The sequence below is a fragment of the Apus apus genome, chromosome 4, assembly GCF_020740795.1.
Source record: "Apus apus isolate bApuApu2 chromosome 4, bApuApu2.pri.cur, whole genome shotgun sequence".
NCBI lineage: Eukaryota > Metazoa > Chordata > Aves > Apodiformes > Apodidae > Apus > Apus apus.
The window spans coordinates 60058684-60341791 of NC_067285.1; the positions used below are offsets into that span (position 1 = coordinate 60058684).

The 283108-nt window shown below is 42.6% G+C and overlaps 13 protein-coding genes across 37 annotated transcripts; 6 read left to right on the top strand and 7 right to left on the bottom strand.

The window, feature by feature from the left end:
• Nucleotides 1–13305: 13305 nt before the first annotated feature.
• Nucleotides 13306–34294, top strand: YTHDC1 (YTH N6-methyladenosine RNA binding protein C1). 4 transcript variants are annotated; one of them, XM_051616618.1, is made up of 17 exons: nt 13306–13423; nt 17417–17518; nt 18121–18449; nt 18565–18919; nt 20162–20251; nt 20753–20806; nt 21404–21498; nt 23348–23456; nt 23557–23674; nt 24722–24806; nt 26595–26761; nt 29246–29328; nt 30739–30775; nt 30868–30907; nt 31013–31075; nt 32582–32716; nt 33307–34294. In XM_051616618.1, exons 1-17 carry the CDS (start codon nt 13396–13398, stop codon nt 33523–33525), a joined length of 2109 nt encoding a protein of 702 aa, XP_051472578.1. In that variant the 5' UTR covers nt 13306–13395; the 3' UTR covers nt 33526–34294. The 4 variants fall into 4 exon arrangements, with proteins under 4 accessions (XP_051472578.1, XP_051472580.1, XP_051472577.1 ...); XM_051616617.1 differs by lacking the exon at nt 13306–13423 and adding an exon at nt 15004–15098; XM_051616620.1 differs by lacking the exon at nt 20753–20806 and having other exon boundaries at nt 13326–13423.
• Nucleotides 34295–35794: 1500 nt separating this feature from the next.
• Nucleotides 35795–48350, bottom strand: LOC127383530 (UDP-glucuronosyltransferase 2A2-like). 7 transcript variants are annotated; one of them, XM_051616614.1, is made up of 7 exons: nt 48022–48350; nt 45215–45633; nt 41279–41427; nt 39839–39970; nt 39342–39429; nt 38369–38588; nt 35795–37141 (listed from the first exon to the last, which is right to left on the bottom strand). In XM_051616614.1, the coding sequence occupies exons 1-7, from the start codon at nt 48348–48350 to the stop codon at nt 36868–36870; spliced, it is 1611 nt and encodes a 536-aa protein (XP_051472574.1). In that variant the 3' UTR covers nt 35795–36867. The 7 variants fall into 7 exon arrangements, with proteins under 7 accessions (XP_051472574.1, XP_051472572.1, XP_051472569.1 ...); XM_051616612.1 differs by lacking the exon at nt 45215–45633 and adding an exon at nt 43135–43443 and having other exon boundaries at nt 47921–48350; XM_051616609.1 differs by having other exon boundaries at nt 45215–45845; nt 47616–48350.
• Nucleotides 48351–53426: 5076 nt separating this feature from the next.
• LOC127384963 (sulfotransferase 1B1-like) lies at nt 53427–55840 on the bottom strand. The gene is made up of 8 exons (XM_051620086.1): nt 55693–55840; nt 55069–55217; nt 54715–54843; nt 54516–54613; nt 54218–54344; nt 54036–54130; nt 53777–53957; nt 53427–53700 (listed from the first exon to the last, which is right to left on the bottom strand). The coding sequence occupies exons 2-8, from the start codon at nt 55214–55216 to the stop codon at nt 53588–53590; spliced, it is 891 nt and encodes a 296-aa protein (XP_051476046.1). The 5' UTR covers nt 55217; nt 55693–55840; the 3' UTR covers nt 53427–53587.
• Nucleotides 55841–56189: 349 nt separating this feature from the next.
• Nucleotides 56190–58713, bottom strand: LOC127384964 (sulfotransferase 1B1-like). Its single transcript, XM_051620087.1, has 8 exons — nt 58452–58713; nt 57685–57850; nt 57375–57503; nt 57171–57268; nt 56938–57064; nt 56756–56850; nt 56497–56677; nt 56190–56418 (listed from the first exon to the last, which is right to left on the bottom strand). Exons 2-8 carry the CDS (start codon nt 57830–57832, stop codon nt 56306–56308), a joined length of 891 nt encoding a protein of 296 aa, XP_051476047.1. The 5' UTR covers nt 57833–57850; nt 58452–58713; the 3' UTR covers nt 56190–56305.
• Nucleotides 58714–60126: 1413 nt separating this feature from the next.
• On the bottom strand, nt 60127–62274 carry LOC127384965 (sulfotransferase 1 family member D1-like). 2 transcript variants are annotated; one of them, XM_051620090.1, is made up of 8 exons: nt 62095–62274; nt 61579–61873; nt 61380–61505; nt 61175–61272; nt 60952–61078; nt 60757–60851; nt 60487–60667; nt 60127–60363 (listed from the first exon to the last, which is right to left on the bottom strand). In XM_051620090.1, the coding sequence occupies exons 2-8, from the start codon at nt 61721–61723 to the stop codon at nt 60251–60253; spliced, it is 885 nt and encodes a 294-aa protein (XP_051476050.1). In that variant the 5' UTR covers nt 61724–61873; nt 62095–62274; the 3' UTR covers nt 60127–60250. The 2 variants fall into 2 exon arrangements, with proteins under 2 accessions (XP_051476050.1, XP_051476048.1); XM_051620088.1 differs by having other exon boundaries at nt 61579–61880; nt 62095–62150.
• A 320-nt stretch (nt 62275–62594) lies between these two features.
• SH2D4A (SH2 domain containing 4A) lies at nt 62595–80233 on the top strand. Of its 3 annotated transcripts, none has more exons than XM_051620084.1 (10): nt 62595–62802; nt 69839–70186; nt 70901–71060; nt 71576–71735; nt 73660–73725; nt 74139–74274; nt 75591–75807; nt 76209–76339; nt 77158–77378; nt 78888–80233. In XM_051620084.1, exons 2-10 carry the CDS (start codon nt 70012–70014, stop codon nt 78978–78980), a joined length of 1359 nt encoding a protein of 452 aa, XP_051476044.1. In that variant the 5' UTR covers nt 62595–62802; nt 69839–70011; the 3' UTR covers nt 78981–80233. The 3 variants fall into 3 exon arrangements, with proteins under 3 accessions (XP_051476044.1, XP_051476045.1, XP_051476043.1); XM_051620085.1 differs by having other exon boundaries at nt 69946–70186; XM_051620083.1 differs by lacking the exon at nt 62595–62802 and having other exon boundaries at nt 67975–70186.
• On the bottom strand, nt 79797–123272 carry CSGALNACT1 (chondroitin sulfate N-acetylgalactosaminyltransferase 1). Of its 4 annotated transcripts, none has more exons than XM_051620079.1 (10): nt 123124–123272; nt 122568–122636; nt 99633–99886; nt 97773–98694; nt 90823–91039; nt 89511–89612; nt 88524–88702; nt 88020–88114; nt 84840–84921; nt 79797–84471 (listed from the first exon to the last, which is right to left on the bottom strand). In XM_051620079.1, exons 4-10 carry the CDS (start codon nt 98404–98406, stop codon nt 84188–84190), a joined length of 1593 nt encoding a protein of 530 aa, XP_051476039.1. In that variant the 5' UTR covers nt 98407–98694; nt 99633–99886; nt 122568–122636; nt 123124–123272; the 3' UTR covers nt 79797–84187. The 4 variants fall into 4 exon arrangements, with proteins under 4 accessions (XP_051476039.1, XP_051476038.1, XP_051476042.1 ...); XM_051620078.1 differs by having other exon boundaries at nt 122568–122720; XM_051620082.1 differs by lacking the exon at nt 123124–123272 and adding an exon at nt 123023–123052.
• Nucleotides 123273–129922: 6650 nt separating this feature from the next.
• INTS10 (integrator complex subunit 10) lies at nt 129923–152500 on the top strand. Of its 4 annotated transcripts, none has more exons than XM_051618461.1 (18): nt 129923–130069; nt 131687–131754; nt 132018–132121; nt 133703–133842; nt 134652–134733; nt 135032–135172; nt 135555–135726; nt 136137–136306; nt 139648–139781; nt 140340–140496; nt 141121–141203; nt 142008–142160; nt 143275–143383; nt 143775–143854; nt 144322–144484; nt 146104–146197; nt 150139–150216; nt 152117–152500. In XM_051618461.1, the coding sequence occupies exons 1-18, from the start codon at nt 129941–129943 to the stop codon at nt 152271–152273; spliced, it is 2214 nt and encodes a 737-aa protein (XP_051474421.1). In that variant the 5' UTR covers nt 129923–129940; the 3' UTR covers nt 152274–152500. The 4 variants fall into 4 exon arrangements, with proteins under 4 accessions (XP_051474421.1, XP_051474423.1, XP_051474424.1 ...); XM_051618463.1 differs by having other exon boundaries at nt 140343–140496; XM_051618464.1 differs by lacking the exon at nt 150139–150216.
• A 126-nt stretch (nt 152501–152626) lies between these two features.
• Nucleotides 152627–165371, bottom strand: HGSNAT (heparan-alpha-glucosaminide N-acetyltransferase). 3 transcript variants are annotated; one of them, XM_051618471.1, is made up of 17 exons: nt 165048–165371; nt 164625–164764; nt 164008–164129; nt 162974–163043; nt 162270–162339; nt 161072–161178; nt 160522–160598; nt 159897–159927; nt 158825–158985; nt 158331–158446; nt 157498–157619; nt 156783–156909; nt 156547–156633; nt 155314–155391; nt 155129–155199; nt 154879–154991; nt 152627–153890 (listed from the first exon to the last, which is right to left on the bottom strand). In XM_051618471.1, exons 1-17 carry the CDS (start codon nt 165285–165287, stop codon nt 153709–153711), a joined length of 1914 nt encoding a protein of 637 aa, XP_051474431.1. In that variant the 5' UTR covers nt 165288–165371; the 3' UTR covers nt 152627–153708. The 3 variants fall into 3 exon arrangements, with proteins under 3 accessions (XP_051474431.1, XP_051474432.1, XP_051474433.1); XM_051618472.1 differs by lacking the exon at nt 155314–155391; XM_051618473.1 differs by lacking the exons at nt 164008–164129; nt 165048–165371 and having other exon boundaries at nt 164625–164704.
• A 7-nt stretch (nt 165372–165378) lies between these two features.
• POMK (protein O-mannose kinase) lies at nt 165379–171575 on the top strand. The gene is made up of 2 exons (XM_051618474.1): nt 165379–165915; nt 166448–171575. The coding sequence occupies exons 1-2, from the start codon at nt 165622–165624 to the stop codon at nt 167219–167221; spliced, it is 1068 nt and encodes a 355-aa protein (XP_051474434.1). The 5' UTR covers nt 165379–165621; the 3' UTR covers nt 167222–171575.
• Nucleotides 171576–175299: 3724 nt separating this feature from the next.
• SMIM19 (small integral membrane protein 19) lies at nt 175300–177899 on the top strand. Its single transcript, XM_051618475.1, has 3 exons — nt 175300–175474; nt 175633–175757; nt 177074–177899. Exons 1-3 carry the CDS (start codon nt 175323–175325, stop codon nt 177136–177138), a joined length of 342 nt encoding a protein of 113 aa, XP_051474435.1. The 5' UTR covers nt 175300–175322; the 3' UTR covers nt 177139–177899.
• A 607-nt stretch (nt 177900–178506) lies between these two features.
• SLC20A2 (solute carrier family 20 member 2) lies at nt 178507–237159 on the top strand. Of its 5 annotated transcripts, none has more exons than XM_051618467.1 (11): nt 178507–178595; nt 203050–203601; nt 209863–210003; nt 211237–211322; nt 213353–213449; nt 215406–215522; nt 216215–216418; nt 217837–218425; nt 229440–229625; nt 230334–230418; nt 235460–237159. In XM_051618467.1, the coding sequence occupies exons 2-11, from the start codon at nt 203313–203315 to the stop codon at nt 235622–235624; spliced, it is 1959 nt and encodes a 652-aa protein (XP_051474427.1). In that variant the 5' UTR covers nt 178507–178595; nt 203050–203312; the 3' UTR covers nt 235625–237159. The 5 variants fall into 5 exon arrangements, with proteins under 5 accessions (XP_051474427.1, XP_051474426.1, XP_051474429.1 ...); XM_051618466.1 differs by lacking the exon at nt 178507–178595 and adding an exon at nt 197085–197196; XM_051618469.1 differs by lacking the exons at nt 178507–178595; nt 230334–230418 and adding exons at nt 197085–197196; nt 230917–231001.
• Nucleotides 237160–253627: 16468 nt separating this feature from the next.
• FAM241A (family with sequence similarity 241 member A) lies at nt 253628–270742 on the bottom strand. Its single transcript, XM_051618278.1, has 3 exons — nt 270563–270742; nt 257224–257367; nt 253628–253870 (listed from the first exon to the last, which is right to left on the bottom strand). Exons 1-3 carry the CDS (start codon nt 270740–270742, stop codon nt 253847–253849), a joined length of 348 nt encoding a protein of 115 aa, XP_051474238.1. The 3' UTR covers nt 253628–253846.
• Between the last annotated feature and the right edge of the window lie 12366 nt (nt 270743–283108).

Sequence of the window (283108 nt, forward strand, 5' to 3'; positions counted from 1 at the left end):
GCATGGTATTTAAACCCTGAACCTACACAACTGCCCTGCAAAGGATTAAGAGAGCCCACATTTGCAACTCACACAGCTCACACTTATTGTTGCCCAACCACAACTTATAGCAGGCAGAACTGTTCCTGTTCTTGCTCCTTGGTCTAAGCATCTTATGCATAAGGCAGAGCAGCTTTAAATGAGCAAAAAAGGCAGTTTAGACACATTTTCAGTCTCAGCTGCACCTAATATAGTAACTTTTTCCTTCCCAACACAATAGATGTAAGACATTCCTTGCTCAAATTCTCTAGTGCCACACCAGCCCATTCTTCCTGTTTCCTCCAAGAGTCACCCCTGCCTCTTGCACATGGGCTACCACCAGTCATTCCCTCCACACCCTTATGAAGCAACTAAGGTTGTCCATGGGCATCTTTTGCAGTATTTTTCCACAGCAAGGGTGCTGGAAAGCTGGCTAAAAGGCTAAATCAAATCAGGCTTTGATTCTTCCTGTCAAAGGAGGAAACAAGAAAGCAACAACAAAAGAACAGTGCTGGAAACAAACCCCTCAACCCCTATGAAGACTTTTCCAGACGTGAAACAGTGGCTGTACAGACAGAGCATGTACCTATGTGCATGCAGAACTTTCTCTAGGTAGCTACTGGTACCTAAACCAAACAATCTTAAAACAACCCAAAGAAGAGAAGCAGGTATGTAGCACCACTGCAGGTTAATTGCTCAATTTATTCCCTCAGCATCTCAGGCAGCTCTGGCAGCCTTTACTGAGCTTAGCTGGTCAGACATCTTCCAGAATGCAGTTTAACCAATTTAGTGCTATCTGCAGGATGTCTGCCACACATCCGGTCCCATGACTGACAGCAGCATGGGCGTGTTGGACCTATTCTTAGTCTCTCCCATCAGGTCTCGACAACTAAATGGATTAAATATTTGTAAGAAATATGAAGGTTGTTTTAAGGACACCATGCTGGCAGCCTGGATCAAGTTTATGCTCTTGTGACGAAAAAGGCTCTAGAAGCAAGGGAAGAAAGAGACAACACAAAGCAGAGGAAGGCATTCTATTATGAAGACACCCTTCAAGAAACTGGACATATGTCCAAATGCAGATGACAAAAATAAGAAACTCTGGTTTGTAAAATGCCAACACAACATAATGAAGGCTCAGGTAAAGATGCAAAGAACAGGGTGATCAAGACATAATCTGATTAATAAATCCTCTTCCAGCATCTCAGAGTAGAAAGCCCATAGAATCAACAGAGTATCATAATACCAAAGGAGTACTGACAAAAGATGCATTCAAAACAAAAAAATTAAGCAAGTTCTTCATGCCAGTCTGGGGAAGTTTTTACTCTGGAACCTCTCTTTAGAAATAGATTATTCTCCTCAAAGTATCAGCAGAACAGAATTTAATTTTATTCATCCCCCCATTACTGTTTGCTAAGGTCAGGTAATAGTCACCAAGACACTCAGAGAGAGCTCCTTCAAAGGGGAGCAGGAAGAAGGGGAGAACAGAATATTCCCCTCCTGAAAATTGAGACTTGTAAGGGCAGCTAGGAGGGAGAGTTTCTATATTAAAACTTCAGCTGATTCCCAAGAATCAGCTTCCATGCATGTAAGATAGCTGGCAAACCAAAAAGAGACCATCAGCATGTCAACGAGAAAGAACAAGCAACAAGCATATCCTTAGATCATCTCCCATGGCATCAGTCCCAAAATGACCTGATCATGAGGCTATATCCACTTCTAGTATTTCCATTTCCATTGTATTGTGAAATACAAGTGAAGTAGCAGATCTAGTTTTGGATCTGTAAAGACTAGTATCATACCCATCCTATTTGCTATGGAAAGAAAAAAAATACCACAGCCTGGTCTCTCATGGGAAACACTCTTCTGCAATCACAATTCCTCTGTATTTAACCCCAGCAGTTCCACACCACCACTTTAATGAAAGAGAGATTGTATTTACACCCCTGCCGAGAGAAAGGCTGGAGTTTGAACTCGGGTCTTCTAGACACCAAGGAACCCTCACGAGTGAGGTGATCAATGACACAACCACTGACCAAAAGCCAGTCGGTTCAAAATCCATACAAACCCAACTTCCTCAGTCTCACTGCACACAGCTGGTGTGTTGAGAAGGCAGCAAAAATGCTGAACGTGGCTCTGTGAGCAATGTTAGCCATCTGGAGAGACAGAGAGCGAGAGCTAGGACAGGCATGGAGGTCTTCCTTACTAGCTAAAGCCTCTGATCCAAGAATTAAGCAAAAGCCCCTAGTCTGTGAATCCGCTAATAGTGCCTTGCTTCTAATTCGGAAGAAAGCCAAGTCCTACTCTCCTGTACAATAGCAGAAGGGAAAGCCATCACAATGCACCATTCCTTGCCAGCCAGTTCTCAAGAAGCCAGGCTAGCTGGGGCTGCCAACCAGCCTGCCTGCATGCTGTCTGCTGCCATCTGAAACAGGTCTCACGTGGTGAGATGGCCTCCCTAACCACATCTGTCTAGACAACTCTGCAGAAATTTAAGAGACTTTTCAACTCAAAAACCCCAAGTTTTACTAGAACCTAAATTAACTTTTTAAGCAGGAAAAGCAAAGTGTCTATGCAAAACACAAAAGAAATAAAACAGATTTATAGACAGATCTCTCCTAAGAGACCTCTCCTTTTTTGCAGGTTTGATTCTGGACACTCTAGTGCGTTTCTGGATTACAGCAAACCCTGTACAATTCCTCCCCCAAGGAAACTGCTTTTTTCACCACAAGAGGTCTGTCCAACTGTTCCCAACTCTGTAGCATCTTCCCACCAGTGGCAGGCTCCCAGGCCTCTGGCAGCCTTTTTGCAACTTATCAGTCAAGAAGAGATTATGTTCTAAGCATTAGACTTCATTAGCTTGTACTGTTTTCCTCCTTCTTTTAAGAAAATCCAACTTCACGTTGTCCAGGTTGCCTTGATACTGCCCATACTTATGTAGGCAAATTAATTCCATCCATTTAAGAGTTTTTCATTCACTGCCCAAATTAAACTACTGGATGTGATTTGCTCAGTAACATGGGAAATGAAACCAGTCCAACTCACAGACAATTCCATAAGCACTGTAAGATGGCTGAGCTACAAAATAAAACCCACATACTCTCCCACAGAAAAAGGGCAGCCAAGAACCAAGGGATCCCCAAAAAGTAGGCATGTCTATTCCAAAATAGGAAAGCTGCCATCCAGCTTTCCAAGATGAGGTGACAACATTGATCAGAAACCAAGTCTAAAGGTTCCTGGCTTCCTCAGTGTCACAGCCTCCTTGTCAGACTTGAGACTAGGAGATAGTTACTTAAGTTGAGAAAAATATCCTGTGGCCACATCTCATAATTATAGTCATTAAAAGCAGAATAAGTGGAATTAATCAATTAAGTTGAAGTAAGTAGCTCAGATATTCAATTTTTTTATATGATTTTGCCATATGGAACACCTTGAAAAGATAACATTTGGTTTGGTTTGTTTTTAACAAAAATTATAGAAGCCTTAAAATTTAAGTAATCTAGCATTGTCAGAATAACCTTGAGCAAAAAACCAAACTCTTCTTGTTCCCAAAGCAAAGTTATTTTTGCTGTTCTTTGGATTGTCAAGTTTTCATCTAACATATCCATGTCTGAAGCAACTATAATACCCAAGGAAGCCATAATTAAGATAATTAACCTATCATATACACATAATTAATATTTCTACTCTGAGGAAGAATATGTTGTTACACGATACAACTTCAAAGAGAACTTCAGAAGTAGCAGTTAGTAGGCTATAAAATAGGAGGCAATTAAAACAGTTTAACTCATTGCATAGACTGCTATCACTTTGTCTGGTTGGGATGCAGTTAATTTATCACAGCAACCCATATGGTGCTGTGTTTTGGATTTGTGACCAAAACAGTGTTAGTGACACACCAATATTTTAGCTATTGCTGAATAGTGCTTGCACAGTAACAAAGCCTTCTCTGCTTCTCACTCTACTGTCCCTCTCCTTGCCAGCAAGTAGCCTAAAGGCAGGCAAAAGATTGGAATGGGCCACAGAGAGGACAGCTGAACCAGCTGATCAAAGGGATATTCCACACCACACTAAAAAAAAAAAAAATTAAAAAAGGGGAGGGGGGTAGTATTTTCTGAAGCAGCTGTCGCTCAGAGACTGGCTAGGCATCCTATTGCTTGTGGAAGGTGATGAGTTATTCCTTTGCATTGCTTGTTGTCCTACCCTGTCCTTTTTTAAACTGTCTTGATCTTGACCTAGAAGTTTTTCTTTCTTTTGCTCTTCTGTTTCTCTCCCTCATTCTGCTGGGTGGACTTAAGCCATCAGCTGGTGGGTGATCAGTTGCTGGCCAGGGTCAGCTCCCCTCCAGAGTCATACAAGACAGAGTTACCCCTGAAAATCCAAGGAAACAGGAGTCACATTTGCCAGATTTAAAGAAAGTTAAGCATTATTTATGGCACCAGAAAGAAAACTACAAGTGAATTTATTTTTTTTTTAACAGCTAGGAATTTCAGGAGCAGAGAACAATAAGCACATATAGTTTTCCACTGCAGGAGAGGCCAGCTAGCAGAATGATTTCTAAACTACCAGGACAAGGATAAAGCAGGTAAGTCAGAGCAATGACACTATTTATTTCTGAATCAGCTTCCACTTCAGCAGACACGGAACAGAAGATCATCAGGCTCATGTTAACTGTTTTCAGGAAAACACAAGGCACTTCTGGAGTGGGGGGGCGGAAAGAGCCAAAACTCAGAGCACATAAACCCACAATATGCTCATTTGGGTCCCACAGTCCATGTCCTAAAAGTTAAATATCAAATCCTATGTCAGGAACAAGAAGACAAGCAGAGCTTGTGAAACAATGGTGCTGACAAACTCAAAAAAACCCTGCAGATTAAATTAGACCTATGTATTATGACTCCTCTGAATCACTGCCCAGCAAGCTCTGCCTGAAGAAAACATGTCAGCAGCAAGAATTTCTGTACCTGGGTCAGAGCAGGTGAGCTGTACTTGGTTGCCTTGCTTTGCAGCAGAACTTGTCAGTGCCTTGCAGAAGAAGCAGGTGGCAGAGGAAGAGAAAAGAGGAGATAGAACAAGTGACAGTTCACGGTGCAGCTGCAATGAGCTGCAGATGCAAATTAGTCCAACAAGCAACAGACAGAGAACCAAGGTTGAGAAGAAAAGCATAAGCAATACTTCACATGCATCAATACAGAGCTGTATAAAGAAGTCTGATGAGCAGATGCACCTAAAGAACATCTGAGAGGCCAAATCAAATTCTTCAGCTTTTCTGGAGTGAACCACCATTGCCTTTATCTCAAATCTATTCCATTTTGTTATGTGCTCTTGCAATAACTCCTCTCTGGGACAAACCCTGTGAGGGCACAGGAGTTGTCCTGCTGCCTCTGACACATATGCTGTCTCCCTGAAAATCACTGCTTCACAGAAAGCCTTATCAAGTTTCCCAGGAAGCCTTGCCACACAACTGGGAACACGGCTTCCAGCAACAAGACTCAAGTCATTGTTAGCTCATACACATTACCCAGCCAAAGCACTGTAACACAAATACACACAGTACAAGGAAAAGGGGTCATCCACATTGTATTCTGCTTTACAATAGTGCATTTTTTTCAGGGCAAGGTGGGGGAGCCATATGTATAATTGAGGAAACCTTAAAGGCTCCAAATGTGTAGAAGCCCTTCAGAACATAATTTAAAATATTATTAGTTTTAATTATTCTGGAGGTACATACAGACAGGTTGAGAAGTGCCACCTCAAGTAAGATACATTTCTCAAATCCAGTTCATGGACAGTTTCCTGGGAAGGATGAACAATTTCTTTGAGCTTCAACTTTTTCACTGCTATATTGAAACCTACTATATGAGATCCAGGTTTCATACACATGCAATCCTGTCAATACTGATTCTGATCACTGATTCATAGTCTAATACTTTCCTTCCACCATTCCACCTCTTCACATTTGTCTGCTGTAGACAATACACTTCCTTGTAATTTAGTTTCAGTCCTTTGACATTTATGGTGAGGCAAAGCATTAAAGTATGAATCCTACTTCTAAAACTCAAAGGCAATAGAATACCCACCCTTATGGTATGTGAGCACTTAATAATTGTCTAACCTGTTCTTCCAAGCTTCAGTTACAGGTATTCTAAAGCTTCTTTAAATAAACAACCAGGAGCACATAAACTGTGATCATGCCTGTGGTGGAGGAGGAATCAGAAGACCCACCAATATCCTTTCAACCCCAACTTTTATTATAGCTCTACTGTTTATCTATGAAACCTCATGGTTTTGCTATCTGAGTCATAATTCTAAGCACCCAATGAGGGCCACACAGATAACCATTTGATAAACAAGCAAACTTATGCAGAAAAAGACCCAAACAGAACTTAAAATAATTGAAATGAGACAGAGAATGAGCTGGTTTAAACTCCGGTCCTATGAAGCAGAAGTATTCCAGCAGCACTAAAAACAGAAAAGCATTGTGGTTTAAAAATAGGGTGTGATACCAGATAACAGGGGTGATTCACTTGGAAGACAAGGAGAGTACAAAAGCAAGAGACAAGCCAGAACCTGCACTGTAATGACAACACACGGAGTCACAGTCTTAACAATTCCATTGGTGCTGGAATGAAAGGTTAAGAACAGGGCAACTTGGCTTTCATTGGAACAAATCATAGGAAAAACCTTAATCTCTCAGAGAAGCAGAAGTCACCACAAACAGAAATGGGTATTATAAGTTTAACTTCCAATAGTGATGCATACTGCAGCATCTGCAATCAAAGTTATTAAAACAGCACAGCTTTTGTAATTTGCACCAAGACACTTATTGACCACCAACAGTCTGACCATAGAGATTGCAGATGCATAGATGGAACAATATTGGGAGTAAAGGTATTTCCTGTCACAGTCGATCATGTATATATCCCTCAACATGACCATTATCCTCCTGCTTATATGTGCAAAATGAGACAGTAACTTCTTATGCAATTGCTAATGTCTATTTGCATGCTGCCCCTTTTTTGTGAATGATGTGACACTTGGTCCCATACTGCTGCGGGGTTCATGTTTTTGGGGTCAAGAGATGGATACATACATAGCCTCCATGCAAAAACACATATATATGCTAAACAATAATTTTTACAATTATGAGATGGATTGCTTTTTATTTAGCTGCTTCCTGCCTTTCAGTTCCCTTCAGATATTGCTTCTAGTAGTCTAAAACTCTGAATAGATGCTACTTTGAACCTGGTTTCTTAAAGAATTACCATTGATGCAGACACTGTCTGCCAACAAACCCAACAGCCTCAGAAATTTTAAGAACTTGAATGGAATTGGAGGGAGTAGAGTAAGAAAACAGGCTACTGCCCCTATTAAGCGCCATTTATGCTCACACCTTGTTCGATACCAGAAATTCTACTAAAGACGGATAGGTAAGTGGGTCTTGTTTTGGTTAGGCTTCCCAAAGAACTACTTATTAACAGAAAACTCCTTACAAACTCACTAAACACAAACCTCCTTCTTTCTCTAGAGATTGCTTCCCAGAAACATCATCCCAGTTACTATATTCAGTCTTGAAGCAGACTTCCAACCCTGAACAGCTCTTCACAGTCAGAAACTAAGCAGATGTTCAGAACTGCTAGCATGCAGAAAGTCTTGTTGTACTTGGCTCAACCAGCAAGAGCTTTTACAGTCTGGTACCCAAGCAGCACGTGGCGATTCCTCTCTCACAATTCTTGTTTGGAAGTCTGCTCTATCAGAAAGAAAAACCACATGCATTTCTTCCTCAGACAGGACAGAACGGAGGAAGGACAGAATGGAGGAAAAACACTGGCATGAGACAGGGAAACCTGACGTGTTCTCTCCATTATGTTATTGATAGCTATCTGTCCATCACGTACAGCCTTAAACTATGCTGCTGCCATTGGGTGTGAATACTTACTGCATGCAGCACACTGGACACTATTTTTGTGATTAAAATATTCCTTGGTTCACATGAGGCTGCTATTCATCTATTTCAGGATAAGTTAAGGTAGGGCTATCTAGCTAATGATAGGGTCTATCACAGCACCATGTAGACACCTAGTCTTGTCAAGCCTGTTCTTTAAACCGCTGTCTAATTGGGCTAGACAGTTTGTACCACAGAGTAATTACTCATACACTTCCAGTGAGATGGCAACTAAGAAGAGAGCTGTACTTTTCAGCAACTATATATAAATCACAACAGACAGAAGGGAATGAGTAAAGAATACCAAATACATTCCTCACCCCTTCAGCAGAGCGCAGCATATAAACTGAGTCCCCCGTATAGGACTCAATGGCAATAAAGAGCTAGCTAACACGATTCAGCAAGGACCATAACTCCATGCTTAACTTCATGTCTAACTCAACTATCTGGTTAGGACCTCTTGGCTTCACTAGGGCTCAGGCAGGAGCCCTCATAGTTTTGCAAATTCCCAGCTGAACTCAGGCCAAGCAAATGCAAATGTCAAAAACAGATGTGAAAATCTCAGCTATTACCTTAATTGCAACCTGACACCCTCTTTTGTTTCCCCGGGAAACAAACAGAGCACCAGGTGCAAAAAATTACCACATAAAATATCACCTGCCATCTCCAGACAAGGTCTAGCTAGGCCAAGCAGCACTTTAATGCCAGTGATCTAGAGTGGACCCTGTATTTCCCTTCCTCTAGCCATATCCACTGTTGACCACTTCCCTGCAGCAAAAAAAAAAAAAATAAAAAAAATTACATTGGGCTGGGATGAAAATATGCACCAAATACAAGACACAGCCACCTCCTGATTCAGTAGGGGACTCACCTAGAAATCCCACAGAGCTCCACAGGCCTGCAGCTGGACTGAGTGAATCTCAACAGTACTCACTGCTGCCAAAAGGGGACAGTCACATTTTCTCTGTGTTCATCCAGCCTTTTGTAAAGTCATTTCAACTCACTTTCTTGAAAGTTACCCAGGAAAGAAAAATGAAATTCTTTTCTTTCAGATTAGCAAGTTAAATCAGGTCAGTGATGATTATGAGAACTGGGGGCAGCACACACTACTGGAAACAAGGGACATGAGAACTAGAAGAGAGGGTCACTGCATCCTGCAGCAGAAATACACTGATCACCTCAGCTGTAACATCTATCCCTACTTTAGTGGATTTGAAAAGGCAAGTAATGGAAAAATAGTCTACTCTTTAAAGTGGAAGTGCTCACACAAGGGAAAATTGCAGTGATGATTATGAAATGCCAATTATTCAAATCTCTGCAAAACCAGCATCAATGGGACCACACAATAAACTTGGCTTTGTCCTAACTTGCTTGTCACTGAAGTGACAATTCACCTCCTTAAGGTCAGTCTGTCTCACAACATGCACTTCTAAAAGCATTTCTCAGGCTTCATTGATTCATTCAGAAAAATCTCACCTTCCTTAAAAGAGATTTCACCCTTATCAGCACAAGAATCACATTACCAAAGGGGAGAAAGGGAGGAGGAAGAAGCCTGAGGGAAAGAAATCATACAAGCACAAACAGGAAGAATTATGGGGAAAAGCAGCTAAACCCTTATCTTTTTGGAGAAAGGAGAAAAACTTACTGGCTTCCAAGAACTTAAGTTTCCCTTCTCCCTCCCCCCCATCTTATTAAGTTACTAATTAAAAATATTTTTTTGTGTAATACCTATAGGGAGTTTCCTGTTTACACAGCAGAAACTCTGAGCCAATAAACTCAGCGGCCTGAAGTACCTGGCCCTGACACACACACAGTCCAGAGTACAGTAATTACCTTGTAAACAGGAAGCAAACTACAGCCCATGCACCCCAGCGCAGGAACAAAAAGGCACACAGAAGTTACACTTCTGCACTACCACCTCCTGCAGCTTAGTTAAGGTGTAAATAGAAATAAAATCAAATACAAATAATACTTCATGACTAACTATGCCGACAAGTGTTTGCCAACACTCTCTGCAGCTCTCTTTAAACACTACTTTTTGTTTGTTTGCTTGTTTGTTTTAATTGTAAACCTCTTCCATGGGCTAACATAGCCAAAATACTTTCAGGCATCACATGGTAGCTTTAGAAGGGTTTTTCGGCATAAGCAGATTAGAGCAAGGTAGAAAAAATTGTTATAACCTACACCTTACTGTTGCAGGGTTGTAAACAGATAACTAGGATTTGTGTGTGTACATTCTGAAAAGTATCACACCTTATGGGAATCATACACATGGTAACACCAGCTGAATGTATGGGTTTATCAGTAGAGACTTTGTTACCAGGACACAGCTACACAAATGGCACCCTGCTGACGTTCATCATAAAAGTCTGCCTTTTGAGAAGAGCAGGAGCAGTAAGAAGCCTGAAGTTCCCACTGGCTAGAGAAGGGGAAACATAACCCCCATTTTAAAAAAGAGACAAAACAGGAGGACCCAATGAACTACAGGCTAGTCAGTCTCACCTTTGTGCCCAACAAGACCGTAGAGATCCTCCTGAAGGCTCTGCTAAGGCACAAGGAGAGTGCGGAGGTGGTTGGTGGCAACCAACGTGCCTTCACCAAGGGCAAATCATGCCTGACAAATTTGGTGGCCTTTTACGATGGGGTCACAGCATCAGTGGACAAGGGAAGAGCAACTGATGTCATCTACCTGGACTTGTGCAAAGCCTGAAACACTGTCCTGCATGACATCCTGGTCTTAAAACTGGAAGGATATGGATTTAATGGATGGACCACTCGTTGGATAAGGAATTGGCTGAATGGTCACACTCAGTTGCAATCAACAGCTCAATGTCTTGATGGAGAACAGTGATGAGTGGGGTTCCTGAGTGGTTGGTATTGGGGACCAGTGCTGTTTAACATCTTTGTTGGTGACAGGGACAGTAGGGTGAAGTGCACCCTCAGCAAGTTTGCCAAGGACATCAAGCTGTGTGATGGGATTGACATGCTGGAGGGAAGGGATGCCATCCAGAGGGACCTTAAGATGCTTGATAGCTCTCCAAACCTCATGAAGTTCAACAAGGCCAAGATTACGGTCCTACACCTGGGTCACGGCAATCCCAAGCATAAATACAGGTTGGGTGGAGAATAGATTGAGAACTTCCAAGCAGCTGTTGTAAACTGGTTCCACAGATACCAAGGGAATTATTAATTCCTTTTAAAAACAGGCTTGGACAAACCAATTATCTATCCCTTAAGACAGAAGTGCTACTATCAAGTGTCCGGCATAGCAAGAGCTACAAGAAAACTCACTACCAAGCTTAGCACCCTTTCCCTCTGCTTTCCTTTGGGATTTGCTGTATTATAATCTATGTGGGAAGCCACAGCTACCAGCTGCTTTGCTGAACTAAGGAGTCTCCCTTTCCCTATAACTCTTAAAAAAGAATCCATCAACAAGAGGACTGGTTAAGGTTGGAAGGGACCTCTTCAGACGGCTTAGTCTATCAGAACCACCCACAAACCATCAGCAGCTATCCTCACTTGCAGGCTTCCTTCGTGCCCCCAAGACATGCTGCAGTAATGGTGCTAGACACGTGCTTACAGTATTTTAACTTTGTGCCACACTGAGAAGCGTGAAACCCACCCAAAGGGCCACGCTTGGCTTTAAAGCACAGCCTTCTACAAAGCTGTCCTGATGCACCTGCAGATTCAAACTGCAGAAACTGACAAAATGCAGCTCCGTTTAAGTGCCCTTGCATTTAAGTCATGTTAACGACACCATCTAGTGGATTATACGCAGATAGACAATTTTTTAAATTGTAAAAAAACACCCAGCAAAATAATATAATAATTTCCAGTAAAATTAGAGAATGCAAGTATTGCTTACTGCTAAGTAAATTTCTGTGCATGCCAGCCGCTCCACAAGCAGCTTACCCAACTGATGTGAGAGGAACACAGACACTTTGGTCCTTGACTACAGAATCAAGAGGTCAAATGACAGTAAAACTACCAGAGTAAAGCCATATTTAACAAAACAGAACTCCAAGAAACAGACAAAGACTCATGGGATGGGCAAATGTTGAATCAGTTTAGCAACAGAGCATTAATAACAACCTTTAATCAGATCAAGAAGTATCTCTGTATACAAAGTATCTTCGTCTCTTTCTGTAAGCTTCATAATCACCTTATTATTTTTGCCTCTTCACATAATTCAAACTTCCACCACCTCTCTGCAGAAGTATCTCAGTTTTTCAGGGAATGCTTTATCCTCATTTCAGGCTTTGCTTTCAGAGTTTTGAAGCGAGATGGCAATAGCAACCAGTGCTAGAGTGCCTTTTGCCCTGGAAATGAAAGGTGCTTCCTCATGTTAACCAGGAGCTATTTGTACCAATCTGTCCACTCTGTGAGCGCAGGCAAACACACCAAGTATCAATAGTGAAGCATCCTGCAGCTGCATTGTTTGGAGGGAGGAATTTAAGGCACTGAGCTGACTGGCTGCAGCTATCAGGCTACTACTCTATCACCTGCAGCCTTAGAACAAGAATTGTAGCTTAGTCTACAGCATTCATCACCTTACTACGCATCTACTCAAAGTACAACAAAATAAAAAAGCAGGTAGAACTTTTATAAAAAGCAGCATGCCAGCTAACAGGATTTAAAAGATGCTCTTGCCTGATAGTTCTAAGTTACACAGTCCTAATAAGCTACTGAAGGCCACTCAAGTGGCCAGGCCTCTTTCAAAGCTGCCTGAAAGGGTAACTAAGATAAGGTCGTAAGCTTTCATCTAGGTTATGGTAGGAAAGAAAGCATAGCCTAATCTCAGATTTCTTTAAAAAAATAACATGGATTAATAAAGCACACATATTTAACGTTTGATCAGATACATTAAAAATAAGCCAAACATCATCAGGAGCAAGAAAAAAAAATGTTTTCGCTTGGGAAGAAGAAAAATGAACAGCAAAAGGAAACCCAAGGCACAGCAATACTCAACGCTGGGCAGACCATGGTAACTTTGTCCAACTCCCGGCCCAGAAGAGCTCCAACACCTCACAGTGCTGTCGCAGCAGCACTGGGGATGGGGGGGGGGGGCTTCCCTCACGTGGAGGGCAGAGACCTCTTTCCTTCCCTACAGCTTCCCTCTCAGCGGAGGGCTGGGACGGGCCCACACCCGGCACCGCCGGGCACCCATCACCATCACCACCACCATCACCACCACCATCACCGCCATCACCACCATCACCGCCACCGCCCGCGCCTCCCAACAGACAAACATGGCGACCGCCCCCCTCGCCCCGCCGCGCGCGCAGAGCGGCTCTGCCCCGCCCCTTCCGGCCGCGGCGCCCTGTGACGCGCGGCGCGTAAACAAAGCGGTGCGCGCCGGGAAGGGGGAGGCCCGACGCGCAGGAAGAGGGAGCCTCCATCTTAGGCGCTCGACGCGTCGCGGCCGCGGCGGGATGGCGGCTGATAGCCGGGAGGAGAAAGGTCGCTGGGGGTAGGGGCGAGGGTGGGAGTTACGCCCGGGGAAGGGGAGATGGCTGCGACTGGGGCTCGTCTTTCCCGACCCAGCCGGCTCCCCTCCCCCAGGTCTGCTTGGGTGCGGGTGCTAGGCCTTCGCTCCGGGAGGCCTCCGTTAGGAAAGCCTCCTTGGGCGGCAGGGCCGGGACGCCCTGTTCCCGGGCGGCGTTCAGCCTGCAGGCGGGGTGTGGGGGGACTCGCTCCCTGTGTGCTGCGGAGCCGGTGGGGCACGGCGCCGTAGTGCGGGTCCCTGGGCTCCGGGCAAGGTGACTTGAGCAGCGGGAGCGGGGGGAAGTTCGTGGGCCAAAGGCTTAACGGTATTGGCAGCGTGTGGTGGCTGGTTGTGTTTTCTTAGAGAGTGTTTAAGTGTTTGGGTTGTTTTGTTTTTATTTTTCCTAGGATCTCTAAGCCGTAATTCTCTAAAGATTTTCTGCTGAGGGACACAGTTACTTTACCAAGCAAAAGCTGACGTTGAAATACTGTTTTGGTGATTTTGGTCGGCTGTTTCAGTCACTTATGCTCCTGGGCATTGTGGATAAATAAGTTTGAATTAAAGGAATTGAACATTGCCAGGGTAGTGTATTTTAGCAACTCTTAGAATCGTGGAATATGCTGAGTTGGAAGGGACCCATCAGGATCATCGAGTCCAACTCCTGTCCCTGTGTAGGGCACCCCTGTAATCACACCATGGCCCTTATAACTGTCACGGTATATGGAAGCTGCAGTGATCCACATGTTGTCTATGAGGTTACATGAGTCAGTCCTTAAAAAAATAGTCCATTTAAGAAGTAAAAAAACAAGTTTGGATGTAGAAGATTGCTCTTAGGTAGTTAATGCAGATAACAGCAGTGTTAATAAAAAAGGGGAAGGATCACTCTCGTGGTGTGGTCTGGTTTATGTTGTTCTGGTTTTCCATCGAATACACTTAGTGTAAAGTTTTTTGCATGACAAATATCCATTAAATATCTTTGAGTGGTGAAAGTTTGTCACTAGTATGTATTGTGAAAGTAGATCACATGGAAAAATTCCATGTGATTTTTTTAGGACTGATGAGTAAATTAGATCTGTTTCTTGATTCTTAACAGTATTATTGTAAGTCTAGTGGGATAGGGTACAAAGAGGTTGTGTGGAAATAGATGTGAGCTACCACCCTGGATGAATAGTGAAATTGAAATGTTTGTTATCTATAAATTTCTACTAATTCAATAATTTATCCAGATGAGCCTGAATTTTTTTCTCTCTCTCTCTTTTTTTTTTAATCACTGGCAGTGGTCAAGTAACAAGTGGCAGATAATAAATGTTTTTGTGTTTCATATTTTAATTTTTATTTTCTGTCCTATGAAAGGGATGATTCTGTCTGATTGGCAGATGTTCATTCACATTTTTTTGCGCCTGAACTTATTTCTGTGGTAAATACGAAGTTATTTTTATGGTCCTTTTGGAGTAGAAGTACTATTTCATTGATTTTAAAAAAAAAAAAAAAAGGAAAGAAATCTTGCATACCATTTTAGTTTGAAATCACCTGGTTTTATTTCCTTTTTGCCAAATCAGATTTTTGCTTGGTTGCTTCCTTGAATACATCTAATGCTTATGGCCAGCAGACAAATAATGGCCTCCCCAAGTTACTTGGCTGCTGTTGCAGGTGAGTTAAATTTGTTCATGGAAGAATACAACTCACTAGAGTGTCAACAAAAGATGAGTTGCAGGAGACCCCAGTTGGGAGTATTTGTAATGAAAAGGATTAATTTGGACCTTCTCCTTTCACTAGTGATGAACTGTAAGAAATCTGTCCTTCACTGTTTTGTGGTTTGGTTTGGGTTTTTTTGTGCTTTCCTAATGCTTATCTTGAGCTGTCTGAGGTAATTCAACTTATCGGGTTGAATGCTAACAGTGACAGTTCAGTTGAGCAGTATTCCTGATGCAAGTGAGAGATGGAAACTATGTGTTTGTGTTGCCCTTTTTGCATCTCCATGCTGCTAAATAAATCTGGGCGTGTGCTGTTAAATAAATGTGATAGATATATCCGCAGAAGGTGATTGGGGGGAGCTCATCTTGCTCCTATTTTTGTGGACTCATTTAAGATTCCAAATAAATAAGGCCCACTTAACCCAGAAGGGATTTATCAGAGAGCATGTGTCGGGATTCCTTATTCCTTTGAATTTTCCTTATCTTCTCATTTATTTCTGAACCAACTGGCCAGTGACTCTTATAGTGCCTCTGAATGTTACTGCAGTAGCTAGGTTAATTTTAATTTACTCAAGTATACACTTGCCTCACCAAAAGGGAAGCAAAGCTAAGGTTCAAAATTCATGGTCTAACATGGGTGATATCTTTAATATTCTAATCCTAGTATGCCTCTTTTTTCATTAGTCTCCAGTAACAAAAATCTTGTCTCCTGACCTGGTCTAGTCTTCTGTGGGGAAGCAAAACAGAAGCCAGGAAGGCACAGGTTTAGCAGTTGCACAGCCATGAATCTGACTCTTGTATGTCTCATCAGTAACAGCAAGAATATTTGATGGGTGTATATAGGTATTTACAAACACAAAGGGCTGTTCCCAAGAGAATTATGATGTAGCTTTGTGTTGGATTTAAATGCCCTCTACCTGTAAACTGCAAGGGAAAGGCTCGATCCACCTCTCTCTGCGGCCCTGCCTTTCCATCAGCTACAGCAATTGTGCAGTTCAGGAGCCACTTCTGCATTCCCCTACCACAGAAAATGTGGAGAAATACTAGCAGGAAAGCTAGCACACATGCTGACTTGAGATTCAGTAGTATATAGTAGAGTTAATATAATACTAGCTTTTCTTCTGCTGTGGATTGTGTCTGTTTTTAATATCAAGCTGTAAAACTTCTCTTGTGGCGTAGCTCAAGATTTTGAGATAGACAGGTTGCCAAACTCTGGAGGACTTTGCTGCCTTACTGTGATTTCCTTCAGTACAGCAGTCCTTACTTGCTGCTTTATACAGTGTCTTCTACAGATACTGTCAACTAGCTGAATCCTTGGGGTTTGCACTGCTTTCTTTTTTTCTGAACACAGAAAATTGAATCACAGTAATGCAGAATGGAAATAACTAAGAATTCCAAGGCTTTTCAGGAGAAGAAATATGCTCCAAAATTAATAACTTTTCTATTAATTTTCCCATTGCATGCTTAGGCTTAGTTCACTATTATTTTCATAGGCGCTTGGAATATAGATCTGGTGTCCTGTAACTGGTGAATCATTCTTCTGCTGGAATCACCATATATCGTTTTTGGTTTCAGGCAAAGTGAAACAGTCAGAAACAGTGACAAGTTCTAAGTTGCATGACTAAGTGTGGTCATTTAATGCTTCTAGCACAATTTTTTTAAAACTTTTGCCCTTTTGATCGAAGTGAATTAGTTGTGGACATTTTTTCAGAGCAGCTCAGAATTAATTATGCCGCTAATAACTACTACTTTCCCCTTCTTCAGTGGGGTGATGTAGCTTATGTTCTTGTTATCTTGCCCTGTTGTGTTTTTTCTACTTGTAGGTGAACCACTAAACTTGCCCTCCTAACACAGTAACAACAGCAAAAATAGTTTAAAGTGCAAAGTCTTCAGGATTTTGAGGAGAGAGGACACTTGTCTTCACTTGTGACACTCAGACAATCTCTCAATCTCCTTTTTCTCAAATTATGTATAGGCTTTTTTATTAAGCTTTCTTTTGTAGGTCATCTTTCCTGCAAAGCTTGTGTGATGAGGAGACAACTTGGGCCTTGTTCCGTGGACTAAATGCATCCTGTGACATATTTTAATTATTTTATTGCCTTTCTTGATCCTTCCAAATGGAATTATGGAAATAAATCAATAAGGCATTAATTCTTGCTCTGAGGCAGCTCTGTGACCCTAAAGGAAATGTTTGGGTTTGTAAATACTAATTCTACTGTAGTTTACATATCCAGACTTTTAATGGTTGTTTTAAACTTTTTTTTTTTTTTCCAGATGGTGAACTGAATGTTCTGGATGACATTTTGACTGATGCTCCAGACCAAGATGATGAATTGTATAACCCTGACAGTGAGCAAGATAAAAGTGAGAAAAAGGGTAGGTGACTTCAGTAGTGCATGTCCTGCCGGCACATAAATGGTAAAAACCGTCATTAGGGTTAAAGTCTTTGAAGTAGGAATTCTTACAACCTGATTCAGAGAGTAGAGGAGTTCCAAAAGTTTTTATTCTATGGACATCTGCTTTTTCATACAACCTTCCAAATAAATAGTTAACTAGGATACTGTTTTTTTCCTCAAAAGCAATTGCTGAGTCTGGCTTGTTATGGATTTATTTGCTGTTAGAAAATAACTGCTTTTTAGTTTTATGAAGTGAAATGGAGCAAGGGGGCTCCAAAGTCTGGTTCCAGCTCATTTCTCAATTTGTTTTTAGGCCATGAGCATTCAATTGATCATTGCCTTATATAACATTTAGAAAACACTTAGCAAAGTTAAAAGGTTTGCTCTTTTTAAGTAAAATACAAGTTTTAGAACATGAGGTATTCCTAACAAGCAGTTTTGGCTGTTGTTGCAAAGCCTACAACTGGAAGATCCTACCTATGACTGCAGCACAGGGATTACCAAGTACAAAAATAGGAGCTTCTGCAGAATGGTTGGTTTGATATACCGAATAACATTCAACATGATTTCTTTCTTTTTAAGGATCAAAAAGAAGAACTGACAGGATGGAAAACGCTGAAAGCAAGAGACAGAAACCTTCTGTGCATTCATCGAGGCAGATGATGCCAAAGCCTCCTAGTTCCTCAGTTAGCAATAGCAAGAGAATAGTGAGTACGAAAGGAAAACCAGTATCAGAATACAAGAATGAGGAGTATCAGAGGTCTGATAGAAATAAGCGCCTAGATGGTGATCGAAAGACACGCATGTCGAGCAGTTCCAGGGACCCTTATAAAGGACAACTAGAAAAAACTTGCATGAGGAAGAGGGATATTGACAGAAGGGCAAAGTCTTCTACACCAGATGGTTCAGAGGTATTAAATATTCTCGCTGCCTTATAAATAAAGCAATTTTATGAGACTTTTATAAGGCACATTCTCTTAAGACTGTGTTTTATTTCTGCTGATTGACTTTTTCTTTAAACATCAGAGAATCAGGCATGATGTGGATAGAAGACCAAGCAGATCCAGCCACTCTTCTAAAGAAGAGGTGAATTCTGAAGAATATTGTTCAGATCACGAGACAGGCAGTAGTGGTTCCTCTGAGCAAGGCAATACAGAGAATGAAGAGGAAGGAATGGAAGAGGAGGAAGATGATGAAGGGGAGGAGGATGAAGAAGTGGAAGAAGATGGGGAGGAGGATGAAGAAGAGTATGAACAGGATGAGAGAGATCAGAAGGAAGGAAATGACTACGACACACGAAGTGAAGCCAGTGATTCTGATTCTGAATCCGCCTCTTTCACAGATGGGTCAGTCAGATCTGGGTCTGGTTCAGATGCATCAGGTAGGTAATACCTGGCACACTAATCTGAAGTACCTTGTGATTGAAAATTTGGCTCCTTGTAAAAATAACCGCTTCTTGACTTTGTCAAAAGCAAACACAAATCAGTAAGATACTAATTAAGAAATGTTACAGGCAAGGAAAAAATATAGCAGAAGGTGGTATTTCCTTACACAAAAATTTGTGAATGTCAGGTTTACCATACAGACTATGAATGTGTTCTTGATTGCTTTGGCCTTGCTGTTCAATACTTTGGAAAATCAGAATTACTATTTTCTGAGGTATCTAATGGTTTAGTTTTCCATATGATCATTGTAAGTTGGCTTTGAGCTGTTCTGTATTCTAGTTGAGCAACCATGTAGACTGTTGTAGTAAAAGCACCATCTCCCAAGGGAAAGGCAGTTAAATCTTAAGTAGTGATTGGCTTCAGCATAGGAAATCTAAACCTAAGTTGAAATTATTAGCAATTAGGGCAAACTTAGATGTTTTAAGTAGAAACTAGAAACAAATGTGTTGCAGTTGTATGTTACAGCTATTCCTAACTTGCAGGTGTGAAGTGTTAGTGACACAAATACTTTTAGTTTTGGCTTTTTGTTGTTTCTTTTTTTTTTTAAGAAAGCAGCTTGCAATCTTAAGATTCCTCATGTATCTTCCTTGTCTGAAGTCTCCATAGGTGGTCATCCTGCTTAGCATTATGCCTCTTTTGGCTCAGCTCTGTTGTTTGGAATTAAAGAACGAAAAGGTGTAACCTAAAGACAAGTGAAGCTGTAACAACTGTTCTAAAAAGCTCTGTAGTATAACTTAATGTTAAGAGTGGAAATAATTGCCTGTGTGCCAGTGTTTTGTTTTCATACCTCTTGCTCTTCTGTTCAGCTCTGAGCAAATGAGCCTGTATCACTATTGCAACACAGTTCCGTGCTCTGTGTTGCAAATTTGGCTGAAGGCTGGGGAAAACAGCTAAACCACCCTTACTAAATTGTCTAGGAGATAAATTGTGTCTCTAAACTTCGCACAGAATTACTAGATTTGTGGTGTTTATCTGCTTTTAGTGAATGAAAAGCTTGAGTAATTAGCATTTGCTTCTTTTGTGGGTGATAGTTCTGGGTCAGCGACAGCAATTTTCACATGCAAGCCAAATGCTTGCTTCACTACTACAAGTGTTGATGTCCTGCCGCAGTACTTTTTATCTCAAATTCACTTGCTACTTGTTTAAAATGCTGCTTTTATTTGTTATGGTTTTTTTAGATGAGAAGAAGAAGGAGAGGAAGAGAGCTAGAGGTATCTCACCAATTGTTTTTGACAGAAGTGGAAGTTCTGCATCAGAATCGTATGCAGGTATTCTTTTCTTTTATTGCTTGTCATTCTGACTTGTGTAAAATCTTAATGTATAATTCAAAATAAGTGTTAACTGGCTGTAGAGATTTATGGGGTATGTAGCTTTGTATGATTTGGTATTGACTTCTGGCATGTTGTGTGTTTATACCTTTGGGGGAAGTAGGCTTTAATGCTATTCTGTTGCTTAAGTGGAATTTTCACTTTTTTTTTTAACTTGGAAGATGATGATTCAGTGACTAGTTTTCTGAGTAGGAAATTGTTCGAATACCATTTTAAAAAACAAACTCAAACCAACCCAAAACCAAAACAAAACTAAAAAAAAACAACCAAAAACCCAAAACAAAACACTCGTACACATTGAGTAGTATTTTTTGTGTGTGTGGGTGCGCGCCAGAAAGCATAATTTGTCATGAATGAAACTTGTATGTGACAAGGCTGTAGAAATTGTATATTATCTCTATTAAAGCTCAATCTGAACAAATGTACTTTGGCTAAACACAGGTTCAGAAAAGAAGCATGAGAAATTATCATCTTCCGTTCGTGCTGTCCAAAAAGGTATCATTTAAATTTGAATTTTTAATGCATGCCCCATAGCAAGCCATTGTCTCTGTTCACTAAATTACCTGCAAGTAGTAATGTTCCGATATAAGTAAGTTTGAGCACGTTGTTTTTCGGAGCATAACAAGTGAACCTTGAGCTACTTTTGCATGCATTCAAAGCAATATGCAAAAATTTCAGTCCCTTTGCTCCTTGCAGAAGGAGCAAAGCAAAAACCAAAGTGCTTACATCTGAAAAGAGGAACATTTCAGCATTTCCTGTTGGACAACTCATGCTGACAAAAATGTTATCTGGTATTTATCTGAAGATTCTTAAGCAAGGAAATAAATCCTGTATATCGGAACATCACTGAATCACGCTGATTTTATTTTATTTTATCTTTACCTGGATAAGTTTTAGTTTTGATTTGGTTTCCCTTGGCATTTTGTGCTCTACAGCTTAGATTTCAAGTTGGGTGGTTGACTGTGGTGATACATGGGTAGGAGCTGGGTGGAATACAGTTTATTTTGAATGGAATAAGGATCTATACACAAAGCAAAATTTTTGACAATTGTAGATATTTACAGTTGCTGATTTGATGCTTTGTTTTTTCAGACCAAACAAGTAAACTTAAATACATTCTTCAAGATGCAAGATTCTTTCTCATCAAGAGTAATAACCATGAAAATGTATCACTTGCTAAAGCAAAGGTATGTTGAGTTTTCTTCAAACTGGTCGCTGTGTCTTCATTCAAACCAATCACTGTGTCTGTTCTCAAACATACCCACCTTACTACAGAAAAGCGTATAGATAGGGGCATTCTTTTCTACATGACTCAGATCTTCGTAGAGGCAAGGCTGAAAGCTGTCCTTGATTTTTCAAGGCTAGCTATTCTGCTTCCACTGTAACCTAAGAAAGTTTCTAGACCATCAGTCATTCATTTTGATAAGAGTAGGCTAAAAAATGGGCTTCAAGTTCCACTTAGTAACATCCTAAGCCAACCTTCACTGGGAATGCTGTGGTGGTATTTCCTCCCTTGCATCAGCCCCTGTGTTCATACTGCTGTGCTGTAAGGAGGTCCAGAAGGTTGTTTTGGCTTTCATCTAGTGCTGTAAAAGTAATTATTTTTCTTTTCAGTTGATTCAGGGATCTGAAGCCTTATTGCAGAAATTTATACCTGGCAGTGCTGGTGTAAGGGAGATCCTTTGGAGGGATTCCAGTGCACTGGACTTCAGCTGCTGAGGAATGGCACTAAGCCACTCTAGTGGTTTTGTGTTTGCGTGATGTTATATGGAACAGCTTGTAGAGAAAATAGCTACTTTGCTGTTACACAATATACACAGAGTAGATGATTCTATTAATGGAGATTTTCTAAAAGAGAATACCATTAAAAAGATTAAATTAATCTTAAAATTCTCTGACAGGTTTGGCTCCCTCCCCTCAGCTTTGAGTCTGGTCTGTGCAGTGAACGCCATTCTGACTGGTGTTAGCTTTACCCCTTTAGAGGAGTATATCCTTTCTCTGCCTCTTCCACACTTGGGGTGGCAACAGTATTCTAGTTCCTGAAGTTCTTGGAGTGGATACTTTGTCTTTCAAAATATAGGCATCAGTACTTTGCCACTGCACTTTCATGAAACTGGCTTCTGTGGTGCTAATGTAAGAAGCTGTTCTAATTGTTTACAGCAGGGCTTCATAAGCAGCCTAAAGACATACACATCTGACTAAAAGTTAGTGAAAAAAATTAATAGTTCTCTGGTGACTCTCATGAATTGTCAGTCACACAAGCACTAATCTGAGTACAGAGTAGGACATGATAATATACCTTCAATAAAAAAGGGAAGAACATTTTATTTGGTAGATCCTAGATCATATTCTGAGGCTGAAGTTTGAAGATACTAAACCAGCATAAGCTTCTCTGAATTTGCCCAGAGAAATGACTGAGGTGCTGATCTTGCTGAAAAGTAATACAGTAAGCTGGTATTCTATAGCTCAGCTCAGTTGGTGCCTTAGAACTGATTGGGGTTTTTTTGTGAGTTGTCTTGGCAATTTAAAATTTTGGTCTGGTGTCTTTCATGTTCTTGGTATTTCACTAAGATAGTTCTGAAGTCTGCAAACTATCCTCAACTAAATCTTGTCATAGCGAAAAAGTTACAGATGTCCACGTGCCCACCTTTCAGTGCATATGTTGCTGTTTTTTCATAATTTGTGTGTGTTGTATAAAAATACTTGAATTTCCAAAGTAACTTAAAAGATACATTAAAAATACTAAAGGCAAAGGTTTTTGTACATCTGTTCATCATTATAATTACAAGTGAAACTTTATAGATGGTCTAAATGCCTCTGGAGTGTTCAAAAAAAGATGAAAAAGTCAATGTTTTAAGTTTTATTGTGGGGCAGGCTGAAGATATTTTCTGAAGGAACTGAATGTGGCAATATCTGTATCTCAGAACACTAGTTTGGTCGTGTTTTCTTTATTTGCACTATATACTTCTGTTAGCTAAATCATTTGAGATGAACTCTTACATTTGTGGTGGTGGGGTGGGGGTTATTTTGTTTTAGGGAGTATGGTCCACACTTCCAGTGAATGAAAAGAAGCTTAATGCTGCATTTAGATCAGCGAGGAGTGTTATTTTGATATTTTCTGTAAGAGAGAGTGGCAAATTCCAAGGTAAGGGAAAGTGAGCTATTGTCAAGGTAAGTGGCAGTGAGTTTTATATGCAATAGTTTTTCTTTTGTGTCTTTGTTACAATTTATGTAAAATCCTGTAGGATTTGCAAGACTGTCTTCAGAGTCCCATCATGGAGGATCACCTATACACTGGGTGCTGCCTGCAGGAATGAATGCAAAAATGCTGGGAGGTGTCTTTAAAATTGACTGGATTTGCAGGTAAATAGTTGCTCGTTTATGTTGCTGTTTAGTTATGAGGCATAATATCATTTGTGTGTTATTCGAGCACTGACAACATTCTTTTGAAACCTGGATGCAACCTGAGATCTGTCCTCCAGTCTCCCCCAAATCCATGCCTCCATGTTACTGAACTTGGAACTCAGGTCTGTAACTGACAAACTATAGAAAATATTTCTTTTTAATGTAGGCAATTAAATTAGAGATTTTTGACACTTGACTGTGTTGCTTCACTGATCTCTTGCACTGAAATCAGAAAACCATATTCTGAAGTTTTTGAGTAAAAACAACTGCTCATTTGAATAGGCAGCTATGGATAAAAGGGAAAAAATCTTGTAAGGCCATATCTGTCTTCATCTGACATCTTGGCATCTGATTGAACAAAGAAAATGCTACTGCACTAAAATATAATAGTAAATAGCGTAGATATTCTGCATAATATAGAGGTTGTGAGCAGTATGTTCATTGATTTAACTGAATATGTCTTACGGAAAAGATTTTAAACCTGCATCAGTCCTTTGAGTTGCATTGCATGGTTGTGCAAGCACTTTGGGCTGCCAGAAAGACTACAGGGAAGGTGAGACATCAGATTAGAGAGAAGTCTAGATCAGAAAGGTCCTCTGGAAGTTGCTGACTCCCACCTCAGCTCGGAGCAGTTCTAGCTTCGTAGTTAAGTTAGATGCTCAGGGATTTATTTCAGTAGGTACCATGAGGTACCACCTCACCTAGAGACTGGCTGCTGTATTCCAGTAGTAAGATAATAAGCAAGCACCATTTCAGTATTGCATGAAGACCCAACAAAAGTTCTTGTAATAAGGTAGGCTGTCATAGTATGAATGGATATACTGGTGAATACTAAAGTAAGTCAAAGTGAAATCTTCAGTTGCTAATATGTTCATTCAGGCACCTAACAGTACAAAGAATAACAGGATTGTTTTGTATATAGTGTCCTATTGTATGCATTTTAGAATTATTTTTTTAATGAAAACTTGAGGCAAAAACTATAAATTATACCACTTGCATATTTAGGCGTGAATTGCCATTCACTAAGTCTGCTCATCTGACCAATCCTTGGAATGAACATAAACCAGTAAAGATTGGACGCGATGGACAGGTTTGTTAATTTTATGTTTTTTCTATAACCCACATCTTCTAGTGCTTGCTTTCAGCTTTGTAGGTACAGAAGTTTTGGAATCTTTAGATCAGTTGTTATTTGCCGTAGAGTACTGTGACAAGGCACTCAGCTTATTTCTAATGTTGCAGAAGAAGAAAAAGGAAAACAGTACGGTCCCAATTCTGTTTTCATCTTTGTGATAAACAGTATTTGATGCTTCAGAGCTATAGTGATATTTTGTATTTGAAGTGTAATGTGCCTTGCATTGTATGGTATGCAAACCTATATAGCATCAGTTTTTAAGAACAAGTTTTGCTGTTTCCAGCTGTGTTGTGCGTTGCATTTTTTTAATCTACTGCACTACTTAGGGCATTGACCCTACTGTTACGAAGTATATGCTAAGTAAGTTTTAAGCAGGGTGGCTTTTCATCTGGTCAGGCATACCAGAGTGCAGCTGTGTTGCTGCTGTCATCCATTAACCCAGCCTTGACTGAAATAACAGGTTCTGCTTTCTTAAGGCAACATGGGAGTTGCATAATCACCATACTGTATAGAAAATTTAGGCTTTGTGTGTTATTTTGCTCATAGACACATTCACTTTGTTGGGTAGCAGAAGTAAAATAATATTTTCAGTCTTAATTTTGTGTTAAAAAAATAACTTAAGGATTTCAGTTAACTTTATTTTTAGTTAAATGGTCAAGGAAATGTTTTTTTTTTTAAAATGTCTATCCACTTCACTGTAGAGTTGCAATCCAGACATGACTTTCATCTTTTTTTTTCCTTCCCCCTCCCCCCATAAAATTGCTGTACTGGGTTACTGTTATCCATTTACATTTTGTGTAACTCTGAAAGGGTCTCTCTTCTGAGGATGTGTATGTACATTTAGCTTCTTACATTAACAACATCCTTTGGGAAGACGTTCCACAGGCCTGATAGTCACCAAGTTGAAGCAGCACTTTTTGGATTGTTACGCACCTGACTCCTGCTAGCTTCATTTGATGGCCCCAAGTTCTTGTACCAAAAGAAGGAGTCAGCAAGTGGATCTCTGTCCCTCTCTCATCCAAGCAGCTCATGGTGTCATGTATCTTGTTTTGTCCCCCATACCCTACCTATTCCTTTTTTATTCTAGGCTGAAGAGACCTGACCTGCTCATGTAGGAATTGTTGCACTCATTCAGTTATCCTTGGTGCCCTGCTTTGAAGCTTCTCCTGTTTCTACTGTCCCCCTATTTTTTGAGATGCAGGGGTCAGAACTGCACCCCAAATTTAAGGTGTGGGTGGAACATGAACTTTCAGTGTGATGTAATGACTTTCTTATTTTAAGTTCCTTTCCTAAAGATTCTGAGCACACAATTAGCTTGTTTTGACTACTGTCAAGCATTGACCTGGTAGTTTCGTGGACCTGTCTATCATACACTGAAGAACTCACTTTTGAGGCCATGGCTTTATATGTAAAGCTGGAATGGATTTTTTCCTACGTCTGTCACTTTTCTCTCTGTAATAGGTGGTCATTTTCTTTGTGATGAAAAACAGTCCTCTGATTTTGTAGCAAAACAGTGATGTGGCCTGTATGTCTCATGGGAAGATATGATTGCCCCAAGTGTTGGACTATTTTATGAAAATTCTAAGTAGTGCCTAAAGAGTTAAAGGTAATGTAAGTGAATTTTGCTGTCTCTAGTGATACTGAAATCTCTTCAAAGTGTCTTTATTTTTAATGTATGTTGTCAACGTATTTGGGTAGAGTTTTCATCAGTTTATAAACTACTACTGAACTTCTAACTAATTCTAGGAAATTGAGCCGGAATGTGGAACCCAACTTTGTCTTCTCTTCCCTCCTGATGAAAGTATTGACTTGTATCAAGTCATTCATAAAATGAGGCACAAGAGAAGAATGCACTCACAGCCCCGATCAAGAGGACGCCCATCCCGTCGAGACCCCGTTCGGGACGTGGGAAGGTTAGAAACGTTCTTTGGACTGATAATAGGCACATGTATCAGAATAACCTGATGGAGGAATATGATTCGTCAAAGCTTTTCCTGCGATAAAGAAGAGAGAAAATCCTCAAATCAAGCTGCATGGACAAGTTTGTGGCTTCATTGAGGATTTCGCATGGTTCCCTGGTCTGTCATTTTTCAAGAGGAAAATGGGGATCTTTGCTTTTGCAGAAAAAAAGCTCTTAAAGTGCTGTCTAGTTTAGACTAGACATTTATTGAGATAATGCAACGTGTGATGCTAGCTGTAGGTGTGCTTGGCTTGATTATGAGCAGGCTAGATGGAGAGAAGGAAATATTTATATGCCAAAAATGTGTTAATATCTTGTAAAAGCCTTTTCTTTCAGGTGTGTCTCTGGATAAGCCTTATCAAATATGGGACTTTTATAAGGATCACTTAGAATTTTGCAGAAGATGCCGCCTCATTTTGAGGATAAAATATTTAAGTTATTTTGATATTCAAGAGGAGCATTATTGGGACTGTTTCAAATTGTGTCACCGTGATGTGTTAACCCCATTGCCAAATATTCTCTAACATGTAACCACTGAATTCACACATCTTGCTGAGCTACTGAAAACAGTAGGTTCTTCCCAAAAGGGATCAAGTGGCCCTTGAAGACCCGGCAACAAACCAAAAAGAATGGCTGTTGCTGTGTCTGTATATACAACCTTTCCAGATGCTGGCAGTACCTGTGGACTTAAAGTATTTTTAGAGGATCGACACGGTTATTGATCACTGCTATATGAACTTAACATCACTTTCCAGAAAAAAAGGGGGTATAACTTGTTACAGAATTGGAGAAGTCTTTGCAAAGAACTGATATAGCCCTTCTGCCAAACACCTTTTCCCCGTGTAGCCACTTTGCATACAGACTGATGTATGGTTTGGGCTGAAACCTTGGTTAAGTTTCCTCTTTGTGGAAACATCCTGTGGTAGGTACAGATATTCAACAGGAGTCCCCATTTCCTTGAGCTTAAAAAAAGGACACCGTTACGAGTAGGTAGGAGGAAACCTGGCAGCGCCCCCCTATTTTTGGCTTTAAAGGACTGAACACCAAGATGGCTTTTGAAGTTAAGCTAAGAGGTTTCCAGTGCAATAAAGTATATGCAAGTGAAGGTTTTGCAATGGACTGCAAACTATACATATAACACCACCACACCTTCTCAAGCCTGCCAGGGCCTCCATTTATGTGTGTGGCTTACAGCTTAAAGTCAGTAGTTGGACTACTATATGAACTGTTTCTATCATATTTTATACCGGTCGTAAATGCACTCTCAAAACTACAAGAAAGCGGTATGTTTATTCTTTACACCAGCTTTTATTTTCCTTGATCTGATTTTGCTGTAGATGCAACTGCTTTGATTTTTGGGCTTTTTACTCATAGTAAAGAATCGGTTTTCATTTTAAAAAACTTCGTAACTTGTGGGCTTTAAAGAGTGAAGTTGGGAAGGGGGAGGAGAAATTACTCTTTATAAAACAAAGCTACATGAGTTTGTTAGTGAGCAAGTTGCACAGTAATTAAGTGATTTAAGAAAGCATTAATTTATTGTCACAAGGAATTAATATCTTGTTGGGGGGAAAGGAATGGATTTGTAGCTGCTTTCTGTTTAGAAACATTGTTGTGGTAGCATAATATTCGTGTATCTTGGTGGAGCAAAATTAGCAGCCAGTACTCAGTTCTTTATTAAATGTAACAGCAACTGGAATGTAACCTTTATTATAAAACTTCCTCCCTGAGAGTGAAGTTCTTAAAGATAAAATTTTTTCAGTAAAAGAGCTCTTTGCATAGAAAGGAGCCCAAATTATTTTAATTATTAGCAAGCTTTAAACTTTCTGTGAAAGGCACCAATGCATTGCTGATAAATTGTTTAGAAGTGGAATTGTTAGAAATAGTACCATTGGCCCAACCAGCTAGAAAAGGTACAGTGAAAGAAGCAATTTCACAAAGCATGCACAGGTTTTTTTATAATATTACGGAAATAGACATTTTAAAGAATTCTTTACCCCATAGCTGTGAAATACAGCAATGTCCTTGCCTTTTGATTGTAATGATACATTTTGCCATCTATTTGCATTGTATTTAGTTCTGTAAATTCTTTTGTTATCCATTAGGTTGTTTCAAAATGTAATGTGGAAAGTGCAATGTTAAATCCTAAGTCTGAATTGTTTTAGACAAATTTGTTACCCTTTGTGTGGTACAAAGGTACAGTTGGGTAGAATTCTTTCCTTAACTAACAAAACTTTTGTAGCCAAAAGGCAGCAGTGCAGCCTGTTTAATCAGACTGTTGTTCCTGACTATTTGAGTTAAAATTTAAAGCTGTAGGACATTTTGAATTCAGAATTAGTAAATTGAGACTCTGGGCAGCTCAAGCTATTCTTGTGAGGTGTTCTGCTGTGACGAATGCTCCAAGCAACCTTGTTTAATCTTTGATATCTAATTTGTGTAGGCGTCGACCAGAAGATTATGATATTCATAACAGCAGAAAGAAACCAAGGATTGACTATCCCCCTGAGTTTCACCAAAGACCAGGTTAATATCTTACTATGAAGATTTGTGTGCACCAATTCACAAGTGTTTTCTCTCTTTTAGTGTATCCTCATTAATTAAAAAGTAAAACAGTGGTATGATTGAGATATAAAAACAATAATTGTCCTGAGTGCTGCCTGCTGGTTTAACCCATCTCTCTCAGAAGTCAGTGACAGTGTTTCACTGGCTTGAGAGGGCTGAATTAATCTAGGCTGAGCCCTTTTTAACAGCTTCAGCATTGCATACGTTGTTGAGAATGAGCCTCTCCGGTTCTTTCTTAATACAGGCACAAGAATTGGCTTGACCTACTTGTGAATGCACTGGTTGTCCAATTAAAATGTTTATCAGAAATTTCCAGCTGGAAAAGTCAGCTGAGATTGCCTGACTAGCAGCCTGTATGTAGATGTGAGGGTAGACATTTGGTCATGTTATCAGAGATAATTGTTTTACAAGCTTGACCTGAGGAAGGGGGGGGATGTTTCACTGCATTTTATAAGAGAGTCTAATGATAAGTTTGAGAAAGGAATTTTGTTGTTCTCCGGAAATGTTTGCAGTGGTAATGCAGCAACAATACAGTTATTATTGCATATTTTTCTTCTTCAGTAAGCAGTTAGTAAGAAATTGTCACTTTTAATCTACTGAATCTTACTTCACTGCTATTAGAAATATGTAATCTATTATTAACCCGTCTTTATCTGTCCAGCTTAACTGCAAAGTCTGTGTTCTTTGATGCAAAAAGAGAGTTGTTGCTGCTCCCTGGTTTTCCAAGACCATTGTTTAGAGTACAGAACAAAATGTTTTTAAACAATGAAGCTTGGAAGCATTATTTTATCAGCATAAGCATGCCTGGTGTTTTGCACCATTTTACTGAGCTCTTTAAAGTTTACTTCTTGGGATTTACTGAAGCTGTAAAAATTATTTGCCCTGTGGGACTTTTCTAGAGGTTTTTTAGGTGGTTTTAATTTTCTGTGTAACATTATACCCCGAACCTATTAAGGAAATAAGCCTTAGGAGTTGCCTAGATGAACAGATTCTGCTGGAAACATACTGTTATAAGTAAAAACAGCCATGTTTTGACTGCCAAGAGACAGAACCCTTCAAATTTGTGAGCATTCCCAGTTTGACTAAAATTGAAGTCTTCATTTTCACAGATACCCCCCTGCATATTTGTTTGCACTGTGTGCAGCTTCCTAAGGGATATCTGTATCACTTTTTTTGTTAATACATTATACTATTTTTCTGTGTACAATAAGTTGTAAGTTTTTGAGAGTTATTTTGATAGTGAGGGTGGTAACAGGTAGAGACAACTTCACAGTTGGCACAATAGAAAGGGACAGTTTCTAATGCGTATATTTTTTTAAGACTGTTAACTTGAGATGGTAAATTGAATTAATATGCTTGATGTTTGAACAGGGTATATAAAGGATCCCAGATATCCTGAAGTAGACAGGTAAGGTGTGTTCATGTTATTAATTTTATGTCCTGGTAAAGTGTCTGTATGGATAAATTGGATTTAGTTCTACAAATTTTTATTCCCAACAGACGATTTTCAGGAGTTCGACGAGATGTATTTTTAAATGGGGTAAGTTGGTGCATGCAGACTTTTTGGGGAGCTTTTTCTATTCAGCTTTCTGCACTTCCAAAGATCACTCATCACAAATGTTAATATTACTGTCTTTCATTTTAGTCCTACAATGATTACGTGAGGGAATTCCACAACATGGGACCACCACCACCGTGGCAAGGAATGGTTTGTGTCTAGTTGAATTTGATTTTTCTCTGTAGAATGTGGCTTTTTATGTTCCCTCTAGAGAAACCTAGCATATTCAATGTGCACTCAGCTCTTCCCTTGCCCTAAAATGTATCTCTGCTGTAACTATGTAATACTTAAGGAGAAAAATTTATAGCGAGTATTTTGCAATTTACAGCAAGTAGTCCAGTATTCTAGTAAGCAGTATGGCAGCAGGAATCTGGCTTGTTTTGAACCTACAAGAAACGGAAAGCTCTGAGGAAATAAACAGCAGAACCCTCCTTTAGCCTAAGCAAGAGGGTGTAATGAAGTTTGTATTCCACTAAATATTTGTAGTAATTGACTTTCTCTCAAAAAGCGAATACATCAAAGAGGTGGACTTGCTGCAGAGGCTCATGGAATGGGTTGGCATGCTCTAGTGTTGCACAGTGGCTTGCTTTTGGCAAGTGAGGCATGCAGGAAAGTAGCAGAATGTACTTTGCACTAATAAAAATAAGTCTTGCTGTATTGCAGCCTCCACTGAAATGCACTTTTTTCCCAGTCAGATGAGCATATACATGAGTGTCAGGAGGAATAGTCATTATAACTAGTTAATCTGGTTATATTTAGTATTTCTAGCCCTAAGGGTCCTGATTTTGAATAACTGTAATGAGTCTTTTGGCTCTTGTGTGTACTGTGGATGAGCAACAGGCAGCACCAGATGTAGAGATGCTACTATAGCCTCTCATTTTTCTCAGCTGGAACACCAACTCTGGTTTGTTGTAACTGAAGGAAGTGAATGAAGTTATCAGACTGGGAGGAAAATGGTTTTTCAAACACAGCTAAGCCTCCAGAAATGCCTGGTTTTTTTATTCCCTGCTTCCCTGTTCTGCGTGCTGTCCAAGAAGTTATCCTAAAATCCAGCAATTCCACCTACTACCTTTGAGATGACAATGCAAGCAAAGATGCTTTGGTAATATGAGAAAGAAAGACCTTGCTGATTGAAGAAATGGAAGAGAACAGCTGAGAGATGTAATGTTAAACAGTAATCTGCTATCTGTTTGTCAAATAACTTGTCTTGCAGAGTAAGTTTGTTAATTGAAATTAGGAATATATTCTTAAGGAATGATACTGAAAAGATTTGGTTCTGTAAGAGCTCACTGGTTTGAGCAAAACTCACATTCCATAGGCACAGATTAAAATAATGAAGAAAAAAAACACCACATTGAAGTAGCAGAAGTGTTAGGAACCGAATCATTTTGAGGCAGGTATGGAAAGAAGGCATGTTGGAGGTGTGGAGAGGGCGTTGGCCAAACTACTAAAAAAGCAGTGGCAGAGAGGTAGTAAAGTGTGCAGACTTAATTCAAGAATAGTCTGCCATTCAGTTCAGAGGCTGTGATTGGATATATTTAGATGTCATGTATTCCATGAGTGAAAGTAACCTCTGCTCTTAATTCCCAGTACTCAGCGTTGTGTGCATTCCTTTGTTTTGAAGCATTCAACAAACTTCCTGTAACTTTCTTGTAGCCACCCTATCCAGGTATGGAGCAGCCACCACACCACCCTTACTATCAGCACCATGCACCTCCACCTCAAGCTCACCCTCCATACTCAGGACATCATCCTGTGCCACATGAAGCAAGATACAGGGACAAACGAGTAGTAAGTGTCCACAGAGACAGAGGGGGGGACATGACTGGAGTAATTTGATTTGACTGGAGACTTCCAGCACCTTTGAAAAGCCTCTCTCTCCCAGGTGATGTAGAAGTGCAAAATTCTTAGAACACACTCTTTAACTGAGGTGTGTCCTTAAAATAGTTTCCAGCTGTCTAGTGCTAAGACTTGTGGTGCTGAAGCCCAGTTATAATAAGGACATGCTTGTGACATTGCTGATGCTCATACACAACAAATTACTTTATTAGCAGAAAAGTGTGTGGTTTATAAATTACGGGCACATCAAAAAACAGGGCAGGTTGTTAACCAGTGTGTTAGCTGGCTTTGAAGGCTGCTTAACTCTCAGGTCACTTGCTGGTATCCTGGCATATGAGCCCCAGCTTCTGCACAGTGGAAGCACTGGTATGGTGCTGCGCTGAAGGTGAAAGAAGAAACCTGAGCTTATAAATATTGGACATCATTTTATTTTTTTTTTAAATACTGGGCTTTCCCAAGAGTTACGGGCCAATCCTATGGGTAAGGGAAGGGAGGGGATTTTAATCTGGGAAAGAAAATAAACAGCTGTAATTTCGTCCCAGCACGACTACGACATGAGAGTAGATGACTTTCTTCGCCGCACACAAGCGGTTGTCAGCGGTCGGAGAAGCAGGCCTCGGGAGAGGGACCGAGAGCGGGAACGGGACCGACTGAGAGACAACAGAAGAGACAGAGAACGTGACAGAGGCCGTGATCGGGAAAGGGAGAGGATTTGTGACCGGGACAGAGACAGAGGTGAAAGAGGTAGATACCGAAGATAATCTTATCTGGAACCATTGCTCACTTGAATCAAAAAAAAGCTTGTATTTTTTTGTGTGTTTACAAGTAGTACATTTTATTTTCAGCTGTCTACTTAAAAGTTCATTGTGTAGAAGGATTTATAATGACCCTCTATTCCAAGCATGCAGTGAACTGTGAACTGGAAAAACTCAAATTGGCCAAAAATAAAATGTGCAAAGCTGACACTCAACTTTGTGTTTCTAGTGGAGCAGAATGGGAAACAGCTCAGAATGTAGATACTGATTAATTTTCAGTAAGTGTTCATCTACTTAGTGACTTCATTCTAGGTTTTTGAATACTGATGGATAACTGCCATATTTTTTTTTTGCTTTGATGTTTTCTTCCTGTAATTTCACATGGTTCAGTGGGAGAATGCTGCTATCAAGTATGCAAATATTGAAGTATGACTTTTTTTGACTGTATGGCAGTGTTGTAGCAGCCTTTTTAATTTTTTCCTCCCCGTCTTGTTTTTTAACCCTATCTGTAAAGTCAAGTGTATTTTTCAGTCTTCAGTAATGGAAGCAATATTAAGAAGACACTGTTGATATCTAATTTTTAACCTTTTTTAAAAATCTTCCCATGTTCAGTAACATTTTGGTCAATTCTCATGTTGAGTCTCCTTCCAAAATGTACGCATTGCTTGGAATGTTCACAACCTGCGTGTGTGGAACTAAAAAATATTGCTGTATTCTACATTGCTACTTTTTTTTTTATATAAAAATAAATTGTTAACTATTGAAATGATTAAAAGTCCGGATTGAGTTTCTTGGTCTTTTAAGCTTGCCAGCTTTGATTGGTTCTGGTGGTTCTAGGAAAGCGTTTCTTTAATAGTTTAAAAGTTATCAGGCTGGGTGAAATCTAGGAACTTAGGAGAGGACTGCTGAAATAAAAGTTACTGGCTTTTCAGTTTCCACTCCAGAGTAGTGAACTTCTAGCTCCTGCAGCTAATCAGAGTTATTAAAGCCCTTTCCATTTAACTTAATAAAATTATCTTTGACCTGTTGAGAAGCTGTCCTTGGTTATAATCATACCTGTCTCCCAGGAGTGTTTTAGTCCTGCGAGATTTGGGCTCTCTCCATGTTGTCTTTGTAGTGGTTGCTGCATCACTTGTTATTTCTCTTGAAGAGGAAATACTCAAATCTAAATACCAATGGTAAAACTGAAAAAAGAAAAGTAAAACCTGTAGTGTAATTGTTCAGTTTCTCCAGCAGTTTCCTAGTTCTCAACCCATGTATGAGTAGCACTGCCTCGGTGGATTTTGTCATAGCCTTATTTCAGTGTCTTCTCGTGTAACAAAGCCAGATGGTAGCATGTCCTTCAAGACCTCCAAGTGCACGCTGCCGAGTGGTGTAGCTGTTCTTATCAGCTGCAATATAAGATTGACCACAGTGTGGCAGTTGAACCACGTGGGTTTTTAGTTCTATGATTTTTTGTGATCTGCATCATTTGGGCTCTGTATATTTTATCTACACAGCTGTAGTGGCATCTGCATGTGCCAAGTAGAAAGTTTGACTTCCAGCATGTAAGTATGTTGCGATCTTTTAAACACTACATGGAGCTGAGCAATACCTTTGGTTTCCCCAGAACAGTTTGCTGTGAGCTGAGAGGTATGCCTGGGAGCAGTGAAGTGAGATCAGGTATCAGATTCAGTACACATATTGTGTCTAATTAAAGGAAGGCATCATAGAATACCCTGATTATTTGGTGTCTTTCTCTGCTTTGTGTACAGATTCTAGAATGAAGAGAAAGTGTTGGTTTTCTTCTTTTTTACTTCTTAATTTCAATACTAAATAAGCCAAATTTCTCTGAGTAAGTTACAGAGAAGAAGCACCTCCTTAAAGTGATCACAGAGTGCTTTCTTTGGCTAACTTTCCCAAGCTTTCCCGTTGCCCTGTGTGCTTTGTTAGTCCTATCTGACCAGTGCCTGCACAGTATGCTAGGAGGCTTGCTAGCCTTCTGGCAACCAAACTGCTAATCTCACTAAATCTGTTTGCAAAAGCTGGATGATGGGGCCTGTTAGCTTGGTGGAGCTTGCCTAGGGTACACAGCTTTCTGAACAGTTACAGCAAAACCTGTCAGATCTGGGATCTGAATGTCCTGCTGTTCCACTTTTTGTTCAAAAAGCATATTTCAAAATGCTTTTTCCTGCATATGATCCCATCGAAACCAGGAGCAGTGTGCCAGAAGTTACCATGAGAAGTAGTAGTCTTGTTCTAACCCCTCTTCAGTTACAAAAAAATTCACTTGAGCTTTTGTAAATGTAGGATCAAGAGATTTATGCCGAAGTTGAAACAATTGACAATGCTAATAAAGTAGGAAGTTTTATTATGTAAACAAATGTATTCTCAGCCTGTTCTGTTTGAAAGCAATTCTGCAGCATCTTTCTTGAATAAGCTTGCACAGCAGTTGAATAACCTTACCTAGGACAGGAATCCTGACTAGCATCATTTTAGTGGATTTTCATCAGTAGGTGCACCTTGAGCAATTTCAGGAGTGCTTCATTTACTACCACTCTTAATTAAGCCAAGGGCAGCATTATTTTCCATCCCAATTTTTCAGGCAAAGCAGGTGGCTATTGTAATGTTACTGCTTTGGAAGTTCCAACTCTAGAGGTTTTCCTGCGTTTGTCAACATGGCTCAAAGGCATGTGGGTGGTAAGATGGGTAAGTTACTGACAAGAGGTTTTTACATCCCTATAATGTTGCAGTTAAAATTATAGCCTGTGCAGCAGAACTCCAGGCTGAATGGAAAAGAGAAATGGTTCTCAGAAAAGTAATTTCTCTGTTGGACTCTGGTCTCCTCTCAGCCCCCAAGTAGTTAGTGCATTTGAAAAATGTAATGGTGCAGGCTTCACCAGCCACTTGCAGCTCTCAGTTTTTCTGGATTTTGGGCATTCAGATGGGAGCCCATGACCTTAGCTTCACTGTCCAATCAGGAGAGAGCTGTTTTGACAGGAGAGGCATTTTGGTTGTGAATCATCAAGCCTGTGTGACTTGAAGGCTGGATTTATGAAATACACCAAAATGAATTTGAAAAGTTAAAGCAACAATTAACCATTCTAGGAACCATGTGTCATCAGCTAACAGGGTCCCAGGGAATAAAGCAACTATAATTCAATCTTACTTAGGCAAAGAGGATTTTGCTGGTCATAAGCAAGCAGCTCTGCCCCACAACAGCTTTTTAGCATGACTCAGTTCAACAGGATTCTTCATGACACATGCAGCTTAAAGCATATCCTAATAATTTTATTCACCAAGGAATGTGCATAAATGCCTTGCAGAATCAGCCTAGGATAAGAAAAAGTGCTGAGGGGAACAGAATGTCTATTCTTTCTTCTTCTTTGCAACCCTGCCACATCTACAGCAAAATAAGCAACACTTGACAAGAATGAAGATAGCAATGGCTGTACAGGTGAACAAGAATGCCAGAACATCCAGGCAGTGGTACTGGTACCAGGTGAGATTGTGAGCAGCTGGTCTCAAGTGCTTTGCTCCTTTGTGACGCATGACAAATTCAATCCAGAAGACAGCTCTGTCCAGAGGCTTAACTGGCTGGTCGTGGTGTATCCTGGATAACCTTAGAACATTTTCCTTATACCTGGGGAAAAAAGAAGAAACCAAGGAGATATTTCAGTCATTGTTGAAACACACCATTCAGTACCTGGCAGTCCTCTTGAGAAGGGTAGACAGCTCTGCATTTTAAATATATTGGAAACTGGCCCAATTTACTGCTATCTGCATAAAACTGGACTATGAAAAGAAAGCCAGTCTTTAGCAAAGAAATGTTACTCAAAATTATTCCAGAGTCTCCTTTCAGAAAAACAACATGGAAACATTTGCCGCATTTTCTGTTTCAATATAATGAAGTGCTGATTTTGGCTGGGATAGAGTTTGTTTTCTTCACAGTAGCTAGTTGGGGTTGTGTTTTGGATTTGTGCTAGAAATAGTGTTAATAATAGAGGGATGTTTTCCTTATAGCTGAGCAGTGCTTACACTGTCAAGGGCTTTTCTGCTTCTCACACTGGTACTCCCAGTGAGTAGGCTGGGTGTGCACAAGTAGTTGGGAAGGGGCACAGCTGAGGCAGCTGATCCCAACTGACCAAAGAGATAATCCATACTGGATGACATCATGCTCAGCAATAAAACTAAGAGGAAAGTTGGCAGGGAGTTGTGGAGAACGGCCCGTCTTCTCCCCACACATCTGAGTCTTCAGATGTCTGATTGTCGTCCAAGTTGTTGTAGATCAACTCCAACACAGCTAACTCCCTCATACAGAATATCTCCATCAATGTTGTCCATTTGCTTCAAGAATTCACAGTTTCTTTTCTGAAGGGATACCTGTCCTTCACACTTGACAAGAGTTGCTGCCAAAAACTGAGGACTCCTGGCTTTTTTCCAATCCCTTTGCCTTATCCTTAGCAAGGGATCCCAGCTTCCAGGTTTCCTTACCCTCTAATTTCTGACTGATAGGTACAGTAACCTAAGGATCTTGGGAACTCAGGAGTATGAGGAAGAATTGTGGCTACAGAGTAGGCAGGACACAACTAAAATTGTCAGCCAGAGACTCCAGAGGATTTTTACTAGCAGAGAACTGTCTCAGGAACTGCTCTGGGCATTCCAAGAGCTATTTTTCTCAAAAGGATCATAAAATGTAGTGTAAGGAAAATAAAAATACTGATTTATCCTTTCTGAGAAATGCTGATTCTCAGAAATGAAAGATGGTTTTCATCTGAAACTCAAACTCTTCAGAAGAGCCAGCAGAATTTCTCAGATCAGCAGCCCAAAATGTTAATTTATTCTATTGTAAGGCAAGGACAAAACTCACGTGGAATTGTTAATGACTGTATTCAGTGCATCAACTAGGTCCTGTGTCTTCAGTGTGCTGAAATCCAACTCAACTGCAGCTCCCTTTGCCCTCATGTGAGCAATGTTGTCATGCTGGTCTGCAAATAGAGGAATCCCAACCATTGGGACACCGTGGTAGATAGCTTCATAGATCCCATTGGTCCCACCATGAGTAATAAAGGCCTTCGTCAAGGGATGGCCTGGAACAAAGAAGAGCCATGTGTAACAGCAGCTGTGGCATTCACTGGGACAGGAGCACTGCAGGCTACCTGGGCAAATGTACTGCTAGAGAAAGGAACAGCCCTGATCAGCATCAGAGCTTGGATACTTAGCTTTCACACACTGATATTTATTTTAATGCAATGTGTGAATCAGCATGTTCTTCCAGACTACTCCAAAGTTACTTCAGCCCTTCTGCTGTTGTGCAGTTCTAGTTTTAATATGGTGTCAGGTTCACAACAGCCCCCTGCTGCAACCTTGCTTAGGTCAAGCGTTTTGAAGAGTGAGCCTTGGAGGTTAACTGCAGAGACCAGATCCAGCTCCAGAGTAGATGTCTATTTAATATTTACTCCTGCCTACAGGTGGTTTTTAGTCCTTCTGGACAATTGCCACTGAGCTCTGTAAGACACAGGCTTTGCTGTAGAGATCCATCTTTATAGCTAAGCACAAGTTGCTGCCTTCTTGAACACTGCTCCCTACTCCCTTCACAGCCTGGCTGTATCTTCTATGATTCTTGTACAGCCACTCAACTTGAAGTCAAAAGCAGGCTAGGTAACTAAAGCTCCAAGAGCATATCTCTGCTGCTTTAAGCTGCAATACTAATTGTAGTCAGAAGTGTTACATTGGTTGTTGGGGTTGGTTTTTTTTTGCCTGAGCAAGCCATTTTAGTGGAAAAACAAAGAAGGAAACAGTTTTTCCAGTGGTGCAATATATCCCAGATAGAATCATCTCACCAAGCAGGTCATTTTGGGGTATCCAGTCATAAATCCTGGTGTTGGAGCCCAGAGTTTCTGGTTTTTTTCCTTTGTACCGCCAGAGGACCTTGAACAAAGGAACAATGAGATAAACATACTGTATGTGACATGCCCTTCTATAATACTACATGGAATGTAGGGCTTTATCTCAAACCCATGTACCTTTTCCCAGCCATTCAAATAGCTTTGGCTCCAGTTTAACTCTTTGATTAGTTAGTATGTGCTTACTATAAAAATTACATAGAATGGTTTTTATATTTTGGCCTATGGTCACACCTCCGTGTCATTTGATTCAGAGAACGGGAAATGCTCCCCGTGAGGTGACTGAACAGTCTGCCTCTGCAGAGCCCAGCTTCCCAGCACATCTGGCAGGGATGCAGATAAAAAACAGGCCAGTCCAAATGTAAAAGGCTCACTGAAGTCAAAGAGGAGTGACAAAAAAATGCAAGTTGGTTTAGACCTGAAAGGAAATTCACCTTTTGTGGAAGCTGGCTGAGGGCTTTGGCAATCACATTACTTTTTTCGTCAGTTAAGTTGTAGATCATCGACCCAAGAGAGAATACCACGATGCCATGTTTCCCTGAGCTCTGAACAAATTCTTCCATTTCCTAGGATAGGCAGAAAACATATTGAGAGTAAGTACCTACTGCAGATTACACAGATTTCTGTGAACCAAGAGCATAACCTTTTTAGCTTATCAAAGAGATGATTGTGGTGTATGAGCACCTCTGCTGACAGAAGGGCATTACAGAGATAGACCTGTCCCTGTGCAAAATAGACAGTTTCTCCCCAAGAAGGAGCAGGACAAGTTGAGACAGGTGGCAGAATCTTTGTCTTTCTGAAGGCAAGTCAAGCAGTTTCAGGACTCATCTCTATGAGAGCACAAGCAGCAGGAACGGATCCTGGCAGTGAGTGTGAGAGGGCCATGCCCTGTGACACCCTCCCTAGCATAGTCATGGTTCTGGATTTTCCTGGAACAAGTACTTTGCATTTCATAGCTTTGCAGGAAGGGACAGTGCTGAAAACTAGCAAGGTTTTCTAGCATCCTAATCAGAGACTGATTGAGTCATTGCTGTCTCTTTTTAGTCAGCCGGTTCTCTATAATACAGCAGCTGTTGCTAAATAGATTTTTTACAAACCAGACCAATAGGTCTTCCTGTTCCTTTTTTTCAGTTAGTGTCATGTGAAATGGAGAAATAGCCCAAAAGAGAATGGTTATCTATTTCCCCCAACTCAACCCTCACTACAGGGAAGTGAGAAGAGAGTTAGAAGGCTTCTTTTAGTGGACAACTTGTGCTGAAAATACCCTACCTCCTCTGAGACTTTCTACAGGAATGACAATCTAGACCAGAGCTTGTCATGTTGCCAACAGCAGTATCTAGGAGCTTGAAATTCCACCTGAATATTGCCAGTCACAGCAGAGCGTAGGCTGGAGATGCTGAGTATTTTACTACCTTTATGATGTCTTAAACGAAGCAATAATAGAAAAAAGTGTTTATCACTCATCTTTTTCTGCAAGACTTGGCTCCATTTTGTCTAGAGAATTTGTCCTTTCTCAATGCCTTTTTGCATGAAGTATTTCAGTATTGCCATGGGCTGCAAGTCTGTATCATGGAATTGTATCTTACATGTAACTGCTCTGAGGAAGCACCTATTTTTCCTTAAAAAAACACTGTATTCCCTCGTGCTGACCTCAGTTGTCCTCTTTTAAGACATCAGGCTGTAAACCCAGCCCTCAGTCTGCACAAGTTGGACAGATTGCTAAATAGCTCCATGCTCTCGACCTGCAGCAGAGCATCTTCTGTAAGAGTGAGCTTTCTCAGGACATGGCTGGCATGGTCGATCCAGAAGGGAAACAGTTTTTGTTCTGCTGGGCAACCAACCAACCAAGCAATGGCAGAATAAAGTTGGGATACCTTTGGTAATGGCTTTGCAGGCTTGCAGTGAAGTCCTCCAACGAATTCAAAGTTGGGCAGAAAAGGGCGTGGAAATTCAAAATCCCAGTATGTTCTGATTAACCATATTTCTGCTTTCCCCATCGTCTCACACAGGGTTGTGGGTCTTCCTAGGGGCAAGGTACAAGGGGTTTACAACATGCACAGGAATGTGGCCTTGTTTGCTGTAGGTTCCAAAAGAGCCTTACCTTTGTCATTTGGTACTCCTGGGCAGTGTTATCTATCAAATAATGCATTACATGAAAACGCGGACAAATCTGGACCTATTCCTTGCCCTGTCCTGTGTTTGACCTTGGCAGGTTGCCATGAACAAGGCAATATAATCTTTAAAAGGATTTTGACCCTTCAGTATTAATTTACAGCAGTACAAGAATAAGTGGGAAGCATTTAGTTTCTTTGATACAGAAGTGCAATTTTTGTACTGCTGAAAGACCTGTGCTTGTGTCCTGGTTTGAGCCAAGAGAGAACTAATTTTCTTTTTAGTCTCTTCTAAGTAACTGCAGTTTCTGAAATTAACAGCATGTTTTTCAGCCAGTGTCTGCTTCTAGGACTGATCATTCTCCGTGTTTATAGTTATTGCTGGAGAATGGTCTGCAGAACCAAGCAGTGACCTTGGCTCAAACCTGGACAGCTTGTAATAAGAACCCCACTTTAGGGAAGAGAATAATCACAGAAAAATTAGGTAAAAAAAAATATAAAAAATTGCAAAGTGGTTATTGCCTGTCAAGGAGGAGGAAATTTTAAAAATTAAGTTCTGTGGCATTTTTCAAATGGTAACTCAGCCAGTGGCTGCTCAGACTGCAGTAAAAGACAGGTACAGACTTCCCTAGTTCTGTTAGGGACTTGGTCAGCTCCTTCTGACACATATTGGGGAAATTTTACCAAATCCATAGATGCTCAGAATGGAATTTTATGTAAAATCCAGTGTCTCTAGAAATCTATCTATAGAAAAAAAATCCAATGGGTAAAACTGTTTTATAGCTTCCTGTTTGGAAAAACATATATTCTCAGGTACAAGTTGCAAGTTGTCTTTGCAGTATTTTCCCTACAAAGTGGAACTGGGAGGGGAAAGGTTAGAAGTGTGGGTAAATGATTATCCAAAGCCAGCCTAATGCAAGTAGGAACCAAGCAAAAGAAGCAGCAAGAGTAAAATTATCTGTAGGGCATCTTCTCATACTACTTGATCAGCATTACAATTTACACCTGTAATTTTTTTTTTAATTTATGTAAAGAGCAATGAGTCAGTTACAAAGTAACTAGAGTGAAAATGAAGCCTGTGTTACACATAGAGTAATATAAAGGTGTAATTAAGACTTGTGTAGTATTAAAAAAAAATAAATCAGGGAAAAGGGATTAGTTTGCAGAGCACAGAGGCATTCTTAGGCAATGCAGGAAGAGATTGGAGGGCAACAGAATAGATGCCCTTTTGCTTGCTGTTCACTCATTATCTGACTAATCGTATTCTGTGCAAGATTCAAAGTCCATGGAACTAAAAGGTCCCAATTCAGACTTTGAATCAAGCCTGAATTGTACTAGGTTGGAACAAAAATGTCAAGAGCTCACCAGCAGTATCATCATTGACAAAAACTAGAACTATGTGCTTTAAAGATCCTCAAGAGGAACTAGAGCAATAACTGCACTGGTGTCTTAGACTAGATGAGACCTGTAAGGGAAAGCAGCCTCCATGGGACCAGACCAGGATTACTATCTCTGCTGGCCATTGAGAAAGAGTATTTTAAGACAACAGCATTGAGGTTCCAAAACATTGAAAGGGCACAACCTATACAAGAGGAGAAACCACTCAACAGCTACCTTACCTAAGGCATAACTGTAATACCCATCCCATTCATCTCGCCAAAACTTTAAGAAAAATAAATCCATGTAGAAGTAAAATAGGAAGTTCTGTAGTCTTTCCACAAAGGGCATTCGGTCTGTCAGGCCCCTGGTGCTAGCAGGCACATAAGATGGTGGGGATGGGAGCCCACCACACAGCCGTTCAACCACATTCCCATCAGAGAAACGGAAGCTGTAGACAAAAGGGATTGCTAGGATTTCTGCTATGAGCTCGCCACCTACAGACAGGGGGTCAGCGATCAGAATATCAAACTTGGCCTGCTGCAGCTTTTCTATTAGCTGAGGGTTCATTGCAGTGTCACAAGCCTGCTTTGACATATTGGAAAAGATCTCCAAGTCCTTTTTCATCCTCCACATGATCTGCCAAGCAGAGGCATTAGAGATCTCATTTAGATAGAAATTGATGAAGTCGTCCATGAAAGCATCTAGGGTCTTCTGGGTAAAGGGGACTTGCAGGACCTCAAAGGTGAAGGGGGAAGAGGTGTCTTGGTAGTTGATCAGCAGATTGCTTGAGGGCACCAGCACAGTCACTTCATGACCCCGGAGAACAAGCTCTTCCAGCAACACTTTCACATTGATCCAGTGGCTTGCATCGGTGGGCCAGACCACCACCTTCCCGCAAAAACCAGCATTCCAGCAGCATGCATAGGCCCAGAGCAGCCAGAGGAACCTTGGCCCCATCATCGCAGCAGTCCATATACAATTCTGTTCCGACTGAGCTGGAAGTAATTTACTGCTCCAGTGTGCAAACAATATAGAGCCAGCCAATAAAAGTGAAATCCACTTGTTGCCAAGTTTGGCAAGAGGCATGTCAGAACACGACTCATAAGAGGACTGGGCAAGCAGCAAATCCTGTTCTGGAATCTCCTGCAGTACTCCAGTGATGGCAGCTCCTGTTTCTTCATGCCACAAAGGGCTTGAGACATTGCCTCATTTCTGTGAGATGCTTTCCCCTTCCTTTCACACCTCCTTCAGGACTGAACACACTCCAAAGCATACCACAGTCAGGGTAGAGAACAGCTCAGCTAACACAGCTAACAAAAAAGGTATTGCACAAGGAGCCTTAAATGCTAAACCCCACATTTAACAATAAAAAAGCACAAGATCCAAGCAGATCTGTGGCTTACACAACAGCAGATCAGCAAACCATGCTTCTGCCAGCACATTTTCTGATCTTTGTCAAACATGAAAAGAACACAAGGCAACACACAGTTAGGTACTCTAATAGTAGAATATCTTAGTCACTCATCTATCTTAGCATAATTACACCCTGGTAGTGAAAAACAAATAAAAACACTTAAGAGTCTCATGTTGAAATATTATCCATTTCACCTGCCCACCAACAATGCACATGCATTTGCTCTGTTTCCTTGTAAGAATTACAATAATCTCTTAGAGCAAAAATGTGAAAATAATTATGCAACTATTATTTTAAGAAGAAAAAAAACCTATAAGAAAATACAACTGTCTTCTAAAATTTCTTCTAGACACTTTCAGAAATGCAAGGAGCCCTGTCTCTGCTGAGAGCCTTTTATCTCTGCAAACGGAGGCTCAGCTGCTCTCCCAAGCCTTTAAAAGACCACAGGAGGCCATTTTCTCTCATTTTGAGATAAGCTGGCAGCAAGAAGGGTACTAGGGGAAAAAAGGTAGTACCATTGTATAGCTTTCCAAAAACAATTTTTATTTCTACTTCAAATGGTTTAGTGCAGTACTAGTGTTTAGTGGGTATATAATATTATTTTGATGTTCTTAGTGTTTATCATGATTAATCTATGAATATGACTGATTCTGCCTGTTTCAAGTCACTTTAGCACTGTTCTACCTACCCTAGAAGTACCTGTAGAGACTTAGCTGTACTAGTGTAGCAGGTCAGGATTAACAGGTAATGTTTGTTTGCCTGGGTTGACTTGACACATGAGTTTTGGAGGAAAGATAGTGAGTTCAAGGGTGTCTTGCTTCTACTTTGTGCCCTAACCTTTAAGCTCTGGCTATTTACTCTTTTGTTAGAGCAGATATAATTTGTGGAAGTAAGAGCATCCTTACCTAAAACATCACTGTAGTATTGATCCCAGCTTCCCCAGATAATGATATGATAGATGATATCCTGTATGGTGTAGGCAAAGATGTTTTTTAGCCTTTCCAGGAAGGACATCCTATCTGTTAGGCCAGTTAGGGTGGCTGGTACGTAGGAAGGAGGTGCTGGGAGTGCCCCACAGAGCCGTTCCAATGTGTTGCCTAGGGAGAAGCGGATGGTGTACACAAAGGGGATACCCAGCTTCTCAGCAAACAGCTCCCCACTGGGTGACAGTGGGTCTGCCAAGAGGACATCAAAGGTAGATGCCCTGAGTCTCTCCAGCAGCACCTCATTCTTCAGGACTTCATCACAAATTATTCTGGTTACATTCTTCATGTTGTACACCAGCTGAGCTATCTTGTGAACAGTTTCCCAGGCAGATAGGTCTCTCTCCTTGTAAAAGAAACAATCGAAAGATTCTTGCAACAAGGTATCCATCTCCTTTTTGGTGATTGGCACCTCAACCACCTCAAACTGGAAGGGTGAGGGCTGTGTGTGGTTGAAGATGAGGAAGCATGAAGGCATCAGCACGGTCACTTTGTGGCCCCGGACCACAAGCTCCTGGAGTATGTACTCCATGTTCAGCCAGTGGCTGTTGTCAGCCGGCCAGACCAACACCTTTCCCCCAGACACCTGGCCCACCACAGCCAGCAGCCACAGCACTGTCACCTCCTTCCCTGCCATAGCCTGCCCTGTGTAGCAATGTCTCGGTGGCCTCACCAGTACACCCAAGCTGGGCTGAGCATGAGTAACACTGCCTTCTTCCGGAGGGCAGGGTGTCAAGGTAGCTGGAGTGAAATCCTGTCCTGGATAATGGCATGTTTTCCTGGGGAAAAAGGTGCCTGGGACCAGCTGTCACCATCTGGTGGTAAATAGCTTGCTGAAGCTGGAAGACGTGCTTCCTCTGGAGCAGCAGGGAGAGCTGTTAGCCCTGGGGGCTCCATCCAGGGAGGCTTGTGTCCTGTTGCTCATCCTCCTGCCTGTCTAACTGCAGTCTCCATGTTACTTGTTTGGCAGAAGAGGTGACTTTGTCATTCTTCTGGCTCTTTGCAGCATAGCTGGGTATGCAGATGTTCACCCACTGTGTGGGCACCCTTGTGCTTCATAAAGCCCTTGAGCATCCATTTACAGTGCACTTGAGAGGGTGATCTAGGCTGCAGTCAAAAAGCTGCGTCTTGAAGTAGCTGAAACTACATGGCAAGTGACTCCAGTATCAGAGGAAGACTGTCCTCATGTGAACATGCCTCTTCCAGAGCATGCATCATGAGAGCCCAGAGCTGGTAGATGATGGTGTGGGCTGTCCTGCCTGCCACTAGCTGCCAATTATGCACTATAAATTGAACTAGAAAATCTGTTAAACAGTTTTATTTATGGTTACCGTTCTGATATGCAATTAAGAAATACTGTAAGTCCTCTTCACTGTGCTAAAAATCATCATTACTGGGCTTCCACCCAGCTCTGTTACACAATACATATTCCTAACGTTGTTGTGCAAGGCTTTTGGTACAGCTTCTGTGTTGCCTACAGCATCATTTCCTGGATGAAAATGGGGGTGATAGAAACAGTTGGACTGTGAGAAGCCAAGCTGATATACCTCAACTGCTGTGTACATGACAACAGTGTGGTGTGCTTGTGGAGCTCTGCAGCACGCAGGTATTTGCAGGCAATTGAGCCCTGAGAGATTTGTAGGTACTCTTATGAACTCAGTGTGAGGTTAGTAAAAATGGCATGTTGGTCATGTGGTTAATAGTTACATAAACATTTGTCTACATATTCACTCAAAGTGGTCCAGAAGCAAAGCCTGCAGAGGAAGACTTGTCGCTTTTACTGCTTGCTTGTGGGTGGAGGGGATGTTTTAAATAAAACTTGTTTTGTCCAAAGAGGATTTGTTTTCTATGAGCAGTGACGTAAGTGAAGTCTCTATTACAAAGCCACAATGCATTTCAGTATTTCTACTGAGGGGGGCAGGGTTGGCTCATAATTCACCAACTCATCACTCCTTGTTATGATACTGTGGATTAGGAAAACAGCTCTGTTCCCATTGGAAGGAGAAATGTGTATGCTGAGCTTCCTTTCTGAGGGCCTTATGTGGTGGGAAGTTGTTTCAACATCCACATTACAAGTAATTATGGCAAAAGTCAATTCCACCAACTGGGGGGATGACCAGTGATCCCTGTCTGAATGCAATGGCATAACAGCACAGCACCCTGAGAGAGGGGTGGGTGCAACTGATGGACCCTGGTGGCTCATTCCCTTTTCCACATAGGAGCATAATGAGACCTTGAGTTTGCAACCCTGAGACTTTCCTAGCTCTGAAGGTTGTGAGGCAGGAGGCTGTGTAATGAGAAGTGAAGCAGCAGAAGGCTTACCTAAGATTTTGCTATAGTAGGTATCCCATTCTCCCCAGTAGCTCTGGAAAACGTAGTCTTGCAGGTGGTAGGACACAATGTTTTTTATTCTCTCACCAAAGGACATGCAGTCGGTGAGCTCGGACAGGGCTGCGGGCGCATAGGATGGTGGGGCTGGGATCTTGCCGCAGTGCCTCTCCACAGTGGAGGCTGGGGAGAAGCGCAGCGAGTAGATGAATGGGATGGTCAACTTGAGAGCCAGGAGGTCCCCACAGAGAGTCACTGGGTCTGACAGCAGAAGGTCATAGCTAGACCTCTGCAAGTGGCCCATCAGTTCTTGGTTGGTTAGCACTGCATCGCACATTAGCCTGTTCATCTGGTGCCAGTTTTTGGACAGTTTTCCCAGCTCCTTGTAAAACTGCCAGAACGTCAAGGTGGTTGGCCTGTTATTCAGCCACAGTGCCACTATATCCTTGATCAAGTTCTCAGTGGTGTCTTTCTTGAAGGGCACATTATAGACCTCAAACTTCCCCACAGCCTCAGCCCTGGGCTTAATGAAGAGGGAAGCATTGGATACCAGGATGGAAACATTGTGCCCGCGGTGGATGAGCTCCTGTATAACTATCTTCACGTTCAGCCAGTGGCTGCCTTCTGTTGGCCAGATCAACACGTTCCCACAGAAGGCAGGCCCTAGCAGGGCAACCTGAAGAAGGAGCAGCTGGAGGTATTTCTTAGAGCTGGTGTTTTTTATGGCCATTGCAGGGTTAAGGGCTAGATAGCCTGGGAGTTTTCCCTTCCAGTTGGGAGTGCTGCACCCCTGTGTTGTGTTTGATGGCTCTTTACTAACAGTCTTAGCAAAAGCAGGAGTTTGCTGTTGCACAGGTGGGGCCTCTAAAACCCATGTTTGATTTCAGGTCTGAAAAGACAGAAAAGGGTGTTTGGTGATTCACTTTTCCCTTTGTGCATTCTACCCTGTGAGCTTCCCGCCGAGGGAGTTCCTTTCCCTGGTTAGCAGGATGGAAGCAATCCCTGTGCTGCTGTCAAAGGTTTGCCTTCAAGCTACTCCCTTTCCACAAGAAGAATTTAATCCTTTATTGATTTTTCCCACAGCCATGGTATCTGTATACTGTAATGTTTCCAACTGCTGCCAGACAACTCAACGCAGAGAGCTCATTGCTACTGTCTGGGGCACATCGCCACCAACCTGGTCATGTTGTGGGACTCACTTCAGCTGTCTAAACATGGGTCTGGGACCCTCCTGGCCCCTAAAGGTTCTTCTCAGAGCAAAACCCACATCTTCTGGGGTGACTCTCACTCAGAAAGTCAGCACTTGAATGTAAGGTGCTATGTCCTGGAAGGAGCTCTCAACCACCGGTAGCCAAAATGACAACTAAACCCGTGCATGTAATCATATGTTCTATCCAACACAATTTGGGGAACAAATGCTGTGCAGCAAAAAGCTCTTACCTAGTGGAGTCTTGCAAGGTATGTAAGCGTGGTGGTCTGAGTTGCAAGGTGCAATTAGCTATACGGGTTCGCTTCTGTTTCTGGCTGCTCACCTCCCCTGTGCCTGGGCTGCTCTAGTGAGGTTGGATATCAGGGAGAAGGAGCTTAAATAAGTTACCCTCTGAACTGGGCATTTCAAAAGGAGGAAGTAATACAATATGGGATGATCACAACAAGGCATCTATTCTGGGGTTATTCATGGCTTTGTTATGCTCCAGTAATTTAATAGTTGAGGTGGTCCTCCCCACACTAGGGTATGTTATAATGTTACTGCAGAGCCAGATTGTCAGAAGGGCTTTCCATCTTGTAGCTCAGACATATGGTGTCTGACTGCTAAAGATTTTTCTCTTCCTTTAGGGTCCCAGCTGGCAAACCCAAATTGTTTGTTAAGTAATAGGCTTGTTTATAAACTATCCACAGGAACAAAGAGAAAATCTTGTGGTTTGTTTGCAGTTTTTCAAAAGTTGGTGTGTTACCTGTGTTGGGTGTGTGACCCTTGATTCTGGAGATCTAGGCAAGTTTTTAATGACTTTATCATACAGGAATCTGAAGTTGCACCTCCATGGTTTTTAAATATTGTCCGTAATATTCAACGTGACTTTTTCTAAACCCTCAGGATACAGGGCAATTATAGCAGCGTGTTTCAACAGCAATTTGGCCTTACAGCCAGGAGCTTCACTATGATCTCTCCCTAGACCTTTGTATTCAGAATAATATCTATTTTTCAGGCTAATTTTGCTGATTTGGGAAAGAAATTTCAACCCCCTCAGTAACTGATTCCACAGTAGCAAATGAGAGTTATCACTAGGGGAACCAGTGGGTTAAATTTGTCTTGTTTCCATGGCCAGCTTTTAAAGACCATACTCAGATTACTCTTAGTGCAGAGAAAATAAGCATTTTGAGAGGATTAAAGGACAAAATCCAGGAAATGGGAGAAAAGCAGGGCTGAAGAAAGTAGATGGTGTTAAGTGTCAGTATTTCAGATATCTAGCATTACTAAGCAGGAGTGCTGCAGATGTCATGTCAATACATGACCTCCAGCCCTGTTAAATAATTTTCAAAAGGCAAGTTATGCAAAAGTTAGGCAATTCAAATTAGTGTTTTCCACATAGTGGTCTCTTCACTGTTTTGCTGAATGGGGGTTCCAGTGTGCATGGCACCTTTATCTCTAGAAAACCTTGATGCTAGCCAGCACCTCAAAAATCCAGTCCTAGGATAGGAAAGGGAAGTTTTGCTCTGAGAAGCACCCAATGACCCTGTGGTTTTCTTCTCACTTATTGCAGTAAAGCAGCTTCTGGACTGAAAACAGACTTGTAAGTATTGACTGTGTTTTGCTTGAGGGAGGAGGGGTGAAGGTTGCATGCAGAAAATGTCAAGGTTGGCTCATCCCTGAGTACAGAGGGAAGCGAGTGGATTGAGCAATTTTGCAAAGGCACTTATGCAAAGGCTCAGTAAAACATCTGCCCCCATGTAATACCCAGGGGTAAGGGGGAAACTCCAGCAGAAGTTAATGAACTGAAATAGCTTTACCATAACCACTTTTCTCAGCTAAATTGTATCTTTTTACCTCTACCTTGCAGCTCTAGCATTTCACTTGTTTTTATTAGTTTTAACTCTCTCTCTCTTCACTGTTGTTGCAATGCTGCAGTGACACCTTGGCGCAAAAATTTGTAGGGACTGGGGTGGCTTGCACTGAGGCCATTTCCACTCCACAAAAGTGAAAAAAAGGCCCAGGTCAAGCTTTTTGTCCCTGCTAGAAATTGTGCATTGTAGGTGGAGAAGAGGTGGTACACCCTGTCCTTGCCAGCTCTACAGTGAGGTGCAGCAGCAGAGACTTGCTGAAGCTGCCTGAAGATACAGCACATCTCTGTCTCACCAGCATCTGTCCATCCTCCAAGGGAAAGCTGACTGCCATGGAGATGGGCATATCTGCAGATACTGTGGGTATAGATGTGATAGGACTCATCTAATGGCCACCAGCCTGGAAAGGAGCAGTTGCTCTCTCCCACCTTCTCAGGCATGTCTGCTGCTCAGGCTCCCTTGCCAAGACTTTCCCTGTGCAAGGTCAGCTTGCCAATGATTTATTTTACTGGTTGAGTTTGCTGCTGGGCGAGGGAGGAGCTGGGCAAAGACCAAGCTAGCAGAGGGCAGGGGTCCCCCTGAATGGCTGGCCAGCAGCCACTGCATTGAGCCACATGCTAAAATGCATTTGTGTGCTCCAAGCTCTGCAAGGGAATGAAAACAAAATTGAAATCCCTACTAAATGTTTACTGAATCCACAAATTGTACATAACCTTGCTGCTGTCCTGTAGCTTCCTGCTGGCTTTCTGGTCTAAGAAAGAAATTTGGAAGCAGAACAAAACTCATTTCTGAGTGGGGGAAATTTATCAGAAATAACATTTTCTTACTTGGACGCAGCCTGCTCAAGGTCCTAAGCCACATCTGTGTCTTCCAGGAAGGAAGTTTTGCTGTTTGACACTGGAAGCTGCTGGCACAAGGTTTGTACCTGGGCCTGGATACACAAACAGTACCCCTGCCACTTATTCCCCAGAGGTGTATGTGGCACATGCCCTTGGAGACAGCCCCCTTGCCAACACTGCCTATGGCCATGACACCTTTTGTGCTTCAGAGTGCAGGGAAGGCAGAGACTGCTTTTCCTCTGATATTGCAGGTTTGGAGCTGATGCCCTGCTGCTCAGGCTGGGATTCAGAGGAGAGCAGCTCATCTGCTTCTAACTGGGGAGCGCAGGAGCGTTTCTGCATGTCTGTCTGGGAGGCAAATAGAGGCACGCCCTTTGTTCCCAGGAAATCAGGTCTGGTGGTTTGGACTTGGGCTTCACATCATAGCTGTGAGGGATGCCATTTCATCCCTTGGGGTATTTCATCAGGATGGGTTTGTGCTTCCTCCTCCATTTGTGCTGGAGGCATGGGTGGGATTTTGGCTGGGGTTGCTGTATCCTGAGCCTGAGGTGTTTCCAGGCTGGAGGACTGAGAAGGAGGAACATTATCTGCTTTGGATGTCATCAGTGTGGATGTCTGGACCTCTGCATGTGATGTGGGAGCACCCTTGGGTACCCTTACTGTGATAATCAAGGATTTCCCCTGACCTCCAGCCCCTAAGCCAGCAGCAATCCCCTTCTCTGGCCCACAGCTCCGCTCCTGGGCATCTATGCATGGACATGAGGAGAAAGGGTCCTTCAGTCCTGCTGTGGCCTTCACCTCCCACATGAACACCTCAGTATTGACAGGTAGTGGGAAGACAGGCACTGCGTTCATATCAAGGGATTCAAAGTCCTAGTTTTACAAGGGTGTTTATGAGGGAGCTGCATTCATCCTGCCCTGATTTGCTAGATGGTGCTTTAAGGGCAAAGTCACTTTTGCAACCCCTCCTCTGGACTCACAACTGAATACTTGTTTCTTTCCGAGGGTCTTACCAGGGTCTTACCAGTTTGTGCCTACACAAAACTTCTAGGACAAGACATTTTAGCCTCCCGTACCTGGTTATGTTAAATCTCTCCAGCTGCTAACAAGCACCATATCTACAGCACCAAGGGTGGGTGCTGTTAGGACTGTACTTTGAGCCCAGGGACAAAAGATAAAAATACAAAAAAAAATCTGGTTTGCATTGAGAGTAGTGAAAGAAAGCACTTCTTGAAGCATGTTTGATCACCCTGTATGTCTCATGGGAGCTGCTACCTGAGTTATGAAGAGGAAAGAGGTGCCATTATAGAGTTGTCAAAACAAATCTGTGTGCTTCCACACAAATGGAAATATCTAAGGAGCAAAGCAGAGGTGGTTGGAAGGCTTGGCCAACAACAAGTTGTTGACCGCGAAGCAGTAGTTTTTGGCAAGAACAGCAGGACCAAAACAACTCCTGATGGTGCTGAGCTGCAACAGCAGGAGTAAGGATAAAGGGAAGCTCCTGGAGCGAGATACTATGATGTTGAGGGGCTGAGAGATAAACCAGCAGAGGAAATCCTGTGCCTGAATACACTAAGATGCCTTCAGCCTAAAAACCCCCAGCTAGGGGAGGCTGTGTTATGAGGAAATCCTACAGAGTCCCAGGGTTAGGGCTAAGGTGGGTGCTGGGGCCTGTTTGAGCCTTGGCCATGATAGAGGTATGCATGTGGAAGCTGCTAATCACTTCTATTCATCACATGCTGAAATGCCCCTATGCTGCATACCGGCTTTTATATTCCTCCGAAAAAGGCCACACAGGTGTGACCTACACATGTCCTGGTTGGGCAACGCGAGGCTGGGGCAATGCGAGGTGGGATATGGCTCCGCAGCACTTCGTAGCAGCACAGCAGCTTTCACATGAGTGCACGTTTGGAAGGAAAATGCAGAAATGAAACTCTTTATTTTTGCAGAAGTCCCTGTGGTGTGGGGAGACCAGTGAGAAATGGGCAGGCGCCAGTGCTGGAGCTGTCACCAGGGAGTGAGACTGGTGGGGGTGGGTTGGTTTTGGGGGGCACTTGATGGCACCATCTCAAATCTGGGTGCGGAAGCGCAGGTCGGTGCCCGACATCTTCTGTGCGTAGTCCTGGTCAAAGCGCTCGCTCTGGGCCACAGTGAAGTGGTTCTTCCAGTCTCCAGTGGTGCCTGGGGCCAAGCGAGATGGGGCTCAGAGGGGTCTAGGGGGGACACAATGTGCCAGGAGCCCCCTGGGGCCGCTCACCTTTGCGCATGAAGGGAGAGATGCCATGGTCCATGAGGTGGGAGGGTACCATGGTGTAGTTAGTGGTGGGGTTGTCCCGCATGGCCTCAAAGGAGGTGTGTCGGGCGATAGCATCCAGGGCTGCCTCCGGCAGCTCCCTCCCCAGGAACTGGGCCACCTTGGCAATCTCCCGGTGGAGGTCCTGTGGGACACAGGCCCATGCTCACCCCTCTTGCCATCCCCCCCAGACCCCAGATCACCATCTATCCCTGCCCTTCACCTCCTTCAAGTCCTCATAGAAGAGGTAGAGGATGGGGTGATCCTTCCTCCGCTCCCAGTAGTCCTTGACATGGTCATACCAGGAGCCATATGCCACTGCATGGGGAGAGCAGCCAGCTGGGTGTCAGTGCAGGACTGGAGGAGGGATATAGGGTTACCTGTCCCTTGTCTATCTTGTCCCACCTCTGCCAGCCATGAACTCCTCCAGGTACTGGGACCAAGTCCCAGGGTGTGGCTGGAACTTGTTCATCAGGTCAAAATGGTAGTAGGAGACAGCCACATCCTTGGCATTGCGCCCCACGTAGATCATCTGCAGAGGGGCCATGGGATGCAAGGGGCAGGACTCCCAACAGGTGGGATGTTCCAGCCCCTAGTGCTCCCAACTCTGTTTAGGATGCTGGAAGGAACAGTGGGAATCCTGCCCCAGGGGAGCAGAGGGACTGTAATGCTCCCCAGAGCACAGAGCAGGGTTGGGAATTACCTTGCAGTGTTTTTTCCAGAAGGATTTGGGCAGGACATGTGTGGGCAGGTGGGTCTTCACCACACGGGGCGAGGGCATGGTGGCCAGCAGGTCTGTCCCTGGGAGACCCTAAAGCATGTCTCCAGCGGTCTCTTGGCAGAGTCCCCCTGGGCTCAGCCCCTGATGGGGTGCCCACGGCCAATCCCCCATGCCCTGCTACCTGCTGGCATTTCCCCAAGTGCAGAGAACTCCAGCATGGGCACCCTCCTGCTAATAATGTCCCGTCTGCACTTCTCAGGGTCGCCGCCTTGCAGGATCATGTCCACAATCTCCGTGACCCAGGTGGTGCCTGGGGAAAGCAGCCCACCAGGGGGCTAGTCAGGGCAGTGTTGGAGGGCTCAGCACCAACAACCCCCCAGACCTTGAACAGGCACCAAGGGGGCAAAGGGAAATGCTGCAGAACTCTGTCCTGAGACCCCTGAATGTGCTGTGTCTCCCCAGGCAGTGGGTCCCAGCTGTGCAACACCACCACCCACCTGGCGTCACCATGGCTGGTGGGCTTGGGAACACTCACCAGATTTGGGGAAGGTGACCACAACAATGTCCTCCGGGCGGCTCTGGAACGTGTCGATGCGCTCCCAGTTGTGGGCAAAGGCATTGACCATTGGGATGCCGTGCACTGTGAGCCAGGGCTGACGCAGGTAGGTGTCTGGATTGGCCATCCTGACAGGGACAGGGACAGATCTGGGACTGGCTGGTGCAGAGGGGCCCTCACCCTCCCATGGCAGGCACCAGCCAGGGCAAGGCAGGCACCTGTCACCATGCCTGCCTGGGGAGCAGCAGCAACTCCACCGATGCCAGGACTGGAGGTCACCACAGCCCTACTGCTGCAGCCAGCTGGGGACAGGAGTCCCGTCTGCAGGAGCAGGAGCCCCCCTGTGCCCCAGCAAGGGCTGAAAGTGCCCGTGAGGTGCCCGTGTCACCCAGACCAGGCACCTCCCCCTGCCCCAGCACCCCAGAGGAGCAGGGATCTGGGTCTCTGGGGTTACCGTAGCAGCCCCCAACCCAGGAGTTGGTTTAGGGGTGCTGGTTGCAGCCCAAAGTACTCCAAACCCACCACCCCAAGTCCCACAGCAGGCAGCCCCGAGCAGCCAAGTGTGGGCAGAGCACCCACAGCGCGCCGGGGCATCTGGCTCACCTGGCACGGAGCTGCTCTGCGCCGGGAAAGTGAAGCCAGGAGGGTGACAGCAGAGAACAGGGAGCTGTGGGGCCCCGCGGCAGTTTTTAGGGGAGGAGAAGGAAAAAGGCAGGGCAGGCGAGGGCAGCGATGTTTGCAAACGCTGCGGCTGCCGAGAGGGAGGAGCCAGTGAGGAGGGAAGTCAGTGGCCACTGACCTCCTGGCAGGACACCTCCGGCCCCATTAGTCCTGCTCCCGTCCCACAGGTCCCAGGCCATATCGCCCCACGTGGAGCAGGGTGGCCCCCTCTTGCAGCCAAGCTGGCACATCCAGCCAGCCCCTTCCCTGCACGCTTGTTTTGCTGATTCTGCGAGCCCCAGCAGCAATCCTCCCGCCACAGGGGCTGAGGGGATGGGGGGTGGCACCAGCTTTTCCTCAACCTGAGGAGAGCCAGGGGCACAGGGGGATGGTTGGGTTGGGGTCAGCACAGGTGCAGGGGAGTGAGCATCCCATGAGGAGTCAGGGAGGATATTTTATTTCTCTCCAGCAGTCCCAGGAGAGGGGAAGAAGCCCCTGGCACAGTGATGGTGCCAACAGCACAGGTCAGTTTTGGGGGGCATCTGGCAGTGCCTCCTCAAATCTGGGTGCGGAAGCGCAGGTCGGTGCCCGACATCTTCTGTGCGTAGTCCTGGTCAAAGCGCTCGCTCTGGGCCACAGTGAAGTGGTTCTTCCAGTCTCCAGTGGTGCCTGGGGCCAAGCAAGATGGGGCTCAGAGGGGTCTCTAGGGGGGACACAATGTGCCAGGAGCCCCCTGGGGCCGCTCACCTTTGCGCATGAAGGGAGAGATGCCATGGTCCATGAGGTGGGAGGGTACCATGGTGTAGTTAGTGGTGGGGTTGTCCCGCATGGCCTCAAAGGAGGTGTGTCGGGCGATAGCATCCAGGGCTGCCTCCGGCAGCTCCCTCCCCAGGAACTGGGCCACCTTGGCAATCTCCCGGTGGAGGTCCTGTGGGACACAGGCCCATGCTCACCCCTCTTGCCATCCCCCCCAGACCCCAGATCACCATCTATCCCTGCCCTTCACCTCCTTCAAGTCCTCATAGAAGAGGTAGAGGATGGGGTGATCCTTCCTCCGCTCCCAGTAGTCCTTGACATGGTCGTACCAGGAGCCATATGCCACTGCATGGGGAGAGCAGCCAGTGAGGTGTCAGTGGCTGCTGGCACCCCACAAGGTCCCCTTGTGCACCCACACATGCCCTGTCCCACCTCTGCCAGCCATGAACTCCTCCAGGTACTGGGACCATGTCCCAGGGTGTGGGTGCAGCTTGTTCATCAGGTCAAAGTGGTAGTAGGAGACAGCCACATCCTTGGCATTGCGCCCCACATAGATCATCTGCAGAGAACTTGGTGACACATGGGGACTTGAAAGGTCCCAGTAGGGCAAGTCTCCCCCTTATCTCTCATAGGTCCTTCCAGGTGTGTCCCCTCTGGTCTGTTACCTTGCAGCCGTTTTCCCAGAAGGATTTTGGCAAGATGTGAGCTGGGATGTGGGTCTTGATGATGCGAGGGGATGCCATGGCCTTCAGCTGCTCTGTGCCTGCAAAAGATTTCCCCCAGGAGCACTCCCACAGCTGGTGGAGTGTCCAAGCCCCAAAACCAACCCTGCCTTCATTCAGCCCCAGCTGCCCCTGCCACCCTGATACCTGCTGGCATCTTCCCGGGGGCAGCAAACTCCAGCATGGGCACCCGATTGACGATGATATCCTGCTTGCATTTTTCTTCATCGGCACCTTTCAGGATCATGTCCACAATCTCGCTGACCCAGGTGGTGCCTGGTCAGAAGAGGTCAGACATCTAGCTCGTGCCATTCCCACCGGAGCCCCATTTTGGGCATCAGTGGGGCACCATCTGCTGGTGTTGCCATTTGGCATCCCCAGGTCCCAGCCCAGGAGGCTGCAGGCTGGTGCCTCCTTTCCAAAAGCACACCTCTCCTCAGTCCCTGGGAATGCTCACCAGATTTGGGGAAGGTGACCACCACAATGTCCTCAGGACGGCTCTGGAAGGTATCAATGCGCTCCCAGTTGTGGGCGAAGGCATCAACCATGGGAATGCCATGCACCATGTGCCAGGGCTGACGCAGGTAGGTGTCTGGATTGGCCATCCTGACACGGACAGGGACCTGGGAGGGTTGGGGGGGTGGCAGGGAGCATCAGGTGGTCACCTCATTCCCTGGGGTGCCCTAAATCCTTGCTGAGCCCAGCTATCCTGGCCATAGGAAGGAAACTGTCCTCTGCTTGATTTTGGGCATCAGCTGGCAGTGCAGGGAGCGTGGAGGGGCACAGATGGCCCTGGGGGGCTCAGGTCAGTGCCTGTACCAAGCTGGCAGTGCTATTCCTGGGGTGCAAAAGCTTGCAGGGGCTTTGCTGGCTACTTCCTGCCTCTCCCCCTCCCCCCCCCCAGCTGTTTTTCCCCCGAACGTCTGTAGCATGGGAAGTCTGGAGGGGCTACGTGAGGGCTTGAAGGGGACGGGAAGTGGGGGCAGGACTCGCTGGCCTCTCCCCAGGAAATCCTTCCACCTGCCGGCCGGGACGGAAACGCTGGAGGTGCCACTGCGAAACCTCCATGCTGGGATTTTTGGGGAGTAGCTTTGTGGCTCGCCTCCTCTTCTCAGGGGCCTGGGGGACACCGAGTCCCTCCGAGAGCCCCCCAAGGCCCTCTGGACCCCAGGGCACCCCGAAACCGCGCCAAGCCCCCGGAGCGCGGGGATGTCGCCCCGTTACCTGTGTCCTGGTCAGGTGCTCCGGCAGGGAGGAGGCAAAGGGCTGCCCGCAACTTGGGGTGAGGAGGAGGGGAGGGCGAGAGGCGGGATTTGTTATTTTCCTTTTCCGCGTGGAAAATGGAGGCGCGGGGAAGAGGCTGGAGCGGGAGGGTTGGGGGGCAGGAGGCGGGGGGACATACTTGGGGAAGGGACCCCGGGCCACCTGCTCCCAGCGCTGGGAGGGGGGAGCGGGGGACGGGAGCGCAGCCCTTCTGGGGACTGTCCCGAGACGCCTGTGATGAGCTGTGCCGTGCTCAGCACCTCGGTAAACACACTGATGGCGGGAAGGGGGGAGGGGAGGAGGAAATCACAGCTTCCTTCTCCGCCCGCTGAGGCAAAGGGAGGAAATCGCAACCCACGTCCCGGGGGGTTCGAACATCACCCTGTCCCGATCCGGGGGTCAACCCCATGGGTGTCGCCAGCTCCTGGCACTGGTGCAGGGCTCGCTAGCAGGATGTGGGGTCAGGCACTCCAGTATCTCCACCCTCCCCCAACGGCACTCCAATACAGGTCCAAAGTTTGCAGAGTTATGAAGTACGGGTGCAGCCGATATCGTGGTTCTGGGATAAGGGTTTAATGACGGCGGTGCTGGTGAAATGCTTCCCGCAGGCAGACGCGGGCCAGGAGGGAGCAGGGGCAGGGGTGCGGGCAGGAGAGATGGCAACCGTGCAGGAGGAGCAGCTTCCTTGGGAAAAAAAAACCCAGAAAAAGTCCCTGATTTGTGCCCAGAGCTGAGTTCCCGGTGAGGCCGTGTCAGGCGTTCGGGTGTTTTGCTAACAGGGACATGCCCTCCCTGCCTGTCCCTCTGTCCTTGTGCCAGCAATGTTGGCTGCCTGCGCAAACCCTCAACCAGCAGTGTTGGCTGCCTGTGCAAACCCTCCAGTGCAGCCCAGAGGGGGAGAAGCGCAGACATCTCCATTGGCATTTAACTAAATGCATGGAAAGGATTTACTCATGAGGGAGAACTCCTCTCACAGCACCACTGCTCTTTAGGAGTCAGGTCCAGATTGCATTGCTCTAGGGACAAAATAACCACAGGAGACTACTTTGCCAAAACTTGGAAACTCAAGAATGGTCTGGGAATGGTCCATCACTGGGGAACTTGGAGATCCAAAGCAAACTCCAACCGTCTCTCAGCAAGGGCTCAGTGCAACCCGGTCAGAGGTTGCAGGGTGGGTTCACCACCCTGATAGGACTGCAACAAGTATCAGCAGGAAGGTGTTTCACTTCACCTTTGCTCGGAAACCACAGGCTGACAGACTTGGGATGGGCCAGGGAGCCTGGAGCGAGACATGCCACAACCCCTTTCTGAAGATGCTTGCCACAGCCTGGAGGCATGAAAGCTCCTGTGCTAGTGAGAGCCGTGGTGCTAGGGGGTTCAGTGGTGCTTTGGGGTTTTTCCACTCTTTGCTGATCTTTGCTCCCTCCAGATGCCTTGGTAGAATGGGGCTGGAGCGGCCCAAGGTGTCGGGACCAGCGGTTGCTTTTCAGAGGATGCCCACCCAGCACCAGCTAAACAGCCACCATGCATTCACACTCACTCTCCCACTGCTGAGCATTGAGGTGCCCCCAGCTGCTTCCCTGGGATTTGGGGGGGTTTAGCTTCCCCACCTTTCTCTGCAGACAACAGGTCACCCTCCAGTTATCCCAGTTTATTGCAGGGGAAAAAGCTAACTGTCGTGAAGGTGCTTCTTCTGGACCCACCCTCTGTGCCAGGGGAGCAACGAGAAGCAGAGATTCCCCAGGAAGGGGTTGAGCCCCTCACAGCTCCATCTGGAAGTGGAGGTCAGAGCCTGCCATCTGCTTCTGGTAGTGCTGGTCGAAGCGCTCGTTCTGGGCCACAGTGAAGTGGTTCTTCCAGTCCCCAGCAATCCCTGGGGATGAGAAAATGAGTGGGGAAAATCCTGACACCCCCAAAATATTTGCAACAACAGATGGGGTCTGCAATACAGCCCAGGGACCCTCTCCAACAGCCGCCACTTCTGGGCAATACCCACCTTTCCGGATGAATGGGGAGAGGCTGTGGTCCATCAGGGCGGTGGGCATAGTCTCATAGTTGGCAGCAGGGTTCTTCTTCATCTCTTGGAAGGAGGTGTGGTGGAGGATCCTTGCCACTGTCTCCTCTGCCACCTCCTTGCCCAGGAACTGCAGAATCTTCTGCACCTCCCGCCGTGGGTCCTGTGGGGCAGCCAACATGAGGAGGCTGCTGAAAAGGCTGGAGAGGGAATGGGGAATCGGGGGGCCTCTCCCCTCCATCCCACCCTCACCTTCTTCATGTCCTCATAGAAGAGGTAGAGGAGCTGCTTCTCCTGCTTCTTCTCCCACCAGCCTTGCACATGCTCATACCAGGACCCATAGGCCACTGTTGGATGCGGTCAAAGGGTTAGCCAAAGAGTGGAGTGGTGGGCCATGCCCTTCCCACTGACAATTCAAGGGTGGGCACCCTGGAGCTCACCCCCCACCTTTGCCAGCCATGAAATTTTCCAGGAATGTGGCCAGTGTGCCAGGGTCAGGGTGCATCTTGGCCATCTGGTAGAAGTAGTAGTAGGAGATGACAACATCCTTGGGGTTGCGGGCCATGTAGATGACCTGGCAATAGCCAAGGATATGGTTGAGGGATGCAGAATGGTGCCCCCTTCCTAGCACCCAGAGGGGAAGAGAGCTGGGGGACACCTGTGGCGTTACCTTGCAGCCCTTGTCCTGGAAGGACTTTGGGAGGAGGTGGACTGGGAGATGGGTCTTCACCAGCCGTGGGGATGGGGTTTTCTCCAGTTGCTCGATGCCTGTGGGACAGAAGGCTTAGCAGTGTGAACCCCTGAACCCTCACCCCCATCCTGGCTCAGCCCTTTCCCTATCCAACCCAGGGGGGCAGCTGGGCTTGGGAGCTCACCACTTGGTACCATGGGGGCCTTCATTTCCAGGAAGGGGACCCGGTTGAAGATTGCATCCCGTCGGCACTTCTCCACATTGCCGTCCTGGTAGATCATGTCCAGGATCTCGCTTAGCCATGTCGTGCCTGCAGCACAGGGACAGCATTATAAGGAATGGTATTACCCCATACCCCAGCTCCCTAACCTAGGGCCACTTACCTGATTTGGGGTAGGTGGCGATCAGCAAGTCATCTGGCCGGGCTTGGAAAGCCTCCACTTGTGGCCAGCCCTCGATGAAGCATTTGTAGAGGGGCATGCCGTGGAGGCTGCCCAGCTCCTCCCTGACCACGTCTTCTGTCCCCATGGCTGGTGGTGAGTCTCTGCGGTGCTGGCTGCTTTCCCTGCTGGCAGCTGGATCCTGTGGTGGGACTGTGCCCAGAGCAGCGTCTGTCAGGTGAAGTCCACCCCGGATCACGTGTGCTGGAGGTGTTGCAGGTGACGGCAGGGCGATGCCCTGTTCCCTGACAGGACACAGGCATGAAACATTGGGTGCTGGCTGTGTGTCAAGCCCAAACCATGAGGTGCGGGGAACAGAGCCCAACCTCACCTCTCCTCCTGCCTGGCCACACTTCTTTCCCTGCTTCAGCCCCCTTCATGGGTGCCATGGGGTTTTGGAGCCTCAGGGACAGCTCTGCCACTCGGGCCCCCCCTCCCCATCCCGGTTGCTGGCAGTACCTGCTGGGTGTTGGTCGGTGTTGCTGCTGGCTCCAAAAGCCTCTGCACCTTTGCCCTCCTGCCCCTCCCCAAGCAGGAACGGTTCACAAAAGGCGGCTTGGCCAAGAGGCACGGAGGGTGGGAAGCAGGTCTGCAGCGCCAACAGCTGAGGTGTGGGGTGGTTTTGGGGCGGGCATCCCCCGGGCAGGCACTGGGGGAGCGTCCCAGCCCACCTCCGGCAAGGGGCCGGCAGATGGAGCCTTATTACACCAGGCAGACGGGCAAGCAGCCCGGCAGGGAGCGCGGTGTCGCTGCGGTGTCGCTGCGGTGTCGCTGCGGTGTCGCTGCGGTGTCGCTGCGGTGTCGCTGCGGGCTGCGGCGGGAGGGAGGCGGCAGGAGCCCCTGCGGGTCGCGCGGCCACCCACGGGGCTGCGGTGCCGCCTCGCAACCGCCAGGGGGCGCCGCCGCCAGGGGGCGCGGCGGGAGCGGCGCCGGGGCCTCCTGCCGAGCCCGGGGCGGCGGGGCCTGCCGGGCCCGGGGCCTTCCCCCGAGCCCCGGGCGGCGGGGCCTGCCGGGCCCGGGCCCTCGGGGCCCCTCTCCGGGCGGCAGGGAGGCCGTGCTGGCGCTGCGCACCCGCCACGGATGCTGCTGGTGCCGCCGCCGCGGCTCCCGGCTGGGCCGCGGGTGTCCCGTCTCTCAGGGCCTCCTCCGGGAGTGAAGATCCAGCAGGTGTGTAACGTCCCTTCTTTGCAAGGGAAAAGCGGTTTCCATCTCTGCCTGCAGAGCAGCTTCTGCCTCACCCCCGTCATCGAACACAGCCCCCTCCACCCCGTTACCTGCCTCTCCCGACATTTTCCTCTCCCAGTGTTTTTTTCTCCCAAGAACTCCGTGGGGGTTGGCAGAGACTCCTGTCTCTGCCTTCGGGGTGCCTCATCTTCATCCGTGTAATTTCTTCCCCTTAGTAGCACATGCCATTTAATAACTGCGCCGAGTTTTGAAAGTGATTTATAGTTACAGGCAAGACCTGTAAGACATCTCCCTTATGAGGAAAGGCTGAGGGAGCTGGGTCTCTTTAGTTTGGAGAAAAGGAGACTGAGGGGGGACCTCATCAATGTTTACAAATATGTAAAGGGTGAGTGTCAAGACGATGGAGTTAAGCTTTTTTCAGTGATGACCAGTGATAGGACAAGGAGTAATGGATACAAGTTGGAGCATAGGAGGTTTAAGATGAATATCAGGAAAAAATTTTTTACTGTAAGAGTGACAGAGCACTGGAACAGGCTGCCCAGAGAGGTTGTGGAGTCTCCTTCGCTGGAGACATTCAAAACCCGCCTGGACGCCTTCCTGTGTGATGTACTCTAGGTGACCCTGCTCTGGCAGGGGGGTTGGACTAGATGATCTTTCGAGGTCCCTTCCAACCCCTAGGATTCTATGATTCTATGATTCTATGATTCTAAATGTCCTTCCTTCTCCTCACAGAATCTATATCAACACACGACTTGTGTTTTATCCTGTGTTTCCTCAGTGCCCAAGCAGTGCATTAACAGCAAATCATGTTGAAATCAAAGAGGTTTGGGACAGGATCAGACTCATCAGGGTACACCGCTCCCCTCCCCAGGGCAGTCCACACAGCTCTGAAGCTTCACCAGAACTTAGGGGCCTAGGGCTGCTCCTGGCTCAACGCTTCTCATTTGCCCTCTGGCTTCCAGTGGCAAAACTGCATCAGTGCAGGACAACTGTGGGCTTAGAAGGGTGAATGACTTCACAGGAAACGTAAATGACAGTTTGGTGTGCCTAGAGCTGCTCATAATAGCCTCCTGCTTGCAAGAACAGTCTTTCTCCTGGCAAGGCCACCCGGTGCAATTAGCAAACGTAAATGTTGCAGTTTGAAAAAAATCCAAAGCTTGTTGCCAGAAGTTGTTCAAAAGCTGCAAACAGACTGAATTAGCTGTCATGGTTAAAAGAAATACTTTTTTTAATGGCTGGTTTTGAGTAGCTGATCCTGTATGTTAGTCTATAGAAGCTCACTCTTCACTACAGTGACTTTTTTGTTGGTTAATTTCCTAAGTGATTTTTGTATATGAAGATGAGTCTCACTGTGCATAGATCAAGAAGTATTTGTCCTTAACTGTAGCAGGGAAGAAACCTTTTTCTTGAAAGTAGAGCCATCTGGTCTCAAATTGTATTAAGTAACTGCTGCTGTATCAAATTATTTTTCCTTATTACCAGTCCCATTCCCATTACATATCACAGAATGCCATATTGGAAGGAACCTCAACCTTTCTAGGCAGGAACATGGTTTAGGTGACATGGCCCAGCACCTTGTCAGGTCCTAAAAGTGTCTGGTGTTGGGGAATCCAGCACTTCCCAGGGGATATTATTCCAACATCCATTGGTTCTCATAGTGATTTTTTTTTGGTCTGGTGTCCAGCTGGGATGTCCCCAGGAGTAACTTGCACCCATTACCCATTTCCCATCTATTTGTGTCTCCTTTAAGATAAATGCTTCCCCCTCCAGCAAAACCAAGGACCTAGAGGGCTTGTCAATTCACCTATAGGTAATTTCAAGATAGTTCCTGTTGTGGTGACTTCATTTGTTTTGTGCTTTCAAGCCTTACACACAATCTATCTATTTATGCTAAATAGGATACAAACAGGTCTAGTTCTGTCTTCTGAGGGCCAAGCTTATACACTCATATTTTCCTTTTGTTACGACTGAAGCAGGAGTTTTCCTTCTGTCTGAAAAAGGTAAGCTGAAGCAAAATTAAACAGAAAGACAAATGAATCACTTCCCTTTTTTGAACAGGATGAGGATTTAAAAAACAACAACAAAACAAATAAACCGCCAACCAACAAAGACTGTAAAAAACCCAAATCCCAGAAGGATATTTTGGTAGTAACCTTGCTGGTGCAGCTGCTAACAGAAAAGTTTTCTAACAAAAGTGATTTTATTAACCAATATGTGACAGTTAACTCACGAAGACTTGGGCACTGTGAGCAAGGTTTGGGGAGCAATTACTTTTGGCTGCGCTGGTTTGATAATTCTGCTTTGCTTCAACTTCAGAAAAAATCAGAAAGCACTTCCTAAAGTCTGGCAGGGAGGTGATAACATTGGAGTGGCTGGAGCTGGAAGTGTTCAAGGCCAGGTTGGATGGGGCCTTGTGCAACGTGGTCTAGTAGGAGGTCTCCCTGCCAATGGCAGGGGGTTGGAACTAGATAATCTTTAAGGTCCCTTGCAACACAAACCAGTCTGTGATTTGATGATTCTATGAAAATACCTCCTTGGTGTTACAGGGCTTAGTTTGTCAAGGGAAAGGAAACTCGGTTGCAGTCTCATGACCCGTCCTCTTGTCCAGGGAAAATAACTCCCAATGGTGCTTCTGTAGCCACTTATTGTTAAGCAGAAGACCAGTTCCAAGGAAAAGCTCCAACTCAAATCAATGCAGTCCAACCATTTTCTGCACAACGTTGTCTGCTTTTTATGGGAATAGCTACTTCATGACAAGAGAAATGCTCTTAGCTTATCAAGTTATGCTTTGAAGGAGCTTTTCTCATGTTCTCTTTTATTCTAATCTTTCCGTTTCTTGGGTTATTTTTAGTTTAATGTTACCATCACTTTTACAGTAGAGATGTGTGCAGCAGGTTGAAGAAGCCACCTCCCAGAAAACCAGCACATGAACCACTGTTCAACTTGTCCACTATTTCATTTTACACCCTCCTGTTTGATTTATCGATGTAAATCATATCTATGTGTGTTTGCCTGTTCTTTCCTTGGAGAACTTTTTCCTCCACTGGCAGCATCCATAGTGAGGACCAGGACTAGGGTGCCAAATAGGGGTGCCCTATGAGTCTGTCGGTGGCTGAAGTGTTGCCCAGTGCACAGGTGAGCAGAAACTCATGCCAGCACTTCTCAAAGTGATTGCACTTTTATGTGTATTCATGGGCTTATGTTTCCTCTGTTAGTGGTAGATGATTTACAGGAGCACAGAGAAGAGGCTGCTCTCTGGCAGGCAGTTTAAATGCTGCATGACCTTGCTTTTTGAAGGGACATTTACCCTTTGAATTTTATTTACCTGTATGGCTTTCAAGTCAGCTATCTTCTATATGAATGGTAGAGCCCCAAAAGCCCTGTTTTGGCTTCCCACCTGACCCTACTTAAATTTTGCTATTTTGGCTACTCTCATCTCCTGTTCCTCCACAAAACTGGCTCCTATCTATCACACCTGTGAAAAGAATACAAGCAGTAGAAAGTTTAACAAGACTTCTACCAGAGTTTTCTTACAAGTTACGTGCTTAGAGGTCCCACTGCCATTACTGCAGCCCTTGGCTTCCCGCAGTTTGAGCTGTAAATCTACTCCTTACAGCTGGAACAGCATTGGCAAAAGCACTTCCAGCCAAGTGTTGACAATATGGCTTTCATTCAAATTTGGGAACAACATATGACTGATACTGCAAGGACTTCCATCTCCTAAGATCGTTAATGAAGTGCCTTCTGAAAAAGAAATACTGCAAACCTGTTAAAATGCTTACGTGATTGCTTTGTGTTAAAATAGCTGGTGCCTTAAAGTGTATCTTTGGGGCATGCATTATACGTTTCCTCCTAAAACCAATGTTACAAGGAGAGGCAGCTCTGCAAAACTGCATCAATACCTTGAAACTTGTTTGCTGAGCACCCTTCCACCCTACCGACACACTGTGCCCCCAGCGGTAGAAAAGGGAACAGTTTGTCACCAATGTGTGTGGCAGAGCTCATCATGTCCTCCTAAGCAGATGTCATAGCAAAGCCATTCCCACTCCTGAGAAGCCAGAGCCGTGTGGACATGCTGCATGAGTTCTGGTGGTGGCTTTTTGTATGTCATGTCCTGTGAAGCCTAATTGAACTAAGGAAAAAAAGCACCAAGAGGCATTATGGGGAGAGATGGGGAAAGAAACACCACAACCACTGCAGCTTTGCTCATTGCAGATTTTATCACATAAACTTTGCCACATAAATCACTCTAGGCCGTGTCAATACCTCCTGTGCAGCCAAGGGGTGAAAAGGGCTGACGTAAGATGGTGAGATGGATTCAAGCTACTCACCACTGTGTGAAGAGGCAGGGTGCAGGACTTGAGCTCATGAACTACACTTGCAGCTGGTTCCAGAGCTGCTCCTGCCAGCTAGAGCTGCACATGGCCTCTGCTCACCTGTAGCAAGGACATCCTTACAGGATGACTTTTTTGGTCATCCTCTTTTCCAAGCATCCCTCCAGCTAGTGAACTGCAACTGTCCTGAAGAGTTTCTAGGGAAAAAGGAATTCTGCAATTCAGAGCCAGAAGACAGAACCTGACTAACTGGCTGGCCTTTTTTCCCCTGGGTAGAATATTGAGTGTCCTTGACATTTCGCCCATACAAACCACAAATGACACCGTCTCACCTGAGGGGAATAAAAGTATTTCACCTCTCTGCAGGCAACAAGTCTTTTGTTAAAAGCCCCTTCAATTTTAGACATGGTGATTAATTTCTGTCAGCTCATGGAAAGCATCTCTGTCAGACCATCTGCTTCAGTTACTGTTTCAGATCCATAAAGGATGCAACCATGGTGGTTTCTCCAAACAAAACCTGCCTTGGGCTCAAAGAGATAGCCATATCCCCTACAATCAGGGCAATATCAAGTACCTGCTGAAGACATCAGTTTACCTAAAATAAGCCCCATAATTTGTCCTTCATACTGTCCTGTGTGGAACTGATCTTCAAAAACACAACTAAGAGCTTAAGGGACCCATTTATGATTAAAAGCACTTTTCTGACACCCTGATCTGCTGACCTGAAACAATTCTGCTATCAGAGGGATACTCAGAAAGCACTGTCCAGATGGGACCACCTTCCCAAAAAGTTCCCACCTTCTTTTTTTTTCCCATACAGATTTGGAACAGCAGCATCATGATTCTGGAATTAAGTTAAAATTTTTAATAGAGAAAATATAAACTAACAAGAGAAACAACAGAAATGAGATGACTCATCCCCAACTCCTGGTCATTGCACCTTCCAGGGAATTCTGCTCCTGCTGATGCTATGCTGGGACTGTGGCCTGCTCTGTCCATGTGTTGAGGTCCTTGAGGAGCTCCTTATCTCCTGCCTACAGCTTTTCCAGCTGCTCCAAGCTCTTTCAAGCTATTCCTGCTGAAAGTGCATGATGACTTCACTGCACTAGGGCTCCAGCCAGCTCTGTCTCCAGCACTTGTAGGGCAAGCCATATTCAGAAATTGGGGGTGCTTGAGACAGCCTACTGACTCTAGCGTGTGGGTGAGACTGGGGAAGATGAACCAACACAGCAGTTGTTGTCCTGCCAGTCTGACTTTATGAAGGTTGCTGCTGTGCTGCCCATTTCAAATAATTAAATGTGCTATGAATGTGGTGCTTGGAAAGCTTCAGAATTGCACTCACTGACTCCTCTACTAACTCCTTCTCTGCTATATTATTTTGTTTGGCAGAAGCCAAGCAGTAATATTCTGAACCTGAAGGTGCTCCCAACACTTTTCTTTAACAGTTTGATCCCTAGGGATCCAGTCCCCCTCCTGCAAGATGGTTAATTGATTTGACTCCAGGATTTAATATGTACTCCCACTTCAGTCTGGCACAAGTCCTTCTGCCATATCTGTGCCTTTTGTACCTCCATACTACTGCCCCACCAAACCCCTTTCTCCCTTCTGTTCTATGTCTGAGTGTGCTGGTTCCTTAGACTCCCAGGATTTGTGCAGAAGCACACAAATAATCCCACTATCTTAATTTGCTTGTAGCCTGATGGCAACATTTCTCAAAAGTTTGTCCAGAGAGCCCCTGCTGCTGCTGGCCAGCTGGCCACCCTGCACTTCATATGTGGCTGTCAGCCTCCCTTGTGTCACCAAAAGGGCTGCCAACCAACCTCTGATCTCACCGAGTGTATCAAGATAAGATAAGGAAAAGACCTGGTTTCAAGGTATTTAGACCACATTACTATTTATTTTTCTCATGTGGCACCTTCCCAAGCGGCAGGAGAGCTTCCCAGTTTTTCAGTGAAACCACTGTTGTAAATGTAAATCCATGGGCACGAAGCATGGCTGTGTGGGTATTAGTTGCTTGCCTGCATGCATCAGACACAACTCAGCATCCTGTGCAGGAACAGGGGTGTTCCTTCTCACTATCCACTTGATCCTGTCAGACAGGGATGCCCCATGACAGGTTCACCACGTGGGCAAGGTGCATCAGCAAATGTGTCAGTGGGAGCTGCCTCAGCTCCTCAGCTTGCTGACCATCCAAGCTGTCTTACTTCAAACCAGCTGAACTACTTGTGCTACCTTGATTTGCCATAAGGCTGCCTTTGATGGACAGGAGCACCTGAAAATTCCCAATCTCGCCTCAAAACAGCCAAAAGCCCTCCCCATCTTTCTTTGGTAAAACAAGGCAGGCTTGGCTTTTGATCATCAAAGTTTTCCTCTTTGGAAAGAGGAGGAGCCGTCTAGCCACATAGCCACAGGTTCATTGATTCCCTACCCAGCAGGAATGTTTGCTTGGGCACAGCCGCGCCGCACCTCTGATGACTGTAACAGGCAGCACTCACTCTTTTGATATACTATCAGCTGGGTTTATCAGAGTATCAACACAACGTCCCCACTTCAGGACTCATCTCTGCTGGCCAGGTCTCCCTGCAGAGTGGGCAGGAGCTGCATGGGAGTTGAGCTCACATCTTATTTCGAGGAATCTTAAAAGCAGGTTTTAAGCTACTTATTTACTTTTTTGGTCTGTGCAGGAAGTCTGAGCTAAAAAAATAAATAAATAAAAGACAGAAGTATAATTACTCTGGCACGCCTGCATTCCTGCTCCAGGCTCAGGCAGGGAGGGACTCTTTCTTGTCAGAGCCAGGAAGAGGATCTGATCCCTGGAGATCATTGCCGCAAACGTGTGTAACTGAAACCTGCAGCCATGCTGAAACAGATATTATCGGACATGTACATCGATCCTGACCTGCTGGCAGAACTCAGCGAGGAGCAGAAGCAGATCCTCTTTTTCAAGATGAGGCAGGAACAGATAAGACGGTGGGAGGAAAGAGAAGCTGCTGAGGACAAGGCTACAGCAAAGAGGCCACTGCCGAGAAAAGGTAAGTCTCTGCCTGCTGGCTGCTCCCCTCTCTGGCACAGATCTGGCCAAGTCAACCGTTCCCTAGAAATAGGAGGTAATGCGTCCTTAGAGTAATTTCTTCTCCCCAGGACATATCATAGCCATATTTCCAAATTGTTACTAAATTCACTTGTGATGAGGTAGTTTTAGCTAGGCATGCAATGGGTTTACTCCCTGGCCCAGACACTCTGTCCTTGACCAAATTGCTCAACTCCCCTAACTGGGAAAACAGGGCTTATTTGCCCCCAGGAGATGTGTCTCATTAAGTTTCCCACTAAATGGGGCCTGTGAATCTATCTATAAAATAACTATGATCTTGAACATCTGTCCTGGGGCACCAGGTCTGCAGGAGGGTTCCCATTGTACCTTTAGACCTGATGCCCCCTTGCCAGGATTACACAGCAGGCCAGCTGCTAGAAAGATAGCACTCTTCTGCCAGCTCTGCAGGTGGTTCCCCCTCACACAGTTTGTGGAGGGCAGTGGCAAAGAATTAAAACAAGAAATGACTCCTTCACTAACCTGGCTTCAGTGCTGTGAAATGAAATGGGAGGTGTGTGCTGTGTCCCAGCCAGTCTTACCCCCCACATACAGCTGCTTTGGGAGAGCTGTGCAGGAGGGCACAGTAAGCGGGACATGGACCCTGCACGGAGCAACTGAGCAAACAGTGTTTGCCAGAAAATTACTTCTTTTCCAGCCAGCAGGAAGATGGTGACTTGGAAGCTTGGTGCTGACAATGATGTCTGGGTCTGGGTGATGGGCGAACATCCTTCAGACAAACCATATGAAGCCATCTGTGAAGAGATCCAGGCACAAAGGGCAAAGCAGTTAGTGAGAGAGCAAGGCAAGGAGGACAGGTAAGCACCCTTCAGCTGGAGGACTCAGTGGGCAGACATGGAAGAGAAGGCATTTCTAGGGACCCAGAGGCTGGAGTCTTCTCTGTAGGGCCTGTGGTTACCACTGTCACACTTGACATGCAGGCCAAAGCTGCAGAAAAAGGTTGGATTTCTGTGAGTACACACAATGGCAGAGACCAGCCTGAGGCCTGCCCTTGCGCATGAACCTCCCATGATATGGCTCCTGCATGGTACCCTCTGCAGACCACAGGAAATGCTTAGTCTGTTGCTGTAGCAGGTGATGAGTTTGGATTGCACTGATTCACTGACGGATGCCCGTGTACAGCAGGATGACAGTTACACACCATGAGTCATTTAATGATTCCACCTCCGTGATCTGGAGATACGAGAGCTGCCTGCACGAACGTCGCTTCTTCACAGCACTGCTCTGCTCACGTGCAGCTTCCTTGCAAGATGCTCAGAGAGCAGAAAGTGATTCCCTTGAGATCATAAGTCCTCTCTCTCTTGCATTTCAGAGAGAATGAATCTTCCGTAACATGGCCTCTGCATCCACAACCAGGAGTCCTGAGTGAGAAGAATCTTCAAAGAAATAAAAAAAGCACTGTGGAGGAAAAGAAGGAGTATGGGAGAAACACTGCTGCTGCTACAACAGGGAAAAACCAGGAGCTCACAAAGGTGGTTTCCCCCTTTTTCTTCATAAGAATGAGAAACACATACTTTGAGATCTAGGAAATGCAGCAAATCCTGGTTACTGTAAATAGAAATTTGAAGAAGAAAAAAATCCCAGGTAACTGCTAAGGCTTTTCTTCTGTAGTCAGAGAAGAAGCCATGCTGTTACATCCTTCCTTAGGACTTGGGAGGTCTGAGTGCTATTCTCAGCTGGGATAGATCTGCTCTGCACTGACAGATAAGTTACTCTGGATTCCTTTGCTTCCACTCTCCGTGGGTAAAACAAACGTCACAGTACTTTCTCTCCTGCTCTGCGGCTGATTGGGATGGCTTTTAGCAGAAGACCAGGGAGGCTATCCCAGGATCTGTACATGCAAGGCCATAGCCTTCAGACAAATAATCTATTTGCCTAAAAGAACAGATGAAGATAATTTAACCAGGATTCTCTGACAGGCATATTTTAGGTTCTTCATTCTTCCTTTTTCTTTTTTTGGTCCTCTAAGCCAGTTAGAAAATAGCTTATGACCTTGACAGCATAGGAAACCTACAAATAACTCCAAATGCAGTAGCTACAGTGTCCACTTTGCTGTTGTGTTTCATTACAGAAATGTTTTTCTCCCATAATAAATATACTTCTACCTTTTAACTTGCTACAAAAAAGCATTTGAAGAAAACTGAGAAAAAGATGAGTTAAATGAGCTGCCCATGCAACCGAAGTTGCACAGAAGGAACAGAACACTGTGCCAGTGTAATGGGAGAAGTCCAATTTCCTTCAGCAAAGTTTTCATTCAGCCTTTTGCTTCTAACTTGTATGAGTGTATGTTCTTTTATTATACAGCCACTCTGTATTTTGGGATAAAAAGCACAGTAAGTGAAGGCTGGGTTTTGGCAAAGTGCCTGTTCTGCTACCAGAGTACTGAAGGGAGTTTGGACTGGCTGTCTCCTTTATCAAAAGCCTCTGAGTCACATGGGGTTTTTCTTAGCACTCACTGTTTGCTGAAGTTGAACAACTATGTGGGAGATTTTTTTTTTTTTTGCTTTTCAAGGGAAGTCATTAGTCACAGCTAACAAAAAAAAAAGAAAGGGGGGGGGGAGGGTGGCAAAAAACTCAAATTAAAAAAACCACCAACAACAACAAAATTCTAACCCCGTTTCAAAGTCCTGCACATGGAATTAGAGGGGGGTTGTATATTTTACTTTTGTTTTCTGTCATTATATTATTAGCAATTTTCCCAGGTTTCTGGGGAAATCACACACATTTGAAGTTCTCCGTTTCCTGTCAAGGAGAGGGAAATTAGAAAGCTTTGTTCATATTAAATATTAGCTAAGCAGGTGATGGAGATAAAACAAAGCGTGTCCTTGGTGAGCAGAGTAGTACAGTTAACTCCTTACTGTGCTGTGGGAGGCAGTCTGGGTCCAATGGGGAGGTGGGTGGGTGTTTGCTCAAAGACAAGTCTAACTGTTTGTCTTCAAAGGCAGGTCTCAGCCAGTGACTTGCTGCCAGGGTAGCTAGACTGGTTTTCAGGGAAGAACAAAAACAATAAATGCAGCTGGTTGGGTCAGTTTGACAAGCAGGGGTTTGCAGCACTCCAGCCATAGCTGCAAACAAGCACAGGCAGGTAAAGCTGTGGATGGCAGGTTCTGCTAGGGCTTGCTTTAGAGGGAGGGAAGGACTGCTCCTGGGAGCACTTGGGAGCATCACTTGGCAAATCTAGGTTTGCTTATGACAATCCTGACACCTCTGAGTTGTCCTCATGTGGCATATTAGGCCTCATATGGTGAAAAAACCCAATGTTAGTCATAGAAGGCTGGCAAAAATTGTTAAGATAAATGTCACATCGCTGCTTCTGCTTTAAACAGCTTTTGGTCAAAAAAAGAGCCATGGTCCTAACACTGCATTTATTTCTCACTGCTCTTTTCCTCCACCCAGAGGGAAACCAGAGATGTTCATCAGATGCTGGCAGACTGCCACATGAGGAAGCATGGCTTCCAACAGGTAAGTGGCAACCTAGGATGCACCTAACACATTGAGTGGAACCCAGACCTTATCCTAGAGTCACAATTAGCCTCAGAGCCTTATCTGACCCTGGAAACGTCCTCACCTCTTGGACCAGTTTTATTCAGTGTTGCCGTGGTCCTTATGCATGGTGTGGCGATTCAGAGATCATACAAAGCAGGCTAGGTTGACAGACTGGGAAGCAGCACAGGAAGATGCTACTGATGATTTCTGGCAGAGTGTTTTCCCCTCCTCTGTTGTTATCTACCGTAAAGACAGAACAGAGGGTCAGTATGTTGTTGAAATTGGCGGGATTCACAATTAAGAATGGAGTTCCCAGTATTTCAAGGCTAGCTAAAAAGCAGCTTTAAAACTAGCCTGCAACAAAGCTGAAGATACTGTTTCTTTCATAGATGAAGGAAGCACAGAGGAGAAATTCAGAAGAGACCACAGCCACCCAGGATGCAATACCACAGAACCATCCCAGCTTGGAGAGCCAGAGGACTCTGCAGAAATCAGATGAGAATGAGCCTGAATGGCAGGAATCCTGTAAGATCTTAGGACGACCTTTTCCTATGGGGCTTGAGAAATTCTAGGGCTCTGTGGGGTCATCTGAATCCCTCTGCCACACTATAACTGAATAATCAGTCAGTGGATGGAGAGTACTGCCAGGAACTACAGAGCTGCATTATCAGAAATATTTCTGAGTCCACAGAGCATTGAGAATTGAGCTGGGCAGGGAAATGAAAAATTTTCTGATAAGTACTGTATTAAAACAAGAAACAAATAGGATCCACATGAGTATAGCCAGGATAAATACATTTAAACTAGGAGCTAGCCTTTTGTAGGACTTTGCAGTAACCATTGCTCTTGAGGACAGGGATAAATGGTGACAGAGACTAACCAGATGTCTAACTAACCCCCCCTGCAGGGGGGTTGGAACTAGATGATCTTTAAGGTCCCTTCCAACACAAACCATTCTATGATTTATGAAGTAAAAAGGGTTTCCCTGTCATCCAAGCATGGTCCCACCTAAGCAGAGCCCTGGTACATCGTCTCATGTGATGAATCCCAACGATAGGAAGGAAAACTGCAAGCATTATGAGACTTGCAGTAGCATCCACCACTGCTGCCAGATACTTCCTGGAGGAGAACCTGATGCCTTTTTTTTCCCCAGTTTCTTGCCTGCTGCTCAGTAGATGGCAATACTGTACTGCCAGTTGTTTCCACTTCAGGCCAAGGGTTTTATTTTTCTTACTGATAAAAAGAAAAATATCTGAAGTTGATTACAAAAGCAAGGAGCCTAACTCTGAAGAGCTGGTTATTCCTACAGACTCCAAGATGAACTGGACCTAGACAATCAAAGCATTTTTACAGCAAAAAAAAAATAATCTCCTGCTAAGTTCTCCACTTTCCCTAACAGTTTCCGCAAACCTCCCTCAATAAATGATCAGCATTTTCAAATCCTTCAAATGATTGATCTGGGGTCATTTCAGCAGCTTTTATCCCATACACTTCCCCCCCGCCCCGGCTGGCACACATGAAAGGCACTACAGAAATCTGTGTCTGAACTAGGAGTCAGCATCCAAAACAAAACCAAGAACCAAGTAGTTCCTAAGTACAAAGGGACTGGGTGCCCAGAAAGATTTTTAATCTCCTGAAGGAATAAAAACTGGCACCCTGTTAAGTAGCAGATACCCAAAAGCGATGGGAGACATGTGGCAAATGGTCTCACAATTGAGTGCAACTTTGACCTTGTGAAGCACGTTGTTCTTCCACTTCACCAAGCAGGATGATGGCCAAAGGGCAGCAAGTTTCAAACTTGCCTGCTTGTTCGCTCCTGTAGGACTCCTTTTTTGTTCCAGTGCGGAAATCCAGGGCAGCAGATGAGAAAAGACGCTCCCTTGCACAGCAAGCTAGGGATGACTACAGGAGGCTTTCACTGCAGGGCATCCACAGAGGGAAGCAGGCAGATATTTCCAAGGGTGCCACAGCAAGAGATCGGCGACCACTCCAATATCCACCTCTTCCCCCCAAGCCTAAACTTCTACCTCCTGCAATGGCAAATGGGAGAGTGATTAGGTAAGGAAACCCTTGTGCACTGTAGAGGGGTGAAGGGATGAGATTATTCTGCCTTGCATGAGATGGTTGAGATGGGAATGGTTAGCTCTCCTCCTTCTGTGGAGGAGATGCCCCACAGGGAAACATCCAGAGCCTAGGCTATATTTTGGCCTAGGGTGTGATGAGGCTGATTTGTTCACCCCTGGAGAGCAACAGGTTTGTTTAGCAGAGTGTCCTAAGCCTAGAGTGCATACATGCTCTGTGCTAGGTGTCCACTGAACACCATATGCTGCTGACAGCTGCACTACTGTAAGCCTTCTGCTTAGGGCTGTGCTAAACATCCTGAACAAAAGGTAAGCCCTGACAATGACTCAAAATCTGTTGCTTGAACTTGATGCAAAACCCATGGTCTTTTCTAACAGAAAAGAGGGGATCCGGAGGACAATCTCCAATTCCACTGAAGAAAGCATCATCAAGTGGTTCAAGGATGAGCAATTCCCTCTCCGAGCTGGCTATCAGAAAACCACAGACAGGATAGCTCCTTGGTTCCATGGTGAGTCCTGAGCATTTCTGCTCCAACCCAACTCATTAAAGAGTTGTTTCTGCTAAACAGGCTGCTGCCACAGGCGAGGCCAGGAGCTTTTAGAAGGTAGCTATATTTTCTATTTTAAGTATCTATTAATGTAGTTTAAATTCCTTTAGCATCATAACAAAAGGCAAGCTAAAGTGTTAGAACAGACGCCAGATCTTCAAAATACCCTGTGTCTGTGCCACCCCTGCCTCCCTGGGGTACTGGATGCATGGTCACCCTGGTAAGTGTTTCTACTAGGGTGAGAGAGATTTGAGCACACCTCCTCCTTGGCCTCAGGTGATTTTCCCTCCATATGTGCTCATTATCTGTCACCTTTCTGTCCCATTTCTAATGGATCATCATGATTCCACCAATCTCCCTTGCTTTGGAAACCCCTTTGATCCAAGACTGCAGCAACAAAAGCATTACCCTCCTGTTACTGGGCATTCAGTGCTTGCATGGCTTTCTGACAGGGGTCACTGGCTGCACAGCGCTGCTGCATTGGAATCAACATACAGCACACTGCAGTGCCACTCACTCTCTTAACACAGAAACTATCCTGTTGAGCCCTGCATGTTTCTCATTCATAATTAGTTGAGTCTGGTACAGTGAACATCATGTGGCCGTGGTCGGTTCCTCGCTGTGGCAGTGCTGCTCTTCCTGGGTTACTGGGCATGAAAGCAACGCAAGGGATGAAGTGTCATGGATGCATTTAGAGCAGTAAAGCAGATTTATTGTGAGAACTGTTCCAGCCAGTGCTGCTTTTCCTCCCTTCAGTTTTGTGTTTTGGTTTTGAACAGGTATCCTGACCTCTAAGAAAGCAGAGGAGCTTCTGAATAAAACAGTACCGGGGAGTTTTCTGGTCCGGGTCAGTGAGAAAATCAAAGGCTACGTGCTCTCCTATCGATCTGAAGAAAAGTGTAAACACTTCCTCATTGATGCCTCCAGTGATTCTTACAGCTTCCTTGGAGTGGACCAGCTACAACATGCAACGTTGGCTGACCTTGTAGACTACCATAAGGTAGTGCAATGCATTCACTAACTATTTGTTTAACTGCCTCAGGGCACTTCAAAATAAGAAACAATGGATTCAGTTGTTTTAAAGCAGGTGACTAGACCCATTTGAGCTGCCATTGGGTATCCTGGGTGCTGCTCCAGAAGGGTGTGCCAGCCTGATGGATACATCTCAGGAGGCCTAGCACAGCTCAAACACTTAAGACCTGACTCACTCCCCCTCAAGTATACAGAACACCTTGCACACAGGGCTCAAGTTACTTACACACTATTTGGTAGAAATGCTGATAAGGTGAGAGCTGACAGCATAATCACATAGACTCCTTTTCTTATTATTTATTTATTTATTTATTTATTTATTTTTATTCCCTCTGTGGTTGTGGGTAAGCAGACAATCCTGCTTGCTACCAGCTTCAGCATGAACAAATATATATCAAAGAAGGCAAAGTGTGATACTGTGCAAAGATAAAAAACAGCAGGGAAGGAAGAAGTTTGGCAGATTCTTGCAGAAGTAACAGAAGTGTTTACTAGCATTGATTGCAGTTACATGGGCTCCAAGGAGGGCCAGATGGATTCTTCATTCTTTTACTGTAAGATCTGCCCAGGGACAGGACAATTATTTTGCCTAAATGTTCAGTTAAAATCCAAATTCAGTTTAAATGTTTCTTTTAAATAGGTGCCTAGCCTAATACAGACATGGCTAAAAAAAACAGGACATGAGGAAAATATTTATGTTCATTTGCTATATGGAGCTCTGCCTGGGCTACCTGAACTTGCTTCTTGCATGGGTTTCACAGTTCAGGCTAAAATTGTTGAAAGCAGGAGCAGAGCTAACTTGGCTGTGCATGCCTATATTAAAGATAGAGCCATGCCCACAGTTTGCAAAGAATCCTACAGACCCCCTGCCTTCCAGCAGATGTAGGCAGGGTGACCCCACTCTGCTGAAGTGTTCTAGTGGTTCTGCTTATCACCCACTGGGTGACCATGAAAGAAGGCAAGTTCCCACCATGCATTTGCTGCTAGGGTGGACAATGAGATGGAAAGCAGAGACTGTATGTACTATCACAGAGTTCCCTTGTTAGAACAGGGCTGGCCTGAGCAGAGGGCACGTGCTCACTCCAGGATGCACCCTTGTCCCTCCCACAAATGCAGCCAGGAGCATGGTGCACAGCCATCCCATCCTGCTTACCTGCATGCTGAGCAGTCCTTGCTTCAGCACATTCTATGCAGGGCAGCATTTCACACCATAGAAGCTGCAGTTGCCTACAAGACCAGCACAGTTCTTCCTGAGAACTTCCAGAGTCCTGTCACTTGGTTACTGCACTGAGCACAGACATTGTTTTACGAAGACAGAGGTCAGCCATGGTCCTTCCTTGAGTTTCCCAGGTCACTGAGCACAGCAGGATGAACAAGTACACAATGTAAGAGAGGCAGGGAGAGTGCTGTTCACTCTGTGATGTTGTGATAGGTATGGTCTGTTTGAAAGGTGGCATTTAATCATATCCTATATCAACAGGAAGAACCCATTACTTCCTTGGGGAAGGAGCTGTTGCTTTACCCATGTGGCCAAGAAGACCAAGAACCAGATTACATCTGTCTCTTTGAGTGAACCTCCTGGCCTCACCATGCAGCCCCACAGGTTTTTTCACAGACTGAGCTTTGAACAAGAGCTGCTGATGCTTACCTGCAGTGCTTGCCATAAGTGCCTTTATTTTATATCCTTCACAACAAGGCAGTGGGTGGACAAGTGCTGTTGTGGGCTTATCATATCAATGGAGTTAAAGGATGCATCACCCAGCAAGCTGCAAAGGACCTGGATGTGTCCTGCCAATGAATGAGGCAATGAAGTAATCAGTTGAACAGATACTGCCACATATTTTCAGTGCGTTTTTGCAGATTTTCTCGAGGCCTTCGGTATTCGAGCTGCCTTCTGTTCTTGAATGCAAGGTTGTGTGCCATGTGGGAAATAGATCAGTATCTACAGTTGAATGAGATCATACCTTCCTGAAGGCACAGAACAACTTGGGAGGTGAATTGGTCTTGATACAGTAATTTGCATAATGTGAAGCTTAATCCTGTAAAAAGCTGTGCCCTTGGAACCAAGGATGTTCAAGCCAAACATCCAAGCAAAACCTCGGTGCTTTTCAGTGAAAGGTGTTATCCATGAAGAGGGATTTCCATGAAACGTGCATTTTAAAAACTCCTTTAGCCTCTGAATGTAGATCCTCACTCATTTAAAATGTATTTAAATCCCACATGGACTTTCGGCATAGAGAAGGATTAACCTTTTGAAATGGAAAGAACAGGGATACAGGAATTTGTGTGAAAGACTACCACATGCACAGAGACTAAAAAATGTAAGAAGCAGAGCCTCTATCAGTATTAACACAGTCTACAGAAGAGTGTTTGCCAGTAAAGAACACTGTTTTCCAAAATTGAGCTATTTATTGCAAGTTATTTCCAGATTACTGAGATGCATCTGCTGTAAACTTTAACAAACAACTTGTTATTTCATTGTAATTTTCTCTCTTCATATCCGTTACATTGCTTTTTAAATACATAATTGAGAATGTTGGGGGAGAGGCTTGACGGAATCATGGAACAAATTAATCCTCATCCATATTCCCTCATCTTGTTGCCTGTGACAAACTGTGCAGCTGAGGGTTGTGATGTGAATCTGCTGACATCATTTTTTAGAGATGCGATCCTCAAATAGTGAACAAGATACAAACTTGTTTCAGTTGTTTACCTGTTTCTTTTTTTCTGTTGGGCTACAGTGCCTAACTTCAGGAAGCAGTCAAAAATTTCACTCTTATATTGATCTGCATTTTGGAGAATACAGACTAAAAGAAATAGTTGTAACCATCTGGTCTTAAAATTTACTTTAAAACTGTTTATAAGAGATTTCCATACAAGGAAAGAGGGGATAACTGCACTCCAGTTACATCAGGTTTAACTTGATAAAGGTAAAGCCTTAATGTAAGTCAGATTCTGGAGGTAACAACACTCTGGCAGGGCAAATGTCTTAAGGGGCTTCTTGAGCACTATATCACATGTATCAAAGAGATATTTTCAACATTATCTGCAACAGTAGTGAGAGAGGGTGCCAGACTATTTGTAGGGGAAAAAAAACCCTCCTTCTTTCTTCATGAACTACTTATTTTGAAAAATATGGCTAAATTAAAGGTCATTCAGAGATCCTAGAGAAAAGTTAGCATCAGTTTTCACGTGAAGAACATGCTATAGCTGTTGTCCTGCTGGAGACAAACCACAAAGTGTTTTGGATACCTATGGGCTGCTAAGAAGAAAGAAGACAAACTGCCTTTAAAAAATGCCTTTTAAAAGGCAGTCTGAGAGGCAGGGTGTTAACCTGCAGAAATGAGGTGCAGGGTGATTTGGCATGGACAGAGGATCCTTGGCAGGACATGACCAATTTTATCTGTAAGGTCTAAGGTGGAACTTCTCAGGGTTTGACCTGCTGACCAGTGGACTGGAACTTCACATACCTTTATAACTACTTATTTGCAAATGTTGGCCCAGTAGAGCCCAGTGGAAGGCACTATCAGGGTTCACATCTATCTCACATGTTTGAGAATCATGCCTCAGTTTTTTAAAGACTCCCAGCTTCACTTGTCTGCTGTGAGGGAAGAAATCTGAAGTTTTATACCTACACGTTTGAATTACTGCCCTGACTGCAAAGGCAGCACCCTTGCCAGAATAGATGCTCTCAAGACTGGCATGTATATTGCTCCAAAATCTAGTTACCCTCAAAGTTTGTGGACCAAGAATGATTTGCAGTGGTCAGGAATCAAAGGTGCTGGCTTCTTTTGGGGAGCTTCTCCATAGAATCTTTCTTCAAGGGATGCTGTGCAAGGATTACGAGAGTAGTCACATTTGAAAATTGCTTGCTGGAGGCATGAGGACACCTGGAAAGATACAGCAATTTGTTTTGCCATATCTATGCCTCTATGCCTTTAGCCAGAGCATGCAACAGTCATCAAAAATTAAAGCAACTAGTCCCCATGTGGCCCCCCTGTCTACACAGGGTGATCTCTATCCCCTCCCCATCTAAAATCCAGTCAGTTGCCATTGAAAGATCACAAGCTGTTTCTGGGACAAGGAAGGTAGAGAGCTGGCTGGCAAAAGGTATAGTCCCATTGACTGCTCTATTTGGATTTCATCGTATTCTAACTGGTCTGGAAGACCTGTTACAGCTCCACTTGGCTCACAGACATGTAGCCAACAACAGTTTCCCTTTCTCATGTTGTTCTTCACCTCTAATATCAGTGCAGTCTCCACCTTTAAGAGAGCACTGCCAGACTTCTGCTGTGATTAGTGGTGGCCAATGGCTGCAGGCTGGCTCTCTCCATCATTGATTCGATCTCACCTCTTGCCAAACTGGCTTCTGCAACCAAGAAAAAGGAAGTGCATAGACAATGCTATTCCTGGCATGAGGAACAGCATCTCTGTGGAAAAGAATGTACAAGAGAATCACAAAGATGCTATTAAAAAACATAACTTGTGAAGCTCTGGTAGGGGCTGGATGACTTGCTTGCTAAGGTACCCGAAGTACCAAAGTGTTGAATTTACAGGTGCCCAGTGCTTACAGCTAGAGACTAATTTAGGTCTCAAGGGGCCTCTGGACATCATTTGGTATAGCCCTGCACTACAGGTGTGGCCAGCCTCAAAGCTACATGAAGTTGCTGAGGGCTTAGGAAAACCTAAGGGAAGATAATAAAAAAACATCATGGAAATAGTTAAGGCTAGGCCTGAGGTTATGATTGTGAAACTTTCATAATACACATCATCCTGTTTCAAATTCAGGTTAAGTGGGACTGGAGGAACAACTATCACTTTGGAGCAGCTCAGTTACTATAGCTCTCATATGCATTGAGTAAGCCATGCCTGTCTCCTCCTACTGCATCATATTTGTAAAATTAATCCATGAAAACAAAGCCCCTTATAAAGGATTTATTATGTATTCTGGGAACAAAAAAGTTCTTTGGAGGGCCTATTTGAGTTATTGCTGAAGTTTTAATGTTAAATTATGTATTTGGGGATTGTTTTTTTAAGCGCACAATTTCCATTATTTTTTACTTTTGCAGTGTTTTTGTACATTTAGTGATTTGCAAGGGAAGTGCAATGCAGATCATTTGCACCCAACAGAAGACAAACACGTAAACATGTGTCAAGGGAAGAAGGACGTATCGTAGCTTGGTCTCTGTCTGCAGATTCTGCATGCAGTGATTTCAAAAGAGGTTTCTAAGTGCTATTCCTATTGCACAGTGCCACAACAAATAGCATTTTATTAATTATTCAGTGCACTCTTGCATATTTCTTCCCCCAGCTTTTACAAGCCAAAAAACAAATTAGATTCTGGTTTCAGACTGCCTTGATTTAATCTGAAGCTATAAAACAAAGAGACCACTTGGAGAAACAGCATTTAGATAAGTAAATGGGATTTCTCAGCCCATTCAGTTTTTGTTGGCTAGTATATATTAAAATGATAAACAGCAGTTATGTGCTTTAGAAGAGCAATAATTCATGCTTTCAACAGCTATAGGCAATTGAAAAAAATCTGTGTAAGATGGAGACTAATTTTTAGGATGCACCTGGAATTATCATAAATGAATTTGCAGGGTGCAGTAATCCATTACAAAAATGTATTTTGTTAATTACAAAAGCTTGTTATGCCCTGGGCAAGATTCTAGATTTGGTTTAGAAGGAGTACTTTGGTATAAAGTCAGAAAACATTCATCAGTTTTGGTATCCGACATAGGGAGTTTAAAGCCTCCTGCTAAATCCATACTGCAAGGTGATATGTACTTCCTTTTCATCAGCATGTAAAGCTTTTGCCTTCCAGCACCCAGGTTGTGTAGAAAAATCACTTATGTGAACTCAGTTCTCATCCATGAGAAACAGAGATCTGCAGAGCATTTTCCAAGTGCTTGAAGGCTGTACTATTTCCCATTAAGGCTAAAAGTAGAAAACCTGAAGTATGACAAAACAATTCCCAAGCAAATCCAACTCCATTTAAAAATAAATCTTGAGATACTTATAGCATTCTAAAGCAGATATACACCATTTGATTCATGTGATACAGACATGGCTCATTGCTTTTTGCTCGGTGTCCACAAAAGATAACAAACACCAGTGTTTTTGAAACATCTCACTTGACCAGTAGGTCTTTCTCTTTCTGAATTTTAGAAAGCACTTTCTGAAATGCCTCTTATGTCTGAATGAACCAGGAATATCCTGGTGCATTGCTGCTGTACCCCTGCCCCAGCCCCTTAAGGGCAAAAGATTTTTGGTCACTTCAGCATAACCATCATTAGCACTCAGATGTCCTTCTCAGAGCAGGAGCTCTGTACTTATTAAAAAATAGCCCTTTTAAAATATGTCAGGTTAGATGTAGAAAATAACTCATTTTCATTGGCCCACCAAAGGGTCAATCCTTTATCTAACTGTACACATCTTACAAACATTTCATTGGAAGAGCATATCCATTTGTTATTGTGAATACCACATTGGCATTTATGTTATGTCCATGGTCTCAGTGACCTTGAATCTCATCGAGTGTTCAAATCTCCTCCAGAAGCAGGTGCTGAACAGTCAGGCTAATGGAGTACTTAAAAGCCCTATTAAGAAAAAAAACACAACCACAAACAGAAGGGAGAACAAGCACTTTCCCTCATGTTTTGCTGTCATCCTGCTGTAATCTCCATCTTTTTTTCAGTCTCATCCTGTCTTGTTAACAAGTCTTTTCCAAAACACCATATAGCCCAATTCAGAGGCTTTTTGCCTCCCTTTCTAGCTTCACGTCTTCTTACTGCTCAGTTTCTGTTTGTGCAGGTGTGCCTCAATCTCTTGCTTGAAAACAAGCATCCCGAGCTGTCCATGAGAAGCCTCATTCATGGCCTTGGACTGCATGCACATTTTGTACTGCTCTGGCGTCAGCTCGTCCAGACATTGCTTTTCATGCCACAGATGGAAGAGACCCCTGACAGGCGTTCGGATCACAATGAGGTTGCTGTGAAGGTATTTGCGGTACAGATGTACATCTTCACCACCCCAGCCTTTAATGTCCAGATCAAAGCCACCTGACAGAAACAAAACCCAAAATAAAACTAGAAATACATACTAGCAAGCTTGATGCTATTAAAGGCCCCATAGCTGTTCTCTGCCTCCAGTCAGCCCTTCCTTTAAAACAGCCATACTTCATGCCAACATCAAAGTGTCCAAATTTCTTAGCTTCAAATCTTTCACTATCAGACAAAATTGCTTTATTTGGGCTGAGCGGTGCTTAGATTCTGGTAACCTCTATGGCACCTTGGAATAGTCTGAACATCTAATCAGAGCATTGCTGCATATTAGGGGCATAGACACACTGGCCAAGGCAAGGGAAGCTGATCACAATTTTCTGTGTTTCAATCACAATGCAAATGTGTTGGAGTGTAATTTTTCTTACCTATGTTGATAAAATCAGATCTGTACTGGCAAGTCATCCCAAAACCAAAGTCTCTCCAAAATCCAGTTTCTTTTTTAATAATCTACATGGAGAAAAAGGAATGTTTACGTGGGAGCAGGAATGCTTTCAGTGTAAGAAGCAGACAAGTCTCTGAATGTGGTCAGAAACAGGGGCAACAGCCCCCATGTGAATCCATGTCTGATCCCAAACCAGTTTTTGTAGATGCTCATTGCACATTTCTGCCCCTCAAAACCAGCTGTGTCATTAGTTATCATGGATAAACACCCTCATCTGAAACAATCAGGTTTTTCTCCACTCCTGCTGTTGTAGACCAAGTAGAGCAATATCACATCACTCTCTGGAGTTTGCTTCTTCACAGGCAAAACATCCTCCAAAATTGTTAGCTTCTGTGGGATTCAAATCTGACGTAAAAACCATAGTGGTGAACAAGGGAAGCCAGACTCTGCTGAAGAGCAGATGTGACGTCTGGATCCACGAGGGCTTTGGAAGAAAACAGTGCTTTTAATCTGGTCCCACCATTGACAGCTTTTTTATTACCTGGATTTTGACAAAAATTAGTGAAGTGGTAAGAATAGTTTTCCATTACAGAAATGCTAAATCCACTTAAAATTGAAGTCCAGAAATGTTAGGTGATAGATATATATCCCATAAAAGCCTTTATAATAATGAATGTTCAGTCTGTATTACTGAGATGGACCCTGAATACAATAGGTATTACAGGTAGAAAATCAGAGGAGTGAGAAACAATGGCTATCATTTTCAAAAGCAGATATCCAGGTATAGATCCCTGAGGTCATAATTTATGTGTGTGAGTGACTTAACCCAATCTGGTGAGACATCCAAGAGTTTCAAGGAACTGTGACAGGTATTTGAATCCTCTAAGAAGTCAGCAGTATCTCACACTCTCAAAGGTCTGATTACAAACCTACCCCTTAGCAGCTGCTTTTTAAAATTTTGGCTTTACTTGCAACAAAGTTACAGAAAATGAGGAGTCAGAATTTCCATTTCTGGATTTACAAATCCTAGTGTTTCCTTTACCAAAAAAAAAATCCTCTTCCCAAATAGTCTCTCCTGATTTCTTGTTTATGCCTCCCCTTTTTTTCCATAACCCTTGTCACTTCAAAGGCTTTTTTAAAATGTATTTTACCACTCACTTTGCTCTCTCTTTCTTATCTCATTTTTCCTTTCCTTGAAAAAGCCAAGTCACTGCAGAAACCAATTAAGATTGTATCTGTCAGGTCTGCACTACAGCAAGAAATCTTCATAATGATGTCCTTACAGCAAGCTACTCATATGCATTAGCATCATTATTCCCCATTAGCACAAGTGGTTGCTGCACAAATCAAATTCTTTCAAAGATTTCTGAAGGCGCTTTTTTTTTCTCATCATCTCAAGTACAGGGACAGAGAGCTAACACTGTCTTGTTTTAATGGCACATGTCTGGCCTCATGCCTGGGAATTAATGTGGCCTGAAAATACAAAAATCTACATAAAAATGAGATTGGCAGTACTTCTTAAAATCAAGCAGCTTTTGACATAAGCACCACATTTTATGATTCAAATATTAGCTATAAATATTTGCACAATCCTGACAACAGACTTTGTGGAATTTATGCTAGCTTGAGAGCTAAACTCTTTCATTTCCTAAGCACAGAGCTTACAAGCCTAAGGATCCCTGGTGGGCTCTCACCAGTGAGACGAGCTAATGTGACTCCCATGGTATCATTAGAACAAGTTTCCTCTGAGAACAAAAAAACAACAAACAGTGGAAAGGATTTTCCAGACTCTTCAATAACAGACTTTCTGGCTATTTGTTGGATAACATGGGGAGTAGCAGAAAAAAACCCCATGTGTTAATTTATTTTGGGTGGACCTTTCAAACTCTCCTTCTTTTTTCTAGTGGGATTGCATGAAGTGGGGGTAATGATGACAGAAGACTGGACTTAGACCCCTACTGATCTTCAGCTGTGACTGTTCCTGGGTTCACAACACCCCTAATTCTTACCTACTGAGAACAACAACAGAAGCTGGGATGCTCTAGAGGCAGTTTCCAGCCTAGGATAGGATGAGCCCTGGTAGGTGCAGTGCCTGGCAGTAAAAGGGGCAGCTGTGGCAGGTTGGGACCTGACCCAGAGGAACTGAATGAGGCTGCTTAGATGGCTTATGCTTCAATTTGAAAATTCAGTCACTTAGCAGCATTAGTGGGCAGATGGCTGTGACCTGCTGGCTCTGGAGAAGGGCAAGAGAAAGGGAGACCCACTGCTTCTATCACCCCTTTAGCTTCAAGACAATGCAACGCTCAAGAGAGTGGAGAATAGCACCTGCAACAGTGCCAAGTGATGGCTCAGTCACTAGCATTCGTGTGAGCTGCTTGTCTGTGTGCCCTGCTTCTTCCTCACAACTTCCCCTTCACCAAGGAGATTTGCTTGGGTTTAATGATGTGTTTTAATTGTATGCCTTTAATTGGCAATGTTTTTAAAAATACCACTTTGTTCTCACACCAAAGATAAGCAGGTGAGATGGAAATCAGGGGAGTTATGCTGTGTTATGTCAATGCCAGATTAAAGGCAGAAGGGATAGACCCAAGCATGCCATTTGACTCTGATACAATGTGCTACACTTCAGAAACATACTGTCTGCTCACAGGCAGTTTAATTATGAACTGTGGGTTGGGAAAAGCCACTGTAAGTGTTCAAGTAAGTGGGGGAATAACTCTCACAGCCCCTGGAATTCCATTTTTACTGACTCATCTAAGGGTATCTATTCTTTTTACAAATGTCAGCTCTTGAAGATGCAAGCAAATAAACTGTTCAGTGCAAGGAAGAAAAGAGAGCAAGGTCAGTGACTGTTGCCCCAAGACAGCACACTATGGAGGAATTGTTAACGAATTAGGAAATCCTTTCTGGCATAGAAGCAGACATGGTTCAAATTCTTTGGTTCCATGTATAAAACATCAAACAAGGGTTAAAATAAATGGTACCAAAATACTTCCTTGTGAACCTTAACTGCAGAAGTCACAGTAAGGTGACTGCTGTAGTTAATTTTGTCTGTGTGGTAGTCACTGTGCACAAGGAATAGGAATAGAAGCACAATAGCATGTGCTTCTTGAAAAATGCTTTGTTCAAATAAAAGCAGACAGTCAGAGAAGCATGTACTTACCAGCTGCTGTTCTAAAGATGGGATGGAATCATGGTGGCCATAAATTATACTGGGGTTATACTGGCTGAAGAGAACAGGATAAAACACCTTTTTCCCTGGAAATGACAATAGGTTATTAAAAAAAAAAAAAAAAGTGTATAAAACACACTTCTCTCTCTTAGGAGGTGTTGCCCAGGCCAGATGAAATCCAACATCACACAAGTTTTGGATTGAGCCTGTGTTCTTTGTATGAGAATGTGAGGGTATAATTAACAAAGATCCTGTACCAGAAAGCACAGGTGCTGAGGGCAAGAAATTCAACCAGAGTGGGAGCAGGAGTGTTACAACCTTTCAAAAACCAACTAGCAATGGAATTTTTCTATATATCTTAATTAGTTCTCTAAGTTTCAAGAATGATTTACAGCAACTTCATTACCAACTCAAAGGCAAGAGTACTCTGGTGAAGCCTGTTACACAATAGGTAAAAATCTGTTCAACGACAATACATTTCATGAGTGGCAGTACCTGGCTGTGTGTTCAGTCTACAGGAATTCAGGAATTCAGCTGTGAAGTATATGTCCACATCACAAAAGAAGAGAACAACATTGTTTCCTTTCCAAAATCGGGCACCGATGTCTAATCCTTTACCCCTGGAAAATTCTTCATTCAGCTGGATGAAGGTGAAGTTCTTGAAGTTGGCTGACCTAGGAGAAGGAAAATATTCAGCAAATTACCCTGTTTTCCAGCTCTTAATAAAATGGGGGCAGGAACCCAATATGAAACAATTAACCTAGAAATCTGTAGTATCACAGTTCTGAGAGCAGTCTGAGGGAAGAGATGTGCTATTTGAGACTTGAGGAGATTTCCAGTATGTTTACATTCAGAGCTTGGCCTGTGTACTCCTACACTGGCATTCCTGCCTCGACGTTCTTTGGGCAGACCTCACAAAAATCCTAACAAGGCTTAGATGGACAAAAAATATCTTTAGTAGGTAAATATAAAATACCCGTGGTTGTATTACTGGATCTATACAAGGGTGTTCTTCCCAGATGGAGGTGATAACAAAAGGCTACACTCCCACATGATATTAACAAACACAGCTATGCAAGTAAACACAATAGACCAGACCTGGGCAAAAGCACCTTACTTCCTATGTGCTCTACTGAAATTGTCTGCAGCTGCCTTCAGAAGTCAGCTTTCAGTTCTAGCAGTTAAAGCCACTTTCAAAAGCATGAAAGAAGTTACCAGTGTGGGGGAAAAAAAAAGCTGCACTGAGGTAAATTCAGTAAAATCTGCTTTATTGTTCTAAAACCCAACATCACAAAACCACAGATTTGGGACTGTCAGGGCAATACCATTTTTGGCTGACACAAAGGAAAGAAAGCTGTTTTCTCCAATGCAATTTAGAACAGAATTCTTGGCACAACTATGACTTTGGACAGCTCTCTCGTCTTCAATTCATGGTATGGTCACTACGTATAAGCCGAACACATCAGATATTCAAGTACTTACTTGGAGGTATTTTCAAGTATTGATTTGACTTCATTCATTTGTTCTTTTCCAAAGTAAACTACAGTGAGGTGAATTCTCCCATCCTGCTGAATGCCCATTTCCCTAGAGAACAGAGAGAGATTTGTGGCTCGTCCCAGAAATCAGCTTGCTTCAATAACCTACAGCCCCTGGGGGAAGGCAGAGTAGGGTGAACCTTGTAAGGTATTTCTGAGGGCTCAGTTCACTGACAGAGATCCTTGTCCGGACAAAGGGGCTCACTGCCTCTGTCAGATGGGACAGAAGACTGTTGTTCAGGCAGGTTAGGGAAAAGCTCTCTGAGCAGTGTTTGTTATATTAATAGGAGGACACTATTAAAATAGGCCACCCAGCCCCAGGAAGAATGACCAGGCAGGCAGTAACTCTAGAACTTAGGAGAATATGAGAAGGGAGATATATAAAAAATCTATACATAACCAACTCCTTAACCTAGATTTTTTGTAACAGATATATTCCAAAGTTCAGATCTTTGACATTTTGTTAAGAAACATTTACTCAAAACTAAGTATCAACCAGAGATCCGAGCCATTAGCCTAAGGGCAGGACCAATCTGAACTAATGTTAGACATCATGTTTCACTTGCATAAAGTTTAGTCAGCAAGAGCTCATCTGTAATCAGCAGAGAGATCAGCATGACCAGAGGGTGATTTCTCCCATCCCAAAACAAGCATCTATCAGATGGCTAATTTAGACAAGGAGCTTATTTTTAGATGGCTGTGATTAGCCATCATAACCCATTGTAGAAGTATCTGTTGCTAACACAGTCATTTCTAGACAGCTATTTAAAGCTACAGCTCAGTTAAATTCTCCCTCCAAACATCATACTTGTGCTTAAAAATAAATTAAGCTTAGAAGTAAGTATCCTGAAAGTTCAAATAAGTTTCCTTAATCTTTTCTCTAATAGGGCCTGGCAAAGAGTTGGAGAGCACTAATTCCCTTTGCCCTTACACATGTTCCTTTCCAACTAATGGCATGAAATTCTCATGTTGCCACAATTGCATGTGCTCTAACAAAAGATTTAGAAACATAAACCAGGTACATACTAACCAGAAACCCTGATGGCTGTAATATAATTGCTTTTACTGCTAATCACAATTCATTAAGCAGCCAAATGCCTTTCAGTCTCTTTAATCTCAAAAGTGACTTCTCAGTTTCACAATGAAACATTATATAAAAGTAGCATGATTTTTACTGAGTGAGGCCCTGACAGCTCTTGAAATTGCATCTTACTTTCCAAGTAAGAAAAAGCAAAGGCAGCACTGGAATAGAAACCCACCTGAAATTCTGCATGAATTGCCGGAATTTGCTGGCTCTCTTAGCCAGTGGCACAATGACATTAATAAGGGTGTCAGCTGTATTGATATTTTCATTTTTCACTTTCATTACAGGACCAAATGGCCGAAATAAAACAATCTTCTTGAACTGATGCTTTGTGTCTCCTTTGAAAGTCAGCTCATACAATGTGCCTTTGTCTTTTTCTGTGCGGTAGATCCCTGTGTGAAAAGAAGAGAGAGGAGATTTTGAATAAAAGCTGGGCTCCTGAGGGGAAAAAAAAAGAGGATGAAATCTTCATGTGTTGCACCTAAGCTGAAAAGGCAGCAGAAGCATGAGGTATTTACTTTTAAACCAATATGCAATCCACCATTGTCTGGAGGAGACTGTTGCTCTGGGAGGGACGCAGCCCTGGGTCACAGGAGTTATTTGGTATTCTCACAGGCACATCCCTAGGCTTGGCTGAGTTACAAACCCCTGAAGGTTACCAGTTGCTCACTCTCAGTATAACCCAGCAGACACACTGTCCTTATTTTTCAGACTGCTCCTATTGCACACTGCAGGTGTGCATGGTAATGGTGATGCAGAGAGAATGCAAAAGGCAGCCTGCCTCTCTGCAATGAGCGATTAGGCCATCTCCCAGAAAAGCAATTTCCTGATGAGCACATTCATTTCCTCATCTCTGGGAGGTTCTCTGGAAAGTCCCCTACTAAAACTATGCAACCAAGCCCCAGCAGCCATCGACTTCAGTCACTGCCAATCAGGACAAAACTCCCCTGTTACTCAACTCTCAGGAGATAATTTTATTTTCTTTGTGGCAATGATGCCCACTCCTGGATGAGTAATGGACCACAAGCATGACAGTATGGAGTTTGCCAGAGGCTAGACCCAGCACACAATCCTGGAAACTGTATCAGACAGTCTCCAAGGATATTTAATTCACATAAGAATTGAACAAACTTTTAACAAACTCGATGGGTGAAATTTGTCCTATGCCAAGGGCTGGCATGAACTATTAAAGACTTGGTCATGCCTGACTGAAGCACTGTTCTGATACAAGTAGGCAAAAAAGGCTCTAGATCTTACCCACTCTAAATGACACTTCAGTCCTCACAGTGCATGCTGGAATAAAGCTTTTTAGTTGGATTCCTGGAAGAAAACTCCTCCACTTGACTTCTTTCTTTTTTTTTTTTTTTTCCCTCCCTCTTCATCTGATTATGAAGAACATCTTGATCAAAATAATGTTGTTTTTTTTAATCTTAGATATTCCCTGATGTGTAACATTGCTCTGCATCCAACCCACAGACTGTCAGCTCTGTCTGTATTTCTTGTGAAGGTCTTTGGCAAAGGTTTCTTTGAACAGCAAAGTGACATAGGCTCTTCATCTTGTATTGTAGTTTTTACATTGGTATGTCCAGAACATCCAAAATATTAATGAGGTGTGATTTTATCTGGCCAGAATTCTGTGGACTGTCTTATCTTCACTATCATTGTGTAAGTCTTTTATTCTTAATGAACACTTCAGTTGGTTAATACTGTAGGCAGCTTTAGTGATCTGTTATTCACTTCATGTTTTATGTTTAATATAATCTGATTCAACAAATGCTCTAATCCTCTCTCCAGCATACCAGATGAATCTAGCAAGAGAGAAACTCCATCATTCTTCTCCTGCTAATCTTTTACAGCCACACCCTTCACTCTCCTAGCTTTTTTTATATAAAGGACCTTTCCACCCAAGGTCCAGACCACGAACTGCATCTGTTAGTTAAGCTGAGCCTGCACTTGAGATCATCTGAATGGTGACCTAGTAGTCCCTGCATTTCCTCCTCCTGATGGCCAAGAGAATGGAAATCTGTGCCTTTGAGTTCTGCTCACCTTCTTATTCTTACAAAAAGCCTGCTAATGATCTAATGTGTTGCTGAATACATTTGTTTACTCAGGCAGTGTTTGAACACAAGTCTTGCCAAGGAAGTTGGTGTTATGGAAGGTTAAGCTAGCTTTTTGGCATTAAGTTAAGCAACAATCTAAATTAAATCTGATTTGCATTTTCTCTAGAGAGAAATGGATAGGAGTGTTTCACGTTTGACATAATATACTAACATGTTTCATAACAACAAAGATCTAAATTAAATAAATTAATGAATTCAATACTATGTATCACACAACATGTCAAAGCCTTTGCTTCTACATCCTCTTCCAGCCCAGCCGAGAAATAATGACCCCACAAATAACAGAGGTATCTTCCCCAGAGATATGTACTACATTTGTGGAATAAAGAAAGCTTTGCCAAATAAGTAAGAAGCACCTTAAAGCAGAATGCATATTGTGACCCAAGGGGTCCCTCCTGGTGCTACACACACAGAAACAAGGGCTTCTTCTAACTTTGCAGTTTTGTTCTTGTTCAGGACTTCTACTGCAAATGTGCAAAATGCTAATGGAAGAATTTAGTATCCTAACATTTTATCTTGAAGAGAATTTTATTCAGGTTTAAGGCATCTATTTAAATATGGTTATTCTTGATGCACATTTAAACAATTTCTTTTCCTTTTTTAAGCATCTTCTTCTTTTAAGTATTTTCTTTTTTAGAAGCAGAGAATCAAGTGATTTGCCCAACATCAGGCAGTGGACCTTGGAAATGGGCCTGAATGTCTTGGGTGACTCTGGGGACTCACTCAGCAGAACATCCTGCCTTTCACAAGATTTTTCCATTTTCAAAAGGCATGACTTCATTTGTGCCATCAGGACTTTTTTTATATGATTCAGAAACATGTGTCAAGCAGCCTCAATTCTAAGAGATGAGGTACAATGAAGAGAAAACGTAGTCTCCAAAAAGTAAAACAGAAAACCTTTTTCTGAAACAAAAGCCTTGGAAAGGCTACATATTCACTGTGGATAAAAGAGGTCCATTGATGGTCTATTGCTTCCATTATAGACTTAAGTTTAATTATATGCACCATTCCTTCCAGAGGCAGGGAGAAAAGTCAAAGCCTTTGGAAGATCAATTTTAGAAGTGAATAGGAGATTTGGGTCAGCAGAGAGACTGGCCCTAAAATGAATGAAAAGGACAAATGAGATGCAAAAAAAGACCTAGGTTGAAAGGTTGACTAAGGAGCAGCAAGAGTCCAGTCTTGGAGTAGCAATTCCCAGGGCTCTCTAAAGAAATGGAAAATACTTGATTGTTATTCAACAGGGCAGGCAAACATGTTTCAGAGATCTACATGGAACTGATAACAAGCAAACAGACATGCAACCTTAACAAAATGATGTTGACTGGATGACAATCTTAGCCTTAGTACCTTAGTACCACAACCATAGGTTTCAGGTCTTCCACTATCAATAGAGACACACCCTGGACAGGTCCTCATTCGTTGTATTCTGTTAGACATTGTAGGAACTGGTATTAGGATTTATCAGCATTCATTGTCCCCATTTTAACTCAATATTATGGTGGTCTTCCCACTTCACACACAGTAAAATATAGCATCTTATTATTTGAGGAAGAGCATCATCTTTTTTTTTCCCAATAAGCTTCCAGGGCAGAACTGCATCAGGTAGGTCACCAACATTAGCTGTCAATTTGAGAAAGCAAAGCTACTTCTTTTCATTTGTCTCTGAGAACTTTTTTAAAATTCCACATACTTCAGGTACAAAACTTATAATACAGGCCATTTGACAGTGCTGTGGCAGTACATTTCTGAAGCAATCCAGGAATTTTCTGGAACTGTTCCTGTTGGGAAAGAGCATCACCAGACAGTGACTACATTCATTTATGGAACACACCACTCAGGCTTGTCAGTCTCAAAAGTATTATCTGAATCTTTGAAAAAAAATAATTACTTCCAAATCTATTTAGCTCTGCTTCCATTTACATAAATTAATGACCAGATGTGTTATTTTGCTCACTGAGCAGCTGGCTTTCTATTGGAAACAGAGCAGTCCTTTTCTGGCTTAAAATACACAGACATTTCTGACCTTTTCCATGTTGTTTCTTACTAACTCCTTATGGCAGAAAACCAGTGAACTTGGTATAGAAGTGGTAGGAATAAGGGGGAGAGGGGAGAATTACAGCAGCTGAACAGCCCAAGTGAGACTTCTGTACTTCTGTAAAGTGAGAAGCAGAGCAGAGCAGCAGCCAGACAGATACATTTTGGACCCCAGGGAGAAGGTGTGGTTCTCTTGGTTTTGAAAAACAAAAAAGGAAAATTCCACCACGTGTCAGCTATTACTCCTGGATGGAGAACTGTCTAAGAATCCTATCCAAATTTCATGTAACACCAAATCTGCTGAGAAGGAGTTTAGTTCAGATGTAAGGTACTAGGGTCACAGTCTAATTCCCACACACAAGTGGTGCCGCCTAGAAACTGCAGAGGATGCAACACTTATTTTAAAAGATCACAGCCACATAGATAAAACATTTCTCCTTAAATGTAAGAAGGGTTTGAAGAAACATTTTCCCTCTGCAAAGACAAGAATAAAGGCACAAAATGGAAAACAGGAAGTGATACAGACCCTGATGAAATTTATTGCACCACACCACCACCCTGTCTATTGGCACGTTAGCAGTGAACTAGTGCTAAAAAAGTGATAGCAGGTAGCAGGCATGACCCACAAGAACAGAAAAATCCACAGAAGCACAAGGGAACAAGGTTAAGTTGCACCACTCTTTATGCTAGTAAGACTAGGGAGCAGCAGCACACTAGGGTAAAGCCAGTGTCAAATGCTTCACTGAATAGTGCAGGAACAAAGGCACAAGTCTCACACAATGAGAGCAGCAGTTCAGGTTTTGAATCCCATCTCTGACTCTGATCACCTAATTTTCATTTCAGCACATCCCTCCACCTGCTCAACCTTAAGATGAGGGCAGTAATCCCACCTTTAACACAAGAGGTGCACGCAGCTTTTGTGTGCTAAAGCACCTCAAAGACAGAAAGCTCACAGGGTGAAGTGGTATTACTTTCAGTGCAGACCTGGGCCACATCTCCCAGAAAGCTCCAGCTACCATGGGGAGTTTCAGAAAATGAAAACAGCTGGCTTTGCTGTCTGGGTAACAACACTCACGGGTTGCTGTGTTTCTGGATTGGTACAAAGCTGCCAGAAGCTGCCATGGAATCCAGCCCGTTACTAACTTCTTGTGTAGGCAGTGGCACCTGCAGAGCACTGTCTCCAAAACAAGGTCGGAGTCCAAACCTTACTTGAAATGGAGAATTGGAACAGAAAAAATCAGTCCTGCCTTCTTCTGCTCAAGTTATACAGAGCACTGCATTTGTTTGTGCTTTGATTGGCAGCTTTTGCCATTCGTGGAGAATGGAGGATGGGGGGAAAAAGAGGCTGCCAAGAGATGACAGCGACTTCCTAAAGAATGCTGCAGGGAAATCTTCTGCCAAGTCAGGTCTTTGATTCTAGCCCTGATGTATGGTTACTTCCTTTGCAAGCAAACTGGTTTACACTGCTCAGTAAGAATGAGAATTTGTTACCTTTCAAGGGCCTGCCCTGCAGGAAGGGACACAAGGAAGGTTTCTTGAACTCAGACTGAGCTGCACGCAAGACTCCGGTTTCTTGAGCTCCAAGTCACATGCGGAGCTTCCTTTCTCTGGATTATTTCACCATGGTATGTGAAAGCCAACAAGGCTGTTAATGCATGAAGAATGTCCACAGGGCCTGCACTGCCATGTGCACCCCTTCCCCATGCCTTTCTGCACACCAGATTCTGCCTTGCTCCCCATAGACAGCACTGATATGCAGGCAAAGACCCTTGACTGTGCATAAAGACAGGCTCCGAGCAGAAGGGTAACTTTAATGGAATATGAAGCAATGGGAGAGGCACCTGCCCAACTGGCAGGTATATCCTGGCACAGCTTCAAGAACTTACTGCCTCTCAATGTCATGATTGCTGGAGAAACATACACAGAGAAGGAAAATTAACAACTTGCCACTGCACAACAGCAGTATTTTTTCCTCATTACATGGAGGATTAATTTTGCTCAGCTCTATTCATAAATATTTGATGAAGAAAATCCACAGCAAAATCACTAGTGTTTTGGGATAAGCATGTGGGCTTGTGTTGAGCACATTAGGGCAGTCATTCCATAAAAGGCAGGCATCTTACTCACATGCCCTCTAAGCCTGCAGCACAAACATCTGAAGATAAGGAAGCTAAGTTTTCCCTCCTATACTAAATTCAGCTAGGTCAGCTATGGATTAAATCCCACTTACAGACAACACTATTGAACAACAAGCAGAGAACATGCCAGTTCATATGAAGCGAAACTTCTTTCTTCATTGCAGTCATATTACAAGTTAAAATTATTGAACAAGAAACAGTCATGGGCCATTGGAAACAAGGTCTGTGAAATCATGTCTTGTATCATGTTTCTGCCCTTTTAACTCAGAGCTGTTGTGTAGCAGGGGCTAACCTGAATAGGCATCAACCACAGAGACATCACAACTCCTGAACTATATTTGGTGCCTCTGGCTGGGATTAAAAAAAAGCAGCCTGACTGGAAACGAGTTGCTGGGCTCCTCAGCTGCTATACTCAAAACCTATCTTACCTCTTTGACTTTGGCAGAGCTGTGTAGGTGGAAGTAAGGGTAAGGTTGGAGTCTGGATTTGAACAGCAGCTGTCAGTTTTAACACTGGTAACAGATCTGGAATTCCAGCCTGGTCATTCACTCCTTGCTTTGTCAGTTCTGCAGCAATAAGATGACTAGAGAGCTGTGACCACACTTTGGTGGTCACTACGAGAGACTGGCAGGCTCTGTTGTCACAAAATCCTGTTCCCCAGGAAAGCTGCCTTTCTGTAGTTACGCCTGAGACAGCACTGCTGGGGCACAGCACTAGCACCATCCCAGACAGCTGTGCTTTGAGGTAACACCCATTTCCCTCAGCAACACAGTCGAACCAGAACCCCTCACCAGCACTATGTGGACCTTCTAACCTGTCGTCAGCATACAAACCTTCAATGAAGTCAGAGGCTGTATATATCCGGTGTTTTGCATTGCTGTCCTTCTCTGGATTGTTCAAACTCCCCACAGCTAACTCGATCACCTCTATCAACTCATCTCGCTTATCCTTCCTTACAGGTTTCTCTTCTGGGTGGCGTGTCAGCCCTGTCTCCAGCTGGTACACCTTCTGCAGGGTAAAGCTCTCAAAGGGCACTGCTGCATACTCTGTGGCCAGCTTAATGCCGCTGTGCACCTCTGCTTTGTCTACTTGGGAATGGAGGAATGCCAGTAGGTTAGCCTGGGCCTTCTCTGGGTTACTGTGGTCAAGCCGAGCGTCTGAGGGGTCTGAGTACTGGTCCTGCACATTCTTAAGCTGTTCGCTCCTGCCCTGGAGCTCAGCCTTCAGCTGGGCAATTTGTTTCTTCAAGCTGATGATGTAGTTGCGGTGTTGCTCTTCTCGTTCTTGCAGAATGGCTTCATATCCCTCCTTTGCAGTCGGACTGTGCACCCTGGGCAAGGCAAGCTGCTGGTTGTCACCCTTGGGTGTGCAAGCCAACATATAAAAAATAGACACCAAGCAACAGGCCACCACTAGCAGGCCTACAAGTCGGGGTAGAAATAGAATAAATCCTCTTCGGAGCATCATATCTCAAAAAGCAGGGTCTAACCCCACACATGCAACAGTTCTTACATCCATGCAGTGCCACAGAGGCCTCTGGACTTGGAGTACTCTTACACAGATGCATGTATGTGCAGGAACTGGCTTGTCAGCTCTCTTAAAACAGGTGGGCTGCCTCTATATTGGGCTCTCTCTGGTGTTCACCCAGCAGGACCAAAAGACAAGCTGTAAAGCATGCAAGGCACCTCCTGACCCTCGTGGCAACATCTACACTGCTGCAATGTGATCAGCTGGTGGCTGATGGAACCTGAGGACCTGAAAGACAAATGACAAGGACAGTCATTCAGGCACGTTAGAATTTGATCATTCAGTCCAGACCATTGAGAGTCATTCAAAAGTGCCAAAAGGATTAAGGAAAGCTGGCTGCCATAAAAAAAAAAAAAAAAAAAAAAAAATTAAAACCGTGAACATTATTTTTAGTAAGACTTCCTCAAATATACTTAGAAACAGAAAAGAAAGATGAGATGACTGGACAGCAATATTGATCTAGCTGTAAGCAACATTAAAACAACTGTGCTGAGAATACTACAAGTGAGACTTTCAAAATCCCTCAGTTTTGGCCCAAATCCATGCCAGTGGAAGGACCTTCATCATTTACTCAGCTGACAGTAGTCTTAGGCCAAGGCTGAGTAGCATCCTAGATCACACTGTGACACTTCATTTTTAGACTCAAACACTATCAAATTAACCCCTTGATGCTCTCCCCTTGGATGCATGCATGACATTATGACACTGCTTTTGACAATAAATATTCATAGTCCTTTTAGTCATACATCTTTGCTGGCAGACTCCTAAGTAAAAGCAGTTTATCTAAGAATAAGAGTTTCAGAGTTATTTTCAGTTATTCCTAGTCTTCAGTCAAAGTCTTCTGTAGGACTTTTTATCAACTGCTACATGACTTCCCTCCCAGGCTTGATGGACTGTTACTCTATATACAGCAGTTATGCAGAGATATTTCTGAGCTTTGAACTGTTATCAATATTTTATCAGTCTCCAAAGCTTTAGAAAAAAACCCTAGGAGTTGAGGGGGCTAGAGTAAGCTAGAAAAATACTAGTCTTTTTTATTCAAAGTAATGCTGAATGGCAATTACAGTATTTATAGGATTCTCCAAAAAATGTCTGCATTTTCAAAGGAAGAATTGCTGATGTTGAGTAAAATATTCAAAAGGACAGGGTGAAACTGACGCCCTTACCTTTTTGCAGTGATCTCTTTGGAACATCTTGGTCTGCTACAGTTACTTCTCAGCTTGCCACAATCATCTCCTGTTTATCTCCCTTCTTATGCCCTTCCCAGAAAACGCGGATACTATAAAAAGCACTGTCAGCCTCAAAACACCTCTTCATTGCTTTCACATTTGCCAGCTGCCTACATCTTCAGTCTGTCTCCTGTGTGGTGAAAGGCTGTAGTGGAGACGTTTCCTATGGATGTACTATAAAAGCTGGCCTCCTGCAATGTAAAGGAACTTGTCAAAGCAGGGAAAATTAATCTGGGCATTTCTAACTCTACAACAGATCTGGCTAAAAGACTGCAAGAAGGTAGTGTGCAGTGAGACAGGGTCAGGAAGTGGTAAGATGTAGTACATAAAACACTGCTGTGCTTGTATGCTTCACTTCACACAATTAGTCCATTGACTGAATTGGCAGAAGTTGAACATCACTGAAAGGATTAGTTGTTCTAACATGGTGTAAACTGAAATTACATCTCAATGGCGTAGATAAACACACAATTTCATTTCTATAAGCAGCAACAGATTTGAGTTTTGAGTAGAGAGCTCTTCAATTGTTGACCCGAAAGTATATGTGTGTATCTTCACTATATGTAGCTATCTTTGCTAAAACGTACTAGGTCTCTCTTCAGGGTACTCTTTATTTCCTATGTAGTTTTCTGGTTTGTAATCTCACCCATCAAAGATGCATCTTTAAAAACACTTCAGAACAGTAAATTAACTGAGCTTCTTGGTCCTTTGAACCACCATTCTCATAACAAGAAATTTAGGCCATGGGGATTTCCTCCTCCTTCACAGGGACTTTACCATCCAGACTAGAGGCATCCTGACAACAAGCACCCATTACTTGCCCTCTGTCACTAGATTATTAAATTGTACTGGGGGCTTTGGTGGCATTGCCTTCCAGTGATTGACATTTAAATATACAGCTCTTACTGTACTATCTCATGGGCATGCTTGTGAAAGCAGTCTTAATCCATGCCAGTGCCAAAAGAAGCAGATTACTTTAAGTCAACCCTGAAGGTGGTCACAGCTAAGGCATCTCAGCTACACAGACAGTACCAGAAAGCTAAGGATGGGAACTGCTGCTAACAACCGTTCTGTTGATTTCACCAGACCTACACAGTTTCACACCAACTGAGAGAGACTGAGATGAAGGGGTGACAAACTGAAATGTCAATTTTTTCCAGGAACTGACAAAAACACCTCTGTATTTCACTGCAGTCAGCTGTGTCAAGTAGTATTAGTCTATTTGCAAAGAGAAGCCTTAATAAATATGCAGCGGTTAGTCTGATAGTCTAGGAAAAGGACATTAATTCTAAAGAAGCCTCTGTTTGCAAAAGCATCTTCAACCTCAGCTCGACCTGTTCGCCCAGCCAGAGGTCAGACTGGCTCACAGAGGTGCTTTTCAGTTATTTTCAAGGAGGCTTGGCCCAAAAATGATCTAAGCATAGGAACAGGTTCTGTCATCACTGTAAGCACTATGTAAATGGCTCTGCACAGTGGAGAGTGCTGCACGCAGACACAGGGACTGGCAAAATCTAAGACCATTGGCTGGTTTGAAATTTTGGGTGGTATGCATCCACCTCTGCTACTCACCGGTAGCTGGATTTTTAATGGACTGTAGAGATACAGAAAATTTATCTCTGCACAGAAAAGACAACATATTTCAAGCCTGAAATTTTTTACTCTTAAAAACCAAACTGAGAATTTGTGCAGAAGAAAGGCACTCAAAAGAATATTTATCTACCTATGTATCTCTCCTCGGAGCTCTTCATGAACGCTTCATGTTGAGGACAGAAATGGATGGCAAAAGAACAGGCACGTTTGCAGAGGCATCAGTCTCTCAGCCCATATGGCATGGGCAGTGCCAAATAATGCCATGTTTTCAAGTACTTTCTGCCACAGCTTCCTATTATAGGTGTAGCTCAGACTGGCAGCTATAATTTTAGCTCACAAAACTTCTTGAAATTCCCCTTTTATTTTTTTTTAATTATTTTTTAAATAGAGGCAGTGAATGGCAGAAGCTGCAATCAGTTTTCATGTAGGTGTTTGAAACATCTTCACTGAAGAGCAGCACACGTTGCCATGAGAATTCACTAGAATCATATTAATCTCCAAAATGAGATGTGGGGAGAAGGAAACAGATGTTTCATCCAGAGTCTGAGTGTCTTGCAAGAAAAACAAAACAAAACAAAACACAAAAAACCCTCACAAACAAATAAACAAAATATATATATTCTGTAGCCACTTGTCATTTGCCTTGAACATTTTAATTACAAGGTCTGCAGGTAGTACTGCAGACAAATTAGTCTGCTTTAAATGCTAGGGGCAAGATTTTACACCCTTTGTCTCCCAACAGAAATTCAAGCCACTCAGCAGAATGGGACATGTCAGAGGGATTAAAATCTACTCTCACACAAGTGTTGAAGGTGCACCTGGAAGGAATACAAAGAGAAATTATTTCTCCTAAATGACAAATCATGATTTCTCAACTAATTCTCAGCTCAGATCATTTGCCCAGGGCTGAATTAAAGAAAAGGCTGAATAAAGAAAAGAACGTCTGAAAAACTGACTTCATAGCCTTCCTGTACCTTCCTGTATTGTCCCCTGTTAAAAACTGCACCACTGCTCCCTCTTGGGCTGACAATCACACATCCCAAAGAAACCACTTAAAATCCTAACATCTGGTTTGCACCTGATAGAGCACTTGAAGCAGAAATATAGGATTGTTAAGAAATAGTGCCCAGAATCAAAATGCAAAATGTCAACACTTGCAGACAGTAGAAAACTTACTATAAAAATCTTAATTTCCTAATCTTTGATTTCACAGTCATCTTCAACAGAAATTTTTCTTGCATTGCCACAAGTTCTCTCAAAAAGAAAAGTCTCAATATATTTAACTCTGCCCAGAGAAAGACAATTACTCCGTTCCCCTCTATAATTAACACTTACCATCTGATAATCTTGCAAATTGGTTTCAACAACTATTAGAAGCAGTCTTAAACAAAACAAGAAACCCTCAAAGGCATTAATATTCCTGGAAATACTGTTTTCTTCTTGTGAGGGAACCAAGAAGTGGCTGGGTTTACACTCAAGATACTGCTATAGGCTTCTCACTCCGAAAATTGCAAAACCAATGAAGTTTAAACTTTTCCTTTCATTATTACTCTGGACTCCAGTGCTGCTAATTTAATTAGCTCCCACTTATCAAGGTAAATCAGTAACTTTACTTAACAGCACTGTCTGCCACACCACTTCAGCTGAGTTCTGAGGGTGTTAGACCATCCAATTACACAGGGTCTCAATGCTCATGAAGGTGACCTTCTCAAAGACAGTCCAGAACTGAAATCCAGATGCACTCTGAAAGCCTTCTGCTGTTATATGCAGTAAACATGCCAGAGTTGTTTAAACTTTTGCAGTAGTCTTTATTTCTATTACAATAGAAATCCAGTATTAACAATTTATTTTACAGTATCATTATTTCTAGTTTAGAAAACCCACTCAAAAGGGGTCCCTTTTTCTTCCTAGCGCATACACATTCTGTGTGTGAGTGTATTAATGTGGATACACACACTAGTGAAAGCACCGTTATTTTCCACTCACCACTGTAAATCAAACTAGATTTAAAGTAAAAAAAAAAAAAACTACACAAAAATTAAACACCTATTACGTTCTAAGCACATCTAGCAAAAAATCAGTGTAACATCTAAAATTATCTCTGCACACCAGTAACACCATTGTTCATTATAAAAAGGAACTATTACTTTAAATAACTGCAACAACACTCCAGAACTGCTTTCTCTCTCCCAGAACAATGTTATCTGTGAAAGGCTTGGCAGTTTTCCACAGATCAATGACCAGCGATTGCAGGAGTCTTTATTAGGAATGGGTTTTATTGTGTGAGACGCTCACATTTCCTTTACAACCACAACACACTATCCCTCTCTCCTAAACACACTGACTTGTAGAAATATAAACCCACACAACTTCCGTACAATTGTAGTACAGGACACTTCCAAAAGCCTTTCCTGGAAGTTTCCAGCACTCTATTTATCCTCCAGCAGGCAACGTGATAGATGCATGCCCTGCCAAGCTCCAAAGAGAAAATGCAGAGAAGAGATGATAAGTATGCACTGCTGCTTCAGAGATGCTGTGACTCACAAAGACTGACTCCATGTTGCTGCAGGAAAGAAATAATGATGCTTCTCTCTAATGGACCATGTCTCATTAGCTAGCTCTGAAGTTCTAGTAATTCAGTTGCTCCAAAAGTCTTTTGAACTTTGCTAAAATAGAGAGGAAAATATGCATTTGAGTTGACCTGGAGTTCAGCCTGGTCTTTTAAGAGCAAATTAACAAACCATCACAGCTGCCAGTCCTAAATATTAACGGTTGGGCTGGATAGCTGAGATGTTCAGCTTAGCTGGATGACTTGCACCTTCTGAACTTGACCTTCAGTTTAGTTTCATTAAATTTAGGTAAATGCCATCTCAGTTTTGTAGATGTGTCAAAGAGGAGCATTTTACTGCAATCACATGGATGCTGCAACAGCCCTATGCAACATCAAGGATAACAGCATGCCATCTGAGAATGGTTTCTTTTTGCAGGGAACTACCTAACTAAACAAGGACAAGCTACAGCCAGGGAACAGCTAAAAGATACTACCCCAATTTACTTCATTTTAAGACCTAATTCAACAATTGCTCTGCATATAAAGGGTTTCCAGAAAGACTAAACTCAGTTTTAACCTAAGGTCAAGCTATACCAGCTTTCTGAAATGGCCTAAACTTTGTGTTCCGTGTACTTCAAATGAAGTTTGTTGGGTAGTGTGGTATCAAGACAGTGCTACAAATAAAATAATTAAGACTAAAGGGGACAAAAGAAAAAATATCTTGGTAGACAAGGTCTAAAGTGTTTGGCATGCTATCTGGGCTGTGCAAGAATTATCAGGATAGGGACTGATGCTGGTGACCAAGACTACTGTTCAGCTATGGTTTACATTACAAAAGAAAATCACGTTTCTGATACAAACTAATAGCAGGACAGAAAATAACTGCAGCCTGGTTCAGTATTGAGACAGGTTAGCCAAGCTCCACACACAGCTCTGAAGCATGCAGCATCAACAGCTCTCATAGCTCATATACCAGCCCCCCAAGTGCTGTTGATCTGCATTTCTCTATCAGCCTGGTCAGTACTGATTGACAGGAAGAGGCCAGTTCCCTGACTCAGCCTCCATTTCCTTCCACCTCCAGCTTAGAGCTTACTGTGGAACAGCGTGTGCCACAGAATCCTCTTTAGTTTATCACCACTGTTTTGGTATGTGGTTTTGGTCAAAGACCTAGCATTTCCTTGATATATTGGAGAACAGTCTTGTAGCAATTCTTTGAAAAGCCCAAGATTTTTCACTTGTTTCAGTAAAATCACTTTTCTCTTTATAGAGGAAGTTTCCAGATACATTTTTCAATTTTTTAATCTGAGGCTTGCATAGTATTTGAATCTTACTGACTTCACCTTCACCATTAAACTAGCTATTTCTTTATAATGGGAACTTGAAAAAATAAATCACAGCAAAGTCTCTGCAGAAAAGGTACAGACAGAGGAGAGAAAGAAAGAAAGGATTTCTGTGATTAATATTGTACAGGCTATCTACTTGAACATTAAATTCTTCTTCCAAAAATGAATTGAGAAAAAACCAAAACACTTGAAGATAGCCAAAAAGTTAAGAACTATCTTGCAAAACACAGCTATCTATAAAGTTTTACTTAGGCCAATTGATTTCAACGGAATTAAGATGTTTCTCTTGGCATGAGAGTCTGTCACTTCTATAGGTTAAATTTTAAATAAAATATTTCAATAGGTTGAGAATGTCTTCTACTTTGTTTTAACTTAGGAAATCACAGTGCTTCAACTTTACGCTTCGTGTCAGATTGTCTCTACCAGTAGTTAAGTAATTCAAGCCACATTTTCAAGTGCTAATGAGACAACTGCTTGTAGTTACTTTGGTTTCTAAGATTTAATCTCTGATCCTAAAATCACATTGAAAATGGGATACATGCTTTCAATTTCTTTGTAAAATGCCTCAATTCAAACAAGTAGTCTGATATAATAATTTATAGCCATAAAGATAATTCAGGTTCTCATTGGTCATCAAGAAGTTTCTGTTCCCTCGTTGAACTCTATTGTTATCTGGGATTAAAACTTTAGTTTAATTAATTTTAATTGCAGTTACTGCACAGTTGTCTGTAGTCTTTAATAAACAGCCATTCAGCTAGAAACGTGTTAACAGTTCACACAAGAGGCATCCTGGTTCTCTAACACAGAGCTGATTGATGACTTATGTAAAGCCAGTTTCCCTTGCCAGTAAAAGCTATCTTTTTTTACCCCTTTTGTTACACAGCAGAAGTACAACCCTGCAGTCAGGTCAGCATTTCCTGAAAGGTTCCAAAGAGCCTATGACCTAAAACAACAACTTCAGGCTTCAATCAGAAGCAAGCATATTTCATACAAAGTTATCAAATAGCACACACAATATGAACTTTTTTTTTTTTAAGGACAGTTCATCTTTTTAGATAAAACAATTTGCTGAAATTAGGTGCATTTAGAAAGCTTTTTAGAAAATATGAATTTAAAAAAAAAAAAAAGTTTAATTCTCATAACCTACCAGAATATTGGAAGAAAGATTTCCTTATGAGATGAAGCTTTATGCTACTGAGTCTTTGCTTCTGTTCATATGGAAACCTGCCTGCAAATGATAGCATTATTTTTTATTTTAAGAAAGATCGGCTAGAATATGTGCTGGCACAGCTATGCAAGTTAATGCAATAAAAATAAATTGCTGCTGTGCCTTTACAGATTTCTCCCTTCCCCTCCTTTTAATACAGTTTTCTGTAAATATTCAAATAATACAATTTTCAATGAGAACCCATAGCAGTTTAACTCAGAGGAAGTTGTTCCCACCCCTAAACCAATGTCCTCTAGCTGCCCTGTTTTCTAACCCATGGAAAAGGAAATGTGACTGTTTTCTGTAGTCTCTTAAAAGTGCACATTGTCCCATTAACTTCTCTGGATCACAAGTCTAATGATTTAAAATCCTTATACTGGTAACAGATTACTACTATTGGTTTCATTGCTAATAAGCTGTAACCCTCAGCTAAGCAACAGATACAAATACAATTTCTGCAATCTCACACATTAGATATGTAAATCCTGTAACACTGATGAAATATTTGAAAGATTCCATATAAACTGGGTGAGATCTAGACTTTTATCATTACAGCTCCACCAGCTTCTTTCTGTGCATTGTTCTATTATCACAGAATTAGTTCGACAAGAGCTATTAGAAACAGCAATGACATGTCTCAGAACTGCAATGGTATTCCAGTATTTCAATGGCCCATAAAGAATAATGGTTCTCCTGTTGTGGGAAAGCATATCCTTTTCCTAGCTGCAGTCAATTTAACAGGCTGAGTTTTCCAGGGCTGGCACCTTAAGAACAAATGACAAGAGAATTTAACACTTTCTTGCCTAAAAGAGGAAGGGAAGCAACTGTTGGTGGAAGATGTTAGTTGGAAAACACCAGCTGAAAGATCCTACAGGAAAGAATGCAACATGAGCCAATGGTGTCAGCATGAAGTGAAAAAAGGCAACTCATACCTGGCTTAAACAAAACTCCCATAGAAAGATGATTTTTAAGTGCTATGTAAGAGCATGTACAGGTGATTGTGGTGGTTTAATTCTCTCCTCTGGCATATACTCCTGACAACAACCTTGGCTTGGCTTCACTGAAAGTGTGACAAAAAACTTGTCAATAAAATTGAGGAAGATCTCTGACTTTCTGAAAGAAAATATAAGTAAGAGCAGCTACTTGACTGATGGGGATAATCCAGCCATTTAATGGTCTACGTTGCCTCTCACAGAGGATACCAAGAGCTTTGGAAGGTGTGAAGAAATCTTGTATAGCAGATAAATACTTCTAGCCTTTGTAATATTGAAGATCAACCTATCCCCTAAGCATAAGATTGTAGTTTACAACAGATTTGCACAAGAAACAATTCTCCTATTTGGGAAATATTATATTTCTTCATTAGTCATCTGCAGTTTTAAACATGGTTTTGATCTATATATTCTTCCATCTTCTCCCCTGTCAGAGAAGTCACACACTTCTAGCTGTTTAGGTACTGATTTTAGCTGCTTCTGAAAGAGGACAGCCATTTCAAAGAGGTGCTCTTCTTGATTAGTACTTCAGCTGCTCTATTAAGTTGCAGTCAAAAAGGTCAAAAAAAAGCATATTCCCTCAAAAACAACTGGAAAACTCAAGAAACATTATTATCTTGTAGACAACCTCACTGGAACAAGGATACAATCATGGGCAGAACTCTCCCTTGTTTACTGTAAGATACATGCATGCTGAGAGATGTACCCACATAGCCTAAGGTCAGGCTCCTACACTTAGCTACTGAATCATCTCCCTGACTCCATCTACCCATAGCAAGGACCACATTCCTGCCGGGAGCTCAGGGAATTTACTTGGCTAATTCAATCATCTAGTCTGTCAGACGCCTATGGATGGCTGGAGCAAATGCTCCCCGAAACCACCTATTCCACACAACTATTTGACTGAAGACCTATACATAAGCATCATCACACTAAACCAACTAACTTGTTTTACATAATTACAGTGTATTCATTACTGGAGAAGACCACAGCTCAACAGAGGGAACATGCCAGGAAGTGGGAAACCTCCTGATAACTTTGACACACTGTCTTGCCTCCTGTAAGCCTAATCCACTGTCCTAATGTTTATTAATTTTATTTCTGACTTCAGCCACTTTTACAGGATTTCTAGACATCCTGCAGCCTGTGCAGTGTAACAGTACAGTATATCTGCAGTGAGTCCAACACACCCATGGGGCACTCAGCTGAGAAAGAATATAATGAAAGCCAGATGTTCTTGACCTCCCTTTGGTTTTATATACCTGCTTCTGCTTCATCCCAGATATTCTACCTCAAAATGTATAGTTGACTCAAAATATAAGAATCACAAGAACCAGGCACCAATCTGAGTTAACAAGCTGCTTGCTAGTTGGGGAGTCATGCATACAACCATTATTAAAGGTCTAAAAATAGTAATCCTTTGAGAAGCTGTTAGAACAGCAAGATGGGGCATATGGATCTAAAAGTAATCTGTGGATAAAAGAAAAAGATGGTGAGAATCTATTACAAACAGATGGTTAAATAAAGCCATTTCATCTCAGCTTCGAGTAGCAAATATTGCTGTCATTATCAGTGATGTCAGAGCCAACTGTTCCACTTGGCATCTTGCTGCATTCCCTTCAGAATGGCCAGGCTCCCAGGCAGTGAGGCCTGCTCCAGACAAAAGCTATATGGATTCCTAGCGCTCTTGTAGTGCTCTTCAGCTCCTCCTTCTACCCATTTTTATATCTCTACCTTTCCAGAATAACAATGGTCCTCGATGTTCAGCACTTTGCACAGTATAAGTCAGGCACAGTTGGGCCCCCAGTGACCCTATTGTGGCAGCAGGGCATCAAATACCAGACCGTGGCCCACAGCTTCTTCATTTTCCCTAACAGATGCACAGACCATTTCAGAGACCCTAGCAGAATCAGTCTGGCTAGTCTACTGAACTGACTATTAGTACTGGCAGTTTGCCCAGAAACTTTAAATGTGGTACAAACTATGGCTCCAGCCCAGAGGAAAAAGAGTAAGAAAATGGTGAATAGCTTGAAATTAGGACTTCTCTGGAATCTTGTCTTCACCTTCAAAATTAGGACTCTAAAACTAAATACTGTGCACATATTGCCACTACACAGTGAGGTTCCTCAGCCGTCGGCAGATCTGGAATTTCGCATCCATCTGTCACACAGAGGCAGAGAGAGGAATTTGAGCAGCAGATGTGAGGCAAATGTCTTGGTCAGGATCTCACAGCATCATTTTTCATTTCCTTGTTTTAAGGAGTGCATGCTCTCAGGTTCATTATTTTGATGTGTGCACCTTTTTTTGGGTGGAGTCTCTACCCACTGCTTGTCTTCCAGAAGAGATACCCTATGAAATTCACTCCCTCCAAGCAGGCTCACCTTTGTAAGTGGGAATCTGTGGTTTAAGGAGTACAGCTACAGACAAAAAAATCCAAACACATTGCAGTTACAGGATAGATCCTTCTATATCCATTAGCACAGGAAAAAAAAAGGATTCTCAGTCTAAGGGAGACAACAGGAGCAGCTGTGAAGTGACTTCCTCAGATACTGAACTTCACGTGGAGGTTCCTCTGGATATGAGCCCCTAATACCCATCCAAAGGGAGGCAAAAGTAAAAACAACTCACTGTAATGGGTAGGAAGACTTGCTTTCAGGCAGCCTCCTTTTCTGGAATAATTCAAGCTAAGAGCCGTTCCCTGAGAGCACACTCCACTAGAGGCTCATGCAATAGAGCATTTCTTAGCAGCCCACTTTATGGCCTGCAAAGATATAAACAAGAGTTCAGCTGCACATGCTTTGAAGCACTAGCAACACACAGCCCTCCCTCAGCCCAAATTCACACTTTGGCACAACGACCGTATTCATTAGACAGGTCAGTTCTCTGGCTTCATCCATTTCAGCTGTAAAAAAATAAATAAAATCACCAAATGACCAGAAAATGCTTCCACCACACCTGCGTAAGACAACCCAGCTTGTTCAGCTTAAAAACTTTCTACACCAACAGCACATGATCTTCAAGACCCCAGAGCCCATTTCTGGGTGTTATAAACACCTGATCCACCTCAGCTGGGAAATGCTGTATCCATCACTGGGAACACTGAGAAAGCTTTCTAAAGGACACACCACTTTTTCATCAGTGTAGCAATGATGTAACCAGGTTGAGGTTTCTCACACAACTAGAACACTGCTCAGTCAAGCTACTCAAAACAAAGGACTTGATGAAAGGAGACAGTGTGCTGTGAAAGCAGGGATAGAATTTGCAGTTTATTAAAGAGAAGCATGGAAATGTGCAACAAACAAACCAACCAACCAAAAGTAATCCCACAAAAAAAGGTTATTACTGGGATGGTCACTGAATTTTTTTTCCTTTGGAAAAGCGAAGTTACCCAAGGAGTTAAGGTAATGATGACACAATACCAGAAGAGGAACATTTCTAATGGGTAGCACTTGTTCTACTGTAACAGAAACCCATAGATAAAATATCTATGTGCCATAAATAAAATATGCTGGACAAAGCACCCCTGTCCCACTGTTCAAAGAGACATGACATCAAGAACACAGACACTAGAGCTTATTAACACTTCTCAGATCATGTGAGGAAGTAATGCAGATTACTTCAGTAACTCCTGACAAATGAAATGAGAAAAATGTACAAATTATAGTTTCTGCCTGAAAACAGCAGCCAGCTGTAGTGATGGAAAGCAAACCTTGTCATACCTTTGATTTTATGCCTCCTAGGTGGATTTCAAAGGCACAGCAGACACACAAAAACTATTTTCAGAGCCTTACAGCTGGACACATTTAGTTACACTTTGCCACTTTTTTCCTGTAAACACTCACTTTCTTAATAATTTTTCCATTTATTCTGGATTGCCATTGATCTAACTAGGCCTCAGGACAGTTTGGATTTCGCTTATTTGCCAGATCACTTGGAATTAAAAATAGAGAGTCTATGTATGAGTTAAACAGAACAATTAAATTATTAGTAATGTCATAATGACTTAATTGTGGAAGTTTTTGTTTCATTTTAAAGGAAAAAAAATTAGGTTCTTTCCAAGGATTAGAACAGTATTATCTGCTGGATCTCAATCTGGTTTTCTGGCACTGATTCTTTGTGTTGTGTCAGTCTAAAACATCAGCACAGTAGTAGCAACTCCTATTAATGAACATTGCAAGCAGGTCATCTGACAAGATCCCACAGCCAGGAGCCAGTATTTAGACCTAACTTCTTTGAAAATTAAATTAAATTAAATTACCTTTTTTTCTCCTTCATTTATCTATTCAATCTAAAAAAGCCAAATCACTCTGATTAGCTCAACAGATGCACTATAAGAGAACATCTGAAAGCTGTTCAACTTATTTTGTACCTTCACATCATGTGCACATGGTCACTAAAGAACATAAACTCACTCCTCAAAATTCATTACCAAGCCTATGCCATTTAAGCTCAGCACTCAAATTACAAATTTTGTGTATGCAAGAGTAGAGAAGTGTTCCCTGACAAGATGACATTTATACTCAAAGTAAAAGAAGCAGCACAGCCTAGCTTTCCTAAGATGGCAGGCTGTTTCCAGGCTCTGATTTCAGGTGCTGATCGCTCAGACCGCATGCATGCAAACAAGCCATCTGCTTGTGAAAACACAAACCACATGCCCCAACCTGAAACCTTCATTCTAGGAAACAGAAGGGATTAGGTTAAATTGTAGATTGTGCTGTCCTCAACCATTCCTCCATTCTGGCCACGTGCAGTGATATACCCAAGTTAGAGACACACAAGTCCCTCTGCTTTGCTGAAGGGATGAAAAAATCTGTTTAGAAGGAAGAAGTGAGGAGTGAACAAGGGGAGACGAAAGATGAGGGCATTTGTGGGAACCACTTAGAATCACGTTGTTGCTAAAATTACCTTGCAATGTGAAGAAACTGGCTGCAAATAGGTTTGCAGCTACAAAGAGCCACAAAACCTCAGTGCGGTTTGAAGTGATTTTGCTGAAGGGAAGAAGCTGAAGCAGCTGGCTTGGATTCTGACATGTGCTTAGGGGAAAAAAAGAAAAACCAAAACAAAACAAGACTTCATGTGATCAGGACCTACGTATCTGCTGAGAACATCATGAGAACCTTAGAGAGGACAGCAGGGCCAGACCAGAACCACGCCTCACTTCATAAAGGAGTGAGAAGTGGACTGGGAGCCTTAGGCAAGTGACTCTTCTATTTTCTCTTTCATGGCCTCTACCAGCAAAGGACTCTCAGCTTTTGCTCTTCCTAGAGGCAGGCTGGGTTAGGAAGCTCTTAACACTCATCTTTCCACCAAGTATATTTATCTACAAGTCCCAACAGGCCTGAGTCCAGCTACAACAAACTTTCTGGGCATTTGTGACTGTTATGAAACAGAGTGACTCAGCCAAGCTACATCAGAAACGGAGATTCTTTTATTTGTTCACAGAAACTTAACAAGCCAAGGGAGGAAAGAAAAACAAGTGGCAGAAAAGACACATTCCTACAGATCTTCATCTTACAAAGCTTAGCCTTTATCTCTGACCTTAGGAAGATGTTGCTGTCTGGCTTTCTGTCTCCTTGTACCCTTTTGACTGTTCTGCCTCACTCCCCAGACCCATAGCTCTGACACTCTTAGCCATCTGTCCAGTAATGCAGTAGAATCAAAGGTATCAGTGATTATTTACCACTAGCATTTCACCCCTTGGGTCCCCATTGCCATGGTGAGCAGTAACAGAGCTTGAAAGATAAGGTCAAAACATAGCCTAGCTATCTCCCACAAGCCACCTGGAAGAATTGTTTTCTGAGGAGTTCTCTGGCATGGATTTGCCCTTACTCTGTGACCAAAAGCCCACCTCAGCTCAGCACTCTGGACTCCTAACTGAGTTCCTGGGACATCTGGGATCAAGAATCATCCCTAAAAACCATGAGCCCAGGTTCCTCTCCAGGAACATCCCAGCTTCTTACAGGTTATCAATCAACCTCTCTGGTTTATGCCCATCTCATTCTGTTCCATTCCACAGTGTGAGAGTCCAGGTCCCTGCCATCACGTCATAGGAATTTATTATTATTTTCCATCTTTCAGAAAATTTTCAGCCTATTCTTGTACAATTTACAATGATAACATATGACAATATACTTGCATTTGAATATAAAATTTGTGGGGAAAAAAAAAAGCAGATCTCTTCCACAGTTACTATATCACTGAAAACCAAATGTCAGTCTGCATGTCTTGGATTACTCACAGATAATGCAAGTAGCATCACACTACAGTTATGTAAACTGTTAATCAAACATTGAGACAGAGGAAAAAATAGATGTCAAATGAACCCTAGAAAGATACACGAAGCACAGACTGCCAAGACCGCACATGCTGAAGTGCTGCAGGGAGGATGAAAAATGTGGTAAGTATATAATGATTTAGACCAACCCAAGAGGGAGACTATCCATTTGGTGAAAACCTGGACCAACGCAGATGTTAAGCATGAGAGATTGTGCCCTGGAAACAGTTAGGAGGGCACAAAGTATAGAGTATCTAAAAGGCTGAAACAATACTGACATATAACAGCTCTCTGTCCTGTCTCAGCAGGAGTCAAAGTCCAGTCACTGGAACCTACCAGAATGTTGGATTTCAGAATAATTTGACATTCCTGAGCAGTAAATAACACTATTCAAGAAATTAGAACACAAACTGCACTATTGACAATGGTGTCAATAGACACAATGGTGCCTATATCCAAAATAGTGACATCACGAACCAGTTTGGCATTCCAGACTTAGATGAATTCTGCACTGGCCAAGACTGAAGCTTTTCACTTCTGTATCTCCTGTATCACCTGAGCCATGTCTGAATTATTTTTCAGACAGCTATTTTTGGAACTCTGTGCTACAGGAAAGCAAAAAGCAGCTTCCTATCAGTTTTAGCTTAGAAGACTGGTTAAAATCCAATTCTAACCACAGTCTATGGGGAATCAAATGCAGAGTCAGGACTTAATTTTAACTTCAGTATCACAATTCAGACACATCTGCTGGTTTTCCCCTGTGGATTGCAACAAACCTTCTCTATTGGCAAGTTCTGATGCCCTAGCTGCTTTTTGATCTGAAGAACAAAACTACAATTTGGAAATTCTTGCCATCTATTTTGAAGAACCTAAGCAAAAGGTTAATTTTAATCTGGATCACCAGCAAGATGCAATACAATAAAAAAACCTGGATCAAAATTAAGAAAAAGATACAGTATGCTGAGGAAAACAGAGGTTTAGCCAGAAAATAAGCATAACTCAAAGGAAACTGTCCCATGTAACAGAAAAAGTGTCAGTAAAGTGTTGTGAATAATTCTTGCCTGCTTTTCTCACTTCAGATCAAAAATACATGTCAATATTTTGTTGCTTCAGTCCTAAGAGATCTGAAATGCTTGCCTTGAACTACTGTTAACCATCTAAATCAGTTCAACAGAAAAGATCAAAAGCTTACTAGAAAGTACATACCATAAGTGTAGGAGCAATGACTCAAGAGTTGTGTCATTCAGCAGGCAAAGATTACACTACCATTGGAAATAAGGCCTCCCTTGAGGAAAGCCCCATGAAGGTAAACACAAATGGACATCATAAAAGCTCTCTCACTGAACTGAGGTGACTAGCGTGTAGCACATCAGAGCCTTTCCAAAATACTACTGTCCTTTCTAGGTCACCATCTATAGGTCTCAGCATGTTTCCCAGGGCAAAAGGGACTTAAAACTGGTCTGGAAGACAGCCCTGATCAATTTGTAGATGACATATATATATATCATTATGTTAAAGGACTGAACATAAGTCTATGCAAGCAAAGTCTCTTTCATGGAGGCAATATAATCTTGTGCAAGTAATTTTCACTGTCTGCTTCTTGTTATTTCAAACCGTAGAGAAGACAATAATAATGATGCACACTGTAATGAAGCATTTAGATAAAATGATGAAATAAATCAGAACTGGACATGTACTTAAGATTAAATCACTCTCTGTGGCTTCTTTTCTTCACTGACTGCCATGGAAACCCAGAACTTAAAGACATCTGGAAACTGGCAATCCAAATCCAACCCCAGCAGTTTAAGAGTCAGCATCATAATTAATATGCTGAATGCTATTTCTCAAAAAATCTCAATATGAAATACGAGAATCCTCCAGAGCCTGGGGGTTCTTCCCTCCCTACTGGGTATGATATCATAGATATTAACTGGAAAATGTCTATTTACTTCAAATACGCAGGGAGGGAGAAGTAGTGCCAAGACTGGAGTTGCCTATGACACTGCCTTGCAGTGGGAAAACAACAAGCTAAAGAGGCTTTCAACCTGCTACTGTAAAGGTTAAAATGTCAGTTAGATTTCTTCAAGAATCAGCTAATTTTTTCACAAATCACTTTAATAGTGGGCACAATCTGGTTCTTATTCTTTGAATTCACAGATATTTTTAAAGATTTTTTTAAAGACAAAATAAAAGTGAAAACAAACTCTTAAAAGAAGCAGCAGCAAAGTCTTCTGAGGAGGCAACGCTCAGCTGACCAAGCGTGACTCCACCAGCATGAAACCATACCCAGCAGCTTACAGTCTGGCCCAGGGACTCCAAAGAAAAATGCAGTTATCACCTCAGGCTGATGTTCACCTAAACAATAATGCTCAGCAGCGAGGAAGTAGCACAGCACAGTCATCACACCAGGACTCTGATCTGTCTCACCCCCCCACCTTCTCTCTTTCCTTGGTAGCTGTAGAAAAGAGCTTACCCTTCTCTTGTACTCCCCTTGATAGCAAGGGACATGCAGTTAGCCCTTTCCATCAGAAGGAAATTCTCATGGACCTAACACTCCCCGTAACAGCAAAGGCTCACCTATTCTCTTTGGTTGTCTGGAGAAGAGCACAGTAGTCAACCAAGATGAAGACTTCCCCTCACAGCCAGTCCTCTCCCTTGCTGTTTTAAACAAGTTAAAATATTTCTGTGGGAATGTACCAATATCAGACTTCCACTAAAGGTTTATTAACGCTGGGTTGGGACTCCGGAAGGAAACTTTAAAAAATAGATTTAATCTGCTCTGTCAGTACCAGCACTTCCATAAACCAAATACAGCAGTAATTAAGGATCTCACAGGATCCAACAGCTTTGAAACTCAATCTCATACAATACAAATACAGCCCCATGACTCACCCATCCTCTTTTGTACACCTCCTCTGATTACATTTAAATCATGCATATTAGGAAAAACATCGAGACAGTACCGTTTGCTGCACTAAAAGTTGTAGAAGCACAAAATAGCTTGAAATGTCTAAGCCTTTTTAATAATGATGCTGTTCTTTGCTGCAGATCACCTGGCATGCACAGCTCAGCTCTGAAAAAATAATGCAGTCACTCCCTGATTAAATTACTCCTGGAGTGGAAAAGACATCAAGCAGCCTGCCTGTTTCCATTGGCTGTGTAGTGACTGAGCTCAATGAATATGGAAATAATTGGAAATCCTAGACCAATATAGAGGAGGAGGAATATGTGACCTGCACAAAGGGTATGTTAGAGTTGTCTGAAAGTAGAATCATAGTGTTATACCAAACAAGTGAAAAATCCTTGGTATCAGGAATAGGGGTTAAAAAACAAATAAAGATGACTTTGGTAAAATGGCAGAGGGTTCCAACAGAGATACAAAGCCTTTCAAAAGCTCTTTACAGGCTGTCATCCTAGGAAAGAGGTGAAACTGAGAATTTGATAGATCCTAATTCCTAAATCTAATCCAGACCTTTGTGTCTCTTTCGCTGCTGAAGTTTAATAGGTTTGCAAGATTACTAGGCAGTTGCCAGATAGGTTTCTTTGACTTGGATGCTGAAGCTATGACCTTTTCAGTAGTTTGTAGACAAAAAGACTGTAATCAGAATGTAAGAAGTGGGCAACTATCTCAGAAAAAAACAAAAGCTTTACCACCAGATGAGCCTGTTTTCACCAACTCAAGCAGATAAACTGAAGAAAGTAAGAAAATTACAGCCCTGCACTAACTGGAAAAAAATCAGTAATATGCCTCCCCTAAATCTAAAAAATCCTACATTTTATTTGGACAAGGCTCACTTGCCCACCTGTGCTAACCAAGAATAACTAACACCTCAGTGTAAGAGGTTGTTCTGGTAAAACAGAAGTGGTCTGCATCCCACATACTCCCTGCAGCTCCCAGAATACAGGGCACATTCAGGCGTCCTCCTGGCACATACACCACTCCCTGGAATTGCTGGCAAGAAATAGATGTTAGAGCGACCTTCTTCAGTTTCTTCTACCTGGCTGTCATAGTAAAAGGCAGATCCAGAATCAAGGGAGAAAACGGAAGTTTAAACCACATTTGGACAAATGCAAACATACAGGCATGCACAATCCTAAACTCTTTTTTGGCCACATCCAAAAAATTAGGGCTACTAACTGATTAAAATACTTTTAAGAGGTTCTGAGATGTGCTCTCAAAACACACTTTTGCATGTACTTTACATTTGCAATTATCTAATTTCTCAGTATAGTTAGTTCCTACGGATTTTAGAGCAAAGCTTGATTTTCCCTTCTCTAATGCTAAGACATTTTCATTTCATTCCTTTAACATTACATAAGTGCTTTTCATTTCCTGAACAATTCTCAGAGAAAGCAAGGATATTTGTGGAACAGCTTATTAGTTCTCACACACACACACACACACATATATATATACTTGGTTCAATGAAGCATGAGAAAACTCACCACAGACTTTTATCTCATAGGATCACCTTACACTACCCTCCAAAATGCACATGGTGACATGTTCTTTAGGTTGTTTCTATCCTTGTGGCTCAAACAAATCTCTACATCAGTTTCTAAGCTAGTAACCACCACTTTCATATTAAGTGCACCAATCTAAAATATTTCTGTTTCAATTTCCTAGGATTTGAGGATATTCTGATGTGATATATATTCCCCTCAGATAACTTTTTCACTGAATAGCAGTCTAATGAGAAAAAACAACTGGGTGCAGGTACCCTGATTCATAACACACCCTACTGTATATGTTGCTAATAGCTTTTTACAAGCTTTCCAAATATTAATTTAAAAATCTCTTCCCTGAAATCAAGAGGTTTCACCTTCTCACAAATCAAATAATAAGAGTTTTCTTATAAAAAGGGTGTTTCAAAACTGTTACCTCTATTTTCAGACTATTCTAACTGAAGAGGAATGATTTTCTTAAATACTGGTTCCACCTTAAAAGTGTATATAGGAAAGACTGCTTGTTGTGCCAGAGTAAAACTCCTTCTTTCCAAATCAATACAGTTCAAAGTTTCCCTCTGTGAAGGATGTCAGTACCTATGTGATCATCCTAAATGTTAATGAAAGCATCAGTTGTAGGATATGTGGAGGCAAAGAACCCCAATATAGACACATTCCAGACTGGAAGAGTTGAAATCTAGCAGTGCCATCTGGGGCTGGGTGGCTGGTTACCAAAGGTAAAAAAAAAAAAAAAGGCACACAATGCATCCTTCATATTTGGAAGCCGCTTTGTTCCAACATTGAATGATGCCTGTTGATCCCTGGTACATGCAGCTCCACCTAATTCTGTAATGATTATCATGGCCAGAACATTCACAGCTATCTTCTCTGAGGCAAATTCATAGGGAAAATTGCTGAAAAAAATTCTTAAATTATGTAAGGACTAAAATCCCGTTTTTAAGACTGAAATGTTCTGCCTTGTAAGCCCTTCCAGATGTAGTTGAAGTACCACGGGTAGCAGAAATGGCAGTGCAGGTGACATAATGTCTCTTTACCTTTCGCCATTCTAATCCCAGCAGAAGATGTGAAGGAAACACAAACCAGGAACCACCATCGCTGGTCTGAGTAATATGTGAAAGTCACTGAGGACATCTGCTTTAGTACATGTGCCTGGGAGCCCTTTGGATGTTCAGTCACTCCTGTGGCTTGAATATTTTACTCTGAAACTCTTTATCAATCCAACTTTCAAAAGCAGTGATCACTTAGTAAACCATGTCCTAGCCAGCTGGAGTTACAGATGGCTCAAATCTTTTGAAAACTGTGATTCTAATTGCTAAGCATGGCTATGCAATTTAACATAACCTAGTAAGCCGAGCTCTCAGCTGAAATACTGGAGACTTCAGTTGTGCTTCCAGTTCTGCCATTGGCCCAGTGGAAAGATGCTGCGTGAGTCTTCTCACCATACACAAAACAGGAACAATAAGAAAATTCCCTCAAAATCTGAACAACATTACAAACAGATGATTAATAGGGATATCTGGCTGCAGGCCTTAGGCTTTGAAAATCTTGATCCAGTTTCTCATCCTGGAGAGGAAGAGAGGATTATTCAATTTAAGAACTGTCAACTATTTATAACCCTAGCTATAAAAAAAATTATAAAAAAATTTGCAGAAATAGCAAGGCAGAAAGCTACTGCTGCCTTAGCCTTCTCCAGTAGAAACAACTCCCAGGGGTATCTGCACACTGTTCCAAGGTTGCTGGAGTGCATATTGTTCCATGTCTTCTTGCCAGTAAACTGCAGGACCAGTTTCAGTCACACAATGGAGAGGAAAAAGGAAAAAAAAATCCTGAGGATTCCACTTCCGTAGAGTTTCTATCACTATTATTCTTTTCTTTCTGAACAGGAGGATGATGGCTATGTCAAAGTAAATGGTTTATGTTTCTCTGCTATCAAGGCAATGCAACATGAAGACATTGGCTATTCATGTAAATGGAGGGGTAGCCCATTTTGTGGCAGGCACAGACTTGGAATCTTCTGTTTCCTACTGAAGATTTACATTTCCTGTGAAGTTTTCCCTATTGGTTTCCCCTCATCATTTCTGCTAGATTTCACCCAATCTAGCTCACAGACAGCACTAGCAAAAATGAACTTACTTGGATGCTTGTATTACTTCATGCAATGCAGTTGTCCCTACTATGCCCATCCCACCTCTGCAAGCCCCTTCTCTTGAGCTGGGGCAGATCATGAACAGGCTTTTTCTAATAGATGCAACCTGAAAGGTAAGCTATGTGCAAGCAAGAAAATCTTGTAAGAAGAGGATCAAACCGGCAGGATGGGGTAAAAATCTTTCCGATATAAGCTAAATATAAATAGAATAAGCATTTTTGCATTTTATTTTTGTCTGTATCTTGCATTTGTTTCTAAGTGCATTGCCTAATTTAGCTGTTACAAATAGAAGTTCTTACAGCATTTCTTCTTAACCTGGGTTGAGTTGTGCATGATTTAGACCAATTAGACAACTGCTAGGCTTTCCTTACATGGCAATCCACAGACCAGGTCACTAGGGTTACAAAACTCACATTCAGCTCACCTGAAATTGCTCAGGGCATGCAAAGAGACATACAGTAGGGCACAAGCTCTGCTGTAATGGCTAGGTAGAAAGCTGACACCACAAACATCAGGAGAAACAAATACCTTCCAGTAACCATTGGTAAGCAAGAAGGCTGGAATCCAGTAAGATATTGCAGCACATGCTTTGACTCCAAAGATCCCAAGGAACACACCATGGCACGTACATCACTTACCCTCCTTCCCCTTTCATGCTTTCTGGCAAAGTAATGTCAGTAGAAATGTCAACACATATGGTGTGTCACTTACGAGATTCCCTTTGAGAAGAAGGACTGACTAACAAACTAGAGATCAGAAGGGAAGGAATGCAGCCTCTGCCAATGCACTCTCTGCCAGTGATGGTGGATCAGAGATGGTATCTAATTTGTTAAGAAAACATGTTATATTTAGTTTATTATACTGCTTAATTTTAAGGTTTTTAAGGCACATTCAACTTGAGATAACTTCAACAGTATAGAATAAGCTTTTCTCTTTTTTTGACAGTAGAAAACAGGTTGCAGACGTGAGTGTGTATTTGCACTGTGACAGGGTATGGATTTATAACTTCCAAAAATACATGACAGAAAATGCTTAAGATTTGGTGTGATGTTGATTAAAGAAAGTTAAGCCTCAACAGATTTTAAAACCACCTTTGAATTAATTTATGAATATACATGCTTATAGTAGTAAATATTTTTGCACTGTAAAATTAAAAATAGTTCATTGTAGCTTTGTAACTCTACCCTGTATCATTCCCCATGCCAACCCAAGTGAAAAGCCTCTCAACAAACCATTAAAAAGACAGATTTCTTGAATGGAGCCAACACTATTTGGAATTTGCACAGCAAACAGTTTCAGAGATGTGAGGAGCCAAACACAATAGATTTAAAGTATTTTTCTAAATTAAAGATGTTTCTGGAGCTGCAGTATAGCATGTCAGCCTTGAGACATGCTTCCCTTTGTAAGAGAGATCACAAAGATTCAGATGCATTGATTTAAATAACAATAGAGTGATAGAAAGTATATGTCAAAACCTTAAACTACAAAAACTGGAACCTTGCTACTGAAAAGGGTAAAAGAAATATTAATCTCCCTTGAATAATAAGTTCTTGTATTGCTTGCAAAGAAACATTAACAAGCAGTATTTTATAATTCCCCAGGCACTAATCATAACTCACCAACAGTGGTATCCCACCAAAATTCTATTTTCAATGCAGCTGCATATGGTCAATGTGGCAGTGACATCTTTCAGCTGTACTGATCCTCATAAATAATGATTCAACCTTCCAAAGCTATATACTCCCCATAACAGGCAACATTAAGTGGAGAAGAAAATAAACAGTCTGATATGAATAATTATTTTTCTATTTTAATTTTGGAGTGCTGTTAAAAAAAGAATACACCAAAAATGCACTGTATATGTTTGAAAACAATTGTACTTCAGTTAAACATTACCATAAAAGTCATCATCTTACAAGGAAAGTGATTAACAGTGGAAACAATCTGTAACTCAGTTTCACAAAGTTTGCAAAAGAATTGCCTACCCAGGGCAAGAAATCCACTCGCTCACACACTTAATGTAATAATAACAGAGAAGAAAACTGAAGCAATTAAAAAAATGATCTCCTATTGATCTAGGGCACACAAGATAATAGAAACATACAGATGTGGTGGATATTGTTGAAATAAAAAGACAGGATTTTAAGAGTCACATAGACAAGGAACAGCTCTGTGACAAATATATGCACATTTTATTAACAAGAAAAAAAAACAGCAACAGGATCATTCTAGTAACTATAAATGAAAGAAATACTGCATCCACTTAATATTTAAATCTCAGAGATAAAGGAGATTGCCTTACCTCAAATACAGCTCCAAGACAGACATTAACAATATGTCTACATCCTTTCTTAATTCCCTTGATAGCAATCTAAGGAGAAATACAAAATAGCAAATAACTATCTTCCTGCAGACAGAATGTGCTCAGGAGTAATATGCTTCCCAGTAAAGTGTGCTGAAAAGAAGTGGAAAAAAAAAAAGAAAAAAGAATAAATTATAACTTAAAAAGACCATCCTTGCAAAATAAAATGGCAAAACTTTATATTTGAAATTCACATAAAGGTTTATTGCATTTTGAGGGAGACATTCAGGAATTAAGTAACATAGACATAACTGCGATGTCACCTCAAGTCTCAATAAAATATTAATTCTGTACATTTGTCTACAGTAGAAAGACGGTAAATTAATCTGCACAGAACTCAGTCACTGAAGACCTGAAAAGATTCCTGTTCCAGTAGTAGGCACACATGGGCTTACACGATTCGACCTTGTTAACTTGCTTTTTCCTCGCAAACTGCAGTGCCTGTTAAAGCTACACTCAAATGTTAAATGCTTTGGTCAAGAGTTCATCCACTGACCTGCACAGAAAGCCTTGTGTTCAGCTCCAACATTTTCTAACAGCAAACAAGAAAAAAATAAAAAAAAAGTTTCACGGAATAAACTGTTAAAAAAGAAAATCCTCACATAAGCTTTCCCCGAGGGGGAAGAAATACCCACAAGCTTTAAATTGGCCAGGCGGATTTAAGAGGAAGCAAAAAAAAAAAAAAAAAAAAAAGAAGGCAGCTCTTTCTGTTGCGTCAAAGAGCCCACTGTGCAATAGGAACAGTGAACAGAGTTGTTAAACTGGCAAGCTTTTGCTGAAGACAGCTTTTCAATATGCTCTCAACATCATCTCTCAGGGCCGGCTGGAGACAGTCCCACTCCTCTTCTATGAGCTATGCTCCTTCAAGAGGTAATCGCTCTTAAGGACAGTTTCTATAAACATGCTGCTCAACTGGTTTTGCTGCACACGATGAGGGTAATTACTCACATATACATACATTCGTGTATGAAATCTGTGTGCTCTTCTCTTGGGGAAAATGCAGGCATATTCGAAGTAGTGATCATTACCTCAGCTTAAGAGCAGGATGCTATTGATGACTGACTGCCTGTTAAAAATGTTCTCTGCTTGTACCATTCAGCATGCTGTTGAAAAGCAATTTTGAAAGGCACAGTACTTGCAGAGGAGACCTCTAATGCAATTCCATCAGGATGTTATAGTCCAAGCAGTACTCACTGATTAAAGGAAATCAGTAGTTGCATGCTGCTGACTAGCTTTGTGTTTAGTGCAGAGAGCTTGGAGAGCCACCAGAGACTGTAGCTATGGGGGATGAGCTAACTGTCCCTCTCGGGAATGACTGCTACATGACTGAAGACATCTTCAGAGGCTGAAGCAGTATATTTACTGTGAGTAGAGCAGGGAAACCAAGCAACCTGGTTAAACGTGAATAAAACCACATTCATCTTTGAACACAGGGAATTACTACACATCTCTGCAACTGAGGAGACCACCTTGCATCCCTTTTACAAGCCATGGAGACATAAGCAAAGGCATTCAAAGCACAGTCCGAGCTCCCGCAATCTCTATCTGGTCAGCTGAACTGCCTTCTGGGCTTCAAGTAGCTACAAAGGGAACCTGTGATGGCTTCCTCAAAACAAGGTTGTAGACACCAACCTTTTTTGAGATGAGTGCCACTCCAGGTGACAAGGCAATGCACATCTGCAAGATGTGTGCAGAAAGAACCTGCAAGGAAGAGACAGGAATAAAAAAGGGGAAATACAAACTGTGAAACTCACTTTTTGATGCCACTGCAGGACTAAAAGTGAGGACAACCATACGCAGCTGAGTAATTTAGAATTTGTTTTCTATTTCTACATCTTTCAGAGTTGCCACAGGGAGATTATGAGCCTGAATATGTGGGAAGGCAGCAGGAGGAAAGGAAATATGTCCAGTAGATAAATTCTCCCTATCCACATTCTTTCCCTATTAAGAAAATTCTACAGGGAAAAAAAAAAAAATTATTTAACTGCTTCTCTTCAAATTTGTCCAGATGAAAAGGAATTTCGCTCCTAAAAAGTGTTTTCATAAGTGGTAGAATAAATTTCTGGATAAAGTACACCAAATTTACAAGCCAAATATGGCATTTTCAAAGCTTTTAGCCCTGTAAACTAAAGGAAAAGTCCTATTTGTGTACTGAACAATGTGCAGATCTATTATGGTCTCACCACACTAGACAATTCACTGTGTTGAAAGCTCCAGATGTCATGTCACAGGAGTCGGATGAGCATAGCTGTGGCCATATGAGTGTACATTTACAACTCATTACAACTGGTTTCCTAGACCTAAAAGCTATGCAAGTATTTTAACATATCTAATAATAATACCTGCTCATAAGACTATCTAAATGCTTCCCCCTATAATCACTGGCTCCATACTGCTCATCATTGACAAACTGTAGGCTGAAGGATACTGATCACATTTGCTATTTACTTGAAATGGATTTTTGGTTTATCTTAGGACCAGAAAAGAACAGTTATTTGCACTTTGAGCAGGTGGCTGGACCAGATGATCTCCTGAGGTCTCTTTCAACTTAAATTATTTTATGATTCTGTCAAAATGAGGTCAATTATTAAAAGCTGCCCTAGGCTGTTACAGAAATGAACTGGATTGTGGCCAACTGTAGTGTTTTGAAGCCAGAATTTGGATTCAACTGTGAAAACTATAGACAATCCCAGAAAACAAAGATTTTCATTCCATCATTTCATGAGAAACTACCTGATCTGCTGAAACATGCACATTTGCACTGACATTGCCACCTATGAGGTCATTAACAGATACCACTCTATGGAGAGAGCTTGGGTTCTAAATCTCCTTTGCGGTTATTTTCTGGTCTGTCACCCAGATGTCCAATCTAGTGTCCTTCAACTCCAAGGGACAAAAAAGGATACTTGGTCTCAGCCTCAAATTCTGAGTCACTGGCAGCCCAGACAACTCACCTCAGCTGTAGCAATCAGTCTGAACAAAGCTCAAGGACACAGGATTGGTAAAAAAATTCCACAAAACAACAAAACCTTCCATGTGATCACTAGTTTTTGAGTAGACAGCACTGCACTGCTAGCTCAACACAGACCCTGTTCTCCAAGGCTTCACTCATAAAGTATTAAGGAGATTATTCCTTATCAGATCTTCTGAAAATCTATGCAAAGCTTTAAGAAAGAGAGTAACTCCCTTGTCATGCAAGGCAGCGCTTCCTGGTCCCAAGGCCTAAGGAAAGGCTAGCAAAGTCAGGCTCACATCACGCAGCACAGCAGTTCTCCTACTCTGTGCACCTCCACATCGTAGACCACTCAATACCATACTCCAAACCTGACTTGCCTGCACCTAGCACTTGTTAATACACCAGTCCTGCTGTATGTAGTAACAGCTTAATGGACCAAGGAAAGCCCAGACTGAATGGATGCTGTCTACTAGGATTATACAAATCCAGAAATGTAGAAGGTGGAGAATGACATTCAAAGCCCTCTGCCACTGTTCAGTGTCAGCCTAACGCCTTCCAAAGACTCTCTATTGGCTAGGGTCAAGCTGTCCTAATGGATCTCCTCATTTGTGGTGCAGAAACAATTTGGTGTGCTATAGCCAAGGTCTGCAGTGCTGCCTCTGCATATGTCATGTAACTCTGTCCTTATGCTGCATCAGCTATCCTGTCTGAATCCACAACACACATTAGCTCTGTTACTCAGAGGCCTTCCTCAAGAAACGGGACAACCTTCCAGGGGAAAAATATCAACCTTCACAGCATCAGATGACTAAACTGCCTTGAGGTCAACACTGCCTATTTCCTGCTACAGAAGGTTAAAAACCCTTTTCCTGATAAACAAGGCTCATTGTAGGCATTTCAGCTGGGTCCTGAATTCCTGCAGGAAGGAGGCTGTGTGCACTTCTAGCTGACTGGCTAAAACATTGAGACCTTCACCATGCCCTGCACTGTGGAAATCAAAACACTACAATCTGTGCAAGAACTCAGGAAAGCCACTTTAGGTGGAGAGGAAGCTTCACCCAGCCCCACCACCACCACCTACAGGCTTGGTTCCTGAGATAGGAGATGAGCACACAGTGCCACTAGCACATCAGTGGTTCAGGGTTAGTACAGTAACAGCTCTAAACAAAGCATATTGACCTGCTTAGCTAAAACCTATAGTTTATGTTCCCAGCACCTTCAAATACTACTCCTGTCTCACTTGATAGAGATTAAGTACCCATATTTACCAAAACCACAGTGCTCCCCTTCCTCTCACCCACAAATACAATATAAGCGGTGCTTCCTGCTTTCTCACTGACATCACTTGCCCCAAGCCCCTGCAATTCTTCCCACCTTCATCTATGTCCCCTTCACACTTCTTGTCTGGTGCTGTTAAACTGTTTGTATGATGAAAGACTTGGACTCTCATATCTTCCTTGCCTGGAAGGACTGAGTAGACTGGCAAACAGGTGTACATTTAGTAATAACTGCAGAGGCAAGGATTTGACAAAACTCTGCTAGAGGCAGCAAAGTACTTAATTTGGGGAAAAAAAAAAAAAAAAAAAAAGTTCCTAATTCCCCTACTGGATTCAGGGGGGAACATTGCAACCAGTGATGAGGAAAAGGCTGAGATACTTAATTCTTTTTTTGCCTCAGTCTTTAATAGTCAGACCAGCTTTCCCCAGGGTGTTCAGCCTCCTGAGCTGGAAGATAAGGATGGAGAGCAGAACAACCCCGCCATAATCCAGGAGGAAGTAGTTAATGATTTGCTTCTGCACCTGGACATGTATAAGTCTATGGGACCTGATGGGATTCACCCAAGAGTGCTGAGGGAGCTGGTGGGGAAGCTTGCTAAGCCTCTCTCCATCCATGTATCAACAATCCTGGTCAACAAGGGAGGTTTTGGATGACTGGAGGGTGGCTAATGTGACACCCATCTACAAGAAGGGCTGGAAGGAGGATTGGGAACTACTATCCTCAGTAAATTTGCAGAGGACACCAAACTGGGTGGGAGTGTTGATCTGCTAGAGGGTAGGAAGGCTCTACAGAGGGACCTGGACAGGCTGGATGAATGGGCTGAGGCCAATTGCATGAGGTTCAATAAGGTCAAGTGCCAGGCCCTGCATTTTGGTTACAACAACCCCAGACAACGCTACAGGCTTGGGGAGGAGTGACTGGAAAGCTGCCCAGCAGAAAAGGACCTGGGGGTGCTGGTGGATGGCTGGCTTAACATGAGCCAGCAGTGTGCCCAGGTGGCCAAGAAGAACAACAGCATCCTGGCCTGCATCAGGAACAGCGTGGCCAGCAGGAGCAGGGAGGGGATTGTGCTCCTGTGCTTGGCACTGATGAGCCTGCACCTCGAGGACTGTGTTCAGTTCTGGGCCCCTCACTACAGGAAGGACATGGAGGTGCTGGAGCGTGTCCAGAGGAGAGCTACCAAGCTGGTGAAAGGCCTAGAGAACAAGTCATACAAGGAAAGGCTGAGGGAACTAGGCATGTTTATTTTGGAGAAGAGGTGACTTCATTGATCTCTACAACTACCTGAAAGGAGGCTGTAGAGAGGTGGGTGTTGGCCTCTTCTTCTAGTGAATAGTGACAGGACCAGAGGAAATGGCCTGAAGTTGTGACAGGGGAGGTTTAGACTGGATATTAGGAAGAATTTCTTTACTGAAAGAGTGGTCAGGCACCGGAACAGCCTGCTCAGGGAGGTGGTGGAGTCACCATCCCTGGAGGTATTAAAGAAACACGTAGAGGAATTTCATCGCATGCTCTAGTGGCTGAGATGCATTGTGTGTTGTGGGTTTAGGGGTTTTTTTTGTTTGTTCTGGGTTTTTGTGGGGTTTTTTGGTGTTTTTGGGTTTTTTCATGGTTGGACTCAGTGATCTCAGAGGTCCTTTCTGAACATGAGTATTCTGTGACTCTGTGATTCACTGGAGGTATTCTCCTTTGCCTGGTGGATTAAATATGGCTACATCTTGCTTTCTGGACATCTTGTGAAATTGGTTACAAAGCTGCCATCTCTCTGGCTAGCTGGTGTCTCAGGGGTGATTCTGCACCAGAATTTTTACAGGGGACTCCTCACACATCCATTTCTCTTCAAAAGCAACTTCTGATAACCCACTGCCATCCATTTCATTCTTGTAACATCCTGATTGTGGCCTCACAAGCCGCATATGGAGAGTGACAACCAGCCCATTAGTCCTTGCTGGGCAGTTTCTGGAGAGACAGAATACAGGACCTTCTTACCATATTCAGCTCCAAAATGCAAAACTCAAAACTGTTTTATTTTACCAGAGGTTGGATGCATGCATAGGCACAAGTACATAGGGAAGTGCTCTGGGTAGACCTACACAGCAGCCAGTGATTAACATTGCTGCATTTCCAAGGGACTGATGGGCTGTGAAGTAATTTCTGAAGACCTGTGCTGTCCTAGAGCAGTTTGTAGTTTTGACAGCAAGGGAAGGACAGGGAGAGGAGGCATCTGTTTTATTGAGGACGGCTGACTTTCTGCTGTGCTTGTCACCTCTCTGAATGGCAAGTGAATCACATACTTTGTCCTTCTTCAAATTGCAACTGACCAATGTATGGCCAGCACCCTGGGAAATGGGACAGTGAGCAAGACCCTGTTGCAGCCAGCATGCACTGCACTGTTCAAAGTTGTTTCTGTCGTGAAAGGTCCCGTTGTTCCTCGGCATGTCCTGTTGGTGGCCGTGGTATTGGGCTGTAAGAATCCTGGAGAAGCATGAGCCCAGCCAGCAGTGCTATGGCCTGGGGACTTTTAAAGTGGGCTTTGATTTGCAGCAGTACCGGCTTCAGGAAGGCAGTGCTCCACTGCAACCAACATCAGTGATTTCAACTCAGCTGCCTCTAAGTACCATGATACCCGTAACCCTGCCCACAGGGCCAAAAGACCTCTTGAAGGTAGCCCAGCCACTCTCCCACCAGCCATCACTCCAGCTGTCAACCCTGAAGAGCCGACCCCTTTTACCTTCGCTCCCCAAATCCCCTGTGGTCAGTCACGAGCTCTGAGCGTCCAAGCTGCTGCCTCCGGCGACAGGAAACCGCTGCCGCCTTCCCTGCCCCTACCAGCCGCCCCAGCTCTCAAGCTGCCAGCTCCGCAGGGCCTCCCCAGCCAGGGCCGCTGCAGCCCCGCACCGCCGCACGAGACACCGGCACGCGCCCAGCAACGGCCGCCCGGCCCCGCCCCGCCCCGCCCGCTCGCGCCAAGGGCGGCGCTCAACGCTGCCCTCTTCAAACATGGCGGCAGGGGCGCCAGGAGCCGGGCGCGCGCGCACGCGCCGCCCGGCGGGCGGGCTGGGCCGGGCCGGGCCCCAAGATGTCGGCGCAGGGGGATTGCGAGTTCCTGGTGAAGCGGGCCCGGGAGCTGGTGCCGGGGGACCTGTGGGCGGCCAAGGCCTGGCTCATCACGGCGCGGAGCCTCTACCCCGCCGACTTCAACATACAGGTGAAGGGAGCGCTACCGCAGCGGCGCCCGGTAGCGGCGCGCAGTGCCGCGGCCTTGCGGCGGGCGCCGCGGCCAAGGAGGGCGCCGCGACTCGTCCCGCCTTGGCGGGTCCGTTACCGGCCGTGGCGGCTGCGGCGGAGCCCGGCCAGGGGGAGCCGAGACGGGCGGCCCCCCCGGCAGGCCAGGCCCAGCACCTGGAGGCGTCCGGGCCCAGCACCCAGCGAGAGACCTGACCCAGCATCCCCGGAGGGAGCCGGCCGGGCACCCGGGATGGGGGCACCCCTGTTCCTGGCCGCGCTTCCCCCCCCCGAACGCCTAGAATCATAGAATCATAGGGGCTGGAAGGGACCTCGAAAGATCATCTAGTCCAACCCCCCCGCCAGAGCAGGGTCACCTAGAGTACATCACACAGGAAGGCGTCCAGGCGGGTTTTGAATGTCTCCAGAGAAGGAGACTCCACAACCTCTCTGGGCAGCCTGTTCCAGTGCTCTGTCACTCTCACAGTAAAAAAAAATCTGATATTCACCTTGAACCTCCTATGCTCCAATTTGCATCCATTACCCCTTGTCCTATCACTGGTCATCACTGAAAAAAGCTTAACTCCATCTTCCTGACACTCACTCTTAACGTGTTTGTAAACATTGATGAGGTCACCCCTCAGTCTCCTTTTCTCCAAGCTAAAGAGACCCAGCTCCCTCAGCCTTTCCTCATAAGGGAGATGTTCCACTCCCTTCATCATCTTTGTGGCTCTGCGCTGGACTCTTTCAAGCAGTTCCCTGTCCTTCCTGAACTGAGGGGCCCAGAACTGGACACAATACTCCAGATGCAGCCTCACCAATGCAGAATAGAGGGGGAGGAGAACCTCTCTTGACCGACTAACCACACCCTTTCTAATGCACCCTAGGACAGCGCCTCAGCTGCCCAGCCTGGCACTGTGGTGTGCAGTGGCTGAAGTGGCGAGCTTGTAACTGCTCATCGTTTCACTGCCATAAAAATCCACTCCTACGAATGCGTTGTGAAAGTGGTGGTATTTTCATAACCGAGAGGAAGGTCCCTCTCTGCTTCTTGTGTTTGCACATGATGAAACGTATGGGGTTTCTCTTGCAAAAAAACCCAACAAAAACAACCATTTCTAATAAAGTACCCCTTTTGCCTATGGCTTTTGTAGTAGCTTGGGGGTTTGCATTGCATTTGGCTGGAAATACACTCTGGTCAAAGAATTTGGATTCTTACTAATTTTTTTGGTGTAAAAATAAAGCCAGCATGTTAATATTGGAGTACTTGTCCTATAGAAGTCTGTGCCTAATTTAATGTAATTAATTCGTATAAACTCAAATCCTAATTTCTGCAGCAAATGTTATTCAGACTGTTACTCATTCTGGACAAGCAGATGAAAATTTTAAGAGGTAAAGATTCTATTTATTGCATCAGGAGAGACCTGAAGGAACCTAAAAGGCCTCTGGTTACATACCTGGTGTGGCAAGTAAATGTTGGTCTTTTAAACTTCCGTGTATTCAGGTTTCTGTGGCAAATTGGGGCAGTTTTTTTGAGTGGAAGGACTAATCTGATTCATCAGTATATTCAGGAAAGCCAATGTTCTGTTCTTTCATCTTGCAGTATGAGATGTACACTATTGAGAGGAATGCTGAAAGGACAGCATCTGCAGGCAGGCTGCTCTACGACATGTAAGTAATTAGAGCTGGAACTCTGCAACTATACCAGGTGCTTGTTTCCGTAAATGTCAGAGTTTCCAAAAATATAATGTGAATGTTCTTGGAAATCCACGTGGATGAATCAAGCTAAAAAGGTTGTATTAATTAAAAATAAACGGTAAAAATGAAGGTTTTATTTTCTGTTTTCCCATGCACATTCTTTCATAGCAAGGTTTGTCCTGGAAACAGATTTTGAGATCACTCACTGATGTTCCTTGCCTCAAACTTTATTACAGGTTTGTGAATTTTCCTGACCAACCTGCTGTATGGAGGGAGATTAGCGTTATTACAGCAGCATTAAGGAATGACTCGCAGGACAAGCAGACACAATTTTTAAGAGGTAAGGAATCTATTCAGTGAATGGGGAATGTCCTAAAGGAATCTGAAGATAAGCCTTCTGGTTGCACATCTAGTCTGGCAAGTAGTCTTTTTAACTTTGCTTGTGAGCTGCAAATTTTGTTTTCTCAGTTCAGCCTAAAGAGACTTGATTCAGTGTGTTAGGTTTAGGAAACACAAAGGGGTATGAGAAGTTGATTCTCATTATTTTGTATCCACTTTGCTTCACTTGTTGAGTCTGCTGCTTCGGACAGTAAAGGAGCAGAAGAGTCATATCTACAACCCTCTGGTAGGGAGGAGCAGACTAGACAAGTTACTAACATTGCTCAAATGGAGTATTCCATCCCACATGTATTATACTCAGTATAAATTATGAGATTGTGGAAGTCAGGCTCTCTTTCATCCATGTCTGGTGTCCAAGAGAGACCCTGTCTGTCCATCTCCCTCAATCCCTAGGCCTGTGCGTTCCTGATTCCTATATCAGTACCCTCAGCTCCTGTCTGCCCTACTGGTACCTCCAGAAGTGCTCCTGGGGCCTTCTCAGGCCTGCTCTGCAGCTCATGGGAGTGCTGTGAGACTTTCTGGGGGGGGTGATAGAAGTTTTGTACACTCCTACACAGATTCATGTGCATTTGTACTTACTGTCTTTTATCACTAGTGTTTAATTAAAGCTGTTTGGTTTAGCTTTCGGTCCAGAAGACTGTCTCCTTGTTCTCTCTCTCCTTTCCCTGTCTGAGGGGGAGGGGATAGAGAGCTCTGTTATCATTTTTTTAATTGGTGGGCCCTGCATTAAACCATGACAACTTAGAAAAGAGGTTGCAGAGAGAATAAGTGGAATGTGATTTAGAAATCATTGTCCCAGTGATGGGAGAGAACAATGAGTGATTATAAAAATGGGGTGAATTCATACGGATGAATTGAGGGTTATGAAAAAAAACAAACTGACTAGAAGGGTTCGTTATTCGCTCTTGGCAATCATAGGCAGTTTTGAAAGCAGGATTGACACCCAACAAATTGTAATCTGCAGTTTGAATATGTGCTTCAGAACCTCTAGGTGTAAGCAGTGTGTAACTCTGCATATAGGCTATTTGAGCTAGGGAGAGATTTGCTTTTTCATGGGGTGTGTTTATTTCTCAGATAGAATACAGAACATTTGCAGGAAGAATATATAGGTTTCTTTTTAGTGTCTCACTGGAAGTTTAAATTGAAAAGAATTACCTTTTAGTAATGGAAGTATTAATTGTAGAAGTGGAGTATAAGTACAAAAAACAAAAACACATTCTTAAAGAGGCATCTTAAAATGTCAAATATTTAAGTGTTAGGATTTTCAATATTCCACTTGCTAGCAGTCTTACTTGTTAATTCAAGTTCTCTGCACCCAAATAAACGCAGATCAATATTCATATGGTTGTCTCTGAAAGGAACAGCCATTTCTTTCCAGGCATAGATATTAAAAGCAGAAAAAATGTAAGGAAGTATCTTTCACACTGCACAGTAAGGTGATGTTGACTAGTCTTTTGCCCTTTGTCAGTCACCTTTACAATTCAGACATAGCAAGTTAAATGTTTTCTTATTTTTTTTGAAGGATTATTTGAAACGCTTCCTGGTCGTGTCCAGTGTGAGATGTTACTGAAGGCCACAGAGCAGTGTTTCAACACATTAGAAAGGGCAGAAATGCTACTGCTGCTACTGCGACGTTTCCCAGAGACCGTGGTGCAACACGGGGTAAGAGGAGCTCATAGGAGCTATTCATGATATTGACATTCTGATTCTTGAGATTTTGCTGGAATGTATTTTCCCTTGTGTAGTGAGAGGGTGAAGTCTTTCTATTCTCTTCATTGTGGCTAATAATTCAGATTCCTGTATCCTGAGGTTACCACCAGGAAAGAATTGGGCAGAAAACAAGTAGAAGCAAATAAAAGAATTTTTTGTTTTGCAGATGCAAAGAATATTCCATGCTTTTTGAAAAACCAGAACAGCTCAGAGAAGAGTGTAATGGAGTATTGTAGTGTGAGCAAGAGTATTGCTGCAGCTTTTTGTCAGTAGACTTGTAACTGGGTACACAGTGCTTTGAGGTTATGACTAGACACTGAAGAAATTACAGCTGGATCTCTTTAAATTATGACCTACTTTATTTAAGGACAGTTTAGTTTTTAAATAGTTTAAAGCCTATAAAACCTGCTGTCTTTGAGGCTGACTTATGCTAACATGTTCTAGCTCATACTAGCATCAGGAAGAGTGCACAGTCAGTTACTGCAGCTTAGGTGACAAGCTGCACCTTTAAGGCCTGATACCTGCATTGCTCTCACTTGTTTGGGCACATCTACCAATACAGTTTTTCTCTTGGTCTTGTGTTGCTGTTTTATTAAGTAGGGATAGTTTAACTATCTGTTTAGAGACAACAGATGTGATTGCCTTACAATGAATTGCTACTCATGCATCCAGTAAACTACTGTTTAACTCTATTGAATTGCAGCTCAAAAAGTTTCTAAAACCACTAGTTCAGTGTTTGATTTTCACCTCTGTCTACACAGGTGGGCCTTGGAGAAACACTGTTAGATGCTGAAAGTATTGAAGACCAAGAATCCCCAGTGAATTGTTTTAGAAAATTATTTGGTAAGAAAATATTCATGTTCTTGTCATGTTCATGCCATACTTTTTAGTATGGCAAGATTCTGATTTCAGTAATCCAATTTTAAGATACTAGGATTAGAAAACCACTTTAGTCAGAAGAGGCTAGGCTGACCATGTGGTCCAAATTGGTGTTACAGTTATTCATGTGAGGTTCTTGTTTTGCGGTTTATGGTCAGCCAGAAATGGAGCCTTACATTGCTGATTGAGAAAGCTTACTTTGGACAAATAGAACAAAAAACACTACAAACCTAAAGGATTTTTCTTTTAATTTCTATTTTAGTTTGTGATGTTCTTCCTCTGATAATTAACAACCCTGATGTTCGACTTCCTGCCAGCTTGTTATATAAATATCTGAATAAAGCAGCAGAATTTTATATTAACTATGTAACTAGATCCACACAGACAGAAAGCCAATATCAAGGTAAGACTATTTTTACAAAATTAAGCTTTTCTAGAATGTATTTTAGCATTCCTGAAGTGACATCCATAAACAAAGAATGGAATACTTTTATGTGATGTATCCCTTATACAAGGATTAATATTAATATTTGATGTTTCTTAGTTCTTTGATACCAAAATACCTCATGATACTTGAACTACTTAGTCATGATGCTTACGATGCTTCAGCATATGTATTGAGAGGTAGGACAAAATGTCCAAGATCTATCAGCTCTCTTGTAAAGAGATAAGTTAAGAATGGTTACCCTGAAAGCTCCAGTGAGCATTCTTACGTGTCTCCTCCTTGAAAATACATCAGATGACTTAATTTCTTTACAAAGAGAAAAATGTGCTGCTTTTCCTAGGTTCACAAGATTCCTCTGATATTATGTCTCCAAGCAAGCGTGGCTCTCAGAAATATGTAATAGATGGTCTCACAGAAAAATCATCCCAGATTACAGATCCTTGGGAGAGGCTGTTTAAAATACTGTCTGTGGTGGGAATGAGGTGTGAATGGCAAATGGATAAAGGAAGAAGGTGAGAAATGTGTACTTTCCCAATTATTTCTTCTCAAGAAAAACTTGGCATTTTAAAAATTCTTCAGGAGATGGGTTGAAGAAGGATTTTAATTTTTGTGTAAATTCAATGTAACTTTTCTTTAAGACTGTACAATGTAAGCAAAAACATCTCTAAAATAAATCCTTTTTGATGAAAGTGGTGCTTAAGAATTATACTGCTGTGGGGTATCCTTCCCTAGATGCCCCAGGGAAGAGAAACATGGTAAATGTTTAGTGAAGTTTCACTGGTGTGTGTTCCCAGCCTCAACTGACCTGCAGCTGGGAGGTTTCCTCAGCCAAAATGTTAACTTTTTCGTATCCACTATTCATTCTTTTCTTCAGTTTTGGAGTCTGTGTAACCTACTGAATTATTTTCTCTGTCTTCCTCAGAAGTTTTGGTGATATTTTACACCGAATGAAAGACCTTTGCAGATACATCAGTAACTTTGATAGTGATGCACATGCTAAATACAAGAATCAAGTAGTGTATTCGACGATGTTAGTCTTCTTTAAAAATGCATTCCAGTATGTCAGTAACATCCAACCATCGCTCTTTCAAGGTGAGTTTCGATGTTTCAACTTTTGTAAGGAGTTCTTTGTGATTTCTTTGCTAATGTCTGAAGCGTCTTCTCATTAGTCTTTTGAAACTATCATCTTACAAAGGGACATGGATCTTTCTAAAATTGCCCCAAGCATTTAAGTGTTACCAACAGAAGCAGTTCATGACAACTGCTGGAGTGGATCAGGACAAAGATCAGTCTAACTTTGCATCATGGTTTCAACCTTGGCCAGCAGCAGTGTTGTCTAGCAAAGGGAAAAGTAACGGATCCGATGTTATGAGAAACATCCCTAAGGTTGAGTCCTACTCTTCCATCAGCACTGTTTGTTCCACCTTCTCTTCTGATTCTGTTTCTTTGAAGCTGATGTTTTCCTGGCTTTCTTAAGTCAATAGTTTGTACAAAACATTTCCACAAAATAAGATATTTTTGCATTAGGAACACACAACAAATTTATAACTAAGCAAATAACTACTGAATAGGAGAAGATTTCCTGAAGTTCACAAGCTTCCAACTTGGCTTTCTTTCTGTAGTTTAAGCATAATATTTAAGGTGTGCTTTGCACATGAATCCTAATTTGTAATTAATTTGTAATTGAACATTTTAAATATGAACATTAGCTGTGCTTTTTCCTGCACATGCCAATCTACATTTGGGGCATATCAGATTGCTTGGAACACCTTGGATTTCTTCCTCAGGGATTGACTGGTCTTTTCAGGGATGACTCAGAAGCTGAGGGAATTTCTTTAACATCTGTTTGGTTTTTTTTTAGAACATACTGAAAAATGTTGTATCAAAAAGAGGAATTTTTAAGTCTGAATAGTGTGCATTTCCTGCTTCCTCGCTCACTGTTAGGGAGTTCATTGCAACAATAGCAATTGTCAGGTAGTTAGTACTTGTTAACACCACAGTTATTGATACATGATAAAATTATGATTTTAATTGTGTGTTGTGTTCATTGCAATTTCCTGCATGAAGCAAGTGGTCATATGAGTAATTAAACACTAAATACAAATGATGGGTTTTAGACAACCTTAAAGTAAGTTGGGTAATCAATTGAACAGTGTCAGTAGGTGGCTAAGCTTAGAAGGCATGACACAGAACTTGTATACAAAGAACATGTAGTCACTTCAACAACAAATACAAGAACTAATTGAGTTGAGTTTTTAGTTCTCTCCAGAGGAAAGGGGAGTTATGGTGGGGCAGGAAGGTATGTCAGCTACACTATCATTTTAGCTGCTTGATTCTGAGTTGAGGAAAGAAGGAAGTAAAGCACTTTTCTTTGGAGGGCTCACTCCAAATGTAGAAATATAGAATCCTATGTATTTTGGAAGCATAGTGGTGGGGAAAAAAGCTGTCTCCTTAATCCAGTAGCTTTGAGCTTTAATCTGTGACTTTCTCCTTGTATGCATGGACTTGCAAGAAGCCTCTGGAGTGAAAACTTTTCAATGCATTTCTCTTACATAATTCATATCTGCCTTGCTGGAGATGAGAAATGAATGAGGCAATTCACACCTCTCATAACTTTCAGGCTGCCTGCAAGCTTGGCAAGAGTTACTGTTTGGGCTGATGCTGTTAGGGGCTTATTTATAACACTGTGTTAGAAATCAATTAAAAACTGTAAGCTTAGATTCTAGGGCTGGGTTAGACAGCAAAACACAACCTTGCTCTTTGTACAGCTGTTTAACTTTCAGTAATGTAAGAGAAGGTTTGCAGCCCGAGGCAAGGGGGAGGTTAGATTTTGTTTGGTTGTAGGACTGGAGGTTTTGGAATAAAGACTACAGTGTGCTTGCGTGCTACTGAGAAGAGAACATTTCTTTGGAAAGCAAAGCATTTAACTGGTCTTTATTCAAATCAGTATGGGTAAAAGAAGAATCCCATTCCTTTCTTCTCAGGTGTTAGAAGTAGTCAGCTCTTGAGATTCTAGTGATTAAACTCTTCCAGCATCCCAGTTGTGGTACTCTCATATCTTTTTTTCATGGATGCTATTTTCTACAGTATGACTTTGCTTTATTTTCAGTACACACAGTGGAATATGTAATGCTACATGGAGGTGATTTCATTATTTTGTAGCCTTTGTGTAGGGAACATTTCAATGGTGGTATTGAGTTTGAACCTAATCAGAGGAGACAGCATTATTTGTTAAGCATGCCAGGTTGGTTGTTTCTTGTAACATTAACTTCTGTTGTAGCGGACTCATTATACACCACTTTTGAGTAGATTAGAGAAGCTTAGTATGGGTTGTTTTGTCAAGAGATGAAGTAGATTGTTCTTATACTAAGATCTCAAATTAGCTCTTTGCAGTTATGAATGAGGCCTTAGCCTCATGTTTTTCTGCAAATAGAAAGAGAAGAAATGCTTGTGCTGAAAATATTTGTCCACACTACTGTTTTTTTCTGGTGGAGATTTCAGAAGAACAGATTAATGGATTTCACCTTTCCTTTTGTCACCGTTTGACTCAGGTCCGACAACAATTGTATTTCTTTATAATTCTTTGTCCAAGCTTTGCACATCTATAAACAACTTGTTTGTGCAAAAGGAAAAAATGTTCTCAGAAGGAAAGCTTTCTCAGTAGTGGCTGTGTACCAATATTGTTTGAGATTAAGAGGTGTTGTTCCTGCTTCATATCTAATGAAACTTAAGCAATGAGGTCTGAAACAACAGGTATTGGATCCCACCAGATGTTCTGTGACACCAATGAATGTAGAAGTTAAGTCATCTGCTCTTCAAAATATGGCTTCTCTAGAGGCTTTGTAGAGTGATGGTAGGCTCTGGGAGTCAAATAAAGGTTTAATTCTGTACAGTGAAATCAGTGGGGGCAGAGCTGACACTGAGTGATCGTACCAGGAAAATCTTGTGATAAAATATATTCACTTCTGTGAGGCATCAGTGCCTGTCAGGATGTTCCTTTGGTTTCTCATGAGAATGTTTTGAGAATATTGCTGTGCTTTGCCATGTTTGTGGCTGTTAACTTCAGTGCCATTTGTTCTGTTCACCTGTTGAATAGTTGTACATAGAAAAGCAAATAATGCTTCTTGAGAGAACACCTGCTGCCTGAATATATCTTGTGACTGCTCCATAAGAAAAGGATTCAAAGGTACTCTGAATCTCTCAAGAAAACCCTTTTGACATCTGGTAAATGCATTCTGAGCTGTACCATAAGGATGCTTTGGGAGAACCATAGCCTTACCAGAATAATTTAAGCTTATGTAATTTCAGTGAATTAATTGCAGATTGTTTTCTCTAGCAGTATCATCATTATTTATGAAGAAAATAAATATAGGTATGGGGTACCTTTCACATCAGTTTAGAATAATTTTGAATTAATTTATGTTTAAATCCAGGTCCAAATGCTCCAAACCAAGCCCCACTTGTCCTTCTCGAGGATGTGACCAACATCTATGGTGATACAGATATTGATCGTAACAAGCACATACACAAAAAGAGGAAGCTTGCAGAAGGAAGAGAAAAAACAATGGTAAGTTTTCTAGACCTTTTCATTCATTACAAGAATGGCATTTGTGCTGGAATTTAGTAGTGGTTTTGACACAGATGTAGACATATTTCCAGAGCTACCTTGTAATAGCTGTTTATGACCACAGTTTGCAAACAGGGTTTTTTTGTTTTTTGTTTTTTTTTGCTAAAGCCAGCAAGAATAGAACAAATTTTGTAGCAATTGCTGTAGACATGTATGTGCTGATGGGAACACTTCACCTTGAAAGAGTTCAGCAGAGACTGCTGAAGCTGTTAAAAATGGTAGCCATAGCAGTCATGTTCTACAGCTAAACCTCCAAATTAATTGACTTTTCATGATTGGAACTGTTAAAACTGTTCATCACACTATACCTCTGAGTTTATTGGTAGCAAAGCAGGTTGTTCAAGTATTAAAACAAGCTAAGCAAGAAGTCACTAGAACCTTGGCATCTCCAGTACAGAATTATTTTCTTGTGTTGAGAAGAATTTCCGTGACTTCAGAGTCCTTTGAAATTAGTATAAATTAAGAAGTTAATCTTCTTATTTTATACTGATTCTTAAGCAGAGCTCAGATGATGAGGATCCTTCTGGGAAGGCACGAAGTCGCCATATTACAGTAAACAAGGCAGATCTTGCAAACTCTATTGAAGTATTGGAGAGCTTTAAACTGGCAAGGGAGAGCTGGGAGCTGCTGTACTCGCTGGAATCACTTGACAAAGGTAAGACTAACTGCCAGCAGAGCTGCATTTACGCTTCATTGCTGTGCATGTGTGTATTTTGTTAAAATAGAATTCTTGTCATTGTGAACCATTAAAATTGAATTTACTTTGGGTCCTGAGTGTTTTTGATCTAAGAAGCTGTGACAGTTCTTGCATCTCTGAATATTTTGTTGGCGGATTAAGTTTCATTCCTTCATGCCTCTTTGCTTATTTGCCCCCACTCCTCTTGGAAGCAGCTTTTACTGAAGGAGCAGTTTGCTAGTAGTAGTGCTGTTAATACTCGGTGAGGATGTGCTGCTAATGGCTTGTGAAGTTAATGCTTAAGATGTGCTTTTACCATGTCTCTTCCTCTCTCATAACATCTGGTGTGATAATCTTGAAAACAAATGTCTCTTCTAAAAAGCAGGCAAATAGTACCACCTAGCTGCTTTTAGATTTGTTGAAAATTGTGAAATATAGTCAAAATAGTATTGTATAGGAGGAGAGTGTCCTATATTTGAAAGATTTCACACACTTACTGTTTTGTTTTTACACTTTTAAATTCAGCTATTTTTTTTTCTACTTACCTGATTTTTAAGCTGTGAAATGCTTAGTTGTCTCTTTCTTCTTTGACCGCTTATGCAGAGTTCACCAGAATTTGTTTGTCATGGAAGACAGACACTTGGCTTTGGTTAAGAATCTTTCTTACAGACATGATCATCTACCAGGTAAAAGAATAAAGCAAAAACTATTACAGTGCTCTTCCTTTTTGTGAATAGCTGTTCTGATTAGCCACTTTGACTGCTTTAAGATTCTACTGATTTTATCCTTTAAAGCATGAACCTTTTGGGGATGGAATCGTAGTGTTCTTACCACAAGCTAGGTACCCTACTTAGGGTATTCCTGTACCAGTAGCTGATTCAGTGCAGCTAGTTTTGGCATGTGGAAAGGACCTCTGCATTTGCATTTTGACCAGTATAAATATGTATCTGTAGTGTTATGGAGGAAAAGTACTATTATTCTATTGAAGAAGAACGGAGAAGAATTTTTAAACAGCAGATTTTAAAATGTCTCAGTTAAAATTTATCTTTCTCCTCAGAAGTTAGGCTGACTGTACTAATTCCAAATACCGTTTATAGAATAAAGCTTGTTCTTCTATATTTTTCCTTTGGGGATCTTATATTTTTGCCTGCACTTGTACCTGAACAAAAGCTATTCCAGACTTTATTAGTATAAGTAAAGTAATTATTAGCTCTGAAGACCATCATCATTTGTTTTAGTTATAAATGCGATTTTGTAAGCAGGCTTTTTAACACAGAATTCTGTTTCTTTTCATTGCCTTGCAAGTGATTGATCCACACTTGTGTACACAGCACATCACTGGAGAGTGTTCTGCTAGATTAAAATTTTGATGTCCTGTTACTTGGACACACTGTTTTGAAAGCTTTTTGTAAGGGAATTTTTATTTCTATTTTTCTACCCACTGTATACAGGAGATCTTAACACTGTCTTTTTATATCTTTTATTTAAAGGGTCAGTACAAAAAAGCAATTAGCAGCCTACATCACTTGGCAGCTCTGCAGGGCTCTCATTCTCCACAGCAAATTACAGGACAAGGATCACTGGAAAATCAGAGAGCACTAATCCAGTTGGCATCATGTCACTTTGCCCTTGGAGAATATCGAGTATGTACTGCAATCCACGCACTGGTCCTTCATCATTGGTCCTAGGGTTCCTATTTTACTTGCTCCTTTGAATTTTCCCTTTAGCCTGCTTTCAGCAGGGTATTGAACATCAACCAGGGTCTACTGAAAAATCCATGCTTCACAGGGAGAAGAATTGCACTTCCTGGCACATTAACTGACTGTCCATTAGTATCTTTTATAGTCTGTTGGGTAGTTTTGATTTGATTTCCATAGGTACAGGTGTTTGAGTTTTCTGTAAATGTAACCTTGAATTTAGATTCCTTAACTTCACTGAAACAGTTTTAAATATTGAGGGGAAAATTATTAGGTATAAGCTTCATGTAGCTGGGGAATGAAAAGGTTTGTAGAAAATAAACTTCTGTGATCATCTTAGAAAAGAATTAGTTTTCAACTGACAGTATAAGAGACTCAAAACCAATATTGTCTGGCCTGAGCTCTGAAATTGCTTTAGCTTTGCAATGTATATTTCATGTTTTTAATATTACAGGAGCACATGGTGGTCTGAGGTCAGTCAGAGTCAGCACTAATAATACCGACTGGGTCTCACAGGATCTAACGTCATCCTCATACTAATGGACAAATCTTTTTGTCCCTTCCAGTTTACTTTTTTTTTTCTCATGGGAAATGTGATAACATATCCCCACAGACTTCTTACTGTCTCTAGGAAATAGCATTAAAGATTCATTGCATTTCTGTCATGCTGTCAGATTCCCATTTTCCTTTCTATTTTTACCATGGACAGAAAAAGCTTTTAAAAACTGTTCTAAGAATTAGTTTGAAAACTTAATCCTTCAAAATAAAGCAGTTTTTTATTTGCATTGCATTGATCTTACCCTCTTGAAATGAAGAATGCAAATATTTTTTCACAATTAAAATGACTTATGTAGGCTCTCAGAGGTTGTTTCATGACAGCTTCATCTTATTTGCTCAACCCAAGTTAAGTTACGCAGTAAGTCCACTCACATTATAGCCAAACATTTAATGGTTGTTTTTGGCTTTTGTGGTGTTCGACATATTTAATCATCATTAATGTATCTGAGTTTTAAGAAGTCTAATTTAGACTTAGCATTACCATCTCTCTCTCTTTTTACAGCAAACATGTGAAAAAGTGCTTGACCTCATGTGCTGTATTTTACTTCCAATCCAAGAAGGAGGTAAAGTACAAGAGGAGCAACCTAAAGTAAAGTCTAAATTCAGGAAAGGTATGGAGTTGCTACTACCCTAAATTCGGTGTCAGCTCAATTTTAGTTCATGCATTTCACTTGAATATATAATATTTCTCCTTTTGTGTTATGAAAAGGAAGTAAGTTCTTTATCCTTGTTTTTGTGAGTGGTTTTCCTGCTGGTATCTAGTGGTGACAAAGTCCTACCACAGAAAAAGAAAAATGAAGAAAAAACATTAAAATGTGTAATTTCATGTTTTAAATAGTGAATTAAATAATAAATGCATTAAATAATTAATAATCCTCAAAGTTTTTTCTCCTTGCCTGAGATTTGACAACTGTAGATTTGCTTTGCACCATTCTAATTTATTTCAAACTTGGACTATCATGAGACCCCTAAAGAAGTGTATGATGAATTGTTTTGTTGCAGGGTCTGATTTGAAGCTTTGGCCATGTACCAGTAGAGCTATCATGCCTTACTGCCTTCATCTATTGTTAGCTTGTTTCAAGGTAAGCTATAGTCAAGGTTTCAAATTCCCTGGTGTCTCTAAAGCCTGGTTTATGTATCTGAGGTCCTGTAACTGCATGGTGTGATTGGGTGTGAAGTGTTTTGCCTCACGTGCTTCTCACCTAAATGGGTTTGTGGAAGGTCTTTTTTTGGGGGGGTTGAGGAAGTATTGATGGAGAAGGGTTCTCTCTTATTTCTCCTTTATTCCTTTTAGGTTTGGGCAGAGGAGATAGAATTATTCTCAAAATATTTTTGTCCATATTCAGACTTCCCTTATAGGGCAGTGGAGAGAATTTGCTATTTTGGCTGGAAATTTTCAACCTATTTTAATATATATATTAGGGCAGAATGAAATACTTTCCTAGTGAACTTTATTTTATATTTGCACAGATGTAGGTGAGATGAATCCTATATATTTATAAAAGAAACGTGTTTCCTGATTGTCTCAATGTCAATTTTTTCCCCAAAGCTCAGAGCTTTCACAGACAACAGAGATGATATGGCGCTGGGCCACGTAGTTGTTCTGCTTCAGCATGAGTGGCCAAGGGGGGAGAACTTGTTCCTGAAAGCCATCAACAAAATCTGTCAACAAGGAAACTTCCAGTATGAGAATTTTTTCAACTATGTCACAAGTATCCTTTTATTAACCAAGAATGTCTTTCGCATCCAAAACTGTGTTGGGGTGTTGAAAAAGCTGTTAGATTGTTGCAGCAGCAGCTCTCTCCATGAATCATATTTGGTATTTATTTCCATATATCATTGTTTAAGCCAACAGCTAAGGATCCTACAGCCACTCACTGCCCTGGTGGGATGGGGGGAGAGAAACAGAAGGATAAAAGTGAGAAAGCTTGTGAATTTAGCTAAAGACAGTTTAATAGGTAAAGCAAAAGCAGTTCATGTAAGTAGAGCAAAACAAGGAATTCCTTCACTACTTTCCATTGGTAGGCAGGTGTTCAGCCATCTCCAGAAGAGCAGGGTTCCATCATGCTTAAGTTATTTAGGAAGACAATCACTCTGAATGTCCCCCCCTTCCTTCTTCTTCCCCCAGCTTTATATATGGAGCATGATGATGTACGGTGTGGAATATCTCTTTGGTCAGTTGGGGTCAGCTGTCCTGGTTGTGTCCCCTCCCAGCTTCATGTGCATTCCCAGGCTATTGATGGTGGGGTGAGAAGCAGAAAAGGCCTTGATTCTGTGTAAGCACTGCTCAGCAACAACGAAGACATCTCTGCATTATCAACATGATTTTCAGCACAAATTCAAAAGTACAGCCCCATATCACAAAGAAAATTGACTCTTTCCCAGCCAAAACCAGCACACCATACCATGCAAACCTCTTGTAATAGGTGGCAGTGCACACTGGACTTAAATATGCCTCCTGTCACCTGTTCTGGCATCTAAGAGTGCATTCTCCATTCAGAAAAACAGCAGTGTCTTAGGCTGCTGGTGCAAGTGATGGAACCTTTTTCCACTAAGATATAGAAGGCATTACACTACAAGGTTGTTAATAAAAACAGTAAAGCAGTACCTGTGCTTTGAAGAGTTGAATGATTTTGGCTATTGCTTATGAAATACTTTGTGTGGGTAAGATTTTTGGGGTAAGTTCATGAGCTATGTCAAAGTTCATGCAAAGTATGCCTGATTTCTGCATTATGATTTCTATATATTTATGTATATACATACACTTTGATCAGCATACACAGAGGTGGACAGTTTAGTGTTTAACCTAAATAGACATACAGCCATGGTCTCCAGGAAGCAAGGAGTCTAATTCCCATCCAAAACAACTAAAAAAGCTCTGGTTAAAGGAAAGAAAATATAAAGAAGAAAAGCTAAATAAGGGACGAAAATAGAAAAATTAAAAAGGGTAGTATGCACCACTGTGGTGGCATTTCCTTAAGTCCCAGCCTCAGAATGCACTGCTTTGGTAACCTGCAATGCAAGAAAAGGAAGTAAAATCTACCAGGGAATTTCACTGGAGAGATGATCTGTCTTTACCTCTGACTGTACATATGAAGAAATGTGGAAAGAAAATAACTTGACTGTTGTGGTTTGCACTTCAAAAAGCTATTTTTCATTAATTTGTGGAGGATTATGAATACATGCTGTGATCTTTTTCACTTTTAAGAACGAGATACTTCAACAGGTGTTAATTTTCACTGCCAATTCAGCAGTGTGGCTTCAATATGAAGGATAAGAAGGAATGTTCTCTGTAATTTTTTTCTGTTCAAATCTTTAACGTTTTCTTCAGATATTGATATGTTGGAGGAATTTGCTTATTTAAGAACACAAGAAGGAGGGAAAATTCATCTGGAACTGCTGCCAAATCAAGCAATGTTGATCAAGTAAGGATAAAAAAGCATTTATTGTTTTCTTTGGGAAAAAAAAGAGTATGTTCTGTTTTTTTTTTTTTTTTGCTTTTATGTAGTCTTTTGGATAGTAAGTGTGTAATGTCTTTGGTTTTAAACTTAAGAAGTTGGTAAAAGAGTTCAGAGAAGGCTGTGAGGTTCTTTTTCTGACTCTCCTGCTGATCTGTGAATTGTTTTGGGGGCTTTTTCAACTTTAAACGACTGTTTTTTTTACAGAACTTTGTTTTTAAGTGCAGCATTTGCTTTAGAATGATTCACATGAAAGTGATAACATTTCTCTTTCAACAAGACACTTTGCAAGAATTCTTTACATAATTAAGCATGAGTGCAAGGTGTTGTTAATAATTTTGCTCAACAGTAATGCTGAACAGAAGGGAATCTTTGTTGTAAACAAAGTTATGAAAGACCACTGAATGATGACTCACTTAGGTATAAAATATAAATTAAATTACACTCCAGGTAAACTCTAATAACCTTTCATCAGAACTACCAGGTCATCTCTTGCCATGTACTGAACAAGCTTATTCTGCTTAGCTTATTATGAGATGCTGAAGGAAATTAATAATTTGGATTAACTTCCTAGGTGTTCTTAATTTTGAGTCAAGACTGAACAAGTATCTGCTGCAGGGTTTTAGTGGCAGAATGTTTTGGAATATCCTGGTTGTTTATTAGAGCTTGTGGTATTTTGCTTTGTAAGAGGGTGACTGCAGAAGTTTGTTGAAATTCCAGTTTGAGTCAGTATATTCTGGCTATTCACTGACTAGAAATGGGCTGAAATTTTCAAGACATGAGAGCCTAACTGGATGCAAATTTGGACTAGTAAATTGATTTTCCAGAGATCTAGGTAACTAACACAAAAATAAGATACTAGGTGTAATTAAAGAAAAGAAAAAGAAGAAATACAAATGCTTAATTATGTGACAGAGTGTTTTCTCTTTTAAGCTCTAGATTTTCAAACTCTTGCTATATTCTCACTGCTTGTAACCAGCTGTATGAAAGCAAGAATCAGGGTATGCTACACTCGGTATGATATGTAATAAGCTTTTTCAGCAAGAGGGCTTAGCACTGAATACTACACTTGGTAACTTCTTAGCTGCTATCTCAAGTTAGTTGCAATAATTCAGCGCTGTTTCTGTGTCATAGCTTTTATTTTGATTGGCATGGTAGCTGTTACTTGCTGTTATGACCCCATCAGTCAGGAAATAGGTGGTGAGCAGTGTTTCTAGCAAGGCAGGAGTCTCTTTTTGACCACCTTTTCACCACTGTTATGTTTCCTGAATGATGGAAAGGCTTGTAGAGGAGAGGTCCATTTCCTTCTTCTTATTGAGTGAAGACGGTCAAATACCCTATACAGCTAGAAAAGCTGTGTACAGTGCCTTCTGAGTGTCTGAATGTGTAGGACAGGTCCACTTCATCAGGGGGCTGATGGGAGTGAGAGTTCAGGGTGTAGTCCTGTAAGCAGACATGACATCTACTCCCCTGGTACTGCAGCTATTTTTTTAGCTGGACTGGCTGTGAGGGTCAGGGACAGTGTCACTCAGCGGTGTTGACCTCAGCTGCACTGGTTAGTTAGCTCATGGCCTCCCTCAGCTGGGGTTTTGTACAAAGTCCACCAGCACAGCCCTGTTTTCTGGGACAATGATTGGTAGGCTCTAAATCTGCAGACTGGCTTTCATCTTTCAGAACTGTCCTCTGTTCTGGTTGTATGAGCTGCTGCACCACCCTCCCAATAATTAGCAGAGGCAGCTCCGGTACTGTTCAGTCAGTGTATAGGAAGACTCTCAGAGTTTGCCTCAGCAGCCCAGAGATGAAGCAGTTGCTCCTTTGTCTGATCTTTCCTTGGCATAAATGTATGTAGCAATCCTGTGTTTTAATTAATGGGAAACATATTATGGATATTATATGTTTTTTATAAGGAGATATTTTTGCTTCATGACTTACAGGCATTTTCTCCCCGGGTGAATTCCACATTCTTCTTCCAGTAGTATTCCTCAGTACCTTATACTTTATAGGAAATTATATTAGCTTTTCTGAAACCAGGAAAGCAAACTGCAGCATGGTTTTCAAAAGCTGAAGTAAGATCTTGGTAGCCTGCAGACTTATAATCAGGGCCTGCAAAATACTTCCACAGCTTGTAAGCTTTCCCTTTGCTTGTATCCAGTGTGGGAATATGAAGTTCTATGGTTTTGGTTTTAACCAGTGATACAGCCAGCTCATTCTGCTTACAGCATTAACAGGACTTTTATGCTGAGCTCTGAATTCAACTACTAAGTGCTTTTGAACTCCCATTCTAGGCAAGCCAGGTTTCATAGTTCTACTGATTGTACATGTCAGTAGTGGCAGTGTTAGCTAGTGAGGTTAAAGGAGTAAAGAACAATATGCAAGAAATTACTGATTAAAATTGTGCTCCTCTTTTTGATAAATCTTACCCTTAATTAGTCTAATCTTAACCTACCAAACTGTGTAAACTTCATGTGAAAGCTGTTGAGTGTTGTCTTCAAATTCCCAACACATCTCCCCTTGGGGACAGAGGAAGAAAAGCTCAGTTGGTTTGAAATGAAACGAAGTATCTTGAAAGTGTAATTTTTATTCTGATTGTGCAGTTGGATACATTCTGAGTGCAAATCTTGCAAACAATAACGCAGACACAGTTGCACAGAATCCCTTTTGCAAACATCTACCACTCTGGGACCAGTATCTTGCTGTTCCTTTTTATTTTCTGTTTCCCATGTCCGTTTTTTAAGTACTGGACTAATTTGTGCCAAGAACTCTAAAAATTATCTGAGTGAATAATTCTTACGAATATATTATTTCATGTTATTGTAGCTGTACTGTAAAGTGTTTCTGTACTACTAAAATGGCCCGTCTTTGTTTGACTTGTGTAAGCATAGCTCTCCATCCATATTCATTAATAAGTTACAGATACTAACCAAAAAGCCCACCTGTGAGATCTGAAGGTAGGCACCTAACGATATTATAGGGATGTAAGTGCAAGTCTTGCTTCTCTGTTCCCTTCTTAGGTTCTGTGGGGATGAACAATGCACTCAGTACTTGGGCGTCTAGTAAGATTTAGGTGACATTTGACTGAGGTTAAGAAATGAGGTCAGTTATCAAATTTCTCATGGGGCATTGGATTTGTTCTAGGCAGGATGTTTGAGGTTATTGTCTTGTGTTATAGATAGCACACAGAGATAAGGACTTCACAGAGAAGACCAACTGTCTTTCAACTGAGACACCTTTTGGTGGCTAGTTTGTGTGGCCCTGCTCATAAATGGAAGGTTGCTCTGAGTGGATTTTTGTGCTCTGACATTGTGCTGTCCTCTAACAGCCATTTTTCTATGCACTTTGAATTTGAAAAGGTGAAGAAGGCCATCTGTGGGCTAACTAAAAGATACTTAGGCAACCTGTAACAAGTCCTGTCACGTACTCAACTTGGCCAATACAATGCTGTGCATGCACTTGGCTTGGGCTTAGCAAATCCCTGAACTCCAAGTTGTAGGCTCTCCTGGTTCACTGACGTGCTCTTTTCGGCTCTACAGGGAAGCTGTGGTGTCTGCAGTGCTCCTCTAAGTCTTTCTGACTGACACACTTCCCTAGGAAGAGCTATGACAGTTCATCGTAGTACAACTGTGAAATGTTTTCTCACCTAACACTGTCCTTTCTCACGGTGTAACTGTCCCAAAATCCGTATATATATATTTAGACCACAGTTGCAGAAGAGTCTTGCAATGAAATCTGGGGATAATTGCATGTCTGATGCTGTTAGGGTCCCGCAACCCCTTTGGCTGCTCAGTGGTCATATTGCTGTGTGGCTTCACCCTAGTTCTTTGCTGCTCCTTTTTCTGGAGAGTTGTTTTGCACCGGAGGGGGAGTTGGTGTGTGGATGTTTGAATGCTGCTATTTGCTGTTTTTTAAAGGACTTCTAGCCCTCCCATGGGGTTACTGCAGCAGGAATTCATACCTGTGCTACAGCCCAGCATACAGACTGCTGACAGGTACCAAGTGGAAAAACCCCGCTCATAGTGTGCTGTGTTTTGTCAACATGTTTTACTGCCCATGGTTTTCAGCAATTTGTTACTTAATTTTTTTTTTTCTCCATTTGTGCCTACATTGCCTGGCAAACCATATTGTTCTACAATAACATTTATTTTTATTTTTCCCATAAGTTGCCACTATCCGTGTCCTTTCAATTCAATAATCACTGTTGAATTTAAACAAAAATTTAGAAATCCCCCCAAATTATACCAATGTTCAATCACATATTAGCAAGAGTATAACCCTTTCTTTTCAAGATACTGGTTACTGGATCCTTTTGTAGCTACTTCATTTGAGTTGTTTTGAATTCTGTTTTCTGTTTTCCAACTGTTACATGACACATCTTCAAAAGTGCTGCTGGCTTGGTCAGTAGCTGTATGTTGCATATTCTCCTTCAGGTTGTAACTGACTACAGCACTCTGCACAGCTGCCAACAATGTTTAAGACAGTAAAGATGAAAAACAAGGTTTATCCCTTAACCTCTGAATATCCTGGAGTATTTTCAGTGCAGTTTTGCTTCAGACTAGCTCATTAATTGTCCAGTGGTCACCAGGCTAGTCTCCATCTTTTCTGTGTGTTACAGAGGTCTGTACTGTTGTGGCAAAGAAGTCTCTTATCTAATACTGGACTTGCAGATTTAAGTGAAGATGGGGTGTTATTGTTGGTGAGGTTTATTCCCAGATTTTTCTCTTTCTTGTTTGGAGCACCTCTGGATTGGCATAGATGCCCTCACCCTTTATTTCCATTCTGTCTTTCAGTGCACTTATTGGGTTTGGTCCAGCTCTTCCCTTCTTAGCCATGACTCAGGACTTAATCTCAGTGTTAACATTATGCTTTTCTCTCTGGTTTAATTTATTCTGCTCCTTTAGTAATGCTAGGGCTCTCATTTCAGGCCATACTTTTCTTCCCTTCCCAGGTAGGGCCTGCAGGTAGATGTTACAAAGTCTTGGTCTTACTTACCCAGTCCTGGGATTAGCGCAAGTATAGTGCTTTGGCAGTGCAAAACATTGTTTTAAGGACAAGATTTAGGTGTCCAGTACTACAGGCCAGCACAGGGACAAAGAACTAGTCATTAGAACGGCCTTTAACAGGGCAATATCCCAAAAGTTTCCCTAGCCAGCATCACTTTAGCTTGCTCAGTAGCTGGACCTTGGTTCTGCTTGAAAACAAGTCCAGAACTTCTGCTGAGAATAAACATAATCCCTGCTTGGTGTCTAGTGTCTACACAAGAGCTGGCTTCTACTGATGCAGACTCACAGCCTGGCTTGATTTCGGCTTTGTGTTGGCCTGTAAAGTGTTGACAGCACCTTTCCTTAGTCAAAGAATTATCATTGCCCACAGGATTATATAGCTCCTTCCCGCACTTTCCTTCTGGTACAAGATGCCCTCTGCTCTTACGATGGCAGCCATCTGTCCTCTTCCTCCAGAGAAAGCAGGTTCATCTTTTCCCTCTTCTTTCAACCCCAACCATTTATAGAAGTCATTACAAGGAGTAAGCGGCTTGGGCAGCAAAGGCAGAGACAAAAAACCTAAATAAAAATCCTTTCCACAAGGAAGGAGAACTCTCTACATGCTGAGTTAAGAAAACAGGTTTTCCTGTTATTCCGAACAGCAACTTTTTTTCCCCTCACAGTCATATTCAAAGCAGTGAGAGCACAGTCTTCTATGGAACTTCTGTTGAAAGACCTGCAAACTACTAAACACAATAGCTTAGCACAGGCTGTTTGGCTCTCCTTTATATAAACTCAGGAATGGACAGTAGATATACAGTAAGTGACATGCAGCACTTTGTAACTTACTCTTGTGCAACAAATAACCGTTACTTGATTTTGTCTGTCTCTCTTTCCTTCACGGCATAAGGCATCACACAGTCACCCGGGGTATAACTAAAGGAGTGAAAGAAGACTTCCGCCTGGCCATGGAGCGCCAGGTCTCGCGCTGTGGGGAGAATCTCATGGTGGTCTTGCATAGGTTCTGCATTAATGAGAAAATACTGCTGCTTCAGACTCTTGCTTGAATGGACTCCATTCCAAAATCTCTGATTCTGATGCAATGTCTCTTACGGAGAGAGGGGAAGGCTCTTATTTTCATGAACAGCAGTGTGGCACTGGAGAGAGGCAAAGAAGTTCCCTATGAGCTACAGGTTCTGCAGTACGCAAACACTACTGCTCGGTGTTTGTTCACCACTTAGTTTTCTTCTGTGAGTAGATCAAACTTTATAATTAAAACTTTGTTTAAGAAGTCTTTTGTAATGTCCTGTTTCTTTTGTTGTTTTTGTTTTTTTGTTGTGTTTTTTTTTCCCCATAGCCTTATACCAAGGTGTGCATCTTAGTTTTTTCTATCTTTATACATACACAGAGAAGACAGCAGGGTATTTCAGGCTTTTTATTAACACTAGTTTAGAAATCACAGCATGAGTGAGTTTCTTGAGTTTCCAAAAACTATTATTGTTCTGCTATCTCTTCCTTTTTGACTGAATTCTGCATATATTGCTGGTTTTCCGATTCAGGGCCCTTCTTAAATCCATTTATAAAGAGGATTGCTTTGATCAAACTTTGGTAATATCCAAGTGATTATACAAAGTCAATAGGAACCAGCCTTTCTGCACTCTTAGAGTGTAGCATGTGAAGCTCGGACCTCATCCATGCTAGAGGCATGTAATGCAAGGCCCAAAACATGCACAAAGAGGCTGCTAAGCCTGTAGCAGCAGCATGCTGATTAATAAGCCAGTAGAAAAGACCTTTGGCAGCAAGCTTCAGCAAGATCCTAAACCTAAGGTTTTGATCCAAGACCAATATAGAAGAACACAAAGAAGAATGATCAGTTGAGTCACCACCTTCCACAGCATGTGGTAGCACAGAGGTACCCCTGAGCTTTCCCAGATGGTCACTACATCACCAACCCAAAAGTAGGGCTGAGGATGCTGCCAGTGCTCCAGAGTCAAAAAGGTGGCCAAGTGAAATCTGTGCCAGTAGCCAGGGTGGCACAGGCATACAGCAGGTATAAAGGGTATATACAAACCTCAGATAACAGGAGTTAGGGGGTGCCTTGTCAGAAGCAACAACTGTGACCACAGTCCCATTCTGATAACCCCTTGCAGTCACCACCCAGATCCCTTTCAGTTCCTTTCATAAGCACCATCAGGCTCTCTTTGACTGCCCAACTGTTGTAATATATTCTGTTTCTCTATATAAAGGAGGGAGATCAGTAAAATATTTACAAAATACAGAAAACAGAGCAACTGCAGCAGACTAGCAATTTTTTGCAAAATAGGAAAATACTGTCCCTTAAGTCACATTAAAGTCTTGATTACAACTTCCATGGCACTGTAAACTTGAACTAGTATCCCTTTTTAGTTATACAGCCTATCACATATGGCAATATTCCAGGCTAATGCACCTTATGCACTTGCCCCATCAGAATCTAGGCCTGCTACATCTTGACAATCTCCATCAGATTTTCCAGAATATCTTTCTCCTGTAAAGTAAATAGGATATTATGACCCAAAGAGTTGTCGCAGTGAGGTTTTGAGTCAGATGCTCTGCATGGGATTGACTGTCTTGCATCTTCCACTTGAATGGGAAATAGTTTTCAAATACTTCATGTCCAATGTAGACCAGGATCGAGTTCATTCCTGAAAGTAAGCACAGATCATACCACCTGAAAGAGCAGGTATGAGCTTGCTTCAGAATAAGCAGGCAGAGGCATGCCAGGCTTATGAAACAGAGTGGCACTGCGACACCAGCTAAGCACAATAGCTAATGTTACTTGTCCCAAAGATGTCACACATGTGTTTTCAAATACAGTCTGAGGGCCCAATACACTTATTGGAAAGAAACACATACAATCTATATGCTAAATTGAATGTACAGCCAAGTAAGTATCCTGCAGTTTTACTGACAAGGAGCATAATAACCCATTATTGTCTTGAGGGTGGCTCAGTGCCAACCTATTTGGTCAGATCTGTTGCCTTTATAAACAAATGCTGACTGCCCTTCAGAGCTCTGGGATTTCTGGTAGGAGATACAATACTGTGCTGTCACCCTACCCGTCTTCCCATCCAGACACCAAAGCTGCTGAAAGGTTCCTTCTGCTGTGGGTTTGCATTTTGTACTCAGATGTTTGTCAAGACTCCAGTGTGGTTAAAGCCACAATGCAATGCTTTGGGAGACAGGCTTATCTAAAAAAACAGAGACAGAACCTACACAGCTGCCCAGGGGACTTAATCTTCTACATCTTCAGAAGTGGTATTACTCAGTTGACAGGCCTTTGAGTTTCCCAAGTCTCAGCAGTCCTAACAATGAACCAGCTGTGGTATTTTGCTTGGTACTATGCAGCTGTTCCCTGGGACCTTAACTAAAGAGCAAACTGAGAATGGTCATCTGGCAACAGCAGCTTCCAGCCCTCATTTAAAAACTTGACAGTCTCTCTCTACTAAATATCTGGTCTCTAGTGTCCCAGTTATACACAAAGGTTTAGCTCAAGTTAATAATTCTGGCCTCCATAGGTTACCTCATTCTAAATCCCAACTCTTCTAAAGATGAGGGAAGCACAGAAAACAAAAGGATAGTATAGGTGCAGAAAGAACTGAAGGAAATGTTTTCTGCTGTGATTCTACTGACCTGGGTAGAAAAATGGAGCACCCGACCACAGTCTCTTGACATCCACAAGGTAATATATCAGCAATAAGAGGAAGAAAGCAAAGCAGCTCATGGTTGTCACATACGATACTGACCTGCACATTTTCAGTAGAAAGATTATTTAGAGAACTATGTGATACAGACAGATCTCAATGTAAGAAAGGTAAAACACTTTTCAAGGTAAATGAGTACTTTAAGAAAATAATATGAAAAGTCATCTCTCTTTGCTTACCATAAGTTCTTGTTTATGGGAATAAACCCTTCTTCTTTAGAACATTTTGTCAAGATAGCAGAAATAATTCCCTGAAATAGAAAGTTGCTAAAGTTTATATAATCACTGCAACAAGTTTCAGGAATACTGTTTGCTTTGCATAAAAATACACATCTATTAAAGAGCTACATAGCTATCTGACTCACCATTACTATGCTCCATATGAAGAACCGACTCATGATTTGTTTGTGCTTATCTTTGTAAAACAAGATAATTTTTCCTGCCTAATATAAAAAGAATTAAAAAAAAAAACAATTAATGCCCATAAATGTAACTACACCTCAAAAGCCAGATATATTTGCCACCAGCTACCTGTGCTAAGACAGAGAACACAAATAGGTTTTATATCAACTAAGTGGCTGAAAGGCTCAGAATGGGAACTTTTTGCAAAGAATGGACACAGATGGGGAAAATAAGTAAATAAAACCCCCTCAGCCATAGAGGTGCACTTTTTCTCCCTTACCTACAATGGTTAACACTGAGGAAGGGGGCAAGAAAATTTGTTAGGTTAACACAACATGACTGAGCTCCATCCATCTCCCTCAGCAAGGATTGCACGAAGGAATAGCACCACGTTGACTCCCTGGCAAGCCCCAACAGCTTTTCCACAGTGCCTTGTCACACCTTGGCCTGCTAGGACTGCATGTTCCTTTTCATCCACCACTAAGAAATGTGTCCTGATGACTCATTCCTCAGTGTCACACTTCAGTTGCAAGCTCTACCCCACAGAGATTCCCAATCAATTTTTATCGAGTACTACACAGAGTTCAGTTCAGTCAACAGCTGCTGCACAGACAGAAGAGCCAACAATGACTAACTAGAACTGCATCAAAAATCATCATGATATCCTATTTTGAACACAGAGGTGAGCTGTGATCTTTTGATGTTGGTACCACCCCTCCGTGGTGTCTGGAAAGGTGAGCACAGCTGTAGCACCCATGCAGGACTGCTAACGCTGCATCTCGTGTGGAAAATCAACAACAGGGAACATGTACAACTGTGGCCTTTAAAATCGTAGGTTTAAAATTAAGCTGCAAAGTCTGTGCATCTCTAGCCCTATTTTCCAACATGAAAAGCCAGCCTACTCCCCCCAGCATAAGCCCAACCTTAAAACAAGCAAAGGAGGTTTCTTAGCTCGTGTTTTGCAAACTTATTGTGTCCAACTGAGAAAAGTCTTGGTTCATCTAATGCAAGCTACTGCTAGATTAGATTCTACTCTGACAGTCACCTCAGGCTAAGTCAGCCTGAAAGCGTTGCTCTGGAAAAAGCTTCGTTAGAACCAGTCTCATCCTTATGAAAAGAAGCCAAGTTGCCTCCCCACTTCCATGATTCCTTCAAATCATCCCATTATAGCACACAGCCAGAAAGAAGATAGGTACCTGCAGTCCCAAAAATGCCATAAATATGGTATTTATTGTCCCCAGGATTCCTTCAGGATCATATGGCATTGTTGTTTGGTAAACCACCTTAGAGAGAAAACATGTTGTTACAGGACACCTGAGCAACCAATGTCCTTTCTTTTCCATCCCCCTGCACGTATCATTCCCGAGCTCCTCCTGACAGCTATGTTCAGTGTGTGACTACAGCTTCGTACTGCAAGCTAAAAGCTACTTACACTTGAAGAGGGATGCTGATATATATGGTTTTCTCCAAGAAGCAAACGATCAATGTAACCAGCTGCTCCTCCAGTGCAGTTGGGGTAGTTTCCGAAGTCTCCAATGCCCCCAGGACCAAGATAGCCCCTACAACACAAGCAAACAGGTTATGACACAAAGTGTTGGTACATTCCACCTGAACAGTAGATGGTCCACTGAGCCAGCACACCAAATGCTCGATGTTTTCCGTGGCCAGAGGCACAGTGAAACACAGGTCCTGCATGACAGCTGGCTGGTGGCCACATTGTTTTGATCATTGTAATGCCACGAGCAGCTGGGTCATGGGACAGGCAGTATTGGGAGCATAAAGCAATGCTTCAGTTCAGCCCCGGCTGCCCAGCCAGCTGCTCCACCTGCTCTGCAGGTGCTGACCCTTTAAAAGGGCAAAGGTAGACAGGGGTGACATTGCGATGATCATATGTTGCTGTACACAGACCTCAGGGAGATTTTAATCTTCTTCTTTAGATAGAAAGGAACAATGATGTCACTTTTATAACACTTTAGTACTTTAGTGCCAAAGAGAAGTTTTTTCACGTGATGAAGGCTTCCCTTAACCCCACTGGTCTAAAAGCTCTCCTCTTCATTCTTTCCCTATGGCTAATAAAGTGGTTTTTATACTCTGTAGAAGAAAAACAATCTGATACTCCACAGAAAGTAGTCTGAATGCAGTCTTACCTGGGACAACCTGGCACTGGTAACAAAAAGGTCAGGCAGAACCATATCACTTCTAACACCACAATGAAAATCCACTGTGGCCAGTAAGGGAGAATATCCTGCAGAGCGGCACATCGTGTCTCCTGCATGACATGGTGGGGGGAGAGGCAGTATAAGTTGGCAAGTAAAAACCATGCCCTTGGGGACATCCTGTACTTCCTGGCAGGCAGTCCCACAGATACAAGAAGTAGCTGCTGTCATTACAAAACTAGGTTCTAGCAATAGACCTTTTATCTTCACAAATGATTTCCAGACACTTAATTACTTGGGGGAGGGGGAGGAAAAAAAAGCACAACAACAACAACAAAAGCCCACAATGTTTTTTAGCTTGGAAAATGTCAAAAGGAATTTTGATTCATGAGTAGAACAAAAGCCTTTTGGGAAAACAGACTCCAGAAAGGCCAAAAAGCAGTATTACATTCCCCTGCTGTGAAAAAAACAGTGCCAAAATTAACTGGACAAAACAGGCCACAGGACTCAGCATAGAGATGCCTGTCTCTGGGGTCCTTGGTGGTGGAAAGTCATCAAAAGTGCCTGGGAATGCCTGCTTCTAAGCACCATCTGAATGGATCAGTGAAATCCTCAAATACAGCGAAGCCAGATGTGATGAAATGCAGACTGGGACACTGAAGGCTGCATGTTCACCAGAATTTTTCCAGGTCACGCTGCACTACACATCAGGTACAATACTACGTGTTTTCTCATAATTTCTCATGCGTTCTTTGTGCCCAAACAAGAGCAAAAGTTCCCAAACCTTACTCCAGTATCACATTTGTTCTCTCTATATAACTCACCAATACCCCACTCTCAGCCCCAGCCCTTGTAAACAGGAGTTCGAGAGCAGCAACCACCAGGTACGTGAATCCCAGCCTCTGGAGTACACCAGGAATACGCAGATTATCCCAGGACACTGGAAAACACACAAGAACGTGGAAGAGGAGCAGACATGGGCTCTTCTGTAAATAAAAAAGCCGCCCTTCTCCAGGGAGAGCTGAGACCTACTGCACCTGCAGGTACAAGGGACACCTCCACTCTTCCACCCCACTTCCTGTAAATCATAACCTTGGGAAAGTCAGCACTAAGATGATAAACAGTGGTCAGCACAGGGATTAAACAGAGATAATTGTTTGTGTCAGTGCAGAACTGAACAGCACTCTACAGGATACCATCCAGCCGCCCCTGTGCAACTGGTCAGTACAGCAAGGTTGACACTGTTTCTCAACAGCACAGCCAAGACAGCAGGAACAACTGTTGCAGAAATACAAGGAAGAGAGCAAGTTCCACTCACAAGGTCCAAGGCAGTAATTGGGATTCACAACTAAGATTCCCAGCAGGATTAGCAGAAAACTCCTCCAGATGATTTTCCCGAACACCTTTTGCTTGGAACTTCCCCACCTCAGCATGGAGCTCAGTGACAACAATATTGATGTCCCCATGATGAACACAAACCTGGAGAACAGAGCAGGTGGGAAATGGAGCTGACAGATGTCTCATCACACATGCGTGTGACAGCAAACGCTGAAGCTAACAGAGTAGCCTGCATTAGCCCAACAGAGAAATACATGCATTGAGTGAAACTGGACAACTTTATTAACTCCAGTTGCTAGAAGTTCAGAGACAACTGAGCTTCCACTATGGGACCTTGCCACACCTTTCAGTGGTCAGTTGGGTTGATAAAGTTCAGGGAAGTAATTGCATTTTGGTCTTTTTGCAGAAATACATACGGCACCAAAAAATTCCATTACCCAAAATTAAATTGGCATCTTCAGAGCAGTAGGACACAAGTTGCAAATCTTATGACTCAAATTCAGAACTGACCCACTCCTCCCCTCTAGATTAGGTTAACAGGACAAGTCCAGCTCCCATCTCCAAGAGTAACCACAGCAGGTTTGTATTTTAAAGAAGTATGCTAGGAGCAGATGGGATAATTGCTTCCCCATGAAACCATCCTCTGGTTATAGAGAGATTAGCTTAATCCAGAATTCCCTTGGCTATTTTATCTCTGGATAGACATCAGTCCAGCTTTGAATCTTGCCAGATTTACCACCTTCAGCACAATAGCATGGCAATGAGCTCCTCAAGAGATTCTGCACTCCCACTGGCAAGGTAAACCTAGGCCTCCCACTGACACTGTGTGGGGGAAGGAAAGAGGATATGGGGCAGCCAAAGGCACTTGGCTCTTCTACTGGTTCATAAGGATGATGCTGTTATCTGGAGGGTCAGATTCCTCACAATGATTAACCCAAATTCACCCCTCCAAACACATTTCCACATGGAGGCAAGGTGCACACAACATTCTCCTCGCAACCCTTAACATCAAGCATTGCTTGACACAAGAACTATTCTTCAGGAAGACTTACCATGGAAACACCAGATCTGCCACTGTTAATCCTACAAAGAAATATGAAGGAACACATTATTTACCTCAAACCCTGCCTAAATCTAACAACATTATTGCAATTATTTGATGCCCCACAATCTAAACCACATTATAAACAAAACTTAAGCAGAACTAACCATCTTGCTTCACTGCTTTTTCCATTCTTCAAAAACAGGGTCAGAACTGGTTGCTGTGTCTTAAGAAAGATTTCAAGGATGGGATCCTTGCTGTTCTCCACTAGGGCAGCCTGATGCCCAACCCCTTCCCCATTAGCTTGCCAATGAATACATTATCTTTGTACAGCATCAAGCCCCATCAGCTTGACACAGAGCAGTTAAAGATACAAGCCTGTGTCAGAAATGAAAAGGTTGCACACAGATTGTGATCTGAAATTATCTTGCCACTCTGCTTTGTAGTCTGATGAGCAGGACTATACATTGCTTGGCCCAATAACCTAACAGGCCAGGTACCTTGCCAAGAAAAACTAGCAGAGCATCCTCCCAGCCTTCAGCTGAGCAACAGCTTGCTGCAGCAGCTGTGGTGCTAACCATATCTAGATACTGCTGCAGTTAAAACCCAGACTAACTGTCTCAATTGTACTTTACCGTTCCAACTCTCATGTTTGAAGAACCAGTATTTTCCTCCTCCGTAGTTAACAAACACCATAATTGTAAGAGAGAGCCTAAAAAAGACAACAACAGAAATTACACAAAGTATCCCATGTCAATTAAATACATATACTTGAACACACAGTTAATCTTTGCCCCCATTAAAATATTTCTAACTGTGAGATCTGGTTTTGTTTTGTTTTAAAGCAAGGTTATGTACAAGGTTTCCAGCTTTGCCAACAAGGAAACAGCATTTCCAAGATGATGGGTGGTGGTGAACCAAAGTAAGATCCTCCACATAATGTTTTTGCATGGAACCTATGTTGTGCTTTTCTATTCTCTGCCACAACTTTCATGTTTCCTCAAACTAGATCAACTGCAAAGTGATTCAGAAAATCCATGAATTAAAAACTTGAGTATCTTCCAACTAAAACAGACCCCCCCTGAACGATCCATCTGCTATATATTTCCATACACTGTCCAACCACCATTGGAAAAATCTCATTCCCCTTGGAAGAGCTGCTTTTGAACAAGGTCTTATGCTCACCCTCGGAATGTGTCCAGGGAACGCAGGCGCTGCCTAGAGGTTGTGCTCCACAAGCGCGGGGTGGGATTGCTGCTAGGGGAGTCTGTTGTGTGCGGGGACCCGAGCTCCTTTGAGAACAAACCAAAAACATAATGGGTGAGTCAGCAGCTGCATCAACTGCCTAGAGAACAGAGGTCAGCAAACTTTCATATACTGTGTTTGTCTTTGTTCTCCCCATCTTTCTCTTCGTTTCCTCACTTGCTACTTCTAACCCCTTCACGGCTCCACCGTATTGCAATAATACTTGCAGATGCTCCACATTCCACCTTTGACCAGGGTGGAAACAGCAATGCAGTGAAAAGAGCCTGTGTTTGAGACTCATGAGAGTTGGGTCCAGTCCAAATCAGCCACAGACTTGCCGTCTCTGAGAGTGCTGCTTTACAACAGAGCTGAGCAGATCCAGTTGCTGACTCAAACAGGATCCATCCCATTGGCACTTTTCTGACACCACAGAGAGACTGTTTAGAGAGCTAAACCGGCAGAAAATGAATCCTGTTAAATGCAGGAGTGGTTTCTTTCCAGTCAAATTCACTGCATCACTCTGATCAGCCCCAGTGAAGGGATAAGGAAGGAGACATTGCTATAACACAGCTACAGAGATAAACAACTACAAGGATTACTGCAGAGCTGTACTCCTAAGTTTTTTGATTTTATACAGATTTGGGCCTCCTAGATATGAAGCCCAGACTGTGATAATCTATCTATATTCTGGTACAAAACACAGCTCATACAGAAATGCCAGCTATAGGGCTGCCAGAGACATCTTGACTTAAGCGTAGATCCTGCTAAAATTCCTACTGCACTGGAAGCAGACAAAAAAGCTGGCATTTCTTCCCTTCTGTTACACTTTCTATGTCAGAAGGGGACAGTATTTTCACCAACATGTTTGCTTCAAGGGAATTAAAGAGAAAACAAACTGTTATGTTCAAGACTTGAAAGAGCTCTACTGGAAATCCACTAAACTTGCACGGAAGCCCAGTCTAGCACTCTCCATTGAGATAAAATTGCCCATCTGACATCAATACAAGATTTGCCAAAGGGAATAAACACAAAGGGAACATGATTAGTAATAAATAAGTCCCCAGATATCTGCATAGTGTCTGCTTCTCAGAGATTAAAACACTACAGAATGTAAATTAAAGATACTGTGGTCACTCACAGAATTAATCAGATGATCAGTGTCTCTGGGGTTCAGTGTCTGGCAAACCCAGTTTCTGACTGGATCAATTCTGGAAATGAGTAACAGTTTAAAACACAGAACAAAACAGTAAGTACTTTATAGCCAATTTTATAGCCAACTATTTAGCAGGATAAATCAAAGTTGGGACAGTCCCTATTCCTGTTTTCCCAGCTCACATAGGTCAATACTGAGATTCAGCCAGTACCTGGGACCCCAGTTAAGTCCAGCTCTGTAATGACACTGCCACAAGCTCAGGTTTAGGGGCTTTATTCTCAGGTTGCTTACAAACAGGGATGACTCAGGGAATTCAGCACACAGGATGGAAGGCTGCATATGCTACACATGCTGAGGGCCCACTGACCTGTACTGCCAATTGAGGGCTAGACCCAGGAACAAGTCATGGGAGGGTGAGGCAGGGTGCATGCAAATGTATAACAGAGGTCAGCTGCTCTGCAGTAACTGCTCTACACACAAGCTAACCAGGCTGTGAGATATCTCTCAGTGGAAATCGTATCGCTGAATTCTTTATCACATGGACAGCTATCAGAGCCCAACTTGTTAATGATCAGCTCTGTAGGCAGGGCTACAGTGGAACTCTGAGGTACCACCACATTATGACAAGTGTTTTGAAACCGGTGGCCCCGCTTCAAGTGTGGGGAGGTATTAAGATACTGTTCACTTACTTCATAAGAAGGCGCCCAGCAATCAGGATAGCAAGAATCCCCATGTAAACCAGGAAAGCAAAGAGAATAGCTGCATGAAAGAGAGAGGAACGCAACTTCATAAATGATCTAACAAAACAATTCAGCAGCCTGGGCTTGGCCAGGCATGACGCAAATATGACAAAAAGCCCAACCCACCAATCATCACACCACTTTCTCCATGCATTCCATATCCCCAGCCTGAGACCCAGAGAGAAAAAAAAAACAACAACAAATAAAATGACAACAAAACCCAAACCCAACCCAAAACCAAAGCAGGCTAGTTTCAAAGTGCAGCTCAAGGATGGCACATCTCAGCATAAAAAAAGGCAAAATAAAACTCCTTTGAATCACAAGGCAAACCCGAGAAAAGAGTCGATGTGCTAGAAGAAACTAGAGATTTAGAGAAAAGCCTCAACATGAAGAAGATGGGGAGAGGGTAATACACCAAGTTGGCAAGAATGGAGGATTTTTCTTTACAGGTGAAAAACTGGAAAGACTGAAGAATAACCTACTGCAAAGGAAAAGAATGGAAGAGATGTAGATGAGAGTTTGAAACAGCCCTGGAAAAGAGATGCACAAAAAAAGGAAAACATGATGTTTAAAATTAGAAGTGCAATAACAAAAATCCAAACACTGCATTAATTGTTTCCCTTTTTGTCTGAGAAACAAGACAGAGGGGAGAATAGGGAGGATTCTGTGTACATACATAAACATGCGAGGAAACAGGAACTCGCTACAAAAATATCTCCAGCCAGACACATACCCACTGATCTTTCTAGGCTAATCCCTGCTGCAAAAAGGTTGTAGTCATACAGTATATCATGCGAAGAGGCCTGATCCTGGTCAGGACCTCAAGATGGGTGTATAAAACCTAATAAGGTAAGATGCTGAGAGAGGAGGAACCCCATGACATCTTCAGCACAGCATGAGTGGCTGCACGGGGTTATTAGGAAGTTGCTTTTGCTGGGACATTAAGTTGTAGAATGAAAGATGGAAACAGAGCATTTACATACGGAGGTAGCTGTTGATAGGGCCTTCATTGATGATAAGGTCACAAGAAACAGTTTTGGTGCTTGTACTTAGGGTCTTTACCACAAGGGAGTAATTGCCAAACTCTCCAAAATGATACTGAATCCTGCAAAGGATAAAGGAAATTAAACTTGCTGAGCCATCACTACTAAGTGCAGGTACCAGAGCAGCATTTGGGGGGCTGTAAGCCCGAATGCTTGTAGGAAAGGCAAACTGAAAACTTGACCTAATAGTGTGATCTAGCAAGGAGCTGCCTAGCTCTGCCTTTGACCCTCCCCTAGCCAAACACAGATGCTCTACCACACATGCATTGCTCACTACATCGGCTGTCTTCTTGAACTACAGACTCTCTGCAAGAGAAAACAGGTACTTGCACATGCTGGCTCAACACGTACCATTTCAGCTCCTGCTTGCACCTACATCCTTTCAGCACAGTGACAGTGTATGCCACAGTTACAGCCGTGGGGGGAAGGCTGATCTCTAGGTCTAAACGCTCAGGGAAGAGGAGGATGATGAGTTGGCAATAGGCACTTCAAGGGAAGAAAGAACCCCAAATACAGAGCAGAGCTATCCAGGTGTTCCCTGAGGCTGGGCAACGTACTTGCAGAGCGCTCTGTCACCCACGGAGCCGCTGAGCTGCAGGGTGAGGGGGTGCTGGGTATCGACCATGACTGCTGCCGTGCCCGGTTTTGTCTGGCTCCCGTTGCTTGGTGGGACAAACGCCAGGAACTGATACAAGCACTGTGGAAGAAGAGGGTGGAAGGAGCTCATTAGTGCCAGAGGAGACTGCAAGAGGGCCCTGCTTTGCGCAGGAGAAGCCACGGGAAGACGCCCTGGGGCGGGCGCAGCTCCCGCTGCGGAGCGTCCGGCTCGAAGGTGAAACCGAAGCGAAGCGACCTGAAAGGCCTCGGGGAGGGGCCAGGAAAGCCAAGCAGCCCCGCCGAGGGCCGGGCAGGGCTGTCGAAGGCGGAGGCCGGGGGGTGACACACGGAGGGCACGACCCTGCGCAGCTCCCCGCGCTCACCCGGTGGCAGGAGCCGGAGAGGGCGGCGAGGCGCAGGCCCTGCGCGGGCAGCTCGTTGCGGACCAGCAGCAGGGCCTGGTCCATCCGCCGCAGCGGGCGCCGCTCCGCCGCCCCCGGCCCGCCGCCAGCCCCGGGCCCGCTCCCCGCCGGCGGGGCCGCCCGCTGCGGCTGCGTCAGGCCCGGCGCCATCAGCAGCGCGCTCAGCGCCGCCGCCACCAGCCCCGCCGCCGCCGCCGCCATCGCGCTGCGCCCCGCCCCGCCCCGCCGGGCAGCGCGGCCGGTCCTTCCTGCCCGCGGCTGCTGCGTTTTCCGGGGCCGGGCCTCCCGGTGCGGGGCGGCCAGCGGCCCGGGCCCGCCTGGCTAGAAGCAGCAGGAGAGGGCGAGCGTCGAGCTTGAAGCCGCTTTAAGATGCGGCGCCGCCGCGCGTGGCCCTGCCCGTGGGCGGCGGGCTCAGGGCCGCGCTGACTGCGGGGCAGCTGCGTGGCCGGCAGTGACAAAGCCCCGCAGACGTTCATCCCCGGGCTGGGAAGAGGGTCCAGCTTAGCCTCCCTCTTTCACGGAGAGGGCAGGAGGCATGGCCATGGAAAAGAAACCGCCCCTCCTTAGGAGGGAGTTTCCTCCCAGGGAGGTGTCCTCCGCCTCGCTGGTGTTGCTGCTTGTGGCCGTCCTGCTCCTTAATGCCTTTCTCTACCTGTACCTCAACAAGTTTTACACCTCTTCAGGACGCGCCGAAGCAGACCCCAGCCTCTGCCCTTTTGGGCACTTCAAGCTGGGAGCAATGAAGAATTGTTCACCATGGCTCTCCTGCGAAGCCATAAATAGGGAAGTGAGGAAACTCAAGTGTGTTGGTGAAGGTGCTGTGAAAAAGGTGAGTGTGGTTATCCTTTCTTCTCTCCTCTGGATAAAGACCTTTCACTGTTTGCTGGCTAATTAGTGCCCATACCGCTGTTACAATTATCCTCACAGTAGCTAATTACTGTACACATCCAGGGGCATATGGCTACTCATAAAGTGCACAGAACAGGTAGGAGAACTTGACCGGAGTCCTGGGCCACCTCACTGACACCAAAAGACATCCATCTGCACAAGCAAAATCACAGAGATCAGTGAACCACTTGTGGAGCGTGGTATAATCGTGGCAGAGTAAGACTGGCTGGGCGGGTGGTGTGAAATAATGTAATTAATCTGCATTGCCCGTTCTAAAGAAAACTTAATAATTATGACATTGGTCGGGGCTTGGTGTGACAAGTAACATGGCCGTACCTAAAGGTTTGGCTTCATGCCTGGTGACTGTAATTTGTAGTTGTGACTAAGCAGTCACTTGTAGGTCAGTGGCAGCTGGTTGCAGTCAGTGGAAGAAAGCTCTCCACGTGTCTTACGTGTCTCTTGTGTGTTCTCAGGCCTTCCTTTCTGAGTGGAAGGAAAACAAGGTGGTCCTTTCACAGCTCACCAACTCAGAACTGAAGGAGGACTTTCTCCATGGACTGAAGATGCTGAAAGCACTTCAAAGCAAGCACGTTGTCCGGCTGCTTGGCTACTGTGAGCAGCAGTTCACAATCCTCACTGAGTACCATCCTCTAGGCTCCCTGAGGGGCCTGAATGAAACTCTCCACATCCCCAGGTACAAGGGCATGAACACCTGGCATCGCAGGTTCATGCTTGCTATAGAGTATGTGGGCATCATTCGGTACCTGCACAGCAGCCCCCTGGGCACCTTAGTGATGTGTGACTCAAATGACTTGGATAAGGTCCTCTCTCAGTATCTCCTAACAAGTGACTTTCACATCCTGGTGAATGATTTGGATGCTTTGCCTCTTGTGAACAAGAGTGCTGGCAGGTTGGTGAAGTGCGGTCATCGGGAGCTCCAGGGTGAGTTTGTAGCTCCTGAGCAGCGTTGGCCCTATGGAGAAGAGGTGCTGTTCGAGGATGACCTTATGCCTCCCTATGATGAGAAAACAGACATCTGGAAAATCCCAGATGTCTCCAATTTTGTCTTGGGCCATGTTGAAGGAAGTGACATTTTGCGACTGCATTTGTTTGACATCCATGCTGCATGTAAGAAGAAGGACCCAGCTGAAAGGCCTTCTGCCCAAGAAGTTTTAGACACCTACAGGAAAGTTCTAACTCTGCTTATTCGGGAAGCGGCCATGCCTGGTACTAGGGAAATGTTATAGTGAATTATGAGACCAGTAACATACTGAAGCTTCATAAGTAGTTTCCCTGCAGGGCAAATTCTCTGTCCGCAAAAGGGAGAAGAAAAGAACAACTGAACTTGTACCTTTTAATTTTATAAATAAATAAATAAAATCCTTCCTGATGCTGGAGCTGTGCAAGGTTCCCATTGGCATGTTTAATCTGTCACTGGAAGAGAAGGAAGGAGAGAAATGAAGTTGCATGAGTGCAGGGAGAAATTTGTTCCTTAAGAAAGAATACATTTTCTTTTGCAACATTTACACAAAAAATCTCTCAAAAATTTACAGAAAAAGAGTTAAGAATATATCGGTCCCCTTAAGCTGATTGGCAGAGGACGGCAGAGCGGAAACCATGGCATGCCTCTCCCAAGCTTTGTGCCAAATCCTGTGGCTTTGGCCCATGTCTTATCCACAAAGCCCTCACCCTCTTTCTCATAGAATAAAAGCAGTGGTCAGGCAGAAAGGAGTACCCCAGTTCACTTCAGATTTTGGTGAACCCTGCTGCTAGAACCCCAGTGGCAGTCTCTCCCTGCTGGTTGGGGAATAGGTTGTTTTTGGAACTGTACAGCCATTGCTCTGTGGGCCCCGTACCTCATGCTAGCAAGTGTGTGACCACTTTGCAAGCAAGCAGATGATGCAGATCCCAAAGAGACTACTTACAGACACATGCTTCTGGTTTTCGAGCCTCTGCCTCATGGTATTCTCAAATGGGCTCTTTGGAGATGAAGCTGTAAAACAGGAGCCTCTTGCTCTTTCTTAATCCATAGAAATGCTGAGCACTATGGGAGAGAACTGAAGCAATATTTTTAGCATTCACTTATCCTTGCTGAATATCATAATGACTTGATAGAAAGGGGGGAGGAACGTGGAACTGAAAATTTGACTTCTTTCCACTGCAGTGACCGTTAAATATGAACTTTGGAAAATAAACCCCTATATTTAGAGCATACAACTCTCTTGGATCTGAATTCAAAGCCCACTAAGCATAAACGAAGGCTGCTTTTTTGTTCAGTGTGTTTAGGAGAAAGCTTTTGGTACCTACATGGATGTTACAGCCTAGTACCAACTGCTGGAGAGGAAGAATAATGATGCCTTAATCCAGCAGTAGATTCTGGTGGGATTGGGATGTTCTTGTTCTCTTGGTGAAAATACACAAATAGTTTGAATGAGACATATGGACTCTACTACTACACATCTGAGGACCTTCTGTTCTGTGGACTGGGTCTTTGAAAGACATAAGGACCTGAGACAGCTTTCATGTTTTGACCTGAGAGGTGATTTTTAAATAGAGAAGTACATAATCCTTCCTGCTGAAGTGTTTGGTTCTGTTCAGATATTTGCTGTGCTGATATTCCATGTCCTCCTAAACAAGCCCTGTTGAGATGGCAGTGAGGACTGCAGCCAGTTTGTATACGCAGTGTTCAAATGCACGTGTGTTCTAATACTGCCACATTTTATTAAAAATGGGAGAACTTTCCTGCAAATTACTAAATTCATACCTGATTTCACACAATGCCAGCAGGAGCCTTTTAAAGGCTGCTCATTATGGCTTTTCTTTCCCTCTGGGCGGTCTGTTTTCTTCAATTAGCTGATTTTTGCCATTTTTCATTTGTGCAGTCCTTCCTGGCAGCTTTCCTGCAAGGAAGCAAAGCTTAGAAGTCAGGGTCTCCAAAAGAGAACAATTATTTTGGATGCTTCATGTTTGTTTTGGACTTGGACTCAAAACACCTTAAAGAAGCCTGGGGAAAAAGAATGCTCTCTCTGTTGCAATTGCATCATCCAGCCCACATGAACTCTTGAATTGTTATTATTAGGGTTAGAGTTCTACAGTTCCAGCATGAATCCAGGATGTGCAACAGTTGGAAAAGCATCCTGTTACTGCTCCTCAAAGCCAAGGATCCAGTTTTGAAGAGCCAAGAATCCAATTTTTTGCGTGTGCTCCAGCAATAACTTGTTACCTCTTGTTAGCGATCACGTATACTTCAAAGAAAAATAGGCATCTGGTGGCTGTGAAGTAAACATAACACACAGTTTTTTTGTGAGTGGCAAGGACCGACAAGAAGAACCCACCAAGCTTCTTATGCTGTTCTCTCTCCATTAAGACAAGCTTCTGCTTGGATTCTTGCTCTGTTGTGTGTGGTTACACCTTGCAAACAGACATATTAAGTTCACAGGGTGAAAAACAAAGGAGGACAAATTCTAGTTGTGAATAATTATCTTGCTCTGGAGATGTCTCTCTCTGTTACAATTTTTTTATTAAGAAAAGGTGTCTCCTTGAGCGTTCATCCTGAGCACTGCGTCTTGCACATGTCTCTTTCATTCTCTCTCCTTCAGCTTGTGGAGCACTGTATTTCAGGAGGAATGAATTGGTCTTTCTGAACGCAGCATTATGGAGGAGCTTCGAAGTTTTTTTGAGATGTTGCTTCTGTCTATAAGAAAACACTAGATGGCAGCACGAAGGTCAGCTTAGCATTAGATATCAGCAGTTGCAGCCTCTCATGCCCAAACATAACCAGGATCTGGCCTTGAAGCCAGTATTTTGATAGCAAAGTTGTATAAACCCCTAAAAGATCTCATTGTGTTTGCACTAGTGAATCTGTAGTAAGAAGACAGATAAATATATGGGCTGTCAGAAGAGCCACACGTGTCATTTGAAGGGGCTACCTCCCCCTTACCTTGCTCATGGTATTTGTGTACTTTATTGTCCCTTTTGATCTCAACTTGGTGCCACCTCAGCCAAGTCTGAGTGTCACTTCTTCCAGTCTCTCAGTAAAATCAGAGGAGTTTGCACCCTCTGGTTTTCATCTCCTTCAGAAAACTTCAGAGGAAGTTCCCCAAACCTCTCTAGGTAGTCAGTGTCAAGGTGGATGTGGTCCTAATGGTCCCAGGGTTTTTGTTTGCTGCCACCACCAAGATAAAGGCCTTGTGTCTGGCCCCTTGCCCAGGGACATGACAACCCTTTTGCTGAGATCAGTGATGTGCACCAGCTTGCCCTTCCCTTTTGACCATGCCTCCTCTGCCACCCTTCAGCAGTCCCACAACACATCCTGCCCACCACATCCAACCAGCTAGATAAAGAATCAAAGACTGTCTCCTAGACTCAAGAAATAGCACCTGGTTCCTAGAATGAACCCTCCTTGGGACATTGCTGTGCCAGCACTGGAGGACACTGAGAGATCTAGGACATGCCAGTTGAGGCTGCTGACAGTCTGGCTGCAGTGCCAGCTGTGTCAGGACACCTGGACCCCCTACTGCTGTGGTATGCTCTACCCTTGGTTCAATGCTGTTACCAAAACAAATTCCTAGTGAATTTCCCAGTACAGTTTAGCCTTTACCAGGTAGGATTGTACCACTGGATACAGAATGGAAACTGCCTATCTCAGAGTGAAATCTCAGATTCAGTTCAAACCTACCACTCCTTTGTTTTTTCTCCTCTGTCATCCAAAGAATAGCTCTGTCAAGGTTATGTAGTTTTCCTTTCCAAACTGCCTGCTGGCTGCAGTCTTCTAGGTGGCCTAAGTCTGATGTAGCACATTTCCCTTTGTGTGCAGTGGGTTTCAGACTACATCCTAAAAGCACTCCGATAACACTAAATCCAGTACAGGTGTGCAACCCTTCTGGCAACTCATTTGGATGGTCAACACCATCAGATGTAAAAAGTATTGCATGCAGGTCCACACCAACCCCTATGCAGGTCTGGGTGAACACTGAGGAAATAAAATGGACATAACCTATTTAATTGAAGAGGGTGTGTGGTTGTTTTTTGGGGTTTTTTTGTTTGTTTGTTTTGTTTTGTTTTTTTGCACAATACTTTTAAATCCATGTTAGTCTGTGTTTAATAAAATGGTAACTATTAAGTGTATCAGAAGTTTAGAATACCACACAAACTTTTTGGAATTCTATCACAAGCTCTAAACCAATATTTTCCTTTGGTGCCACATAAACAAAGCATCAGGTCATTATCTTTGTGAAACAGGGGCAGTGCTTTTTGCCAAATATAATTTGTGAGATATTTGGCAGAATTTGCAACTGTAAACTGATTCTATCATTATGACTGTAATGTCTTACCATCAGTCAGGAGACCCTGGGAACAAGAAAAAACTGGTTCTCAAGTTCTTGTAGCATGATATAATGCGTACATTTGTAGAGTTCATCCAAATAAATTATATGCTAGATGGTACTTTTAAAAGAAAAAGGATTTTATGGTTTTATTTTAATTGAAATCCTGTATACTTGAGATGACCACATGATTTCCAATAATTGTCAGTCTGTGTTCTGAAGTCTGTAATCCAGTATTTATCAGGATTAAATGGCAAATATATTTACATTACAGTGATATTTATGTCTCAGTGATTTCTGACTCTGTTTAGCTATGGGTAGCTAAAAATCCATTAGAAATTATATATTTATATGTAGAGACACACAAAGATTCTTTGGCCATAGTTTTCAAAAGAACAAGCTTACTGGTAGATTCCAGCATTCACAGTTTGGATACGAAGTAACTGAATTGTTAAAACTTGTAATACTCAGCAGCCTTCAGTCAAATTTATAGTAGTTGCTGGATGCTACAGACATCTGAAAAGTGAATTCTTTCTTTGTAGAGATGGAAGACCCTTTTCAGCAATTCTCTTGATAACTCTATAGGACAGAAGTAGGTGCTTTTATCAAGTACACACTACATTTCTTTGTGGAATGAATAAAGTTCCCACTTTTGTAAAAGTTAGTTGTTTTTTTATGTTCATTTTTTAAAATGAAATCACACAGCTATGTGGTTTTGTCCCGGAGAGCTGGTTCTTGTCAGAGGTTATGTCTGACCCAGAGCTGAAACTTGTCTGGCTTATTTGCTACTGTGTAATGTTGAAAATCTAGCCACTAAGCTTGGGCCTCCATTAGCTACATTTTAACCAGAATAGCTTATTGCAGTGCCATATATTACGATTATATACTATATCTTTGGTGCCTATGTGATTTGATCACAGGCTGGGATCCTGGAAGTCAGATGTTATAGAGACACAGCACAAAATTAGTCTTTCTCCTACCAGTAGCTTTATTCTAAGAAAATAGAAGACAGCTGATGTCCTCATGCATTAACAGCATACACAAGTGTTGGTTATCCCATCCCACCTCATCCAAGCTGCAAATAAATATGCTACATAATCTGCACACATAGGTCACACTATTTCTTGTGTACATAACAACAACTGCAAGGCCTGACTTTGCTCTGACAACAGCTTGTATTCCCATTTCTGAGGGTGTTTTAGGAGCCTAAGAACAAAACAAAAGCCCAAGCTATAAAAGGAAACAACAATGTACCAGGACAAGCTAAGCTAGGTTTAAAAGCCAGCCAGCTTTAGTATTTGAACCAAATTCCTCAAGGAAGTCAGGCAGAAGGCCTCCACCCCCAGAACAAAGGGGTTTGCTACAGGCCAGCAAGTAGGAGACCCCTCCTTTTTCTCAGGTTTGCAAGGCTGTCACACTCATTGAGTGCCAGATGTTGTGCTCCTCAACCTAACCCTGTCCTTCCTGCTGCTTAACATTGGCTAACTTCAGAAGGGCCCATGGAGGAAGATCTCTCTCTGCCTGCCTTCTAGGATGGGGGTGAGTGGATTATCTCAGCCTTAAATTGAGAATTTAATTAAATTAAACAAATTTGGCACCTGCTGAGTGAGGCGATCTTTTTTTGCATGCTGGAGGCTGCGAGAAAACCCAGAGACCTGAAGTCATGCTTTATGAAAGTGGGCCTTGGTTCCCTCTGGACAGGATGCTGGGTGCAGAGTCCTGGGGCATTCCAGCCCCTTCCTGGGTTGTCCAGAGCAGAGCTGCAGGTTTAATACAGTAAGTGCTTTTAGATACAGCTTAAATACAGCTTCCCTCTGCTCTGCACAAGGTAGCCTGATCCTAACTGAGGTCTAGAGGTAGTAGTGAAATATAAAGAGCACAGAAATTACTTCTTTATTCTTTCCACTTTTCTTCCACAGATGTGCAATGCCTTCTTGTCAGGCTTGTTAGCAGAAAAGTCCACCATACTAAAAAAGCAAACAAAAATCCTCAAATTCACAAAAAGCTGTTTTAAATCCCTGTGAAATCATGCTTAATTAACTGTCTTGTGTCATATTGCATGATAAGACTTTTTTTTTCCCTTTAGTGGTTTCCACAGTTCTGTGCATGGATGCCATCCTGATTTAATGACCGAGAATTATATCTAATTACTGTTCTACTCTTCTTTCCCACACCATGTGTGGCAAGGATCTCTCATTATAACAATGACTTAGTGTTGTGGGTTTTTTTATATTCTTGTTTTCACTCATATCCTTTTATGTCCTGATCTGAGGCCTCTTAAAATTAATCTGTTCATAGCATGGACAGAGAATGACTTGGCACATCTTGCACGGAGAAACTGGCTCCCCAAAGAGAGGAGATTCCTCAGGCTGGTTAGACACTTGCAAAGCAAGTGCCATCCAAGCGAGGTGTCTTAGACTCCCCCCTACTCAGCAAGGGGTCACAGCATTTCCCAGGCATGAGAGGATTCAATCTGAATGTTTAATGCAGGCTAGATAAATCATGCTCCCAAAAATACTTGGGTTTTCTCCTCATTGTCTTATAAAGGGTGAATACAAATAATCACAACACAAACACATATCCCGAATACACAGAAAACAGAGAGAGATTAACCATATCCATAATGTCTACATTGCAGTAGTTCTAGTATCTGAAGGAAGATATGGTAAAAGGAAGTATCAGGGGTTAGGAAGAAGCGGGAGGATAAAGGACAGCACACCTAACTTACCATGTAGCTCACACACGCCACATCAGGCATTGGAAAAAAAGAAGTGTGTATGTAAAAGGTGTGTGTATGTGTAGTAGAATATCCTCTGACTAGTTAATCTGCATCTCATTAAGCATTTCAGACAACTTTTCAAGTTTCTAAACTGGAGCACTTGCTCTGCTCCACCTTTTCTGCTAAAGCATAATCCTAGGATTGTGCTTTTTGGAATCCGGAGCATATAGAGCATAGGAGTAAGCAATGTTGTTCCAGGACCTAATATACAGCAACTCCCATTTTGGCACAAAAAAGGCAAGATTTTTGAGAAAATGCTGTTTCTATTTTTGACAGCCTAAGCTGTCACATTTAGTTCCTAATGTAACTAGTCGAAGCTCGTGACAGCCTGCCTCTTTTCCACCGTCCCTGCCCAGCTACATCCCACAAGATTCCACCAAGCCAGAACACCAGTCCGGGCGAGTGAAGGTGCTTTTCCCTCCCTGCCTACCGGGCTTCCAGCGCCGCTGAACTCACCCCCCTGCCGGCCCTCTGCCCAGCGCCGCCTTCCCCCCGAGGCGCTGGCGCCGTGAAGGCACAAACGCGGTTACAACCCCCGTGCCCGCGGCCCCGGAGAAAAACCGCCCGCCCACCGCTGCCCTCGCCCCAAGGGACTGGTAGCTGAAGGGGACACAGACGCGGCGGGGGCAGGGAAAGGGGCAGGGGGCAGGGGCAGGAGCAGGGGCAGAAGGAGCAAGAGGCAGGGGCGGAGGCAGGAGCAGGGGCGGGGGCAGGAGAAGGAGCAGGAGGCAGGGGCAGGAGCAGGGGCAGGAGTAAGGGCAGGGGCAGGGGGCAGGAGCAGGAGCAGGGGCAGGAGCAGGAGAAGGGGCAGGGGCAGGAGGCAGGGGGCAGGAGCAGGGGGCAGGAGCAGGGGGCAGGAGCAGGGGCAGGGGGCAGGGGCGGGGGCAGGAGCAGGAGCAGGAGGCAGGAGCAGGGGCGGGGGCAGGAGCAGGAGAAGAGGCAGGGGCAGGGGCAGGAGAAGAGGCAGGGGCAGGAGAAGGGGCAGGGGCAGGAGCAGGAGAAGGGGCAGGGGGCAGGGGCAGGGGCAGGGGCAGGAGCAGGAGAAGAGGCAGGGGCAGGAGCAGGAGAAGAGGCAGGAGAAGAGGCAGGGGCAGGGGGCAGGGGGCAGGGGCAGGGGCAGGGTGGGCGCTCCCGGCCCCGCCGCCCTCCCCGCGCCCACCCCAGGCGGGGGCACCGCGCGCCCCGACGGCTCCCCTGACGTCACTTCCCGCGCGCCGCCGAGGCCCGTCCCCGCCCGCGCTCCCCATGGCGGCGGCGGCGGCGGCGGCGGCGGCCGGGGCGGCCCTGGGGGACAGCGGCGCCATCGACTACTCGGTGCACGAGGCGTGGAACGAGGCCACCAATGTCTACCTGCTGGTGGTGCTGGCCAGCCTGGCGCTCCTCGTCTACGCGCGGCGGTGCGGGGCGGGCGGTGCGGGCGGTGCGGGGCGGGGGGGAGCGGGGCGGGGGGCGGGCGGGGCGGGGGGCAGGCCGCGGGGGCTCCCGCCGGGAAGCGGCCACGCTGGCCCCCCCTGTAGCCCGGCCGGGCCTCTCACCGGCTTGCCCCTCTTGGCAGGAACAAGAGGAAGATCATGCGCATCTTCACCCTGCCTCCAGCCGGCGAGGCGGCTCCCGAGCCCAACTTCTACGACAGCATGAAGAAGATCCGCCTGAGGCAGCAGCTGGAGATGTACTCCATCGGTAAGTCAAAGGAAAAAGGGGGCTCCGCTGGACCCGTGGGTGACGGTTCCGGCAGGGGTGGCCTGTCCTGGTGTGGCGGGGGCAAGAGGGTGGAGCCCCGGCCCCTGGCCTGGTGTGAGCAGGGGTTCTGCGGGAGTGCGGGTCACAGGATTGAGGCGTGAAGAAGTACGGAGTGAGGGAGCAGCCTCTCACCGGCTTGCCCCCCTGGCAGGAGCTAGAGGAAGATCATGCACATCTTCGCCCTGCCTCCAGCCGCCTCTTCTAGTTGTCAGGACAATCCAGTGTGGAAGTTAAAAAGAGCTGGGAATGTTTGAATATTGTCGAAGCATGGATGGATTAGTAAAAGTTGAAATGACTGTGAAATCATAAGTAATGCAACTTCATAACTAAATGAGAATTTTATTGTAGCAACGAATGTTGCCGCTCCCGTCTTAAACCTGAAGGTCAGGATGGAGATAGGGAAGAGCCCCATGCCTCTGATGTTCCAGAGGTCCAATTCAGAGAAAAACCTGTACTTGCTTCACATCTGCCATACATGCACACCTAGAGGCAAGAAATACTTAGTGAGTTGAAGCTATCTTCTAAATATAAAGGTACAATGTCAAGATTCTTCAACCAGGCCATTGCATTCAGTAGGAACAGAAAAAAGATGTTTCCTACAGAGGAATTCCTGCTGGAATTCATCACTGCTATTTGTTCTACCACACGCAACTCTTTGATCTCCCTTTGCTGTGCCAACCAGATTCATTTTTAAGTCATTGTTGTTCTCAGCTTGTGGCTTATGTATTGTGGAGGAGATGAGTCATGTGGAGATCAGCCCTGCAACTAATGAGTTGTTGGGGTCATCTGTAGTAGTACTTCTGAAGCCATAGTCTTTAATTATGTTTTTTTTTTAAATGAAAGGACCTGGATGGACTCATAGTTCTTTGCCATTAATTTGCTGACATTCTGCTATGACCCTACTGTTCAGCCTTTCCAGGGCTGTATGCTAAAGGAGTAGTTCCATGCAGTGACTGAAACTTCCCCCTGTGTGGCTAAGCAGTGAAATTACATTATCTAATCTTAAGTCTGCTTCTTGATTGTTACCGTATTTGTGCATGTAGATATGTACAGCTGCACACACATTTCATAGAAATACATTTCATAGAATGGTTAAATTTGAAAGGGACCTTAGTGATCATCAGGTTCCAACCTCCCTGCTGTGAGCAGGGACACTTCACGAGATCAGGCCTCATCATGTGTATATATATATGTATGTACGTGTATATAATAAATGATGTAATCTGTGTTTATCAGTGTTTCTTTCTTCCTTTCAGCAAGGAAGTATGAACAGCAGCAGCCACCAAAACAGACTGAAAGTGTACAGCTCTCAGTGGAATGAAGTCCACAACTACAGGACCTCAGGATATATTTCCAGGGCTGATGATGGAGTCAGTGTGGAGCTATTTTCAGTGGCTCTTCATTGATGCATTGCTGAAGCCAAGGGGATGAAGGAAGGGGGCTCTCCTAAAAACTTTGTTTTCGGTAGGTTTTCTTTGAGCCTTTGAGGTAAACCGAGTGCCTACTAAAACATTCAGCATGGAAGTACCCAGCACAGGGCAGATCTACTCAGAGAAACCTCTGAAGGTAGAGAAGTGCAGTCTTAACAATGTTTTAAATTATTTCTCTCTCACCTTGGAAATCAGCTCCTACCTTGCCCTGGTAAGGGCACGGTAGAGAAGGCAGTGCTGGTATGTCTGGAAACCTTCCATTTCTTGATGACACGTTGAGTTTGCTGAACGCGTCAAGTAAATGTGGCAGTAGTGCAGAAAGTTCTGCTCTCTGTGTTCATATGGGGGCTGTGTGTGCAGTACTGTGAACCTCTCCTGCATCAGCTTCTGAGGAGTACATAGAGAATTGCGTGTCTAGAAGACACTTAAGGCCAGTGCTATGCTAACAGCAAAGGCCGTTGGCTTAATGTCGTCAAACTGCTCTAAAGAATGGGATTGTCTGTAAGGATCTGTGTAAGCAGAAAGACCCATGGCCATCCAGAAGAGACATCACTCCCCCGGTTAATTTTTTCTTTCTAGGTATATCACAGCATTAATTTAAACAACACTGCAGAAATTACTTCTTAATAAAAGCGTTTAATAATGAAAACTACTTGCAGCTGCATCGTGTTGTAATTCCTGATGTTTGCGACTTGAGGCCGAGTGAACAGAACCCGAGCAACAGCACTGGGAGCACGTACCCAGGGAGGGATGCTTTTACAGTTCTCTGCTAAAACAGGTAAAGTCTTGGAGCAGTGGTAAAGAGCACTGTGGCTCCCTTTCAGATGTGAAGAAACTTCACTTTCTTCACCAAATACTCCTTAGTAAATTGAAGTTACTTGTGTTTTAGTCCCCGTAGGGTCAGGAAAACATGGCCTGGGCCGCCCTCACAGCAGACGCCTGAGCTGCAGCCTCGCCGGGTGGCCCCTTGACGGCCTCCCGCGGGTGACCCAGAGCAGCAGTGGGGCCGGGGCTGGCGGGAGGGAGCGCCGTTCCCCGGCAGCGGCGGGGAGAAGCTCCGGGCCCGCGGCGCCTCGTCTCGCCCGGCCTCCTGGTGCCTCTTCCTTCGCACGCCGCTCCGACCGCACGAAGGCCGGGCTCCGCATCCCCGCCCCGCTCCTCAGCGTTGTTCACGCGGGGCAGACCCCGCTCCGGCCCCGGCCCCGCCCGCCGGCCGCGTCCCCGTCCCCCCGCCGGAAGCGGCGCCCTTCCCTCCCGCGCAACCACTTCCTGCCGCCGCTTCCGCCTCCGGGCCGCCCCGGCTGCTCCTGCTGGTGCCGGTGCCGGGAGCCGGAGGCGCCGCCGGGCGGTGAGTGGGGCCGCGGCGGGACGCGCGCGCGGGGCCGCCGCCTGCCCGGGCCGCGCGGGGGCTGCGGTTGGCGGGGGCGTCGTGGGGCGGGAAGGGGCCGCCCCGGGGAGAGCGCGGCGGGAAGGGGCGGCCGGCGCGGAGGCGCCGCGGGGCGGGCGGGCTGTCCCCTCCGCCCCCTGCCCCGGCCAGCCCGCGGGCGCCGCCGCGCTGCCCCGGCGCGGGGGCCGGGGGCGGTACCGGGAGCTCGGCCCTCCGGCCCACCCGAGCGGGCAGCGCGGGGCGAGCCCTTCCCCGCGGCGCCCCGGCCGTGGCGCTCCCCGGGCCGCTGTCCCGCCGCCATGCGGTGCGGCTCCGCCGGCTGTCGCGGCGGGTCAGAGCGAGCCCCTTGCTCGCAGTTTGCTCCGCTCAGGCTGGAGCGAGCACCGCTGCGGTTTGCCTCCCGGCCGAGCTGGAAGCGCTTGAGTGAAGCCCCTGGAAGTGCCGAGCGGCCTGCAGCTGCCTCTTGTATTCGTAACCTCAGGTAGCGGCACAAGCATCTCACAGATGTACTTGGCAAGATCAAGCGCTTTTAAAGAGAAGCAACAAACCCAAAAGCTTTTCCAGGGCACTTTTATCTTCTGTATTTGCTAGGGCGTTAGAAGGATGCCGCTGCTTGAGCCGTGGGCGAAGGGCAGGTAGTCCTTTGTTCTCCTCTCTTCAGTGTAGCTGTCGAGGTTCTGTCTCAGCAAAACTATACCCTACTTTGTTGGGGTTTTTCCGTTTCAGTTTTGCAGTACAGCTATGCTTTGGGACAGAAAGTGCAGTCAACTTTTGAAATTTTACATCCAATTTCTGTAGTGATTTTTACCTGTAGCTCGCAGTGTTGTGTGTAGAAAATAGTGCTTTCTTTAATTGGTAATAAAAAATCAGTGCCTAAAAGCAGAGGCAGATAAGTTAGATAAATAGATGTGTTTTTTGTGTCCGTTTGTAGTAGTTGGGCTTGTAGACATGCACAGGATTCTCAAACTCTCGTGGAACTTTGTTTGTGCTGAATTATTAGATGCCTTGGATGAGGAAGGCCTGTGTGACCTTTGAAAAAAAAACTGTGGCAAAGTTATCTTTAATTTTGCTTTTTTTTTGAGAATGCTGTACAGAGGCAAATCTTTCTAGCTTATCCAGTACTGTTTAGAAAGCTATTACGATACGTAGATTTAGATTTAGCTTTTCAGGTAGATCTTTATAAATTCTGTGTCAGGCTCAAGGGAGTCTTAAGTATTTGTTAGCCATGAGGGTGGCTATATATGTTTAAAGCTGAAGGCATTGTGAGCTCTGTGGGCCTTGTAGAGAAAATATCTTTCCCTTGTGCCATGAGCATTTTCAGTTTCAGTCCAGTGTTACATGCCCAGATAGTATGAATTGGCACGTGCTGCCCAAGCCCACCTGTGAATGCAGCCTGTAGCAGCTGCCCTGGTCCCTTATAGCCATAAGACTTACAAATTTAAACAGTGTGACGCTTAGGTGATGCTAAACTTGCTCTCAAACTTCCAAAACTGCCTGGTCCATTGAGAAGACCTACAGAGCTACAGCCTTTGCTGTATGACTTGTACTGCTGGTGCCAGTAGAAGCTCTGAAAAGGGGCAGAAGATCCCAGTGCCTTCGCCCGAGGATGGTTTGCAGGGAAGCTTCTTCAGTGCAGTGCAAAATTATTCGCTGAGAATATTCTAACCTATGATGGAATTTTCTGTAATTTGCATTTTACGTATATGATAAAGCAGCATTGTCCAAAAGCCCAGTGACAGCACAAGGCTCTGGAATGTCTTCCTTGTTGCCTGGGAAGTTTATTCATGTTAGTTTACTTCCGTGAGCATAATCGCTCCTTTTAAAGTCCTCCTGAGCCTCAGGGGTGCCACTGCTATTAAGCTGAAATTATACACGCTGCAGAGAGAAAGGTGGGTATGTTGCAACTTAAGCTCTCTTTTGGAGGAGTTTAAAATATTTTGCCCCAGCCCTAATTTCTACATTAAAGAGATTGAAAATTGTCACTACGTGCTTTCTTCAATGAGGAAGAAGTACCTTGTTGGAAAACACATAATTAACTCCTTTATGTCTTTGGCCAGTTACACCTAAAGAGCAGTAGTGCTAGGAGGAGGCTTGCTGACTCTTCAGGCATGGTTACTTACGCTCCAAAGCAACATTGCCTTTCCCCTCCAAACACTTAAAGCATGTTTTAGTCGTGGTAAGGAACCTGGGTGATGTCAGCTAGTTTATTAACGTAGTCACTCAAACAAAAAGGCAGCAGTTGACCTTGTCCTCGAGACAGGGCTGCCACTGAAGAGCAGAAGGTTTCAGTACCTAAGGCCCCTGAGAATGGAGGTAAGATCCTTCACTTTGCAGCCTCTTTTCTGTTGTGGCTTAAGAGTTAAGGGTTAAGAACAGATTTCTTGTAGTCTAACAAGCTTCATGAGAAGCTGGTGTCACCTGGGTCAGTGGGACGCCCTGCTGGCTGAGGGACAGATCCTGGGTATGACCAGAGATGCTGACTGCTAGCAGAACACTCCAAAGCCAGCACAAATGACACATGAGAAATCTGACATGGGGGAGTGGAAATCTGTGCTACTTCTTCTGTAACAGAAGACAAGAAGAGGGGAGAAAAAAATAACATGTCGTGTTAAGAGCAAAAGGCTCAGGATTTTTTTAGTAATACTTTTTCCAACTTGCTGATAAAAAAAAGGCCAATAAAACTTTTCAATGCTCAGTTGTTTCTATGAAATCTGTGTTTACAAGGAAAAGGCTAAGAATCTTTTTAAGAATCAAGGTGCTTTGCTTGTTTTTTTGCAAGGAATGTCTAAGCTTTGGGTGTTACTTTAATAAAAATAATTCTTGATCTTTTTATGGGATATCTAAACTCTGGGCGTTACTTTAAGAAAAATAACTTCAAACTCCAAGATTAACAGAATTGCTAAAAAGAATTAGTTCTCAATGAGAAAAACAATAAACTGAATTTGGAATTTCTGAACCGAGCCCTTGAAGGCAGTTTGTGGCAAAACTCCAGAAAAATAATAAAAAAAAGAATGTTCCGTTTTTATAAAGTAGCCATATATCTTCTTTCTCTATTATGGCTAGGCACTGCATTGAAAAATTATTCCCCCCTTGCAGAAGGCAAGACATGAGATGTTTTGGGAGAACTGGGTTTAATTTTAATCTAGTAGCAAAACTGATTAAGAATGCTAAAAGGGGGCTGCTCAAATTAGGGATTTTCCGAAACTGAAGTCTGAGAAAATGCCTTACGTTTGCACATCTGAAGAAAAACTTAGACCCTGAGTCCCTGAAGAAGTCAGATTCTGTCAGGCTGTCAGACTTGCTGGAACTGGTTTTAGACATCCATGATGTATAAAAGGCACATGTGGATGTATACCTTGCTCGTTGAGAAGACCAAGGTTTGGACAAGATTATAGAAACATTTGTCTTTTTCTGTAGTGGAATAGAATGAGTGTTTTGAAGAGACCCGACCGGCAGGATGGCTGTTATTTCTTTCCAAAATATCCTCTGGATCATCCTGAGAACATAGTTTGTAATACTCTCTTGACTGACAGTGTAGGGTGTGAAGCATAAGTTCCTTAGCAGGAAAGATGTATGTTGGTTGTGCAATGGGAGACTCCATGTGATCTCGTTATTTATGGGACTTCTCTCAGATGTCTTTCTGGGACTTGAACAGCTGCTGTGAACTTTACCCAGCACAGAGTACTTGGTATGTTTGAACGACTGTTTTGCTGTTGCTCAGATCATGGTATACGCTCCAATGAGCGATATTAGAACCAGCTTCTGTGACACAAGTTGTAAAAGCAGAGCAGAACTTAGGGAACCCTCTTAACTGTTTGATTAAAAGCTTGAAGGGTGGAAAAAGTAAGAATATCATCTAATATAGCTGTGGATGGTAGGCATCATGGATAGCTGAAGGCATCCAATTTCTTTATACTGCAATATGGAAGGAAGGGTGGACTGACAGAAGGGGAAGACTTGCTTTTTCTTCTCAGAGGGAAGGTCAGAAGGGTTGAGGCAGAGGTGCAGGCTGTTTTAATCTTACCTTTTTTCTTCATCACAGTCTTGTTAAATGGTAGCAGTGGTTGTTTGCAGGAGCTTTCCATTGCTTTGGTAAAGAGCTGTGGCTCATTTTGCATTTCGATATGTGGCAGTGCCATTTGTAAGTAGATCCAAATCTACAGTCAGATGAGGTGTGGAATAATTGATGTTCTTAGCTCAACTAAATGACAGCTCATGTGATCTTTAAGTGGCCAGTGGATTTTTTTCTTAGGCAAACTATGTTCTGCTTGTGTTGCACATTTATTTAAGGCTAATTTTAGCACAACAGATTGAGAATTCTAGCAGCCAAAAATATCGTTGTTGAGTCCATGAAAAGATTTCCTTACCCAAACTCTGGTTTTGTGTGTGACAAGCAGAAAAGATCACATCTTTTTTAGTTCATATTCAGTAATGACCCAGAAGTGGTAAAAGCATCATACTCAAGACCTCCAAGATTACTTTTGCCACTGCTGATGGGAGAATTGTTCTGTATTATTACTGTCTTCTCTTTCAAACTCAGCAAATCCTGAAATGCCAAAGGCAAACCACTTAATGGCTGATCAGAGGACCTGGAGATGCTGGTATGCCAGTGCTTTGAAACTTGTGGCTTGGACTGCTGTTTGAGCATTGCCTAAGAGCATTGTAGAAGCGTACTTAGTTCAGTATGTCATCTTTACATGTGAGACAGAAGAATAGGAAAGCATTTATGGCCTTTTAGAGTACTAAGATCACCACTCTGTAACAGAGTTCTGAGACTACTGCATAACTATTAAACAGCACAGGGAGGTCATTGAGAAGTATGCAGTGGGACAATTTAACTGTCATTATTGCTCTAATCAGTACGTGATACTCAAATAGAGAAAAAAAATGGCATGTGGTTGTATTACTTAATGAGCTAACGGTTGGCAAAGTGATGCCTTTTACCAGTTCTGTTAGTGCTATTTTGATCATTAAAGAGCTCCATTTGTTTATGGACAGTAGGCTGGGACAGGAGTTTTCTCCCAAATGGTTGCTTGCCTGAAGAGTCTTCTAAAGAGGGATGAAATGGCGTAATTTTCTTTTTGTTTGAGGCAAAGTAGTATTCTCTTGACATAATTCACCAGTTCCAAGCCCGTAATCAAAACTCTTGTGGTAAAACAGTGATGGCGATGTGGTGTTTCTCACAGATGCTGTAAAAACTCTGTTATCTACTTGGGGGGCCATCTTCCCATGAGATATCAGCCAGACCTACTCTTTCTCTCCTAATGACTTTGAGATTAAGAGCCTGTGGCCTGGGGTCCAGAGTTTTAGCTCCAGAGGCTGGAAGAAGAAAATGCAGCCCACATAGTTACTGAAAGCAGGACTAGTGTTTTGGGAAGAAGAGAGGATCTAGAACCTCAGGTTTGATTTAAGAGTCTCCCGTCCTTGTCTGCTGCTTGCATACATAATTTTTTTTTTCATCAAACTTCTGTTGAATGAAAGTGCAGCTTGATACTCTGGTGCTTCTTGAAAGCATTGTGTGAGCAGACACAGCATTGACTAATCACATTGGAGCTTTAGTAAGTGCTTGGCATAATAACAATGATGAATATATCATGAGCTCATCCATAAGTAACAGCATAGGCTAAAATTACTGCACAGAGGAACCTGCTGCCAGGTTTATAGGCTAAAGTTACCGCACAGAGGAACCAACAGGATTGGTTTTGCTTGGTTGGATACTCGTTCTTCATTCAGGCATGGAGATGGGTGAAGAATTCTTTGCTCAGAGAGAGTGTCCTGGGTGACTTTGAAAAGCCCAGCATTGTATGCTTCTTGTCTGTTCTTTTATTATAACTAAATTTATCAGAGTCTCAAGGGCACAGAGTCTCAAAGAGCACAACACAGGGCAAAACAGTTCAATTACAAGGGCAGTAGTTCTGGAGTGGAAAATGCAAGAAAAGGAAGTGAGCTTGCAAGATTGGGAAGAGGGTAATGCCTAGTGAAATTCTGTTGGAGCTGCCAGGTTCCAGCGAATCCCAGAAATTTAGCATATAGAGGTGTTGGTTAATAGCTGATAGAAGTTGCTAAGTTGTTACCCTAAAGACCCTCAGATCATATTCTGGCTGTGTAAGAGAGCACAGTATGGCATTGGAGCTTATGGTGCAAGCTGGGCTGGAGCTATCCGAATGGGAAGAGAGGTGGTTAGTAACTGTGCCAGTTCCCATAGTGCAAGAACAAAGGGATGTTTAAATGAAATTTAAAATCAGAACATTTGAAACGTGGTATAATTATACCACATGATATTACTGAGGCCAAAAGTTTAGTCAGATTCCAAGCAGACCTGGATGTTTATATATGTAATGACAATGTCCAGAGTTGCAGCAAATAGGATTAAAAATAAATTAACGTATAAGCCTTCATGCAAATTGATGAGGTCAGGAAGGAATTTCCCCTTTGGGTGAATTACATCATTGTTGACTACCCGAGCTGTTCCACCTTATGAAGCATCTGGTCCCGATCACAGGAGGCAGAATTCTCAAACAGATGGACTAGCAATCCTACCTGTCACGGTAGTGCTTAGCTTACCCTGTCTGGGTAGGATCTTGTTGAAAGGGTTTTGAGGAGGTTTTTATTTATTTATTTAGGGTTTTCTGAGGCCACCTGTACTTCAGTGTATGTCTACTTTCTCAGTTTCTCATTGGCAAAAGAGGACAACTGTTGACCAAGTGCTTTTAAGGAATCCTGAGAAGTGCTTGCTAATACGTCAGCAGCAGCCTGCATAAGGGTGGAAGCTGTGATGGGCACATAAGGCATTGCGGTCTTGCTCCGTAGATTAAAAAGTAGCTCTGTGGGCAGCTGAAGTAGTGAAGATGAATTTCCTGCTGCTTTCTCAGTTTTGGTGGCACTGTGGTACCTTAAACATCTTCCCTTCTTTTGTTCCATTACACAGCAATGCTGTTAGAATCCCGATTTTCCCAATAGCACAGTGCCTGAGCGGCCTCTCACCACCTTGGAGTTCTTGGGTATATTTAATCAAAACATGATGGCTCCCTGGTGTTTGTGAACCAGGCACATTGCTCAGGGGGCTGGCTGCCTCAGTTGTTTATTCTGCAAGTCTGTTGTAGGAACTGAGCACCCATGAAATCTCTATGTTCTTCCATCAAATTAACTTGAAATTGACCTTATAATACATGTTTCTGTCCATGGGAGAGTAACTGTTATGTAACTGTTGTTTCCTTGCAAAACAAGGAACAATGTCAATCTTCCAAGCAAGTTGCTGTGGAATACTTTTTCTCTCCAACAACTAGGTGCATGAAGTTACACCAAATAATTGAGGCAGATGTGCCTTTAAAGCATGCACTGTTTAATCTTAAGACTTTCCCAAGGCATAAGGGGAAGGCTTCCTTGCCAAAATACTGTAATTGAGTTAACAGTATGGGAGGCTTCTATGTTTTGTTACTCAGCTACAAAGTTCTTCTGCTGGTGTTGGCTGCTATGAAGATCAAAGTTAGAAGTACCAGCCTGGAGAAACTTGTCTCTTCCAAAGAGAATGAAGATTCCTTGGTTGTTTCAGGTGACAGCCAGCATCAGATCTTTTTGGCAATTAGTAATCTTTCTCTGCAGTTCTCTTTTCTGCATGCAACAGTGAACAGCCTGGATGTCTTGCAATGTGTATGGTGCATATGCTGAATGTAGACATCTGATTAACAAGCGAGGAAATAAATATTACATATAATTACTCGCCCGCAGTTAATTTCTGGTGCTGAGAGAGAATATGGAGTTATGATGATTATGGAACAGTGAAATTGTGGTTTCTGTCTCTTATATACAGTGATCGTCATGATAAAAAATTAAGGAGCACTGTGGTATAAAATAATTGGATGGTACCTGGACATGTTCTGGATGACCTGCTGATGGGACATGTGTGGCTGCCTTGGCTTTGTGCTCTGTAAGCTCTTGAAATTCGTGATTGATGCCTTTCCCAAATAGGCAATAGCATGTTTCTCAATAGCAGGCACGATCACTGAGGCATAGGCTTCCAGGCCTGTCTGCCTCTAAGCACTAGTGAGGGTAAGGATTTCTTGAAGAGTTCAGAATTGAAAGAATATGTATTTTTCTTGCCATGTAATCCCTATACAGCAAATACATTTCTGTCTGGTTACTTAACAGTTGTTATTTCGGCAATATCCACAGCATTGTCAGAGGGTTTCTTGCTTTGACCATCCAAGGCTCGGTTATCTTCTTTACTGCAGTTTTCAAGAACCAAAGCCAAGCTTTTTTGTGCTCAGATGGGACTCTGTCCCTACAGCTGTCACTCGTTTCTAGTGCAAGAGAGCTGAAAGAACCCCTTGTTTTTGCTGGAAGGAATCGAAGAAGGACTATGCTGTCTTTCTGAGTGAAGTGTGTATGGAGCATGCTGCTGTCAAGTGGTTTTGCAGAAGAAAGGAAGATTTCAAATGGGAGGTGGAATTCTGAGAATTTGAGATGGTAGCTGATAAGAAGTAGGATCTGCTCTGTCTCTGCTAGGAAGAGATCTTGGTGTTGATGTTTTATTTAAATATGGCCTTAACCCTAAAAAGGAGAGATAAAATTGCTTTCATACTCTTGTCTCTCAGAGCTGGCTGGCGGAATGGTTTTGGTGCCTGCTTACCTTCCCTGACAGTTTCACGGCTGGGGAAGCTGCAGAAATAATTTCTCCTGCACCCCTGTATTCAGCGCTTTGGCAAAATTGTGAGGCAGGCAAATGGTTTGGGCTGCTTGTTTGCCTGCAGGATGGCTGTGTCTCCATGTTGTGTGGGAGTCATCTCTCCACCTTTTTGTTGTTAGGCTTTGAGCAGTGCTGCTGTTGTCTTTGGGCACGCTTGATGCCAAGTTTTGGATGTCTGAAACAGATAAGCAAGTCCCATCCACCCCAACTCCAAACTTTAAGACACAATTTTGGGGGACAAAACCATTGAAGATACCTTAGGCCTTTGGCAGCTTGTAGTTAAACTGCTGTAATGTGGATGAAGCATCTTTTCTGATACTTGATAAGTGTGTAAAAATGCAGCCATACCGTGGAAGTTGCGTAGATTAACGAGCAGTGAGGAAAGTAGAGGAGAGGCTTACAGCTTTATTTTTCATCTCATTTATGGACTAGAGCTCTACTTACGTGGGCAATTGGTCCTGGGTAGAGCTAACCTGCATTGTTTTCAGTAGCAGATAAGTTAGTAGATGGGTCAGCGGTTTCTTTTAGTTGAGCTGGCTGCCGCCAACTCGTTTTGCAAGCTTGGCACCCAATGATGTTTTCCATAGTACATAAGGTGAGCTGGTACAGGATTTCTCCTGCTCATCATGTTGGGAATGGAGGTGCAGATTGGGAGATTTCTTTGGCTACACTGATTTTGGCACGCAATGTTTATCTACCTAGTTTGGTAAAACTTCGCTTTTGTGAAAGGAAATCTTATTTCCTAAAAGGAACTTGATTGAAAGTTGGGATTTTATTAAAGACACAGAGGCATATTATTATTCATCTTTCCTTGCTTCATCCCTGTGATGTTTCCTGTTTTGCTTCTTGAGATACAGGTGTCATGATGAGGAGCTTCTCAGAAACAGAAGTGGATGATGAGTGGAGATGAAGAAAACATACATTTAAGAAGTTGGCTCAAGTTTCCGTTACAGGCATGGAAAGTTTCTGAGACCAAGCCATGTGAGAAGAACATGAGTAAAGAAGAGGGAGATGTAGACCCAGACTTTCTAGAAGGGATTGCAGGATTTGAGAGGACGCTGCGCAAACATCACGTAGTTTGCTTGCTTATTCATTTACCTGCACCCTGGATTGTAATACCTGGCATATCTGTTTGGAAATTGAAAAATCCCCTCACATCTGTGTCTTTAATATAATCGTGGCTTCAAGCTTGTTTTAGGAAGAGCAGAACATTGCTGTCGTATTTATTTGTGGATTAGATAGCTGCTGCTTTGTACTTGAAATTATTTTATTTTTTGTAGAAACATATATTGAATATGAAGATCAGACCATGACTGTTACAAAACAGGAAATCAGGGGTTTTGCTTGCACTTGATAAACAGTTTTTGCATAAAGAAGTGTGATAGGTGCACAGGTGAAACAAAATAAATAAATAGTCATAGCCCTCTAATTTGAATAACCTTACAGTGTATTGTTTTTATGCTGTCCTTAAGCATAATTCTGACTTGTCAGAATCAAATATTGATCAGTTCAATATTTTTTATTTGACTGTTGGTCACAAAAATATTCCAGATGGGTAAGATTTCTTGGCAGGGCTGTGGGGTTTTAAGTGCAGATTACTTAGTATTGAGTTAGGGGAGACCTTTTTAGAAAGGCTTTTTTTTTTTTTTTTAAACATCTTGGCTGTTACAGGAAGTATCTCCAAGGAAATACTAGCCATGCAGTCCAACAAGCTACGATGCTGTGAACAGACTTAATTGTAGTAACTCTCTGATATGGAGTTACTAAGACTTTGACATATATGTGTTTAAAATTTTTAATTTAAATGTAATTTGCTATATTGGGCAGTGTTATTGATAGAGGCAAAGAGCATCTTTATTTTTCTTGTGAATCAGTTGGTTTATCCTTAATAAAAAGCTATGGTTATTTTTGCATACTGACCAAATATTTGGCCTTTCAGACTATGTAATTAGATGGAAGAGTAAAGCAGTTGTTAAAGGACTGTTTTTCTAATGAGAACAGTTTGAAGTAATGTAATTTTAGTTTCTTCCAAATAGATGTGATTAGTGTGTTGGAAATAGTTTTAAAGGGAACAATTGAGAGACAGTGGCTGAGAATGTGTCCAGCTTCTTTTGTAGCTAACAGTTACGTTTTTTCAGTCTGTCTACTTAGATTCTTCCATATAATTGAACAGTTAAATTACAATTGGATACAAAAACTATTTACACTTAGTAACATTTATATATTAAAATAGGTTTTGTTGTACAAATTGATAAGTAAATCAAAATGACTGTGAGAAAATCCTGGCCTATATTATTACTTTAATAGAAATTTGAATATGGGATAGAATTGTTTGTACTATTTAAAATGTTTTCGTGGATTTTTAGCTGCTGAAACTGAAATCAATAAACTTTAGTCACTGTTGTTGACTGAAACAAGTAAATCTGCACATTTCTGGTTTCTTCATTACATTCACCTAGTGTTTCTTTCAGCATTACTCCTTTCATGGTATTTGCCATCTTTAGACTGACCCACGAGGCACTCTTAGTGTGGGTTATTGCATGATCTTGTGGAATAATTTCTTCCACAGAGAACTGTGCCTCTGAGTTTGTGCAATTACTGTAAGCTTTCTGAATAAACCCTAGACAATACCAGGCAAAATAAAATCCTAGGATTAGTTGAGTAGCCAGTGGGTCAGCATGTAATTTTTTTTCACATTTTGAATATATTTGCCCGTAACTGATTATTGTGTTTTAAAGTAGATACAGAATGATCTTCTACACACCTGAATTTCATGTTAGATTAGTGACAGCAGGGTATCCCAGATTTAATGTACGTTAGTGAACAATATGGTCTGTTCCGGATTACTTTGGAGACTGGAAAATATTTTTGCTTGCTTGAGAACTTTTTTTAAATGGAAAGGATAATGTTTATTTTAAAATCCTGGTGCTTTGGACTTGAAAGAAACAATTTTGTAATATAGCTCAAAATTATTGTAATGCATTTGTGTGTGTTAAATGAAGTGATTCAAAGATGTCTGCTGAAGTTCTAAAGCAAGCAAAATAAAATTTCAGGAGATAATTGGTTAAACACTTGGAGACAGTTTTGATTGAAATATTAAGCCCATTTCAGGAGTAATGTATTCCACTGTTTCAGAGCATTAGTTTTCTTCACATAATTTTATTAATTTGATTTAATTCAATATCTGGTTAATTCAAGGCTGAGGAGCTGATTGACAGTTGAAAAATGGCATAATTAATTTTCTCTTTTTAATTTATGTGTAGAAGAGATGGAAGAGGAAACAACTTCTTTGACTTCTGAAGGTCTTGGTGACCAAAACCAGCCAGTTTATTAATAAATTCCTTGTTTACTTCTTTAAAAGAAAGATATTTTACATACTTTTTTTTCCCCTGAATATTCAGTGCTTTTTACATTATGATCTACTTACTTGTTTTATGGATAATAGCGAGTGATTTTTCTTTATCACTATGACAGAGGTAGACTCTGGTCCCTCCTGGGTCTTGCAAGAAACGTGCTCTACATGTGCTTCCATACTCCAGAGGATGCTCTTCACATGGTATGGTTGTCATACCTGGCTGCCATAGACTTTATTTTTTATTTTTAATTTTTTTAATTAGGTTATTTTCTCTTTTTGCTTGTTTTCTTGTTTTTGTTTTTTTTCCTGATACTTAAGCTCTCTGGGAATTTGCACTGTGCCTTAGAGTGGTGTGGATTTTCTCTCGATGCTTGTGTGGAGTGAAGAGGTCTGTGTCAGGGCTGTGCCATTCCCATTGTTGGGTGGTTAATTTTCTCCAAGGGAAATGCATAGGTCTAGAGAAGGCCCTGTGTGGGTGTAGCACGAGCCTGACATGGCTAGCTCTGGTTCTCACCCTTCTCCAGAAAGGCAGGGAAGAGGGAGCGTTCCTCCTGGCATCCCGTTTGCTATTCCTGACCTCTCAGCAACATTCACACTATTTTTCTTTTTCTGGGCAACTGTCAGGGTGCTGTAATGCATCACTGTCACCCGCACAGCTTAGCTATAAACACCTTTTTCAGAGGATGAGGCACACTAGTCACTGGCACAGTTTACTTGTGCTATGTACTCAAATATCTTCTTTTCTACCTTGATGACTTTCTCTTCTCTTTATAGCCTCTGTGTCAGCAAGCAGAGAAATTGTAGCTGCTCATGTGCTTGCTGCAGGTGAATATGCTCATCAGGTCACTGGAGGCAATGTGTGTCCCGTTATCCTGCCCGTACCTTTAGGAAGACCCTTTGTGCTCCACCTGGACATAGGCACTTGACCCACTGAAGCACAAAGGCTGATGCTGCTGTGGTTTGCTCCCAAGCTAGAAAAAGCCAGATAAAACATGGAGCAATCTCTCCATGAGCAGTAACTCATCTAAGGCAGAGAGCTCTTGGTAACAAGTTCCCTGATGAAGCTGCTATATTAAGCTGGTTTGGAGGTCCACTTTTCCTGTTTTTCAGTGCTAATTCTTGCACAGGAGAAGCATTGAAGCTGAGAGCATTTTCCTTTGTAGAGAGTATAGCCTAGCTTTTCTTGACCTGCTTCACAGCACCACATGCCCTTAGTAAGTCCTCTTGGAGGTCTGCACTGAGCCAAGTTCCTGACTATGGGACATTATTTGGCATGTTGCATTGGCAAAGTTTTAATTTCTAGTCAATGTGACAAGTCTATCAGTCACCTGTTTGCTCCAGCAGCATTGTTAGCCTATAGTGAAGTAGCTGGCATTTTAACTCTGTGTTGTAGGTGGAACTCAAGTTTTTTTACTTCACCATCCCACTCATCATGTCTTTAAGCAGCAAAGGCTACAGGAGATAGATGTGGGCCATTACATGGACTGAAGAGCAGAGATAAGCAGGTATTGGACTCTCGGGGGAAAATAAGCCTATTAGCTGACAGGTGCTATTTTTTGCATTAGAAGTATTAGGCAGAGTCACCAGCCTCCTGGCATAATAATTGGCTCCTATTATGAAATTAAACGAAGGTCACAGCTTTCATTGCTGTTTCCACCTCTTTATTTTTACTACTGCAATGCTTATACAAAAAAGAGAGCAGAATTTCCATTGCCAAAATGTATTGCCCTCATCTACTCCCACATACTCCGGTAACTCCAGTTGGCACTTTTGAGTGTCATTGTCCCTCCTCTCTCTGCTTATACCTCTGGTCCTTTCGCCCTTTTGGCATTAAGCTAGCTCATTTCAGCAGTGCTTGGTCTTCTGTCCTGCTGGCCACGCTGATTTTGGAGTAAGAGCCAGCCAGTGTGGTTTGGCATGTTGATAACTACTCTCTCACTTCATCTCCCTTTGAAGAGAGAGTCAATGGACCCAGGGGAGCCCCAGCCATCTCTTCTGGCTCAATAGGAAAAGATTTCACAGTGGTTATTCTCTGAAACCCAAACCAAAATGGAAAGGGCAGGCAATCTAGTGCTTGAGGTATCAGGTTTCCTTTATCTGAAAAATTCACATTCCTGACTTTTGGCAACTGCACTCTGGCATCTTACCAATGCAATCTTTGCATAAGCCTCTACATTTGCAAAATGCATATTTTTTGATTGTCACAGGAGTGCTTCTTGGGCAGTTTTTGTGTTTTGTGTGAAGTCAGTAAAGGTTCGTTAGTAATGCTTCTTGGTTTGTTAGCAGTAGCCAGGACTCTTAGAAATACTTTCCCTGTGCTGATTGCTTTCTTTCGATAAGGGGCTGAGGAGGGAAAATGGTGTGATAAGCTCAGGGAGGCTCAGAGCAGCAGTTCACCCCTTTCCTTAGGCTTAGAATGGATGTAGTGTGCTCAGGTCTCTGGTGAATCAGCCAGACTCGTGGGCAATATGAGTCCAGATCCTGACATTAACTGGGGCAATACTTGAATCAGCATTGGCCAAAGCGTTGCTCCTTCACAATGAGTTTGCTGCCTTTGAACTCCTGGCTCTGCATGGACTTGTGCTGTGGTAGGGGTTGGAGCCAGCTTGGCTCTCCCAGGCCACACAACACACAGAGCCTGTGTGATCCTCTGCGCCAGCCTTGGTCTCCAGCAATTCCAGTTGTGGGTTCTTTTTCATTTTCCCAGGGCTCGCTCTCTAAACAGACAGGCAGAGTCACACTCTGAAAAATGACAGCTCTTCGTGCATGCCTATGCAAGCACAGCTAATTCACCTTGACTGCCAGGAATGCATGTCTTCTAGGTGGGGTGGGATGTCCTCTTTGAAAGCCCAGAGGCTTGCTGAAAGAAGAGGTTTGGATCACTGTGGCAGAGGTCAGAGCCATCAAGAAAGCTCATGCAAATTATTTGCTTCTTTGGAGTAGAGGAGTTGCTCCATCCCTGAATGTCAAGTGACTTTTTAATTTTTGTGTCAACCACATTACCCTTGCCAGAGAGTCCTTGAGATGGTTTTTCTTGGAGTGAAACATGGATGCATCTCTTTCTATTTGGAGATTATCCTGATGGATAACAGAATGTGTTTGAGCTTGCTTCCCAATATGCAAAAGCAAATGTGCTTTTGTTGTTTCGAGCTGGCTTTTTCCAGCTTCAACTGTGTTTGTAGCTGTTTGCTATCTGCAGAGCAGATATTCAGAGTTTTGTTAGTGTTTGATAGGTGCAATGGAGTTACCAAAGCACCCAGAAATGGTGCTGTGTTCAGTAGAGCTGTGTAAAAGCCTCAAGAACCTCAGGGCTGATTTCCAGGTAATGATTGGTGTGTGGTGTCCTTCTTCAAGTCCCTTATGGTGTAGATGGTCATGAGACCCTTCAAAACCAGAGTGTATTCCAAAAGCTGGATTTCATTGAAATGCTGTGAGATACCTGTGCAGTCATCTGCCAGCCATTTTCATTCCTCCTTGTTTGTTTTGCTTTCTTGGTTTGTAGATTGAGGGGAAATAAGCATTCCTAGGCAGGGTCAGAGGCACAAGTACCAGTAATGGAAACAAAAAGTCCCTGGTTCCAGCTGCTTATGACTTCCAATTTTAGAGTACCAGCAGGTATAGGAAAGCCTGACAGCTCCCATTGCTGGTCAGGAACTTTATGTAATTTGGCACAATGTAACTGGGACAGTTTCAGGTGCTTTCATTGTATTTCCGTTTCTTACCAAATGTAATTTACAGGTATTCAGGTTCCAATTCTTACAGGTTTTTTTATCTTAGAAAATTATAATAATCCCCTCTTATTTTCTACTCAAAACATATGTATAAGTATAATGACTTAAATACATAGCCTTTTCATCTGAACGGCAAAAAGGCCAGTTAGATTTGATATAAAAGTTACATTAAGTTACAAATTATTGTTGGTTTAGTGGTTACTGGTAAATGAGAACCTGGGCATCTTTCAGAAAATAGCTGATTCAGAAATGTAAAACAATGGGGGTTTAAAATTAATTATTTAAATTGGCATGTACTGTTACATTGTTTAAACCAGAATATAAATCTGCACAGCATGGGATTGTTGAATCAAACAGAGATCTCTCAATTGTGGATTTACCAGAATAAATTACAGTTGAAAAAATGTATGATATCTGATCAAGATCGTAATACATAATATTTATAATTTCTACAAATATTTTATTTGATGGGAACCAAACTGATGCTGCCATTGCCAAAAGCCAATCCTCATAATTTATTTTGTGGTCATATAAATTTTCCTTTGACAGCTTCTTTAGTGGTATCCCAAATTATGAGTCTTTGTAATGGTCAGCCTATCTTGGCTTGAATTTTCCTGTGCCTGAGGTCCACAATGCTGATTTAGCAGAACAAAAACTTTGAAGATATTTCCTTTTCTCTGTGCTGTTTATTATATCCTTTGCTTTGTGTGTAGACCAAGCTCTGAAGCTTAGGTCAACAAGAAAACCACTGCTGTGGTCAGGATGGCTCATGGGAAGCAGCACTCAAATTGTTCCAGGGTGGTGTTCTCCTGGGTCTGAGATGGTTCTCACAGACTGGGCTGGCAACTTCTGGCTTTTGAAATGAGTGTAGCTACCTCCCAGAGAAAGTGTCCTTTCAACTGTCTTTTTACCTGCATCTGCATGCTGCTGGTGATTACTCCAGGCTCGGTGAATGGTCCTTTAAGGGAGAACTACGGTGGGTTTAGCACTTACTTAGACTGTTTGGATTTGAGCTTTACCGAGCCAGACATCAACAGCTTGTCAGCTATAAAGAGAACATAAAATAATATTTTGTGTTCTTTTTTATTTCACTTTATATAGTTAAAAAAGTGCTCCAAGAAAGTTTCTAAGTTTGTTTATTCACTTATTTAAACCTTGGAATCCAGACCTATAAATACAGGCTGACTTAATGTTTACAATTATGATCACTCTCACTTGAATTGATTGACGCTACTCTAAAAAAAAAAAAAAAAAAAAAAAAATTGAGATGTATTTAGATCTGCAGGAAAGTTATTAATATTCCTCTTGTTAAAATATGTTGCTTTTGTACACAAGGGAAAACCAGTGTCAAAGTATCAACCTCTCTCACTTCTCTAAAGCTAGGAAGCCTGTTTGCCATCTACTGCAGAAGTAAAAAGGAAATACTTTGCAACCAGACTTAAGAGCTTTTCAAAAAGTTACCAGCTATATTGTAAGCTTAACAGTAGTTGGGTGTTGACCTTAAATAAAGAGTAAGCATTTTTTACAGGGAATTGTGGCCTGATACTCCTTTATTATTATTATTATTATTGGGGATTTTAAATGTAATTTCTGCACTGCAGTTTTCTAGCTGGAGTTTTTCCCTAGTTCTTTATAGAAGATGATGTAGATTTACTAATCTTTGTGAGTTTTCTTCAGAAATGTAAACCACTTTTCAGATTTACCAAGCTATCCCTGAATATCACCTACAGCTGATTTTAACCAATTTACACAACTTTTGCCTCCTTTTTAAGAAATACCCTTTATTCAAACTTGAAAAAATACATGAGGTAAGAATTATGTTTCCAAGTCTGTGTTTACAAATCTAAATCAATTACTTGGTTTTTCTAAAATGTTCAGGATGCAGAAAACTTACCAATTTAATGGAATATGAGATGTTGGAATATGAGACCATAGCTTTGAGTGACTCAGAATGGAGTAAAACCTAAAAATTAAATTTAAAACATAATTTATTTATAAACCAGAAGTGTATAAAAATAAAATTTGCATCTGTCAGATTTCTAAGCTGTGACAACACAGTTTTTATTTACATTCCTTTTTGCTGAACCAAATGGCTTAATTGCTTTATATAGTATTAAAGCAAATATTTGATGTAAAGCTAAGCCGGGTGCTTTTAGGGAAACATTATTTTTGCCTTGACATACATGCAAAAATGTTTCCTACTTAAGTGGTTGGAGGAATTTGAATTGGGTAATTTAGGTTGAACTGCTGAAAGCAAAGTTGCTTGCTTAGGCATCGATCCAGTCAAAACTCGAGCACATCTTTTAACTTTCTGCAGTCTGTGTCGTTTGTGAGACCTCTACTGACATGGATAAAGTAACAAGCATGCAACATCTTTCCCAAATTGCATGTACATACCCTACCATCACATGCACTTGAATTAAGTGTGTGTTTAAGTGTGCTTTCAAGTAGAAGACCTGGGGCTACTCAGAGATTACCTGATCACAGCAAAATGTCCAGCTGGCAGTCAAAAATGAGATTTCCTTTTTCATCTGTGCCTGTGCTTGGGGGGGGTTTAAGGGAAAGGGAACGTTGTGTTGCTTTTAATATGAGCTTCATTGGATTGGTTTGTCTCACTAGTGCAGTCGTGACGCAGTGTTGTGTTTTATCAGTGCCCACCCCCAGCAGAATTCTTTGCTTAAGAGGAGGCAGATTTTTACCTACTGAATAAGACTCTGGACTTGCATTGATGCTTCTCAGTGTTGTGTGCTGTTCTGTGCCAGAGTGACTTTTATCCCCGGACTGCCTGGTGTAAGTTATAGCCCTCTTTCTACCCTCTGGAAGTTTGCATGTTCAGATGTGACTGTGCTGAATGATAGGATGTCTGTTTTAGACTTTATCCTGTATTTGCAATCAGGAGGGCACGTAGCTGGAAGAACTTAGCTCCTTTTTCTTTTGAAACAACTTCTAAATACTGGGTGAGTTTTAAAGATTTCTCTGTGTGGTTTTCTTTCATAAAACATGTTTTCCATAACCATGAACACTTGTTTCTCTGAATGGATCTTAAAAATTTATAGTGTTGAGTCATAAAAGCCACTTGTTTTTAGAAAGACTTCGTTCAGTCACTGAAGAATGAAACTGTCCTTTAGTTAGAGAAAAAGATCTTTATCAGCAAATGCACAAGGACTTGTTGATATTTTACCTATCTTGTTTACAGCATTGCTGTTTAAATCTGACTGCTGTCTGTGTTTTAAGTGAACGTTTTCAGTGACAGAATCTCATCTTAAATATTGTATATGCATTTTTGACCTTTCAGTGGTGAACGTGGAGGTTGATAGGGATTAAGAAAAGGAAGCATCCTCTGGAAGTTTTGGGAGCTGGCAGTGACAGTCCCTCTCTGCAATGTTAAACTGGATGAGAGTCCTTGGAAAGCTATCAACTTCAGTCTTGTTTCCATATCAAGTAGTAGCATGAAGTTTGCTTAAACACATTGTGAACGTGTTAAAGTAGGAACTGACTGATACAAAAACTTCTTCTGTGGATGCAGTAATTGATTCTTTTTAAAGTAAGTTGAGGGTGCTTTTGTGTACTGGAGCATTAAACTTGGATCATGCTTGGCTTTGTGACAAGTCCTGTGCATGTAATTTAGAGCCATATAGGGATGTTCTCTGTCTTGAACCACTTGAATTAATACCACCTTTCATGTCATGGGTGCAGGATTAGTGATCTAAAGCAGATAATTTGCAAGCTTTGTGGCCCAAGTATGAACTAGAAATGATAAAGACTATTGATGTGAACAGTGTTAGTAACTTTGGTTATAAATCAGACTTAGTTTCTATGCAGTGCTGTGTTTAGTACCAATAGAATTGAATGCCAGATCTGGTATGAGTTTATATACATAGGTAGGAAGCCTGACAGATTTGTTTTATATAAACATACAGAAATAAAAGAGATATGGAATAACTTAGAAGTTGCTGTCTGGTAAGCATTTTAGACAGATTTTTCAGCCACTGGTAACTAGAGGTGAACCTGCCTGTCAGTACAAATTCAATGCCACTGTCTATCATGAAATGTCTGCTGTTTTCAACACTGCATGGGAAGAAAAATTGTCTTCCCCTGTCTGACTTGTCATAATGCACAGTGGAGTAGTTATAAAAGTTATCTTGAGAAATGCTACACTAGTTGCTGCCCTTTGTTTTTTGCTAATACTTGGGCAACAACAAAACAGTTAAAACTGGGACTAGTGAAATCTATCTCATGGCTGGAGGAGGAGAAAGTTTTCAACTACAGCATGGGGCAACTTCTGAGAGTGGAAGACTGCATACAGTATGATTTATATATGGTATGAGCTGCATACAGAATGATTTATATACCTTTCAGTGTTTGATGAATGCAATTCCTTTATGTCACACAGTTGGATTGCTGGTGGGTAATGCACTCTGATTGCTTCTCTAGACTTGGAACTTCATCCCAAGCTTTTATTTAACTGTCCTTGTTGTCAGATGTTCTGTGTTCTCTTTAGCACCAATTTGTTTGGTAAGAAAAATAGCAACTGATAACTTTTTTTTTTAAATTTTGTATTGCTTTTTCACTAAAAACTAGATTTAGAACTGTACTGTGAACAGGTTCCAGAAGAACTAGTAAATATCCATACATAAACATGTCCTAGGTTGATCTTGTGGTTACCAGGAGATCCTAACTTTTTCCTGCAAATTCACTTGTTGTTCTGCATGAATCAAGGTGCTTCCTTATCTAGGTGTTGTTTTCATCTCTTACTTAGGGAAGAAATAGCACTTTCTGTTGGCAGAATTACAACAAGATGTTTAGCTAGCAACAAAATGAAGTCCAAGGGGGGTGTCTGGATCATCTGCCAGCAAGGCAGAGGGACGTGCTTAGCATTTCTAAAAATCAGATTTTTCTCACTGAGGTGGAAGTTCCGTAAGTTTCTATGACCACTTAAACAGTTAAAATTTTCAACTCAAATCCCTTAAGTATGACAATCTATTTAAGGATTATAAGAAAACTGTATTAGCTAAAATTCTCTCCTTAATACAGAATTGAAATGTCATCTCTACACCTTTCTCTTCGCATTGACAGCCATTAGAGGTGCAGGCTCCAGCTTCAGATCCTGCAGCTCCACAGTGCTAATGCAGTTCCTTGGCCAGGCTAATGCCCAAGGGTGAGTTGGCAGCAGGGCCACTGCAGCACAGGCTGGTTCAAGAAGAGTTAGCCAAAGCCGAAAGAGGAAAATGGACTCTTCCACCCAGAGTCTGCTGCTGTAGCATAGTGTACCCATGTGCAGAGGCCTTTGGGAGAGAGGCAGGGTTAGTCCTGCAGGTAAATGGGAGGATTTCCCAGGGTCTGGCAGGTCAGGTTGGATTACACTTGGCATGCATTGAGGCATGTTGATGAAATATAAATGAGTGCAGGAGAGAAACAGGCTAGTGACTTCCAGCTGTCACGAAGAGAGCAGTTCTGCCATGTCCCACCATACAATGCTTTTCCCAGTTTCTTTTTCATCTCAGTAACAACATGAAATACCACAGGCTCTTGGGTTAGATTAGGTGATGAGGGGCATAGCTGAGCATGTCTGAGCATGCCAGATGTATTTTGGGCTCTAGAAAGAAGCATGCTACAAGATTTAGTCTGTATTTAGTCACTGGCCTACTTTGCAGGATATTTTGCTTTTCTGAAAACTTTCACAGCAGAGATGTGCCCTTTTTTCCCCCCTTCTTTTCCTTCTGTTTCTTTCTTCAAACGTTTAGCATCCCTTGCAGTTACTTAAGACTGAAAGCAGTAACACCTAGCCATTCCAGTGCTGCCTGCATGTTAATTTTTCAACATGTGTTTACTCCCATTCTTCTTTTGATTTTCACCTTGTTAAAGGCAAGGATTGGCCATTGCTGTGCTCTGTCACTTGTACAAATGCAGTGGACATCAAGTCAAGCCTCCCAAGTTTTGGAGGAAGGTCTCTTTTGAACCATCACCTTGCACAAAATGACAAGAGGGGTGACTTCTTACCTTAAGACATATATTTCTCCCTAGGCAGTATATTCCATTTCACAGGGAGGGAGATTATGTAGCCACCTCTCAGAGCCCATTGCCCAGACCCCTGCCAACAGACTTCAGGAGGCCCTTTGGCCTTCACGAACAGTTATAGGTGCACACATACACTCACTAGAAGTCTTCATTTCTTTGGGACCATCTGGAGTTCTTCTCCCCCGGCTCCCAGGGAAGCTAATAAAGGCAACCTTGTGACTTAGTGGTTTATTTTGGAAGCTGAAAGAAGTCACTGTGGCTGGAAGAGCCAGATTAGGCAAATGTTGTCCTGTGAACCCCATTGCAGTAGGGGAATGTCATTATCCCCCTGCTCTTCCTTATCCCTGAAATTGGGTCACTGCAGTAAATGGGTAGGTTGGTTGATAAGTGGAGAAAAGGCAGATCTCTGTTGGGAATAAAGGCATGCTTTCATCTTGAGGGTCTGAAGGAAATGGATCTCATATAATCAGAGTCTGTGGGTGCATGCATTGACCTCAGTCAACTTTGCCCATTTTCAGGAGAGGAAACTGGGGCACCAAGGCTAACTTGGCAAAGGTACTTTGTAAATCCATGCAGGATAAAGAATTTAATCATTAATCTCCAGGATCATGGAAGGACCCTAGTTCAGCATTTCATCTCCTAGAAAAAATCTGATATCCATTATAGAATTTTTTAAGTGGATGAATTTAACAGAGTTCTGTCTTCCTTCACAGGAAAACAAGTGCTAACTCTAATTGTTTCTTCCAAATGTTGTTAGTCTTTTCTATCTCTGTTTCTTGCTTTTCCACTCAATGAGCTGAGTGCTGATAAATTATAAAAAGGCAACAAGTCTTCAAACATCAAAAATGCATTGGTACTTCATTTTCTCATGTTATGTCATAGTATAAAAATCCTTATACAAATATTTTTAGCCATTAAGACCTTCCAACATGTTATTTTAGAGTATAAAGTATTCAAGGATTGATGCCTGCTGGAAAAGACTGGAGCAACAGTTGTTTAGCCAGTTTGGAGCCTGGAGAAAGAAAGAGAGAGATCTTTTCTGCTGCATATGTATATTTAGAAAAAGCATCAAGCCTTGACATCAGCTTAGGAGTTTTCTAGGAAACAATTGCCTATATACATATGGTATTTTGCTGTTGGTTGTTCTTAAGGATTCAGCATCTTAGGTGTATGTGTCATCTCTCTTAATTTTTCATTTTGCTGTTATTTCAGAGACCCTTCCTCCACGCTACTGCAGGACCTACATTGTACTGGGGTCATTGAAAGAAATTAAGCATGGTCCTGGAACTGTGGATGTGGGTATATTTTATGACCCTGAAGTGACTGTGGGGAAACAGAAAGAGCAGGAGGTGGTCTCAGGGCTTTTCATCTGATAACCCCATGTCTCTGTAAATGCTTCTTAAAATGTGTAGATTTGGCTGATGGATATTTGCTGCTAAATGTTCACTTAACCCCTTGCCATCTCCAAACTGGCAGTTCTCTGGAGCCAAGCGGCATGGGTAGGAAAGCAGAGGTTGGCATGGGATGTCTTTGTGGTGGCTGCTAGCAGAAGAGAAGCAGCCCTCTGAAGAGGCAGATGGTTTGAGCAAATTTGCTTCTAGCTTTTAACATCTTGACATCAGTGTGAGGCTTATTACTCTGCTTAGTAGTCTTTTGGATGTTGAAGTTTTTATTTTTAAAAGTGTTTCTCTATTTTTTGTTTTGAACAAGTGCACCCTTTTTCAGATTAGACTGATAAGGACTAATTAAGATGTAATTCAAAAGGTGATCATAAAGCTGAAACTATCAAAAGAAATACTAAAAGATACCTATAATAACGCTTTGAATATAATAACTGTTAATAATTAGTAACCATATATAGGAAAGAGCAGAAAGCTCAACTTCTTAGTTAAACTTCTTTTATATACTTCTCATGATCTGTAGGGATACACAGAAATATTGCAATTATTGTGCTGTTTCAGTGACTGAGAAGCTGTAAGAAAGTTATATTCTTACCGCATGGGATGGGATAACAGCAATAGAGGATTATTAATGCTCTTCAGAGTATTTTCAGTGGCATTTCTTAGGCATATAGATAAAATAATTTTTCAAAGGAGTGCATCCCTGTCTGCAGCTGATAAAATTTCAAGAGCTCTGCTGAGGTCGTTGGAGTTAGGTGATATACATCAGCTGAGAATCAGACTGTATGGTATGGTCTATACATTCTACATGTCTTATGTTCACTGAGTGTAAAGAGTGTATCCTCTTTTCAGAAAGCAGGTTTACCACACTCCTCTGTACACTGAACACAAACAGAACCCCTAACCTTTCGAAATCCTTTTAAATTGCTCAAAAGATTTTCTTGGTCAGTGATACTACAAGAAACATATTGCTTTGGAGGTGACCTAATTTTAAACTTTTTTGAATTGCTTTATGATTAGAACAGTCACATGCTGAGGTAGGACCCCATTAGTGAGTTTAAATCATCTGTTTACTTCTGAAAACACATTGTTACAGGCTCTGCTAAGTATTTCCCCCCACCCCCTTTTTACTTTTAATTTTCTTTGTTTGTTTTTTTTTTCTTTTTTTTTTCTTTTTTTTTTTTAATTTGTTTTTGTTTGTTTTGTTTCTTTTTTTCTGTTTCAGGACAGAGCATCGCAGCTGTACCAGTTTGGGAACAAAATATGGAATGTGTTTCACTGCTGACCGAAGGCAGCCAAATGAACAGTATTTATAGTAGTTTGAAAATCAGCAGTTAGCAGTTTCTTCACATTCTAACACCACCCAGCACTTTCCAGAGAGAACTCATTGTTTACAAGAAATCTGCTTTCCAAATCCGTTGCAGTGCCCTCCAGCCTTGACTATTAACTATTTGCAAAGGGGAAGCTAAATCTACAGTTTGGGAAAAGATGGCAATGGATGAGTACCTGTGGATGGTCATTGTGGGTTTTATCATTGCTTTTATTTTAGCCTTTTCGGTTGGTGCAAATGATGTTGCCAATTCTTTTGGAACGGCTGTGGGCTCTGGTGTTGTTACTTTACGCCAGGCTTGCATTTTGGCTTCGATTTTTGAAACCACTGGCTCAGTATTACTGGGAGCAAAAGTAGGAGAAACGATTCGGAAAGGTATCATTGATGTTAACCTGTACAACAACACTGTCCCACTGCTGATGGCAGGAGAAGTGAGTGCAATGGTTGGTAAGTAATACTTTCATATTACAAGAAACTTTCTGTATTTTGTCATCCTGTTCATTATTAATATTGTTAATTAAGTCTTCCCATCTTCTGGACTTGCATGTCTGGTTTTGTGGGAATGCAGGGGCCTGTATTAGTTTTTTTTAGTCTTCTGTCTCTTTAAAATGCTTCTAATAATTTACATTTTTCAATGGTTCAACCATTTAACTAAAAAAAGAAAAAAATCTTTAGCATAATATATGTATGTATTTTCTCAGGGTACTGAAAATAATATTTTGGAGATTTTTTTGATGGCAAATGGAAAATATGTAAGCATAGCATTTATGACTGTGCAGAAGATCCTACAGAAACAGCAGTTTGCATTGAATATGTACAAGAAGGAATTACCTAAATATTTTTTTAAATTACAGAAAATCCAAACATGTTCCCTTAAGCTGATTTTCTAGCGGAGTGATTGTAATTAATCTCACACTTCACCCTTGCCCATGGCAAAAGTAAAGGAGCAGTAAAGATAGATAGTCACACATTTAAGGTCTTTTTAATTTTTCTGACTCAAACTGACACCAGTTCAGTGTAACCTCGTCTGCTGTGCTTGCTTTTGTTTCCAGTTAAATTAATCTCCAGTTAGAACAAATAGCATATTCTTAGGTAAGTAACATTAAGCCACACTCTTTGTTTATATGCAAGAGGCTTTGTGAGCTTTTGGAGAGCTCCCTCAAGGATCAATAGCAAACCTGCTTTTAAAGGGCAGGAGACAGCAGGAAGGAAGTGCTTTCACTGGGAGAGGAGGCCCAGGCAAGGGGCCAGCCTGTCCATCCCACCACCACTTCTTCAGTCTGACAGGTCCATGGCATCCCATGACAGGGCAATGTGATTTATAGGAGCATCACAGCGTCCTCTATTTGAAAGGGATGCTCCACTCAAAGATTTTCTTCCTTAAGCCTCCTTGAACCTAACATTCATTATTCCCACTCACCCCCTCTGACCTCCCCACAGTTTTCAGGTAGGACCTACAAGTGAGATAGAGGACTCTGTGCATGAGGTTATTTTCCCATTCCTTTGGGGAAATGGTAGAATTTTGCTGGTTTTAATTTTAATGGGTCAGGTTCAGTTTCTCAAGGTGTCTGAGGTGGCTTTGTGTGCTTGAGAGCAGGGAGATGATTCCCTTGGACTTTTGCTGCTCCTGAGCCTCTTGAAGGTTGGCCACCTTCCCCTGCCCAAGGGGAAGAGGGCTTGGCTAGTGAGAAATCACTGCTGGGACTGCAGCCACTTCCCCAGACAATCCCTCTCTGAGGCTGCCAGCTTAAACCACATCAAATGCTCTCGGGCACCCCCATCAGTTCCTCTTTCCCTATGTCTCACAAGGTCAGCTGCAGTTTTCTGGTCTTTGCCTCAAGCTGTAGGGTGGCTTCTTAGTACCACTCCACTTGCATCAGTAGTCTTTGGCTTCCTGAGATAGCTCCTTCATTTCCCATGGGCGTGTGCCCAGGAGAGCAATACATCATCTGAAATGTAAGTGACCTGCATCTTCTGACCTTAACATTTCTGATACAGTCCCCATTGAAGGAACGGTCCTTTTCTGTATCTACTTATGGCATCCTGGTCCTGGCCAGGCAAAGTTTTAAGTCTCAGATACCCCCTGTGGAGGCAACTGGCCAGAAGCTCAAAGAAAACAACTTATTTGCATGCATATTTGCATAAGCCTGTGTGAACTTCATGACCAGTAGCATTCCCTTCTTCCAGTAAGGGCATTAAGAAGAAATTCCACATTTTAAATCTGAGAATTAATCACAAGTTACAAACTCCAGATTTCAGGGTTGTTTTGTTTTGTTTTTCTCAAATCCATCTACAGCTTTTCTCTGGATGTGTGATTTGTTTCTCTGTGTTTTCTCTAAGTTTCCTGGATGTTTTCTTTTCCTCTTTCTGTTTTGGCTCTGCATTTCCACCCCCCACCCTATTCTCTCATGCCTCATGATCATGTGCTTGTGAATGGACTTAACTTTGAATTTTGATGAGGCTTAAATGAGTCAACAGTCTGGGAGAGACCAAAAGTCACTGCATCCTCTTTCCAGATGTTGCTAGGGGATCCTTTGATGCTTGCAGCAAAAAATAGATGGTGATTTTCAGGACGACCTTCTCTCCTAGGAGAGGAGGAAGCAGGGAGCAATAGGTTTAACATTTTAAAATGTAACATTTTGTAATAACTTGTACCATATTCAAATGTTGTTTGTTAGGCAGTTGGGAAGTTAGGGACTGTTGCTCTTGGGGGTAAACTGTAGGATTTCCCTTGTGTTAACTAATTATCAAATTATTGTCAGGAATTGCCTGAGTGTTGTTCTGCTCCTGCTGGGAGCTGAAATCAGCAGCTGGCGTGACTGAAGAGATGCCACCAACACAGAGGACATCCCAGCCAGGATTAGCAAAGCAAAGTACTAACCCAGTTTTGCAGGTGGCGTGGTACTTGACTGGCACACAGCACCAGAGCCTCAGGAGAAGTGATGTGGTGCCTTCAGCAGCAGGGGAGCATGAAATGCACCCTGAGTCAAAAGCCAGTGCTAGCAACTGTTGCTCAGGGCAATGTGCAGCCACCCCTCTTTTTTTAGGAGATAACAACTGGAAGGAAAGGATGGGTGGGCATGGTGTCAGCAGGTGGGAAGAGTCTGCCTTTGGCACTCTGTGGCAGGTTTAGTGAGCCTCCTGCTTCCTAGCTTAATTTTGCAAAGATAAAGATTGAGAACGTGCATTTTACACTGAAGAGAAGTTAAAGCTTTGAGGTAGGTAGTTAAGGCATTGCAAGCCTCAGAGGAAAGTCCTGCTCTTGCTCGATTTGTATTTTCTTCTGTTGCTTATTGTGTTTCCTTAAACTTCTTTAGGTCACACATTGTTCTTCTGAGATCCTCCATCAGTCCTCTAACACTTTCCCTCTTGCTCTTCTATTTGCTTTCAAGGTGAAGTTGATTAAATAAGAAATAATGCCATATTCCTATTGCCCCCCAATAAAACCCCTAGTCCTCACTACACATTTGCAGTTCAGCTGTGGTTAGGTTGCATTTTCCCTATTTTCTAAACTGAGTATTTTGCAATTACATGCCTGTGGCTGGCTTATCTTTTTATTTGGCTCTTTGCAGATGTTACCATCTGTTTTCTCTTTCACCTCACTTCCACTTGCTGGTCTCTAAGTTCATGTCAAAGGTTTCAAAGTGTATTTATTCTTATTTTAGTACAGGGAAAGAGAAGCCAACAAATTAAAGAGCAGGTGTTCCTTGTGTGATCTAAAATTTCCAATAGCAATAGGAGTATCAGTTGTTCTGGGATAGTACCTCAGGAGGGATCAGTTTTACAAACTGGTTGACTTCCAAATGCAGCTGCGTATGATGCCAGCAAATCACCATTTGCAGATAGCTCTGTTTTAAGACCTTCAAACCCCCTTCTCCTGTTGGAACAGTGGATGGAGGATGAGACTTTGAATAACAGCATATGTTCAGTGACCTTGCTTAATCACCTGTGTCTGCTGCAAATCTGCTAAGAGAGGTGGCACAAGTCAGGAAATACAGACTCTCATTGCTGTTTGATTGCTGCCACTGGGGCCTCTGAATATATGAAGATTTAGTCTTAAGGCCATGAAGTCTTAAGATGAAGAAGAGATCTTCCTAGGAATTCTTTAACATTAGACAAGATCCACAGAAACCTTGTGTCACTGCCAAAATTATTTTGGTGTCCTGAGGTTACACTACTGCAACAGGAGCAGGAAATCAGGGGCTTTGCAATGTGAAAATGAGTTGGAGCATGCAGCTCCATGCTCGAGGGCTTAGTCGCCTACTATGGTCTGATCTGACTACTGAAAGTTGGGATTGAAAATAAATAACAGGCTCTGGTGCTTGGGTTTTTAGAATCATAGGGGTTGGAAGGGACCTCGAAAGATCATCTAGTCCAACCCCCCCGCCAGAGCAGGGTCACCTAGAGTACATCACACAGGAAGGCGTCCAGGTGGGTTTTGAATGTCTCCAGAGAAGGAGACTCCACAACCTCTCTGGGCAGCCTGTTCCAGTGCTCTGTCACTCTCACAGTAAAAAAATTTTTTCTGATATTCACCTTAAACCTCCTATGCTCCAATTTGTATCCATTACTCCTTGTCCTATCACTGGTCATCACTGAAAAAAGCTTAACTCCATCTTTTTGACACTCACCCTTTACGTATTTGTAAACATTGATGAGGTCACCCCTCAGTCTCCTTTTCTCCAAACTAAAGAGACCCAGCTCCCTCAGCCTTTCCTCATAAGGGAGATGTTCCACTCCCTTCATCATCTTTGTGGCTCGTCGCTGGACTCTTTCCAGCACTTCCCTGTCCTTCTTGAACTGAGGGGCCCAGAACTGGACACAATACTCCAGATGCAGCCTCACCAATGCAGAATAGAGGGGGAGGAGAACCTCTCTTGACCTACTAACCACACCCTTTCTAATACACCCCAGGATGCCATTGGCCTTCTTAGCCACAAGGGCACATTGCTGGCTCATGGTCATCCTCCTGTCTACCAGGACCCCCAGGTCCCTTTCACCTACACTGCTCTCCAGCAGGTCAGCCCCCAACCTGTACTGGTGCATGGCGTTTTTCTTCCCCAAATGCAAAACTCTACACTTGCCCTTGTTAAACTTCATCAGGTTTTTCCCCGCCCAAGTCTCCAGCCTGTCTAAGTCTCTCTGAATGGCAGCACAGCCTTCTGGTGTGTCAGCCACTCCTCCCAGTTTGGTGTCATCAGCAAACTTGCTGAGGGTACATGCTGTACCCTCATCCAGGTCGTTGATGAAGATGTTGAACAACACCGGTCCCAGTACCGACCCCTGAGGGACTCACTAGTCACAGGCCTCCAACTAGATTTTGCCCCATTGACTACAACTCTCTGACTTCTTCCTTTCAACCAGTTCTTGATCCACCTCACTGCCTGATCATCAAACCCATACTTGATCAACTTATCTACAAGGATGCTGTGGGAGACGGTGTCAAATGCTTTACTGAAATCAAGATAGACCACATCCACCGCTCTGCCATCATCTATCCACTTAGTAATTTCCTCATAGAAGGCTATGAGGTTAGTCAAACATGACGTACCCTTGGTAAAACCATGTTGACTGCTCTTGATGACCCCCATCTCCTTGATATGTCTAGAGATAGTGCCAAGGACAAGTTGTTCCATCACCTTTCCAGGGATGGAGGTGAGGCTGACCGGTCTATAGTTACCCGGGTCCTCCTTCTTGCCCTTCTTGTAGACTGGAGTGACATTTGCTGTCCTCCAGTCCTCAGGCACCTCTCCTGTTACCCATGACTTACCGAAGATGATGGAGAGTGGCCTAGCAATGACCTCCGCCAGCTCCCTCAGCACCCTTGGATGCATTTCATCCGGACCCATCGATTTATGGATGTCCAGATTACGCAACTGATCCCTAACCCAATCCTCATCTATTTCATTACTTTTTTTTTTCTGCATTCTTCTGTGGAACATCTGTTGGGACAGTAGACATTGCACTTACTTTACAGACCATTAGCCACCATCCCTTAGTTAGTTAGGAGATCTTATTTCCTTATGCCAAGGGTATCTTTGGCTACTCCATTATTAAGATAAGATTTGTCTGCAGTTCTGAATCTCTCCAGCACTGCAATGAGCTGCAAATGGAGGCAGTGAGACTCCTTATTCTCTCCTCAGTGCTTTTTTGCTATAGAGTACTCTGGATGGCCATGCATCACTTAAAAGACACATAAAAAAACCTCCCTGCCCCACAATTTGAACCTTTCTCTAATAGCATCTGAATTTAGGAGCATGAGTAGTTTATTAGTGAAACAGTGGCTGCTGCCTCCTCACATTGATGCCTTGGAGACTTCCAGGTCCAGTTCTCCAAAATGAGGTTTTCTAAGCCTGATGCAGACTGGGAGCCATTTAAATATTTAACCAGAGAGACTATAAAAACTGGAAGCCTTCATGAAAAAAGAAAGCAAAAGCAGAACTGTTGTGCAGTGTAAAGAGCTTCTAGTAACAAGAAGTCACAAGTAAGATGCAGCATTTAAAGCTGCTATTAAACTGTCTAAGATCTGCTTTTAGAGACAGACAGGAACAAAAAACTCTTTAGATCTCTGTTGTGCATGTCAAGTATTGTGCACGTCAAGTGTAGGCAGTGCTTGTAAAAGAATGTGGGTACAGAATGAAGAATTTTCTGTGTGACATTATTGTTACTGTAGTTGTTTATACCATATGGTTGGGGCTTTTTTTCTAGGTTCTGCTGTTTGGCAGCTGATTGCATCGTTCTTGAAACTCCCGATATCGGGGACCCATTGCATTGTAGGTGCTACGATTGGATTTTCTCTGGTGGCAATTGGCACACAGGGAGTCCAGTGGATGCAGCTTGTCAAGATTGGTAAGTGTTGTTTCCTTTTATGCATGAGGGTATGTGAAATAGCACATACTGCCTGTAAAAAACATTCCCAGAAATCTGCTTCATGCCTGTAGCACTTTCTCCCTAAATTATTTTCCACCCCAGTCCTGTTATTCAGAAGGTGCACTGATGCTGTTTTCATTGAAGGCTGCAGTGTCTCTTCAGTGGAGAAAGGGGTAAAGAAGTTGCACTTCTCTAGTGGTGAGCAGAGCAGACACTGTCCCTCAGACACATGCTTCAAGGTGACATTCCTCCTCTTCTAATTTTTTTTTATGGCAGCTCATACCAACTCGTTCTTGCTCTCAACAACGCTAGCCATCATGTGAATGCCCACAGTCATGTTTCTCCACCCACCAGCTTCAGGGAGGCAAAAGCTGGGCATACATCACATGTTTAACTCACAGCTTCCCACTGCCAAGATCAGCACAGATAAGCAGGGATGTGAAGGAGTTTTCATTGTTGTTTTGGAAGCCTTATAACCCAAGTTGTAACCTTTACCCTGTATTAAAAGGACTTGATGATGAAGGCATAGAAATAAAATTGATCTTTAGAGAAGTTGGAGCAATGTGTATTTTTTCAAAGTCTGTTGAAAGTAGAAGAGGGATTGCAATGACAACAGAATCAATCTGGTAAATATGCCACAAACAATAAATCACTCTGGATGAGATTTCCAGAGCACTGCCCTAATCCGGTTTTATTGAAATCAGTGGGAGTTTTGCCACCTACTTCAGCTAAATCAGTCCTGGACACTTGCAGATCTGGCCTGCAAGAAATGTAAGCTCATTATTCATTACAGTTGATGCTTCTATGGCATTTTGGAAATCAAGACTTCTACCCTGTGAGCAGCATGGCATCCTGCTCGATGCAGTTGCTTTCCACTTGCTTTCAACATTCATGGTGGTTAGAAAATTACAAGGCTTTCTTAGTCCACTCTGTATTAAACTACAAGGAACTTTCCTAATGCATTTGATTGCTAAACTTGCAAAAATATGGGAAAATGTTTTGGCTCATGTTTCTAATAGTGCCTAGCAGTAATTTGACTTTTCATCAATGTCAGCGGACATTGAGTTGCACGAGTTGCAAGTAAACGTGCAGAACACTCATTCTGGTTGTACAATAACTGTTTTTTAATGTATTGCTAATTAAGTATTTACTTAACTATAATGCAAGAATACTGTTTATTTCACTTTCTGATCTTTCTTTTCTACAATACAGTTGCCTCTTGGTTTATTTCACCATTGTTATCTGGCTTGATGTCTGGAGTTCTCTTTGTGCTGATTAGATGCTTCATTTTAAACAAGGTAACAAAATCTCACTATTATAAGGAGTGCTCGGTACAAGGGCTGTGTTCTAACGTCCTATTTGAGTGCTGGCATTTTTCAGTTTGTGGCTTTTTTGACAGGAGACCAGCCATTTTTTTTATAGCCATTGGAACTGTACTTGCACTTAGCAATTCTGAAAGCTCAGAGTAATTTGACAAGTATATGTGGCTTAGAAGATGCTATGTGGTAATTAATATTATATATTCTGTTTGATTAAAGGATGGTACATTGAGATTGCTTTTGTATTGGTACAAACTTGTTGGCATTATCTTAGCCTCATGATAGCTGGTGTGACTAGTGTTTAAATGGAACAGTCCTTCGGAGATATTATAATTGGTATCTCATGGTTGTGAAAATTTAAGCTTTGTTTTTCTAGTACATCAGACATTAGAAGATGGGTGTCTGCATGTTTCCTAGATTCTCAAGAAACTTGAATCAATGGGGTTTAGTGACCTCAGTCAAAAGTGGCAGCTTTGAGGTAACATCAGTCCATATATCTCCATTGCAGACGACAATTTTACTACCACCCAGAATGAACTGGAAACCAGGACACTTTTATCTGCTCTTTCATTTCTCTCACACCATTCAGCTTGCTAAAATGGGGGAGTGCAGCACATGACAATCACCTAAAATAAGGGATACTATATTAGCAGTTATACAAGGAACTTACATAGAGGAGTGATTTATTCTTTTGCTATAAATAACACCACCTGTAACTTCAGCTTCATAATTCTTTATTTCTGATGTAAATAAATGTCAGTGGTAAAAGCAGATGATAAATTTGATCAGACTCAGCTTTGAATTTAAAATTCCTCAGGTTGTGTCAAGGATAAGGAAAAGTTCCTCTATTGCATTAAAACCTAACAGCTTAAGAAAGTAGTCATTGTAATCACATGAACTCTGGTATAAAAGCCACATATTTAAGCATTCAAGAGGCAGAAAAAGTTCAAGCTAAGGAAATGGTCTTCTGACTGCCATCTGTGCCATTCATACATAGTAAGATGTGTAGAGCTTCTGGCATAAGCAGCTAGAGACTTGTGTTGTGTGTACGCATAGAAAAAGAGCAGCTTTTTAGCTTGCGAGTCCATGCCCTGGTTTAAGGGTTTGTGCCCTTGTTGGGGGTGTCCATGAATAGCAGCTGGCCCTGTGGATACAGCCGGTGCTGCATCACCCTTTGGGACCCGGGCATAGCGCAGGGCGGCCGCAGCCTTCTCACTCGGCTCCCTTTTATAGCTCATGGCAGCAAGAAACAAAACCACATTAGCCAGCCCTTAGCTTTGCCAGGCTCTTTGCAAACACGTGGAGCTCCTCCAAAGGCCAAAGCAGTCACTTCACAAAGGCTTTTTCCCTGGCTCGCATGGAGCGTTTCCGCTGTGCTGTCAGCTGAGCCTTTCCTCGTGAGGGCCGGGGGCACGAGGCCGCAGCAGGCAGCCGGCGCGGTGGCCTGCTCAACGTGGCACCCTTGCTTTATATATGTTACGTAGTGAGTATGGCCAGACACTCCGTGTTTCAGAGATTTCTGTTACCTGGTGGAAAGTTCCCAGCTGGCTCAGTCGAAACTGAGGTTAGGAGTAAAGTTTTGCAATGGACACCTTGCACTGATGCTTGCAGCCCCGCCCCAAAAACATCAAAGCCTTCTCCTGCTTAGCACCCTTCAGTCATGCTGAGTGAAGAGGACTGCTCATTTTGGAAACAACATAGGTAAGAAAACACTCACAGAAAGAAACCTGCCCCCAGTCACCCAGCAGGTCTGCAGCCAACCCGAAATTACAGCCTGTCTCCCTGGTTCCCACTAACAGCTTCCCCAGAGTGCCAATGCTTGCCAGGACCAGCATTGTGGATTGGGGTGTAACCAGACAGGTCACCATCCTTTCCTCACTGTCCACCCAAAAGCCCCACCTGCCTGGTGCTGACTCCAGAGCACATGTTTTCCTCATGGCGGTCCATGCTGACATTAATGTGCTGGAAAATCCAGCTAATGCTTCCTTTCTTTCCCAATGTCTATGCAGGAAGACCCTGTGCCCAACGGTCTCCGCGCACTTCCAGTATTTTATGCTGCTACCATAGCTATTAATGTGTTTTCCATCATGTACACGGGGGCACCAGGTGAGTGAGCCATGGGCAGCGGGAGGCACAGCAGGGAGGCTTCCTGCTGTGTGTAACCATGTGACACTGCATGGTTATCTTCTACCTTAAGAGTTAATAAGGGCGAGAGTAAGTCAGACACCTCCCCATGGGCTTCTGTTTGTGCATGTGGTTTTGTGACTCCCTCCTGATCACTCCTGTTAGCGGGGAAGAGTGCAGCTACAAAAAAAAACCCTTATTTAGAGGAAGGGAAAATATTGAGCTTCAGCTTAATAAATCTGAGCACATGTTGAGCTCTCAAAGGTATTCCAGATATTTGCATCAAGGTGGGAAGGCTGGAACTGGGTGGTAGGAGCAGATAGACTGTTTGCGGTCTAATGCTGTAGCTGCCTTGAAATCAGCAGAGTCACTGTTCTGGTAGAGCTGGCATGAAGTCTGTTAATTAGATTTCCCTTCAATGATAAGAAGCTCCAAACCTGTTTTTGCATCGAATGCATCTTCTTTCTTGGCCTCTGTGATTTCATTACAACTCGGTAGAAGGAAATGATACATGTAGTTTTCAGGACTTCCTTTATATATTAGTATATTTTATGTGCATTTGCATGTTTGTGCTTACTTATGTTTGTATTTATATTTGAAATTATATTTTTATGTTTGTATATTTATATTCACACATTTTTGTTTGTATATTTGCATTTATGAGCTTATATTTAACTTAAGCAGTGTACATTTAAACACACACTTGCAAGAAAAGAGTTCAGAAAGAAATATGTGTGGTGCTCTCAACTACATTATTGAAGACTCTGATCATTAATTGTTATCTTTAGTTAGATTACTGCCCCAGAGCTATGAACTAACAGGCGATTGAAGAAAGACTCCTGAACAAGCCCCTGAATTAAAAAAGCAGGTTTAGAAAGTGGCACTTTTTTGAATGGAAATTTGTTTTCTCTAAAACCTGTCCCAGTAACTGTACTAGATAAATGTGGTCAGTAGACTCTACTTCACAGCACAGCATTACTGAAATGAATAAAAAGCTTGATGTTCCAAATTTAAGTGTAACATAACTCAACTATTCCTTTTTCTTAAGTCTAATTGGCTACATATCCAAGATGTTTTACAGTAAATCGGCTGTATAACCAACATTTCCTCATTAATTGTTTTTCAAAAGTAGGTCAGGCACTCTGCAGTGACTCATTAAGCAAAATAAATGAAATAAGAATCTCAATGTTCCTTCTGTTTTAACGTAGTTTCTTAAGTGTGTGACTAAAAAGGTGGGGCTCTGTTTTTGATACTCAGGAAATACGTATTTACTCTCCAAGGCCTCTGTCCTGGCAACATTTACTCACAAGGATGAGTTAATCACTTAGGTTTCAAGATAGGCGTGCACATATGGGTTTGAAGGGTCAGACTCCAAGCTCTTTCTTCATCAACAGTCTGATAATTTAATTGAAGAAGTGTAAGGAGCTCTGTTGGGGGGAATATTTACAGGAACACAAGTTATTGACATGATTGTGCATAGCAGGACTGGGACCTCAGTTCTCAAGAGCTGCATTAAGCTATTATCATAAGCAGATAATGGCTTAGATTAAGCTAAGCATTAGGCTTTATTGACCGGAGCAAAGGTCACGTAAACACCCTAATGGGCAATGTAGTTTAACATGCATTAGTGTATAAAATTGCTGTAAACTTGTTTTAGCAACCCTGATGAAGGAATTTATCCCTGACTTCTTTGGAAATAAGGTCACAGTGGGGTAACAGAGAATTGGGAGGCTAAAGCTGTAAATGTTTGCATGTCAAATAGACTTCTAAGTACTGAACTAACTGATGCATATGTTGAAAATGGTTGGCTCAGTCATGTTGGTTATGAATACATTGTGAACACAGGCTTTTCTGCACCAAATTGCTCTTTCACTCTCTAAGATACTTAAGTCATGTTAATTGATGGTTTGCTTGGGTTTTATTTCTTTGTCTTCACAGTACTGGGACTGGTACTACCGATGTGGGCCATTGCTTTAATATCAGTCGGTGTATCCTTAGTATTTGCTATCTTAGTCTGGATTTTTGTGTGCCCCTGGATGAAGAGAAAAATAGAAAGTAAGTAGTTGCTTGTTGAAATAAAAATGATATCAAATAATGGAAAATTTCATTTCAGAGCTGGAAGTGCCCTAGAGATGTCACCTCGCCCAGTCGCCACCCAAAGTAGGATGTGCTTAAACTATTCCTCATGTACATATGTACTTTGCTCTTAAAAATCTGCAGTGGTAGAAATTCAGAACCTTGTTAGGCAGTCCATTACAGTCCTCACTTCTTCTTGAATTTAGAAAAAAACAGAAAATAAATCCTGGAATACAATCCATTTTGTATTTTATTAAGGAAACATGAAAGAGGAAAAATCTGGCAGATTTATTGTCTTTAAGTGACTTCTTTAGCTTTACAGTAAGTTGGGCTGATCACAGCTTTTACCTTTACAGTGTTTTGCTTGTTTGCTTTTCTACTGAATAAATTCAGTGTTCAAATTGCAGTGAAAAGTTTCATATTTCATTAGTAAGTGAGCAGCTTGGTGTTTTACTTTAGTGAAGGTTGCAGGAATAAACAATGATGCTCTAGAATTTTCTGAGGTGAATTTAGTAAAAGTAAGTGTTAGAAATAAATAAAGAATGTGTATGAAATGGAGCTAGGTTATTGTATCCATACTGATCTATGCCATTGATGCAAACAGTAGAAACATAAGCAGCAAGATGGGTGGATAGATTTGGTTTAAAATTACAGTGCTGCTCTTTCCTTAGGCCGATTAAAGAAAGATGCTGCACTGTCAAGGATATCAGATGAAAGTCTCGATAAAATTCAAGATGAAGAAACACCAGTCTTTAAAGAGCTTCCTGGTGCCAAAGCATCTGACGAGAGCACGATTCCCCTTACTGGCTCAGTAACAGAAGCTGCTGGGGCATCAGATACTATTGCAAATGGAAACCATCCACGTGTACCATATGGTAAGAAGCCAAGACAACATAGAGGGTTTATCTTCTCCCTGTTTCAGTAGGGTTTCTTAACTGTGAGTAGGTCTCTGTTGTAAATGGCAAGTTAGTGTTTGGGATTTCCAGCTCTAATCCCTCTTCAGCATATGTTGGGAAAGATGCTTGGTAAGAAGTGACAATTTCTGGAGAGGACTTAAAAGCAATTACATTTTGTTTGGTTGTATTTCAATTTTAGAAACAGCTGAAAACAAAAATTACTTTCTTTTTTACTCTGCTTTGTATCCTTAATGATGTTTCCATCCTTTTAAGCAGTGGAAAAATACTGAGAACACAAATTGCTGATGTATGAAGGTTAAATTCAGCATAAAGATGATTAGCATACTGGCACAGTAGATGAAGCGATTTGGGTTTTAGTTGGCAAATGTATGACCATTTGGAGTGTGTCCACTAGAAAAATCTCACATGTTTTATGAACGTATATTTATAAGAAGTGGGCTTGTGTACATAAAGCTTTTCTTGTTCTTGCATGTGGTGGGATCACCCCCCCCACACACACACCTTCCCACCCCCACCCCACTGCTCAGTGGTCTGCTGACTTTGATTATCACTTTACTAACATCTAGACTGCCCTGTAATTTGGTTAATAAATGCCTAATATATTCAACTGATTCTTACAAAATCAGGTATGTTGTGACATGAAGCCTTTTGGATGTATTCTTCCAGTTTAAAAATAGCTAAAAACAATTTTGCATGTTGCACAGTGGAAAGTTTCTGGAAAGTCATGAAATGAAAGAAATGGTTCCTTCAGAAATACTGCTTTAGCTGTGACATGTATCCTACAGTGTACACTAATGTTAAGTGTATACAGTGGGAATAACTATCATCATGTTCATAGAAATAAGATATACAAAATATTGGAATAGCTGAGGAAATATTTCTGCAGAACTTGATATTTTTTTTTCCTGTGTTTTTAAATTATTTTTAAAAGTTATTTAACAATTATGTCTCTTAAACATAGGTATTTTTGAAAGGTGACCCCATGTTCAATATGAGATTAAAGTAAACCTAAAATCCTTATCACGCCTATTCAATGTAGACAAAACCTCTGGAAAAGGAGACCTTATGTTGCAAGAAAGGAATTTTATAGAAATAACTTTTCAAAGAACCTGAGGACTTAGCCTTTGAGTATCACAGCTGAATATGTGATCCCAAGTGGCTTGATGCAGGTCATGCAGAATACTGGGGGGAGACCCAGTGCTGGAACAAAGCTTTTTTTGCATTGAATTGAATCTTGACCTATGCACTGCATATATTGCAACTTGATCTTCTTTGCCCTGTACTCTCAGATTGCTGCCGTTTTACTGTCTTGCAAAGTGGGAGGGAGGAGTATTACATTTCATAGAAGTAAAAACTCTAAATCTCTGTCTTCTTAGGAAGGGCATTTTCGATGACGCACACCTCAGTGAAATCACCTGTTTCCAATGGCACCTTCAGCTTCGATGGCCAGATAAGGAGCGATGGCCACGTCTACCACACTGTGCACAAGGACTCAGGTTTATACAAAGACTTGCTTCAGAAAATACACCTGGACAGGGCCACCGATGATAGGCCTGCTCAAGAAAACAACTACAAACTGTTACGACGCAACAACAGTTACACTTGTTACACAGCTGCTATTTGTGGCATGCCCGTGCATTCTTCCTTTAAGGCGGCAGATACATCAGCTCCAGAGGACAGTGAGAAGTTAGTGGGAGACACTGTTTCCTACTCCAAGAAGCGGGTTCGCTATGACAGCTACTCCAGCTATTGCAACGCAGTGGCTGAGGCAGAGATCGAGGCAGAGGAAAGTGGGGTGGAAATGAAGTTGGCCTCTGAACTCGCAGATCCTAACCGGCCCCCAGTTGAACCTGTGGAAGAGGATAAGGAAGAGAAAGACACGTCCCAGGTCCATCTACTTTTCCACTTCCTCCAGATTTTAACAGCCTGCTTTGGATCCTTTGCCCATGGAGGTAATGATGTCAGGTAAGAGGATGAGATCTCACAAACCAGCAGCTTTTTGGTTTAATTGCTTGGAGCAAGGTTTGTCAGTTTGGTTGGAAAGGGTATTCATTTCTGCAGGCTGTTTTGCAAAGCTTGTTACACTGATGTCCCCAGTGCTTTCCAGGAGTTGAGCTGCTGAGTCTGTGGTTTATTCTCTTCTCAATGGTAACATCTTTTTTATTCGCTGCTAAATGATTTTGCAGCATTTACTTTAATTCAGGTTTAATCTTGGAAAGCTTTAAGGCATGGAGACTTCCCCTGGCATGGCAACCATTGTAAAAGCAACCAGGACGGTCCCAGCTCCGCAGAGTTTGCAGCCTGTATTAACTGGAAGATCAGAGGTCATAAGCTTCCACAGTTCTTTTACCAAAATAAAGGTAGCTACCCATGAGAAGCTCCGGGCACATTCACATGCCACATGCAGAGAAGGAATATGAACTGTCTCATTTCCTAACGCTCATTTAAGAAGGTTCCCATCACTCAGCGTAGTCCTGGTATGCAGTACTCCCCCACTGGAGTTTTATCCAGAGTTGCTATCGCCCTTGAGTTGCTCTTTGAGATTGGAAGAAGCCAGTGAGTTTATCCTTCAGTCATTCAGCTCAAGTGTGTCTGTCCTTAAATCTTGTGGCATTAACAGCATTTCCCAGGAATGAAGGGAAAGGATCATCCTCCAGAAGTCTTTCTCTTGTGTTCATATTGACTCAGGCAGCTGACAAAATCTCAAAGTTGGTTTCAGAAATGTTTCTCTGCACCTCCTTGCCCTCCGTCATCTGGACAGATCCCTGTGAAATAGTGTGTCTTCACTCACTCATTTGCCAGCCTCTTTCCCTTCAAAAGCTTGGCCCTGTTTTATTCCACAAAGTACAAGGCTTTTGACTGAAGGATGTAGGATGTGTGGTCAGGATGGGGCTTTTTATACCTTTCTCATCTGCACTCACATTACTCATCTGCTTATAATGTTACTTTATCTCCAGGGCCCTATTGCACCTCTCCAGTTTGGTGGCACATGGCAGAAGGGCATTTTGGGTGGTTTTGCTCTCTCCCTGGGAACATTGTGTATTTTTCCCTTAGGATTTGGCTGGGCTGTCTCTTCCCTAGGCCTGGAGCAATCCACTTGGTATTTAGTAGGCGTTCTTTCCGGTATCATGATAAGGTCCCGTGAGAAATCCACTCAAGAAGCTGCTTTTCGAAGCATCGGTCCTTATTTGGGTTGTAGCTGGGGCTGTACTGAGTCCCCTTCCCACTGAACCCTCGCCGTGTTAGCCATGCTCTGCCAGTGTCAGTTTCAGCATTTGCAGCAAGGCTTTGCAGTGTTCATAACTTCCACAGTCCTCCTTAGGCATCTGGGCAAACAGCAAGGAGAATGATTATTACTCTTCACTTTTGTCAGTCACCCGATTTAAGTTGCAGCTCGTCTTGAAAACACTTACAAACATGTCTCTTCTCTCCCTGTCTGTCCACTGTCCTGGGAATTTGGAAAAGGTCTTTCTGAAGAGCCTTGTTGTCTTGGCTCTTGCTATTACTCCCTTCATAGCCACGGGGATCTGGCTTCAGGAAGGAGTCCAGAGTCCCTTCATCTTCTGTATCAAAGGGCAGTGGTACAACGTTCTTTCCTTGAGGATGGTCTTCATTGATCAGGACCTCTGCTCTGAACACACTGGGCAAGAGCAAAGACCCATGGAGGCTGGTACCCATGGCTCTGCAAGTGACCAGCAGTGAGTGTTGACAGCAATGTAGCAATAAGGACAAACACTGATTATATTTCTTGTAATGCACCCTGCGAAACACCACTGCAGAAATTTCACAGCCTACCCCAGTAGGTGCCCCCCGCTCATTTATTCCCTGTAGGTGGTGTCTGTACATACTTGTCAAGGACTCACATGTTTGTGCAAACATCACTTGTCTTTTCTGTAGAAGGCAAAGGTATTAAAGTTTTTTTTAGAAGCGATCTGTAGGGATGCAACCAGATCAGAAATCAAATTTGGTGTTGATAGGAGCTGGACAGGATGAAAGACAAGGTTTAGACTCTGTGCTGTATGCTTTGTTGCATCTTATAGCCTAATTCCCCCAGAATTCTGAATTTGGACTGGCTTGTTGCCTTGACAGTACTCTTTCCTGAAAATTCACAGTTTTTAGTGTTTTGCAGATCTCTGCTTCTCTCAGTGATCCTACCAAATTTACCAGCAAGCATGGGATTTTATTAAATGCTATTTATTCCAAAATCTCTTCTTAAGCTGAATTCCTATAATTGCAAAACTGAAGAATAAGTTAGCTTCATTTTGTCAAAGCTGCAGTAAGATGTTCATGGGTGTAGGACTGGGTAGGAACCCATCCTTGCTTTTGTACTGAGTTTCAACTAAGCAGTAAAAATTAAAAACCCCTTTGTATACCAAAAAGGTTGAGTAGATAAAACACTCTGGGAATGCAGATAGATATCTATCCTGTGGATTATGTAGCAGAGACATTTTGCCAGTCTTTGCCTAGCAGAGCAGAAGACTTCTTACTGGGCTCTTGGCTCTTCTGCATGTTGCATAAAGATCTGCAGAGCTCAAAAGGCAGTGTGTTGTTTTAAAAATAATGCAGTAGGACCTAGCTAGTAGCATGGCTTTCTGTCCACATTTCCTTAAGAAAGCAAGCCTTGGCAATCTGTCTTCCACTGAAGGCTGCTATCTTTTAATCTCCCTCCTTCATTCACATTCCTTCTGCTCATTTTAGGTGCTGCTGTCAAGCTGCTTCTCAATTTCTTTTTTTTTTTTTTCAGCCTTCAATTCTGTCCTTAAAATCCCCTTTCTTCTGCATTTGGTTTTAAGTTGCTCACTCATTTAAGGCAGCACTTCCATTTTCCACATCTTTTTCTTTGGACTTGTCTCCTACATTTTTCTTCCCTGTCCTGGAACTCACTCTCTTTCCATGTTTTCTATTTATTTTCCATTTGCTGATGTTCCTTGAAGGGACAGGAGGAGATAAGAGAAGCAAAGAGAGAAAAGTTAAAAGCTAATATAAAAATTAAAAACTGTGACTAGTTACATGATGTGTTTTAGAGCATTTTTAAGCATGAGGCATATGGTACAGACTGAACCATGATGTAGTTCAGAAACACTTTAGGGAGCAAAAGTGTGTCCCGTATAGTTTGGAGAGTACTTTAGTGGGCAGAAAATCATATGGACATAGAATCACAGAATACAATCACAGAATGTTTTGGGTTGGAAAGGATCTTAAAGATCATATAGTCCAACCTCTGCCATGGGCAGGGATCCCTCCCACTAGACAAGGTTGCTCGAAGCCCCATGCAGCCTGCCATTGAACACTGCCAGGGAGGGGGCATCCACAACTTCCATGGGCAACATCGCCATTGTTTCATTGTCCAGGCTTTTCCCCTGGGATCTGGAAGAGTTAAATCAGTAGTTTACCTTTGGCTATAGAACTAACTCATAATAAGGGCACCTAGAGGCTAGTTTCTTCCAAGATTATGCTTTTTAGCATCATAATGATACCAGCCATCTTGGCTGTAGGAGCTGATGTTTGGAGCAGTTAGGGCTCGTGTTTAGGCTGATATCAACAGGGATCCTGGCTGGAACAGTTGTGTGTGAAAAGAAACAGAGAGTCATGGTAACTCCTTATTTGGGTGACTGTTTTGTTCAGTCCATCCCCTCCTGCCCCCCTGCTGCAGAGCTTATATGCACTGTGTCAAAGATGCTGGAGCTCTTCCAGGGCTGGGACTAACTAAGCCAGGCTGAGAGCCTTGTGACATTATCATGCACATGGGCTGAATGAAATCTAAAGAATTTAAAATCCCGACTAAATGTGTTGGGACAGAACCACTGAAAAAATGTTGTTGTTGAACTTAATTAGCAGCACCAAGTGAGCAGGTCCCACTGGCTCAGCACCCGAGCACAAAGGGAGCATGTCAGGTCATTGCAAGGGCAATGGGAGAATAAAAAGGGCAGGATGGAAAAAAAGACCTGGGCCAGGAGTGTGACACAATGAGAGCTGCCAGCTTCCTAAATTCTTGTTAAGAGCCAGCTTTCCAGAGAGGCCAGAGGCTGGGCTTCGTTGGCTGTCCGGGATCATGTACACCTATGGTTGAGTTGGACTGAGTTTATTTTCTGTATGTGTAGGCTGGTTCAGCAAGAATCATGATGATCCAAAGCTCAGCACTGCAGCCACAGCAGCCTGGCTATATACATGCAGGTAGCTGGAGAGTTGCTGAAGCTGGCGGGTTTATGCTGTGTTTCAAAGCCTGGAAGCATCTCTGAATTAACTAGTGCCCAAAAACAAGGGCAGGTGGGCAAGCTGTTTTCGAAATGGCTAGAGAGGACTGCTCACCCCATAGCTATCTTCTGTGCTGAGCACAATGGTGGCTGTGGCTGCTTTGCTACTAGGTTGGAAATGAGAAAGCTATGTGTAAACAGTGCGTTGGCCCCACAGCCCGTCCAAGCAAATGGGAAGATGCTTTTGCTGACTCAAGCAACCTCTGGAGCTGGTTATTGCTTGAATTCTTGCAAAGTGGGATGACCCATGGAAAGATGCTGTAGGTTGACATATGAGGTTTGCTGATTAAAATTTGCTGTGGAAGAAAACCCTAAGCCTTGTGCTCCTACACACCTGTCTGTGTTTAGTCTTTTCTCATACAGATTCCTTCTCCTGTGAATGGGTAGCCTCTTCTGTCTCTTCCTATCCCTGCTCTCCACCTCAGACCATCATTCCAGCTGTTACAGAAAAAGCTCTGGGGATGACAGAAGGAGCTTGATTTGTGTGTAGGCATCCACCCTAGGTTCATGGATTCCAGCCATGGAGTAATGTGCTTTATTATTGTGATGGTGGCTGGAGCCGTGATGCTCCAGCTGAACAGGATGGCCACAGACCATGCCACCCATCTGTGTCTGTGCATAGCAAGGTGCAGGTGGTTCTGAAGGTTGGCTGGTGCTGCAGGGGGGAGAAATCTGCTTGCAGATGTTTCATGGTTGTGCAGGGGATCTCAGTTCCTGTTGCATAAATTGCTTGAATGTGGCTGCTCTAATTAGATTTCACATGGAGGACTTAAGGGCTTGCATATTCATACTTAGTTATTATAGGAAAAAGGGATCATTCATGTTAGGGTCTGCAGGAAATGCCATATAGATTTATGGCACAACCTTGACAAAGAATGGCTCTTATTTTTCAAATTATATAGGCTATGTTACTGAACACAGGATTTAAAACTCTTTCAGAGCTATAGTAAAAATGTTTAGACATTTTTATATATTTCTACACCTTCTCTCAGTGATTTTAGGGAAACTGATCTGCTACCAGATTGGGAATTCATTGCTAAGCAAAGAAATGTGGGTGATGCTAGGAAATGCCTGCTTGGGAATAGGAAACTTCTCCTTTCACTTACCTCCCTACAGTCTTCACTGTAGTTTTAGGTTAGACCACAGCAGTGGGACTTCAGTGGGACTTGCCTTTTCCCCTTTTCCTAAAGCGAATGCAATGGGATTAAAGGAGGGAAGGATGAGAATGTTGCCAGTATCTCAGCAGAGAGTACAAAGAGCTTAGTGGGATTCAGTCTCCTGGCTAAATAAGGAATCTAAAGGAGCTATAATAAGGCTGGATTACAAAATGAGTATTTCTTATTTCCTTCCTGAGAGCTGCAGTCAAGATCACTTAGAATAATTAGGAAACTAATCTGTCCATTATAATTACTGAGAGCATCCAGAAATCTAATTTCTTCCCTTTTTAATAGAAGTCCATCCTGAAAATGAAGCCTAGGTCCTGAGTAGATAGGAATCTTCACTTATGTCCTTAATTGTGCAAGTATGGGGCATCTTTGTTGTACCCTGCAGGCAAGCCAGAGAACAGCAAGAAACAGGGGCTCAGGTGGGCATGGATTTCTGCCCCATCCTGCTGCGAGCAGGGCCCGTGACTGAGCTTGCTGGTGGGAAGCTGATGCTGGTGGGCAAGGGGGAGGATAGACCCAACTCTCTGGTGTCCAGGGAATTAGGGTTTCAGGGCTAGCAGCATTTACAGTATGCAGTGGTCAGCTGCAGGAAGAAATACATAGCCTTCCTGACTTATTAATGCTCCCAAAGCTTGCACTTCACTGAGCACAGCTGTGACACACTTATTGCACTAGGGTATATGCACTATGTCAAAACTGTCCGATTATTTGAAGTAGGGTGAAACTCTCTCGATAATCTGAGATCTCTGGAGATTAGGACTGTTTTTTTTGTTGGTATATACAGGCATATCTTCCTTTCACCCTTACTCAACTGGGTGGTGTCTCTGGGCGTAACTGCAGCATGTTCAGAAATATCATTCCACTTCTTTTCCCAGTGGAGTGTTCATTTCTGAAATCCTGGTTTGGGAAATAGTCAGATGACTGGAGGTTTTGTAATTAAATTTGTCATATTGGAAGCCTAATTTCTCAGATAGCTATTTTGCTCATCATTCAGTTTTAATCCGTGATCATGTAAGTGTCAAGCTTCTTATACTCAGCTAGAAAAAGTGGCTAAAACACGATCAGCTTTTTCAGGGAGCAGAGAATGAAAGCATGGTCATCAACTAGTCTGTGGATCATGGATTATAACACAAAGTTTATTCAGAGCGTATAATTCAAATGCAATTACATTTTCTTCTTTAGCAACTTGCTAGTCCCCTCAAGTAAGAAGTAGTGAGGTTGTCACAAGCCGGTACTGGGGGGCTACGGTAATAGAAATGTTGGTAGTTCATAAAATATTATGACAAGTTTTATGGGATTTGGTGATAGAGCATTCAGCTGATAGCATCCTTCTGATACTGAAAAAAAAAACCTTACTTAGAAAAAGAAGAAAAAAAAAAATATTGTAGTCCTCATTCCTCCAGAAAAGGGCCTGGACTTGTGACCCTAAGGTACCTATAAATCTATGTGTGTGCATGGGAAACTAATTTCTAAGCCCATCTCGTGATAGCTGAATGTGGGGTGGCTTGTCTGTAATACTGTCTGTCTCACAGGGGAGAGGAGAAGCCAGCTCTATTTATAATTCAGATTCACTGTCAAATGCTGTCTTTCATGACAGCTTTATAAATGGTGCGGGACAGATTCGCAACTGGCACAAGCGAGCAGAAGAAAAGTCATACCGATTCACGTTAGTCGAGCGAGCTAGTGAAATCAGCATGAGGGTCAGGCAGCACTTCAGAAACACTCAGCAGCACTTTGCCGAGCTGCCGTGACATGCCTGCAAGGACAAGCATTACTGCAGGTGGCATTCAGTCCTGTGTCATGCCTCCCGGGAAGGCAGACAGCCCCCACCCCTGCCCCTGCTCTGCAGTCCCGTGCCCTGTGAGTACCGCGTTGACAGAGCACGGCAGAGATTGTGAAAAATATTGGACATGGAAAACACATTTTGTGACAGGTAGTCTCAAAAGTTAAGCTTATTTTGTCATAATGTTTTATAAATTCATCCTAAAATAACTCATAATGGCCTCTTGTGCTCAGTGGAAAAATCGGTATTAGGTGTACAAAACTAAAGTAATGCCTTGACAGGAGTTGCTTGTCTTGGCTTTTAAACCCGATAGCTAAATAATAAGGTAACATCCTCAAAAGCATTTCAGTTGCATAGGAACCTAATGGCAGTTTTACATATAGATGCAGGTAGGGGTTCAGAGCCCTTGGGTAACCGTCTCAGGCTTTTTTCTTCGCCCTCTAAACTACCACAAATGAGATTTGGAGCTCCAGCACAAACAGGAGTTAGTTAAGACAAGTAAAAGAGCTGCGTGGGAGAGTAAGAGAAAATCACTTCTTGAAAATAGACTTGTGAAATGAGCCTTAGCCAAGCTCATGGAAGATTTGAGGTGTGCTTTCCTGCTAGTCATGTCTTGAGTCAAATGAGAGAGAACTAGTGGGAAACACTGTAAAAGCCACATCCCAGTCTAGCCAGCATCCTCGTAGTTCATCTGCTTAGTCACTCAGCTGTAGGAGACATCTGTTAACTGCAGAAGATCTCAAAGCAAAGTCTTATGTAGAAACACCTTTTTTTTTTTTCATGTGCTGTTTCTCTCTTACTCTGCTGTTGTGGCTGGTTGTCTTCTACTGATGAACTGTTCCTAGTCAACCTAGGATGATGGAGTGCACGTGCACGTACCTTGTGTAATGTCTCAAAGCTGATTATGCAGTACCAAGATCCTAGTCTTTGCAGTTCCTGAGTCAGACGCATTCATTGTGAGCTTGTGGCAGTTTTGTGGTGGAACAGGCCTAACGGCTTCTTCTAGAGCTGTTCTCCATTGGTACAGGAGGCGTAGATACCACACGCCCCTGGGACTGGACCTACTGAGCAAACCCAGAAGCCAAAGGAGCCTTCTGAAGAGCTGTGGTGGTGGTAGATTGGAGTCGCTGCACCACTGCTAGTTTACTGGCTGTTGGTAGCCTCTTGCAGGTGTTCAGGCTGAGAGGTGCCCTTGTCCCTAGGAGCTGAATGTTTCAGTCATATTGAACGCAATTTACAGAGAGAGGAGAAATCTCTCTCATGTAGCTAACCAGTGGTGCAGATACCCACAAATGAAAAGGCAGTTTATTACCTTTCTACCTTTACAAGCATATATGTATCCAGTGCTCCTCTGCTTTCTTTTCCTACAGGGAGGGTATCAGAAGTGCTGCCTCTGTGGGGATCAGTGTCATCTCTTCTGATGTGTTGAGCAGGATCAGCCAGTTGGATCCTCTGAGGCTGAGCATAAATCAGCAGAGTTTTGCCTTGCCTTCCATTGCCACAAATAAGAAAATAACCTTTTCTTCAAGGATTTAGCTCAGTTGATTCACAGAGGTGTAGCATTTGCAAGTAATTAAAACTAGATTTTGGTACAAAAGAGCATAGTTTGCTGCTGTAGCTTTTGAAGGCTTTTCTGTCTTCCCATTTACATTAGGGCTGAAAAATAACCATCCATAATCTCTTCACAACAGTCAGGAATCAGTGCCTGGGCTGACTCCCAATGTACCTGTTATAACAGGGAGGTTGTCCCCATGTCACACAGCACTATAAGAAGATCAGTTTTAGTTGCCTTTGTCCATCCTTCTACATCCATCAGTTGAAGGTACAGTGACTTACCTTTCTTTTTCTATGCACAATAAGGCACTCAAATGTGCAGATAATTTAATCCACACCTGAAAACACTGGCAAAGAACTTGCAGATCGACTTAAATATAGTAGAAATTCTTTGATCAAGAATCTCTTCTTCCTTGAAGGTAAAATAGTTCTTGCATTTAGGCACTAAGGACTTTTCACATACTGCCCTTTCAGTCACACAAAAACTCAACAAATCAAATGCATGCTCAGGCACAGTATCATACCAGAATTTTAAAGTATTTTTGCTAGTGGAAATCACTCCTTATTTAAAGTACATTTAGTTCTTCATTGCACTACCCAGTATCTTCAAACCCACCAGATTTTACTACCCATGTTAGCTCACTAATTTATTTCCAGCATCTTCTTCAAAATCTGTAGGAATTATTAATTCCTTTTTATACCAAAGAGCATTTTAAAGGATTTTTGTTTGCCTCACAGCTTGAATGTTGTTGTGTGTGTTTACGAGGGAAGATTCCTTCCTAGTCTCACTTTGCTCCAGGTCTGCTTCTCAGGCTTCAGAGCTCAATTTCTTAAGTACCAGAAGAAAGAAGGAGGTCTCGTGTTGCTTAGATGCGCTGAGCTTTGCAACGTGGAGGACCCTTCTCTCTTGGCAATTAGCAGCCTAGCACCTTGTATCTGGTAAAGATGGGATTTGGGTAAATTATTAACTGTCAGTTACGGTGGCTTGGTTTGCACAACATTCAATGTTAAAACTGGCCCTTACTCCATCTGTGTGCTTTGGAGTGAGACCAGGAACTAAATTTAGCCGGTCCTGCAGCGCTGCAGGGCAAGCATAGCTGTTGGTCCTGCCTGCAGTGCTCCCTGCCACCCGCTCTCCTTATCAGTTTACAAAGAGGGGAGCTTCCTCTTGGTTTTCAGATGTTTTGAATGACATTGGACAGGTTTGCTCTGCTCTTCTTGTGATTATTTAGACATAAGTGCAGCGCTGCTTCACTTCTTGTGCTTTTTTGCTTGTGGATAAATGCTGGTCAGCAGGACAAGCAGCTACTCAGTTTAGCAAAAGAGCTGCAAAAAACCCAAACAAACAACCAAAAAAACCCCAAACCGTTGAAGTTCTTATCTGCTTTTTAATATTTAAACCTCTAAAGTAACTGGATACCAGCTTTCAAGTTTAGCTTCTAACTCTCATGTCTAGAAACTTGATGCTTTTTTGGAATAAGCAAAGTCAGAAGTCTCACTCCGGGCACTGGAGAGTCCAGCCACCAATATCGGGTGACCAGCATTAGGAGTGGGGACTTCAGGGTTGTTGACTTTCAATGTTTTTCTAGATAGCAGCAGCAGGGTAGCAAAAAGGGCTTACACCAACTCTATGTCACCAAGAAGTCCTCTCTGATTGAGTCCAACTTGCTCTATAATGCATTTGAAGTCTAAGTCACCTTCCTGCCTGCAATCTCATTCTATCTCCAAATGTTACAGGTTGTCAGACTAGATTATATTTGTGTCTTCTTGTCTGAAATGGTAATTTTCTTCATTAATTTCCCCCTTTGAAAAAAAGAGCTAATTTAATACTTAAGTTTTAAAGATGCAGACATCCTGAATTGTAAATTTTGAGATAGTTTCAGCACAGTGCTGAAAATACTGGGTTTTGTCCCAGAATACGCGTAATGAGATATTAGCGACTCTGACATGTCAGGAAACAATTTGTAAAAGAGAAATTCCTTTTAGCATTTGCTGTAGTTATCAGTGGTGAAGTGACAACTGAAAAAGCAGCATGATAAGAGTCACTTACTGTGGTCTCTCCAAGTGAGAAAGGGTGTTGTCTGTGGGGTCAAGTCAGAGCAATGCTGCACACATGATGAAGAAAAATCACACAGAAAATAAGAGACTACTTTCAATGTTGTACATTTTATTTAATTTCAATGCATTTCTGTAACTTGGTTGATGTTTTTCTGTTTCTCCAGCAATGCAATTGGTCCCCTCGTTGCACTCTGGCTTATCTACGAGCAAGGTGGTGTAATGCAAGAGGCATCAACTCCTATCTGGCTGCTGTTTTATGGAGGTGTTGGGATCTGTGTGGGTCTCTGGGTCTGGGGGAGAAGAGTTATCCAGACCATGGGTAAAGACCTCACTCCAATCACACCATCAAGGTATGTGCACAGTTGTCATTTTGGTTGTGTGAACTTTCTGTGTGAACCAGTCTGAGAAACTGCTGCTCCAGTAGTTTGTTTGTAATGCAGTCTGCTGGATTTGCTGTGCTTTGATTTTAATGATAACCTGGCTTTGACTTCTCCGTCTTTTTAACAAATGAAAGAGAAAAAAAGAGGAAAAGGAGAGAGGAAGAAAGAATGAGAAAGAAAGAGAGAAAGGAAAAAAAGATAACCCTGTAAACTAATATTGAATGTGTTTGAGCTGTAGAGGTCTACTTGAACACTCTTCTTTTTATTACCTAATTAACGTGGCAGAAGGTGCATTTGGAAATGGCAAGATCACAGCTTTCCCAGTGCACTTCAGAATACCAAAACCACATGTGTTTATTACAGTAATTTTTGTCCTTAATGCATACTCGACCTCTGCTGGTGTTTAACTGAATTACTAATTAGGCAGAATTCACTGCAGTGTAGAGTAGTAAAAGTCCCTGACGCAATGAGCTGTGCAGCCGGTTGCTACAGATGATTAGCCTGTGTGGTTCCCATTACTCAGCCCTTCCTTGTTCTCTTAACTTATTCCTGTGATAAAAATCAGTTGGAGATAAAACAGTCGGAAGAAGAAACGGGTAAGACTTTGGCACGCTGCATGGTATCAGTCCGAGCTGATGCAAAGAGTGATTGTGAAGTGTTTTCTTATGCTTCCCGCAGTGGATTCACTATTGAGTTGGCTTCGGCGTTCACAGTTGTGGTAGCTTCCAATGTTGGACTTCCTGTCAGTACTACACACTGCAAGGTATGCCTTTGCCCAGCGACTGCAGTCAAGGCAGTCTGGACTATTCATCTTAAAATTGTGCCCCTTGAGCCAGTGGATAATGGCACGACAAGGGGAAAACAGCTGCTCATGGAGGATGATTAGGTGGAGGTGCATCAGCGCGTCTCAGTCATGCCAGTGACATGGGGAAATAATCAGGCTTCCAAAATACGCATTGGAGTTGTCACAGTGAAGTCACTGCAATTGAGCACAGTGTGAACTCCAGAGCTGTGGTTAAAGAAAAACAGCACTTACAAAAACATGACCTTGATTTTAAAGCAAACAATTACAAGGAAGAACCTGGTTTCCTCCGACGGTGCCATTTGAACCTGGTTGGGTAGCATTTCTCTCTTGTTCAGAGGCTGCGCACCATTCATCACTTATACTTCACTTTCTGGTTAAGTGCATGGCATGGGATTTCCTGCATATAACTCTTTTACTACAGGTTTTCCATCTGTCTTTTTTTTTATTTCTTCACAGTGGATTTTGCATTGAAGTAATGTGTGCGCTAACGGTACTTGTAGCCTCAAATGTGGGTATTCCAATAAGCTCCACCCATTGCAAGGTATTGGAGTTTGCAGTGATTCCATCAGTAAATCACATCACTAGGACAAACCATAACAAAATTCAAGAGATACCAATTGCTGCAGATTGCCTTCACTATGCGATGCACTGTGCAGACTAGTGCAAAGTGAGGAGGACTGACTGCTTTTAAAGCTGGTATGGCCAAGCAAAATCAGTGTTACAAGCAATTGCACAAAAGTCTGGAATGTCTTTCACCCTTACATGATCATATTGAACTAATATAGACATATTAAAATAATGTAGACTTGTAGTTTGTGTGGTCCTGGTTACATGCAATTTAGAGCCACCTGTCTGTCTGAGAAACACTGCTCCATCATTAAGCTAATATTTTAATGTCTCTCTTCTTTTAAACCAACTTGTCCTCACTTTTGTGCATTATAGTACAAAATCTGGTCCTTGTAATTAGCACTTTAATTGAGGTTGTTGGCTTTGTTTTTTTTAAAAAAAAACCCAAACAAAAAACCCCAAACAAACAGTTTGAAGAATAGATATAGGCTGCGTAATGGGCAGAATTTAATTGTGTCATGTGATGTGCTGTGTGAGGCAATTTATGTGGCTTGCAGGCAACAGGGAGTATGTGGACATTTACACTGCTGGAAGAACATAGTGGGAATTTGGAATTTTGTCTCCCAGAAAATTCCCAAGTCAAATATCCCATCTTTTATTCCTTTGCTTCTTCATGGATTCCCAAGCTCTTGGACACACAGAGCTGTCTGTATTCCTCACCCTCTGGCAGGGTATGAGGAAGCCCCTCCAAAATCAGGCTCCAGAGCAGCAAAGCTCTTCTGATTCAGGACAATACCACCAAGCCCTACAAGAGCCAGATCCTGTAGGATTCACTACTGCACCCTGAGGACCTTGGAGCCCTTCCAGCTCTGGCTGGGGTAGGCAGGTTTTTGGGGCCAACTGCTCCACAGCATGGCAGGCAGGCTGGCAAGAAGCCGGGCATCCTTGCCTGTGACATTGACCTGGTTCCCAGTGAAAGAGTCAATGAAATCCACACATCCTGCAGAACAACCCAAGTTGGTTCAATTGGCCTTTTTCTAGTGAAAACCATTTCTTCAGAAAGCCTTCCTCTATTGCAAAATAATTTCTTTCTTTTGCTGTAGAGTTCTTTGAGAAGCAGCCAAGACTAGGCTGCTCTGAAAGGCTGTTCAGATTTCCTGGTATTGGCCAAACTCTGGTTCCTGTGAATCAAACAGGGAGGGGAAAAATAATAACAACGTGATCCACTTCTAAAAATGCTTGCCTGAAACCACCGCCCTGTAAGCTGACTGGTATATCAAATGCATGATGAAGACTTTGCCAGGGAGAATAATACAGCTTTGATTATCCCAGTTGCGTGCCTGAAACACTTCTCGCCAACCAGTCATAAAAGAGAAGATACATTTTGGTACAGACAAAAAGACAGAATTTAAAAAGAAAATGTCTCAGAAGCCAAAAGCTAATGAGAGGGCAGCATTAGGAGGTATTCATTGACTCAACACAGTTAAAAGCTTAGTCTTTTCTATCTGCAGAGCTAAGTAATTATTTTTAAAAAATGCTTCCATGAAAGCAGTTAATGTGGTTAGTCTGTGTCTGCTCCCTGTAGTTGGCTTTATCTCATTAGAGGGATCATTCTTAATGGGACGATCCACTTTGCAATAGGATTAGATTGTTCCAGGATGTCACATTATTATAACTGACTCTGTTTCAGAAAAATGAGATCCTGAGTTGAAAGATCCCAAGTAATCAACACATGATAAAGCAAACCACTTGTAACAGATGTATTCCTTGTTTTCTCTGAGAGCCCAGTGAACAAATAAAAGAGCTATTATATACAATTTCCTCTGTGGGAAAATGCCTCTCTGAAAGTGCTGTCAGCCGTTGAGACAGAAATGCCTTCCTAAAAATCAGCAGAAAAATTTATTTCAGCCTAGGAATGAAAAATAAAAGGAGTGAGCTTAGTCCTAAGCCTCTGGCATCAGGGAGTGAGAATCCTTCTTTCCCCTAACATTTGTTCCACAACAAAATAGCATTTGCTAAAGCAGGAGCCCTACCAAAGGGGTGTCAGTCAACTGAACATGCAGCAACGAGATAAAGTGGTGGCAAAAAAGGAGCAGTGTGAAACACTTAGGTGGAGGGAGTCCTTTTTTGAGGTGAAAGGTGAAATAGTAGACTATAATGAAAAATGGAGACCAAGTTTGAAGGAAAGCTCTGAGCAGCAGTTTTCAGGTCTTGGAGCAGATGTGATAGCAAACTGGAGACTGGCAGCAGGAAAAAAGCATTAGCTCTGAGAAAAAATCACCAAGACCTCTCAGATCAGGAGCTGTATTCAGTCTTAATTCAGAGGCTTTGGTCTACATGAGGTAGACACTGCCTGCTATGCCTGTCCTAAATCTACAGCTCAGCAGCTTTTCCACTCTCGGTGCCTGCTGAGAGCCTGAACTGCACCTTCATCCTTGCCATGAGTCAAAGGGAAGTCCCTCTGAAAGCCTCCAACTCCAGAGGGCCTGAAGGAAAGACCTAACCTTTTGAGCCTCCAAAGGAATTTGGGAGTCTGAACATGGTAGCCACATTACCCTGCCTGCACCTGTGCAACTTCCCTTGGGATTCAGCACTGCAAAGGCAGTGTGGTGTGAATGTGTACCTTGCCTGTCTGCTGCCCAGGTAGGAAATGATCATCTTGAATCTTACACATAGTGCCTGTTGTTTATTCTAAGTTGTGAGATGTAGAAATAAACAAGCATTTCTCATCTGTAAGAGACTGAATCTGTTCACATACGGGTAAAACTAGAGTGCAGGAGTTAAATGCTTTTTCTGTGCAAAAGTGACTTTGCTGAGGTCATACTGTAAGGTCCTTTTTGCTCCTATGATTTTGGAGTTTTGAAAAGTATTCTTGGTGTTGCTATGATGGAATTATCATGTTCTGTGTGTTATTATGATATGCCATTGCACAGGACCAAGAGAGTCAAAAGCATTTCTGCAATGCTTTAAGCAGAGCATACTGAAGGCAAACTGCACTGGTTTCAAACCAGTCTCAAAGTAGATATCATCTGAAATTCTGCAGACGGTGTAGTGTCCCTACACCCAAGTTTTAGCTACTCTCCTAACCTCTAGCCCATCAAAATCACTATTAATAAACTAAACTTTAATAATCTTTAAAACAGATTACCAATGCCATCATTGCTGATACCTTTTAAATTTCAGGAAGGAATTGGAGATCATTGTAGGTATACTGTGTCTTGGAGCTTCCTTTCCTTCAAAACAGGATATTCCTTGCACATTTCTTGCTGGTTTACCATTTGCTTTGAATAGACTTGCACTGATTACACATTTTTGTTAATGGCAGGGAGGGCCACTTCCAAGGCAGAAAGAAAACGCAGCATTTGTGAAGTTTTTGCATAATTTTTCACCAGAAATGTTTTTTCTCAGTCGAGTTCTTTCTTAAAAAATAATAGGCTGGGGTTATACCTGAGCTTACTAACAGAAAATAAATTTGAAGGAAGAAAAGGCTGTAGCTTTGCCCATGCCATTGTGTGTTTTGTCTTCAAAAACCATTCCCCACTTGAAGCCAGACCTCTTGATGTCTGTGCAGTCTGCATGCCCCATAGCATCAGGCTGATTGATGTCTTTGTCTGCAGGGAGGATGTTAGCTCTGGATGCTTGGCTTGGCTGGCTGCTCCAGAAGGGCTGGTTTTCCTCAGAGGCCTTGGGCTGATGAGTTCGATGTAGGGCAGCGGTGCTGGGCCTAACCTTGTGCTGTCTGTCTGGCCCTTGCCCGGTTACCATTGCTGCTACGGGGTGGGCTCAGCTGCTTAACATTGCTGTTGCTGTCCTGCTTATAGCCCACAGTACTGAAATAGATAGAGGTGCTGTTTGGAGTCAGCTCCACATGCCAGGCTAGAAGCTGCAGAGGTTCAGCAGCTGCTGGGTAAACAGGCAGGACATCCCAAACAACCAAGAGGACAGGCAGGTGAGACAGAAACCGTACTAGCTATCCCAACCTTCCCCATGCCACACTCTCCAGTAGATCCTTAAAAAAAACTCTCTTGGTGTTTCCGTGATTCAGGCTGCAGTCTGGCCAGGCTTGGTGGGTGCTTGCCCTTTCCCTACAGACTGAGTCAGCCACTGGGTGGGTGGAGGGCTGCCTCAGTTGCACTCATGGCAGATCCAAGAGCTAGCAGGACAGAGAAAAACCCACAAATGTATTTATTTTTCTTTGGCTGATCCCAAGACCCCTGAATATCAGGTTACCATTGAAAAATAAAAGTTAATGCACCCTGGAATTGCCACTCTCCTGCCACCCCACCAGAACAGAGCCATCTTCATCATCAGGGGCTCCTTTACCTCAGAGATTCACTTGGTATCAGCTGACTGGCATTGGTGTGGCCGTGGGCACGTGACGGGGCCTCGGACCCATGCCTGACATCTTGTCTCTCTCCCCTGCACTACCAAGGTGGGCTCCGTGGTGGCCGTTGGCTGGATCCGCTCCAAGAAAGCTGTCGACTGGCGCCTTTTCCGCAACATCTTCCTGGCATGGTTTGTGACTGTGCCGGTGGCCGGCTTGTTCAGCGCCGGTGTGATGGCACTGCTGATGTACGGGATCCTGCCTTACGTCTGAAGAGCCTTCTCCGCCGGGAAGAGGGGAAATGGCCAAGCGACTACCGAGGGGAGAAGCCTTCCCGTGAAAGAATCAGTCAGAGAAGACCCATTTTCCATATCTAACTTCTTATCTACTGTACATAACAATGTGTCATACTGGTGACATGGTGATGTGGTGCCATTTCTTATATATGAAAGAAATATATATGCATATAGTAGGTAACAATACCTAAGTTATATTATCAGTGGGGTGAAAATAATTGCCTAGAATTTAATATTTAGTAAAATTTGTACATAGTGTATCATTTTGGTGGCAATTTTTTAATCTTTTGAAGAAGAGTATGGATTAGGAAATGTTTCTTGTCCATTCGATAAAAGAAGAAGCGAGGTACATGACTGCATAACACATGAATTTTTTTAAAGCTATTAAGATACTGGAACAAAAGAAAATGTGCAGAAGTGCTTTTCATAAAATAACGTTGTTCATATCATATTGATCTTTGTGTATCATAGTGTGATGGTTATGGCTGTGTAAATACTTACAAACAGTAACTTTTAAATGGTGCATTTCCCTTATATATTTTGGATAAGAAAGTTTAGGAACTACCAAAGAAGCAGGGGGAATAGCTTGCCAATACTATGTTGTTGTCTACATGTGTGGGCGTGTGTTGTGTTTCCCCACCTCTAATTCAACGTTGTTTTCACCAAGCTCCTGCCAGCGAGGCTGGGACAGTACTGTTCATGTCTTAATGTAACTTTAAAAAAAAAAAAAAGCACACAAAAAAGTTAGTTCTCGTTAATTAGTAGGCAGACCATGTTTTGCCAAGTTAGCTGATAGTAGACCAACTTCATTTTGTGGGTTGAAGTATCTCACTGCTCACCTTTTACCTTTCCCCTTCAAGTCTCAGCTCCTGATTGCCCTGCTATCAATTCCAGCGAGTGAATTGACTGTCAGCTTTCCCTTTGTCTGTCCATCCAGCCACAAACGCACACTCTCAGGTACAGGAGCAGTACCGTGGGGTGCCCGGCACCCCTCTGTACAGGATCAAAGGGCAGCAGCAGGTAGGAAACAGGCTTAGCCCTGGTTTTGTGGTTGAAGGTACAGGCGCCCGCGGGAGCACTGACCCGCGCAGGGGCTGGCGTGGGGAGCACGGTGAGGATGTGAGCTGATGCTGGGTCCCTCCCAGGGAGTCCCATCCCACGCCATAGCTTGCTGGCCTCCAGTGTGCTGCTGACCACGAGGAAGGGATGGGAACCTGGCCCTGTGTGGATGGAGATTGAGTGGTAACCAGCATTTGGGATGAGATCTTTTTTCATGACTGCTCAGGAGGAAATGGCTAGCTACATCCCCTGCACGGCTTTGGAAAGCACATCTGGGGGAAGGTCACTGTTTCATGGGTGGGAGGGAAAGGGCATGGGGTGCCTGGAGGAGGTTGGGAATCTATTACTGTTTAAATGCTGCTAAAATTTTGATAAAATGTTCTTGGTACTCCATTGTGACTTTTCCATTGGTCATTCATACTAAATTTATAATAAAAAGATAAACAGCCCCTATCACTCTTTGCCTCTTGGGTTTTTCAAGCAGTACTCAGCCATGCCAGCTGTAATGGGAAGGCAGCTAAAACCTACTCCTTGGCAGCTGCTGCCTTTTGTTCTTTGTCTGCTGGGGTTGGTGGGGATGAAACCACGCTCTGTTTGGTGCTGACAAAACCTCCCTTTTCTTCCTGCCATCCTGGCAGCCCCAGAACCCACCCAGCCCTTGCTCTGCCCAGGGCTTGGCTCACGGCATCTCCCCTGCGGGGTTTGAGAGCTCAGGAGCTGCTTCAGATTCATCGACCAAGCACTTGCTGGCTCCGACTGCCCTCCTCCTCCGCCCCCACACACACCTCCCACCACCTTACCCCTCTTTTCTGGGGCTCTGTAAGCATCTCCATCGCTGCAGCACCGTCGCACTCAGTTTCCAACCCCTTTGAAACGCTACAGCTATGGTATAAATAGTGCTGGCAAATGGGTGGATGAGCAGTGGCTGAATGAGCAGAGCAGCTGCAGTGGAAAAGGATGGAAGGACTCCCCCTGTCGTAGCAGTTGCATAAACAAATGCCTGCCCAGTGGCCCAGCAGCTTGCCACCTTGTTTTATCTGCAGAGACAAACCTGACTTCTCTTATTCCACTGGCAGGGACCCAGCTGCAGCCCTGCCTGACACAAGCAGCATGCAAAGGGCTGTGCTGGCTCTGGGGGTATGTGATGCATCTAGGCATCTTGTCAACACACACATTTATGAATAAGACTGTTATGAGGGAAATGCGCGTCTCCAAAATATCCCCACCTCAAATACAATAACCTTTAATCTGGAGAGAGATGGCAAACCCGAAGTGACTTTCTCCATGCCACAGGGGTGTCCCTTGCCACCCCAGGGAGGCAGAATCACTGCAGGAGAAGCACAGCTGGTGAAATGCCTTGAAAATATGGACATGATAAAAAATGTCCTTTACTCAGGCAACTATCAAAATAGGTAAAAATCTCGTCAGAGCAAGACACAGTGGATTTTTTGCATTTTTGCAGTAGCTTGGGGGCTCAGTGGGGCCTGAGAGCTGAGCCTTGTTTAGCCAAGACTCATTCAGCAAGCAGATGTTGATAGACCTTGGCACAGACAGGGGATGCTTTGCACCCTGCAGGGCTGCCCTGTCCCCTGAACTCAGTGCTAAGTCAGAAGTTTTCTCACCATGGTTCACAGCCATCAGGGTTACAGGTCTGGGCAGGGCACAGGACGTCATGGTTGCCATCAGACAGACCTTGCTGTGTGCTGAGGGGAAGCATGCACAGGCTGCTGGGGGCCAGATGCTCATCCTTCAGGAAAAGTGAGAGCAAGAAACAGATCAGGAGGTAAGAGAGACAGAAACCTGATGAAAATATTTGTTAAAAATTCTTTTAACTGAGGAAACGCAGTTCTGAATTTTGGAAACTGAAGCATCTACTGTGTCTCATGGACCAGTGGTAAAATACTTGACTCAAACCAGCCTGAGAAGGAGAGCCAGCTGGCAGGGCATGAGGGTGCTAATAGCCTCTAATTACCCTCATCAACATCTGGTGCCTCCAGTCTCCACCCACCTACTTGCCAGATTTCCTAGCTTGTCTTCGGTTTACTTCATCCTTGCAGTGGTGGTCACTGGGCTGTTGCTGGGACTTGTGATTACGACCAGCTCTGCGCTGCTTGGCAGTGTGCCCTGCATTGGTGAAGTTGCTGTGGTCTGGTAACCTGTGCATCCTGGTTTGTCCTCCTCGAGGGAGCTGCCCTGTGCTTCCAGCACCCTGTTGCTGGGCTCTCACCTCCAAGCTGAGTGCCCATGCACTAGAAACTGGTCAGACTGGCTGAACACCCGTTGGGACAGAGGCTCTGCCCATGCCACAGGTATGGTGTTTTTTACTTAATGCTCCTTGCAAGGCCATGTGTGGTGCAAGAGCCCAGAAAATGCAACTGGGGAACGTGTGGGGCAGGGCAACGTGAGGGCAGAGGACCCTCAGTGTGCTTGCAGGAGAGAGACTTGAGTTGCTTTGTGAGAGCTCTTAGCCCAAACTTGAGGATCTGGGTGGCCCTGGACTGCAAGATGATGCTGAAAAGAGTTGGACAGGTGCATATTTTGGAGAGCAGAAGATGCTTTGTATGAGGGTCTGTGGAGCTTATGTGCTGCCACTTCTTTAGGAAAGGCAACTGACAAGAAAACTTTCTCTTTTTTTGAAAGCTTTAAGGACCTCTGGTTTTCTGTTCTTCCTTCTGTTGAGCTTGCTTTAGCAATACTAATGAGATGGTCTGATGGATCTGATGGAGCATGGATTCCACCTCCTGGTCATCAAAAGAAACTCAGAATGGGAGCAAGATTTTATTGCCACTGTGAAGCTTTTTAAGTCTCCTTCTAGGTGGTAAAGCAGAACATAAAGGAATTGTAAAGAACAAACATGGCACATTCCTTTGCTGTGAGTGGCTCAAACATACAGAATTTGAGATGCTGCCTCTCATGACAGCTGGGGTTCTCAGTCTCTGAAAACTGCCTCCACCAACAGTCCATATCTCTTCTCCAGCACAAAAGGAGAGGGTGCTTGTACCTGTGGATGAAGTTGCCAGAGTCAGGGAAAGACAAGGAAGATGTAGTACATTGCTCTTAAATGGACATGGAGTTGCTGGAATGAGTCCAGAGAAGAGAAGCCAAGCTGATGAAGGGTCTAGAGAAAAAGTCTTATGAGGAGAGGCTAAGGGAACTGGGGTTGTTTAGCCTGGAGAAGAGGAAGCTGAGGGAAGACCTCATTGCTCTCTACAAATACCTGAAAGGAGATTGAAGAGAGGTGGGGGTTGGTCTCTTCTCCCAAGTGAATAATGATAGGACCAGAGGAAATGTCCTGAAGCTGCATCAGGGGAGGTTTAGATTGGATATTGGGAAGAATGGGCTCCCCAGGAAGGTGGTAGAGTTACCATCCCTGGACATATTAAAAACACACGTAGATGTGGCACTTCAGGACATGCTCCTAGTGGGCCTGTTGGGTGTTTTTTTGATTGGTTAGGGTTTTGTTGTTGTTGTTTGTTTTGTTTTTGCTTGTTTCCTTGCTTGTGTGGGGTTTTTTTGTTGTTTTTGTTTGTTTGCTTGTGTGGTTTTTGTTTTTGCTTTTTGCCTTCTGGATGGAGGGTTGGACTTGGTGATCTTAAGAGGTCTTTTCCAACTGTAAGGATTCTGTTAACAAGGAAGATAGTCCTAAGCAAGTGGAAAAGCATTAAAACATTTTTTTATGATACTAGAACTGCTTTATTCTTGTGAGAAAATCTATTACCTTTTCTGTTTGAGGGGAAAAAATATAGGAAGGTTAATCTGAAATTACTGTCTTGCCATCTTGATGCACTTCATAATGGATGATCTTCTCTTGATCTTGTGAGAAAATTCTGAGAATCCCATTGATTCCTATGGAAAGCAGGCACACCTAGAACTGCCCAAGGTTTCTGGTCTGAATAACTGGTCTGCTCCATCTACTCGTTCATGCGTCTCGTGGATTCCTGGTGATCTCTGTAATGGAAATTGCATGTGGCATGTCTTTCACACTCATGGGCTTATCAAAGTAAAGCTGACAAGTTCTCTCTTCTCAGCCCCTGACTTTGCATGACAACCTGTAGTAGGTCTTGCCTGCTTGTAGACAGATGACGACTTCTGTTTCCCACAAGACCAGAGATGCTTTGTTAAGCTGATAATATGTCTGTCACGGAGTGCTGGGGCTAAGTGCTGCTCAAAATACACAGAAAGCAATGAGGAACTGGCACAGGAAGTCATGATGAAAGGGAGAAGGGAAACTTCAGGCTAGACCCAAGCACTGTGAAGAGCTTGGTCACCTTATTGGCATAACTGCACAAATTCAATTCAGTGGACAAGCTTTGGATGGTAGATAAAGGTGAATGCACCCATTTTTCTTTGGTTAGAGCCATGTGCTGTGTCTACCTGCTTTACAAAGTTTTAGATAGTTTTTCTAAGCACTGTGAAAAATTTGGGTAAAGCAAGCTGTGCCCAGAATCCTCTTCTTCAAGAGCTACATTATGTAAAGGCTGGCTAAAAAGATTTCTACTTATTTGGGTCACTGTTCCTCAGCACTGCAGAAAGAGGTTAAAAGGCTGTATCAATTTGCAGGCTGTTCTCTTCCATAAAAACCTGTCCCTCCTATCCCATTGTTATCCCAAATAATGTTCATTAAGGCAGAATTGCTGATGTAAATGCTTAGATAGAATTTGGGAAAAATCTCCTTGATTCACTAAGTGTTATGACAAAGGCTTCTTGTTTGTTTCATTCTTTCATTTTGGGTAGTTTACATCAAATCAGAGTAAAGATAACTTCCTTTGTTACTGAAAATGACTCCAGTTCCCCTTCACACAGGAATGCATAGACAGAAAAAGTCCTGTTTTGTAAAATAAAAGTTTGTAAGTCCTGTTAACAAATGTGAGATGTTTGCAGATGGTGTTGCTAAAAAACCACAAGTACTGGGATAAGCAAAAAGGGCAGAAATAAATGAGGTAGAAAGGACAGACTAACAATACTAAAATAGCATTCAAAGATCAAGAGGACACAAATGAATCTGCATTTACAATCTAGAAACAAATCATAGAATGCCAGGTTGGAAGGGACCTCAAGGATCATCTGGTCCAACCTTTCTAGGTAATACTACAATTTATATGAGATGGCTCAGCATGAGCCATAAGATGTCCAAATGAGATGGCCAAACCTGTTACCAACCTTCTGATAAAGAGAAAGAAGAAAATACTGGCAAGGAAAATTTGCCATCATTTGGAAGAAAGGGCTCAGTAGGGCAATGGCAAGTTTCTTGCTAAACTTACTGAAAGAATGAAAAAATAATCACTTTTCCAGGCAATATCTGGGATTAAAATCACAAAATATGGGCCTTTCTTGGTGTAGTTATTTTGTATGCTCTGCTTATTCCTACTCAATACTACAATGTTAAATTAATTCAACAGGCACATTCATGATGCAAAATGAATTAAGTGGTGTATCATTGTTTGACTTGGGATCAACATTTAAATGGGCAACAATAATCCCCTCCCCATCCCACCCAGGTAGAGAAAGGAGAGAGAGAATTAAGAGAGGGACTTTCTGGATTGAAAACTATACTAGAGAGCTTTAAATAAATACTAATTATAAAAGAAAATATATACAATTGTATACAAATGTGTTCAGGAATGTGCAAAACGCTTTTGTCTCCCCTCACCCCCAGCAACTCCCAGGGCACCTCCTGAGCTGTGAGCAGTTCTGAAATGTCCTGGACGTGCTGGAGAGAGTGGCAGAGCAGGCAGGAGCTGAGGGGAGAGTGATGAGGGTCAGGAATGCACAGGCCTGGGGATCACTGGTGATGGAGAGATGGAGTCCTTGCCAGATGCTGACCATGACCAGCATAGAAGGGAAGAAGAAGCAGGAAGGGGCTTGACTTCTGCAATCCCTGACCTTATACTGAGCTTATGTAGATAGAGGGAATGGAATACTTGGCCAGTTTTGCTGTCTGGTCCACGCCTCCCTAGGGGGGTTACAGATACAACTCCTCTGCTCTCGGTAGCATCTGAGGCTGCAGATTCAAAAATCAGAGCAAAGTGCCCTTGATGTCTCAGTAACATAAGCATTTCGGTGTTATCAGTCCACTAGCTGGAAAACTTGCTGCTAGGTAAAAGAGAGGGCACTGACAGGGGGGGGAAAAAAAAAAAAAAAAGGGGGGGGGAGGGGCAGTAAAAGAAAATTGATTTAATCCGATCTACCAGGACAGTAGAGCAGCTTTGGCCAGGACTTGCTTGTTGATTTGTCCCACCTTCAGCCTGCAGTGTGCTAAGGCAAGTGTGCCACCAAGTGGTGCAAGAAAAAACTTGGCCAAGAGCTGATTCTCTATCTTAAGACTATTACGTACAGGAGACCTAGTGTCTCCTGAAATGCCAGCTTTTATCCATAAATAACAAGTGACAAATATTGACATGTCACCATAACACTAGGGGTGGAAGAGCTCTATGGCTGCTGTTAGTAGGCACATAATGACAGGAGCAAATGTCTGTTAATTCAGTGGGCTTTGAAGCTCCTATTACAGGCTTATATAAAAAAAAACAACCCACAACTGACCTTTTACAACTGCAGTTAGCCTCTCCTCACTTCAAATGCTGTTGGAACAGTAAACCTGCTGGTGGGAGAAGGCATGGTGAAGACATTGGAGGCTTGGAAAGTACCATGTGAAAAGGAGAAGCTGTGCTTTAAAGTGGTCAAAGAAAGAGAACATCACAACTTCTCAGCCTCATTCAACATGCTGCTCACCCCCTGCCATGGTGAGCAATCCTTCTGTCCTGTCATGTCTCAACCACTGCAGTGCTGGTTCCTGAAGAGGACAGTTCACCCTCTGCTCTTCAGCTCTTAGTCAGGTTTAGGGCCCAGATGTTGAGCCAAAATCCTGTTTTTTGGGGTCACAGAAACCAAATTTGTTACATTTTGGGGGCTTGCAACTAGGTTCATTTGGCCAATTTTTGGGGATTGGAAGAGAGAAAAAGTCCTGCGCTGTTGGGCTCAGAAACAGAGGCAGAGCCCTGCGCTGTGGGGCTTGGAACTGGGCCCACGTTGCTCTTCCAAGACTTGCAGAGCCTTGCCTGTTTGGGCTCAGACCTGGAGCTCCCCCAGCGCTGCCAGGTCACCTTCTCCCTCAGGGGACATGGCTCCATGGCAAAAAAATACTTATTTTCTGTGCATCTGATAATGTTTCATGTATATACATAAATTTCTTACATTGGCATTGATAAAGAGAAAAGACAGGAGGCACTGTTTGACTGGCCTCCCAAAAATATCCAAGGAGCCACTGTCAGGTGAGGAGATTAGGGAACTCCCACGTGTTGCTGCTAGAAATCCTTGGAGGGGTGGGATCCCATGCATATTTGTCAGACTGTGGTGGTCGTGGGGCTCTTCTCTTTTTCTTTTGATCCTTCACCTGCAGGTTGTACCGGAATTATAAAGAGTGATGGTTAAGCACTGGTGTTTGACCTGCTGATCAGTGTCTTAGGTCTTGTCACTGAAAGGCTGAGGCTTTAAACAGTATGTTGCCTCCCTCCAAAAGGCACTGATTCACCAGTTCACTGAGCAACAGTCTCCCTGGAAAAGTGTATTTTGGAAAAAAACCAACAAAACAACCAACCCTTATGAAACTGAGGCTAGGAGAAAGAACTTGTTCTTTATGTATAGGATTTTTATTAATAACTTTTAATGAGGTAAGCATTTTCCAGTGGAGCAAGAGTTATTTGTTAGAATACCTTTTCAAGTTAGTAATTAGCAAACTGGGAGGCAGCAGTGATGGCAGATGTGATTACATTCACAAAGATGGTGTCAATTAGTTTTGCATTTATACAAACATATGGTCAAACTAAGTGAAGTCCTTAAGCTGCTGGAAAGCTATCTATGCTATTGCCATCACAGCATCTGGACGCCCCTGTGAACAAATAACAGCACAGCTCACAGAGCTGCAGCTGCAGTTGTGATGATTTTTTTAACATAGCACTAAGCTGTGACAAATGAAGCCCTCCTGTATTTAATCAGGTAGTAAAGATCGCCTGTTTCTTCAATCTGTTGTGGCAAACTTCTTTTTGAGTTTATATCACACCCTCCAGCACCATTTCTTCGTTTATTTCAGTCAAATCCCACTGGCTGATAATTTACCTAATAGCAGATCTTGGTATTGAAGCTTGTTTTTTGAGCAAGAACTGTGTCTTTCACTGAGGCTCCCATGAGCAAGATAATGAATTTTTCCATTAGTGCACTGTAAGTCTTGAATATAATTTCTAGGTATTCCCACTGGAAGATGCGAAACAGCCAGCTGCACAGGCTGGGACTAGTGCTCTCCTTTCCACAGAGCTCCCAATGGCCTGCTCCTGACTCCTCTGAGATCTCAGACATGTCCCAGCTCCCACTTATTACCACTCCAGACCTGTCCAAGAAAAATACTGTTTTCAACCCTCTGCCTTTTTTTCATTTCCCTAACTATAAGCCTTTAGGAACAGGTAAAACTTCTTACCAACAGGGCTTTACAGCATCGGATCCATAGAGGTTTGCAGGCAAAAATGGAAAGTAAATAATAACATACACTGCCTTTGTGAATTGCCTTTGTGGTAGAGGACTCTGCCGTGGGAGATCACTGATCACCCCTGCCAATAACATTGCCTGTGTTGACTTAGTGTTACATGCAGTAAGTTATTTGCAAATTAGTATCTTAAATTACAGAGTGTTCTTATGTCTTAAATTACAGTGTGTTCTCTTTAGCAATGAAGAAGGTACCTACATGGTTTTAAAAGAGCATGCATACGTGTTTTAACCAAGCTTGTTAGCTTGGAGTACAGGTCTGCATTGCTGTTGTGTTTTCCAGAGAACTCTGTTCTCTGAGAAGCACATCACAGGGATGGAAAACTTTTATATGCAGGTTTAAGCAGCATAAACTTGCTGCTCTCAGAATGTCATCCTACTTGGTTTTGAGATTCCATTAAATGTCCTGTTTTACATATATGGCTCTTTCTTCCAACTTTATAAAAGGGGAGGTAAAGTCAAGCCTTTCTCCTTCAGCAGAGGTAAGGAGAAATTAATCAAAGTCATATGATTCACTTACCCAAAATTCTAGCCTCTCATTTAGCCCTCCTGAATTTAGCATCCATGTTTTCTTAAGACTGTGTTTTTTGCCTCACTGGATGATGAAGTACATCAAATAATGCCATCTGTGACAGCTGCTTTGTGGATTATGGATTTACTGACTAGGAACTGGGTTTGAACCATTTAGTCCAATTGCAGAAGCTCTACAATAAGCCCTGAGAGTGATAGCAGTTGTGGTTTTCCTGGTGACTTGGATTAGATCTGTACTGTTAGCTAGAGCTGAAAAGGTTTCACTTATGCTGTGGCACTGGTGAAAGGCTGTTTCTGCCCAGGCATCCGTGTGCTGCTGAACTGCACGTGGAAGGGGAGGAAGGTGCTGCAACTCTTGAGCAATTTCTGTTGAACTGAAAAAGGAAGTCTTGCTCACATCAACGGCCACAAGATTATCAGCTTTTATGGTCACAAGAAATTGAATGTCCAACCCAGGATGCTGCAGGAACATTGCTACAATATGCAGTTTATTGAGCAAACCAAAAGCAAGCAAGAAGAGCTTAGCAATAACTTAAGAACCTAATCATTTAGCTCCCTTTTTTTTTTTTTTCCTTCCACAGAAATGATGCTAACACAGATGATATCAGCTTGGTTGTTCAATAGCAAATAATATCAGTCCTGCCTCTGAACTGGAAAAATCAGATATCTGGAAACAGAACAGTATTAAACAAATTATAAACTGTGTTATCACAGAAATGAATCTTTCAGTTAAACTAGCCAAAGTCAGAGCAAAGATGATGGTAGATAATCTCTTTGCATGATAAACATTACCATGTGTTGACAACCAGGACAGGGGAAACAAGCAAAATGGCAATTTCTGCAGACTAGTTGGCATGCCCCTCTTCTCCTGCACTGACATCTCTGGAAAAGCACAAGAAAAACTCAGCTCAGCATGTAGTCACAGCTGTAGTAGAGAACTGGAAGAAATCTGCTTCAGAGCCAGAGTCCAGTCTTCCCCTCTTGCAGGCAACTGTCCCGTAGCATCTCTTTTGGAAACAATCAAGCTTTATTCTAAAAGCTGTTTACAGTTCTTGTAGTCACTGATGCTACTGCTTCAGTATCTTACACAAAGGAGGGCTTGAAATTTTCCCAATATGTCGACTAAAGTTACTAACAGTTTTTACCTAATTACCCTTCAGCCAACATCACCCTTTCACTTAGTTCTCCCTCCTATGTTTTGGCCTATGACTTCATTTTATGTTTACAAACAAGCTGGCTTTCATAGGATTTTAATTGTAATGAAATTGGTTCTGTACCAGATTGAATTTATATAAAAGATTAACAAAATTCAGCACCATGCTATGAGTTACTACATGTCTACAGTAAAAATACAATGTCCAAATAAGATGTTTTTTGACAGCCACATCTTAATTCTTGGCTCCTGTTTATTCTGTTCTGCCAAAACTCCAGCTATCTCCTTTGTTACTTTCAACAGATGAGCTCTTAGAGTGCCTTCTTTTGAGTTCAAAACTCTATGATCTTGCATGTCATACTATTAAATGTACTACCCCCCCCTCTTTTTTTTTTTCTTCTAACTCCAGGCCTTAACTCTGAGGCATTCTTACATAACCCTTTCTATTGCTTCTGTAAATTTATTACATGCCTAATTCTTGTGCACCATAACTACTGCAAATATATACAAGTGCACAGACACTGGGAAGAATTCTCCGATAAAACTTCTTCCAGTCTAACAGCTTTTCTTTGCTTTCTTTGTCTTAGTTTGAGTTATTACCCTTTTCCTTCCCATTTTGTATAAATACTTTACTGATTTACATGTAGGCTAGATCTGCCAACATTTCTCCTGTCTATGAAATCAGTTACCAAAAATATATGGCTCTAAGAAATAAACTCACATTAAATTTTACCTAGTTTTGTGAATAGGGAATTTTCCATTTGGAATAGTTTTAAATTTTAGTTTTTTTAAAAAAAAGTAATAATAATATTTATTTGCAAAATATTGTTATAATACACATAGTAATATTTTGTTATTTATAAAAATAATAAAATAATTTTTCTAGTATGGAAAAAACACATAGAGCACACCTGTGGGAAGTGTAAAGTAAGCAGTTTTAGAAAGCACAGCGGCTTCCAGCTAACTGTAAAGAATCTGGGCTTCAGGCAATCTGTTCAAAAATTTCACTGTTCAAAGGGAAAATAGGAAACACAAGCAAAATATACAAATTTGCTAAACCTCCAGGAAAAACCAAGTACAGGAAAAGCTTAAAGCTATTTTTATTTTGTTTCTTAAAAAAGAAGACTCACATATGAAACTATCAAAGCCCCGTTATGATTGCACCAGGCACAAAAAAGCTGAGCTTGCTGAAGATAAGTTAAAAAGTAAGCCATGAGGCACATAAATACTTTTAATTCCTTTTTTGACACTCTGCATCCAGCACAAGCTAATGCTACTGCAGAGCTTGGTTCCTGCTTTGCACTTACTATAAACAAGCAGGGAGCCCCTCTGAGGAACACAAATGGCTTTTCTGAGATCAAGCATGAACATGCTTTAGCGTTTTAAGAGTCCCAAAGTCCAAAACTGTAGTAGTTTACTTTTGGAGAAAATAGTGTTGGAACTGATGCAGAGAGGCATTATCAAAGACTTCTCTCAGTACCAGAACAATCTGTAGTTTGGCCCTCTCATATCTAAGCTGTACATTGCTAAGAAAAGCTGGAGATCTTTTGAGACACAGTACACAACACAGCTGAAATACACAAACCAAATAAAAGCTCAGTTTAGTTATGGAACAAGTAGCTCTTCAGGACACTCGGTTGTCAGTCCCATTCGTATATTAAGTCATCTACAGCCCATTTTGTTTTAAACTGACAAATAACAGACTTGTATGAGTAGTACCTATTGGCTTTCTGCTGTTGCTGCTTTTCCTTTCTGAATACCCCCTCTGTGATCTTTAAAAGAATTTGAAAATTAATTTCCATCTTCATATGAGCTTTTGCTTCTGCAAGACCCTTCTCAAGAACAGATCTATGAAGAGAGAAGTGCACAACTCCATACTTACAACTGGGCTGGGGACCAGACCAGGAGCTAGGGAAATGCCATGCACAGCTCAAGGAAAGGAGGTGCCCAGATGCATAAGATGAATCACATATGGTTCTAGAAATAAGATACTACATAAATTAAGATATCGCATGCAGCATCTTCATAAAAACTCTTCATGAACACATTTCAAACTGGGTTTTATAGTGCCAACTTTCTAAACAATAAAGCAGTTTCCATTTCTTGTGTGTATTACTACTAGCAGAATATGAAGAGGACACTCCTAAAAGAAACAAATCCAAGGTTTAATAAATCCTTTTGCCTGTGACAGCTCACTGTCCAAATGGAAAGATAACAGATACTACACATCCGTGAACTGCAATGCTAGAATGGTTTTGCAATTTTTTGCAGTTAATAAAATCATTGAAGCAGGAGGAGATGAACAAAGATAATCATCACAATGTATGCCATGATTAACTGTTACATTTTTCAGTGGAGTGCTTCAGTGCTTTTTACAGTAATAATGGCATGGACTCTTGTGCTTGTTTACATCTTCAATACCGTAAGCTCCATTTCCCCTCCTCAAGATAAAATGCTTTTCAGAGTTTGGCAACAAACCAACACTGATTTAGAAACACACCATAGATACCCACACACATTCAGCTGGCAGCTCGTGCGGGCTGCTGAAACACAGCTGCCATGAGCACAGTAGCACAGCTTGCCCAGACAACAGTAAGACATATGGAAGCCCCAGGATGTCCTAGGAGGTGGAATGAGAAGTGTTATTTAAAGACTCATCGTGTTTCATTTTACAAAAGGGTAGTTCAAAGCCCAAAAGGAGAAAGGCAGAACCTATGCTTAGTTTGTTTTTAAAGTTTGGAGCCTGTTCTATTTTAGTCCATGCAACTACACACTTGGCAAAGGATTCCTCCTAAACCGTCAGCCAGAAATCTAGGCAAAGGCTTTAGAGTTCCATAAAGAGCGAAACTTATCCCTACCCAGGTACCAGCAGAGAGACAGAGAAGAGGAAGCAGGTGACTTCTGGCATGAAACATTTGAGCCTTTGAAACAGTGCTCTCATGAAACAGTCCTGACAGGCTTTTCCCCAGAGTGCAGGAAAGCCAGGATGCAGGTTTGCTTCAAACCCACCACAGTGTAAGCCTCACTGGTAACACATCTTAGATCCAAGGCTGACACTGAGGCAACACAAGGACACTTTTTTGGACAGGACTTCTGCTCCCTATCCCCATCAACAGCAGCCTCTAATGAGCTTTTAGCAGGACCGACAATGGGATTGAATAAAACATAATCATAAAAACATCAAGATGGAAAATGTCATTGCTCAACACTACTCAGGAGATAAAAATTAACTCAGATGATTGAATATAAACACGAAAAAAAAACCCACCACAACTAAGCATGCGGCAAATCATTAACAGTGAAAGTGGAGGGAATTAAAGATTTCAGTATGTCAGTGTTTTACAGGAACCTTTGCTCCTTACCAGATTCCACGACAGTTAAACACCTTAATTCTGGCACATGATTTCATGACTTTGTGTTACGGGGAAGGTTATCACAGCCTGAAACCCACCCCTTTGAATCTTCACAGTAAATTTGCAGAGGACATTCTGGACAGATTCTTAAAGGAGAATAAGGGGACAAGATCGGACATAGTGGGATCAAGAGCCGTGCTAGGGGCTAGAATATGCTCCTTTCATTGCAATTAGTATTTGGCTCTGGGGACTTTGTCTGAAAGCCATACAATTGGGTAGGCAGGACAAATTCTTCCTTTCGGGACTCCTACAGTGGGGGTTGTTCAGGATGCAGCAAGGAAGAGACTCTCCCCAAAACACACATACAAAAAAATCCCACAAGCTAGGCTAATGCAGTAGAATAAGAAAAAAGAGCAATGGAAGGAAAGCTTAAAAAAAAAAAAAAAGAGAAAAAAAAAGGGCTCATTAGCAGCAATTTGCATGTACCTGTGGAAAACCTTTGGATAAGAATTTGATAACTAAGAGCAAAGTTAACTCCATTGCTATCAGAGCACAGCCAAATACTTTCTTATCTCTCTAATCACTGATGGAATGAAGAAACTAGGGATCAAGATGAAAAAAAAAAAATTATACAAACATTTGCATGCCTTTCGCTCTCTTATCTACTAAATATCAAAAATAAGCAATAGACTCTAAAGTCTTTTTTCCCCTCTGCAACAGGAAGATTCACAGACTTACTGAAGTAAGGGTAAAGGCTTAGGCATGTTTGCTCTCAGGAAACTGCATCAACACGCTTTTCCTAATCTTATTAAGAGGAGGACATGACCACAGTATGCCAGAGTCTATTTCCACTCTTTAACAAGAAGCAGAGGACAGTTACATGGCTGCTCAGCTGGTCAGAGAGGGGCAGAGTTTGTTCAGCAACAGAGACAGAAGTCCTGAGCTCCAGGGACTGAATGCCCAATGAAATTAGTTACTTGGCTAATGTCAGCTCTCACTAAGCACCTAAAAAGATGCATGAACACAGAACGTGACAGCCGAGGAACTGCTGGAGACATGCTTCAAGGCTTGGGGACACCAGGTCAGGTAGAACTTAAGACATACCTGTCATTCCCTGTGACCTGCCATCCTGTATGCAGGACAACAAGCTATCATCACCCCTACTGGTAACAGCTAGTGACAAGAGGAGTGGCTTTCAAGAATTTTCAACTGGTATTAACAGCTTTTAGAAAGAACACAAATTAAAATTGTTTTAAAGGTAACCTTGTTCAAAACAAGGAATTAACAAGCCAAAACACTTAAGAGCTGAAATCTTGTTCAAGTCAAGAAGAGACCTGACACTTTACAGTGCCCTTTTCCTTCATAATGCTTTAAAATGCAATTAACAGTAAATGGTATATCTAAAATATGCCTAAAGAGACAGACAAGTTCAGAAACAGAAACATTCACTGCAAGCAACGTTCACTCTGGACACAAGGTGATGCACCAGAGCAAGACAAGAAACTATTTGGCTTAATTAATTTATATTTAATGAACATGAAACCTAAACACCATTCTCTGTAAAAGCTCTGTCTCAGTACTGTCTGATCAAATCCCTTTGACTGTGGTGTGCCAGTTGCTTCCCTTCCATGCTGCCTGGACTCCTGCTATTTCAGTGATGCCTGGGGCTGGGCAAGATGTTTTCCCCTGCACTCTGGTAGCCTGCTGTACCCTGGGAAGGAGCTGCTTCACCCGAGGCTGCACTAAGCAGCTCCCCCATCATCAGAAGGGATTTATCCAGTTGCATCCTTCCAGCCATTTGGGGGTGTGCATGGGGGAGTTCTTTTCAATAAGTTATTTGGGTAAAAGTATGCTTTTAGCTGCTTCACTTCCGTATTAATTTGAAAATATATGTAAGCTGGTGCTGATATCAAGACTTCTGACACCTGCATACAAGACCAGAGCATTATCTGGATAGTACAAGACTAAAATTTTAAAAGACTACAAGCTTGCACACAAGTTAAAGACACTCTTCAAGTCCAATTCCTCTTTCCCAATCTCATCCCCTTTTGGTTCCTCTGTGTAAACCAGAGCTGACAAAAGCTGTTTCTTCAGAGTGCAGAAGGAATGATGATTTTATAACATATTTGGAGACATTTTCAGAAGAGACTGAGGGGTTGGCAGGAGTTACGGAAGTTAGCAGTCTACCAGCCTGTGTAAGCCTGAAACAACTCTGAGCCACATGCTGCTTGACCAATCTAGTCTCTAAATCCTGATGCCAACCTACCAACAGTTCTTTACACATCTGCAAGACACTCTTGGGCCTCTGGCAACTGCAAATCACAGTTTGGTAACCATCAACTAAAACAACATATGAGTACTGTAAAAAAATAAGAGACTACCCAAAACACACACATTTTTTAAAATCCTCTCTCTAATTTCCTCTTCTCTGGTGTTAAGCAGGCACACAGTAAAACAAACACAACTGAAAATAATACTCTGTCTAGGTATTTTTTCAAAGAATGAATGGTGAAAAAGCCCAAACCCTTGGCACAGAGAGACTGGTCTAGTGAACAGCCCTAGAAAAGGCAATGTTACAGAGACAAAGGGGAGAATCTGTCAGTTCTGGCAGAGGGGAGATGCTAAGAAATAAACCTCCAAAACCTAGAGTAAAGCCTAGGATGGAAAGAATCGTAAAGTGAAAGCAAGGTTATTCTTGAACTTGCATGGACTCTGTAAAAGGCCTGACCAAGACATTTTATGAGATATAAAACCAGAAGGCTTTAATTTATTCAAGCAGTAAGCCTTACTTATTCTCTGCACAACCACCGATATAAGTTTGAAGGACCAAAATTCAGCTGTTATTTTTTGAAAACCTGTATTGCTTAACTTACTGTGCATCCTGAGCAACACAGATACATCAAGTATCTGCTGGATCTGGCAGAACAAACAACCTTTCTGACCTGCAGAAAAACAGAAAAAGAATGAACACTTTGAAGTGGATTGGTTTTGAACCAGATGCTGTTCTATGCACAATTAAGAAAACAAACAAACAAAACAATCAAAAAATAACAACCGGTGTCACTTTAAAGGATTTTTCACACACCCGACCACATCTGGTTCCTTCCGAGGCTGCTCTGGATGCAAACGCTAAGAAAAGATACTTTGCACAATAATATTGCCATTATTTGTTAACATCTAGCTCTACTACCACTCAACCATAGACACCTGATGCAGTTTATTCAGATCTTGTACTGCAGTTATTTCTCCACTACCTGCAAGTTTACTGATTTTAGTGGGTATCTGCACGATGACCCATTTCATCTACTATGACATGAAGGAGTCAAGTAACCTTGAACAAAGCAATTCACAGTTTTCATTGATGACAATACTTTTTATTAGAAAGAATAACAAAGTGCTTTCCATAGGATTCATTTAATACAGAGTTGTTAAGAAATATGATTCTTCCTTTTTATGTGGACAGTTTTGATGTGCTAATTTTTCAGTGCAAACAGGGTTCTCCAAGATTCTCCTACATGAAGAGTTTCTGCTCTGCACAGGGTAGTTCAAACATTTAGGCATTTGGCAGGTGTCAAACAGTACTGAAGAGTCCATCCTTTAAAAAACAGAGGTTACATAAAAAGCTTTCAATATGTTACAATGACCAACAGGAGTAACATCGTTTGTTGTTTAACACAGATTTAAAGGACAAAATTCCTTCATACAGTCCTATACACAGATGCATAAAGGTGCTTTCCATTCCATCAAGAATAATAATCATATATACCAATACACATAACATTATCAATTTTTACTGTATAGACAAAAGTGAAATTGTCTTTTATGTATATATTAACCTTCTGCTTTTTAGCTAGGGACATCCTGCAAACGCCTGGTGCTTCCTCTGCCTTGCAATGAAAAGAAAAACAAAATGCTAGGACTGTTTACCCATTTCCCCCTCACTTTTGGCACATGCTTACAATCAGACTTCTTCTGACACATATATACATAGTTTTTATGTATTCCATTTTAGGCTCTATGTCTCATTCTATTCCAGTCCCCTTTTTTCCTTAACTCCTCTATCCTTTCCTGCAAGTGACAGGGAGATAGCACGGCAATAGCACATATTTAGGACAGAGGATTTGCTGCAAATTCTTATATACAATGGAATGTATGAAACCAAACAGGCCAGGGGTATCTTCCATGCAATACGTTATTTTTAATTTTCAGTCAACCTCCATTAGGAGGGATATTTTTTCATATTTTAAAAAATGAAAACATTCTATGGGAGGTGATGTAGTAAGTTACCCTTTAAGAGAAACCATATAAAACATTGACCATACACAATCAAAGTCCAAAAGCTACCTTTCCCTAGAGTACATGTATACAAACATGAACATTAAAAGAACAACTGAAATGACTTCATGAATGAAACTGTCACAGTTATGGACATAATAAAAGGTAACGCATATAAACGCATATTAACAATATTAAACGCATATTAACACTCATATAAACAATTTCCTTACTAAACCTGTCAGTCACACCCTTGGTAAATTGTTCCCCATTCCTTACACAAAGGGCAAAACCACCACTTCAGCAAATACTACATGTCATCTCACAGCACAGTTACTCACAGAAGAGTACTACTGCAGCAAGGATATCACAGAGACACTTATTTCCTACAGGACAAAAGGAATTGGGTGAGATCCTCTGAACAGTAACTTGTAGGATTGTAGGAAGAAAGGAAGGATTATTTTTTTGTAATGACCAGATGATTTTGTAGTACAGCCCTTATGCAGAAGAATACACATAAACCCACAATTAGATCTATACAAATATGCAAAGGTCTAAACAGATGCCCTGCTTTCTAAGGGACTTGAAACAGAACCAAAGTTTACCCCTAGGCACTTGTTAATACAGAGCTCCTGCCTCTGAATTCAGGCTGTACTTGCTGTTTGCTTTGGGATTTCCAGCTGTGAATAAAAAAACCCTGTATCCAGTAACATCTTCTGTTGTCAAATGTTTCCTTGCCATCAGCATAACTATTTAACTAGGTGCCAATCAATACAGGTTGTCATCTAAACACACAGCTGGGACTTGGTCCCACTCCCTTGCAGTCCTGCTGGTTTAGCAGAGCCTCCTCAATCCACCCTAAACATCATCTGAAGAGGAGACCAGGCTCCTCAGAAGGTAACCACACCTTCATTAGAAAAGCAGAGACATACCTACAGATGGCATTTAGGCACATAAAGACTGTAAAGGAGCTGGGCCTTCATGTTCACCACCCTAAATAACAATTATTTCACTAATAGGAAAGTCTGTAAGGTCTGGAGCCAAGGGTCCTGGAAACAGTCCATCAACCAACATGACCCATGAAGGCAATAAAATGGCTCTGAGAATCCAGTTGCACAACTGGGACTACAGAGAAGCTCCCATTAACTTCAAAAGTTTCTGGAGAAGACAGCATTATCAACTGATCTATTGTTGATCTATGCTAGTATAAAAATGCTTAGGAAAAAAGTCACTGCAAAACATTAAGTAGTTTCCTGTAAATTTGACCAGTAATGTACAGCAAATACTAAATTGCTAGCCTATTTAGTAAAGATTCTGTCTCATTTTACTGTCTTTAAATGAGCACACTGAACTTGGAAATATTCAACAGACCCTCAGTGTGGCTTCTGGGGAGCCAGAGTGAAATTTGCACCTATTCTTGAATGTATTTGTCCTATTCTTTGATTTGTGTTGCCCATGACATGCACCTATAGATACACACTTTTGTTGCCAAGCATGGAAACGCATCAGTTAGGACTACTACATAAAATGACCTCCTGATTTCAACCACATTCTTGCCTTGCATGAGGAAACAGGTGTGATTTGCTTACATATGCAAAGCTTCAAGCTCAGCTTAGTCCACACCACAGTAAATCAGGGAAGCCCTAAGAGATCTGGTCTGATATCTATCTGGTTGTTGACATACTTCACACATGACCCAGAGGAAGCAGACAATATTCTAGCATTGCTGTCTGGAATGGCAACTCTCCAACATTGCAGCTGTAATTACCTACAAAGTCCATGAATTACCCAAATATTTATCTTCAGAAGGAGGCTGGGGAAAACAGCAAGAAAAAAAAAAAAAAAAAGTAGTAGGATCCAAGCACAACTCCAAAACCAAGGCAGAGCTATGTTAAACCATTTGGCCAACACAGGACTGTGATTCTTCCTAAGTAACAGCTGAAGCCTTGTGTGAAGTCACTAGTATCAGTATAAAAGCATTTTCCTGGCATAGCTTGTTTCCTGGGGCAAAGCTTGCTACAAACTACACTAACCAAAGAGGCTTTTGTGTCAGGAAGTTGAATTCACCTTATGAACATTTGTCATTGTAGGTTTGTTAGAAAACCTCCCTCATGCAGATTCAGCTTTGCAGTAAAAAAATAGCAAATTATGCAGATTCAGGGAACAAAAAGCACACAAGTCCCCTCGACAGTGAAATATGACACTTGCATCAAGTATCCTCTTAAAACCTGACAGGAAATTTTCACTGTACAACGCAAGAACATTGGGAGCAAGAGGGGGTGGTGGACAAAAGCCAATCCTTGGACTAAGGCCCCAAGAGTGCTGAAAACAGTACATTGGACACCACTGTATTACAAACATCTCCTTTTTTGCCCTTCAAAGATGTAATAGGGCACTGCTGACTGCTTAAAATGCATAATTTTAGTTCCCCTCCACCCCAAAGGCTGGAACTGCAGTGGAATGCAATTGGAAGCATTGCAGCTTTTCATATGCCACCCATTTACTTAAACACAAATCCACTGACACAGTGACAGTACTGTGACACACAATTTGAATAGCATCTATAACATTTTACTGTTGAACATAAATAATGACAAGGCACAGAACAGCAACCAGTCCAAGAGCCTGTAGGCCAAGAAACCAGAGCATAACCCAGAAGAATATAATTATTACAGGTTCTACTATCCGTTCTCCAAAGTACATCCTTGTGAAGCCTATTCTGATAAGACTCTTGTTTAGTTCGCCAAAGAGAGTCCCCATCTTTTTATAGTCATCTATTACAGGTTCTGCGGTGTGGTTTCTTTGCTCTTGTTGCACCTGTGGATAGAACACAAAATTAGGAAATATGTTGTACAATCAGTTCTTATTACTGTGATTCTGAACAAGTCTCAGATGTTTCTATTTGAATGTGTAGAAGTAAGATATGCATGCTATAAAGTCTTAAATAAAGAAATTGAACATGTTACATAGCTTGTTACTTCGGTACAATGTTAAGGATAACTCACTTGTCCACACTTGTGACATCTGAAGTGATACTATTAGCATGACAGCCTGTCTGTCCTCCAGGTGCCACTCCAGAGGGGTAAAGCTCTCCTGTAGGTCACATATCTTACCTATCTGTGCAACATGGGTGTCAGGGCAACTAAAATGGAATTAAATGCCTGTAATTTTGGGGAAGGGATTTGACCAAAGTGTATTTCCAGAATTCTTCAGAAATACAAGAATGATACAAAACTATTCAGCACAAACCATAAAGTACTTCTCACCAAATCACAGGGAACTGAAGGGCTACTACTGTTGGAAAATAAATCAGAAATTTAGAATGATGTGGTTATTTTGTGTAAGATGCACTCTATAAATTTATAAACAAGTTATAAAATTGCAGTCAGAGAGGCACACAGTTAGTACCACAGCTAGCACTGAGCGAGAACATTCTGCAATAACCAGCTAGGGGTTGAAGAATGCAATTAATGAAGAGGTTTAGAGAGTGTTTAATGTAAATCACCAACCTTGCAGACAAGACTTGATGTCTATACGGATAATTGGACCTAAGGAACACAGAAGGTGGTAAAGAAGAACCAGAATCAAGAAGATTGACAGCTAAATCAGTCTTGGGCAGTTGAAGCTGTAGAAGTTGAGACATTGTATCCTTTAGGTGAACGTAGCTTATTATAATGTCATTATAATACTAAAAAATCACACCCCCAGATCAAAAAGACCCCTGCCTAGGTGAAGACTGAAGATTTGTGCAAAGGAATCAAGCACCCAGCTTTGCACAAACCTGCAATAAATAATATCTCCTTCCTCAATGTGGCCTCTTTGTCTGTGTTTTGGGAGTTACCTAAAACAGTAACACTATTAGCACTGTAATAAGGGTATTGGATTTGACTAGGAAGAAGGCAAATGTACATCACCACTGATGGTGTAGAAAGCTGCAAAAGTCAGGCAAAGGAAGGCAGACCCAAAGACTGCACAGACACAAAGTGGTGGTACAAAGAAGCAAAGGGTAGGGGAAACAAGTTCTGCACTTCTTTCCAAATTGAAAAATTATGAAACAAATGCATAGGAAGGCAGAAGCACATCTTTAGATGAAGATGTTAAGTTGAAATATCACTGCAGAAAACATTCAACTGTTTCAACATTCAAACTGTAACTAGATTAGAGCTTGAAATCCCATCTCTCCTTTCCCATTGTCCAGAGATGCTTTGCACAAAATCTTATTGCCTTATGTTTGAGTATGACAGAATGAACATTCTTTCAAGATGATGAACGTGAGTTTTCTAATCCTTCCATTAGGCAGCAATGAAAACACATGCAGTAGCTACTCATCAATATTACAGTCAACTGATCAATAGGCTCAACAAATTGCTTGCAGACTCTATGTGCAATCAGTCTACTCCTGAATTCAAAGCAAACATGTTATCTTCAGTTCTGTCTTCCAGGATGAAAGCTATTCTGTGTCCCTGGTTACACAGCACCATTTCAGTGGAGAAACAAATTCCCTCCTACAGCAGTGCCAGGTTCTCCATTAGATAGCAAGTAATAAAGTGAACTCCCGTTCCCACAGAAAAATGTCCCACAAAGACCAAAGCAAGCTCATATTTTTTTTGTAGGCCAGACTTTAGGCCACAATGCAGAACCTTCTGGCTGAATGAAGCCTGGGCAAAGCATCACAGCTGCTACTAAAAAATAACAACAACACAAAAAAATCCCCACAGTCCCTCAGCTGTGTGTGCTTGGGTATTTTTTATTTGCTTATTCATAAAGGTTATGGTTTAAGCTTCAGGACTGAATGTAAGAAAGGGAGGGGTGCAGGAAGCCTAAATAGTAATGAATATTGTATTAAATTTTTCTGCGGTTCTACAAAAGATCCTGAATGTGGACAACAGCAGTATTGGAGGTTACATACTGTCAGCCACCCCCCTGACCGTTTTCAGCCTGCTTCTCAGGCCCAGGTCATTTTTTCCCCCTCACTGAATATGGAAACCCCAGTTTTCAGCAATGTGGCTTTAATTGTGCTTTGTTTAATTAAAATAGATGTTAACTCCTCTTTAATTCCAGTGTTTCAAGATTAGTCTCTTAAAGAAAGGCAGAGCCTCTTGTCAGCCCCTGTGGACTCAGCAGGGCTGGGTGCTGGCCACCCTGGGAACACCATGTTGCTACAGGAACACTCATCCCTCTATTCCCTGAGAACACAGGAAGACAAACAATAAGCCTAAGTGGCATATTGATCACAACAATTAGGGAAAAGAGAAAGGATGTGATGGGAAGGGGAAATACATTTATTTGCTTCCTGCATGCAGCGATCAGAGGGCGCACATGCCTACAGGATGATGGTGGAGGGGATGAGAGCACAACTCACATCAAGCCACCTAGCAACTACTTTGGAGAGAAACAGCTAACGTGTGGGATAAATCACCACATTTTCTAGCAGAGTAACCTGGGCCTAAGCCAGTGGCCTGTGTAACCAGGAGAGGGAAAACAAGTCACTTCTTTGCCTCTGGGTTACTAATGGTACCCAGCAAGGCGCTGGAAGCCTTCACACAGAGCCAACGGAGTGCAGCACTGGCAAGGAGGCTGCCAGCAGGCACATCTCCACTGGCTCCCTATCACCAGGACAGCTAAGCACCATGAACTGTACACATTAAGGTGGCTGTAAGAGATGGGTTTTCCCTAGCAGCCTCACTCTGCTTTGATAAGCTAACCACAACAAGTTGCACACAGTCTTTAAACAGGGTATGGAGTGAATCCCACCTTACTTAGGCTGTCCAGGTCTTTTTTTGTGGTTTGTTTTTGGTTGTTTTAGTTTTGTTTGTTTTTTGTTTTTTTTTTTATTAGGCAAGACTTTATCTCACCCTTAAACCTCTCAAGCAAGGGTAGATTGATTAATCCCTAAAGCGATTACTCAAAGCAAGCTTCTAGAAATGGAGACTGACAAGTATGTATTTAATTACAAAACAAGTGTCAAGTTATTTTTCCAAATATTTCCCAGAGCTTACAAAATCTTTAAGAATGATCATGGAAATTCTGAAGATTTGAAAGTCTACTTCAGCTAATTCAAGCTGAGTGTGTCTTGCTTCAAGCAACTCAGCAAAAAAGAAGTGACGCTGAAAACAGGTATCAGCCATAAAACACAGATGGCACATTTAGCTGACTATTGCATAATACTTCACATACTAGACAAATATATTTCTTCAGAGGTGTAACTAAAGTAGAACCATAAGGGCAACTACAAGTAATAGTACAATATTCAAAATTGCTAACAAATATGTAATAAGCTTTACCATTTCAGCTAGAAGTTCTCTCACTAATTTTCAAGGCGATAGTAAAACAGTCCCACATGTGTGCCAGCAGCTCTCAAACTCCATCCTTACAATGCTGTTGGGTTTTTTCCCCAAAAAAAGTACTTTCCTAAATGTTTTTAGAAATTGGCTATCCTATCAAACACACAGCTCCCAGCTGACTCTTGACTTCCATAGCACAACTGAATCAGCCTGACATTACCATAACAGAAAAACACAGAAAGAGAAATATACTCATTCTGAGCAGACTCACCCACACAAAAGAGCTTCCTCATTTAAAAGCAAAAGAAGGTTCTGTTTCAAAGTTGCTAAGTTTAAAAATCAATATATTGGGATCACCTAGACCCTTAAAGCAAATAACACTGGCAGACTCCTCTATACAAATGTATAACTGTGTATCACTTCATTGCCTTAATTTCCTTCTAATTTTGTATTCCTTAAATGCTTTCATATAGTGTAGGGTTTGGGTTTTTTTTTAATTTAAAAAATACTTTGTAGAATCATAAAATAGTTTGGGTTAGAAGGGACCTTTACAGGTCATCTAGTCTAACCCCATGCAATAAGCAGGGACATCTTCAACTAGATCAGGTTGCTCAGGGGCCAGTCCAGCCTGACCTTGAATGTTTCCAGGGATGGGGCATCTACCACCTCTCTGGGCAACCTGTTCCAGTGTTTCATCACACTCGTTATAAACAAATTTATTCCTTACATCTAGCCTGAATCTACCTTCTTTTAGTTCAAAATGCCCTTGTCCTACTGCAACAAGCCCTACTAAAAAGTCTGTCCCCATCTAACTTATAAGCTCCCTTTAAGTACTGAAAGGCTGCCATAACGTCTCCCTGGAGCATTCTCTTCTCCAGGCTGAACAACCCAAACATTCTCAGCCTGTATTCTTATAGAACTTGAAGATTCAAACTCCCAAAAAACTTTACAATTGTAACTTTGTAACAAGATTTACCCAGCTGTTATGGCCAAATGGCTTAGGGGCTTGGATGCTTTAAGGAGAACCCTCTCAGATGCAGGAAAAAGACCTGTTTTTCAGAATGAGTCTCCAAGGACACTGCAGAGGAGATACTAAGTGCAAGTTCTGTCTACTTCCAGCATAGCTGATGCACCTATCTCCCTGAAGCGATTCTGAAAAAAAAAGTCTCCGATGTAATTGAACATTTTCCTGGACCAGCTTTAGAACAACAGGGAAGGTAAAGTCAACTCAGCCTACTAAGCCCAACAAACATCCACCTGTGGCTTTACCAGTTATGTTTGTTATCAACATAACACACAAAAGTATGTGTGTTCTGACCACTAAGTACCCTGTCTTATGACAAACTTCCACCACATTCACTCAAACTCACTGCTGCCTAAATTCAGGAAAGCACACTGTGAATCACAACTACAGGCTATGCCGCTCTGACAGCAGGAACTTTTTCTAGCTTATCTCCTTCCCATCAAGGGTATTTTGACCATGCAGAGAAACACAAGATCCCATCAGAATACACCTCCACAAAGAAACCATCTGTGCAGTGATTCACATCACACTTGCTAGGAGAGAAGGATGAAGTTAGTATTGAACATTTCAAGTAATTTAAGGCTGATTCCTGTCTGAAACCTCCTAGCCAGTTCAAGGTCTTTTACCCTCAAATTACTGGGAACACACAATTCCCACCCCTGACCATATACACACCAAATAACTTTGCTAAGCACTTGGAGGATGCAGAAGATAAATGGATCCGCAAGGGACATGAACCTACCCAACACTCTTGGGAAGTAATTTTCTCAGGGCTAATCAAAGACAGCATGGAAGCACAGATTTAGGATTTCTTTTTTCTGCTATCAGCAACACTAGCTCACTGAGGGATGGTATCAACAGTGTCCTTACACATCACACATGGCCACCACCAAGCTCTGCCTGAAGTCCCTGCAGCTTCTCCAAGGGCCACCGTTCAGCCACTGCTGCAGCACTTTCCTCGGCAAGCGATGGAGCCTGGTGCCCACGTCCAGGGTACCCCATATTTGCTGGATGTGATGGATTTGCTGGCCATGTGCAGATCACATGGGACAAACCATGGCAACATCTGTGTGCAGGTGAATCTGTGTACTCAGGGTTGCCACCCCTGCCAGAACAACTTGGACCTCCCAGGGTTCATCTCTGAAAATAAAGTAGTCTGAAAGAAGTGACCTGAGCTGCTTTGGCAGCTGAAGCCAGTGCCTTCTGCCAGCCTGCTGGAAGGAAAGACAGCCCTGCCTCATCACACATCCCCCTGTCACAAGGCTAGTGTGATGAGTGAGGTGCCACAGGCCAGGACCACCTGGAAAGGCAGCACTAGGCTGACTGAATTGTCTGGGAGGATCACAAACTTAATGGCTCTAAAGCGACTGCAACATATCTCAGTTCTGTCACCTCAACACTGCTCTAGCCAAGAGGAGAACAGGCATAGTTATAGAGTTGCTTTCCAGGCGTTTCATCTGCTGAAGCAGCAGCTTGGTCCAGTTTTCCACACTTGTGGTTTGTTGGGTTTTTTTGTTTGCTTGGGAATTTTTTCTTTTTTCATATGTCAAAAAAACCCCCAACATCCTAAGTAATTGACTTGAGTGAAATAATTGGATGAAGTTCAAAAGCTTTTGTTCTGTGGGAGCAGGGAGCGAATGAACATAAAGAACCTGCTTCACCTAAAGATTCCGAAAAAAAAAATAAAAATTCACTCAGCTACTCTGAAAGTACAAAATTCTACAAAACGAAACACCTAACCTCCCTCTTCCTATTTCTCATGATTAATTAATTGAAGAAACACCAAAAGTTTTCTGTTGCTCAACTTGAAAAATTCCCACACTCTACTCAACAACACCAGGCTGAATAAAAGTCCACAAACTTGTGCTTCTTGCATCAACTGCCCAAAAGGGCATTGCACAAATGTGAACTCCAGCAACAGAAGAGCTAAGTCCAATGGATTGGGAAAATAACTGCTCACCATGTAAATGCTTGTGATTTTACAGTACAAAAATGCTGCTCAGAAAAGAAGGCAAAGAGAGAGGGGAGTAGGAAACATATCCATCAAGTTCATCTCCTACAACAGTGTCTCCAAATTGCTTTAACATCCCTTAGATCACAATTGGTCACATCTACAGTTATAAAAGATAGAAAAAGAGATGGCATATTTAAGAGAATTATTTCCAAGGTTGAAATAAAAGAACCCCCTTTTGAGTTTAGTAGCAAATGTGTTTAACAACGTCTAAATGAGACATTAAGAAGAAGTGTAATAAGGAAACACAGGGATATTGCATTTACATACCCGCTCACACATTTCCCTTTTTTTCAAGTAAAAAGTTTCCTCTGTAGTATTTAACTTACCACTATCTGTTTTAGTCCAGTCATCGAGTACAATTTTTTTTTTTATTTTTACTGCAGGCAACAGGTGGTGTATTTCACTGCTGAAGCCCATAGACACTTAAATGTCAAAAAAAGCCACTGAGATTTGACTTTAGAACATGCTGACTTACTAAAAGATACTCCTGTATTTTTTAAAGCTGGAATGTTAACATTCAGAAGAGCGAGCTTCACAAAGTCATCTCTTTTTAGAGGATGCAAACTAAAACTAAAAGTACTTCAAGCTCTGTCTTACAGAAAAACATGAAAAGAAAGTGAGCTGATGACAGAGACCAGGATAGAAGAAACCACAAGTCCCCTCCCTGCCAAAATACGAGAGCAATTTCTGTGGGCACAGAAGGGGACAGGTACCAGCCAACACACAGCTACAGATATTTGATAGTTAGGTAGCCAGCAATGTGAGTCCTGGAGGAATGAATTACCCAATCTTGCCAGTACTCAGCCATCTGATAGCCTGGTGTATTGCTATGGAGAGACTTTGGGGATGTGCAGTGAAGAGCAAGCTACCAGGCCCTGGCCTTCTCTTTCTCTGAAGCACAGCCTCACCCCCTTGCAGGGCACCAGCCTGAATCCCTGTGATACACGGGCTGGCTGGGCACAGGCTTTCTGCCTCCTACTCCTCCACGTATGCAAACTAGACAGTTTTGTTACTAGTAACACCAGGCACGCAATCAGGATTTCACCCTGTTTTCCTATACTTATAAACATTTCTTCTGTTTAATTAAAAGAAAGTGAAATTCACCCAAGAAGGGTGAAGAATTTTTTTGGAATTGTTTCTGATTTTCTTCCTCATCTACCATAGCAGGAAGAGAATGGTATCCCTTAACATCCTTTGTGAGCATGAAACTAACAATTAGTATTTGACCTTGTCAATGTAAGCAGTAAACAGATCTGGATACTCAGCCAACAGATTATTAAGGCAATAAAATTTATTTTAACTGTCTGGAAGAAAGAAAAAAAAGAAGAAAAAAGTTCATTTCCAGAGGCTAATTTTAATTACTATTGAAATAATAAAGAACAGATTAGGAAAGGAGGAAAAAAACCCCCACAAACATACCTTACTTCCAGATCAAAAACAAGACAGAGAAAAACTAAGTTGTTCCTTGGGGGAAACACCAATACAAGAAAACCAAAAAATTCTTTATACCAGAAGTACCTTGTAACAGCTACCAATCAAAGCGACATACTTAGAGGGAGTTTAAATAGAAAAATATCGCAAAACAAAGACTGGCTAACTTTCATTTCATAGCAATAAACTAGGCACCATTTATAAAACAGAAACAAGATGTTTCTATAGAAACAAGGAACAACATAAGAAAAGCAACTGCACCATATTCCCTTTAGTCAGCTTGTATGTCAACTTAAGTTCAAGACCAACAGTTTCTGGAATACCAGGAGCAGTTTTATACGAAGGACATGAAAAGGCTTTTCCAGATACAGAACTTGTACATGTGCAGAGCAGAAAAGGCTTCAAGAGCAACAGTGGCTTCCCTCCATAAACTGTGTTTGAGTCCCATAACTGCAGGAGCAAATTTCCTCACTAATAGGGCAACGAGACGAGAAAATGTCACAGACAAGAACCCAGCACTTGAGGGTCTGAGGGAGAGGAAACTTGCCTGTCCCCCCCGTGATAAGATCTGCTGCCTTCTCTCCCCCAGATTAGGCTGCTGCTCTCTGCACTCTTCCTATGCTTCTACCACTGTCCCTGTAATGTGACCCCACCCATGCTGCCATTTCACATAGAGATCAAAAGCAGTTTCTAATCCACCTCTTCCTTACACCTGCAACACTTAATTTCCATAGGATTCCGTTTATCAAGGTTGCTCATGAAAAACTAGCCAGCTTGACCCAGAAAAGGCTTGCAATCCACTGTAGATTCGGCATGCATCAGCTGGTATCAATGCACCAGCTTGCTGAAAAGCAACAGCTTTTAATTTTGTGTCTCAGGGACAAGAAATTTCTATTAATATCTATCTCCAGAACACTTTTTTCTTTAAGAAAATGGGATCTTCACATTATTCAAGCAGAGCTTTGTACATGCTACAGGTATGTCTGAAGGATTTTTTTTTTTTCTTCAAATGTTGTCAGCTCAGAAAACTCACTAATGCTTTTTGGAAAGTTGTTATCACATATTGTTATGTATCTATGAACCTCTGCAGAGGAGCTAAATTATTTGTTGAGCCAGAACAAATTTTGGATTACACTCTCCCTTTCAAATACTACTATTTTTGGTTCGGAAAAAAATCCCAGCAACAGCAAGCAGGAGAATTTTCTGATTATCTCAGTATGGAATAAATTAGAAATAGGTTTCTAGCCCTAGGCACCACAGTTTCCATACACACAAGTTTCCTTTAAAACCTTCCTGGCCTCTACTGATTTATGCCTGAAATGATACCTGTTCCAGCCACATCCATCCTACAATCCAACAAACAAACATTTACATGAGAGATACCACAAGGCAGATGAAATTATCCTCTAGCTTTGGTCCTGCTCATTCTTTCCATACTAAAGAAATGCTAATATTGGAAACTTATTAAAAAACTCTATTACTTGAACTTAGCTGAGACACCCATATCTCTTTGACATAATTCGCAATGGGAAACACAAAACCCTTTTGTAATAGCTACTCTAAATCTGAAGCCTTCTATTAGAAGATAAAATACACCCACTTAGAGATAAAACACTGTTCCAAACAATAATAAGACATCCCAAAGTGTTAGCAACTCAGGTTAATGAAAAGGTGATTGTCTAAACTGATTTATCTTCTTACAAATACATGTATTGCATATTAACTCTCCATTTAGACATTTTCTGGGATAAATATCAATATAAATATTTGACAGCTTAGCTGTCAAATAGCACTTTGGATTCTACATACTCTAAAGCAGTGTGAGACAGGCTTCTCACTGAAGCAACTAAGAATTTTGCAATAAATAGCGTTCAACTTAGATTACAAGAAACTAAAACTCATTACAGCCCAGACAGACAATTTTCAGTACAGAAGGGAGTGCCATGGCTTTCAGTGCTGTGGCACAGCTTGGCTTCAAAGCGCTTACAGATGGACCAGGTGCTTTCTCTCCTCCCAATACTGCCTCTTGTCCTACTGTAATGTGGGGGTTTTGCCTCATCTTTTGTTACACACTCACATGCATTCCACATTTTTATTTCATTATTTAAATGATAGGCCTTTATGAGATTTAGACTGTAGTAATATGGCAAAGGCTAACCTATTTCAGAAAGTGGGTTAGGGACAGAGATTTGAGGTCCTCAGCTCTAGCAATGCTGAAAATACAGGACAACTTGTGCCTCTGACTAATAACTATCAACAGTTAAAAAAACTGTGAACTTGCAGGGTGAAACAGCAACCTACTTACAACTCCTGATCCAAAGCTCAATCTTCTGGTGCTTTCACATACCCCTTGTGAGCACCAGCAAAGCAATACAGGAGGAGTGGAAGAAAATACCCAGGTTCTGCAGCGCTTCAAAGACTAAAGCAAGGGTAATTATCCTCACCTTTGCATGCAAAGCTACAAAGGATATTAAACACAATATCATGCAGTTCAGCTTTTAAATCTAATCACTGAAGTAAGTAATCCTACATTCTACTGCAATAATGAATTCCAAAAGCTATGTATAGTATTTTGTAACATATCCTTCTATTATTTAAAAAATGTACTTGTCAGTAATTTCATTAAGCATCTCCTTGCTGACGTAATAAGCCAGAGAGTTTGGCATTAAAGAAATAAGAGTACTCCTATGGAGTACTCTTTAAAAAAACCCAAAAAACCTACAGGGTTTATAAATTATTGTTTAGGTTCCACTTGTCAGGACGATATTCCTTTAGCATTATGTTACTAGGTATAATCTTACACAAACTGAGTTTATTTTGGAGGGAACAGTAAAAAAATCCCAAACCATATCAGGTTACCAGCCCCAGATCCTCACCTAAAATGAGCTCTCAAAAAAGACCAAAGGATTTGCTCTTGTACAGGCTCTACTTAACACCAGCTGAGAGAATTAAGAATTTACACCACTGTCAAAGCAGATTTTTACCCATTTATTTTTTAACACTAAGGTGGCACACACAGTTATGCTTCAGAAAACACAGGTTTCCTATACAGGAAAACACAGGCTGAGAAGCAGCGGTTGCGTAAACAGTGCAAACACCCTCAGCAAACACAGCAACAAAGATAGGTTTCCATAAGGGACTCCAGGTGAGGAGCAAGCCTGGAAACAGGATTCCTGCCCTCTAGAACAGCTGGGCCCAGCAAAAGTCCCTCCATGAGAGAAGAAAGGGCAAGGGGAACTGATTATTTTGAGATAAATCTGGGCACATTCATGAAAGCAAGTGACAATATGTGACTAGGCATGTTGACCCAGGAGTCCCTCCAAATTAAGCTCCATGTGTCTTGAACAAGAGATTCCGGGACTTCCTGTCAAAGCTTGCAGCAAGTGTATGTACTGCTAACTCCTCACCTAGCTTTGGTCTTCCCTACACATTAAAAAATTACTATTTATGAAATGGTGATTATTTTTACTATTATGACATACAATGTTCACATTCTATATATATATATTAAATAAAGGCAACTGATATTCCTTATTTCCAAATCTAGTCCAGCTGCTGGCACTTCAATATGCAGAAAAAATACTCCACTCTACTAAAGTGAAACATGTCCAGGAAACAGGAAGGATTTTTTCTTTCTTCCTCATGGTCTATTTAAAGTTTCTGCCTTGCCATCCTAACATTATGTCCCAACTTGTCAGAAAGGGTCATGATCACTGTCCATGCCTGTGAAGAGCAGGATGAGAGTTTCTGTAAGTGTGCCAGTGACCACCCCAGCAGTACCAAATAATTTAAAAAAATGTTTAGGCAACATTGGAAAGCAGTTCTTCAGCCCATACCATCCCCTGAAACCAGACCAAGACACTCGTCACTAAGAGAGAAGCAGTGGCAACCTGCAGGGAGCTTCTCCCTTAGTGAGAGGAGTTACACCAATTTGAGAGCAGTAACATCCGAGATGGTCTGATGCCACTCTCACCTCTCTTTTCAGGGAAGGAAGACAGCAGCCAGAACCAAGGAATATTTCTGACTCTTCTGCTGCAATATCCTGCAGAAGGGCTTGTAGGCACCGAGAGGGAAACTGCTGAACCTCTCTACATTCAGGTACGTGCCCTGCTCTGCCCCATTTTTCTTAAGAAAGGGACAAGGAACATGCACCAGCTTATGTAAACAGTCCCCGAGTGACTTCTCAAGTACCAGCATGTCCCAGAAGTGGCCTGCTTCTAGCTGCAACGTCAGGCAAGTACTACCAGGCACTTTCAGGTATTAAGCTGTTCTAGCAGTGAAAAGGGCTCTCTTATGGTTGAGTGCAGTCACGACCACCTTTTAAGAATTTTCAACAGAAATAAGTAACAAACTAAACAAAACTGTCTAGAAATGACTTCGGGGTGTACTCCAGCAGGTCTGTTTGCCCCTCTGACATTACCAGTGCTGGCGCATTTCTCTTACTTAACTGTTCAAGGCATTCCAAGTGGATCATTACATTTAAGTATTGAATATGGAAAAGACTGTGAGGGTTGTTGTGTTTTGTTGGTTGTTGTTTGCTTTTCTTTAAATGAAACATGGATAAATGTCCATTAAGAACACTGCCTTTGTCCAAGCAGGGAGACAGCACTGTCTGCAAAACAAAGAGTGTGTGGAAAGCCATTTTTACAGTTAAGAACAGAGAAAGATACGCAGCACTTTCATTTCCTAAGCAAAAATCCCACTTCCATCCACCAAGCCATAAACCTGCATACCCTGACGGAAGCAGACAAGTTAAAAAACGAACTTTATTCTTTTTTCTCCGATTACAACACCTTCACTTTGATAAGTAATACAGAAGTTGACAGCTTATTTTAATGGACAACCTAAAGTCTTTAAAAGAAAAGACCGAGAGCTGAACGACTGGGGAACGCCGGGGATAGCAACAGCACCCCAATTATTTCCGGGGATAGCAACAGCACCCCAATTACTTCCAGCCAGCCGGTCACCACGTGGATGCTTGTGCATCTGCTCCCACTCTCTTCCAGGCGGAAGAAGCGTCCCAGAGGGAAGAGGGCGGGCCAGGAGAGTACACTGGAGGAGACTCCAGCATCTTGGCGGGGTTGCATAAGCCCCGCCGCACTAGATGGATCGAAAGGCGTTTAAGACACGGCTGAACGCTGGCCCGGGGCTGGACGCCGGGGGGGTCGTGAGCAGATCTGTGTGTCCCCCACCCCGTGTCCCGCCCCGCTCCCGAGCGACCGGCCCGCCCCGCCAGACCCCTCAACCGCCGACACCCACCTGCTCCTCCGGGCGCCGCCGGTGCCGGGCGGCCCGCGCCCCCGCTTCCCGCTCGCACTCCCCGAGCGGTGGCTGCAGCGGTGGCGGCGGCGGCATCTGCACCGCCGAGCCCGCGTCTCTTCCGCGCCGAGCGGAGCCGCACACGCTCCCCGCCGCCACCGCCGGGCGGGGCGAGACCATCGCGGCCCGAGGGCGGCGCCGCGGCTGCCAGGAGAGGGGCGGGCCCGGCCGCGCGCCCGGCCGTTGGGGGAGGCCGGGGCAGGGGCCTCCAACGGCTGCGCCCCGCCTCGAGCCGGCAGCGGGCCCCGCGGCCGCCGGCGGGTTCGAGTCGCTGTAATTATTCTTTTTTTTAAATTATTTTTTTTCTTTGCTAGCAAACAAAACCCCACCCAGCAGACACGATCGCCCAAGCTTTTGTGAAAACCCGGGGAATGCCAGGTGCTAATAAAGTGTTAATTTTCGCACCACTCCTTGTTGGTGTGTCTGCGGGGGGGGGGGGGGGTGGGAATGCCGAACCGGCAGCCTCTTGGCAGCGTTTGCTGTTCTCCCCCAGAGAAAACCACTTGCTCTTGTGAAGCTGCCGGTCCTCTTCTCTTTAAAGCAAGCTAACACGCACGAGGAAGAAGGAACTGCAACAGCAAAGCCAGAAGACATAGTGCCTAGCGAAGCTCTGGGTGGGGGGGGGGTTGTGTAGGACTGAGATGTCGGGGAGACGTGCCACAGGGCTGTGCCTGGCTCTGCCTCGCTCCTGCCAGCCCTGCCTGCCCCACCAACGCTGCCCACCCCAGTGGAACTCAAAGTGCAGCTGGGTTTCAGTGCAGAGCGCTCCCCAGCCCTGGTGGGACCGCCGGTGACACCTGCGTGCCAGTGTTGTATATAGTACTGACACGCAGTAAACTCCCTCTGGAAAAGAGGTCTTAAAGCATTTATTAGGTCTCCGTTCCTGGAAGCTTTTTAGTACACTTAAATTCATAAACTGTTACTGGTTGAGTGAAATTTCCCTCAATCCAAGCCCTTCAGACATAGCTGACCTTCTGTTCATGGTGCCTTCTCCCAGTGTCCATTTCAGAAAATGCCAGGATAAATCCCAGTGTCACTTAGGGATAGGCAAAAAAGCCATGTGCCAAAAGAAATTGCAGAGGTGCAAGCAAAAGGGCAGATTCTGCAAAAGTTTCAAAACTTCTTTAAAAATTAAAAAAAAATAAATACTTTTCAGTTTGCATGGAGCAACTTCGGGTCAATTTGTAATGCACATATAGACAAAATAGTCCCCCAAGGGGTAAAGAGAGGTCTTCTTGCATGACTGTGACATTTGGGGGTCACTAAGGAGAGTCAGAGCCTCATGATAAAAATCTGGAATGAAAGGTTTTTCTGGAAAAACAGGTGCTTGTGGTGGGATGAAGACTGCATGCTGCCCCTTTTCTCAGGGCTATGACAGGCTGAGCACCCTGGCCTTTCTTAAACCTTTCTCTAGACCACAAAACACAGAAACATCTGGAGTGAGACTAAAACTCCCTCTAGATAGGTATCTGCTCTGTAACCGTAGCCAATAGTAGGTGCTGGGGAAAGATGCTGCAGTGATACTTCTTGGGAGTATTCTTTTGGCTTCCAGAGATTTGAGGTTCAAAGACTTCCTGAGCCAGGCGCCAAGCTGGATAGCCAGGGCAGTATTTCAGGGGTGGGATCAAAGCCAGCCGAGGGCAGGCGTGCTACCACGGGGATCAAGTGCGGCCAAGTCACACAGAGTGCTTATCTTGGTCTGGTTGCCGAGGGCAGTGTATCCCTTTCATCTTGCACTTTTTTTTTTGCGTGTCCCTGGCATTTGCTAGTGCCTCCTTAGACTGCTGTCATAGCTGTGGCAGTGAGTCCCCCCTCAGGGGATGTCAGCTGCTTCTGTCCACAGACTTTCCCATCCCACCTACCTGCCTGAAGGCATGAAGGCAAAGACAAGCCTGCCAGAGTGCAGACTGTGGTTTGATGATACAATAAAACCAGTTTCAGGCCATTTAATTCCAGATTGAAAAGGCCATGGCCAAGTAACACAGGGACACCTGGCTGGTTCAAACAGGTCAAAAATCTTTGATTGGTAGCACTGTGTGGATGGGTCTTGCTTGCCAGAGCAGCTACTGTGTGTCCTCTTTCTCAGCTGGCAGGAACACCTTCCACCAGCCTAAAAGTGGGCCTCATAGATTAGCTCATTCAACAAATCCACAGCTGTGTGCCTGCCCCAGACCAAGCTGGGTCTTTGGGGTTATTCTCAACTCAAAACTTACCCTTGTGGGGATTCAGAAAGAACAGGGAGAAGATGCAACGGATGTGTTGAGTTCTCACCTGCTTGCTACCTTCCATTGCGTATCAGTGGCAACTCAGTTAAATTCCTCTAGTAAGAAGGCCAAGGACTTTGGAAAAAAAAAAAAAGACCATTGTTTTTTCCTCTTTATATGCATCTAACAGATGTAACTGAATTCAATATGAGATTCAGTCAGATTGCTGAGTGCACAGTTTAATCCTGAATCTTTCTAAACTCCAGAGTTCATCTAAATATTAAAAGGCTTGGAAAAAACAGAGGTTCTTTAAACCTCTGGTAATGGAAACTTTTGTCATAACTGGGAAGAGGTCAATGTGGTTTTGTACAGTATAATGGATTTACTGATGAATGGAACATTTCAAACTCTCTGATGGGTTTTATCTACTTTATATTCCAGATGTTAATATAAGTAAATTCTCTAAACTCTCAGACAATTTGTCCGCTATGACCATGAATCTTATGGTGGTCATTGGAGCTCTTACATGGATTTTTGAAGTAAAGCTGCTAAATTCTGTAATTTCCTTTGATCCTTCAAGCATATTAAGAAATACAATAAATGGCTTTTACAACACCGGATACAAAGGGAACTGAGAGAAATTGAAACACAAAACATGAAAATATGTTAGAGTATACTAAATTAAAATGAAATGAAACAATTAATTTCTTGCCTTTTCCTTCCACGTATAATGACAAAAGGACATTGAGGATCAGCCCCCATTAGCAATAGCTATTCTCTGATAGTTGATATATATTATGCAATCTAATTTAAGGCACAAAGCAAAATATACATGGGCTCATATATGCAGGCTCAGAAAGACAGAAACAAAACAGTAATGAAGAAGTTCTATTACAAAAAGTGACCTGGAGCACCCCCTGGCATTGAAGTATAGTGTTCTGCAGTATCTTTTCTAATGCATTTGCCAGTGTAGGTTTTTTTTAATGTCTCGAGTGAATTCTGCCATTTCCCTAGGATATTATTTCACAGTATAAAAATATGTGACAAAAGACTCCCCAATGGCCATCAAGTCTAATTTTTCCCTTTTAAATTTCATTCTATTATTAGATTAGGTTAATTTATCATCCTTGATGAAAGCCTGATTTTATGCACAGCCTGCTTGCATGAACAATATTTACCTCTAGCCCTATTAGGACTAGTAACTAAACCTTAGTTTTTCTTACTTTGATAACTCAGACCTTTCTTAATTTATGACCTTTTTTCTTGGCTACCATTTGAGAAGAGAGTTTTGATTTTTTTTTTCCTTGCTATAAGCCTTTTATAAACACTTACTCCACTGCAGTGTAAGCTCAGAGCAGGCAAAAAAAAAAAAGCTTTGAAAATGTGTAGACAGTCCAAATTCAAAGCAAGGTCTTTATTTATTTGTTTATTGCTGCAGGACATTTGGAAGTGTGGGTCCAATTTGCTTCTTGCTGCCACTCAAAGTTCTTGTGCTCCACAGTAATACAGCCTTTTCTTTTGGCCATTCTCTTTGCTGCATTCAGTAGCAATAACATTATTCTCTCGGTTCATCTGTAAGTTGGAATACGTTTTACGGGCTGCATATATGATGCTTTGTCTTTACAGTGCAAACCCATACGTGTGCCATACTGATTTCAGATGCCTCTCCCTGCCTCTCTCTTCCTCACCCACCCAGCTGGCCCATTGCCCCCCCTCAGCCATTTCTGCAAACTGTATGGGGGTCCCTGGTGTGGTCCTGGAGAGAAATACATTAGCCAAGTATTATATAAAGGGTTTGTGATCATTCGTGGTCTTGTCCCATGAACAGTTTTTGTTGCTGCTAAACCAGGGTGGTGCTTTGAGTCATAGGAACAGAAACAAATGACTTGAAGCATGAGAAAGAGAAGGGAGAGGGAAACTCCTTAATAAGGCACTCCAGCTGAACACTTCACATAATGGATCTATGACCTCATCCCCAATGTTTAATTATGCTTCCTCTCCTCCGTGGAGAATCTCTGTGTTTCCATAAACCAAATTCTTTTTATTTATTTATTTATTTTCCACTTTGAGGGCAAGAATGCTTAGGCTATGGGCACTTTAAAAAGTATGGACTTATAACGTAGAATTTGTTGGGCTAAAATAAATCACAAGCTTTCCTTAATGGTGCACTTTGGTTTGTCATTTGTCCTAGTGCAAGTACGGACAGGCCAGAATAGTAAGGCACTACTGTATGGGGAGTTTTTGTGTGTGTGTTAAATCTCATGTGAACAAATTAATTGTGGTTTTAAGTAATTCTCAGTTTATGAAACTTAACTACAGAAAGAACAAAGGAGATGCTAGACATGTGGCAGCAGAAAAGGTCTTTTTATTAAAACTGGGAAAGATTACATTAATTCCTGGTTAAAATCCTGAGCACCCAAGCAAGCAAAAGGGAGGTGGTATCCCAGTATTCTCAAAAGAAATAGCAATGAATTTATATGAGCATGGGGTAGACAGGACAAACTGAAGAGGAATGGCCTCAAGCAAAGTACTTCATTGAGAAGGCTTCCTTGGCACCTCAGAGTGGGCAGATGAACAGACAGGAGAAAGACTGACAAAAAACTCACACAGTTAGTGTTTTGGTTTTAGTCTGGCTGGGTCTTTTTTTTTTTTTTCCCCTCCTGCAGTAGAGACTATTTTATTTTCTGACAATAGCAGCCTGTGAGAAAGCTCCATGCCTGTAAGACTCAAACTAGGCCTGAGGACTCAGGCCTATGATTGGTGATGACTTCAGATTACGTAGCCCCAGTTTCATTTTCTGTAATTAATTTAACATAACTACAAGCTTGATAAACTTCATTCAAGTAAGTTATTAAAGACTCAGAAAGGCCTAAGCAACATGCTTTAAACTTTTTTTTTTTTAAAAAAAACAAACCCTAGTTATTTGAGGCTCTCACATACTCTTGTGCTTCAGGGAAAGGAGTAATAAAATAGGATCTTTATCTTGCACTAATTTAAAATTTTCTCTAAAATTATGTGAATAATTCATAATGGATAGTTTTTCTGACAAATTTTACCTCCCTTCTAGCTGTCCCCAAGCAGAGCAGGTTTTCCTCAAAAGTGGTGTTTTTTCCATAATTATTTGTTTAGTCTTTAATTTAAATAAAGTTCTGACTCTTCAGCCCATCTATGAATAAATCCCTGTGAATGTCTGAGAGTCATCTTGTGAGACAGGAGTGTACAGCAGGATGTTCTCCTGACTGGGGTCACTTGTTTACTGAGTGTCCAAGTCTCTCAGGTGGGTGCTCCAGCTGTAGTGCTCTGGGGGTCTCCTCTGGCTTCAGTGCCCATATTTCCTTCCCACAGGAAACAGATGTGGGAGGAAAAAGGTAGAGTGAAAAAAACCCTCATCTTGTCAACCTAAGGACGTACCTGGAAGCAATTTGCATCCCAGTTGCCGCATTGACTATTTGGGTAAAATTTCTCTAATGAAAGGTAATGACTGTGGCTGAATTCAGTGGCTCTTTCTGGGGTGTATGCCAAAACAGCTGCCCAACATTTGGTTAACACTGTAGTATCCCTGGAATGAGGGTGCAAGAGTCAAGAACATAGTCAGAAAGTTTTTAGGCACCTACGGATGCAGATAATGCCACATTGGGATTTTTAAAAATGGCCTGAGATGTTTGTGAAAATCCTGGGGAACACCTGCTTGTACCTTTGAGCACCTAAATAACCTTTGAATCTGGTTAAAAGTAACATGAACCATAATCTTTTGAAATTCTCCTGCTGTTTCTTCAAGGCCTTAGTATCTACAATTCAGTATGACTGAACCAGGCACTTCTTAAGGGCCAAACTACAACACTTAGTTCTTGGACAAGGAGAAACCATCACAGATCAGGTTTTTAATAATTTAAATTACAGAAGGAGCTAAAATCTAGGAGTTCTCAACTGGATTGAAAAAAAAACAACCACAAAGCAATTCAGCAGAGACATGTTGTGATGAAAGACTCTACTAACTAAATGGCAAGACTTAAATAACACTGCCCCAGTGTGGGTTCAGAGTAAACTAAAGCCTAGTGTATGATAAACTCCTCTGTGCTTTAGTGAGAGAAAGAAAAAGAGATTGAAAATGAAAGGATCTGGCGCCTTTCACAATTTAATTAAAGAAATGCAAATAAGCTACTATTGCTACTACAATTCCTCCTCAAGGCAACAAAAGACAGAGTAAGTGGTAAAGGAGAAACTCAGAAATATGAAGGAAAAACCCCCAAATGAATCCCAAATAATTGTTTCATTTCTTCATCTCCTGAACAAAGTGTCTTAAATATTATCTATTAAGATACTGAGAATACTGGATTAGTTCTGATTTGAAATTACTATTTTTTTTTTTACTTTGTTTTTCCTTCCACATCAGATTTACATTAGAGAAACAGCTACTAAGTCTTTAATAGCTACTCAGAGATCATGATTTGGCTTCAGTAGAGGTTGTATTTAGACACAAGGAAAAGACTTACCATGCCTAAATGACTTATTGTCTAATTATGGAGAGCTGTTATAGTTAATAAATTAACTAACTGAAGCCTTTTAGCTTTTAAAGTACCCTGGGATTTTTTTGCCTTTTCAGATTATTTTTGTACTTATTATCCCAGAGAGACATCCAAACAGAATGGAGCATATTTATTGCTACCAGAGAAATGCAGGTCTGCTCCAGCACGATTTGTCTATTTGGCTTTGTGTAAAAAATAATTTAAAAAAAGGAAATAAAATCGCTAATTCCAGTGGGAAAACTGTGGAAAAGGAAGTTACTTAAAAGCTTTTCTAAAAGCTAAGTTTCATGTTCTTGTTCATTTCCTCGTTCCTCCCCTGTTAATTACTAAAAATACATAGGTCTTTAAAAATTATCAGAATGTAAAAGTACTGGAGTAAAGCTATTTTACTTATTTTTAATGGGTTTTCTACTCTGAACAGCTATCCTGGAATATTCATAGTAAAATAGTTTATTCCAGTCCAATCACATGGAGACCAGCTCATCAGACTAGCTTTGCTAATCTAGCAGATGCTAAAATATCCATTAAATACAGACAACTCAGCACAGTGATTTTAAGAGAGAGGAGCTCATTAAAGTAAGGCACCTAGTCAAGAAGGAGGCAAGCTGTTGAACCCATGCCTGTTGTGAATCCAGAGTTTTGTTTGAACTGTATGATGACCTTCTTGGGCACATTTAGCACCCTGTAGCCTTTCCTCCTAAGTGTGGCTCCATTGTGACCCGCAAGCCAGCAGCCAGGAAGAAATGCTCCTGCTCAATGTGGCTGGAGCAACAGCAATCAGGGGAGCAATAGGCAACAGCACCCTATTTTGAGGCTTTAAGGAAATGTTTAGTAGATGATTGATCGAGAGGAAAACTGACGCTAAAAGCAGTCACAATGCCACACAAGTGACATCACTGCACCTTTGACACTGCAACTGATACTTTGAAAAATGCCTCTTTACCTGCAATACTACATGTGGAACCTCAACCTGAATTCACTGACTGTAGAAATTCCTAGTCAGTTTCATCACTGTCATATGAGGGAGGGTTATGACCAAGCAAAAGAAGAAGGAGAACTTGTGTTGCTCCAAAGCAGCAAAGCCTGACTGTAACAAGCAGAAAATTCCTTTATTTTGGAAGTATTTTTCTAAGGAGGATATGTCAGAAATTTTAAGAAACGATTACGCTGAAATGTTCCTAAGTATATTAGCTAATGAAACTTCTGCTCTTTGTGTTTGGAAAGGCAAGTGCTGTGAAATTAAACTAAACCCCATTTCAATTCAAATTACTTGCTCAATGCAATCTCTTTCCTGCATCTTTTCTTCATTTTGAATTTCTTATCGAGTTATATGATCCTCATTTTTTTTTAATTAGAATTCCCTGTCCTTCCTATCTGATTGGCTTTTTTCTCTTGATGTCAGCTGAGAGATGTTGGTACTTGATGAACTTTATAAAGAGGCACTTTTGCAAACCACAGTATAAAATTATGAGGTTGCATGCTAAAAAGCTACACTGTACTTCTACTATGGGTTTCACTGTTTTATGCAATCATTTAGTATTGGCTATGGTATATGTGTGATTCTGTTAAACACCACTGAATCCTTTAAAATAGCAATGAAATGGTGCATATCACTATAAGAAACCTTTTAGTGACTAAAGCAGCCAAAAAAATACAGACTTCATGAGACTTTCTGGAGTATCAGGTTCGCAAATGTGCAATAGTGACACACCTCTAGGTGTGAAAATGTGTGTAAGCTTAAACTTTGCTTTTAGTCCTTCTCATGATATGGAGAATGTGAAAAAATACATTGTCATTTGCAGCTCCAGGTCTGAAGGTGGAACCAAGTGTTCACCAATCTCTTTCCTTTGACATGAGGTCTGGAAGGGAGTATATGTGCCTGGAGCAATGTATCATGGAAATTTTTCTGTGACTCCTTAGTAGTGTTGTTCCTTTGAGATCCTGGGTCAAGAGTCTGGCACTTGGTGGCATTAGGAAGAGTCCCAAAACATTAAGGGGACTGCCTGCTTCTCATCAGCTTAAAATGTTGTTTCTGTATGTCCATGTCTTAGCTTCATCCTGACTCTCTTTTGCCACCTATCCCTCCTTTCTCTGTAGAACATTCTCATTCCTGCTTTTTCTTCCTCTTTTCTCTGTGGAGATACAATTACTAAACTCTCACACATTTAACTTGTTTTCATTTTCGTGGCTCAGAGATTTGCGTGGTGTTCTGCAGTTAATCAGACACCTGTCTAGGGACCAAGTTCTTTGGTGTATCAGAAGCACAGGCTGAGGGACATAATAAAAATTAAAAAAAGGTTACTGCCCTAGTTATGATCACCATGTCAACAGTGACACAGTATAGTCTTATTCTCAGTTGTAGAGGACCATTCCTGTAGCCCTTTTTTGGAGTGGATTTGGTGAAGGTAAGAAATTTTCTGCTCTATTTCCTTTTGTAAAGCATTCCAATATTAATGCTGGGTCGAGGGAGAAATAGAAGTAGGGTGGAACTAGCAGGATGGTAGGTATGAAGGGAGGTGGAAATGACAGCAAAGAGGTTAGAAATTGTTCCATTGCAGAAAAGTTTTACATCAGTAGATGCTCCTCTAAGAAGTATAATGAAGATCCATGCAGAGGCCCTCAAATTGATGTGGCTAGATAGTTAGAATAGTGCAGCTACATCTTCATGATCTAAGGCAAAGCAGATAGAGCAAATTTTATGGCAAGTAGGCAATCTCTGTAGGCAAGACCTGAGTGTCCATTTTTATTTTAGTATCTGTTTTTAACAACTCAGCAAAAACTCATCAAAGTATTTCAGATCAGAAATAGCAACAGCATGATTCCAGTATGCTGTTATATTTCTGGGAATTGCATGTTGCTTGAGCTGCTTATTTCTACCACTGTACACTAACTGGACCTATCATTTCCAGTTCAGCAGCTGCTCCCAGTCACAGTACAGGGTCAGGCAGATTCCTGCCACGTAATGTAGATTAGCACACAGCTGCACTTCTCTGTAGAAAAGTTATTGCCCTGGAAACAATTCTCCTTAATAGAAACAAACCGGTCATAATAAATGGGACTTCTACACCAGTTTGTGCATTGACAAGATGAAGCCTTTTATTGTTTCTAGCCTTTTTTCCAGCTCACTTATAAGCTATTGGTATTAAAACCTGCTTTTTCAGCAGAACAACACTAGCTAGGGCTCAGGAAACATTAAATTATTGTACACGTATTGCACTAAGGAGACAAAACCTTTCATTATTTTAACAAGCAGTAATGTATATAGAGGTGCTTTCAGCAGCCTCTGAGAAGCCTGGAAAGTAAATGGAGTAGCAAAGCACAAATGGTTCTAAATCACCCTAGATGCAAATGAACAGAAGTATCATGTCAAATATGAGGACTGGCTAGTCAGGAAATGAAACCTCCAGTATTACTTCTGGGAAAGCCATTATTGTCAGGGAGCTGTTATGGAAAGAGAGATATTGACTGAAAAGGTCCAGAGGTAAAGGCCTTTTGGTTGGGGATACTGGGATGCACTGGCTGCTGCCAGATTAGGTGAGTCTGTTCCACTGGGGAACCAAGTTTCAGCTTCTGTTGGCAGATTGCACATCACTTACACCTTACATTCATTCCTACATTTACCTAAACATACTCATACATAATAATGGAAACTGAGCAGAATAAAACATTTTTAAGCAACATTAAGTTACAATTTTTGCACAAGTGACTATTAAAAGGACAGTTTCCAAACTCAAATTGTGCTGCACCCCCAAGATAACTTTTTTCCTCATTTGCACTAAACTGAACACTATACTGATGTCTGCAGCCCAACCTCCAGCTGGTATGATGGAAAAGGAAGATCAGATTATGTGCTTGTTGGACTAAAACTGCATCAAAATAAAGGTTTATGAGTTCTATACTAGAATGGTTTCCATCAGGGCAGGAAGCTCTTGCAGAATTAATTGTACTGCCTGTTTGGCTTATTCATCATCCAAAATTCTAACTTTGTGCCACTCACTGACTGTCCCCTTTTCCATTTCCCTTCTCTGTCGCATGAGATATAAATCACTCACCATCACTCATACAGCTCTTCTAACAAAACAGAGAAGAAAAATAGTCTGTCCTGCACACTGCAAATAGATTTTGTTTCCCTAACGCTTCCACCTAATTGAGACCAAATGGCTTTTCTTTTAAGTCAATGACAGAAATCCCATTCCCTTCATTAAGATCAAAATCTCCTCCCCAGGGGGGATCTGGGTAGATCTGGTCTGTTTTGCCTTCCAGGTGAGCGTATAATGGCGAAGTGCCACCTGGTGGACAAAATTACGTTGTTTTTTTTCATCTCCACACTAAAACTTCATGTACTAAAATTTCTCTTTCCAGCAAAACCTGAACTACAGAAGCCTCCAGGCAGGAGACATAAATCAATTATTTTTTTAAATTTACTTATCTATGTCTAGCTCTGCATACAGATATGTTTGGTTTTAAAAAAATATGCAGAAGTACTCAAGGTGCACATCTATTGTTATGTGTTGCTGTAACTCCTACCGTCACAGTCCTGACATTTGTAGTAGAAGCTGCTTCTTTGGCAGGCATACAAAATGCCAAGAATTTGAAGTCATGTAGCATGAGTAGCTGGAAACTCGTCTTCCTGATGAGGAATCCTTTCCTCCAACTAGCTCTTCCCATTGTCATCTGCAGAACTAGTTTTTACTGCTGGTGTGCTTCTCTTAAGTTTTTCTAAGTAATATATTGCAGCTAGAATCCATGGCATGGGGTTTGTTCAAGCTCAATACACTTATGGGCTTGATTTTGTGAATTTAGTCAGATTCAAGGACTACAGCAATGAGTGGGAAATACATACCTGAGGGCTTATTGTATCAGAATCTGTTACGCTGAGCAAGAGAAACTCTATTCATCACTAAGCCCATGAATGTTTGAACCACAAGAGCTTTGCAGGGAAATGCAAGAAACTCCTCACTGGACATTTATAACACAAGATGCTCTCTTTCTAACACTTAGAACTGATAGACATCTCAAACAAGATGGCTGAAGCTCATTTTCAGCCATCTCTACAGCTTATTTTTAAAGTAATTCTATCTCAAACCATAACTATGGAGATCCTGTTGAGACAGCACTGAATCACTAGTAGTGCTCAACACAAATATTAGTGTCCTTCAACATGGAATTGTTTCTGGTCTTCACTATTTTTGGCAACACTTATTATTTGGACATACTCATAACAGGGTTTCTAAAAAGGAATGAAAATAATATTGTAACATACGTAACTACCATATATCTGTATCTGTATATAAAACATAAATTGTACAGCAGTCATCTAGATCTGGGCCACTAGGCGGTAGTATAAGATTAGATAATGTAAAAATAGCTAGTATTTTTGTATTAATTTTGTAGCAAACTTCACACCACATGCCAGCTCCATAAGAACTTTTGTAAAATATTTTCATGTTGCTTTATCAAATCAACAAGACACTGAGCAAAAATATATCTTACAGTATTCCACAATTGGTTAAGTGCATTATTTGAAGCCAATTAATAACAAAGGGTACATAAAACCCCCATCTTTTTCTCCTCAGCTTACCTGTTTGTGGTTAGTAAGGATCAAAATAATGCAGTTTAGCCATTGTGGAATCTTATTTAGATTAAAGAACGACAATATTACCAACTTCTTTACACTGTGCCATCAGTCTAACACTGGAACTGAACTAAATGGGTAACTACAGAATAAGCTCCTCTTTTCACAGAATCTCAGAATG

Coding starts and splice junctions, on each gene's coding strand:
- YTHDC1 (XM_051616617.1), top strand. CDS start 15,041: ATGCTTATGGCCAGCAGACAAATAATGGCCTCCCCAAGTTACTTGGCT. Junction 29,329..30,738: donor TGAGTTTCACCAAAGACCAG/GTTAATATCTTA, acceptor ATGTTTGAACAG/GGTATATAAAGGATCCCAGA. Junction 31,076..32,581: donor CACCACCGTGGCAAGGAATG/GTTTGTGTCTAG, acceptor ACTTTCTTGTAG/CCACCCTATCCAGGTATGGA.
- LOC127383530 (XM_051616609.1), bottom strand. CDS start 48,350: ATGGCCATAAAAAACACCAGCTCTAAGAAATACCTCCAGCTGCTCCTT. Junction 45,846..47,615: donor CCTACTATAGCAAAATCTTA/GGTAAGCCTTCT, acceptor GTCTGGCCGGCT/GACAACAGCCACTGGCTGAA. Junction 41,428..45,214: donor ATACTACAGTGATGTTTTAG/GTAAGGATGCTC, acceptor CCTTGCCCCTAG/GAAGACCCACAACCCTGTGT.
- LOC127384963 (XM_051620086.1), bottom strand. CDS start 55,216: ATGGCCAATCCAGACACCTACCTGCGTCAGCCCTGGCTCACAGTGCAC. Junction 54,844..55,068: donor GGTCACCTTCCCCAAATCTG/GTGAGTGTTCCC, acceptor TGCTTTCCCCAG/GCACCACCTGGGTCACGGAG. Junction 53,958..54,035: donor TCTATGAGGACTTGAAGGAG/GTGAAGGGCAGG, acceptor TGTGTCCCACAG/GACCTCCACCGGGAGATTGC.
- LOC127384964 (XM_051620087.1), bottom strand. CDS start 57,832: ATGGCCAATCCAGACACCTACCTGCGTCAGCCCTGGCACATGGTGCAT. Junction 57,504..57,684: donor GGTCACCTTCCCCAAATCTG/GTGAGCATTCCC, acceptor TCTTCTGACCAG/GCACCACCTGGGTCAGCGAG. Junction 57,269..57,374: donor CCCCGGGAAGATGCCAGCAG/GTATCAGGGTGG, acceptor AATCTTTTGCAG/GCACAGAGCAGCTGAAGGCC.
- LOC127384965 (XM_051620090.1), bottom strand. CDS start 61,723: ATGGGGACAGAAGACGTGGTCAGGGAGGAGCTGGGCAGCCTCCACGGC. Junction 61,506..61,578: donor CGCCACCTACCCCAAATCAG/GTAAGTGGCCCT, acceptor CCTGTGCTGCAG/GCACGACATGGCTAAGCGAG. Junction 60,364..60,486: donor CTCCCCATTCATCCGGAAAG/GTGGGTATTGCC, acceptor TCTCATCCCCAG/GGATTGCTGGGGACTGGAAG.
- SH2D4A (XM_051620084.1), top strand. CDS start 70,012: ATGCTGAAACAGATATTATCGGACATGTACATCGATCCTGACCTGCTG. Junction 73,726..74,138: donor GGAAGCATGGCTTCCAACAG/GTAAGTGGCAAC, acceptor TTTCTTTCATAG/ATGAAGGAAGCACAGAGGAG. Junction 75,808..76,208: donor GCAAATGGGAGAGTGATTAG/GTAAGGAAACCC, acceptor CTTTTCTAACAG/AAAAGAGGGGATCCGGAGGA.
- CSGALNACT1 (XM_051620079.1), bottom strand. CDS start 98,406: ATGATGCTCCGAAGAGGATTTATTCTATTTCTACCCCGACTTGTAGGC. Junction 91,040..97,772: donor AGCCTCTGACTTCATTGAAG/GTTTGTATGCTG, acceptor CTTTTCACACAG/GGATCTACCGCACAGAAAAA. Junction 88,703..89,510: donor ATACTTGAAAATACCTCCAA/GTAAGTACTTGA, acceptor TCCTTCTCCTAG/GTCAGCCAACTTCAAGAACT.
- INTS10 (XM_051618461.1), top strand. CDS start 129,941: ATGTCGGCGCAGGGGGATTGCGAGTTCCTGGTGAAGCGGGCCCGGGAG. Junction 131,755..132,017: donor GGCAGGCTGCTCTACGACAT/GTAAGTAATTAG, acceptor ACTTTATTACAG/GTTTGTGAATTTTCCTGACC. Junction 133,843..134,651: donor AGACCGTGGTGCAACACGGG/GTAAGAGGAGCT, acceptor CTGTCTACACAG/GTGGGCCTTGGAGAAACACT.
- HGSNAT (XM_051618471.1), bottom strand. CDS start 165,287: ATGGCGGCGGCGGCGGCGGGGCTGGTGGCGGCGGCGCTGAGCGCGCTG. Junction 154,992..155,128: donor CCCATAAACAAGAACTTATG/GTAAGCAAAGAG, acceptor GAAAATGTGCAG/GTCAGTATCGTATGTGACAA. Junction 153,891..154,878: donor TGCTCCATTTTTCTACCCAG/GTCAGTAGAATC, acceptor GCTTACTTTCAG/GAATGAACTCGATCCTGGTC.
- POMK (XM_051618474.1), top strand. CDS start 165,622: ATGGCCATGGAAAAGAAACCGCCCCTCCTTAGGAGGGAGTTTCCTCCC. Junction 165,916..166,447: donor GTGAAGGTGCTGTGAAAAAG/GTGAGTGTGGTT, acceptor GTGTGTTCTCAG/GCCTTCCTTTCTGAGTGGAA.
- SMIM19 (XM_051618475.1), top strand. CDS start 175,323: ATGGCGGCGGCGGCGGCGGCGGCGGCGGCCGGGGCGGCCCTGGGGGAC. Junction 175,475..175,632: donor CTCCTCGTCTACGCGCGGCG/GTGCGGGGCGGG, acceptor CCCTCTTGGCAG/GAACAAGAGGAAGATCATGC. Junction 175,758..177,073: donor GCTGGAGATGTACTCCATCG/GTAAGTCAAAGG, acceptor TCTTCCTTTCAG/CAAGGAAGTATGAACAGCAG.
- SLC20A2 (XM_051618467.1), top strand. CDS start 203,313: ATGGCAATGGATGAGTACCTGTGGATGGTCATTGTGGGTTTTATCATT. Junction 210,004..211,236: donor GATGCAGCTTGTCAAGATTG/GTAAGTGTTGTT, acceptor TCTACAATACAG/TTGCCTCTTGGTTTATTTCA. Junction 211,323..213,352: donor GATGCTTCATTTTAAACAAG/GTAACAAAATCT, acceptor ATGTCTATGCAG/GAAGACCCTGTGCCCAACGG.
- FAM241A (XM_051618278.1), bottom strand. CDS start 270,742: ATGGTCTCGCCCCGCCCGGCGGTGGCGGCGGGGAGCGTGTGCGGCTCC. Junction 257,368..270,562: donor GGCGGCGCCCGGAGGAGCAG/GTGGGTGTCGGC, acceptor TTCTATCCACAG/GTGCAACAAGAGCAAAGAAA. Junction 253,871..257,223: donor GAGAACGGATAGTAGAACCT/GTAATAATTATA, acceptor TGTTTTTTAAAG/GATGGACTCTTCAGTACTGT.